General features: G+C 49.6%; 10 protein-coding genes and 2 pseudogenes across 26 annotated transcripts; 8 read left to right on the forward strand and 4 right to left on the reverse strand.

Moving 5' to 3' along the window:
- Positions 1–5,791: 5,791 nt before the first annotated feature.
- LOC146345326 (transcription factor E2F5 pseudogene) lies at positions 5,792–15,627 on the reverse strand (annotated as a pseudogene). The gene is made up of 2 exons (XR_014792495.1): positions 15,622–15,627; positions 5,792–13,841 (listed from the first exon to the last, which is right to left on the reverse strand). The product of XR_014792495.1 is annotated as a transcription factor E2F5 pseudogene (transcript).
- LOC146345327 (uncharacterized) lies at positions 14,821–30,785 on the reverse strand. 2 transcript variants are annotated; one of them, XM_084860036.1, is made up of 3 exons: positions 30,640–30,785; positions 26,533–26,663; positions 14,821–19,889 (listed from the first exon to the last, which is right to left on the reverse strand). In XM_084860036.1, exons 2-3 carry the CDS (start codon positions 26,627–26,629, stop codon positions 16,234–16,236), a joined length of 3,753 nt encoding a protein of 1,250 aa, XP_084716162.1. In that variant the 5' UTR covers positions 26,630–26,663; positions 30,640–30,785; the 3' UTR covers positions 14,821–16,233. The 2 variants fall into 2 exon arrangements, with proteins under 2 accessions (XP_084716162.1, XP_084716163.1); XM_084860037.1 differs by lacking the exon at positions 30,640–30,785 and adding an exon at positions 26,783–27,165.
- On the forward strand, positions 29,317–51,828 carry LOC146345328 (uncharacterized). Of its 2 annotated transcripts, none has more exons than XM_084860027.1 (4): positions 29,317–30,975; positions 43,634–43,771; positions 45,746–50,583; positions 50,686–51,828. In XM_084860027.1, exons 1-3 carry the CDS (start codon positions 30,492–30,494, stop codon positions 49,363–49,365), a joined length of 4,242 nt encoding a protein of 1,413 aa, XP_084716153.1. In that variant the 5' UTR covers positions 29,317–30,491; the 3' UTR covers positions 49,366–50,583; positions 50,686–51,828. The 2 variants fall into 2 exon arrangements, with proteins under 2 accessions (XP_084716153.1, XP_084716154.1); XM_084860028.1 differs by having other exon boundaries at positions 29,582–30,199.
- Positions 51,829–102,583: 50,755 nt separating this feature from the next.
- LOC146345329 (uncharacterized) lies at positions 102,584–125,087 on the reverse strand. 6 transcript variants are annotated; one of them, XM_084860035.1, is made up of 4 exons: positions 123,429–123,615; positions 122,684–122,930; positions 110,641–110,778; positions 102,584–108,666 (listed from the first exon to the last, which is right to left on the reverse strand). In XM_084860035.1, exons 3-4 carry the CDS (start codon positions 110,735–110,737, stop codon positions 105,047–105,049), a joined length of 3,717 nt encoding a protein of 1,238 aa, XP_084716161.1. In that variant the 5' UTR covers positions 110,738–110,778; positions 122,684–122,930; positions 123,429–123,615; the 3' UTR covers positions 102,584–105,046. The 6 variants fall into 6 exon arrangements, with proteins under 6 accessions (XP_084716161.1, XP_084716160.1, XP_084716158.1 ...); XM_084860034.1 differs by lacking the exon at positions 122,684–122,930 and adding an exon at positions 111,079–111,228 and having other exon boundaries at positions 123,429–123,578; XM_084860032.1 differs by lacking the exon at positions 122,684–122,930 and adding an exon at positions 111,113–111,228 and having other exon boundaries at positions 123,429–123,558.
- On the forward strand, positions 123,622–139,586 carry LOC146345330 (uncharacterized). 2 transcript variants are annotated; one of them, XM_084860038.1, is made up of 3 exons: positions 123,622–123,764; positions 127,738–127,868; positions 134,510–139,586. In XM_084860038.1, the coding sequence occupies exons 2-3, from the start codon at positions 127,772–127,774 to the stop codon at positions 138,163–138,165; spliced, it is 3,753 nt and encodes a 1,250-aa protein (XP_084716164.1). In that variant the 5' UTR covers positions 123,622–123,764; positions 127,738–127,771; the 3' UTR covers positions 138,166–139,586. The 2 variants fall into 2 exon arrangements, with proteins under 2 accessions (XP_084716164.1, XP_084716165.1); XM_084860039.1 differs by lacking the exon at positions 123,622–123,764 and adding an exon at positions 126,102–127,618.
- On the reverse strand, positions 130,285–163,399 carry LOC146345331 (uncharacterized). Of its 2 annotated transcripts, none has more exons than XR_014792542.1 (3): positions 160,560–160,806; positions 149,206–149,388; positions 130,285–130,808 (listed from the first exon to the last, which is right to left on the reverse strand). XR_014792542.1 is itself a non-coding variant. In XM_084860158.1 (3 exons), exons 1-3 carry the CDS (start codon positions 163,390–163,392, stop codon positions 130,633–130,635), a joined length of 432 nt encoding a protein of 143 aa, XP_084716284.1. In that variant the 5' UTR covers positions 163,393–163,399; the 3' UTR covers positions 130,285–130,632. The 2 variants fall into 2 exon arrangements, 1 of the variants encoding a protein (XP_084716284.1); XM_084860158.1 differs by lacking the exon at positions 160,560–160,806 and adding an exon at positions 163,320–163,399.
- On the forward strand, positions 147,479–148,434 carry LOC146345332 (transcription factor E2F5-like; annotated as a pseudogene).
- Positions 160,529–174,234, forward strand: LOC146345333 (uncharacterized). Its single transcript, XM_084860156.1, has 5 exons — positions 160,529–160,629; positions 162,670–162,726; positions 166,973–167,044; positions 168,805–168,876; positions 170,527–174,234. Exons 1-5 carry the CDS (start codon positions 160,561–160,563, stop codon positions 170,749–170,751), a joined length of 495 nt encoding a protein of 164 aa, XP_084716282.1. The 5' UTR covers positions 160,529–160,560; the 3' UTR covers positions 170,752–174,234.
- A 4,966-nt stretch (positions 174,235–179,200) lies between these two features.
- LOC146345334 (uncharacterized) lies at positions 179,201–190,120 on the forward strand. Its single transcript, XM_084860159.1, has 4 exons — positions 179,201–179,294; positions 182,878–183,000; positions 184,961–185,029; positions 188,582–190,120. Exons 1-4 carry the CDS (start codon positions 179,226–179,228, stop codon positions 188,639–188,641), a joined length of 321 nt encoding a protein of 106 aa, XP_084716285.1. The 5' UTR covers positions 179,201–179,225; the 3' UTR covers positions 188,642–190,120.
- Positions 190,121–193,321: 3,201 nt separating this feature from the next.
- On the forward strand, positions 193,322–202,633 carry LOC146345335 (uncharacterized). Of its 2 annotated transcripts, none has more exons than XM_084860108.1 (6): positions 193,322–193,974; positions 194,693–194,821; positions 198,229–198,351; positions 198,926–199,072; positions 200,730–200,879; positions 201,410–202,633. In XM_084860108.1, exons 1-6 carry the CDS (start codon positions 193,699–193,701, stop codon positions 201,548–201,550), a joined length of 966 nt encoding a protein of 321 aa, XP_084716234.1. In that variant the 5' UTR covers positions 193,322–193,698; the 3' UTR covers positions 201,551–202,633. The 2 variants fall into 2 exon arrangements, with proteins under 2 accessions (XP_084716234.1, XP_084716233.1); XM_084860107.1 differs by having other exon boundaries at positions 193,831–193,974; positions 198,923–199,072.
- Positions 202,634–213,042: 10,409 nt separating this feature from the next.
- On the forward strand, positions 213,043–224,994 carry LOC146345336 (uncharacterized). 3 transcript variants are annotated; one of them, XM_084860098.1, is made up of 4 exons: positions 213,043–214,004; positions 214,711–214,851; positions 215,828–215,954; positions 222,235–224,994. In XM_084860098.1, exons 2-4 carry the CDS (start codon positions 214,825–214,827, stop codon positions 223,548–223,550), a joined length of 1,470 nt encoding a protein of 489 aa, XP_084716224.1. In that variant the 5' UTR covers positions 213,043–214,004; positions 214,711–214,824; the 3' UTR covers positions 223,551–224,994. The 3 variants fall into 3 exon arrangements, with proteins under 3 accessions (XP_084716224.1, XP_084716225.1, XP_084716223.1); XM_084860099.1 differs by having other exon boundaries at positions 213,043–213,481; XM_084860097.1 differs by having other exon boundaries at positions 213,043–213,157.
- A 652-nt stretch (positions 224,995–225,646) lies between these two features.
- On the forward strand, positions 225,647–231,703 carry LOC146345337 (uncharacterized). Of its 4 annotated transcripts, none has more exons than XM_084860074.1 (4): positions 225,647–225,793; positions 227,634–227,754; positions 228,448–228,561; positions 229,233–231,697. In XM_084860074.1, the coding sequence occupies exons 2-4, from the start codon at positions 227,721–227,723 to the stop codon at positions 230,693–230,695; spliced, it is 1,611 nt and encodes a 536-aa protein (XP_084716200.1). In that variant the 5' UTR covers positions 225,647–225,793; positions 227,634–227,720; the 3' UTR covers positions 230,696–231,697. The 4 variants fall into 4 exon arrangements, with proteins under 4 accessions (XP_084716200.1, XP_084716201.1, XP_084716199.1 ...); XM_084860075.1 differs by having other exon boundaries at positions 225,709–225,793; positions 229,236–231,697; XM_084860073.1 differs by lacking the exon at positions 225,647–225,793 and adding an exon at positions 225,893–226,475 and having other exon boundaries at positions 229,236–231,703.
- Positions 231,704–232,100: the final 397 nt, after the last annotated feature.

Consider the following 232,100-nt stretch of genomic DNA (forward strand, 5'->3'; position numbering starts at 1 on the left):
TGACAGTGAAATGGACGGTGTTGGTGAAACTGCAGACCTTTCATGAGAGGCGGACAAAAAGCCATCTCTGCAAACATTCCTCATTCCTTCATCATTGTCATGTTGTTTCATGTGTGTTCCTGGTTCAGATTGTTTTCCCTTCCTTTCATTATCTTTTGCAAGTTCATATTTCTGTCCACTGTGGTCAGATCCAGCCAGACCGGCTCCCTGGCAGGCGAGGGGGCTGACTTGGCACTCAGGCCTGACCTTCTCAGGTGCTCCAGGGGAACCAACAGGAAGCGACTTCACAATGTCAGTCATGTCACTGCTTTCACTGAGCCCTAGTCTGCCCACACTGGCATATCGGAACTGGTACTCAGTATTTGGGAGAAGCCCCGTTACCATGAATGTCTCCTGCTTATCTTTGGTATTCACAGCCAACCAACAGGAGGAAACCAGAGAATACCAGCCCGCCCCTCCTGCAGCCCTGCATGTTGCACTTGGCAAACATACAGGGATGCAGGTGATGAGGATAGCCTGTGTCAAGCCCCCAGCACCCCTTTTTCAGGGTGCCAGGTGTGCTGTTCCCCTTCCCCATAAAGACCCCTCAAGTTGCTTCGGTTTTCACAGCTGTCAAAACCAAAGTGGCAAGAGCGATCTACTTTTAAGGGAAGAAGACGGGAGGGCGGGGGAAGTGGGGTGCCAAATGGAGAACCCCCTTAAGGGGCTATTCCACCCATAAAAGAATGAAAATCCCTCAGGTATGGGGGTAATTTTAAACCTTTCCCCCCACACCTTTGGGATGGCTCTCCACTTGGCACCCCACTCCCCCCTGCCCTCCCTGCTCCTTCGCATGAAATTAGACACACACACCCACTTTGGGGGATAGATCACTGGAGCCTCTTGGATTTTGAAAGTTGTCAAACGAAAGCTGCTTATGGGGAATGGTTTCTGTGCCGAAAATCAGCTGCAGGGGGGCAAAATCTAACCCCCCACTATGGACCCTGTTACCCCAAGAGACCATGGCGGAAGTTGGATTTTCCTTGTGGCAACAGGGTCCATGGTGTGTGTGGGGGGTTGGATTCCCCCCACCCCTGATTTTCAGCAAGGGGCGCAGAATCCCCTGGCCTGACCACAGTCCCAGTTGTGGTCAGAGCGCTTTCTTTGTATTTTTTTTTACTCGGTTACTCGCAGCTGCACGATTGTGGCTGTCCAAGTGACTGAGGGTTGCCGCTTGCCCGGATCATCGCGTTCCTGCTCTTATGTGGTGTTTTTGCTACTTTTCTAGTTTGGTCGATGTCCTGGTCAGTGTGAATGGGAGACTGGCATTCGGCTCCCACCTCCCCCTTATTTATTTATTTATTTATTCATTCATTCATTCATTCATTTCATTTCTATACCACCCAATAGCTGAAGCTCTCTGGGCGGTTCACAAAAATTAAAACCAAACAACACACAATAAAACAATTTAAAATATATAGAACATTAAAACCACAATGTAACAATTTGTTGTTGTTGTTCAGTCATGTCCAACTCTTCGTGACCCCATGGACCATAGCACGCCAGGCCTTCTTGTCCTGCGCTCTCTCCCGGAGCATGCTCAAGTTCATATTCATTGCATCGGTGATGCTATCTAGCCATCTTATCCTCTGCCGTCCCCTTCTCCTTTTGCCTTCAGTCTTTCCCAGCATCAGGGTCTTTTCCAGGGAGTTTTCTCTTCGCATTAGGTGGCCAAAATATTTGAGCTTCAGCTTCAGTATCTGTCCTTCCAATTAGCACTCAGGGTTGATTTCCTTTAGGAAATATAACAATACAACCACAATAAAACCTAGCAGCAGTGCAGGAGTTTAAAATACAGATTTAAAACAGCAAAGCTAAAAATTTAGGAAGCTAAAATGCTAAAATGCCTGGGAAAATAAAAAGGTCTTCACCTTGCGCCGAAAGGAATACAATGTAGGTGCCAGGTGAACCTCACTAGGGAGCTCATTCCAGAGCCGGGGTGCCACAGCAGAAAAAGCCCTCCTCCTAGTAGCCACCCGCCTCACTTCCTTTGGCAGGGGCTCACGGAGAAGGGCCGCTGACGATGATCTTAAGGTCCGGGCAGGCACATATGGGAGGAGGCGATCCTTCAGGTAACCTGGCCCCAAGCCGTTAAGGGCTTTGAATGTTAACACCAGCACTTTGAATCGGGCCCGGAAATGGACTGGCAGCCAGTGCAGCTGGAAAAGTACTGGCGTAATATGAGCTCGCAGGCCAGTCCCTGTTAACAATCTTGCTGCCCTATTTTGGACCAGCTGAAGTTTCCGGACCGTTTTCAAAGGCAGCCCCACGTATAACGCATTGCAGTAATCCAGACGAGAAGTTATCAGAGCATGGACAACTGTAGCTAGGCTCTCTCCGTCCAGAGAAGGGCGCAGTTGGTATACCAGCCCAGGCTGATAAAAAGTGCTCCGTGCCACTGAGTTCACCTGTGCCTCAAGTGACAGTTCTGGATCCAAGAGCACCCCGAAACTACGAACCTGATCCTTTAGGGGGGTGCAACCCCCTCCAGAACAGGTTGAATATCACCTAGCCAGGCAGACGAACCACCCACTAACAGTACCTCCGTCTTGTCTGGATTGAGCTTCAGTTTATTGGCCCTCATCCAGTCCATTACTGTGCCCAGGCACTGATTCAGAACAGCCACTGCCTCAGCTGGTTTTGATGAGAAAGCGAGGTAGAGCTGGGGGTCATCCGCATATTGATGGCACCTCAGCCCCCACCTCCGGATAACCTCCCGCAGCGGTTTCATGTAGATGTTAAACAGCATAGGGGATAAAATAGAGCCCTGTGGAACCCCATGGCACAATTGCCATGGCACAGAGCAATAATCCCCCAGCACCACCTTCTGGAATCGGCCATCCAAGTAGGAGCGGAACCACTGTAGTGCAGCGCCTCCAACTCCCAACCCAGACAACCTATCCAGAAGGATACTATGGTCGATGGTATTGAAAGCCGCTGAGAGGTCCAGAAGAATCAACAGGGTCGCACTCCCCCTGTCCCTCTCCCGGCAGAGGTCATCCCACAGGGCGACCAAGGCACCTTCCGTTCCAAAACCAGGCCTGAAGCCCGATTGAAATGGATCTAGATAATCCGTTTCATTCAAGAGTGCCTGGAGCTGTCCTACAACAACCTGCTCAAGCACCTTGCCCAGGATGTTGGCCACTGGCCTATAATTGTTAACATCCTCTGGGTCCAGGTTAGGCTTTTTCAGGAGTGGTCTAATTACTGCCTCTTTTAAAGTGGCAGGCACCACTCCCTCTCTCAAGGAGGAATTTACAACCTCCTAGACCCAGCCGGACATCCCCTCCTTGTTTGATTTAATAAGCCATGAAGGGCAAGGGTCAAGCATACAAGTGGTCAATCGGACTTGGCCAAGCACCTTGTCTGCATCCTCAGGCCTCAGTAACTGAAACTCATCCAATAAAACTGGACCAGACGATGCTCTGAACGCCTCTACCAATGGAACTGCATTAATGGTGGTGTCCAATTCATGACGAATCTGGGTGACTTTATCCTCAAAGTGCCGTGCAAACTCGTCACAGCGTGCTACCGAGGGTTCCACCGTCTCTGGTCCAGAATGTAACAGGCCACGAACCACTCGGAAAATCTCCGCTGGACGACACTGAGAAGATGCAATGCTGGTGGAAAAGAACTGTCTCTTTTCCACCCTCACCGCCACAGAGTAGGCTTGATAGTGGTCTCTTACCTGTGTTCGGTCAGACTCGGCACGAGTTTTCCTCCACCTGCGTTCTAGCCGTCTCCCCTCTTGCTTCATTGCCCTCAGCTCAGGTGTATACCAAGGAGCTGGCTGGGCTCTGCTCAGAGGGAGAGGGCGCTTGGGCGTGATCGTGTCAACCGCCCGAGTCATCTCTGCATTCCACAGAGCGACCTGGGCTTCGACAGGAGCACCAGCCATACCAGCAGGAAAATCCCCCAGAGCCCTCTGGAATCCATCGGAATCCATTAATCTCCGGGGGCGGACCATTTTAATAGGTCCCCCACCCTTGCAGAGGGGGAAGGCCACCAGGAGTCTAAACCTCAGCAGGAAGTGATCTGACCATGACAAAGGGACAGATGTTAATTCCTCCACTTTCAGATCACCATCCTCCTGCCCAGTCGAGAACACCAGATCAAGCGTGTGTCCTTTTATATGCGTTGGGCCAATGACATGTTGGGACAGCCCCATGGTTGTCATGGCGGCCATGAAGTCCATACAGCGGCCTCAGCATGGAAGTTGAGATCCCCCAGGACCATCATCCTAGGGGTCCTCAGCACCAGGTCCGAGACCACCTCCGTCAGCTCAGGCAGGGGGTCTGATGGGCAGCGGGGTGGGCGGTACACCAACAGAATCCCTAATCTGTCCTGGGTACCCAACACAAGGTACAAACACTCAAGATCTGCACTCGAATGAGCAGGAAGCCTGGAGAGGGAGATTGAATTCCTATAGACCACAGCAACCCCCCCTCCCCGACCCTCAAGTTGGTGTTGGTGCTGCACTGAGTACCCAGGAGGGTACAGCTGGGAGAGAGTGACCCCTCCCAGTTCCCCCACCCAGGTCTCAGTAATGCATACCAAGTCCACCCCCTCATCCACAATCAAATCATGGATGAGGGAGGTCTTATTTTGGGCCGACCTGGCATTCAGCAGCAGCACCACCAGACCCTAGGGCAGACTGGTAAGGCTGCCAGGAACCGTCAGGTTGGGGGAAGAACCAGAAGAGGGGACAGCTGTAAGGTGTCTAGCCCCTCTTCTCCTCAGCTGGCCTGTTAATCCCCCAATGCCATACCTCCCCCTGCCCGTGACCACAGTTATGGTGGCACCTTCCCAACCCCCTGAGTTGCCCAATAGTCCTCCCAGGCACATATTAAAATGTTAGAGTATAAAATGTTCAACAGTATAAAAGAATATAAAAGATAAAAGAGATAAAAGAGAATAGCAGCTAAGAAGGAGCAGATAAAGTCCACCTTTGCCCCTTTCTCCCTGGTCTTTAAAGCTGCTGCCCTCTGCTGCTGCTATTTGCTGCTGGTATCTGTGGCTGCTGGTGTCTCTGGAGAGGCAGGTGGGTGGGTCTGCAGGTGCTGTTCCGTGCGACTCCAAGTGCGACGCTAAGTGCTCCTTCCGGAGCAGTCTCTGGCAGCCCCGCCTTAAGTACCTGTGGGCGGGGGCAGAAGCAGGCTCAGGATCCACCTGGTGCAGCTGCTGGCTGGCCCTCCTTCCCCCAGGCTCCTTCCCTTATGCTCGACGCCTCCTTTGTCTACTCCTTGAGTAGACTAATTATTCAGTCTGCTAACGTATTCTGCACTGTATTGGTGCTGTAAATACATCTGCATGTTAAATAGTGTGCGTGTGTATGTATTATTATGTGCATACATACATATATCAATAAATATATGGACATACAGACGCATTCAAATACACATGATCACACAATGGAAGTGCTGTGGCCTCCTCCTGGTTTCAACCTTTCTTTCCATTCCAACCTAGACAGCCAGATCACGGAGGACAGCAGCACTGGAGGAGGGCCCCCCCGCCCCCCGGAGGAACCAGCCAGACCCCAGGAGAAGGAAGAGGATCCCATCCCCGGCTTGAGCCACAGTAAGGATGGCGCAGTGTGCCTGGTCCATGGGCAGGAAAGGGGAATGTGCTTGCCTGCCAACTGATGCAGTGGAGGTCTGGGCCCTGCCGTTGATGTGACCGTCCCGGTGGAGGATGACCAGAGCCCAAGGAGCGGTACTGCCACTCCCTCAACAGGAACTGTAAGAGACTGGGGTGGGTTTGGGGGGAGGGCTGTGCTGTTCACATACATCACATACAGTCATGTAAGACTAACAGAAACCTTCTTTCCCCTCGTAATGATCACGCTCTACAAAGGAGGATCCTTGAGCTGGAGGAGTGGTGGGGGCAGCCTGATGCCACCATCTAAGCAAAGCATTGTCTTCGCTTTAAAAAAAACTCTCTGCAGGACTCAGGGAGGATGGAGCAGAGGACTGAAAAATCAAAGAGGTGGCAAGAGGCAGAGGGAATTTGCACTGACCCTTCTCATTCAACGAATGGGGAATTTCTGGGTTTACATTGGAAGCCTTTTCCATCCTTCCTGGGGGTGGAAGTGAGGGCAATTTAGCATAGCTGCAGTTTTGGGCACCAGCAGGGCCACTACCAAACAAAAGGCAACAGCAAACTGAGGAGTTCTTTCTAACTCAGTCAAAAATTTCCCCCTCCAAAAAAAAGAGCTCAGCTTCTGAAACAGCAGCACAGGAGCCTGACTTCTGTACAGCCCGAGCCGTGTTTTTGTGGGGGTTGGGAGGGGCTTGCCTGGAACTCCAAATCATTTCCAGACTCATCTCTGAGCTCTCTCTCGCTCTGTCATCCAGAGTGCCCCAAACCCTGCTACCCACTGGCAGTTGCATATCAGGAATATTAGTTAAAAGTCTAAAAACAAAAATTACCCAAGATAAGACCCTCCTTGGAAAGGGGCCGCGGTGGCTTAGTGGTTAAGACGCTGAACTGCAGACTGGAAGGTCGGCAGGTCAGCAGTTCGAGACCCGAGTGCTGCGTGACGGAGTGAGCTCCCGTCTTCAGTCCCAGCTCCTGCCAACCTAGCAGTGCGAAAGCAAGAAATTGCAAGTAGATAAATAGGTACCGCCTCGGCGGGAAAGGTAACAGCGTTCCGTGCACCTCGGTGTTCAGTCATGCCGGCCACATGGCCAAGAAAGTGTCTTCGGACAGCGCTGGCTCTTTGGCTTAGAAATGGAGATGAGCACCGCACCCTAGAGTCGGACATGACTGGTTGGGGACACCTTTACCTTTACCTTTTTGGAAAGAATGCCTCTGTTTGCTGCTGTCTTCTGTTTGAGAGCAGACTTGCTGGTGCCCCAAACTGTAGCTACGCCAAATCAGACAACCCACACCTCCACCCCCAGGGAGATTTTTATAGGCTTCTAATGTAAGTGGGGCGGGGGCACAAACAAACTGCTTTGCTTGTTTGATCGATCCAGTTCTCTCCTCCTTCCTCCCTGGCCCCTGCAGAGACTGCTTGGCTTAAAACAAAACAAAAAAAGCAAATTAAAACAAAGCAACTGAGTTTGATCAGCTCCAGACCTGAGCTTTGTTCAGACCCTTCTAAACAAGAGGTGGGCAACTTCTCGGGGCCCTGGGGCCAAATTCCCTTGCCCCAAACCCACTGCGGGATGCAGCCCCGCCACAGAAATTGCTGCTGAATTTGCTGTGGCAGCAGGAAAAAGCACCCCTGATTTTCCTTGAAAACAAGGCACGTCAGGATTGGTCAGGAAAAACCCCTCCCCCCCGCTGCCAGTGCAGCACATCTGGCGACGGCGGGGCAACAGGTGCGTGTGCAGAGCGAGGCAGAGAGGCCACATGCTTCCCACCCGTTCCAGACCTTGGATCGTGCCACTGCTCATTTCCACCTTGCCAGCAGTCCTCTTGAAGTGTAGCGCAAAATCCTGCCTCGGCGTAGAGCATTTGATGAGTTCACCCCCGGCGTTCCAGCCCTGCAAACCCTGGGCAGCGGATATGTGAGTTACATTACTTACCCACCAAAACTGGAGTTTTATTCTGGAGCAACCCCTCTTGTAATACAAAGAGACATGAACCGAAGCCACAGAATTGCTTCCTGGAGATTACCTGGGATGAGGGCCTCTTTGCAACAGTCGTACAGCATCCCTAGCTGCACCCGGCGGCCCAGAGCCAAGGTCTCGGTTGTCTGGCTGGCTCTGGCCATCGCTCTGCGTCCCGAGGTGTTCCGTTTCCTCCAGCTGAATGAAATAGTGAGAAAAATCCCTGAAGACACTGAACTCAGACTCACATCATTGGTGAAAAAGGAACCTTTTTAAGCTAGCATGTTGCACCCCACTGGAAAATCCAAATTACTTACTCGGGGTGCAAGTACACATTCCAGGGATCGACTCCCTGTCCCCATATCTAGCTGGCAACGTTTGGTGAGTGAGACATGCATTGGGATGTCGTGGCATTCAGTGTCATCGTCCCTCTGCTCCAGTTCAGTGGCAGCTGCTTGCAGGGGCAGGGAACGCTGCACACCACACCGTCACAGCTCCCTTGCCGCGCACTCAGCGCTGCCGCCAGCCACGGGGCCCCTGCAGTGCAGTCTGGCCCTCCTATTCTGCCATCTCTGTCCTGGTCTTACATCGTTGTTGTGCCAACTACTTTTCAAATGCTTACAAATGGTGAAGGGTGGGATAAAAGTGAATAATAAATCATGAGTCATTACTAAATCACGCTCACAAAGTTCCTGGGGCTAGCAGCATTGTTCAGTCGTTCAGTCGTGTCCGACTCGCCATGACCCCATGGACCATAGCACTCCAGGCCTTCCTGTCCTCCACTCTCTCCCAGAGTGTGCTCAAGTTCATATTCATTGCATCGGTGATGCTATCTAGCCATCTCATCCTCTGCCGTCCCCTTCTCCTTTTGCTTTCAATCTTTCCCAGCATCAGGGTCTTTTCCAGGGACTTTTCTCTTCGCATTAGGTGGCCAAAATATTTGAGCTTCAGCTTCAGTATCTGTCCTTCCAATGAGCACTCAGGCTTAATTTCCTTTAGGATTGACTGATTTGGCCTCGTTGCAGTCCAGGGGACTCATAAGAGTCTTCTCCAGCACCACAGTTCGAAGGCATCAATTCTTCGGCGCTCAGCCTTCCTTATAGTCCAGCTCTCACAGCCATACATTACTACTGGGAAAGCCATAGCTTTGATTAGACGGACCTTTGTCGGCAAGGTGATGTCTCTGCTTCTTACTATGCTGTCTAGGTTTGCCAGAGCTTTCCTCCCAAGGAGCAAGCGTCTTTTAATTTCATGGCCACAGTCACCGTCTGCGGTGATCTTGGAGCCCAAGAAAATAAAATCTGTCACTGCTTCCATTTCTTCCCCTTCTATATGCCAGGAAGTGATGGGGCCAGATGCCATGATCTTTGTTTTTTTAATGTTGAGTTTCAAGCCAGCTTTTGCACTCTGCACTTTCACCCTCAACAAGAGGCTCTTCAGATCCTCTTCGCTTTCTGCCATTATGGTGGTATCGTCTGCGTATCTGAGTTGATAATTGATAATGTTGATAATTCTCCTGGCAATCTTAATTCCGACCTGTGATTCATCCAAACCGGCATTTCTCATGATGTACTCTGCATATAAGTTAAATAAGCAGGGCAAAAATATACAGCTTTGTCGTACTCCTTTCCCAATTTTGAACCAATCGGTTGTTCCATGTCTTGTTCTTACTGTTGCTTCTTGACCCTCATACAGGTTTCTCAGGAGACAAGTAAGGTGGTCTGGTACTCCCACCTTTTTAAGACTTTGCCACAGTTTGTTGTGATCCACACAATCAAAGGCTTTAGCGTAGTCAATGAAGCAGAAATAGACCTTTTTCTGGAATTCTCCTGCTTTCTCCATGATCCAGCGAATGTTGGTGATTTGATCTCTAGTTCCTCTGCCTCTTCGAAACCCAGCTTGTACTTCCAGTAGTACAGGTTTCTTCTCTGTAATGGGGTATACATAAAATATGCGGGGTTGCCCTTGGGGGGAACTGAACCTGGACGCGTCTTTGAACTAATAGACCCCATTTTCACTGGGAGGGATTCCAGAGAGACCAGAAGGAGAAAAACAAAGACTTACAGGGGAGTTCTGCTATACTGCAAGCCCTCTTCCCAGCAGATAGAATTTCCATTCATACTCACCTCCTTTTATTTCTCCAGCCTCACGGACAATGGGAAAACGGCAGGCAAGCATGCCTGGGAGGGACCTTTTTGGAACGCTTAACCAGACTCATTCCTACGACAGTGGATGAGGTTGGGAGAAACAAAAGAATCCCTCAGGACAAACAGAGTCCCCAGCTCTGGGCTCCGGCCTTTTCCAGACAACAGACCAGACAAAAGTGAATGTGAGCAAAGCTCAATAGTCCCTATAGCAAGCGGCTTACCCAGCGATTGATCAACCCACCCCAGGGAAACAGAAGAAGGAACAAAGGTCCTCTGATGCCAGCTAACGGTTTTCCATAGTGAGGTTCCCAAAAGCTGGACCGCAGCTATTTTGGACCTTTCGGTAGGACCTCCAAATTGTCGAAGAAAAACTTTTCTTCTGTTTATTTCCAAGTCTTCACTTTTATTCTTCAGCTGAACAAAAGGCAGACAGACACGTATGGAAGAGAATCCATGGATTCACTTGAAAAATAAATAATTCTCAGGGTATTTAAACCTCGATACAGACAAAGGCACATTTGGCAACAGTAGGTTGGATACAAAATCCAACATAAAGACAGAGAAAATAATTAATTGGCTACATAATCATGCTTACTTGTCCAGAACATTTGGCTATGTGCAGTTTCACTTTTAGCAATGAAGTTTCTTTTGCAATCGTAATGACTGCAGAATAAACAAACTCTCACTTCTTACTGCAGGGAAACAAACACACTTCTTTACTGCGGGCTGGGTGGAAAGGGGACTTGGCACGATCCCCTTGCCATGCCATACGGTAGGGGTGGGCAGCTTGTGGGCCTCCAGATGTCTTGGCCTACAACTCCCATCATCCCTCGCCATTGGCTATGCTGTCTAGGGCTGATGGGAGTTGTGGGCCAAAACCACTCCTGCTGTGCTGTAACTCAGGCTGTCACGAAGCCGTATCCTGCCCCTTGCTGGCTATGTTGTTTTTGCTGTCATTTTCTATTCAGCGCATGTAACAGGATAACACTTCTTCCCTGGTCCAGCCCTGCTTGACTGCCTCCCGTTTCTGCTCTTTCGCCTGTGGCATCTGGGGGCAAGGGCCTGCCCTGTCCTCTCGAACTCTGTACAGGGCTGTGCACACTGATGGCACTGAATGCATCCATCATCCATGGTTAGATTCCATCCATTTTGGTTTGAAGTAGATCCATTAATTTATTCATCTCTGCTACATTTGATACCTCATACTGCAATTCTGTTTCAGCTGAGGTGTTCTTTGTCTTCCATTTTCCTGCTGTTCCTAAGTACTTCTGCTTCTAATCTTTTGTCCAGCATTTAGTGTTTGAAATATCCCTTGAACGTGAACTCCCCTGGTAGCATAGCCTTCCTGTTTGCTGTCTTGCCATTTCCCTGGTGCCTCCTTCCTCTCCTCATTTGGCAAACTCAGACTTCCCCACTTTCCATCTTTCTCTATCTTAGGCTTGGTATACTTGTCCAAGTGGTTTACTAACCAAGCGGTTTTTCTCTTTGTAATGTGCGTGCATGTTAAGAACAAAGTCTGTACAAATAAAGCTTCTCAGACTTTATACTTCTTGAACTTTAATGGTTGAGCTATTTTCCCCATTTTAGAAGTATCTGTTCCCCAGTTTGGGGAAATACTGTGCATAAATCTGCTATGTGAGCACACGCCCTCTGGAAGAGGTCCCCTTAATCCCCCATTTGTCGTTACACGTGTACACAACCACGTATCCATGAACATGTTAACAAGTACTCACGGGAACAATCTTCTTGTCAGTAAGGATAGGTTGACAATGGGACCAATTACCTAGACGGGTGGTGGGCTCTACCTCACTGGAGGCTGTCAAGTAGACAGTGGGCAGCTGTCAATTGGTGATACTCTAGCCTTCAATTTCCCGCCTCAAGGAGGGTGTTGGATTCATAAGAACATAAGAAGAGCTGTGCTGGATCTGACCAAGGGTCCATCTAGTCAAGCATTCTGTTCACACAGTGGCCAAACAGCTGCCCATGAAAAAACCACAAGCAGGACATGAGTGCAAAAGCACCCTCCTACCCATGTTCCCAAGCAACTGGTGCATGTAGGCACACTGCCTCTGATACTGGTGGTAGCATATAGACATCAAGACTAGTAGCTGTGGATAGCCTTCTCCTCCAGGAATTTGTCTAATTCCCTTTAAAGCCATCCAAATCGATGGGCATTACTTCATCCTTTGGTTTTAATTTTTGTGAACCGCCCAGAGAGCTTTGGCTATTGGGCAGTATAGAAATGAAACAAACAAACAAACAAACAAATCCTGTGGAAGCGAATCCCATAGTTTAACTCTGCGCTGTGTGAAGAAGGCCTTCCTTTCATCTGTCCTGAATCTCCCACAATCAGCTTCATGGGATGACCCCAAGTTCTAGTATCATGAGAGGGAGAAAAATGTCTCCCTCTCCACTTTCTCCACACCATGCATAATTTTATAGACCTCTATCATGTCTCCCCTTACTCACCTTGTTTTCTAAGCTAAACAGTCCCAGACATTGTAACCTGTCCTCACAGGGGATTTGCTCCAGCCCCTTGATCATTTTGGTCCTCATAATGGATTGTGCTCCATAATAGTCAGTGGAAGGGAGGCTGTTGTCATGGAATGTATGGAGGGGGTTGAGTCATTTTAAGACACATAGCCCTTTCCATTTTCAGTCTTGTATTTGTCCACAACGATTTCCACACATACCTATACAAAGAGCCTGTTGTGTACTCTGGGCCCCTTCAGAGAATTTATCCCTTTTGGTAGTTAAGTGGGGGAGGTTGCCCCAGGGGGGCAGATTTGAATAAAATGAGCAGACTGTTTGAAATGGGAAGTCTAGATAGTTTTGCTGGAAGCAAAGGTGGGATAATTTTGAAATTTTGCTTCCCAAAGAACAAATAAAGGGAACTGGGGCCTTGGAGTAACTGTATTAAGCTACTGGAACATTTCTTTTGAATACACACCCCTGCATTATATTAAAAGGCCACTTCTGCTTAACTGAGTTTAGTTGTTCACAATAAGAAACTAAGAAAAAAATGTACACCCAGTGTTGGTGAATTACAGAAGTTTTACATTCATTATTTTAAATACTTACATTATGAAAATTAAGTCTACAATATTATATAGTTAGAGGTAGATGAGGCAATCCGGCTGCATCAAATCTAGTAGTTCAGTATGTGCACATGGAAAAGATCACAGACTCCTTCATTATCATCCAAGTTGAAGCTGTAGTCATCTCCAGGAGTAGGAGACAGCCATAAGAGAGGAAAAATATCAGAGGACATCGATTCATCGATGTGATCGCTGTTAATTATGCCCCCAGGCTCATCCATCTTTGCTGTGTCAGATGTGTTTGGCTTGAGAATACTATTGACTTCCAGTGGAAGGAAGGGCTGGCTGGCAGGTATTTGAGCCAGGTGTGGTTTCTGCTACAAGGCTATCACATAGCTCAGAATCTGGAATGCTGGCATAAAGACTTTCTGGAGTGGAGCTCTCTTGTAAACTCATAGAATCATAGAATCGCAGGGTTAGAAGGGGCCTACAAGGCCGTCGAGTCCAAACCCCTGCTCAAATGCCTGTTGACATGGCTGCGACTGGTGTCTGTGAAAGGGACTGGTCCTTATTTGGGTCTCTAGACTCTTGTAACTTCTGAGGACCTGCATTTAGTGTAGGGGAAGGCAATGGCGCTGCAGATGGAGTTGGAGGTTGCAGGAGGTAATCTGGAGGTGGCACTGGAAAGACCACTGGCTTGGCGCTCCTGGACTCTTTATTAATGAGCTGCACGTGGATAGGCCTGAATTACTCTTCAGACTGATCTGGTCTTTCTTTTGTCCCACATGAGGTAGCGGGACTTCTGTGCCAGACGGTGCCTGAATTGCTAGCAGTGTATCCCCATCGAAGCCATCACAAAGGCCTTCGTGAGTGATGTATGGAAAAGTGGCTTCCACTGGATGCAGTTTTTTGACGTTTTCTCAGTGAGATCTATCCCTTCCAAAACACTGGTGATGTCACAGACCCGCCTTTGTCTCACAGCTAGTGCAGCAGCAGCAGCCTTCAGGTCAAGCACCCCGCCCTGGACCTCCTGCGGTGCTGAGCAGCCCCAGGCTCTTCTCCTGCCAGAAGAAGAATCCATACCCCCCCCCCCATGCTGGCGCCGCTACTGGAAACTGACTCAGCCAGCGCTGCCCCGGCCATGCTGCATCTCCAGCCCCTCAACCCTCCGGCCAGTGGGGTTTCCCGGCAGTGGTGGCAGCGGCCCCACGTGGTCCTCCCAGCTTGGCTTCCTTCCCCCGGGCGCAAGGAAGCACAGCTGGGCCCATTCTTCCGTGTCCTGCACTCTGGGATGATGGAGAAGAGATCCTGGCCTTCCTCTCTGTGACCACCCTTCAAGGACTTGAAGAGCGCTATCCTATCTCCCCTCAGTCTTCTCTTCTCAAGGCTAGACATGCCCAGTTCTATCAGTCTCTCTTCATAGCGCTTTGGTTCCAGTCCCTGGATCATCCTCGTTGCCCTCCTCTGAACCCTCTCCAGCCTGTCTGCATCCTTCTTAAAGTGTGGTGCCCAAAACTGGACACAGTACTCCAGATGAGGCCTAGCCAGTGCTGAGAAGAGGGGAACTAGTACTTCCTGGGATTTGGAAGCTATGCTTCTATTAAGGCAGCCCAAAATAGCATTTGCCTTTTTTGCAGCCACATCACATTGTTGGCTCATATTCAGCTTGTGATCTACAACAATTCCAAGATCCTTGCTGCATTCCAATCATGGGGGTCATCCCACCTGGTTTCAGTTACACCTATCAAGTCATAATTTCCCTCCCGTATTAAAAGTTCAAGTTGGTTCTGTTGGTTTCCCATACTCTGGGCATTAGTATTTAGACACTGAAGACCATGTGCTTTATAGTCTGGCTTTCTTGCTACATGTTTTTGAAGACTATTATTGGGTGCTATTAGAGCTGTTCTCTCCTATATACCTATACAAAGAGCCTGTTGCATGCTCTGGGCCTCTTCAGAGAATCCTTATCCCCGTCAGGAGTGCCCTAGCTGCCTCTTACAGTCCACTCCAATAGCCAACTCAAGACACAGACGAAAAGGAATCTTTTCAAGCCTTTATTTCTTTTACAACTTAATGACTCTTTCAGATGCTAATCACCAGCGACTAAGCAAGGAACAGCACTGGGGAAAGATAGCAGAGTAGCCTATGCTCCAGGTTAGGCAGTTGGTCCCTGTTTGAAGGAGAATCATGGGAAGACCCTGAACTCACGGGCTAGGGAGAGATCCTCCCTCTTTCCCTTGGGTCCTCGGGACGAGACCGTTGCTTGCGCGCCAAACGAGCGCTATGCCTCCTTTCCGCGCCCTCCATCTGTCGTCGCTCCCTGTGTCTGTGCCGAGCGTCCAGCAAGCCCCCCTCCAGGACTTTCTCGCTGCCAGGGTCACTATCTATCTCAGGAATGCTGGCAGGAGGAATCTCTGCCAGCTGCTGTGCCTGTGAGAGATGAGCGAGCTCCTCTCCCACGGATTGCTGTTCCTCCTCAGAATCAGAACTGCTCTGGGGTTCTATCAGCTCAGTTTCCACCCTGACAATCCCTTTTTGTAGTTAAGTGGGGGAGGTTGCATTTTGAAGACCCCTCATTTGAACCCTCACCCCATCCCCATGGTCTCTAGTGTGGTACCACCGTTTTGATTCTGTTTCCAACTCCCTGCCACAAAGCAGTGCCTCTGTGGGTTTAAAGGGCCCTGGTGTGGAAGCAGCCCTTGCCAATGTCAGGAAGCTGGCTTTTAGATAGATAGATAGATAGATAGATAGATAGATAGATAGATAGATAGATAGATAGATAGATAGGCAGGCAGGCAGGCAGGCAGGCAGGCAGGCAGGCAGGCAGGCAGGCATTCTAACGGGCATTTTGCTATGAGTCCTCAGGGGTCACTGCAGATGAGGATTCCTAATTCTCTACAGAAATTCAAATGTCTCCAGGGGGATCAGTAATTTACATGTTCAAAATTCAAAATATAAATCATCAACAAGAGTTTGCATCCCCGTGGAGAGAGCCCTACGCGTTCACATCTGTATGTGCCTCAGTCCCCTTCGGACTGCTGCTGCTGCTGGGTGTGTGTGGGTGGAAGGGGGAGGAGCCATTCAGTGCATTCTTGAGAGCCCCGTGGGAACTGAACGCACAGGGCTAGAGCAGGGGTGCACAGGCTGCGGGCCACATGCGGCCCGCAGCCGCTCTTTTCCCCGCTGCTGTTAGCAGCCCCAGGACACGGATCTCAGTCAAGGTCTCTGGGAGGTGAGAAAGGTGAAAGCCCCTCCCAGCCCCCCACCATCCTGCTGCCCATATCACTGTTTCCCCACGGCTAGTAGTTGCGGGCGGTCGAGCTGCGTGCCCCCACCTATGTTCAGCCTGCATACATATTATGAAACGTCTCACTGCTTGGAGACGTGGGATATGCATAATAATGGTAATAAAAAAAGACACACACCCGCACCAGAAAACAAGCCTAATTAGAATCAGTCTGACTCACTTTTCATTGAGGAAAGCCAATTTGTCAAAAACTTGTACATTCTTTGGCATTTAGATTGTTTAGCTTTATAGCTTTTGGCTGCTTTCTCCTCAGGGGGAAGCAGCGGTTCACCCCTGGCAATCTTGTTCACAAGCACAGCCATTTCTCTCACCCCCTCGAGTGACTTGATGCGATCCTGGAATCCAGGCTTAGCTTCCAGTTTTTCAGATTCAATCAGTAAATCAATGTGTTCTGGAGTTGCCATCGGGTTGGGCTTTAAGGCAATTTCCTGCAAGCGCTCAATGCTGCGAGAGGATTCTTCAATCAGTTCGAACACTACATTTTCCATGCACTCATATTCCTCGGAAAGCTGCTCAAGGATTTTCTCTGTTGTCATAATTTCCCCACAGGCTTTTTCATATTTCTCCTTGATCTGGGCATATGTTTGCCTCTTCTTTTCAGTTTTGTACTCCCACCTGTACTTTTGGTTGTAATGGACGTTCCACGCACATTTCCCGTGGCAAACTGTGCATTTTCCGGTCTTATCCATTGAAGAACATTTGTGCTTGTCTTGATCATTGCCATAGATGCAGGGATAGTGACACGTGAAGTGGCATTTGTGGCAATTAGTTAAGAACCCATCAGTGACCTCGACTTTCACTGTCACTGGTTCCTCAACCTCAACTTCAAAATCTTTGTTAGCATTCATCTCATCTTTGTGCTGATCCAAAGCTCGCTGTGTCTTTCTTAGTGACTCCAGCGTCACCAGACCAGCTTTGATTTGCGGCTGCAGCCCCTGCACTGCCGTTTCCAGCCTCTTTCGTTCTTGGAGCACTTCTTTGGTCAGTCGTAAGCTTCTAGGTTCTAAACTCTGTAAAGATGCAAAAAAATTCTTCATACTCGCAGCTCCCATTTTCCAGAACATTGCGTCAAAGTCAAGATTTGTCTCGGTAGCTGTAGAATTGCTGGCGAACAACGCAGAATTGTTGAATTTAAAGTGAACAGGGTTGCCATCACTATCTTTAGCACAGGGCACCTCAGACTCTAAAACGGCTTCAAGAACAGGGGGAAGCTGTCCATCTGCAAAAGTGACTAGGATTTGTATGTTAGCTTTTATGTCCTTCCCAAAAATGGAAAGCACCGAGTCAAAGACATATTTCTGAGCTTGCGTCAAGCGCGGTAAAGAGGCCTGAACCACAAAGCAGACACCATCAATATGGCCAACACCCCCTGGAGAGGAAAAAAACGCCCGGATCTTCTCTGTTATCAATTTGTCATTCCCTATTCCTCTGGTGTCACCAAATCCTGGGGTATCAATTATAGTTAAGTGATGGGGAATCTGAAAGCCGTTTTCGTAATTGACCTCGTAGGCGGTTACCTCAGAAGTCTGGCTCTGAGCTTGGCTTCGGCTGGTCTCTTCATGGATAAGCTTGAATCTGAAACTATCCTTCCACTCCACTCCCAGGATGTAATTGATCATCCCATTGATCAGGGTTGTTTTCCCTGATCCTGTTGCTCCCATCACCATGATCACTTTCTGAGGGAATCGAGGGTCTTCATGCCCCAGCCTGTATTTTATAAAATTGGAAGAAGAAGAGGCAGACTTTATTAATGGAAGGCGATAAATGGACAGTGGCTCATGTTCTTCTAAGACTGTGCTTTGGTTGATCATTTTGTCTACTACTCTTTCATTTCGTGACAGTGAAATGGACGGTGTTGGTGAAACTGCAGACCTTTCATGAGAGGCGGACAAAAAGCCATCTCTGCAAACATTCCTCATTCCTTCATCATTGTCATGTTGTTTCATGTGTGTTCCTGGTTCAGATTGTTTTCCCTTCCTTTCATTATCTTTTGCAAGTTCATATTTCTGTCCACTGTGGTCAGATCCAGCCAGACCGGCTCCCTGGCAGGCGAGGGGGCTGACTTGGCACTCAGGCCTGACCTTCTCAGGTGCTCCAGGGGAACCAACAGGAAGCGACTTCACAATGTCAGTCATGTCACTGCTTTCACTGAGCCCTAGTCTGCCCACACTGGCATATCGGAACTGGTACTCAGTATTTGGGAGAAGCCCCGTTACCATGAATGTCTCCTGCTTATCTTTGGTATTCACAGCCACCCAGTTCTCCTGCCCTACAATCCTAGACTCCACCCGATAGCCAGAAATTTCAGTCTTGCCATAGGTTGCAGGTTTAAAGGTAAGCTGGATGGTGTCATGGCTAATTTCACCAACCACAGGAGGGGAAGGCTTGGAGGGTGGTTCAAGACTGGGGCTGACCAGCTCTCCTTCCTCATACAGATATAGGGAAACTCCTGGATGGTCCTGGTCTGGAAGAGCACTAACCATCAGTTTAGTGTCATCTGAACACAAGCTGGCAAGTCTTAAGAAGGCCCTGGCAGATTCCCGTGCTCTTTTGATTATCTCTCTGTTCTCAAACCACAATTTAGAATCAGATTTCTCAGAAGCTGTTGATACGCAATGTGGACTTTTTTTAATTGCTAGTGAGTTTTCCAGGTCTACCATATATGGTTCCTCGTCTTGTAAGGAGGTGAACACAAATGCAATGATGCGCTTCAGCACGGGATTGGCTAGGACTCGGCCTATTTCTTTCTTGGTGGGCACGACTTCCACACCCTTCAGGACATCAAGATAGCTGTTCACAAACATCATCTCCTTCTCTTTTCTATCTAGGAATGCACTGAGTTGCTCAAAGCTGAACAGGGACTGCTGTCTGTTGGTAAGAATGTCCATGAGGGCATCTTGAACTTCCTCTCCTCGGCGGATTAGCGGTACAGTTCTTGACAGTCGATTCTGGAAATTCCCTTTGTACTGCTGGCACAGACCTTGGAATCTCTGGAGTTTCCTCTTCATTTCAGGAAAAGTTTTAGCAGCAGGGTTTTTTGCCAGGTCGTTGCCTTGTATGTCTATTTCTGCCAGTTGCTGCAGGATAGTCTGGATTTCACAAACGAGTTCTGAACTGATTTCATGGAAATGGGAAACTATTTTGGAGTCCAGCAGATTCAGAGGATGTAGCCAGAGCCTCACAGGCACAGCCTTCTCAGCCAGCACCTTGGGGAGGGTGGAATAAACGTTCACAGCTTCTTGGAAAGTCATGGGATGATCTTCTCGAAAAATGTCACCGTAAATCCTGCAGACCGTTTTCTCAGCTCTTGCCTTTTCCTCCTCAGCCAGCTTGGCAATCCCTCCACCTTCACCCGAACGAAATCTTGGCATCCTTTTAATCATAGCTCGGAGGTTCTGCTGTATTTCTTGTATATCCTCAGAGGGAGAAACGTCTTGCTCAAACACAAAGAAGACCTGAGCCCCATACTGCACACCAGTAACCATGTGGGTAGCTGTCTGTGGATTGCGTCCACTGGGGCAAGAGAGATTTGTCACGTTGAGCTCCTTGACCTTGGTGGTAGCCGAATACTGGAGAGTAACGCGAGCCTGGTGGCCGGAGCTCTTGCTATCATGTAGGAATTCTGCGGATCCATGGGCTTCCACCAGGCCACACAGCAGACTGGCCTTCAGGGATTCTGGAACCTTCAGAGCAGTCAGTTTATCTGCAATGGTGTCCGATTCGATGATCTGACTTTCAGTCCCAGGGCTTGGCTTAATTAGGATATTCTCTCCCAATGTCTTGTCGTCCCACAACATAGCATCTAAAACGTTACAAACAGAGATTGGTTTAGTCACAAGCATTTTGGATTAAAGCAGAGACAGGAACAGAAGAAATTGCTCTGCATATGCACTGATTGTTCTACCCTTCTTGGAAAAACTAAAGACGCAATCCTATGCGTGTTTTGGCAGAAAACGTCCTACAATTCCCAGTGTGCCCCAGCCAGCCATGCCCCATGCTGGGATTTGTAAGACTTTTTCTGTCTTTTTTCTGCGGCCTAAGAGAATCAGAAGTGAGCTGTCATGCTGGAACAGACCAAAGGTCCACGGTGCAGTGTTCTGCTTCCAGCACTGGCTAACCAGATGCCTCCAAGACGTTTACAGAAAGGGCGTGAAAGTTATGGCCATCGTCTATTATTTGTCCCCGGTATCTGTTACTCAGAGGAATACTGCCTTTGAACTTGGATGTTCCGTTAATGTCATGTCCCAGAGCGCAGATGTCTTGCACAATGCCTGTGAGGCAGGGCCAGTGTCCAGGGTTGGCATGGCCAGGCACCTCCCAAGGGCCCACACCCCAGCAGGGGCCTGCTGACAAGAGCCCCCTGGGCCGGCTCATCTTCACCACTGCAATCTGCTTGTCCACTTGCCTGCCACTGGGGGCCAGACAACGCTGGCGGTGGTGCGGAGGAGGAGCAGGAGATGCCGCGGCCTACTGGCTCCCCGGCTCCCTGCCTGCCAAGCGAGCAAGCGGGAGCCGCGATGCGAGCGAGGAGGAGCAGGAGCGTTCGCTGACGATGGTTCGTGAGAAGGCAGACTCACTGCAGGAGGGGCGCCACTGGGGCATCTTGTCCAAGGGCCCTCAGAAACATGTAGCCATCGCTGCTGCGAGGCAAAGGGAGGCGCTACAGATGTGGTGCAAGAAACTGCTTCAGGGGTCCCACAGGTGCAAAGTCAGCCCAACATGCAGTCCAAGGCAGAGCGCGCTGTGGCATGCCACCGAGGATGCTTGCAGACAGTGCTTTTATTGTGCAATAACTGTGCCTCAGTCACAGGATTTAAGCAGGGGGAGGGGGGCTGGCATTGTCATTTTCCACTAGTATCGCCCTGTCTTAAACTGGGGCCTGGCCAGGGCCCACCCACTAAACAGATTAGAGGATACCAATATGAGTCGAGTCCACTTGCGTGAAAGAAGAATTTATTGATGGCAAATGGATGCAGAGGAAGCAAAAGAAAGATTTCTCGCCCCTTAACTCTTGGTTCAGCCACTCTGGTTCCCAGGGGAGCGACGGGCACCATTCCTCGGGGCTGGTAATCTGAGCAGGTGGCGCACCTTCCCCCTCTCAGATGAGAACAGCTAGCAGGCCAATTTGCTCAGGATTTTACGGAGCAAGCCGCGCTAGGTTAGAAAACTGCACAGATTGCTCACCCACCCACCCTTCACCAAGGCCTTTCTCTCTTGGCGGCAAAATAAGTTTCTCACAGCACAGAAAGAAGCATCCCTTATCATTTAGAAGGTGCACAGTGCGAAGAGTGACTACTGCATTGGTTTAGCTTCTGTTAGTGGCAAAAAGCATGGCCTTCACTGCATGTGAATGCAGCTATGAGAACCAACTCTAAAAATGGGCAACTCTAGCGGAGTATAGTTATGCTGTTAATTACTGCATTACATACTGCATATCTCTGGGTACATTCACACCTGACCGCTTGCCATTCTTCTGAAACCAAATCCAATACCCCCACCCCCAAACACACACAATGTCTTCCCATGGCTTCTCCCATCTTTTTTCTTAACACAGATGGTCCTTGACAGAGGAAAGGACGGGCTAACCATTGCCACGTGTCTTCCTTCACACCCTCGTGTGCACTCGTGTAACGAAGGACACAGGACTTAAGGGGGGACCTTTGCCCAAAGCACCGTTTTGTGGAGAAACGGGGAACAGCCACTATTAGCGTGCGGAAATTGGTTCAAACACTCATTAAAGGCCAAAAGCATAGACTTTGTTTTTACGGATTTTGTTCTTGGCACACATATATGCACACACATTACAAAAGGGAGCTCGGTTCTAATAGGCCAAAGACAGAGAAGACAGAACCTGGGGAAGTCAGCATTTGCTAAATAAGCAGAGAAAGGAGGTGATGGCAACGCCAGGGACTGGAAGGCTAGGCCACCGGGGAAGTTTGGGTGCTGGTGACAAGAAGGGGCAGAAATGGGTAGATTTAAGAGGAAAGGAGAAGAAAGACAGTGGGTACACTCACACGACATGCTCGCCCATGATGCGTGAGCAGCCACACACTGATGATCAGGCAAAGGATGCACAGTGCATGGCTTGTTTACCCCCTCGTCCCCCCTCCCTCCCCCATAGTCCGCCACCTAGCATCCCAGGGGACCTTGCTGCAGACCCACCTTGTCTGCCACCAAGTCCCCTTCCTGGCTACAATCGCAATTTTGATTGCAATTGGAGCCCTTAAAAAAAAAATTCCCATCCCCATTTGTGCGCAAAAACAAAACCAGGAAATTTCTTTCGCATTTTCCCATGCCTGGAGAATGCGTGCAAATGTTCCCCCCCCCCCGTTGGTTTTCCGCTATTGTGCATGTGCGCAACAGCAGGAAACCAGAGGATACCAGCCCGCCCCTCCTGCAGCCCTGTTGCACTTGGCAAACGTACAGGGATGCAGGTGATGAGGATAGCCTGTGTCAAGCCCCCAGCACCCCTTTTTCAGGGTGCCGGGCGTGCTGTTCCCCTTCCCCATAAAGACCCCTCAAGTTGCTTCGGTTTTCACAGCTGTCAAAACCAAAGTGGCAAGAGCGATCTACTTTTAAGGGAAGGAGAGGGGAGGGCAGGGGGGAGTGGGGTGCCAAATGGAGAACCCCCTTAAGGGGCTATTCCACCCATAAAAGCATGAAAATCCCTCAGGTATGTGGGTCATTTTAAACCTTTTTCCCCACACCTTTGGGATGGCTCTCCACTTGGCACCCCACTCCTCCCTGCTCCTTCGCATGAAATTAGACATGCACACCCACTTTGGGGGAAAGATCGCTGGAGCCTCTTGGATTTTGAAAGCTGTCAAACAAAAGCTGCTTATGGGGAATGGTTTCTGTGCCGAAAATCAGCTGGAGGGGGGCAAAATGTAATCCCCACTATGGACCCTGTTACCCCAAGAGACCATGGCGGAAGTTGGATTTTCCTTGGGGCAACAGGGTCCATGGTGTGTGTGGGGGGTTGGATTCCCCCCACCCCTGATTTTCAGCAAGGGGCGCAGAATCCCCTGGCCTGACCACAGTCCCAGTTGTGGTTAGAGCGCTTTCTTTGTATTTTTTCTTTTACTCGGTTACTTGCAGCTGCGCGATTGTGGCTGTCCAAGTGACTGAGGGTTGCCGCTTGCCCGGATCATCGCGTTCCTGCTCTTATGTGGTGTTTTTGGTACTTTTCTAGTTTGGTCGATGTCCTGGTCAGTGTGAATGGGAGACTGGCATTCGGCTCCCACCTCCCCCTTATGCTCGAAGCCTCCTTTGTCTACTCCTTGAGTAGACTAATTATTCAGTCTGCTAACGTATTCTGCACTGTATTGGTGCTGTAAATACATCTGCATGTTAAATAGTGTGCGTGTGTATGTATTATTATGTGCATACATCCATATATCAATAAATATATGGACATACAGACGCATTCAAATACACATGACCACACAATGGAAGTGCTGTGGCCTCCTCCTGGTTTCAACCGTTCTTTCCATTCCAGCCTAGACAGCCAGATCACAGAGGACAGCGGCACTGGAGGAGGGCCCCCCCGCCCCCCGGAGGAACCAGCCAGACCCCAGGAGAAGGAAGAGGATCCCATCCCTGGCTTGAGCCACAGTAAGGATGGCGCAGTGTGCCTGGTCCATGGGCAGGAAAGGGGAATGTGCTTGCCTGCCAACTGATGCAGTGGAGGTCTGGGCCCTGCCGTTGATGTGACCATCCTGGTGGAGGATGACCAGAGCCCAAGGAGCGGTACTGCCACTCCCTCAACAGGAACTGTAAGAGACTGGGGTGGGTTTGGGGGGAGGGCTGTGCTGTTCACATACATCACATACAGTCATGTAAGACTAACAGAAACCTTCTTTCCCCTCGTAATGATCACGCTCTACAAAGGAGGATCCTTGAGCTGGAGGAGTGGTGGGGGCAGCCCCAGCAGTAGAGCAGCTACAACCTTTGGGGGAGTGGGGGTCTGGGGTGGGCGTGTCTTTGTAAAGAGTTCTCTTATGATTGTTTATTAAATCTCTTTTCCTAAACGCATGTCCTCATTCTTTCTTGTTCATGTCACTTCACATCAACCATGCAGGGTAGGACTGGAAGTATAGTAGCAGGCCAGCAGATCTGGGGAGGGGTGGGATTTTTGTATGCATTTTGATCAGATAACTGCATCACAACATTTACAGTACAATCATACGCATGTCGACTGGGAAGTAAGTCCGATGCAGTTCAATGGGACTTAGTTCCAGGTAAGTGTGTCTAGGGGCCAGTCTACACGGCTGATTTAATGCGGTGGTAGCGTGCATTGGAGTCGTTTGCAGGAGTTGACGCTGTTGCCAATCTGCTGCCATCCCACAGCATCTGTCCCCAAAGTGAGCATTTTTGGAAAGTCCTTTCACTCACTTGTTTTTCTGAAACGCGGCTCCGGAGTGGTTCCGCGGCAGTGTGCTCCGTTCCCACATCAACTCCTGGGTGTGCCTCTGTGACCTGGCTGTGGCCTGCCAGTGACATGGTCAAGGGGTGGAGCTGCCCCTCGCCACCCCCCCACATTCCCTCTTTTCCCCCATTTGCAGTAGGGCTGCTTTGCTGGGCGGCGGCTGGCAGCCCATGTCCCGGGAGGGCTCAGTGCCAACCCTGCCCTTCCCCTCCCCAGGCAGGATCTCCCTCTCCATCACCAGGAACACTAGCCTGGGTGTGTCTGTGCATGCATGACATGGCAAACATGGCAGCCAGACACTGCTCTCCGGAGGGCTCACTGCCCGCCCGCCCGCCCTGCCCTGTCCCAGCTGAGGGCGTGCGCTCCGTGCACCGCATTCTGTGTTGTTTGCAGTTAGGTGCGGCAACAGGCAGACGGTGACAGCAGCAGCAGGGTGCCTATGCACACACAAGCTCCCTGCTGCATTTCCCTGGGCTGGCTGTGGCAGAGCAGAGCAGAGCGGCCTCCGCTGACGGCATGGCTCCTTGGCCCCCGGAGGGCCCCCGCTTCCCGCACTGCTCTCGGCATCCTGCTGGTCTTGCTTAGATGTGTTGGGGGAGGGAGAGCGAGGGGTGCTTCCAGAGGGATGGCGCCTGATGCCACCATCTAAGCAAAGCATTGTCTTCGCTTTAAAAAAAACTCTCTGCAGGACTCAGGGAGGATGGAGCAGGGGACTGAAAAATCAAAGAGGTGGCAAGAGGCAGAGGGAATTTGCACTGACCCTTCTCATTCAACGAATGGGGAATTTCTGGGTTTACATTGGAAGCCTTTTCCATCCTTCCTGGGGTGAAGTGAGGGCAATTTAGCATAGCTGCAGTTTTGGGCACCAGCAGGGCCACTACCAAACAAAAGGCAACAGCAAACTGAGGAGTTCTTTCTAACTCAGTCAAAAATTTCCCCCTCCAAAAAAAAGAGCTCAGCTTCTGAAACAGCAGCACAGGAGCCTGACTTCTGTACAGCCCGAGCCGTGTTTTTGTGGGGGTTGGGAGGGGCTTGCCTGGAACTCCAAACCATTTCCAGACTCATCTCTGAGCTCTCTCTCGCTCTGTCATCCAGAGTGCCCCAAACCCTGCTACCCACTGGCAGTTGCATATCAGGAATATTAGTTAAAAGTCTAAAAACAAAAATTACCCAAGATAAGACCCTCCTTGGAAAGAACGCCTCTGTTTGCTGCTGTCTTCTGTTTGAGAGCAGACCTGCTGGTGCCCCAAACCGTAGCTACGCCAAATCAGACAACCCACACCTCCACCCCCAGGGAGATTTTTATAGGCTTCTAATGTAAGTGGGGCGGGGGCACAAACAAACTGCTTTGCTTGTTTGATCGATCCAGTTCTCTCCTCCTTCCTCCCTGGCCCCTGCAGAGACTGCTTGGCTTAAAACAAAACAAAAAAAGCAAATTAAAACAAAGCAACTGAGTTTGATCAGCTCCAGACCTGAGCTTTGTTCAGACCCTTCTAAACAAGAGGTGGGCAACTTCTCGGGGCCCTGGGGCCAAATTCCCTTGCCCCAAACCCACTGCGGGATGCAGCCCCGCCACAGAAATTGCTGCTGAATTTGCTGTGGCAGCAGGAAAAAGCACCCCTGATTTTCCTTGAAAACAAGGCACGTCAGGATTGGTCAGGAAAAACCCCTCCCCCCCCCGCTGCCAGTGCAGCACATCTGGCGACGGCGGGGCAACAGGTGCGTGTGCAGAGCGAGGCAGAGAGGCCACATGCTTCCCACCCGTTCCAGACCTTGGATCGTGCCACTGCTCATTTCCACCTTGCCAGCAGTCCTCTTGAAGTGTAGCGCAAAATCCTGCCTCGGCGTAGAGCATTTGATGAGTTCACCCCCGGCGTTCCAGCCCTGCAAACCCTGGGCAGCGGATATGTGAGTTACATTACTTACCCACCAAAACTGGAGTTTTATTCTGGAGCAACCCCTCTTGTAATACAAAGAGACATGAACCGAAGCCACAGAATTGCTTCCTGGAGATTACCTGGGATGAGGGCCTCTTTGCAACAGTCGTACAGCATCCCTAGCTGCACCCGGCGGCCCAGAGCCAAGGTCTCGGTTGTCTGGCTGGCTCTGGCCATCGCTCTGCGTCCCGAGGTGTTCCGTTTCCTCCAGCTGAATGAAATAGTGAGAAAAATCCCTGAAGACACTGAACTCAGACTCACATCATTGGTGAAAAAGGAACCTTTTTAAGCTAGCATGTTGCACCCCACTGGAAAATCCAAATTACTTACTCGGGGTGCAAGTACACATTCCAGGGATCGACTCCCTGTCCCCATATCTAGCTGGCAACGTTTGGTGAGTGAGACATGCATTGGGATGTCGTGGCATTCAGTGTCATCGTCCCTCTGCTCCAGTTCAGTGGCAGCTGCTTGCAGGGGCAGGGAACGCTGCACACCACACCGTCACAGCTCCCTTGCCGCGCACTCAGCGCTGCCGCCAGCCACGGGGCCCCTGCAGTGCTGTTTGGCCCTCCTATTCTGCCATCTCTGTCCTGGTCTTACATCGTTGTTGTGCCAACTACTTTTCAAATGCTTACAAATGGTGAAGGGTGGGATAGAAGTGAATAATAAATCATGAGTCATTACTAAATCACGCTCACAAAGTTCCAGGGGAATTCCCTGCGGCTAGCAGCGTGCCGAGTGCCGGACTGGAGTCTGTTCCATTGCCTGCATGGGCAAACCGTTGAGTTTGTCCAATCCTTTAAAAAACTGCATGCGCTTGGGGTTGTCATCGCCATGCTCTGTGGCACTGGCAGCGAAGCCAGCTGTGCAGTGCTTTGACAGTGAAGTACTTCCTTTGCCAGCCCCAGATCTACAGGAATGGCCTGTGAGGAAGGAACACTTACTCATGAGTAGTAGTCGGAGAATCCTTTCTTTCCAGTCACTGATCAGAGATAGGGCTACAGGGAGGCTGCAGACTGGATGGGGACCTCCCGTGGGCGGTATCCCTCCAGTGGGTGGGAGGTCCCCATTCCTTGTTGCATCCAAACCAGGACCCCTGGCTGCTGCTGCCCTAACAAGCCAGAATCATACGCCAAGAACAACCCGAGCTTGTGACTCTGGCCTTGTGGGATGGGTTGAGCCCTACATACAAAGCTCAGAATACAAAGCATCTTGTAGAGTCGCTTTCTGAATAGCCGCTGGGATGCATTAGGACGGGTCAAAGCCTGCACCCCGACCTGTAAATCTCCCGTTAGAAAGCATGTTCCTGAGCTACTTTGGAAGGGCCAGTAGGATGGGTTGGATCCTGCACCCTGAATAAAGCTCTGAATAGCTAGCATTATGCCGTCCCTTCTGGAATGGCCATTGGAGGGCCTTGAGGTGGGCTGTGACTCTGCCCCCCGCCCCGCAAAACTCAGAATAAAACGGGCCTCTTGACAAGTGTCTCTTGGGATGGCCACAGGAATGCACCGAGACAGGCTGGTATCCTGCTAAACAGCCATGAATGAGCAAATTCAAAGGCCGGCCATCCTGACCGACCACCGGAAAGCAGCGGGAGTGCTCAAGCGGACCCCTCTGACCCTTTCCCGGTTCTTGTGCCTTGATCCTCATAGTGATACATTTCTGGGTGTGTCAGGGGTGTTGTGCAGGCCGAGGGATGACCGTCAGACTCGGCAGGCCTCAGACACAACTGTCCTTTATTCACCACACACACAACTGCAGAACGCAGCAGATGCTCCCCCCGCTGCGGCTACGCCCACCTCTACAGGAGCTGCCAAGGCTCAAAACAATAACTAACCCCCCGCCCCCCAGGATACGTAACAGGGGTGTTGAACCTCTTTCAGCCAGAGGGCCGAATCCCATTTTGGAGAAGCTGCCGGGGGCCACGTCCCAGTGATGGGTGGAGGCAAAAGGGGCTGGGCCACACCAGAACACCCCCCCGCCCCGCCCCGCCCCGCCCCGCCCCAGCACATTTGAGCTTAAAGCTCTTCCTGCCAGCAACGAAGCCTTAGGAGAGGCATGTCAGTGTTTTAGAACGGGGAAAGAAAACTGCACGAAAGCTGGGAAACCACACGGGCGGGAGGGTGCTGTTGCACTCGTGTCCTGCTTGTGGGTTCCTGGTCAACAGCTGGTTGGCCACTGTGTGAACAGAGTGCTGGACTAGATGCATGCTTGTTCTGATCCAGGTGGGGGCTTCTTATGAATAAGAATCTTCATAGAATCTTCCTGTGATTCTAGTAATTTCACTGATTATTTAATAATACTGGAATTGTTTCTGCCAATAATTAAGTAAGACATCTAATCTAATAATTAAGTAAGATATCTAATCTTAACTGTATCCATCTTTATATTAATATCATATTAATGTCCCATCCATATGTTTGTAATGATACTAATATGTATCTTTAATTATTTTTACTGCTATGTGTTTGGTTTCCCTGATATATCCCCATGTCTTCAAAAACAAAGTAAAAAAAAATCAGTTGAGAGAGGTTGGTTTCACCTAAACTGCCTGACAGGTTTGCTGTATTAGTCAGCCGATTTTCAGAACGGCCATAGGAATGCATGGAGATGGGTCGGATCCTGCTGAATTGCCTGCAGGCTTAGCGCTTGCTCTGTCAATGAACTGCACTAGTGGACAGCCATAGGGACGCACTGAGATGGCTACCTCAGTGGCTATGGAAAGGCGAGCTCTGCGAAAGACTGAGCCCCCCTCCTCCAGACCCCAGCAAGCTTGAAATACTGCCCTGCCTCCCTGCCCCCTCCCCATTTTAGTGCCACTTCCTATACACTGTATCAAGAGAACTGACAAGCCTCCAAGGTAGCCGCCACTATGGCTTTAAAATAAATCCAGAGTTGAACAAATATCACTAGCAGATGCACACACGCTCCCACAAACACTCTGCAACGGTAACACACACACACACACACACACTACATGGGGCCCATATAGCGTCCACACCGCGCTCCTCCTGGGTGTGGTGTTTATGTCCACGGTCCTTCTAGCAAACGAGATCGTGTTTTTAGTGTCTAGACGGGCAGTCACCCAAGGGCTGCTGAAATGTACCAGGCTACGATTCCACGCCCAGCCCCTCAGCCTGAAGGCGGATCGTCGCGCATCGACAGACCCACATTTCAGTGCCCTGCAGAACGTGAATGCTGGCTCGCTCTTCCGTGGCAGTCCGGCTGGTCCTGAGGAGGGTGTTGCCCTACCGGGATTGAGGCCAACGCCGGAGCGTGCGAGCTGCTGCTCGCGAGCGCCTCTCTCGCTTCCCTGGCTCACGGCTCCGCACCTTGGCCAGCTCGCGTCGGGTTTCGACCTGACTCGGAGGAGGCCGGCTCTTGGGCTCCTCCCGCCTTTCAGCCTGGCCATCTGCTGAAGTCTTTAATCCGGAGCTCCAGGCGGGTGGGGACAGGCAGCGATGGCCGAGCAGGCGGGGCCCTGCTCCGGCCGGAGCTGGGAGCGAGAGCAGGGGAGTTTTGAGAGCGGGATCGCAAGCACGCCCCTCGCGCGGCCAGTCGCTTCAGCAGAGAGGCAGCTGCGCGGGGCCGGGGCCGGGGCCGGGGCCGTCCCCGTGCGGCGCCGCGGAACAGGCGAGGACAGGAGCGGGCGCCTGGATGGTGCCGCAGCGCTCAGGGCTCCATTTCAGCAGCGTATCTTCCGGGATGCTCCGGGAACTGGCTCCAGCGCCAGGGCTCAGCCCGCAGGTAGCTGCATAAAGCACCCCGAGCGTGTGCAGAGCCCCTTTCCGCCGGCATGAGCGGCGGCGATGGCCACTAGCTTAGGCGTCGCCGAAGGGGGTAGACAGCCCCCCCCCGAGAAATCTGACCCGCCGGTCTGGGAGCGGGACCAGATGGGCCTTCGCCCGCCCCCGCGACGCTCCCCTTATCGCCGCCCCGTAACCCCGCTCCGTCCCTGCGCGCCCAGGACGGGAGAGAGACTTCTCGCCCAGAGGCCGCGGCCGGCGCGCTAGCCTGGCGCCCGGCACCCCCCGCCGCGATGAAGCGGGGAGCACAGCGCCGCTCCGCTCGCGCGCTCCCGCGGGGGCCAGCGCGCAGCAAGCCCGGCTCCGCGCCTGTTCCGCAGCCCCTTTCTCCAGAGCCAACCCGGCAGCCGGGGCGATGCGCGCGCGCGCCCGCACACTCACGCGGCGTCCCCGGGAGGCCTTCGCGCGCCGGCTCCTCTCCGGAGGGTCCGCGCGCCGCCCGCCCGCTCGCCGCTGGCCCGCTCCGGGCGCCGCCGAGCCGCGGCGGGGCTGTCCGCGGCGCTGCTTTCGCTTTCGGCGCCGCCTTTCCCAGAAGCGGGCGAGGCGCTGCCCTCGCGCGCGTCTTTCGGGGCGCCGGCGCGGCTTTCGGTTCCGCGCGTGCGCTGGCGACAGGGGCTCGCCTCGCGGGCGCGGAGGCTCCGCCGAGAGGCAGCTCCGCGGACCGGCGGCGCCGCGACACTCCCCGGGAGCAGCGGCGGGCCCGGCGGGCCGCCTCAGGTGAAGTAGCGCTTCGCTCTCGTGCCTGGCCCCAGACGGGCCGCGTCGCCCGAGGCAAGGAGACCCGCAGCGGGCCGGGGCCGGGAGGCTGCCTCGCGCGGAGCCAGGCCCCGGCCCAGCCGGCCCGGCACCGTCGGCCCGGCCCGGCCTGGCGCTCCGTCTCCGGAGCGTCAGGCGGGGTCCCCCAGCACGCGCTTTCCCGACGCCGCCCGGAGATGCCGGGGACCGAACCCGGGGCCCCCTGCTCGCAAGGCGCGCGCTCTGCTCTCCCGCGGAGCCGCCGCCCGCCCGCGGCTCGTGGCTCCGTTTTCTGGGCCCCCGCTGTGGCAGAGAGCGAGCGCGAGAGGGGCCGCCAGGTTCGGGGGGCGCAGAACTGCTCTTCCTCCTCGGTTCTCCCTCGCCCGTGCTCAGCCGGCCCCGGTCCGGCTTCCTCCCCCGCCGCGTGCTTCCCCTGCCGCGTTCCCGTGCTAGTTCCCCAGCCCCTCTTCCTGTGGACAGAGCTGAGAGCCCTCCAGCCCCAGCGAAGCCCCAGGGCAGCGAGCAGACGCGGTAGTCTGTCGAGGCAGAACCGGGCGAGGGGCACCTTCGCGGAGGACCCGCTGCTTGCGGCAGAAGCTTTTGCGGACTGACTGGATGCCGCCTCGTCAGGTGCATGAATGCTTTTCCTCAGCTGGCAGGCACGCAGAGGCACTTGGCTGTGCAGGAGAAAAGCCTGAACTGTAAACAAAGGGTTTCCCCCTTAAAGGTGGGCTAAAATAATTGTGAATAAATACATTTGCTGTTGTTGTTCAGTCGTTCAGTCGTGTCCGACTCTTCGTGACCCCATGGACCATCGCACACCAGGCCTTCCTGTCCTGCGCTCTCTCCCGGAGCGTGCTCAGGTTCATATTCATTGCATCGGTGATGCTATCTAGCCATCTCATCCTCTGCCGTCCCCTTCTCCTTTTGCCCTCAGTCTTTCCCAGCATCAGGGTCTTTTCCAGGGAGTTTTCTCTTCGCATCAGGTGGGCAAAATATTGGAGCTTCAGCTTCAGTATCTGTCCTTCCGTGAGCACTCAGGGTTGATTTCCTTTAGGATGGACTGATTTGAGCTCCTTGCAGTCCAGGGGACTCGTAAGAGTCTTCTCCAGCACCACAGTTCGAAAGCATCCATTCTTCGGCGCTCAGCCTTCCTGATAGTCCAGCTCTCACAGCCGTACGTTGCTACTGGGAAAACCATAGCTTTGATTAGACGGACCTTTGTCGGCAAGGTGATGTCTCTGCTTCTTACTATGCTGTCTAGGTTTGCCATAGCTTTCCTCCCAAGGAGCAAGCGTCTTTTAATTTCATGGCTGCAGTCACCATCTGCGGTGATCTTGGAGCCCAAGAAAATAAAATCTGCCACTGCTTCCATTTCTTCCCCTTCCATATGCCAAGAAGTGATGGGGCCAGATGCCATGATCTTCATTTTTTTAATGTTGAGTTTCAAACCAGCTTTTGCACTCTCCTCTTTCACCCTCAACAAGAGGCTCTTTAGATCCTCTTCACTTTCTGCCATTAGGGTGGTATCGTCTGCATATCGGAGGTTGTTGATCATTCTCCCAGCAACCTTAATTCCGACCTCTGATTCATCCAACCCGGCATTTCTCATGATGTACTCTGCATATAAGTTAAATAAGCAGGGTGACAATATGCAGCCTTGTCGTACTCCTTTCCCAATTTTGAACCACTCGGTTGTTCCATGTCCGGTTCTTACTGTTGCTTCTTGACCCTCATACAGGTTTCTCAGGAGACAGGTAAGGTGGTCTGGTACTCCCATCACTTTAAGAATTTGCCACAGTTTGTTGTGATCCACACCATCAAAGGCTTTAGCGTAGTCAATGAAGCAGAAAGAGACGTTTTTCTGGAATTCTCTTGCTTTCTCCATGATGCAGCGAATGTTGGCGATTTGATCTCTAGTTCCTCTGCCTCTTCGAAACCCAGCTTGTACTTCCGGTAGTTCTCAGTTCGCATACTGCTGAAGCCTAGCTTGTAGGATTTTGAGCATCACCTTGCTGGCATGTGAAATGAGCGCAATTGTGCGGTAGTTTGAACACTCTTTGGCGTTGCCCTTCTTTGGAATTGGAATGTAAACTGACCTTTTCCAGGCTTGCGGCCATTGCTGAGTGTTCCAAATTTGTTGGCATATTGAATGCAGCACTTTAACAGCATCATCTTTTAGGATTTTAAATAGCTCAGCTGGAATACTGTCATCTCCGCTAGCTTTGTTGTTACTAATGCTTCCTAAGGCCCACTTGACTTCACTCTCGAGGATGTCCGGCTCAAGTTCAGTGACCGCACTATCATGGCTATCAAGGACATTACTATCATGGCTATCAAGGACATTAAGATCTTTCCTGTATAGGTCTTCTGTGTATTCTTTCCACCTCTTCTTAATCTCATCTGCTTCTGTGAGGTCCCTGCCTTCTTTGTCCTTTATCATGCCCGTCTTTGCACAAAACGTTCCCTTGAGATCTCCGATTTTCTTGAAGAGATCTCTAGTCTTTCCCATTCTTTTGTTTTCCTCGATTTCCTTGCATTGTTCATTTAAGAAGGCCTTCTTGTCTCTCCTTGCTATTCTCTGGAACTCTGCATTCAGTTGGATATATCTTCCCCTTTCTCCCTTGCTTTTCGCTTCCAAGTCAGCTACTTGTAAAGCCTCATCAGACAGCCACTTGGCTTTCTTGCATTTCTTTTTCTTTGGGATGGATTTCGTTGCTGCCTCCTGAACAATGTTACGGACCTCCGTCCATAGTTCCTCAGGCACTCTGTCTATCAGGTCTAATCCCTGAAATCTATTCCTCACCTCCACTGTATATTCATAAGGGATACGATTGAGGTCATACCTGAATGGTTTAGTGGCTTTCCCTACGTTCTTCAATTTAAGCCGAAATTTTGCAACAAGAAGCTCATGATCTGAGCCACAGTCAGCTCCAGGTCTTGTTTTGACTGAGTGTATGGAGCTTCTCCATCTTTGGTTGCAAAGGACATAATCAATCTGATTTCGATATTGACCATCTGGTGATGTCCATGTGTAGAGTCGTCTCTTGTGCTGTTGGAAAAGAGTGTTTGCTACGATCAGCGTGTTCTCTTGGCAAAACTCTATTAGCTTTTGTCCTGCTTCATTTTGTACACCAAGGCCATGCCTGCCTGTTATCCCGGTGATTTCTTGACTTCCTACTTTAGCATTCCAATCCCCTATGATGAAGAGGACATCTTTTTTTGGTGTTAGTTCTAGAAGGTGTTGGAGGTCTTCATAGAACCGATCAACCTCAGCTTCTTCGGCATCAGTGGTTGGGGCATAGACTTGAATTACTGTGATGTGGAATGGTTTGCCTTGGATTCGTACTGAGATCATTCTATCATTTTTAAGATTGTGCCCCAGTACTGCTTTTCCCACCCTTTTGTTGACTAGGAGTGCTACTCCATTTCTTCTAAGGGATTCTTGGCCACAATAGTAGATATGATGGTCACCTGAATTAAATTCGCCCATGCCTGTCCATTTTAGTTCGCTGATTCCCAAGATGTCGATCATAGAATCATAGAATAGTAGGGTTGGAAGGGGCCTACAAGGCCATCGAGTCCAACCCCCTGCTCAATGCAGGAATCCAAGTCAGAGCATCCCTGACAAATGGCTGTCCAGCCTCATCTTGAAGGCCACCAGTGTGGGAGAGCCCACCACCTCCCCAGGTAATCGGTTCCATTGTCGTATTGCTCTTACAGTCAGGACGTTTTTCCTGATGTTCAGCCGGAATCTGGCTTCCTGTAACTTGAGCCCATTATTCCGTGTCCTGCACTCTGGGATGATCAAGAAGAGATCCTGGCCTTCTTCTCTGTGACAACCTTTCAAATACTTGAAGAGTGCTATCATATCTCCCCTCAGTCTTCTCTTCTCAAGGCTAAACATGCCCAGTTCTTTGAGTCTCTCTTCATAGGGCTTTGTTTCCAGTCCCCTGATCATCTTTGTTGCCCTCCTCTGAACCCTCTCCAGTTTGTCTGCATCCTTCTTAAAGTGTGGTGCCCAGAACTGGACACAGTACTTACTCCAGATGAGGCCTAACCAGTGCTGAGTAGAGGGGAACTAGTACTTCCCGGGATTTGGAAGCGATGCTTCTATTAATGCAGCACAAATGAGCATTTGCCTTTTTTGCAGCCACATCACATGGTTGGCTCATATTCAGCTTGTGATCGACAACAATTCCAAGAACCTTCTCGCTTGTAGTGTGGTTGAGCCACGTATCCCCCATCTTGTAACTGTGCATTTGGTTTCTTTTTCCTAGGTGCAGAACTTGGCATTTGTCCCTATTAAATGTCATTCTGTTGTTTTCTGCCCAGCGCTCCAGTCTATCCAGATCACTTTGAATTTTATTTCTGTCTTCCAAAGTATTAGCTATCCCTCCCAATTTTGTGTCATCTGCAAATTTGATCAGCATTCCCTGCACTTCCTCCTCCAAGTCATTCATAAAAATGTTGAAGAGCACTGGGCCCAGGACTGAGCCCTGCGGTACCCCACTCGTTACCTCTCCCCAGTTTGAGAAGGTCCCATTGATAAGCACTCTTTATGAGTCCGATTCTGTAGCCAACTGTGGATCCACCGGATCGTTGTTTCATCTAGCCCACTTTGAGCTAGTTTGCTCATCAGGATATCATGGGGCACTTTGTCAAAAGCTTTGCTGAAGTCAAGGTATATGATGTCTACAGCATTCCTACGGTCTACAAGGGAGGTTACTTGATCAAAAAATGAGATCAGATTTGTCTGGCAGGACTTGTTTTTGACAAATCCATGTTGGCTTCGAGTAATCACGGCATTGTTGTCAAGGTGCTTCCAGATGGATTGCTTTATGATCTGCTCCAGAATTTTCCCAGGGATTGATGTCGGACTGACTGGTCTGTAGTTCCCAGGTTCCTCCTTTTTACCCTTTTTGAAGATAGGGACAACGTTAGCCCTCCTCCAGTCATCTGGCACTTCCCCTGTCCTCCATGATTTCTCAAAGAGAATAGACAGCGGTTCTCAATCTTGCCATCTCATGTTGACCACCTCCAGCTTACCTTGATTCATTGATCTGACATTCTAGGTTCCGAAACAATATTGTTCTTTACAGCATCGGATTTTCTTTTCACCACCAGACACATCCACAGCTGAGTGTCCTTTCGGCTTTGGCCCAGCCGCTTCACTCTTTCTGGCGCTACTTGGAAATACCCTCTGCTCTTCCCCAGTAGCATATTGGACACCTTCCGACCTGAGGGGCTCATCTTGCGGCGTCATCTCTTTTAGCCTTGTGATACGTTCCATGGGGTTTTCTTGGCAAGAATACTGGAGTGGGTTGGCATTTCCTTCTCCAGTGGACCACATTTTGTCAGAACTCTCTGCCATGACCTGTCCGTCTTGGGTGGCCCTGCACGGCATAGCTTATGGCTTCACTGAGTTACGCAAGCCCCTTCGCCACAACAAGGCAGTGATCCATGATGGGGGAATAAATACATAGCTAAGTATAAACACAGAGCCTCGTGTGGCGCAGAGTGGTAGGCAGCAGTATTGCAACCGAAACTCCCCATGACCTGAGTTCGATCGCAGCAGAAACCGCGTCTCGGGTAGCCGGCTCAGGTCGACTCAGCCCTCCATCAGGTCGGTAAAATGAGCACCCAGCTTGCTGGGGGAAAGGCAGTCATGACTGGGGAAGGCAATGGCAAACCACCCCGCTGTGGTCTGCCATGAAAACGCCAGCGCAAGCAGCGTCCCTCTAGGGGTCAGCAATGACCCGGTGCTTGCACAGGAGGAACCTCTCCTTTCCTAAGTATATTAGCTACACAAGAGTAGTAATCAATGAATAGTTTTAAAAGGATGCATTTATGTATTTATTAGAAGTATTTTAATATCACTCTTCAATCATATTCTCAGGGTGCATTACATCAGGAATAAAACCATTCAAATGAAATAAAATAATAATAATACATCTAAATAAACGTATGCAATAGAATCCCAAACCAGTCATCAACATTCAAAAAGCAAATATAAGAACAGCTGTTGGGCATTCTATTACAGTTCTGCCAGCTGCTTTATTCTCTCTCTGATTCAGTATCCACAAACTGATCTTGCTGATTTATTATGACCGGATTAATTCCAGTTCATATTGTTGTTGTTCTTGGCAACACAGAAACACTCCCTTTTACCTCTTCTGCAACCTTCTTTTTCTTTTTCCGTTCTTCTACCTGGGTCTCCAGTTTTCAATGTAACAAGCAGCAGCAAGCAGAGATTGAACTGGAACCCAATAAATGCACCTCCCTTCTTAGAAAACAGAACCTTTTCTTTCCTCTAGGGGGGAAGCAGTTGTGAGCTGCTCCCAGATCTGAAAAAGAAATTCACCAAAACAATACTTATGCCTTGGTAGAATCATAATAAAAATGCCCTCTTCCATAATTTGAAAAAAATGTATTTAGTTAGGTGATAGCATATTGCTCTGTTTGCACTAGTATAGGATGCAGAGTTTGGCCCCTGAGATGCAAGCAAATTGCAAGGGGCATGTTTCCCCAGAGAACAGCTTGTCAGGATCACAGCGGCTATATTCTTCATTGCTCAGTTTGTGTGTATTCAACCTATTTGTCTTTGCGGAAAAAGATGACAGCAGGCAGCCTTCAGAATTCCGTACTGTCAAGAGCACAGATTGTCAATCAGTTTGTCGGTCAAGAGTTTACACAGTGGTCTTCAGGGGGCCATATTCAAACGGACTAACAGAAATCAATGGGCAGTAGAAATGCATTGTCACAGGATGGGATTCTGCACAACTGCCTTCAAGGAAAATCAGGAGCATTCCTCTTCATCTTGAGGGGATGCCAACAAACCTAGTGGTGGTCCCCAAACTGCTTAGAACTCATTTAACCTTCTGAATGGTGTTAGTAACAAGTTAGGCATAGGTGTTAGTAGCAAATCAGGCATAGATATCAGTACACACTTGCCAGATGTCTTGATACAGGTTGGATCCAGACCTAGTTATGCTTAGAATAGACCCACTGAAATCAATGGACCTTAAGTTAATCATGACTTACTTGCCCCATTGATTTCCATGGGTCTACTCTAAACTGAGTTGGGATCCAACCCTACGTCTCCGTCTTTTGAAGTCGCTTGTAGGATACCATCTTGTGGATTGCCAGTGAAGAGAGAACTTTGGTCCATTGATGAATAAATGGGCCACATTTATATTTCCAGACGTGCAAAATAAGTTGCTGAGCCACTAACAGGGCAGAGCTCGTGCATCTTCATTGATCAGGCTTAAAGTCCATACGGTAGGTAAATATCTGAAAGTTGTAATTCAGTTGCCAGGGTTAGGTTGGTTCTAGTAGAAATATCTAGCCAAAATGAGTGAATGAACAGGCAACAGTGCCATGCCATATGAACAATTACAGGAACTTGCCGGCAATTAGGGGAAGGGCAGAGAGTTTTGTTTCTTAAATAAGCACAGTGGTGGCCAATAAGAGCAAACCAATAATTTTTGCTGTATGAACCATAACTTTGTATCTCAGATTGAATGTCATACACAGGACAGTGCTGTTTTCCACTGGAATGGGGTACTGGGTTTTTGAATTCCCTGTTCCATTCCTTGCAAAATAGGGAGGGGTCTGGTCCAAATGCATCCATTAACCATTGATAAAAAGTTAGATTTAGTTGGTGTGGAAAGGTGGGTGCCTGCACTGTTTTAGGCCCTGCTTATCATCTGCAAGGTGCTGGGTGGGGAACATTCCCCCCCCCCATTTGAGTATTGAGTGGCTGCCTTTTGCCTGTGGAGAAGCAAGAGAGGCATGGGGGGAGTGATGGATAGATAGCAGTTCCAAGAGGGAATATTTCCGACAAGGTGCTCAACAGGGGTCAATGAGTGAGTGATTGACAAATGGTGCCACCCTTGATGGAGAGGTTCCCCATCCCTAATTGAGGGGCTTTCCATTCCACACACCCCACCTCCCACTCTTCCAATGGGTTTGCACTCAACTGGTAACCCCTTGACATCTGTGACTGGCAATTCATTCACCTGCTGGAGGAGATAATATTGCAATTAAGTCAATGTTCATTCATCCTATGTAGGAACTTGCATTGGAACTCTGGGCGGTTCCAGACAAGACTCTTACTGTGCAATCACCTTGCTTCAAACACAGACTTTTATGAGGGCTCCAGATGGCGTCTTCTTCTGTTTCCCACCGCATGTTCCGCCTTTTTTCTTACCACAAACTTCTGTTGAGGGAAAGACAGAATAGCGCACAATGTCTTTTGACTGGTCGTGCCGGGAGCCCTCTGTCTAGAAGCTCCCTGTCTGAGGTGGCTGCCTCTTCTGCTCCATGTGCCCTGGCTCTGATCCACAAGGAGGCTGAGCCACGGGTGTTCGGTCGGCAGTCCCTCTGGGTGGAGAGACGTCTGTGGTACACACCATGCACAAGCTAGCTCTGTTCCCCGTTGCCTTTAGTGGTGCATGATGGGATATTACCTGCGGCTGGTGGTCTGTGATCAACAGGGGGATCCTTTGTGCAATCTCCAGGCCATGCTACCCAGCGCCCTCTGTGTGGGGAATACTTCTCCTACCTTTAGAGTGGGGGGGGGGGTTGTTTAGCCAGCATACAATTTCCATGTATTCCCAGGGGGAAGGAGAAACATTCCGTGGTTTTGCATCTTTGCGTGCTCTGCACAGCTTGGGGGTGCTAAGGAAGAGGACAGGGAATGGCTGGGGATTGTTCTTTGGGGCTTTTGGGGTTCTCAGTTGCCCGTCTTTTGCGAGCGCAATGACAGGAGCTCCTTCCGAATGAACTTCCCTGCCATCACCCCTGCCTGCTTTTGCCTGTGGCACTAGTAGCACCCTGCCGGCAGCAGCATGTCCCACCAGCAGGAGCATCATTCCAGCAGCACAAGGGAAAGGTTCATGTGTAGCCTTGGGTGCCGCTGATGGTACAAGGGAGGTTAGGAATGATCCTATCCTTGCCCAGTGTCAGGGTTGGATCGGAGCCCAGAGAGCCCCAAAGCAGTTCTGATTCTGAGGAAGAGACAGAAACCGCGGGAGAGGAACCCGTGCACCGTTCAGAGGAGCAGCCAGGGGGAGAGCCCCTCCCGGTACACATTCCTGAGAGTGATAGTGACCTTGGCAGGGAGAGGGAGGCGCAACAGCAGTTTCTGGATGCTAGGCGCCGGCACAGTGTCAAGCGGGAGATGGCGAGTGCTGAGAGGAGGCGCTCAGCCCGCTTGGCGCGACGCCATGGGAAAAGGGTGGACTCTCTCCTCCTAGCCCATAAGTACAGAGGTTTCCCGCCTTCCCCTCCAAATGGAGATCAACTGATTCCGAAGGTTAGAACCCCCGAGTAGGCAGCTCTCTTACGTCTCACTCATAGGATTAAGCAATTAGCATCTGTAAACGTCATTAGGTTGAAGGGAATAAAGCCTTGGAAAAGAGCCCTATTGTCTGCGTGCTGATTCTGGCTACCTGAGGATTTCAGAAGGTGGCAGGGGTGACCTCCTGACACCCAGCAGGTATAGGTTTTGTGGAGGATAAAGCTGCCAATGGCTGCTAGTCATGATGGCTACATATTACCTCCAGTACCAGAGGCCTCTGAAGACCAGCTGCTGGCAAACACGAGCAGGAGGGTGCTGTTGCGCTCATGTCCTGCTTGGAGGCTTCCCAGGGGCATCTGGGCATTTATTTAGTCCCATGCTGGATGACATAAATCTTTGGTCTGATCTGGCAGGTCTCGTCTTGTGTTCTTCCAGAATTGCTTCCCCCCAACCCCATTCCCCCAGCCCGTTCTGACGCCTCGGATCGCCGTCTTGCAGTAGAGTGGGGCCTTCTGAGGGAAGAATGTCAGACAGAGCTTAACTCCTCCTATGCTAACCCCAACTCCTCCTGAATTTGGATTATATTCTGAGAGGTGTCAGAAAGTGGTGCTGGGGGATGTCTGTTCCACCCCATGGCCATAAGCCTGTGGGGTGCTGCAAAGTTCTATCTTGTCCCCCATGCTTCTCAACATTTACATGAATCCGCTGGGGGAAGTCATCAGGAGGTTTGGGCTGAAACGTCAGCAGTGTGCAGAGGATACTCAGCTCTACCTCTCGTTTCCATCTGCACATCCCAGGGAGGCTGTGGAACTCTTGGACCGGTGTCTGGAGGCTGTTTTGGGGTGGATGAGGGTGAACAGGCTGAAACCTAATCGAGACAAGACAGGGGTACCGTTGTTTGGGAAACCAACTACTTCAGATGGAGGTTTACAACTGGTCTTAGACGCGGTTTCACTCTCCCAAAAGACCAAGTTTGCAGCCTGGACTCTGAGCTAACTGGGGAAGCCCAGGTGGCTGCAGTGACCAGGAGTGCTTTTTACCAGCTTCGGCTGGTATGCCAACTGCAGCCCTATCTGGAGAGGACGGAGCTTGCCTCAGTTATCCACACACTAGTGATGTCCAGGCTGGACTACTGTAATGTGCTATATGTGGGGCTGCCTTTGAAGACGGTTCAGAAACTCCAGCTCGTGCAGAATGTGGCCACCCGAGTATTGGTGGGGACAAGGCAATTTGAACAATGCCTATACTGCGCCAGCTGCACTGGTTACCAGTGTGTTTCTGAGCCCAATTCAAAGTGCTGGTTTTGACCTTTAAAGCCTTAAATGGTTTGGGACCAAGTTACTTGAAGGACCACCTACACCCTTATCAGCCTGCCCACACTTTAAGATCAGAAAGAGAGTTCCTTCTCATTTACTCATTTACTCTTCCCCCTTATTCTGGATTCCCAACGACCCTGCAAGGTGGGCTAGGAGAAGAGATAGTGGCTGGCTACGTGGGAGGGAGTACTATAGAAAACCAGCTCAGCATTCCTGCCTTATTTAAAACAACTCCACACCCCAAAAGGAAACTATTAAAAATGACCATTCCAAGTTCTGCATGATGAATTTATTCAAGGGAGGAGAAGAGGCACTTTTAATTAGGGATGTCAGAGAATTCCACCATGGATCTCGGTGAGGCCGAATGCCAGTGCAATCGGCCCCCCAAAATCCATGGCGGAACGAAGCTCCCCCGCCCCCCCACCCCGCGAAATGGGCCCAGCACCTACCTGCTGCCGTCCGCGCTGACTTGCGAATGGCATCTGCATCTGCGGCCGCCATTCGCTTCTTCCATATAGAAGCCGTGATAGATACATATCCATATAGAAGCCGTGATAAATACTTACGTAGCCTATCACGGTTCAACTAAGTGAACGCAAATGGCGGCGGCTGCGGCGGCCGCCATTTGCGTTCCCTTTTTTTTGCCATTTTAGCCTATGTAAATATTTACGTAAGCTAGTACGGCAAAAAAAAAGGGAACGCAAATGGCGGCTGCCGTGGCCGCCGCCATTTGCATTCACTGTTTTTGTTTTTGTTTTTGCCGTGATAGGTTACGTAAATATTTACGTAGCCTATCACGGCAAAATACAGGGACGCAAATGGCGGCGGCTACGGCAGCCACCATTTGCGTCCCTGCAGGCTGCCCAGCGCCCAGATGTCCGGCTGCGGGCGGCCTCGGCTGGCGGCTCCGCGGAATGTCCGCGGAGCGGAGCCAGCCAGAGAGAATTTCGGGGGAAGGGACAGAGCACCTCCCCCCCCCACAAATGTCACCCTTCAGAAAGGTAAGTGACTTTCGTACATCCCTACTTTTAATATCCATTGAAATCCTAACTGTCAAGCCTTTCTCCTGTGTGGCTGAGAAGGGAGACTCCCCCATCCACCCTGGGAGGAAAAAAGCCCATCAAACTGGTGAGCAAAAGGGAGAAGAAGCAGTCAGTGAAGTCAGTGGGAGGGGGAAGTTTCAAGTAAATGCCCTGAAGGGGATGCACTCCTATGCATGCCTACCCAGAAGCAAGCCACACAGAATTCAATGGCACTTACTCCCAGGAAAGGAAAGCCTTACAACCAATGAGTTTACTCAGAAGTAAGCATTGCTGTGTTCAAGGGGATCTCGGAGCCCGTAGGGGAATGGGAGAGAGGCAGAAACGGTCACTGGATGCCCGGTCAGTGACCTGCCCCCCCTTCCCACCAATTTGTTGTCATGACAATGTTATTCAGCACTGCCCAGCAACACCCCCTAGCACACGCCCACACAAAGCAGGACAAAGCGCTAAAGGGGAAATACACAACAAGGCGGATATGGCGATTTCAGTCATAAGCACAGAAAATGCTGGGTTTTCTCCGTTCTCAGATAACACGGGAAGAAGGAGGGGAAGTGGTGAGATAGCAGCAGGAGAGCAGCAGCAGCATCTAAAGCTCCTGTGAAAACCAGTGATTAAAGGAAAATGATCCTGCTGAAAAACTCAGGTGTGAAGATGTGAAGAGAGCCTTGGTGTTAACTGTAGGTCTTCTCTTTCCTCTTTCAAATACCCTAATGGATTTAATAACCTGTAATCAATTTGTCACTTCTAATATTAACTGACTTGCAGAGAAACCTTAAAAAGTGAGATTACCTTAACATTAACACCAGTGATAAATTGGTTTATCATGGACAAGAGGAAATTGTTCACATTTCTGAATCTTTGTGCATACTGAATAAGAGAACACTCTCTTAAGGGAATGCATGTTAGGTCAATATAGTTCAAAGGATTTAGGCTTCATTATGGTTGACAACACTTTAAAATCTAACACTGCCTTTCAGACAAGCACTGGAAGAGAGATACACGTGGCTGCATTAGAAAAATGTCTGGGCCAGATGACGTGATTGAGATACCTGCCCTGGGCCGCCCATTCCAGCTGGGGATGCTGTACAACTGCCACAAGGATGCTCTTCTCTCAGGTAGGTATCCTGTTCCATTAAGTATCCTGTTCCATTGGGGCTTGAAGTTGCAGGGGAAGTGGGCACGGTCAGCTGGAGTTTCCTGGGGAGGCCATGTCAGGTCAAGACAGTCAAAAGTAGGCAAAGTCAGGTTTCATCTCTTAAAGGAGAGGTCAGGACCATGGACAGCTCCCAGTGCCCATGCCAGCTGGAGCTCTTCCTTCTACTGCAACTATCGAGAAATGTTGTCTAAGCAGAGAGCTGAAGCCACCTGAAACCTTTGTAGACTGACAATCCTTGTACTGTTGTTGGGCCTGCCTTCCTGGAGGAGCTGGTGGTTGTTTATAAAGGGCCCTTGGCTGTTTCTGTATCCTTTGGCTTCTGCTGGAGATAGGGGTGCTGCTAGAGCTTCACCCTCTCAGGACAATGGTAGGGCCCTGTCCTCTGGCTGGGAGCACATAGGAAAAGAGCTTCTTTCCCAGGCTCTACTTCATCCTCCTCTTAGTCTGTGGTACTTGTTAAGACATTTGGAGGCCCTGCTCTATTCCTCTGCTGTGAGCAGTGTGCCAGACGTGTACAAGGAACAAGGCCGTCACTGCTCTGGTTCTGAGAATATGGAATGGCCTTCAGCAAGCAAAGTATGGGCTCTGCCACTGAGCTATGAACCCTAGCAACAATGATGCGCCCCTGCAATCATACTGTTGCATCCCAGCAACACCCCACTGTTTGTGGCCTTGAATCAGCCACTCTGGGAGCCTTTTCCGCTAGAGAGCTGGGTAAAAAGGATTCAAATACATAAAAAATAGTGCAACCCAAGACTCTTTTCTCGCAGCCATGCAATCCACATCACAGATCAATATGCTGCCTGTACCCAGCTGAGCTCAACAGCGACATCCAGTGGATGTGCACAGGACTGCAGCCTTGCTGTGTGCTATAGCTACAGAATGGATTGAATGAATGAATGGTTCATTACAGTCACAGACCAATACAATTCTTTTTGCAAAAGAAAGATACAGCTAATCAAGTGCAATTAAATAAAACCAATTAATCTTAAAATTGGGCCAACGTAACTTTCCCTTTGTCTGCATCGAAATAAGAAAGAACGTAGCAACCTTCCCAGTGACATAGGATGAATTGTCGTTCCGCAGAACATCGCCAGCTCTTCAGAGGGTCGTGCCAGGAGAGTTCTTAATACAAGGAAAACATAATGGATTGGTGTATGGGAGGGTTTGCCTGTGTGTGTGTGTGTGTGTGTGTGTGTGTGCACAGTCTACTGTCTTTCAAGAGACAGTAGAGAGAGACAAAGGGTGCGTTCACACGACACGCTAACCCATGATGGGTGACTAGCGTTCGCACGACACGCTAACCCATGATGGATGACTAGCCACGCACTGGGGGTTGTTCTGTGAATTCGCCCACCCCGCAGAAAGCTGTCCAGGGTCTCATGACATGATAGCCCATCATGGGTAGTCACCCACAATGACATCATTGGTAGTCACCCACAGTCACAGAGACCCAACGACCTCAGTTAAAGTCTTCACTCGTGGGGGTAGCGGTACATTTGCTGGGGAAGCAGCACGGAGGCCAGCTGCCTCCTGGAGGGTTCAGTGGCGACGGTCTTCTTCATCTGTAGGAGCATTAGGGAAATTTGGCCCCCTGTTGTACGTGACACACACTGAGCACAGATCTTCTTTCAGCAAGTTTGGATTAGTACCTTCTGACTGCAGAAGCTCTGTTAGCACCCCGCCCCCCATTTGGGAGCTGCTCCTGTGCTTCCCTGTGTGGGGCACTCCATGCTTATGTCCTAGTTCGGATTGTGGGGTTTTGATTCCCAATTAGTATATCCAGTATTTTATATCCAAAGTCCTGAGGACTATCTCTTAGGAACAAAGGAACATAGCAAGCTGCCTTTACAGTGCGTCAGACAATTAGTCAATTATTGGAAGGATGTGTCTCTTCTCTCCATTAACCACATGTTTCTTTTCGATGCTACAGAACATTCATTATTTGACCCAGAGATACATCAGAAGAAAGCTCAAAAAACAATACAACTCAGCAATATAATGGAGAAAGTTTCATCTAACACAATTGGAGCGAAGGCAGCTGCTCTGAGTATCAAACCATCCCTGCTGACCAGTCTCCTCTGCGGCTTGTTTGAAGTGAACGGGTCTGCAAAATACCTGCTCAGCACCAAGAAATCCAGACACCAGGACAGCACCACCTACAAGTACTTGGCTACAGAAAGTGTGGAGCGTGAACGGCTGTCTCTAAACTCCTTTGGACCTGAGCATTTCTCTTACCCAGCTGTAAGCGAGTGTGAGGCTTCTCATGTGGTTAGTGCTGTTCGGTACGGGGCCCAGGCCTTCATGGAATATGAGAAGGAGGTTTCTTCTTCTGAAAATAGCAAAGAGAAAGTGAGAAGGCCTGGAGATAACATGTCACTGCTTCCACCACAAGGCAAATCAGCTCTCCAAATGGATGATGAAGAAAAATCACAAAACCAAATGTTTAAGTGTGGGTTTTATGGAGATTTCTCTCTGGAGAACAATCCAGTTGCTTTTCAAGATCCCACGAAAATTCATACTAGCCTCCCCAAACTTCTGGGTGCGCATGGAGAGAAGGCTGTTCCCATCAATGTCCGTCTGTACCCACTAAAGAAATTAGGCCTCAAACCCCCTCTGATACCACATGCGAGCTCTTTCCATGAGATACGCGATGTCCTGCATTACGACATTCGGGACGAGATGGAGGGCCTCATAGAAATAGATGCACAATGCAAGGACCTCTTGAACAGTCCTGCAGCCCAAACCTTCCCTGAAATCAGGAAGAAAATCCAGCAATTCAGCGATCTCTGTGACCAACACAAGCAGGCTTTCCAGAAACAGCTAGCAGAAATTGTACCCTCCATCCGTGAAGGAAAGAAAGAGGAAACGGAGCTGGAGGAGGTCTTAAAATGGAAAAAACGGTCCCCCTTCAACACTCAAAGACTCTGTGGATTTTTGGATAAAAAGGAGCAAGAGATTAGTTTTGTGAATTCTCTCCTTTCAGCCCTAGAAGAGACAGAAGCCATTTGTCTTAAGCAGGAACTGTCCGAAAAGATCTTTGATCCGAGGACTGACTATGTTGTTGCATTCATGTTCACATCATTACATGAAGAGGAGCCATATTTCTCCAAGCTGAAAGCCTCTCTCTCTTCCTTGAAGCAGCAGGATGACTCAAATGGGTGTAGTCAAAGCTCCACAGAGTGGTATGAAGAGGCAGCTGTCATCAAAAGAGCAAGGGAAATGGCCATGTCCTTCTCAGCTTTTGCCAATGCCAACCTGTCCAGGAAGAAGACCCAATTCGTGGTGGCCTCCATTCAAGATAAAAGCAATCCTGGTGCTTCCATTTACCTGTATGGAAGTGGAGACCTCAAAGGAACCAGATTTGAGCCTCCATCCAAACCCCTTCCCATAGAGGTTGAAGAAATCTCACATGACAGGGTGCAGCTGAGACTCACTCCAGCACAGTGTGGGAAAGAAGCAATCTCCTGCTACCAGCTTGAATACAGGATCATGGAGAAAGAGAACTGGATGTCTCAGGTTACCCATGGGAGAGAAGAAACCATCACAGTAAAAGGCTTATGGCCAGACACTGATTATCAGTTCCGCTATGCTGCCATGAGCAAACCAGGGCTCAGCAAGAACAGTGATATCAGCCATGCTGTGAGGACCCTTCCTGCTAGCCCCCCCAGGGCCCCCAAAGAAAGTAATGCGGAGGCAGCTGTGGGTTTGTCAGGGTATCAAGACACCAGCACAGAGGAAAGAACCACAGACTATACAAAGAAATCAACGCCTAAGGGGGATAAAGGCGAAAAAAATGCGTGCCAAGAAAGCCCAAGGGGGGGAATGGAGAATGTTGGGGGCTCTCAGATCTTAACACCTAACCCCTTCCTGGATAATATCGCTACATGTGTCCCAAACCCCAGAGGAGAGTCAAAAACTATTGCCAAGTCCCTCTGCCAAACAAGCCGTATAGTGAGAAAAGGGCAGCCTTCAGTATATGCCCTCACATGGGAGAAGTCAGTTTGTAATCCAAAGTCAACTTGTACAAGGTACAGGTTTGGAAAAGAAGAGGAGCCTCTACTCAATCACAAACTCATTATGTTGCTGGGAGAAACAGGAGCAGGAAAAAGCACGCTTCTCAATGGGATGGTCAACCACATCCTAGGTGTGCAATGGGAAGACGACTTCCGATTCAGTGTAATCCAAGAAGGCCCCAAGAGAAGCCGAGCTCAGAGCCGGACGGACAAACTGACTGCCTATGAAATCCCTCTGAACCAGGGCTTGCAAGTCCCCTATTCCCTAACCATAATAGACACTCCAGGGTTTGGAGACACAAGGGGCGTGAGCCATGACAGAATGCTACTGGAGGAGATCAGGGAGTTCTTCTTGACCCAGGATGGCACTGATCACATTGATGCGGTTTGCCTTGTGGTCCAGGCCTCGCAAGCTCGTTTGTCACAAGCCCAGGAATATATGTTTAATTCAGTGCTCTCCATTTTTGGAAGGGACATCAGAGACAACATTCAGATCCTGATCACCTTTGCAGATGGGAGGACACCTCCTGTACTGGAGACCATTAAGGCGGGCAATGTGCCTTGTGCTAAAGATGCTAAGGGAGTCCCTGTCCACTTTCTGTTCAACAACTCGGCTCTCTTTGCCAGTAATGTTCAAGCTGATGAGGACAGTTATCGTTTCAATCAAATGTTTTGGAAGATGGGGGGGAGGAGCATGGAAATGTTTTTCCAGTCCTTAAATGATTTAGAACCTCAAAGTCTAACATTATCCGCAGATGTTCTTAGTGTACGGAAGGAGCTTGAGGCAGCTGTGCAAGGCATAAAACCCCAAATCAAAATGGCGCTCGTGAAAATGGATGAGCTAAGGAAGACACAGAGAGCCCTTGAAAAGCACCAGAGTGACATGGAGGCCAACAGGAATTTTGAGTACGAGGTGAAAAAATTTATCCCAGTGAAGAAAGACATCTGTGATACAAGATATGGTGCAACCAACTGCCAGAATTGTCAGTTCACCTGTCATTATCCTTGTCAGGTTCAAGATAACAGTGAGAAATGGAAATGTGCCGCTATGGACAAGTATTCCCAACACTGCAATGTTTGCCCTGGCAAATGTAAGTGGATGGCCCACCGCAGTCAACGCTTCCAGTGGGGTCACTATATAAGACAAGAAAAACACAGCTATACAGATCTGAGGGAGAGGTACAAGGCAGCTTGTGGAAAACGAATGACAGAAGAGAAGGCATTTGAGTGGCTTCACCAAGAATTTGAAAAAGCAGAAAAGGACTTGGCAGAGCTTCTTGAGAAGTCATCTCTTTATCTCCAGAAGCTGCAAGAAATTGCCTTAAAGCCCAACCCAATGACCACTTCAGAATACATTGACCTGCTGATCAGTTCAGAAGAAGAAGAACTACTGCCTGGGTTTGAGGAACGAATAGAGATGCTGAAGTCCGTAAAAGGAAGAGTTCCATCTAATGCCTCAACAAGGGGGCAGTGCCGGAATTATGGAGAGAAAGGAGGGGACCCCCGACCTGTGGCCAAATCACAGCACCTCTTTTAGCCGGTTAATGGGGCCATCACAGAAGGTTGGGGTGGGGCTGGGGCTGTAATCTGCTAGAGAAGGAGTGTAGAACCTCAAGCCTTGTCCCCTTATCCCTTACCACTGATCATTTGGTGGTTTCCCGGCTTTCATGCAGTTTTTCCCCCATTCTAAGAAGTTGAAAGGTCTCCCCTAATGCTCAGTGCCTGGCAGCAAGAGCTTTCAGCTAAGCCCTTGCACCTGGTATTTTTTGTACTCTTGGGTTTTGGCCCTGGCACCTTTGCCTTCAGAACGTCACACAGGCGGAGAAACAGGGCAACTCCAACTGCCTTCTAAAGACCCTAACTATGTTGTACCCCACTTCCGGTTCCAGAGAGCGCGAATTTTTCCTCAGTGATATCGCTGGGTCTCAGACTTTCTAAAGAATCCTTGCCCACAATGGCCCATCATTTTGTTATTCACTTTGACACACACCCAGTCACCCTACTGATCAAATTGATGTGTCATTGTGGGACCCTTTCATTGCTCTTTTCCCTTCCTCTCTAGCCCTTTGCAGGCATTAAAAAAGGAGTTAAAATCAATGAGCAAGGGAGAAGGAGCGTTCCAAGCCCACCCCTCTCCCTTGTTGTGTTTGTCACCCTCAGTTTCTGGAGGGCGACAGTCTGAAGAGGAGAGCCTCCTGAATCCATGGAGGCTCAACATGTGGGCCAGAATGCTGGAGAGTCCCCATGGATACAAGTCATAATTAAATGCCCGTAACGACGGGCCATCAGCCATAGAGACTCTGTGCCCATGACTTCCATAAAGAAACCGGTGTGGCAACACCAGCACCTGAATTCGGTAGAGGGTAGGGATGTACGAAAATCACTTACCTTTCGGGGATTATGCTGATGGTGCGGGGGGAGGTGTTCCGTCCCTCCCCCCGGAATCCTCGCCGGGGGGGGAGGCGCTCCGTTCCTCCCCCCCCCCGGAATCCTGGCCGGCCGGCTGTGCTCCGCAGCAGGTCTGCGGAGCCGCTGGCCGGCTCCGCCAGCAGCCGGACATCTGGCCGCTGGCTAGCAGGGACGCAAATGGCGGCGGCCATAGCCGCCGCCGTTTGTGTCCCTGCAGTCAGCCGTGATAGGCTACATAAATGTTTACGTAGCCTATCACGGCTGATTAAAAAACAAACAAACACGCGCGTATACAAATGGCGCCCATGGGCGCCGCCATTTGCGTTCCTTATTTTGGCACGTCTTAGTCTACGTAAACATTTACGTAGACTAAGACGGCGAAAATAAGGGGAACGCAAATAGCGTAGCGTCTACGCTATTTGCGTTCCCCTTATTTTCGCCGTCTTAGTCTACGTAAATGTTTACGTAGATGAAGACGTGCCAAAATAAGGAATGCAAATGGCGGTGCCCATGAGCGCCGCCATTTGCATACGCACATTTTGTTTTTGTTTTTTATTAGCCGTAATAGGCTGCGTAAACATTTACGTAGCCTATCACGGTGTTTTTTAAAAATTTAGCTGTGATAGGCTACGTAAATCTTTATGTAGCCTATCATGTTTTGTTTTGTTTTTTTTAAACTTGGAAATGGCGGCGGCAGCCAGTCGGAAGACCGGCTGCCGCAGCCGCCGCTGCCGAACCACCGCCGGAGCCGCCGCCGCCAGGAAGATCCGCCCCAGGTAAGTCCCGTCCCGGGGGGGTGGCGGGGGGGTGGGCCGTTCCGCCACCGATTTCAGGGGGCCGAATGCGCTGGCATTCGGCCTCCCCGAGATCCGTGGCGGAACTTTCGTACATCCCTAGTAGAGGGCTGGATGAGGAACAATCAACTGAATCACACGGGACAGAAGCACTGTGTGTAGGTGGTTCTCACGTCCATGAAATGGGGAAAGCAGCAAGTGCAGGAAAGATGCAGCGTCCCCCGGCCACCATTTCTCCACTTGAAATCACCTCAGCCTGCTGCCTTCAGTTGTCCAGCGCAACCCACGCTCCGTTACACAGGGCTGCTGCTGTAACGTAAAGAGAAGCTGTGGGACGATTGGCAATGCTGAGCTAAGAGCAAGGTTTGGGCGAACTGCAGAATGAATTACTTTAGATTTTTATACCATTGGCTCAGAAATGCTGGATTTTTCACGAGATTTGTGGATATCTCTTCATCTCTGTAAGGCTTCCCTTATATCTCATTTTTTGGGGGGGAAATCTAACTGTAAGTTCAGTTTCCCAGACTTGCCCAGCCACTGGCATGGAATTACATCTGTCATTTCTTTTCCTACTGTAGTAAGCACATTTCCCTACTGTAAACCCATATAGTCATACTCAGCCTTTATATAACCATTTCCAAGCATTCGCTACGTATCTCAAGTGGAATGGTGCCAACAATTTTTCAGTCAGCTGCTTTAACTGATCTCCTTTATGACATCTATTCCTCATTCAATATATTTTCAAATGTATCTTGTACTTTTATTTTAACTTCTTGGTAAAAAATATTTTCAGCTTTGCCAGTTTTGTGCCAGATTTCCTGGGTAGACCAATGAGGACCTAGGCTGGGAATCAGAGTTCACCATTTCCTTTTCTCCAGAAGTCCCATTCACACACTTGCAACTGTGGCTTCAAGCCACCATAGCCACTTATCTGGGAGTAAGCCCCATTTCACTCAGTGGGACTTACAGTAGACAATGGCGGCTCGTCCCTGTTGGGACAGGCGAATGGATGGCAAGGTGGGTAACAGTAGCTGGGGCCAAGTGGTCACAGCAGGCAGTGCCAAAGGTCACAGGTGGGGCCAACTAGAGCATGAGTTCAAACCAGACGGTGGGGTGGGGTCTTGCCTCTGACCCATACAACAACACCAAACCACTCCTTTGAGCCCTGTTGCAGCAGCAACCCACTGCACAAAAACGGGAAAGTGAGGCACGTGTTAACTTTAACATGACGAGACGAGGCATAGGGTGAGGGGGGTGTTTCTGACCTACTGAACAGCACCCAAAGCACTCCTTCGATTATGATGATTTATTAAATTATGTCGCTTCCCACTGCAAAAAGCCGTCTTGAAGCAACTTACACACACAAACACAGAAATCCATAATTAATACAACAGGAAAAAACTAAAAATCAATATAAGTATATTTAGCATGAAAATGAACAACATAAACAATACAATACGAAAAATGTTCATCCACAGCACACAAATCTCACACACACACGTGGGTGCGCACACCCCTCCCCAGCCTAGAATGAACACTACAGGTGCCAAAATATGACAATGTTGAGTCATATCTTCATATCACCTACTCCCAGTCAGCAAAACTGACCTTGAGGACTGGGTAGGTCCTCATGGGGAGAGGCGGTCCTTGAGGTATTGGGGTCCTGAGTCATGTAGGACTTTATAGATTAAATCCAGGACATTGAATTTGTTTCTGGGCCAGGCTGCACACCTGCTCCTTCAGGGGAGTGTGACCCCATCCAGAGCTGGTTGCACTTCCCCCATCCAGACAGAGGAACTACCCATCAGCAGAGCCTCCATCTTCTGTGGACTGAGGGTCACTTTACTAGCTTTCATCTAGTCCATTACTGAGGCCAGACACCAGTTCAGTGCATCCACCGCCATACCTGTCCCGCTCTGGAATGCCACTCGGTCTTTGGCAGAGCAGTGCTAGGCTCACAGCCAGCTGAAGGTCAGATGAGAATGAGAGAATGGTCGAGGAATGCAAAGTCGAGACGTCTGGAATGCCAAGCCAGGAGTGTGTCAATAGCATGCTGCTGAAGCATGGCAAGGTCAGAAGCCAGGAGGACTCAGCATCTCAAGTTCAAAAGGGAACAGGCGATAAACAGTCATAAGCAGTCTGGGTCATAAATCAGGAATTCAGGCAGAAGCCAGAAGTCAGGGAATCAGGCACACGAAGCCCAGAGCTAGAGATGGATTGTTTCTAGCAAAGGTACAGGGTTACTGGGAGTCTTTGAAGCCAAAGGCTTCTCTCTCCACAACCAGCATGGACAGAGAGGGAAAATAAGCCACTGTGCAGACATGTTGTCTGAACCCAGCACGGTGGCTTAAGGGTTTTTTGTGTTAACCACGCACAAGCCACCCTAAGAACCCATGACTTGTTCTTGGGTCATTCAGGGTGGCTTGTTTTCAGAGTGTTTTGTTGTGACATGCGAACCCAGCATGATGGCTTGTGCCTGGATTGCTTGAAAGAGCTACAGAGATGCCTGGCAAGAGCGGCGAAAAACGTGACTGCTCCTTGCAATGCCTTCCATCCCTCCTCCTCCCACTCAGTGCTTCATTTTACAGCGACTGGCTTTTTCCTGCTCCTGTGTTCATGCAGGAATCTACCGCCCGCCCCCCATTACGGGGGTATTCAGACAAGAAAAAAGTTTCAATTTCTTAGCATGAAAACATGAAGGGGAAAGTTTAAATCCCCCCTTCCTGAATTGCCATGTTCCAGAATATTTTCCCTCTGTGATCATGCAAACCTGCTCATTATATGCTTTCATGGATGAATCCTGCCTTGGGACCCAGGAAATAAAGTTGACACTCTATGCTGCTGACACTTAGGGATGGACGAAAGGGACTTACCTGGTCCCGCAGCTTGCTTCGTGGTGGGGGGGAGGCGCTTCGGTTCTCCCCCCGAAGTTCAGGCGAGGGAGGGGAGGCGCCCCGCCCGGCCGAAATTCAGGCCGGGGGTGAGGCGCCCCATCCCTCGCCGCCGAAATTCAGGCCGGGGAGGAGCGCCCCGTCTCCCCGGCCGCGAAAAAAAAAGTAAAGTAAAAAAAAATAAACACCCGTGATAGGCTACGTAACAATTTACGTAGCCTATCACAGCTAGATTTCCAAAGTCAGCCATGATAGGCTACGTAAATCGTCACGTAGCCCATCACGGGTGACTTTGAAAAAAAAAGCGTACGCAAATGGCGGCGCCCATGGGGCGCCATTTGCGTTCCTTAGTTCCTTAGTTTGGCACGTCTAATCTACGTAAAGATTTATGTAGACTATGGCGAAAATAAGGGAACACTTTTTTTTTTTCAAAGTCACCCGTGATAGGCTACGTGACGATTTATGTAGCCTATCACGGCTGACTTTGGAAATCTAGCCGTGATAGGCTACGTAAATTGTTACGTAGCCTATCACGGGTGTGTTTTTTTTTTTTTTACTTTTTTTTTTTGCAATGGCGGCAGCAGCCGGTCGGGAGACCGGCCGCCGCCCCCTCTCCCGCCGAAACGCTGCCGAAACGCCGCCGGGACCCGCCGCCGAGAGGGACATTCGGCCACGGTAAGTCCCATCCCGGGGGGGGGCGGGGGGCCGGTGGAGAATTTCCCCACCAATTTCGGGGGGCCGAATGCGTTGGCATTCGGCCTCCCGGAGATTCGTGGAGAAATTCTCCGCCATCCCTACTGACACTATATTATTTTTTGCTAATCCTGAAATATCGGTCCTAAGTCTGATGGCCTTCATTGAACAATTTGGCTGTACTTCTGGATATAAGATCAATCCAGAAAAAAGCAGTAACAAGGTGAAAAAGCTCTCCACCAGCAAGGCATTGCATAGAAAGGGCAAACTGAAAAAAGTGAAGTTTAACATCATGAGCACAAAGCAGAAGGTTGGGGTGTATCTGACTCATAAAACAACATCAAATCACGCACTTGAGCCTACATTTCTTTGCTCCCAGGAAGCCGTTGCACAAAAAGGGAAAACACAGGCAAGCATGCTAAGCAAGCATCAGGTGTGCAAAGCAGAGGGTTGGGGGTGTCTCTGATGTATGGAATAACACCAGAGCACATCTTTGAGCCCTCATCTCGCTGCTCTACCAGCAAAGCATTGCACAGAAAGGGCAAACTGAGGTAACACAGAAATGTTTAACACCATGAGTTCAAAGCAGAGGGTTGGGGGCAGTGTCTGACCCACACACCGCTTGGAACACACATGGCTCTGCCATAGCAGCCACCCCCATTGCACAGAAAGGGTGAGATATTCATGCTAACTTTAAGATCATCATGAACATGAGTGAAAAGCAAAATTTGGGCTGGGACTCCTTTGCACCCTAAAACAACACAAAAGTACTCCTTTGAGCCCACATTTCCCTGCTCCGTCATCAAATCAGTGCAGAACTGTGATCGTTCTGAGCATGCACACCTGCTGTGCATGTTCAGTAGCACAAGTAGGAGAACAGAGGACTTGTGAAGACAGAAGCAAGCATGGCGGAGCACTTACCACACTATAGATGGTCAGGGACTTGACAGGACACAGGAGAGCTTGCTGGTGAGGCCTGGGGATTATCACATCAACCAAGGCAGGGATATCTGGCTGGTTCCAGGAGGTTGTAAATTCCTCCTTGAGAGAGGGAGTGGTGCCGGCTTCTTTAAAAGAGACGATAATTAAGCCACTCCTGGAAAAGCCTAACCTGGACCCAGAAAACATTAACAACTATAGGCCGGTAGCTAACATCCCCTTCCTGGGCAGGGTACTTGAATGGGTGGTTACAGGAGAACTCCAGGCACTCTTGAAGGAAATGGATTATCTAGATCCATTTCGGTCAGGCTTCCAGCCCGGTTTTGGAATGGAAAACTGCCTTGGTCGCCCTGTGGGATGACCTTTGCTGGGAAAGGGACAGGGGGAGTATGACCCTGTTGATTCTTTTGGACCTCTCAGTGGCTTTCAGTACCATCGACCATGGTATCCCTCTGGATAGGTTGTCTCGGCTGGGAGTTGGAGGCACTGCGCTGCAGTGGTTCCGCTCCTACTTGGATGGCCGATTCCAGAAGGTGGTGCCGGGGGATTATTGCTCTGTGCCTTGGCAACTATGCCATGGAGTTCCACAGAGCTCTATTTTATCCCCCATGCTGTTTAACTTTGCATGAAACCACTGGGGGAGATCATTCGGAGGTGAGGGCTGAGGTGTCATCAAATGCAGATGACACCCAGCTCTAGCTCTCTTTTTCATCAAATTCAGGTGAGGCAGTGGCTGTTCTGAATCAGTGCCTGGGCACGGTAATGGACTGGATGAGGGCCAATAAACTGAGACTCAATCCAGACAAGATGGAGGTACTGTTAGTGGGTGGTTCGTCATAGAATTATAGAATAGTAGGGTTGGAAGGGGCCTATAAGACCATCGGGTCCAACCCCCTGCTCAGTGCAGGAATCCAGGTCAGAGCATCCCTGACAAGTGGCTGTCCAGCTTCATCATGATTGCCTCCAGTGTGGGAGAGCCCACCACCTCCCTAGGTCATTGGTTCCATTCTCAGGACGTTTTTCCTGATGTTCAGCCAGAATCAGGCTTCCTGTATCCTAAGCCCATTATTCCGTGTCCTGCACTCTGGGATGATCGAGAAGAGATCCTGGCCTTCCTCTCTGTGACAACCTTTCAAGTCCTTGAAGAACGCTATCCTATCTCCCCTCAGTATTCTCTTCTCAAGGCTAAACATGCCCAGTTCTTTACGTCTCTCCTCGTAGGGCTTTGTTTCCAGTCCCCTGATCATCTTTGTTGCCCTCCTCTGAACCCTCTCCAGCTTGTCTGCATCCTTCTTAAAGTGTGGTGCCCAGAACTGGACACAGTACTCCAGATGAGGCCTAACCGGTGCTGAGTAGAGGGGGACTAGTACTTCCCGGGATTTGGAAGCTATGCTTGATATAGTTAAGCTATATTAACGCAGCCCAAAATAGCATTTGCCTATTGTCTGCCTGGCTAGGTGATGTTCAACCCATTCTGGAGGGGGCTACACTCCCCCTAAAGGATCAGGTTTGTAGGATCAGGTGAACTGTCACTTGAGGCACAGGTGAACTCAGTGGCATGGAGCACTTTTTTATCAGCCCTGAGGCGGGCTGCTTTTCTTTAAGAAAAGAGAGAGGAAAGTGGCCCACTGAAGCGAGCCCCCGCCCCGTCCCGAGTCCCTGACTGGCTGGGCAAAGCTGGGCAAAGGCCGCCCCCCTCTGCCGAGACCAGCTGCCAGTCACGCAGAGCTGCCCGAGGCACCCCCCCAAGCCCCCTCCAGCTCGCAGGCTGGCCGGGGGCGCGCGGAGGGGCCGTGCAGCAGTTTGGGGGCGCTCTGGGACCCAGAGCCGTCACCTGAGGCACGGGTGAACTCAGTGGCACGGAGCACCTTTTATCAGCTCAGGCTGGTGTACCAACTGCGCCCTTCTCTGGACGGAGAGAGCCTAGCTACAGCTGTCCATGCTCTGATAACCTCTCGTCTGGATTACTGCAATGCGTTATACGTGGGGCTGCTTTGAAAACGGTCCGGAAACTTCAGCTGGTCCAAAATAGGGCAGCAAGATTGGTAACAGGGACTGGCCTGCGAGCTCATATTACGGCAGTACTTTTCCAGCTGCACCGGCTGCCAGTCCACTCCTGGGCCTGATTCAAAGTGCTGGTGTTAACATTCAGAGCCCTTAACGGCTTGGGGCCAGGTTACCTGAAGGATCGCCTCCTCCCATATATACCTGCCCAGGCCCTAAGATCATCCTCAGCAATCCTTCTCCGTGAGCCTCCGCCAAGGGAAGTGAGGTGTGTGGCTACCAGGAAGAGGGCCTTTTCTGCTATGGCACCCTGGCTGTGGAACAAACTCCCTAGAGAGGTCCGCCTGGCGCCTGCGTTGTACTCTTTCCAGTGCCAGGTGAAGACCTTTTTATTTTCCCAGGCATTTTTAGCATTCCAGGTTTTTTTAGCTCTGCTGTCTTAAAACTGCTATTGCATTTTAAATATCTGCTCTGCTACTAGGTTTCACTCTGGTTTATTTTTATTATGTAGTTTTAATCTATTATATTTTATATTGTACTTTCTGTTGTATTTTTATGGTTTTAATTTTGTGGAGCTCTCCCAGAGAGCTTCGGCTATTGGGCAGTATAAAAATGAAATAAATAAAAACAATAATAATAGGGATGGGAGAGCTCTGGAAGGCTGCTGCGCCCCCGCGTTGAATAAGGAATCGCCCACCAGCCAGCATGTGCCAGATTGCACTGCCTGTTTCCTGCCTGTTTTAATATTGTGACTGAAAGGCTTTCCGGGCGGAATGGCCCATGCTCAAAGGATCCTTGAGCACCACACCTTGCCCCAAGAGTTCCTTGTGGTCGCATTCAGGGGAGATCGCTGGCCCTCCACAATCCGCGCCCACCAGGCCCAGCGTCAGCAGACGGCAGCCTCCGGCAAGTGCTGGGCAAGGGCAAGGGCAAGCGCTGCTGGCTTAGTTAGCCCTGCCCTGCCCTGGACGTGCACAGGTGGGCAGTAGGGCCAGCAGAATTCAGACAGCAGCACCGGTGAGTCCAGGTGGACGTCCCAGAGCTCCACTCAGTGCTTCTGCTGACCCCCTGCTGCCGTTAACGGGCAGACATTCCTGCCCGCCTGCCTGCCTTCCTGCCCGCCCGCCCGCCCGCCTGTGGCGGGAAATGGCGGGAGGCTCAGCGGCAGTGGTGAGCAGAGACCAAGGCCATGAGCCTGAACTTCACTGTGCCAGCTCTACCCCCACTTATTTTTATTAAAAGCCCTGAAAGACATTAGGGCGCCAGGTGCTCCTTCCTGTTCCCATGCCGGCCTCAGATGAGCTGTTGTTGGGCAGGCAGAGAAACGGCCGCCCACACAGCCCTTTGCCTTGTGCTCGCTGTCTCCCCGCACTCCCAGCCTCTGACCTTGCTATTCCTCTCTCCACAACCCCTTTCCTTGCTGTTTCTCTCCCTTCCCCATCCCTGGCTTCTAGCCCTGCGCCTTGCCATTTCCCCCTCCCTCCCACCATCTAACTCGATCTCTGTCCCCTCCACCTGAGTAGCCAGCCCCACCCCCCAAGACAGCCATTATGTGACCAGCCACATCCCCCATGGGGGCCATTTTCTGGTGGTGCCCACAGCACTTTCTTCCCAAGTGTGCCCACAGGTCCAGAGAGTTGGGGACCCCTGCCCTGGCTGGATTCCTGCTTCTGATATATTTAAAGAATTCTTTGTTGTTGGCCTTTATGTTGTTAGCAAAGTGCTCCCGAAAATACTTTATGTACAACCTGTGCTCTGTTGTCACTCCCACCCATGGGAGGGTGGCAAGTTAAGTCTGCTTTTGGAAGCAGCTGTGCAAATTTAATAATTAGGCTTCTAATTATCTACCGAGAGTCCTTGGTCTTCACCAGACCCCCTCTCCGGGAGACCAAGGTTGCTGAGTGCATGTACTGGAGGTTGGGCCCGAAGGGCAGTCTGGGGATTCTGCTCGTGTACCGTCCACCCCGCTGCACGACTGACTCCCTGGCCGAGGTGCTTGAGGTGGTCTCTGATGTGCGTGTACAGTCCCCTAACTTACTGGTGTTGGGGGAATTCAACGTACATTCGGAGGCCATCCTCACAGGAGCACCTCGGGACTTCATGGAGACCATGGCCTCCTGGGAGCTGCACCATATTCTAACTGGGCCCACCCATGTAGCCGGTCATGCACTAGACCTTGTGTTTGTTTCTGGAGAAGCGGGGAGTGATCTGGAAGTCGGGGGTATATCCACCACCCCCTTGTCATGGTCAGATCACTATCCGGTGATGTTGGACTTCTCGGTTCCACAACCCCTCCGCAGGGGTGGAGGACCCATTAAAATGGTCCGCCCCAGGTGTCTTATGGATCCAAATGGATTCCTGAACGTGCTTGGGGATTCTCTGGGGCATGCCAACGACCACTCGGTCGAGACCCTGGTGGGTGGCTGGAATGCCGCAATCACCGGGGCATTAGATCGGGTGGCTCCGAAACGCCCTCTCCCCCTGAACAGGGCTCGGACTGCACCATGGTTCAATCCGCAGTTACGAGCTCTGAAACAGGAGGTGAGACGGCTAGAGCGCCGGTGGCGGAAGTCTCGCTCCAAAGACGATCAGACACGGGCTAGAGCTATATCTTCAGCCTATCACGTGGCGGTGAAGGCAGCAAAAAAGGAATATTATGCTGCCTCCATCGCGTCTGCAGAGTGCTGCCCCAGGGGGCTGTTCCAAGTGGTCTGGAGCCTGGTTGGTCCTGTGGCTCCGGAACCACTGGAGCATTCTAAGGCCTCCTGTGAGGCTTTGGCAAGGCACTTTGCAGATAAAATTGATCAGATTAGGTGTGTTACTCTGCACACTGTGGATACAGTTAGTGAGCAAGAGGCGGCCTGTGGCAAACCGGTTTTGTGGGATCGGTTCCAGCTTCTTCCTCCTGATGAAGTGGACAAGGTGCTTTCATCTGTAAGGCCGACCACCTGCTTACTTGATCCTTGCCCATCTTGGCTCATTATGAGCTGCAGAGAGAGACTGGGTGAAGGGATCAGGGCGGTGGTGAGCGCCTCCCTTGAGGAGGGAGTGATGCCATCAGCCCTCAAGGAGGCAGTGATAAGACCGCTCTTAAAGAAGCCCTCCTTGGATCCTCAAGTTCTGAACAACTTTTGCCCAGTCTCAAATCTGCCATTTTTGGGCAAGGTGATTGAGCGGGTGGTGGCGGTGCAGTTGAAGGCAACTTGGAAGAAACTGATTATCTAGACCCATTTCAGTCGGGCTTCAGGCCTGGGCATGGGACAGAAACGGCCTTGGTCGCCTTGGTGGATGATATGAGGAGGGCTCTGGATAGGGGTGAATGCTCCTTCCTTGTTCTCCTCGACCTCTCAGCGGCTTTTGATACCGTTGACCACGGTATCCTCCTGGACCGCCTGGAGTGGTTGGGCATTGGAGACACCGTATTGCGGTGGTTCCAGTCCTTCCTCTCCAGCAGGTACCAGAGGGTAGCACTGGGAGAGGAGGTTTCGGACCCGTGGCCACTTACTTGTGGGGTGCCACAGGGTTCCATCCCCTCCCCGATGCTATTTAACATCTATGTGAAGCCACTGGGGGCTATCATCAGGAGGTTTGGGGTGCAGTGTCATCAATATGCGGATGACACGCAGCTCTACCTCTCATTCAAATCTTCACCAAGGTTGGCCGTAGAATCCCTGTCCAAATGTCTGGAAACGGTGAGTGGCTGGATGGGGAGGAATAAGCTGAAGCTCAACCCTGACAAGACCGAGGTACTTTTGGTGGGAGACAAGAGGAGGCTGGGGGATGTTGACCTGGTGTTGAATGGGGTACGGCTACCCTTGAAAGACCAGGTCCGCAGCCTGGGGTTCATTTTGGACTCCCAGCTGTCCATGGAGGCTCAGGTGTCAGCTGTGAGCCGGACAGCGCTGTATCAACTCCATCTGATACGGCGGCTGCGCCCCTTCCTTCCCGACCATCTGCTCCCATCGGTAGTACATGCCCTGGTCTCCTCTCGTTTAGACTACTGTAATGCGCTCTACGTGGGGTTACCCTTGAAGACGGTTCGGAAGCTGCAGCTGGTACAGAACGCGGCGGCTCGCCTGATTAAAGGTAGCCGCCGGCGAGATCACATCACTCCAGTGCTGAAGGAGTTGCACTGGTTACCAGTTGTTTTCCGGGCCAAATTCAAGGTGTTGGTTTTGACCTTTAAAACCCTATATGGTTCCGGCCCAGCCTATCTCAAGGAGCGCCTCCAGCAACACCAGACAGGCCGCTTAACGAGATCAGCCTCAGATGGCCTTCTCTCTGTCCCATCAGCCAGGACAGCTAGACTGGTGGGGACGAGGGAGAGGGCCTTCTCTGTGGTGGCCCCCACTCTGTGGAACTCCCTCCCTAGGGAACTCCGTCATGCCCCCTCTTTAATGAACTTCCGTCGTGCATTAAAAACGTGGTTGTTCAGGCAGGCAATTGGGGTGGGTTAGGGTATTTAAAAAAAAAAAATTATGGTAAAATTTTATTGTTTTAAATTGTTTTATGGGGGTTGTACATCGCCCAGAGTGGCTGGGTGACCAGTCAGATGGGCGATTAATAAATTTAATACATAAATAAATAAATAAAAATTCTTGTGTCTCTCTTCCCTCCAGGCCCCTTTCCAGGAAGCACACTTTGACTTGGACAGCAAAAATGCACCGTAACCAAAAACAGTATTTTATGCGCACAAGCATTTGAAAATGACGGTGTCTATGAGTTAAGTCTTTCAGGTCAGCAAGCGAATGCGGCCCAAGTACATGGAGATGAGATCAGCCTGCACCTCTGGCACAGAAGACTTGGATACCGTGATACAAAGGTGATCTTGGAACTACAGCACAGAAACCATGCAGCAGGTATCAAGGTAAAACAAAGTGATGGTGATAATACATCTAGGTGCAAAGGCAAAGGGGATCAGGCCCTCCTTTCCAACTCAAATTGAAGGGGAAAAGCACCAAAGTACTAGAGCTCCTACACAATGATCTCTGTGGTCTAATCAATGTGCCTTTGTTAAGGAAGAATAGATGTTTCAATATTTGTGGATGATTTTTCAAGACACCTTATAACATATCTAATGAAAGAAAAGAGTGAGGCACATGACTAGGGATGGCGGAGAATTTCTCCCCGAATCTTCGGGGGGCCGAGCGCCAACGCATTCGGCTCCCCGAAATCGGCGGTGAAATTCTCCGCCCCCCCTGCCCTCCCCCCGGGATGGGACTTACCTTTGGCGAATGTCCCTCCCGGCGGCGGGTCCCGGCGGCGGTTCATCGGCCTTTCATCGGGGGCGGGGGCGGCAGCCAGTCTTCCGACCGGCTGCCACCGCCACCATTACAAAGTGAAAAAAAAACCCAAACCCTGTGATAGGCTACGTAACGATTAACGTAGCCTATCACGGCTAGATTTCCAAAGTCAGCCATGATAGGCTACGAAAATCGTTACGTAGCCTATCACCGGTGACTTTGGGAAAAGAAACAAAAAAGCACGTACACAAATGGCGGCGCTCTATGTAAGTGACTTTCGTACATCCCTACACATGACACGCTGAAGCAATACGTCGCCATAGTCAGCAATCAGTTTGGCAAAAGACTTCAGGAGCTGCAATCAGAGAACGGCAGTGAATACATTTCGCGCCACACCCAAGCATTGCTAGATAAACAGGGCACACTTCACAGGAGGAGTGTGGCTTACACTCCTGAGAAGAATGGCACTGCCGAAAGGAAGCTGAGATCCCTCCTGGAGATGACAAGGTGTGTGCTGACAGATGCAGACCTACGTGTTCGATTATGGGGCGATGCCATCTGGATAGCAACCTATCTCCAGAATAGATTGCCAACCAAGGGCACCACACACACACAGACACCATTTCAGCTATGGCACAATAGAGCCCCAAACATGGAACACATAGATAAGATAGGTAAGGTAAGGTAAGATAATTAATTGCTTGAGTCCAAAGTAAAAACTGTCCCATGTTCCATTTTCATGGGAAATGCCAGATATTTTTCAGGTTAGTGCTGTCGTTTTGCCCTGGCTAGCCATTTTGTGGCAGCTGAGGCTGTGAGGGCTGTCCAGCCTCGTCGTGAAGGCCTCCAGTGTGGGAGAGCCCACCGCCTCCCCAGGTAATTGGTTCCATTGTCGTATTACTGTTACAGTCAGGAAGTTTTTCCTGATGTTCAGCCGGAATCTGGCTTCCTGTCACTTGAGCCCATTATTCCGTGTCCTGCACTCTGGGATGATCGAGAAGAGATCCTGGCCTTCTCATGTTTTACAACATGAGCGCAAACTGGCAGTTAAGCCAGTTTGCGCTCCTCCATCAAAAACTTTTTGTTTGAATATAATTCTGCTGGCAATTTCTCTCAGATTTAGTACTTGGACAGGGAAGCCAAAATTTAGGAGGAATTTTGATAGTTTTAGCCACCAGACATCTCCCAAATTGGACCTCCTATGTTCCTCCATGCACATTTTAGGCAACCTGTCTTCTGATTGGTTATTTATTCTGCACCAGAAGTTAACTATCCTAGCATAGATTAATCCAGATATCTTTTGCATACCTAATTCAGCTCTAACTGCACAGGCTGGTGGGGATTTTGGAACCCCTAAAATCATACGCAAGAAGCGACTTTGACTGTTTTTAATTTTTGAAAGATCTGTAAAACCCCACATTTCTGCACCATAAATTAACATCGGTATCACCTTTGCCTTAAAGATATTTATAGAATCATAGAATAGTAGGGTTGGAAGGGGCCTATCAGACTGTTGAGTCCACCCCCCTGTTCAGTGCAGGAATCTAAGTGAAAGCATCCCTGAGAGATGGCTGTCCAGCCTCATCTTGAATGCCTCCAGTGTGGGAGAGCCTACCACCTCCCTAGGGAATTGGTTCCATTGCCGTATTGCTCTAACAGTCAGAACGTTTTTCCTATTGTTCGGCCGGAATCTGGCTTCCTGTCACTTGAGCCCATGATTCCGTGTCCTGCACTCTGGGATGATCAAGAAGAGATCCTGGCCTTCCTCTCTGTGACAACCTTTCAAGTCCTTGAAGAGCACTATCATATCTCCCCTCGTCTTCTCTTCTCAAGGCTAAACATGCCCAGTTCTTTCAGTCTCTTTTCATAGGGCTTTGCTTCCAGTCCCCTGATCATCTTTGCTGCCCTCCTCTGAACCCTCTCCAGTTTGTCTGCATCCTTCTTAAAGTGTGGTGCCCAGAACTGGACACAGTACTCCAGATGAGGCCTACCCAGTGTTGAGTAGAGGGGGACTAGTACTTCCTGGGTTTTGGAAGCTATGCTTCTATTAATGCAGCCCCAAATAGCATTTGCCTTTTTTGCAGCCACATCACATTGTTGGCTCATATTTAGTTTGTGATTGACAGCAATTCCAAGATCCTTCTTGCTTGTAGTATTTTTGAGCCAAGTATTCCCCATCTTGTAACTGTGCCTTTGGTTTCTTTTTCCTAGGTGCAGAACTTGGCATTTATCCCTATTAATTTGAATTAACGTAGCCTATCACGGCTAGATTTCCAAAGTCAGCCATGATAGGCTACGAAAATCGTTACGTAGCCTATCACCGGTGACTTTGGGAAAAGAAACAAACACGTACGCAAATGGCGGTGCTCTATGTAAGTGACTTTCGTACATCCCTACACATGACACGCTGAAGCAATACGTCGCCATAGTCAGCAATCAGTTTGGCAAAAGACTTCAGGAGCTGCAATCAGAGAACGGCAGTGAATACATTTCGCACCACACCCAAGCATTGCTGGATAAACAGGGCACACTTCACAGGAGGAGTGTGGCTTACACTCCTGAGAAGAATGGCACTGCCGAAAGGAAGCTGAGATCTCTCCTGGAGATGACAAGGTGTGTGCTGACAGATGCAGACCTACGTGTTCGATTATGGGGAGATGCCATCTGGATAGCAACCTATCTCCAGAATAGATTGCCAACCAAGGGCACCACACACACACAGACACCATTTCAGCTATGGCACAATAGAGCCCCAAACATGGAACACATATAAGATAAGATAAGATAAGATAAGATTGTTGTTGTTCAGTCGTTCAGTCGTGTCCGACACTTCATGACCCCATGAACCATAGCATGCCAGGCCTTCCTGTCCTGCGCTCGCTCCCGGAGCGTGCTCAACTCCATATTCATTGCATCGGTGATGCTATCTAGCCATCTCATCCTCTGCCATCCCCTTCTCCTTTTGCCTTCAGTGTTTCCCAGCATCAGGGTCTTTTCCAGGGAGTTTTCTCTTCGCATTAGGTGGCCAAAATATTTGAGCTTCAGCTTCAGTATCTGTCGTTCCAATGAGCACTCAGGGTTGATTTCCTTTAGGATTGACTGATTTGACCTCCTTGCAGTCCAGGGGAATCGTAAGAGTCTTCTCCAGCACCACAGTTCGAAAGCATCCATTCTTCGGCGCTCAGCCTTCCTTATAGTCCAGCTCTCACAGCCATACGTTACTACTGGGAAAACCATAGCTTTGATTAGACGGACCTTTGTCAGCAAGGTGATGCCTCTGCTTCTTACTATGCTGTCTAGGTTTGCCAGAGCTTTCCTCTCAAGGAGCAAGCGTCTTTTAATTTCATGGCTACAGTCACCATCTGCAGTGATCTTGGAGCCCAAGAAAATAAAATCTGCCACTGCTTCCATTTCTTCCCCTTCCATATGCCAGGAAGTGATGGGGCCAGATGCCATGATCTTCGTTTTTTTAATGTTGAGTTTCAAACCAGCTTTTGCACTCTCCTCTTTCACCCTCAACAGGAAGCTCTTTAGATCCTCTTCGCTTTCTGCCATTAGGGTGGTATCATCTGCGTATCTGAGGTTGTTGATAATTCTCCCGGCAATCTTAATTCCAACCTGTGATTCATCCAACCCGGCGTTTCTCATGATGTACTCTGCATATAAGTTAAATAAGCAGGGTGACAATATGCAGCCTTGTCATACTCCTTTCCCAATTTTGAACCAATCGTTTGTTCCATGTCTGGTTCTTACTGTTGCTTCTTGACCCTCGTACAAGTTTCTCAGGAGACAGGTAAGGTGGTCTGGTACTCCCATCTCTTTCAGAATTTGCCAGAGTTTGTTGTGATCCACACAATCAAAGGCTTTAGCATAGTCAATGAAGCAGAAATAGACGTTTTTCTGGAATTCTCTTGCTTTCTCCATGATGCAGCAAAAGTTGGCGATTTGATCTCTAGTTCCTCTGCCTCTTCTAAACCCAGCTTGTACTTCCGGTAGTTCTCGGTTCACATACTGCTGAAGCCTAGCTTGTAGGATTTTGAGCATCACCTTGCTGGCATGTGAAATGAGCGCAATTGTGCGGTAGTTTGAACACTCTTTGGCGTTGCCCTTCTTTGGAATTGGAATGTAAACTGACCTTTTCCAGTCTTGCGGCCATTGTTGAGTGTTCCAAATTTGTTGGCATATTGAATGCAGCACTTTAACAGCATTATCTTTTAGGATTTTAAATAGCTCAGCTGGAAGACTGTCATCTCCGCTAGCTTTGTTCTTAGTAATGCTTCCTAAGGCCCACTTGACTTCACTCTCGAGGATGTCCGGCTCAAGTTCAGTGACCGCTCTATCATGGCTATCAGGGACATTCAGATCTTTCCTGTATAGGTCTTCTGTGTATTCTTTCCACCTCTTCTTAATCTCATCTGCATGTATTAGGTCCCTGCCTTCTTTGTCCTTGATCATGCCCATCTTTGCACAAAACGTTCCCTTGAGATCTCCGATTTTCTTGAAGAGATCTCTAGTCTTTCCCATTCTGTTCTTTTCCTCGATTTCTTTGCAATGTTCATTTAAGAAGGCCTTCTTGTCTCTCCTTGCTATTCTCTGGAACTCTGCATTCAGTTGGATATATCTTCCCCTTTCTCCCTTGCTTTTCGCTTCCCTTCTTTCGTCAGCTACTTGTAAAGCCTCATCAGACAGCCACTTGGCTTTCTTGCATTTCTTTTTCTTTGGGATGGATTTCGTTGCTGCCTCCTGAACAATGTTACGGACCTCCGTCCATAGTTCCTCAGGCACTCTGTCTATCAGGTCTAATCCCTGAAATCTATTCCTCACCTCCACTGTATATTCATAAGGGATATGATTGAGGTCATACCTGAATGGTTTAGTGGCTTTCCCTACGTTCTTCAATTTAAGCCGAAATTTTGCAACAAGAAGCTCATGATCTGATCCACAGTCAGCTCCAGGTCTTGTTTTGACTGAGTGTATGGAGCTTCTCCATCTTTGGTTGCAAAGGACATAATCAATCTGATTTCGATATTGACCATCTGGTGATGTCCATGTGTAGAGTCGTCTCTTGTGCTGTTGGAAAAGAGTGTTTGCTACGATCAGCGTGTTCTCTTGGCAAAACTCTATTAGCTTTTGTCCTGCTTCATTTTGTACACCAAGGCCATGCCTGCCTGTTATCCCGGTGATTTATTGACTTCCTACTTTAGCATTCCAATCCCCTGTGATGAAGAGGACATCTTTTTTTGGTGTTAGTTCTAGAAGGTGTTGTAGGTCTTCATAGAACCGATCAACCTCCGCTTCTTCGGCCTCAGTGGTTGGGGCATAGACTTGAATTACTGTGATGTGGAATGGTTTGCCTTGGATTCATACTGAGATCATTCTATCGTTTTTGAGATTGTACCCCAGTACTGCTTTTCCCACCCTTTTGTTGACTAGGAGTGCTATTCCATTTCTTCTAAGGGATTCTTGCCCACAGTAGTTGATATGATGGTCGCCTGAATTAAATTCGCCCATGCCTGTCCATTTTAGTTCTCTGATTCCCAAGATGTCGATGTTCAGTCTTGCCATCTCATGTTTGACCACCTCCAGCTTACCTTGATTCATTGATCTGACATTCCAGGTTCCTAAACAATATTGTTCTTTACAGCATCGGATTTTCTTTTCACCACCAGACACATCCACAGCTGAGTGTCCTTTCGGCTTTGGCCCAGCCGCTTCACTCTTTCTGGCGCTACTTGGAAATACCCTCTGCTCTTCCCCAGTAATATATTGGACACCTTCCGACCTGAGGGGCTCATCTTCCGGCGTCATCTCTTTTAGCCTTGGGATACGATCCATGGGGTTTTCTTGGCAAGAATACTGGAGTGGGTTGCCATTTCCTTCTCCAGTGGACCACATTTTGTCAGAACTCTCTGCCATGACCTGTCTGTCTTGGGTGGCCCTGCATGGCATAGCTTATGGCTTCACTGAGTTACGCAAGCCCCTTCGCCACAACAAGGCAGTGATCCATGAAGGGGAAGATAGATAAGATAAGATAAGATAAGATAAGATAATTAATTGCTTGAGTCCAAAGACGATTGCAAAACAAAAACAGAGTAAAAATAATTTAAACAATAGAAGAACAATATGAACAAAAATTACAAGTTTAAAAACAACAGCTACAGCATGGGGAAAGAATGTTATAAAAACTAGGGTAGAAATCAAACCTTGCCAGAATACAATTTTATACATTCAAATCTTGCGCTTACTATGGCACTTTTCCATAGTAAGCGCAACAGAGAATAACTTTTCCCTGCACCTTGCAGCCTTGATTGCAAATGTTACTACCCTTTGAACAACAAACTGATTTTCAGATTGTAAAAGAAAATCGAATTTCTGATATGCTCCAATATTTCATTTTCTTTACGGAAGAATCCAGTTAGTTATCTCTGCTTTCAGACTATAGCCTACACTCAAGCATGTAGTGGGCTAAATCCTCCAATGCTAGATCTCCAGAAACACACAATCTCTTCTGAGCTGGAATATAATGTCTTCGCCATTTCATCACTGTGTCTGTTTGTTCAAAACATTGTCTAGTAAAAGCTGTCCGATGTTCCATTTTCATGGGAAATGCCAGATATTTTTCAGGTTAGTGCTGTCGTTTTGCCCTGGCTAGCCATTTTGTGGCAGCTGAGGCTGTGAGGGCAGTTAAGCCAGTTTGCGCTCCTACATCAAAAACTCTTTGTTTGAATATATTTCTGCTGGCAATTTCTCTCAGATTTAGTACTTGGACAGGGAAGCCAAAATTTAGGAGGAATTTTGATAGTTTTAGCCACCAGACATCTCCCAAATTGGATCTCCTATGTTCCTCCATGCACATTTTAGGCAACCTGTCTTCTGATTGGTTATTTATTCTACACCAGAAGTTAACTATCCTAGCATAGATTAATCCGGATATCTTTTGCATACCTAATTCAGCTCTAACTGCACAGGCTGGTGGGGATTTTGGAACCCCTAAAATCATACGCAAGAAGCGACTTTGACTGTTTTCAATTTTTGAAAGATCTGTAAAACCCCACATTTCTGCACCATAAATTAACATCAGTATCACCTTTGCCTTAAAGATATTTATAGAATCATAGAATAGTAGGGTTGGAAGGGGCCTATAAGACTGTTGAGTCCACCCCGCTGTTCAATGCAGGAATCTAAGTCAAAGCATCCCTGACTTACATAATATGAACAAAAATTACAAGTTTAAAAACAACAGCTACAGCATGGGGAAAGAATGTTATAAAAACTAGGGTAGAAATCAAACCTTGCCAGAATACAATTTTATACAATCAAATCTTGCGCTTACTATGGCACTTACTGTGGCACTATGGTGCTGGAGAAGACTCTTACGAGTCCCCTGGACTGCAAGGAGGTCAAATCAGTCCATCCTAAAGGAAATCAACCCTGACTGCTCATTGGAAGGACAGATACTGAAGCTGAAGCTCAAATATTTTGGCCACCTAATGCGAAGAGAAAGTCTCTGGAAAAGACCCTGATGCTGGGAAAGACTGAAGGCAAAAGGAGAAGGGGACGGCAGAGGATGAGATGGCTAGATAGCATCACTGATGCAATGAATATGGACTTGAGCACGCTCCGGGAGAGAGCGCAGGACAGGAAGGCCTGGCGTGCTATGGTCCGTGGGGTCACGAAGAGTCGGACACGACTGAACGACTGAACAACAACAACAACAATCCCTGACAGATGGCTGTCCAGCCTCATCTTGAATGCCTCCAGTGTGGGAGAGCCCACCACCTCCCTAGGGAATTGATTCCATTGCCATATTGCTCTAACAGGATGTTTTTCCTGATGTTCAGCCGGAATCTGGCTTCCTGTAACTTGAGCCCATTCTTCCGTGTCCTGCATTCTGGGATGATCGAGAAGAGATCCTGGCCTTCCTCTCTGTGACAGCATTTCATGGACTTGAAGAGCACTATCCTATCTCCCCTCAGTCTTCTCAAGGCTAAACATGGCCAGTTCTTTCAGTCTCTCTTCATAGGGCTTTGTTTCCAGTCCCCTGATCATCTTTGTTGCCCTCCTGTGAACCCTCTCCAGTTTGTCTGCATCCTTCTTAAAGTGTGGTGCCCAGAACTGTACACAGTACTCCAGATGAGGCCTACCCAGTGCTGAGTAGAGGGGACTAGTACTTCCTGGGTTTTGGAAGCTATGCTTCTATTAATGCAGCCCAAAATAGCGTTTGCCTTTTTTGCAGCCACATCACATTGTTGGCTCATATTCAGCTTGTGATTGACAGCAATTCCAAGATCTTTCTTGCTTGTAGTATTTTTGAGCTAAGAGTTCCCCATCTTGTAACTGTGCATTTGGTTTCTATTTCCTATTCTATTTCCCTATTAAATGTCATTCTCTTGTTTTCCGCTCAGCACTCCAGCCTATCAAGATATCTTTGAATTTTGTTTCTGTCTTCCAAGGTATTAGCTATCCCAATTTTGTGTCATCTGCAAATTTGATCAGCATTCCCTGCACCTCCTCCTCCAAATCATTCTAAAAATGTTGAAGAGCACTGGGCCCAGGACTGAGCCCTGTGGTATCCCACTTGTTACCTCTCCCCAGTTTGAGAAGGTCCCATTGATAAGCACTCTTTCAGTCCGATCCTGTAGCCAATTGTGGATCCACCTGATAGTTGTTTCATCCAGCCCACTTTGAGCTCATTTGCTCATCAGGATATCATGGGGCACTTTATCCAAAGCTTTGCTGAAGTCAAGGTATGTTATGTCTACAGCAGGGGTCCCCAACCTCCGGGCCGTGGTCCGGTACCGGTCCATGGCCTTTTAGGGACCAGGCCACAGTAGGGGTGTGGGAACCCCCCTTACCTTGGGTCCGCGGAGCGCAGGGAGGTGATCCGTCCCTCCCCCCGCCACAGAATCCTTGCCGACCCTGGCCGGCTGCGCTCCGCAGCAAGTCCACGGAGCTGCTGGCCGGCTCCAGCCCTGTTCTTTGCAGTAATAGCCCATTACTGCAAAGAGCAGGGACATAAATGGTGTCCGCTACACGGACGCCATTAGCATCCCAGCGGCCAGAAGTCCGCCACTGGCCTGAGCCTGTTCTTTGCAGTAATAGCTTATTACTGCAAAGAGCAGGGGTGCAAATGGCATCCGCTATGTGGACACCATTTACATCCCAGCAGCCGGAAGTCCTCCCCTGGCCAGAGCTGGCCGGCAGCTCCGCGGCAAGTCCAGGGCTGGCGAGGATTCTGGGGAGGGGAGGGGAGGGACAGGTCGCCCCCCCCACAGACCCAAGGTAAGGGGGGTTCCCACACCCCTACTGCAGCCCGGTCCCATTCCCCCCCTCCCGGTCCGTGGAAAAATGGTCTTCCACGGACCGGTCCCTGGTCCCAAAAAGGTTGGGGACTGCTGGTCTACAGCATTCCACAGTCCACAAGGAAGGTTACCTGATCAAAAAATGAGATCAGATTTGTCTGGCAGGATTTGTTCTTGGCAAATCCATGTTGGCTTCGAGTAATCACTGCATTGTTTTCAAGGTGCTTCCAGATGGATTGCTTTATCATCTGCTCCAGAATTTCCCCAGGGATTGATGTCAGACTGACTAGTCTGTAGTTTCCAGGTTCCTCCTTTTTGCCCTTTTTAAAGATAGGGACAACATTAGCCCTCCTCCAGTCATCTGGCACTTCCCCCGTCCTCCATGATTGCTCAAAGAGAATAGACAGCGGTTCTGAGAGCTCTTTTGCCAGTTCCTTTATGACTCTAGGATGCAGTTCATCTGGCCCTGGAGATGTGAACTCATTCCAAGTAATTAGGTGTTCCTTGACCATATGCCTATCGATCTCAAGCTGCAATCCTGCCCCTTCAGCCTTTACTTTGCTTTGCCAGGGGGCTCATAGACCCTCTTTTGGGAGAAGACTGAGCCAAAGTAGGAATTTTATCTATAATTATATAATCTATTTAATGATTGTATGCAGGCAATTGATTTCACTTTGCTTTTCTTTATTTGTAAGGCCCAAGATCCTGAGGCCGAAAAAACTAAACCAAGATAGCAGTAAGATTTAACATGTTCTATCTCTTTAGAGTTCATGCTCCATTTATATAATTTTTTCTTTTTACCAAAAACTAGAACTTTTGATTTGTCACTATTAATGACTAAGCCATTTTCTACACAATATGAGCTGAACTGTTGTAAAAGTCCTCTTAGGCCTACTTGAGATGTTGAGAGTAATAATCATGTTGTCTGCATACAAAAGAATATTCAGCTCTATTTAAGGTTTTGGGCATATGATACTCCTGTTTATGAAGATATGCTACAATATCATTAATAGAAACATTAAAAAGAAAAGGTGCTAAAATACAGCCTTGGCATATGCCTTTTGGGGGACACATTAGAGTATTTGGGAGCAAAGCCTATGCTTATGTACCAGAGCAAATGAGGCAGAACTTAGGGCTGTTGCACAAAATGCTAGTGTCGCCCCCTGGAGGCTAGTCCAATTTGCCCCAAAGAGGAGAGTCAACTTCAGGCTGGGTCCAACTCGATTTTATTGTTTGCAAACAGTTCGACAGAGGAGCTCACGCTCAAAGCAGAGTCGACCCTGGGCAACCTCCGCGCTACAGTTTTATCACTTAGCTTGCATTCCTCAGCCAGCGTGTTACTTTTGATTGGTTGCCAGCGGTTTGCTTAGCAACCTTATCTTAGGGTTACTGTCTGCTCATTCCAGGCATGCGCAGCTCTTACAGTACTACGTGCTGCTTAAGACACATACAATGGCTTTTAGGTTACATTTTTACTACAATTCCCCCCTCAAAAGGCTTTTCTCAAATTTATACTCTCTTTGGTCCAGCGGTGGACTACGCACTTAAAGGCGCAAACTATTATCGCTGTGGCATTGACGGTTTTCTCTAAACAGCAAGTGAGGCCTGGGACGCCCTTGTTCTAGCTACTAGAATGTTGACAACAAAAACACTTTTTTTTTTGAACTTTTGGAACTCAGTTTTGTTCCGTTCATCAGGAACCCTTGAAACGAGAGCGCCCTCTTTCTGCAGAGCTACTTGAGTCCTTTCAGGGGTTCATTATTCCAACGGTGACCTTCAGGTGGGTCAGCTTCCGGTGTGACCCTCTCTGGTGCAGGTGATGCCTTTATTCAGTGTGATGAATCCACTTCTTTTCTTTGGCGACTTTCATAGCAATGGGAGAGGTAAGTAGGATCTGAAACAGACCCTTCTGCTTTTTGGTAGGTGGTTCATCTTTCTAGGACTGGATTAGCACCCAATCGCTGGGATTGAGATTATGCACTGGAGCATCTAAAGGCCAGGATTGGTGCGGTGTTGCAAACCTGTGAAAACAAAACAGACTGCAAAGCAGTAACATAACCTTGAATCTTAAAACTTTTACTTTTAAATTCACATTTAAGCTATCAGCCATAGGTAATATCCGAGGTGGGCACTTGTGGAACGTTTAAAAGGTGTCAATTTAATACTTCCCTTGGGGGTGCACCGTACTCGAGTCAAGGTGATTGGCAAGGCCTGTGGCCTTTCAACTTAATCTTTAAACAAATTTTAATGAGCATTGTCTTTAAGGTGCGGTTCATCTTCTCAACTTGACTTGTAGATTGAGGTTTCCAAGGGGGGTGTAGCTTCTAGTTAGTTTGTTATGCCTGGGCCACTACTTGCGTCACTTGTCCAACAAAATGGGGCCCCTGATTTGATTCACTCTCTTTAGGTAACAAGAGCTTAGGGATTACTTTTTAACAGGATCTTGGCTACTGTCTGAGCGGTGCAGTCAATTGCTTTTATCATTACTAGCAGGTACCGATAGCCATGAGTCTGGGGCAACTCTGAAAAGTCAATTTGAAATCTCTGAAAAGGATAGTAAGCGCATGGGCGACTTCTCATTTGAGCTGGGGGCTCAAGCATTTTTGAATCATTTTTGAGGCACAAAGGGCAGTCAGCCACTGTTCTCAGGTCTTGGTCCAACCTGAAGGAGGTGCTATCTGCCTCGGGCGCGCTCAAAATCGGGGTGCTAAAGGGGGATGATCCCTTTATTAGCTAACCATAATTTTTGAACTTTTCAATGAGCGGCTTCAAGCCTGCACAGGTGGCTTTTTTTCAGAGGATACTGCCTCACGCACACAGGGCTCTCCCTTTTTAAAGAAGATTTTAATTTGTGTTATGCATTTGGTTGGGCAGGGGTTCTGTCTGTCCATACACATGGATCAACATTCTCTAAAATCTCAGTCTCTTTGGCCTCTGACACAATCTTGATTGCTTGAAAGGCCATTTGATAATTTGAGCCCTGCATTGCTGGCAGCTGTACTACAATCTGATTATCACGGAAGAAGATTTTAGCTTGCAGTTTTATTAACAAGTCCCGCTCCATGAGGGCAACCAGGTATGCAGATGAAACTACAAAGGCATGTTCCAGTATGTTATTTCCAGTCTTCGTGAGGAGGGGCTTACACACGGGCAATTTAGTTTGTTTTTTTTCCCTTTAATTTCTTTTATAGTTACATGCTTTCCACTTTTTCTTGCTGGGGGGCTTCACAGGGATCATAGAAAATGTGGCTCCAGTATCTACTAGGGCTTTACAGTCCTCGCCAACAACCCTTACTTTTACCTTGGGATTCTCCCGAGCGTTTGTTCGTAGGGCGGTGGCCCTTCAGCTAGACTCCCCCCCACTGGAGGACCCTGCCAGCATTTGGCAGCCTTCAGGGTGAGTCTCTTTTCTCTTTTCTTTCAGCTCTGGACAATCTTTCTTCCAATGTCTCTTCTCTCGGCAATACGCACATTTATTGAGCCCCGGTTGGCCCTTTCCTTTTCTGCCCCCCCCCCCCCTCTGGTCACTTCTGTGCTCTCAAGCTGCTGTTTATATCTCCGCCCATGGTGGCTGCCAGCATTGCCTTTTCCTTTTTCCAGGAATGGCACTTTTTTATGTGCTCTCATGTGCACCATACCTCTAAAAACTTCATGATCTGGGGTCTGATAAGGCTAAAGCAGGCGGTGATATTAAGGCTTGCTTCAATTTAAGAAAAGCCTTTTTTATTTTAATTGTCCACTTCTAGTGGGTAATATTTTTGTTAAAGCTTCATACGGGGGCTTCACCCCTTTTTATGGCTACTATAGCCTCCCTCTTGTAACAGGCACACTTATCTTTTGGCTTGCCTGTTCTGCAAATCATGTTTCAAATTCTCTGTGCCATGCACCAGTTTTAACTCTTTGTTTTCTCTGCAAGTTAGGCTGTTTGCCATTGCTTCGACAGAGACTCGCTTGCTTAGATCTTCAACGACACACATTTGGGATAAGCTTTCTTTTTTTAAGCCTTTTTGTCTGCTACTTTCTTCTGCCTTCTTTTATACCTTTTTCATATCATTAAAATCTAACACCATGACTGGAAAACATTTGTTTTGTATAGTAGGGCATGGTGGAGCAGATCTAACCATTATACTGCTCCTCTGACTGCATGGTCAGGGCCCATCAAAATCAAGGGAAGGGCGTTCTCATATGTGGAAAGAATTCCAAGCCACTATTTTTGCATCGGCAACTTCACACTGCATGAGTTTTGGCAGAGTGTCAGGTTTGCCTCTGAGCAAATGGAACGTCAGAACAGTTCAGATTTTGAGAAAGAGCTGGAACACATGGGGCAGGAACTTTCTTAGGCTTCAGAAACACAGCTGGGCTTAGAAGTATCACGGGAGAGTGGGGGACTCTCTCTCTCTCACCTCTTAAGTTAAGAGAATTTGCTGCCCCCTTTTTAAAGGGAAACTAACTTTCGTAGTTTCTCTTTGAACTTTTTGAAGGCTGTTTCCTTTGTAGTCTATGAATCTCTAGAAATTTGTATCTGTATGCTTCATTAGGGTAAATGAAATCAAAGCCTTGGAAATCATAGAATCATAGAATAGTAGGGTTGGAAGGGGCTTACAAGGCCATCGAGTCCAACCCCTTGCCCAGTGCAGGAATCTAAATCAGAGCATCCCTGACAGATGGCTGTCCAGCCTCGCCTTGAACGCCTCCAGTGTGGGAGAGCCCACCACCTCCCCAGGTAATTGGTTCCATTGTCGTATTGCTCTAACAGTTAGGACGTTTCTCCTGATGTTCAGCTGGAATCTGGCTTGCTGTCACTTGAGCCCATGATTCCGTGTCCTGCACTCTGGGATTATTGAGAAGAGATCTTGGCCTTCCTCTCTGGGACAACCTTTTAAGTACTTGAAGAGTGCTATCAGATCTCCTCTCAGTCTTCTCTTCTCAAGGCTAAATATACCCAGTTCTTTCAGTCAAATGCAGCTTTTTATCTGAGTGTTGAAATCACAAATCAAACTGTACACTGAGCTGATCACAAACAAACACACAATCTACAACAACGGGAGTTTAAGGCTATGACAAGCCTCACAGTACTTTTTACGGCAAGTCTTTAACTGGCCAAAGTTCCAGTCCATGTGCAGAGTGCCTCTAACAAAGAAGGCTTTGGGCCATAAAGAAGGGATGCGTTTTAACAAAAGCTCTGTGTCTCTTCATCAGTTCGAATGGGGAAGGTGTAACCTTACACCTCTTCTAGATTCCTCCACAGATAAGAACAGAGCAGTGCTGCTCAGCTTTCCAGCTGTGATGCTTTTCTTGTTTTTTTTTGCAAATCTCACTCTTTTGTCAGGTCCTCACAGACACCTTCCAGCCTCTCTGCTTGCTAAGGCTAAACCAGCCAGGGCGAAGGGGGGTTAGGCAAGTCCCCCTTGGCTCTGCTCTGAGTAGGCTGACAGAGATAAGCTCACACAGACCCTGATATTTTAAGAACTTGCTCTGTCTTTGTTTCTTGATTTTGCCACAGTCTTTAAGTCATCAAACAAATCTCTTTCTTCAGAAGTTGCAACTTTTTCAACTGCTTTTGCTTCTTCTAACAAACTTGGATACGGTGGCAGACAAACTGTCTCTGGCGGGCCCCCTCCCTCCCCCAACAACCTCTCCTCCCAACCTAACAGGCCGAATCAGACCGGGGGGGGGGAGCTCAGGGCACCTTGGGCAGGGTCTCCCAGTCTTCAAGCTCCTTCCGTGGGGCTTGAATCGGGGGGAACAGGGGCCTTGGGCTTCACCTCGGAGCATACCATCATGACTTTACAATATTGAACTTTATATTCAACCTTTTCTCACCTTCAGTGGATTTTGGTTGGCACTCATCCAAATGCTGATAACCTCACCTTCCCTGAGGCAAATTTATCTCTTACTGCTTGATTCAGACACCACCCGGGGTCTCTTGCCCCTGTGGTCCTTTGCCAGTAACACATTTACACATTTACACTTCTGTAACTAAGGGGGATTCTTTCCGCACCAATTCAACCACCCATCAATATAGGCGAATTGATCCCATTGCCCATTATTCACCACATTTTTATATACAGCATTTACAAGATTTACACCAAAGGATCCTATGTCTGGCCAACTAATTCCAAATGCTGGCCATTCCAATTGACAGAGTGTAACCAGCTTGCCTTTCGACATCTTAGTACACGGAGTCTGACAAACCTCAGACGCTTGACTTTGCTAAAGTTCTTTAGCATGCATCCCAAGGGAGTGGCAGAGCTTTCTAAACGGGAGCTACCCGCCCCCGTTGTGCCTACCTCTGTTTGAAACCACACACGGAGCCTGACAAACCTCCAACACTGACACGGAGCCTGACAAACCTCAGACGTTTACACAGAGTCTGACAAACCTCAGACGCTCCGAAGGCAACTCAAACAGAAAGACAGAAGGGAAATCAAGTACTTACTCTGCCCAACACCCTAGTGCCGTCTCTTCAGACCCATTCAGCCTGGTTGACTCAATCAATGGAGTCCACGCCTTTAACCTCCTGGGTGTCCCGACCCCCGTTCTCTGGTGCCGTGGCAGACCTCAAAGGCAGTCCGGCGCGCCCCACAGGCACCTTCGCCGGTTCTGTCGTTTGACCCCAGGGTGGTCCAAGGGACTCCTGGCTAGCTCGCCAGTTTGTTGCACAAAATGCTAGTTTCGCCCCCTGGAGGCTAGTCCAATTTGCCCCAAAGAGGAGAGTCAACTTCAGGCTGGGTCCAACTCGATTTTATTGTTTGCAAACAGTTCGACAAAGGAGCTCACGCTCAAAGCAGAGTCAACCCTGGGCAACCTCCGCGCTACAGTTTTATCACTTAGCTTGCATTCCTCAGCCAGCGTGTTACTTTTGATTGGTTGCCAGCGGTTTGCTTAGCAACCTTATCTTAGGGTTACTGTCTGCTCATTCCAGGCATGCGCAGCTCTTACAGTACTACGTGCTGCTTAAGACACATACAATGGCTTTTAGGATACATTTTTACTACAGGGCTCCTTCACATCGGGCTTTTATCCTGCGATTGCTCCTTCATGGAAGTTTGCAGGCTCTTTACTTGACGCAGTGATCATCCCAGGCATCTTCTGCACTAAATGCCCTTCATTCAGTTTCTAAATAGATCACAGATAATGGCTATCAAATTACCCCATTGCATTCCGCTTCAGTTCCCTCCATCAAAAGAGTTAAAGCGGGAAGAAGAGGAGCAAGATCAATGAAAGATAATGGGAGACTCGGCTACCAGGAGAAGGAGGGGGGAAGGGGTGGGGGGAAAAGAAGCAAGTGAAAAAGGGAGTCATTGTGATCCTGCATTTAAAACGGAAGCAGAAAGCCCCGCTTTAAATGCAGAAGACAGGATACCCTGGAGAAGATGCTGATGCTAGGGAAAGTGGAAGGCAAAAGGAAGAGGGGCCGACCAAGGGCGAGGTGGATGGATGATATTCTGGAGGTGACGGGCTCGACCTTGGGGGAGCTGGGGGTGGCGACGGCCGACAGGAAGCTCTGGCATGGGCTGGTCCATGAAGTCACCAAGAGTCGGAAGCGACTGGCCGAGTAAACAACAAAAGAGATGCCCTTAGATGCCAAATCAGAAGAGAATGTGTTAATTGGCTATGCTCCAGGAACCAAAGGGTACAGAGTGATGAATTTAGTCAGCACAAGACATGTGGTCTGTTTTGATGAACAAAAAAGAGCTCACAAGAGAGCAACTGTATGAGACAGCTCAGAAAAGCCGGATGACGGATACAAGTCCCGTGCTAGCGTACTGTACTGAAATGAGACAACAGAACCCTCACCATCAGAAACACATCCTGAACCAGATATGGAGCAGAAAGACGAGGTAGATGATGTAAGAGGTGAACCAGAAGCCGAGGGCAGCGCAGCTGAAGAAGGGGGTGTAGATGGAGATATCGAGACAGATGGGCTGGAAGATACTGCAACAGCAGATCAGATTCCAGAGCCAGAGTCCAGATTCAGGCACTCTTCACGGTCCAACAGAGGCATACCAGCTCGAGGCCTGTCCTGACTCGCAAGGTTGATACCACCCAACGCACCGTCCACTTGGCAGGAAACTGAACAAATGCTGAAGGCAGAGGCCAGCCAACGGGGGGAAGCAGCCCAAGAGGAAATAGAAGCCCTGCACAAGAACAAGACATGGATCCTAACCAACTATGGCAAGAAAGCCATGGGATGCAAATACGTCTTCAGGATAAAGCAAGGTGCAGAAGGCGAAATGGAACGCTACAAGGCAAGACTAATGGCCAACGGTTTTCTACAGAAGTATGGCGAAGACTTCGATGAAACCTTCACCCCTGCCATGAAGTACAGCACCATCACAATACTCCTGAGTTTATTGGCCTCCAAAAAGATGGAAGTAAGGCACCTAGACATAAAGACTGCTTTTCTACATGGAGAGATAACAGAGAAGCTGTGTATGGATCAACCTCCAGGTTTCACAAGCCCCAAGCAAGCAAATCATGTGTGCAAACTCAAGAAAGGACTTCATGGACTTCAACAAGAATGAGAAATTAAATAAAAAGCAAGAGCCTGGGATGAGAAATTAAATAAAATGCTCACAGAGCAAGGCTTCAAACAAGGTGAGGCAGATCCATGTCTGTATACCAGAAACAGATATGGACATTGAACTTTGATTCTCTCATATGTGGATGATCTCATCGTGATAACACAAAGGGGTGAGGACTATGCAGGAATTGTGCATCACCTAAACAAGGAAGTGGAAATAAAAGAATTAGGGAATGCAACTTACTATTTAGGCATTCAGACTGAAGGAGAAAAGGACGGTTCCTATCTTCCAAGTCAATGGCAAAAAATATTGAACTTTTGGAGACATTAGGGCTTGAGGACGCCAACATCGTGGCTGCACCTATGGAAACAGACTTCCCCAAGAAGGAAGATGAAAGTGAACTTTTGCCAAACAACAGCAAGTGCAGAACAGCAATAGGTAAACGCCTGTACTTGACCACTAATAATAGACCAGACATAGCAACTGCTGAAGGATGCTAAGCAGAAAAATCAGCTCACCCACTGAAAGAGACCGGGTCACTGTTAAAAGATTGGCTAGATACTTGAGAGGGACGATGAACTTCAAACTAAAGGTGCTAGCTAGTAGCAATCCAGAACTGGTAGGCTATACTGATGCAGACTGGGCTGGGAACAGCTCCAACCATGAATCCACCTGTGTATACTTGTTCATGTATGGGAAGGGGCCGGTCTCCTGGGCCAGCTGAAAACAGACAGCAGTAGCTTTGTCATCCACAGAATCTGAGTACATAGCAGCAGCAGCAGCAGCATGCAGAGAATGAAGGTGGCTGAAACAGCTGCTGATGAGCCTGGGAATAGATGAACAGAAACTGATTCAGCTTACATAAGACAACCAGAGTTGTATCAAACTTTCTCAAACTGAGAAAATTCAAGCACGCCCCAAGCATATTGGAGTAAAGTACCACTTAGTGCACGACTTAGCGCAACAAGGGATTATTGAGATGAACTACTGTCCAACTGCAGAGCAGTCGTCTTAACCAAGCCACTCTACCAAGAGAACATTGAGAGTTTGTGGTTTAAGATGAAGCTGCAGGACTGTTGCAGTTGATGTAGAGGACAGGTGTTGGGAATATTGCAACCTTGTCTGCAAATTACAGGAAGGGGGCGGTTTGGCAGTTAGCTAGTTAATGCATGGGAAATTTGGCATAGCCTTAGGATCTCTAGCTCCCACTATGTGGCTTCCTGCTCCTCCCCCCCCCCCCCGCCTTCCCCCCTTGCTGGGAGCGCACATGGCTTGCTCTCTCACTCCTGCCTGTGTAATGGAACCCAAAAGAGGCTCAACAAAATCTTTTGAAATCCTACACCGTGCCTGCATCGTATGTGCAAGAATACTCAAGAGTGAAGCTGTTTTCTATCTTCACTAAAAGAAAGGCGTGGACTTTACTGTGTGCACAAGTAGGGCTCGTAAACGCTCATTCTGCTTTGCTTCTTTGTTTTTACCCTGCTAACTACCTTTCTAACAAGAAGCCGCAGTGCCACATAAACCCACCAAAAGGAACCTCCATGTTCATGGGCCGTAATGCATACTGTTCTCTCGCCCACCAGTGACATCGAACAGTGGGACTGAGCAGCTGAAAGTCACTCAGCCTGTGATAGAGGCAAATCTTTCCTCCAAAATCTAAAGAGTTCATATTTATTGTGTGTGTTTGCGTGTGACACACATGCATGTTTTAAAGTGCTTTACAAACCTTGGTATCGGAGGGATGAGTTTTTCACCTTTGGAACAGCTCACTTGCTATAAATGTCTTGGGGCCTGTCTACATGGGAGGTTTTCCCTGATGCTGCGGGTGGCTTAAAGTCATTAGGGACACATGATGTCATGGCCAATCCACAGCCAACCAGCTGCATCCCTCCTGAAAAGCCGCATTTTCTGAAAGTCCTTTTATTCCATATTTTTTTTACTTCAAGTGGCTCCCAGGCGGTTCCCCTGCACTATGTCCCATCCCCCTGCATTAAATCCTGGGTGATGTGATGTGGCTGTGACCTGGCAGTGAGGTGGTCAAAGGGTGGAGCCACCCTCCCCCCCTTCCCCCTTTCCCCCCATTTGCTGTAGGGCTGCTTTCACAATCAGTAGCCTCCTTTTCCCATTCATAATATCAGTAGCCCTGTTTTATTCACAATAGTGGAGTAGCCGGGTTATATGGAGTGCACAATGAAGAATGCACAGAGCAGAAAGAGAAAGGGCAGCCAGCCACTATTTCACAGTCACGTGATACACCTGCAACTTCGCAGTCACACAATACACCTACAACTGAGGAATACGCAGAGGGGGGAGGAGAAAGGGGGGCCAGCTGCTGTTTCACAGCGGTGACACGCCTGCAACTTCACAGTCGCACGATACACCTAGAACTAAGGAATACACAGTACTTCCCCAGTAAGAAGTAAATCTCGCTCCCCTGCAGTCTCAAGTAGGGGAGTAAACCCCACTGAGTTCAATGGGACTTACTTTCAAGCAAGCCTTCATGGGGATGATATTGCAAGGTTTGCTTTTTCTCCAGATACAGGACGGGGATTCACCCCAATGCTGGATGAGAGGGGAGAGGTGTGGGGCAAACTACCTGGGCTTACTTCAGGGCTTCCAGCAAACTTCCTTGAGCAGGGGAGCGTAGATAGGGGTGGGGAACAACTCTCTCATTGGCTGAGCAGCACCTACGGGGTTGGCAACATTTTTCAGGAAATCGGCTTTGGCCTGAAGCAAGAAAAGCAGGGTTTTAGGTAGTGCATGCTCAGCTTTTCTTGCTTCACATGATGCTGGTGCACCAAAGCTGATTTCATGAAAACCCAGAAAATACTCTGACGTGCTTCTCCTTCCATTGCCATGAAGATCCCCCTGCCCCTTGGATTGCAATTAATATTTTGCAGCAGCAAGGGGGGATGGGTGAGGGAAACCAAAAAGAATGCAGAAAAGCCACCTCCCAAGTTAGGCTGGCAGTTTTGGAAGTCCTGAGCCCATTTCCTCCCTCGGCAGAAAAGCAGCAGGGTGCCGGGAAGAAGAGGGTTCAGGAGGCACCTCCATCCGCTTTGGTGTGCTTTGCTGCATTTAAAAGAGAACACTAAGGGACAAGCAGGCATCATTTAACTGTTTTTACATCGTATTATGGAAGATGGGTTGCTGTTGCCATGAGAAACTGTGGGAAATACTTTTTAAATAAAACAAGAAAGAAAAAAAAGGTGGAAAGAAAAAAAAGGTGAAAAGAAAGATAAGCAGCTCAGCTGAAAGAGAATTGCAGTGTAATGTATGGAATGTAGCAGTGATGGATAATTTAATGGATCTACTTAAGATCAAAATGGACAAAATCTAGCCATGTAAGCATGCACGCGTGCATTCAGTACCATCAGTGTGCGGGCACTTTGGGGGACAGGGCAGGCCCTTGCCCCATGGTGCTTACAATCTAACATCCATCTCAGGGGACAGAGCAGAAGGAGGCAGGCAGGGAGCAGGGGTAAACAGGGAAAGAATAAGTGTTCATCTGTTTCACATGCTTAATAGAAAATGACAATAAAAACAACATAGCCAGCAAGGGGCAGGATAAGGCTTTGTTACAGGCTTCACTACAGCACAGCAGGGGTGGTTTTGGCCTGCAGCTCCCAGCAGCCCTAGACAGCATAGCCAATGGTGAGGGATGATGGGAGTTGTAGGCCAAGACATCTGGAGGTCCACAAGCTGCCCACCCCTACAGTATGGCACGGAAAGGGGATTATGCCCAAACCTCCATGAGGCAGGTCCTGGCAGTCTGTTGTAATACTCTTGCCATGATTATTGCAAGGAGTGTTTCTCAGATGGAAGGCCAGGCTATTTTGCTGGGCGCATGTGGCAGGCACTGTGCTTACTGAACGTATGCCTGATCTGCGTGTCCAGCTTCAAGAGGGAGCCAGGAGGTACAGCCACTAAAGACTGGTATCTCCCCAGATGCTGTGGGTGTCTTTTCTTGTGTGTGTTTGAACTTATTAGTACCGATAGCTGCTGCTTACAACATATCCCCTCGAGTGACTGCATGAATTTGCCCTGAATCACAGCTTGATTCCAGCCCGCAACTCACCCCCACTTAATTTATTATTTATCCAAGTGGGGACGGGGCTCTGTGTTGCTTCACCAGCCTTCAAAATCATGCTAAGTGGGCTTTTGTGGTCAGGATTGGACCAGATGACATTTTGGTCCCCTCTTGGTCCCGTTTCCAAGATGTCATGATAATACGAGGTGCCGGGGTTGCCATTAAAAGCAGATGCTTGCTCCCCCCCTACCAGCAGCAGCAGCTCCAAAGCAGAACAATGGACACGGAAGAGGAAGCAATTCTTGCATTTCTCCGAAACCGGCCTGACTGGGTGGCAATGTTTTGAAAGAAGGTGGGATTCATTTGCCCAGGAAGCCAAGAAAACAAATTCTTGACAGAGGGCCAAATGTTCATCACTTCGCCACAATCCTGCTTTCATCTTCCTCAAACTTAACCTATTTTACTTACAATCATTAAAAATATCTGTTCAGTTATACAAAATGCTACCCCACAAGAGGTAAGAGGTTACCCAGATACTCCACAGAGTCATCCGCTAAGGCACTGCAAACAAATCTGTGGGGGCTCTGCTGTAACCCCATTAAATCACCGATAGTTTTATTTCACAATTCTTTCATAATCTGTCGTCAAAACCCACCTGCCTCATGGAGGTTTGGGCACAATCCCCTTTCCGTGCCATACTGAGGAGGGAGGGGCAACTTGTGGGCCACCAGATGTCTCGGCCTACAACTCCCATCATCCCTCACCATTGGCTATGCTGTCTAGGGCTGCTGGGAGCTGCAGGCCAAAACCACCCCTGCTGTGCTGTAGCAAAGCCTGTCACGAAGCTGTATCCCACCCCTTGCTGCCTATGTTGTTTTTGCTGCCATTTTCTACTAAGCATGTGAAACAGATGGATGCTTATTCTTCCCCTGCTCCCTACCCCTGCTCCCTGCCTGCCTCCTGTTCTTCTGCTCTGTCCCCTGAGATGGATGTTAGATTGTAAGCACCCTGGGGCAAGGGCCTGTCCTGTCCCCCCAAAGTGCCCTGTACACTGACGGTACTGAATGCACGCACTGCCTATGAAATCCCTCTGAATCAGGGCTTGCAAGTCCCCTATTCCCTGACCATAATAGACACTCCAGGGTTTGGAGACACAAGGGGCGTGAGCCATGACAGAATGCTACTGGAGGAGATCAGGGAGTTCTTCTTGACCCAGGATGGCACTGATCACATTGATGCGGTTTGCCTTGTGGTCCAGGCCTCGCAAGCTCGTTTGTCACAAGCCCAGGAATATATGTTTAATTCAGTGCTCTCCATTTTTGGAAGGGACATCAGAGACAACATTCAGATCCTGATCACCTTTGCAGATGGGAGGACACCTCCTGTACTGGAGACCATTAAGGCGGGCAATGTGCCTTGTGCTAAAGATGCTAAGGGAGTCCCTGTCCACTTTCTGTTCAACAACTCGGCTCTCTTTGCCAGTAACGTTCAAGCTGATGAGGACAGTTATCGTTTCAATCAAATGTTTTGTGAGATGGGGGGGAGGGGCATGGAAATGTTTTTCCGGTCCTTAAATGATTTAGAACTTGCTGGAAGAAAAAGTAAGTGGACTGGAGAGGCGAATGCCGACCTTCCAGGGAATAAGAGAACACGAAGAGTTCTTGGACAGAATGGGGGAACTACAGCAGCAAAGGGAAGACCAGAAGCTTGAAGAGCAACAGCAAGATGAGGCAGTGGGAAATGCTGAGGTGAAGAAAAATGGAATAGAGGATACTCCTTGGAAAACGGTGACAGTTAGGAGAAGAAGAACTAGACGCCACTCTGCATCAGTGGAAGCAGTGGAGCTGTGGAACCGATTCCAGGTACTTGCGGATGAGACCGGAGGACAGCCTGCAGAGGAAGAATCACAGGGGAACCTGCATGAGAGTGAGCAAGAGGCTGAAGGTCAGTCAAACAGAGGCGATGAAACCCAGGCCTACAACAAGAAGAAGGGAAGAGTGGTAGTAGTGGGAGACTCCTTGCTGCGTGGGATCGAGACCCAAGTATGTCGCAAAGACCCGTGGACTCGCCAGGTATGTTGTCTCCCGGGAGGATGGATTAGAGACGTGACTGAAAGGTTACCTGCATTCATAAAGCCCACTGACAGGTATCCCTTTCTTCTCATCCATGTGGGAACAAATGATACCACCAAGCGGAGCTATGAAGAAATCATGTCAGACTTTGAAGCTTTGGGAAGGAAACTCAAGAACTTTGGGGCCCAGATAGTTTTCTCATCCATCCTTCCAGTAGTTATAAGAGGGATAGAAAGGGAATGAAAAATACCCCGGGTGAATGACTGGCTATGAAGGTGGTGCCGATGAGAGAGATTTGGATTCTGGGACCACGGGCTATACTTCCTGGAAGATGGGCTGTTGGCAAGGGACGGGTTGCACCTCATAAAGGCTGGGAAGAATGTGTTTGGCAACAGCATGAAGAACTTCATCAGGAGGGCTTTAAACTGAATCCTACGGGGAAGGGAGATGTAATGTTGGGGGTAACAATGGACGTAGGCGCATGCACTGCAACGGAGAGAACAGCTCTGATAGCACCCAATAATAGCCTTCCGACACATGTAGGAAGAAAGCCAGACTATGAAGCATGTGGTCTTCGATGTCTATATATTAATGCCCAGAGTATGGGAAACAAACAGAACGAACTTGAACTCTTAATACAAGAGGGAAATTATGACTTGATAGGTATAACTGAGACTTGGTGCAATGACTCTCATGACTGGAATACAGCAATTGAAGGATATAACTTGTTCACAAAGAACAGGAGGAACAGAAAGGAAGGTGGGGTTGCACTATGTTAAAAATACATCTCTCTGCACAGAAATACAGGAGGGTGAACTTGGTAGCCCTATCAAGAGCATCTGGATCAAAATAAATGGAGCAAAGAATAAAAGGAACCTGATGGTCGGAGTCTACTACCGGCCACCCAATCAAGGAGAAGAGGATGAAACTTTTGAAAAGCAAATAGCCAATGTTTCAAGGAAGTATGACGTAGTAGTAATGGGGGACTTCAATTTCCCCGAAATTTGTTGGGAGACAAATTCTGCAAAACATGGCCCCTCCAGGAAATTCCTGACTTGTGTGGCAGATAACTTCCTCCTACAGAAAGTAGAGGAAGGAACTAGAGGATCGGCTATCCTTGACTTGATCCTAACCAACAGAGATGACTTAGTGGATAAAGTAGCAGTTACAGGAACTCTGGGGGAAAGCAACCATGTTGTACTTGAGTTCTTGGTTCTAAGGGAAGCAAAAGCCGAGTGTAGTCAAACGTGTACCCTGGATTTTAGGAAAACTGATTTTAATAAACTCAGAACAATGATCAGGAAGGTCCCATGGCAAGCGACGCTAATGAGAAAAGGAGTCCAAGATGGATGGGAGCTTTTAAAAAAGGAAATTGTCAAGGCACAATTACAAACAATTCCAACAAGAAGAAAAGGTGGAAGACAACAGAAGAAGCCAATGTGGCTTCACAAAAAGCTTAGGGATGACCTGAAAACAAAAAAGGATGCATATAGGAAGTGGAAAGAAGGCCAAGCAACAAAGGAAGAGTACAGGCAGGTAGCACAGAATTGCAGGGATGGTGTCAGGAAGGCTAAAGCTGAAAATGAGCTGAGGTTAGCGAGGGATGCTAAAAGCAACAAAAAGGCTTTCTTCAGCTACGTGCATAGTAAAAGGCAGAGGAAAGAAATGGTTGTTCTGCTATTAAAGAAGGATGGCAAAACGATAACAGATGACAAAGAAAAGGCAGAGGTGCTCAATTCCTACTTTGGCTCAGTCTTCTCCCAAAAGTGGGTCTATGACCCCCCTGGCAAAGGCAAAGTACAGGCTGAAAGGCAGGATTGCAGCTTGAGATCAATAGGCATATGGTCAAGGAACACCTAATTCCTTTGAATGAGTTCAAATCTCCAGGGCCAGATGAACTGCATCCTAGAGCAATAAAGGAACTGGCAGAAGAACTCTCAGAACCGCTGTCTATTCTCTTTGAGAAATCATGGAGGACGGGTGAAGTGTCAGATGACTGGAGGAAGGCTAATGGTGTCCCTATCTTCAAAAAGGGTAAAAAGGAGGAACCTGGGAACTACAGACCAGTCAGTCTGACATCAATCCCTGGGGAAATTCTGGAGCAGATGATAAAGCAATCCATCTGGAAGCACCTTGAAAACAATGCAGTGATTACTCAAAGCCAACATGGATTTGTCAAGAACAACTCCTGCCAAACGAATCTGATCTCATTTTTTGATCAGGTCACCTCCTTTTGGACTGTGGGAATGCTGTGGACATCATATACCTGGACTTCAGCAAAGCTTTCGACAAAGTGCCCCATGATATCCTGATGAGCAAACTAGCTCAAAAGTGGGCTAGATGAAACAACGATCCGGTGGATCCACAGTTGGCTACAGAATCGGACTCAAAGAGTGCTTATCAATGGGACCTTCTCACACTGGGGAGAGGTAACAAGTGGGGTACCGCAGGGCTCATTCCTGGGCCCAGTGCTCATCAACATTTTTATGAATGACTTGGAGGAGGAGGTGCAGGCAATGCTGATCAAATTTGCAGATGACACAAAATTGGGATACCTAATACCTTGGAAGACAGAAACAAAATTCAAAGTGATCTTGATAGGCTGGAGTGCTGAGCGGAAAACAACAGAATGACATTTAATAGGGATAAATGCCAAGTTCTGCACCTAGGAAAAAGAAACCAAAGGCACAGTTACAAGATGGGGAATACTTGGCTCAAAAATACTACAAGCAAGAAGGATCTTGGAATTGCTGTCAATCACAAACTAAATATGAGCCAACAATGTGATGTGGCTGCAAAAAAGGCAAATGCTATTTGGGGCTGCATTAATAGAAGCATAGCTTCCAAAACCCAGGAAGTACTAGTCCCCCTCTACTCAACACTGGGTAGGCCTCATCTGGAGTACTGTGTCCAGTTCTGGGCACCACACTTTAAGAAGGATGCAGACAAACTGGAGAGGGTTCAGAGGAGGGCAGCAAAGATGATCAGGGGACTGGAAGCAAAGCCCTATGAAAAGAGACTGAAAGAACTGGGCATGTTTAGCCTTGAGAAGAGAAGACGAGGGGAGATATGATAGTGCTCTTCAAGGACTTGAAAGGTTGTCACAGAGAGGAAGGCCAGGATCTCTTCTTGATCATCCCAGAGTGCAGGACACGGAATCATGGGCTCAAGTGACAGGAAGCCAGATTCCGGCCGAACAATAGGAAAAACGTTCTGACTGTTAGAGCAATACGGCAATGGAACCAATTCCCTAGGGAGGTGGTAGGCTCTCCCACACTGGAGGCATTCAAGATGAGGCTGGACAGCCATCTCTCAGGGATGCTTTCACTTAGATTCCTGCACTGAACAGGGGGGTGGACTCAACAGTCTGATAGGCCCCTTCCAACCCTACTATTCTATGATTCTATAAATATCTTTAAGGCAAAGGTGATACCGATGTTAATTTATGGTGCAGAAATGTGGGGTTTTACAGATCTTTCAAAAATTAAAAACAGTCAAAGTCGCTTCTTGCGTATGATTTTAGGGGTTCCAAAATCCCCACCAGCCTGTGCAGTTAGAGCTGAATTAGGTATGCAAAAGATATCTGGATTAATCTATGCTAGGATAGTTAACTTCTGGTGCAGAATAAATAACCAATCAGAAGACAGGTTGCCTAAAATGTGCATGGAGGAACATAGGAGGTCCAATTTGGGAGATGTCTGGTGGCTAAAACTATCAAAATTCCTCCTAAATTTTGGCTTCCCTGTCCAAGTACTAAATCTGAGAGAAATTGCCAGCAGAATTATATTCAAACAAAAAGTTTTTGATGGAGGAGCGCAAACTGGCTTAACTGCCAGTTTGCGCTCATGTTGTAAAACATGAGAAGGCCAGGATCTCTTCTCGATCATCCCAGAGTGCAGGACACGGAATAATGGGCTCAAGTGACAGGAAGCCAGATTCCGGCTGAACATCAGGAAAAACTTCCTGACTGTAACAGTAATACGACAATGGAACCAATTACCTGGGGAGGCGGTGGGCTCTCCCACACTGGAGGCCTTCACGACGAGGCTGGACAGCCCTCACAGCCTCAGCTGCCACAAAATGGCTAGCCAGGGCAAAACGACAGCACTAACCTGAAAAATATCTGGCATTTCCCATGAAAATGGAACATGGGACAGTTTTTACTTTGGACTCAAGCAATTAATTATCTTACCTTACCTTACCTATCTTATCTATGTGTTCCATGTTTGGGGCTCTATTGTGCCATAGCTGAAATGGTGTCTGTGTGTGTGTGGTGCCCTTGGTTGGCAATCTATTCTGGAGATAGGTTGCTATCCAGATGGCATCGCCCCATAATCGAACACGTAGGTCTGCATCTGTCAGCACACACCTTGTCATCTCCAGGAGGGATCTCAGCTTCCTTTCGGCAGTGCCATTCTTCTCAGGAGTGTAAGCCACACTCCTCCTGTGAAGTGTGCCCTGTTTATCTAGCAATGCTTGGGTGTGGCGCGAAATGTATTCACTGCCGTTCTCTGATTGCAGCTCCTGAAGTCTTTTGCCAAACTGATTGCTGACTATGGCGACGTATTGCTTCAGCGTGTCATGTGTAGGGATGTACGAAAGTCACTTACATAGAGCGCCGCCATTTGTGTACGTGCTTTTTTGTTTCTTTTCCCAAAGTCACCGGTGATAGGCTACGTAACGATTTTCGTAGCCTATCATGGCTGACTTTGGAAATCTAGCCGTGATAGGCTACGTTAATCGTTACGTAGCCTATCACAGGGTTTGGGTTTTTTTTTCACTTTGTAATGGTGGCGGTGGCAGCCGGTCGGAAGACTGGCTGCCGCCCCCGCCCCCGATGAAAGGCCGATGAACCGCCGCCGGGACCCGCCGCCGGGAGGGACATTCGCCAAAGGTAAGTCCCATCCCGGGGGGAGGGCAGGGGGGGCGGAGAATTTCACCGCCGATTTCGGGGAGCCGAATGCGTTGGCGCTCGGCCCCCCGAAGATTCGGGGAGAAATTCTCCGCCATCCCTAGTCATGTGCCTCACTCTTTTCTTTCATTAGATATGTTATAAGGTGTCTTGAAAAATCATCCACAAATATTGAAACATCTATTCTTCCTTAACAAAGGCACATTGATTAGACCACAGAGATCATTGTGTAGGAGCTCTAGTACTTTGGTGCTTTTCCCCTTCAATTTGAGTTGGAAAGGAGGGCCTGATCCCCTTTGCCTTTGCACCTAGATGTATTATCACCATCACTTTGTTTTACCTTGATACCTGCTGCATGGTTTCTGTGCTGTAGTTCCAAGATCACCTTTGTATCACGGTATCCAAGTCTTCTGTGCCAGAGGTGCAGGCTGATCTCATCTCCATGTACTTGGGCCGCATTCGCTTGCTGACCTGAAAGACTTAACTCATAGACACCGTCATTTTCAAATGCTTGTGCGCATAAAATACTGTTTTTGGTTACGGTGCATTTTTGCTGTCCAAGTCAAAGTGTGCTTCCTGGAAAGGGGCCTGGAGGGAAGAGAGACACAAGAATTTTTATTTATTTATTTATGTATTAAATTTATTAATCGCCCATCTGACTGGTCACCCAGCCACTCTGGGCGATGTACAACCCCCATAAAACAATTTAAAACAATAAAATTTTACCATAATTTTTTTTTTTTAAATACCCTAACCCACCCCAATTGCCTGCCTGAACAACCACGTTTTTAATGCACGACGGAAGTTCATTAAAGAGGGGGCATGACGGAGTTCCCTAGGGAGGGAGTTCCACAGAGTGGGGGCCACCACAGAGAAGGCCCTCTCCCTCGTCCCCACCAGTCTAGCTGTCCTGGCTGATGGGACAGAGAGAAGGCCATCTGAGGCTGATCTCGTTAAGCGGCCTGTCTGGTGTTGCTGGAGGCGCTCCTTGAGATAGGCTGGGCCGGAACCATATAGGGTTTTAAAGGTCAAAACCAACACCTTGAATTTGGCCCGGAAAACAACTGGTAACCAGTGCAACTCCTTCAGCACTGGAGTGATGTGATCTCGCCGGCGGCTACCTTTAATCAGGCGAGCCGCCGCGTTCTGTACCAGCTGCAGCTTCCGAACCGTCTTCAAGGGTAACCCCACGTAGAGCGCATTACAGTAGTCTAAACGAGAGGAGACCAGGGCATGTACTACCGATGGGAGCAGATGGTCGGGAAGGAAGGGGCGCAGCCGCCGTATCAGATGGAGTTGATACAGCGCTGTCCGGCTCACAGCTGACACCTGAGCCTCCATGGACAGCTGGGAGTCCAAAATGAACCCCAGGCTGCGGACCTGGTCTTTCAAGGGTAGCCGTACCCCATTCAACACCAGGTCAACATCCCCCAGCCTCCTCTTGTCTCCCACCAAAAGTACCTCGGTCTTGTCAGGGTTGAGCTTCAGCTTATTCCTCCCCATCCAGCCACTCACCGTTTCCAGACATTTGGACAGGGATTCTACGGCCAACCTTGGTGAAGATTTGAATGAGAGGTAGAGCTGCGTGTCATCCGCATATTGATGACACTGCACCCCAAACCTCCTGATGATAGCCCCCAGTGGCTTCACATAGATGTTAAATAGCATCGGGGAGGGGATGGAACCCTGTGGCACCCCACAAGTAAGTGGCCACGGGTCCGAAACCTCCTCTCCCAGTGCTACCCTCTGGTACCTGCTGGAGAGGAAGGACTGGAACCACCGCAATACGGTGTCTCCAATGCCCAACCACTCCAGGCGGTCCAGGAGGATACCGTGGTCAACGGTATCAAAAGCCGCTGAGAGGTCGAGGAGAACAAGGAAGGAGCATTCACCCCTATCCAGAGCCCTCCTCATATCATCCACCAAGGCGACCAAGGCCGTTTCTGTCCCATGCCCAGGCCTGAAGCCCGACTGAAATGGGTCTAGATAATCAGTTTCTTCCAAGTTGCCTTCAACTGCACCGCCACCACCCGCTCAATCACCTTGCCCAAAAATGGCAGATTTGAGACTGGGCAAAAGTTGTTCAGAACTTGAGGATCCAAGGAGGGCTTCTTTAAGAGCGGTCTTATCACTGCCTCCTTGAGGGCTGATGGCATCACTCCCTCCTCAAGGGAGGCGCTCACCACCGCCCTGATCCCTTCACCCAGTCTCTCTCTGCAGCTCATAATGAGCCAAGATGGGCAAGGATCAAGTAAGCAGGTGGTCGGCCTTACAGATGAAAGCACCTTGTCCACTTCATCAGGAGGAAGAAGCTGGAACCGATCCCACAAAACCGGTTTGCCACAGGCCGCCTCTTGCTCACTAACTGTATCCACAGTGTGCAGAGTAACACACCTAATCTGATCAATTTTATCTGCAAAGTGCCTTGCCAAAGCCTCACAGGAGGCCTTAGAATGCTCCAGTGGTTCCGGAGCCACAGGACCAACCAGGCTCCAGACCACTTGGAACAGCCCCCTGGGGCAGCACTCTGCAGACGCGATGGAGGCAGCATAATATTCCTTTTTTGCTGCCTTCACCGCCACGTGATAGGCTGAAGATATAGCTCTAGCCCGTGTCTGATCGTCTTTGGAGCGAGACTTCCGCCACCGGCGCTCTAGCCGTCTCACCTCCTGTTTCAGAGCTCGTAACTGCGGATTGAACCATGGTGCAGTCCGAGCCCTGTTCAGGGGGAGAGGGCGTTTCGGAGCCACCCGATCTAATGCCCCGGTGATTGCGGCATTCCAGCCACCCACCAGGGTCTCGACCGAGTGGTCGTTGGCATGCCCCAGAGAATCCCCAAGCACGTTCAGGAATCCATTTGGATCCATAAGACACCTGGGGCGGACCATTTTAATGGGTCCTCCACCCCTGCGGAGGGGTTGTGGAACCGAGAAGTCCAACATCACCGGATAGTGATCTGACCATGACAAGGGGGTGGTGGATATACCCCCGACTTCCAGATCACTCCCCGCTTCTCCAGAAACAAACACAAGGTCTAGTGCATGACCGGCTACATGGGTGGGCCCAGTTAGAATATGGTGCAGCTCCCAGGAGGCCATGGTCTCCATGAAGTCCCGAGGTGCTCCTGTGAGGATGGCCTCCGAATGTACGTTGAATTCCCCCAACACCAGTAAGTTAGGGGACTGTACACGCACATCAGAGACCACCTCAAGCACCTCGGCCAGGGAGTCAGTCGTGCAGCGGGGTGGACGGTACACGAGCAGAATCCCCAGACTGCCCTTCGGGCCCAACCTCCAGTACATGCACTCAGCAACCTTGGTCTCCCGGAGAGGGGGTCTGGTGAAGACCAAGGACTCTCGGTAGATAATTAGAAGCCTAATTATTAAATTTGCACAGCTGCTTCCAAAAGCAGACTTAACTTGCCACCCTCCCATGGGTGGGAGTGACAACAGAGCACAGGTTGTACATAAAGTATTTTCGGGAGCACTTTGCTAACAACATAAAGGCCAACAACAAAGAATTCTTTAAATATATCAGAAGCAGGAATCCAGCCAGGGCAGGGGTCCCCAACTCTCTGGACCTGTGGGCACACTTGGGAAGAAAGTGCTGTGGGCACCACCAGAAAATGGCCCCCATGGGGGATGTGGCTGGTCACATAATGGCTGTCTTGGGGGGTGGGGCTGGCTACTCAGGTGGAGGGGACAGAGATCGAGTTAGATGGTGGGAGGGAGGGGGAAATGGCAAGGCGCAGGGCTAGAAGCCAGGGATGGGGAAGGGAGAGAAACAGCAAGGAAAGGGGTTGTGGAGAGAGGAATAGCAAGGTCAGAGGCTGGGAGTGCGGGGAGACAGCGAGCACAAGGCAAAGGGCTGTGTGGGCGGCCGTTTCTCTGCCTGCCCAACAACAGCTCATCTGAGGCCGGCATGGGAACAGGAAGGAGCACCTGGCGCCCTAATGTCTTTCAGGGCTTTTAATAAAAATAAGTGGGGGTAGAGCTGGCACAGTGAAGTTCAGGCTCATGGCCTTGGTCTCTGCTCACCACTGCCGCTGAGCCTCCCGCCATTTCCCGCCACAGGCGGGCGGGCGGGCGGGCAGGAAGGCAGGCAGGCGGGCAGGAATGTCTGCCCGTTAACGGCAGCAGGGGGTCAGCAGAAGCACTGAGTGGAGCTCTGGGACGTCCACCTGGACTCACCGGTGCTGCTGTCTGAATTCTGCTGGCCCTACTGCCCACCTGTGCACGTCCAGGGCAGGGCAGGGCTAACTAAGCCAGCAGCGCTTGCCCTTGCCCTTGCCCAGCACTTGCCGGAGGCTGCCGTCTGCTGACGCTGGGCCTGGTGGGCGCGGATTGTGGAGGGCCAGCGATCTCCCCTGAATGCGACCACAAGGAACACTTGGGGCAAGGTGTGGTGCTCAAGGATCCTTTGAGCATGGGCCATTCCGCCCGGAAAGCCTTTCAGTCACAATATTAAAACAGGCAGGAAACAGGCAGTGCAATCTGGCACATGCTGGCTGGTGGGCGATTCCTTATTCAACGCGGGGGCGCAGCAGCCTTCCAGAGCTCTCCCATCCCTATTATTATTGTTTTTATTTATTTCATTTTTATACTGCCCAATAGCCGAAGCTCTCTGGGAGAGCTCCACAAAATTAAAACCATAAAAATACAACAGAAAGTACAATATAAAATATAATAGATTAAAACTACATAATAAAAATAAACCAGAGTGAAACCTAGTAGCAGAGCAGATATTTAAAATGCAATAGCAGTTTTAAGACAGCAGAGCTAAAAAAACCTGGAATGCTAAAAATGCCTGGGAAAATAAAAAGGTCTTCACCTGGCACTGGAAAGAGTACAACGCAGGCGCCAGGCGGACCTCTCTAGGGAGTTTGTTCCACAGCCAGGGTGCCATAGCAGAAAAGGCCCTCTTCCTGGTAGCCACACACCTCACTTCCCTTGGCGGAGGCTCACGGAGAAGGATTGCTGAGGATGATCTTAGGGCCTGGGCAGGTATATATGGGAGGAGGCGATCCTTCAGGTAACCTGGCCCCAAGCCGTTAAGGGCTCTGAATGTTAACACCAGCACTTTGAATCAGGCCCAGGAGTGGACTGGCAGCCGGTGCAGCTGGAAAAGTACTGCCGTAATATGAGCTCGCAGGCCAGTCCCTGTTACCAATCTTGCTGCCCTATTTTGGACCAGCTGAAGTTTCCGGACCGTTTTCAAAGCAGCCCCACGTATAACGCATTGCAGTAATCCAGACGAGAGGTTATCAGAGCATGGACAGCTGTAGCTAGGCTCTCTCCGTCCAGAGAAGGGCGCAGTTGGTACACCAGCCTGAGCTGATAAAAGGTGCTCCGTGCCACTGAGTTCACCCGTGCCTCAGGTGACGGCTCTGGGTCCCAGAGCGCCCCCAAACTGCTGCACGGCCCCTCCGCGCGCCCCCGGCCAGCCTGCGAGCTGGAGGGGGCTTGGGGGGGTGCCTCGGGCAGCTCTGCGTGACTGGCAGCTGGTCTCGGCAGAGGGGGGCGGCCTTTGCCCAGCTTTGCCCAGCCAGTCAGGGACTCGGGACGGGGCGGGGGCTCGCTTCAGTGGGCCACTTTCCTCTCTCTTTTCTTAAAGAAAAGCAGCCCGCCTCAGGGCTGATAAAAAAGTGCTCCATGCCACTGAGTTCACCTGTGCCTCAAGTGACAGTTCACCTGATCCTACAAACCTGATCCTTTAGGGGGAGTGTAGCCCCCTCCAGAATGGGTTGAACATCACCTAGCCAGGCAGACAATAGGCAAATGCTATTTTGGGCTGCGTTAATATAGCTTAACTATATCAAGCATAGCTTCCAAATCCCGGGAAGTACTAGTCCCCCTCTACTCAGCACCGGTTAGGCCTCATCTGGAGTACTGTGTCCAGTTCTGGGCACCACACTTTAAGAAGGATGCAGACAAGCTGGAGAGGGTTCAGAGGAGGGCAACAAAGATGATCAGGGGACTGGAAACAAAGCCCTACGAGGAGAGACGTAAAGAACTGGGCATGTTTAGCCTTGAGAAGAGAATACTGAGGGGAGATAGGATAGCGTTCTTCAAGGACTTGAAAGGTTGTCACAGAGAGGAAGGCCAGGATCTCTTCTCGATCATCCCAGAGTGCAGGACACGGAATAATGGGCTTAGGATACAGGAAGCCTGATTCTGGCTGAACATCAGGAAAAACGTCCTGAGAATGGAACCAATGACCTAGGGAGGTGGTGGGCTCTCCCACACTGGAGGCAATCATGATGAAGCTGGACAGCCACTTGTCAGGGATGCTCTGACCTGGATTCCTGCACTGAGCAGGGGGTTGGACCCGATGGTCTTATAGGCCCCTTCCAACCCTACTATTCTATAATTCTATGACGAACCACCCACTAACAGTACCTCCATCTTGTCTGGATTGAGTCTCAGTTTATTGGCCCTCATCCAGTCCATTACCGTGCCCAGGCACTGATTCAGAACAGCCACTGCCTCACCTGAATTTGATGAAAAAGAGAGCTAGAGCTGGGTGTCATCTGCATTTGATGACACCTCAGCCCTCACCTCCGAATGATCTCCCCCAGTGGTTTCATGCAAAGTTAAACAGCATGGGGGATAAAATAGAGCTCTGTGGAACTCCATGGCATAGTTGCCAAGGCACAGAGCAATAATCCCCCGGCACCACCTTCTGGAATCGGCCATCCAAGTAGGAGCGGAACCACTGCAGCGCAGTGCCTCCAACTCCCAGCCGAGACAACCTATCCAGAGGGATACCATGGTCGATGGTACTGAAAGCCACTGAGAGGTCCAAAAGAATCAACAGGGTCATACTCCCCCTGTCCCTTTCCCAGCAAAGGTCATCCCACAGGGCGACCAAGGCAGTTTTCCATTCCAAAACCGGGCTGGAAGCCTGACCGAAATGGATCTAGATAATCCATTTCCTTCAAGAGTGCCTGGAGTTCTCCTGTAACCACCCATTCAAGTACCCTGCCCAGGAAGGGGATGTTAGCTACCGGCCTATAGTTGTTAATGTTTTCTGGGTCCAGGTTAGGCTTTTCCAGGAGTGGCTTAATTATCGTCTCTTTTAAAGAAGCCGGCACCACTCCCTCTCTCAAGGAGGAATTTACAACCTCCTGGAACCAGCCAGATATCCCTGCCTTGGTTGATGTGATAATCCCCAGGCCTCACCAGCAAGCTCTCCTGTGTCCTGTCAAGTCCCTGACCATCTATAGTGTGGTAAGTGCTCCGCCATGCTTGCTTCTGTCTTCACAAGTCCTCTGTTCTCCTACTTGTGCTACTGAACATGCACAGCAGGTGTGCATGCTCAGAACGATCACAGTTCTGCACTGATTTGATGACGGAGCAGGGAAATGTGGGCTCAAAGGAGTACTTTTGTGTTGTTTTAGGGTGCAAAGGAGTCCCAGCCCAAATTTTGCTTTTCACTCATGTTCATGATGATCTTAAAGTTAGCATGAATATCTCACCCTTTCTGTGCAATGGGGGTGGCTGCTATGGCAGAGCCATGTGTGTTCCAAGCAGTGTGTGGGTCAGACACTGCCCCCAACCCTCTGCTTTGAACTCATGGTGTTAAACATTTCTGTGTTACCTCAGTTTGCCCTTTCTGTGCAATGCTTTGCTGGTAGAGCAGCGAGATGAGGGCTCAAAGATGTGCTCTGGTGTTATTCCATACATCAGAGACACCCCCAACCCTCTGCTTTGCACACCTGATGCTTGCTTAGCATGCTTGCCTGTGTTTTCCCTTTTTGTGCAACGGCTTCCTGGGAGCAAAGAAATGTAGGCTCAAGTGCGTGATTTGATGTTGTTTTATGAGTCAGATACACCCCAACCTTCTGCTTTGTGCTCATGATGTTAAACTTCACTTTTTTCAGTTTGCCCTTTCTATGCAATGCCTTGCTGGTGGAGAGCTTTTTCACCTTGTTACTGCTTTTTTCTGGATTGATCTTATATCCAGAAGTACAGCCAAATTGTTCAATGAAGGCCATCAGACTTAGGACCGATATTTCAGGATTAGCAAAAAATAATATAGTGTCAGTAGGGATGGCGGAGAATTTCTCCACGAATCTCCGGGAGGCCGAATGCCAACGCATTCGGCCCCCCGAAATTGGTGGGGAAATTCTCCACCGGCCCCCCGCCCCCCCCCCGGGATGGGACTTACCGTGGCCGAATGTCCCTCTCGGCGGCGGGTCCCGGCGGCGTTTCGGCAGCGTTTCGGCGGGAGAGGGGGCGGCGGCCGGTCTCCCGACCGGCTGCTGCCGCCATTGCAAAAAAAAAAAGTAAAAAAAAAAAAAACACACCCGTGATAGGCTACGTAACAATTTACGTAGCCTATCACGGCTAGATTTCCAAAGTCAGCCGTGATAGGCTACATAAATCGTCACGTAGCCTATCACGGGTGACTTTGAAAAAAAAAAAGTGTTCCCTTATTTTCGCCATAGTCTACATAAATCTTTACGTAGATTAGACGTGCCAAACTAAGGAACTAAGGAACGCAAATGGCGCCCCATGGGCGCCGCCATTTGCGTACGCTTTTTTTTTCAAAGTCACCCGTGATGGGCTACGTGACGATTTACGTAGCCTATCATGGCTGACTTTGGAAATCTAGCTGTGATAGGCTACGTAAATTGTTACGTAGCCTATCACGGGTGTTTATTTTTTTTTACTTTACTTTTTTTTTCGCGGCCGGGGAGACGGGGCGCTCCTCCCCGGCCTGAATTTCGGCGGCGAGGGATGGGGCGCCTCACCCCCGGCCTGAATTTCGGCCGGGCGGGGCGCCTCCCCTCCCTCGCCTGAACTTCGGGGGGAGAACCGAAGCGCCTCCCCCCCACCACGAAGCAAGCTGCGGGACCAGGTAAGTCCCTTTCGTCCATCCCTAAGTGTCAGCAGCATAGAGTGTCAACTTTATTTCCTGGGTCCCAAGGCAGGATTCATCCATGAAAGCATATAATGAGCAGGTTTGCATGATCACAGAGGGAAAATATTCTGGAACATGGCAATTCAGGAAGGGGGGATTTAAACTTTCCCCTTCATGTTTTCATGCTAAGAAATTGAAACTTTTTTCTTGTCTGAATACCCCCGTAATGGGGGGCGGGCGGTAGATTCCTGCATGAACACAGGAGCAGGAAAAAGCCAGTCGCTGTAAAATGAAGCACTGAGTGGGAGGAGGAGGGATGGAAGGCATTGCAAGGAGCAGTCACGTTTTTCGCCGCTCTTGCCAGGCATCTCTGTAGCTCTTTCAAGCAATCCAGGCACAAGCCATCATGCTGGGTTCGCATGTCACAACAAAACACTCTGAAAACAAGCCACCCTGAATGACCCAAGAACAAGTCATGGGTTCTTAGGGTGGCTTGTGCGTGGTTAACACAAAAAACCCTTAAGCCACCGTGCTGGGTTCAGACAACATGTCTGCACAGTGGCTTATTTTCCCTCTCTGTCCATGCTGGTTGTGGAGAGAGAAGCCTTTGGCTTCAAAGACTCCCAGTAACCCTGTACCTTTGCTAGAAACAATCCATCTCTAGCTCTGGGCTTCGTGTGCCTGATTCCCTGACTTCTGGCTTCTGCCTGAATTCCTGATTTATGACCCAGACTGCTTATGACTGTTTATCGCCTGTTCCCTTTTGAACTTGAGATGCTGAGTCCTCCTGGCTTCTGACCTTGCCATGCTTCAGCAGCATGCTATTGACACACTCCTGGCTTGGCATTCCAGACGTCTCGACTTTGCATTCCTCGACCATTCTCTCATTCTCATCTGACCTTCAGCTGGCTGTGAGCCTAGCACTGCTCTGCCAAAGACCGAGTGGCATTCCAGAGCGGGACAGGTATGGCGGTGGATGCACTGAACTGGTGTCTGGCCTCAGTAATGGACTAGATGAAAGCTAGTAAAGTGACCCTCAGTCCACAGAAGATGGAGGCTCTGCTGATGGGTAGTTCCTCTGTCTGGATGGGGGAAGTGCAACCAGCTCTGGATGGGGTCACACTCCCCTGAAGGAGCAGGTGTGCAGCCTGGCCCAGAAACAAATTCAATGTCCTGGATTTAATCTATAAAGTCCTACATGACTCAGGACCCCAATACCTCAAGGACCGCCTCTCCCCATGAGGACCTACCCAGTCCTCAAGGTCAGTTTTGCTGACTGGGAGTAGGTGATATGAAGATATGACTCAACATTGTCATATTTTGGCACCTGTAGTGTTCATTCTAGGCTGGGGAGGGGTGTGCGCACCCACGTGTGTGTGTGAGATTTGTGTGCTGTGGATGAACATTTTTCGTATTGTATTGTTTATGTTGTTCATTTTCATGCTAAATATACTTATATTGATTTTTAGTTTTTTCCTGTTGTATTAATTATGGATTTCTGTGTTTGTGTGTGTAAGTTGCTTCAAGACGGCTTTTTGCAGTGGGAAGCGACATAATTTAATAAATCATCATAATCGAAGGAGTGCTTTGGGTGCTGTTCAGTAGGTCAGAAACACCCCCCTCACCCTATGCCTCGTCTCGTCATGTTAAAGTTAACACGTGCCTCACTTTCCCGTTTTTGTGCAGTGGGTTGCTGCTGCAACAGGGCTCAAAGGAGTGGTTTGGTGTTGTTGTATGGGTCAGAGGCAAGACCCCACCCCACCGTCTGGTTTGAACTCATGCTCTAGTTGGCCCCACCTGTGACCTTTGGCACTGCCTGCTGTGACCACTTGGCCCCAGCTACTGTTACCCACCTTGCCATCCATTCGCCTGTCCCAACAGGGACGAGCCGCCATTGTCTACTGTAAGTCCCACTGAGTGAAATGGGGCTTACTCCCAGATAAGTGGCTATGGTGGCTTGAAGCCACAGTTGCAAGTGTGTGAATGGGACTTCTGGAGAAAAGGAAATGGTGAACTCTGATTCCCAGCCTAGGTCCTCATTGGTCTACCCAGGAAATCTGGCACAAAACTGGCAAAGCTGAAAATATTTTTTACCAAGAAGTTAAAATAAAAGTACAAGATACATTTGAAAATATATTGAATGAGGAATAGATGTCATAAAGGAGATCAGTTAAAGCAGCTGACTGAAAAATTGTTGGCACCATTCCACTTGAGATACGTAGCGAATGCTTGGAAATGGTTATATAAAGGCTGAGTATGACTATATGGGTTTACAGTAGGGAAATGTGCTTACTACAGTAGGAAAAGAAATGACAGATGTAATTCCATGCCAGTGGCTGGGCAAGTCTGGGAAACTGAACTTACAGTTAGATTTCCCCCCCAAAAAATGAGATATAAGGGAAGCCTTACAGAGATGAAGAGATATCCACAAATCTCGTGAAAAATCCAGCATTTCTGAGCCAATGGTATAAAAATCTAAAGTAATTCATTCTGCAGTTCGCCCAAACCTTGCTCTTAGCTCAGCATTGCCAATCGTCCCACAGCTTCTCTTTACGTTACAGCAGCAGCCCTGTGTAACGGAGCGTGGGTTGCGCTGGACAACTGAAGGCAGCAGGCTGAGGTGATTTCAAGTGGAGAAATGGTGGCCGGGGGACGCTGCATCTTTCCTGCACTTGCTGCTTTCCCCATTTCATGGACGTGAGAACCACCTACACACAGTGCTTCTGTCCCGTGTGATTCAGTTGATTGTTCCTCATCCAGCCCTCTACTAGGGATGTACGAAAGTTCCGCCACGGATCTCGGGGAGGCCGAATGCCAGCGCATTCGGCCCCCTGAAATCGGTGGCGGAACGGCCCACCCCCCCGCCACCCCCCCGGGACGGGACTTACCTGGGGCGGATCTTCCTGGCGGCGGCGGCTCCGGCGGTGGTTCGGCAGCGGCGGCTGCGGCAGCCGGTCTTCCGACTGGCTGCCGCCGCCATTTCCAAGTTTAAAAAAAACAAAACAAAACATGATAGGCTACATAAAGATTTACGTAGCCTATCACAGCTAAATTTTTAAAAAACACCGTGATAGGCTACGTAAATGTTTACGCAGCCTATTACGGCTAATAAAAAACAAAAACAAAATGTGCGTATGCAAATGGCGGCGCTCATGGGCACCGCCATTTGCATTCCTTATTTTGGCACGTCTTCATCTACGTAAACATTTACGTAGACTAAGACGGCGAAAATAAGGGGAACGCAAATAGCGTAGACGCTACGCTATTTGCGTTCCCCTTATTTTCGCCGTCTTAGTCTACGTAAATGTTTACGTAGACTAAGACGTGCCAAAATAAGGAACGCAAATGGCGGCGCCCGTGGGCGCCATTTGTATACGCGCGTGTTTGTTTGTTTTTTAATCAGCCGTGATAGGCTACGTAAACATTTATGTAGCCTATCACGGCTGACTGCAGGGACACAAACGGCGGCGGCTATGGCCGCCGCCATTTGCGTCCCTGCTAGCCAGCGGCCAGATGTCCGGCTGCTGGCGGAGCCGGCCAGCGGCTCCGCAGACCTGCTGCGGAGCACAGCCGGCCGGCCAGGATTCCGGGGGGGGGGAGGAACGGAGCGCCTCCCCCCCCGGCGAGGATTCCGGGGGGAGGGACGGAACACCTCCCCCCGCACCATCAGCATAATCCCCGAAAGGTAAGTGATTTTCGTACATCCCTACCCTCTACCGAATTCAGGTGCTGGTGTTGCCACACCGGTTTCTTTATGGAAGTCATGGGCACAGAGTCTCTATGGCTGATGGCCCGTCGTTACGGGCATTTAATTATGACTTGTATCCATGGGGACTCTCCAGCATTCTGGCCCACATGTTGAGCCTCCATGGATTCAGGAGGCTCTCCTCTTCAGACTGTCGCCCTCCAGAAACTGAGGGTGACAAACACAACAAGGGAGAGGGGTGGGCTTGGAACGCTCCTTCTCCCTTGCTCATTGATTTTAACTCCTTTTTTAATGCCTGCAAAGGGCTAGAGAGGAAGGGAAAAGAGCAATGAAAGGGTCCCACAATGACACATCAATTTGATCAGTAGGGTGACTGGGTGTGTGTCAAAGTGAATAACAAAATGATGGGCCATTGTGGGCAAGGATTCTTTAGAAAGTCTGAGACCCAGCGATATCACTGAGGAAAAATTCGCGCTCTCTGGAACCGGAAGTGGGGTACAACATAGTTAGGGTCTTTAGAAGGCAGTTGGAGTTGCCCTGTTTCTCCGCCTGTGTGACGTTCTGAAGGCAAAGGTGCCAGGGCCAAAACCCAAGAGTACAAAAAATACCAGGTGCAAGGGCTTAGCTGAAAGCTCTTGCTGCCAGGCACTGAGCATTAGGGGAGACCTTTCAACTTCTTAGAATGGGGGAAAAACTGCATGAAAGCCGGGAAACCACCAAATGATCAGTGGTAAGGGATAAGGGGACAAGGCTTGAGGTTCTACACTCCTTCTCTAGCAGATTACAGCCCCAGCCCCACCCCAACCTTCTGTGATGGCCCCATTAACCGGCTAAAAGAGGTGCTGTGATTTGGCCACAGGTCGGGGGTCCCCTCCTTTCTCTCCATAATTCCGGCACTGCCCCCTTGTTGAGGCATTAGATGGAACTCTTCCTTTTACGGACTTCAGCATCTCTATTCGTTCCTCAAACCCAGGCAGTAGTTCTTCTTCTTCTGAACTGATCAGCAGGTCAATGTATTCTGAAGTGGTCATTGGGTTGGGCTTTAAGGCAATTTCTTGCAGCTTCTGGAGATAAAGAGATGACTTCTCAAGAAGCTCTGCCAAGTCCTTTTCTGCTTTTTCAAATTCTTGGTGAAGCCACTCAAATGCCTTCTCTTCTGTCATTCGTTTTCCACAAGCTGCCTTGTACCTCTCCCTCAGATCTGTATAGCTGTGTTTTTCTTGTCTTATATAGTGACCCCACTGGAAGCGTTGACTGCGGTGGGCCATCCACTTACATTTGCCAGGGCAAACATTGCAGTGTTGGGAATACTTGTCCATAGCGGCACATTTCCATTTCTCACTGTTATCTTGAACCTGACAAGGATAATGACAGGTGAACTGACAATTCTGGCAGTTGGTTGCACCATATCTTGTATCACAGATGTCTTTCTTCACTGGGATAAATTTTTTCACCTCGTACTCAAAATTCCTGTTGGCCTCCATGTCACTCTGGTGCTTTTCAAGGGCTCTCTGTGTCTTCCTTAGCTCATCCATTTTCACGAGCGCCATTTTGATTTGGGGTTTTATGCCTTGCACAGCTGCCTCAAGCTCCTTCCGTACACTAAGAACATCTGCGGATAATGTTAGACTTTGAGGTTCTAAATCATTTAAGGACTGGAAAAACATTTCCATGCTCCTCCCCCCCATCTTCCAAAACATTTGATTGAAACGATAACTGTCCTCATCAGCTTGAACATTACTGGCAAAGAGAGCCGAGTTGTTGAACAGAAAGTGGACAGGGACTCCCTTAGCATCTTTAGCACAAGGCACATTGCCCGCCTTAATGGTCTCCAGTACAGGAGGTGTCCTCCCATCTGCAAAGGTGATCAGGATCTGAATGTTGTCTCTGATGTCCCTTCCAAAAATGGAGAGCACTGAATTAAACATATATTCCTGGGCTTGTGACAAACGAGCTTGCGAGGCCTGGACCACAAGGCAAACCGCATCAATGTGATCAGTGCCATCCTGGGTCAAGAAGAACTCCCTGATCTCCTCCAGTAGCATTCTGTCATGGCTCACGCCCCTTGTGTCTCCAAACCCTGGAGTGTCTATTATGGTTAGGGAATAGGGGACTTGCAAGCCCTGGTTCAGAGGGATTTCATAGGCAGTCAGTTTGTCCGTCCGGCTCTGAGCTCGGCTTCTCTTGGGGCCTTCTTGGATTACACTGAATCGGAAGTCGTCTTCCCATTGCACACCTAGGATGTGGTTGACCATCCCATTGAGAAGCGTGCTTTTTCCTGCTCCTGTTTCTCCCAGCAACATAATGAGTTTGTGATTGAGTAGAGGCTCCTCTTCTTTTCCAAACCTGTACCTTGTACAAGTTGACTTTGGATTACAAACTGACTTCTCCCATGTGAGGGCATATACTGAAGGCTGCCCTTTTCTCACTATACGGCTTGTTTGGCAGAGGGACTTGGCAATAGTTTTTGACTCTCCTCTGGGGTTTGGGACACATGTAGCGATATTATCCAGGAAGGGGTTAGGTGTTAAGATCTGAGAGCCCCCAACATTCTCCATTCCCCCCCTTGGGCTTTCTTGGCACGCATTTTTTTCGCCTTTATCCCCCTTAGGCGTTGATTTCTTTGTATAGTCTGTGGTTCTTTCCTCTGTGCTGGTGTCTTGATACCCTGACAAACCCACAGCTGCCTCCGCATTACTTTCTTTGGGGGCCCTGGGGGGGCTAGCAGGAAGGGTCCTCACAGCATGGCTGATATCACTGTTCTTGCTGAGCCCTGGTTTGCTCATGGCAGCATAGCGGAACTGATAATCAGTGTCTGGCCATAAGCCTTTTACTGTGATGGTTTCTTCTCTCCCATGGGTAACCTGAGACATCCAGTTCTCTTTCTCCATGATCCTGTATTCAAGCTGGTAGCAGGAGATTGCTTCTTTCCCACACTGTGCTGGAGTGAGTCTCAGCTGCACCCTGTCATGTGAGATTTCTTCAACCTCTATGGGAAGGGGTTTGGATGGAGGCTCAAATCTGGTTCCTTTGAGGTCTCCACTTCCATACAGGTAAATGGAAGCACCAGGATTGCTTTTATCTTGAATGGAGGCCACCACGAATTGGGTCTTCTTCCTGGACAGGTTGGCATTGGCAAAAGCTGAGAAGGACATGGCCATTTCCCTTGCTCTTTTGATGACAGCTGCCTCTTCATACCACTCTGTGGAGCTTTGACTACACCCATTTGAGTCATCCTGCTGCTTCAAGGAAGAGAGAGAGGCTTTCAGCTTGGAGAAATATGGCTCCTCTTCATGTAATGATGTGAACATGAATGCAACAACATAGTCAGTCCTCGGATCAAAGATCTTTTCGGACAGTTCCTGCTTAAGACAAATGGCTTCTGTCTCTTCTAGGGCTGAAAGGAGAGAATTCACAAAACTAATCTCTTGCTCCTTTTTATCCAAAAATCCACAGAGTCTTTGAGTGTTGAAGGGGGACCGTTTTTTCCATTTTAAGACCTCCTCCAGCTCCGTTTCCTCTTTCTTTCCTTCACGGATGGAGGGTACAATTTCTGCTAGCTGTTTCTGGAAAGCCTGCTTGTGTTGGTCACAGAGATCGCTGAATTGCTGGATTTTCTTCCTGATTTCAGGGAAGGTTTGGGCTGCAGGACTGTTCAAGAGGTCCTTGCATTGTGCATCTATTTCTATGAGGCCCTCCATCTCGTCCCGAATGTCGTAATGCAGGACATCGCGTATCTCATGGAAAGAGCTCGCATGTGGTATCAGAGGGGGTTTGAGGCCTAATTTCTTTAGTGGGTACAGACGGACATTGATGGGAACAGCCTTCTCTCCATGCGCACCCAGAAGTTTGGGGAGGCTAGTATGAATTTTCGTGGGATCTTGAAAAGCAACTGGATTGTTCTCCAGAGAGAAATCTCCATAAAACCCACACTTAAACATTTGGTTTTGTGATTTTTCTTCATCATCCATTTGGAGAGCTGATTTGCCTTGTGGTGGAAGCAGTGACATGTTATCTCCAGGCCTTCTCACTTTCTCTTTGCTATTTTCAGAAGAAGAAACCTCCTTCTCATATTCCATGAAGGCCTGGGCCCCGTACCGAACAGCACTAACCACATGAGAAGCCTCACACTCGCTTACAGCTGGGTAAGAGAAATGCTCAGGTCCAAAGGAGTTTAGAGACAGCCGTTCACGCTCCACACTTTCTGTAGCCAAGTACTTGTAGGTGGTGCTGTCCTGGTGTCTGGATTTCTTGGTGCTGAGCAGGTATTTTGCAGACCCGTTCACTTCAAACAAGCCGCAGAGGAGACTGGTCAGCAGGGATGGTTTGATACTCAGAGCAGCTGCCTTCGCTCCAATTGTGTTAGATGAAACTTTCTCCATTATATTGCTGAGTTGTATTGTTTTTTGAGCTTTCTTCTGATGTATCTCTGGGTCAAATAATGAATGTTCTGTAGCATCGAAAAGAAACATGTGGTTAATGGAGAGAAGAGACACATCCTTCCAATAATTGACTAATTGTCTGACGCACTGTAAAGGCAGCTTGCTATGTTCCTTTGTTCCTAAGAGATAGTCCTCAGGACTTTGGATATAAAATACTGGATATACTAATTGGGAATCAAAACCCCACAATCCGAACTAGGACATAAGCATGGAGTGCCCCACACAGGGAAGCACAGGAGCAGCTCCCAAATGGGGGGCGGGGTGCTAACAGAGCTTCTGCAGTCAGAAGGTACTAATCCAAACTTGCTGAAAGAAGATCTGTGCTCAGTGTGTGTCACGTACAACAGGGGGCCAAATTTCCCTAATGCTCCTACAGATGAAGAAGACCGTCGCCACTGAACCCTCCAGGAGGCAGCTGGCCTCCGTGCTGCTTCCCCAGCAAATGTACCGCTACCCCCACGAGTGAAGACTTTAACTGAGGTCGTTGGGTCTCTGTGACTGTGGGTGACTACCAATGATGTCATTGTGGGTGACTACCCATGATGGGCTATCATGTCATGAGACCCTGGACAGCTTTCTGCGGGGTGGGCGAATTCACAGAACAACCCCCAGTGCGTGGCTAGTCATCCATCATGGGTTAGCGTGTCGTGCGAACGCTAGTCACCCATCATGGGTTAGCGTGTCGTGTGAACGCACCCTTTGTCTCTCTCTACTGTCTCTTGAAAGACAGTAGACTGTGCACACACACACACACACACACACACACACAGGCAAACCCTCCCATACACCAATCCATTATGTTTTCCTTGTATTAAGAACTCTCCTGGCACGACCCTCTGAAGAGCTGGCGATGTTCTGCGGAACGACAATTCATCCTATGTCACTGGGAAGGTTGCTACGTTCTTTCTTATTTCGATGCAGACAAAGGGAAAGTTACGTTGGCCCAATTTTAAGATTAATTGGTTTTATTTAATTGCACTTGATTAGCTGTATCTTTCTTTTGCAAAAAGAATTGTATTGGTCTGTGACTGTAATGAACCATTCATTCATTCAATCCATTCTGTAGCTATAGCACACAGCAAGGCTGCAGTCCTGTGCACATCCACTGGATGTCGCTGTTGAGCTCAGCTGGGTACAGGCAGCATATTGATCTGTGATGTGGATTGCATGGCTGCGAGAAAAGAGTCTTGGGTTGCACTATTTTTTATGTATTTGAATCCTTTTTACCCAGCTCTCTAGCGGAAAAGGCTCCCAGAGTGGCTGATTCAAGGCCACAAACAGTGGGGTGTTGCTGGGATGCAACAGTATGATTGCAGGGGCGCATCATTGTTGCTAGGGTTCATAGCTCAGTGGCAGAGCCCATACTTTGCTTGCTGAAGGCCATTCCATATTCTCAGAACCAGAGCAGTGACGGCCTTGTTCCTTGTACACGTCTGGCACACTGCTCACAGCAGAGGAATAGAGCAGGGCCTCCAAATGTCTTAACAAGTACCACAGACTAAGAGGAGGATGAAGTAGAGCCTGGGAAAGAAGCTCTTTTCCTATGTGCTCCCAGCCAGAGGACAGGGCCCTACCATTGTCCTGAGAGGGTGAAGCTCTAGCAGCACCCCTATCTCCAGCAGAAGCCAAAGGATACAGAAACAGCCAAGGGCCCTTTATAAACAACCACCAGCTCCTCCAGGAAGGCAGGCCCAACAACAGTACAAGGATTGTCAGTCTACAAAGGTTTCAGGTGGCTTCAGCTCTCTGCTTAGACAACATTTCTCGATAGTTGCAGTAGAAGGAAGAGCTCCAGCTGGCATGGGCACTGGGAGCTGTCCATGGTCCTGACCTCTCCTTTAAGAGATGAAACCTGACTTTGCCTACTTTTGACTGTCTTGACCTGACATGGCCTCCCCAGGAAACTCCAGCTGACCGTGCCCACTTCCCCTGCAACTTCAAGCCCCAATGGAACAGGATACTTAATGGAACAGGATACCTACCTGAGAGAAGAGCATCCTTGTGGCAGTTGTACAGCATCCCCAGCTGGAATGGGCGGCCCAGGGCAGGTATCTCAATCACGTCATCTGGCCCAGACATTTTTCTAATGCAGCCACGTGTATCTCTCTTCCAGTGCTTGTCTGAAAGGCAGTGTTAGATTTTAAAGTGTTGTCAACCATAATGAAGCCTAAATCCTTTGAACTATATTGACCTAACATGCATTCCCTTAAGAGAGTGTTCTCTTATTCAGTATGCACAAAGATTCAGAAATGTGAACAATTTCCTCTTGTCCATGATAAACCAATTTATCACTGGTGTTAATGTTAAGGTAATCTCACTTTTTAAGGTTTCTCTGCAAGTCAGTTAATATTAGAAGTGACAAATTGATTACAGGTTATTAAATCCATTAGGGTATTTGAAAGAGGAAAGAGAAGACCTACAGTTAACACCAAGGCTCTCTTCACATCTTCACACCTGAGTTTTTCAGCAGGATCATTTTCCTTTAATCACTGGTTTTCACAGGAGCTTTAGATGCTGCTGCTGCTCTCCTGCTGCTATCTCACCACTTCCCCTCCTTCTTCCCGTGTTATCTGAGAACGGAGAAAACCCAGCATTTTCTGTGCTTATGACTGAAATCGCCATATCCGCCTTGTTGTGTATTTCCCCTTTAGCGCTTTGTCCTGCTTTGTGTGGGCGTGTGCTAGGGGGTGTTGCTGGGCAGTGCTGAATAACATTGTCATGACAACAAATTGGTGGGAAGGGGGGGCAGGTCACTGACCGGGCATCCAGTGACCGTTTCTGCCTCTCTCCCATTCCCCTACGGGCTCCGAGATCCCCTTGAACACAGCAATGCTTACTTCTGAGTAAACTCATTGGTTGTAAGGCTTTCCTTTCCTGGGAGTAAGTGCCATTGAATTCTGTGTGGCTTGCTTCTGGGTAGGCATGCATAGGAGTGCATCCCCTTCAGGGCATTTACTTGAAACTTCCCCCTCCCACTGACTTCACTGACTGCTTCTTCTCCCTTTTGCTCACCAGTTTGATGGGCTTTTTTCCTCCCAGGGTGGATGGGGGAGTCTCCCTTCTCAGCCACACAGGAGAAAGGCTTGACAGTTAGGATTTCAATGGATATTAAAAGTAGGGATGTACGAAAGTCACTTACCTTTCTGAAGGGTGACATTTGTGGGGGGGGGAGGTGCTCTGTCCCTTCCCCCGAAATTCTCTCTGGCTGGCTCCGCTCCGCGGACATTCCGCGGAGCCGCCAGCCGAGGCCGCCCGCAGCCGGACATCTGGGCGCTGGGCAGCCTGCAGGGACGCAAATGGTGGCTGCCGTAGCCGCCGCCATTTGCGTCCCTGTATTTTGCCGTGATAGGCTACGTAAATATTTACGTAACCTATCACGGCAAAAACAAAAACAAAAACAGTGAATGCAAATGGCGGCGGCCACGGCAGCCGCCATTTGCGTTCCCTTTTTTTTTGCCGTACTAGCTTACGTAAATATTTACATAGGCTAAAATGGCAAAAAAAAGGGAACGCAAATGGCGGCCGCCGCAGCCGCCGCCATTTGCGTTCACTTAGTTGAACCGTGATAGGCTACGTAAGTATTTATCACGGCTTCTATATGGATATGTATCTATCACGGCTTCTATATGGAAGAAGCGAATGGCGGCCGCAGATGCAGATGCCATTCGCAAGTCAGCGCGGACGGCAGCAGGTAGGTGCTGGGCCCATTTCGCGGGGTGGGGGGGCGGGGGAGCTTCGTTCCGCCATGGATTTTGGGGGGCCGATTGCACTGGCATTCGGCCTCACCGAGATCCATGGTGGAATTCTCTGACATCCCTAATTAAAAGTGCCTCTTCTCCTCCCTTGAATAAATTCATCATGCAGAACTTGGAATGGTCATTTTTAATAGTTTCCTTTTGGGGTGTGGAGTTGTTTTAAATAAGGCAGGAATGCTGAGCTGGTTTTCTATAGTACTCCCTCCCACGTAGCCAGCCACTATCTCTTCTCCTAGCCCACCTTGCAGGGTCGTTGGGAATCCAGAATAAGGGGGAAGAGTAAATGAGAAGGAACTCTCTTTCTGATCTTAAAGTGTGGGCAGGCTGATAAGGGTGTAGGTGGTCCTTCAAGTAACTTGGTCCCAAACCATTTAAGGCTTTAAAGGTCAAAACCAGCACTTTGAATTGGGCTCAGAAACACACTGGTAACCAGTGCAGCTGGCGCAGTATAGGCATTGTTCAAATTGCCTTGTCCCCACCAATACTCGGGTGGCCACATTCTGCACGAGCTGGAGTTTCTGAACCGTCTTCAAAGGCAGCCCCACATATAGCACATTACAGTAGTCCAGCCTGGACATCACTAGTGTGTGGATAACTGAGGCAAGCTCCGTCCTCTCCAGATAGGGCTGCAGTTGGCATACCAGCCGAAGCTGGTAAAAAGCACTCCTGGTCACTGCAGCCACCTGGGCTTCCCCAGTTAGCTCAGAGTCCAGGCTGCAAACTTGGTCTTTTGGGAGAGTGAAACCGCGTCTAAGACCAGTTGTAAACCTCCATCTGAAGTAGTTGGTTTCCCAAACAACGGTACCCCTGTCTTGTCTCGATTAGGTTTCAGCCTGTTCACCCTCATCCACCCCAAAACAGCCTCCAGACACCGGTCCAAGAGTTCCACAGCCTCCCTGGGATGTGCAGATGGAAACGAGAGGTAGAGCTGAGTATCCTCTGCACACTGCTGACGTTTCAGCCCAAACCTCCTGATGACTTCCCCCAGCGGATTCATGTAAATGTTGAGAAGCATGGGGGACAAGATAGAACTTTGCAGCACCCCACAGGCTTATGGCCATGGGGTGGAACAGACATCCCCCAGCACCACTTTCTGACACCTCTCAGAATATAATCCAAATTCAGGAGGAGTTGGGGTTAGCATAGGAGGAGTTAAGCTCTGTCTGACATTCTTCCCTCAGAAGGCCCCACTCTACTGCAAGACGGCGATCCGAGGCGTCAGAACGGGCTGGGGGAATGGGGTTGGGGGGAAGCAATTCTGGAAGAACACAAGACGAGACCTGCCAGATCAGACCAAAGATTTATGTCATCCAGCATGGGACTAAATAAATGCCCAGATGCCCCTGGGAAGCCTCCAAGCAGGACATGAGCGCAACAGCACCCTCCTGCTCGTGTTTGCCAGCAGCTGGTCTTCAGAGGCCTCTGGTACTGGAGGTAATATGTAGCCATCATGACTAGCAGCCATTGGCAGCTTTATCCTCCACAAAACCTATACCTGCTGGGTGTCAGGAGGTCACCCCTGCCACCTTCTGAAATCCTCAGGTAGCCAGAATCAGCACGCAGACAATAGGGCTCTTTTCCAAGGCTTTATTCCCTTCAACCTAATGACGTTTACAGATGCTAATTGCTTAATCCTATGAGTGAGACGTAAGAGAGCTGCCTACTCGGGGGTTCTAACCTTCGGAATCAGTTGATCTCCATTTGGAGGGGAAGGCGGGAAACGTCTGTACTTATGGGCTAGGAGGAGAGAGTCCACCCTTTTCCCATGGCGTCGCGCCAAGCGGGCTGAGCGCCTCCTCTCAGCACTCGCCATCTCCCGCTTGACACTGTGCCGGCGCCTAGCATCCAGAAACTGCTGTTGCGCCTCCCTCTCCCTGCCAAGGTCACTATCACTCTCAGGAATGTGTACCGGGAGGGGCTCTCCCCCTGGCTGCTCCTCTGAACGGTGCACGGGTTCCTCTCCCGCGGTTTCTGTCTCTTCCTCAGAATCAGAACTGCTTTGGGGCTCTCTGGGCTCCGATCCAACCCTGACACTGGGCAAGGATAGGATCATTCCTAACCTCCCTTGTACCATCAGCGGCACCCAAGGCTACACATGAACCTTTCCCTTGTGCTGCTGGAATGATGCTCCTGCTGGTGGGACATGCTGCTGCCGGCAGGGTGCTACTAGTGCCACAGGCTAAAGCAGGCAGGGGTGATGGCAGGGAAGTTCATTCGGAAGGAGCTCCTGTCATTGCGCTCGCAAAAGACGGGCAACTGAGAACCCCAAAAGCCCCAAAGAACAATCCCCAGCCATTCCCTGTCCTCTTCCTTAGCACCCCCAAGCTGTGCAGAGCACGCAAAGATGCAAAACCACGGAATGTTTCTCCTTCCCCCTGGGAATACATGGAAATTGTATGCTGGCTAAACAACCCCCCCCCCACTCTAAAGGTAGGAGAAGTATTCCCCACACAGAGGGCGCTGGGTAGCATGGCCTGGAGATTGCACAAAGGATCCCCCTGTTGATCACAGACCACCAGCCGCAGGTAATATCCCATCATGCACCACTAAAGGCAACGGGGAACAGAGCTAGCTTGTGCATGGTGTGTACCACAGACGTCTCTCCACCCAGAGGGACTGCCGACCGAACACCCGTGGCTCAGCCTCCTTGTGGATCAGAGCCAGGGCACATGGAGCAGAAGAGGCAGCCACCTCAGACAGGGAGCTTCTAGACAGAGGGCTCCCGGCACGACCAGTCAAAAGACATTGTGCGCTATTCTGTCTTTCCCTCAACAGAAGTTTGTGGTAAGAAAAAAGGCGGAACATGCGGTGGGAAACAGAAGAAGACGCCATCTGGAGCCCTCATAAAAGTCTGTGTTTGAAGCAAGGTGATTGCACAGTAAGAGTCTTGTCTGGAACCGCCCAGAGTTCCAATGCAAGTTCCTACATAGGATGAATGAACATTGACTTAATTGCAATATTATCTCCTCCAGCAGGTGAATGAATTGCCAGTCACAGATGTCAAGGGGTTACCAGTTGAGTGCAAACCCATTGGAAGAGTGGGAGGTGGGGTGTGTGGAATGGAAAGCCCCTCAATTAGGGATGGGGAACCTCTCCATCAAGGGTGGCACCATTTGTCAATCACTCACTCATTGACCCCTGTTGAGCACCTTGTCGGAAATATTCCCTCTTGGAACTGCTATCTATCCATCACTCCCCCCATGCCTCTCTTGCTTCTCCACAGGCAAAAGGCAGCCACTCAATACTCAAATGGGGGGGGGGGAATGTTCCCCACCCAGCACCTTGCAGATGATAAGCAGGGCCTAAAACAGTGCAGGCACCCACCTTTCCACACCAACTAAATCTAACTTTTTATCAATGGTTAATGGATGCATTTGGACCAGACCCCTCCCTATTTTGCAAGGAATGGAACAGGGAATTCAAAAACCCAGTACCCCATTCCAGTGGAAAACAGCACTGTCCTGTGTATGACATTCAATCTGAGATACAAAGTTATGGTTCATACAGCAAAAATTATTGGTTTGCTCTTATTGGCCACCACTGTGCTTATTTAAGAAACAAAACTCTCTGCCCTTCCCCTAATTGCCGGCAAGTTCCTGTAATTGTTCATATGGCATGGCACTGTTGCCTGTTCATTCACTCATTTTGGCTAGATATTTCTACTAGAACCAACCTAACCCTGGCAACTGAATTACAACTTTCAGATATTTACCTACCGTATGGACTTTAAGCCTGATCAATGAAGATGCACGAGCTCTGCCCTGTTAGTGGCTCAGCAACTTATTTTGCACGTCTGGAAATATAAATGTGGCCCATTTATTCATCAATGGACCAAAGTTCTCTCTTCACTGGCAATCCACAAGATGGTATCCTACAAGCGACTTCAAAAGACGGAGACGTAGGGTTGGATCCCAACTCAGTTTAGAGTAGACCCATGGAAATCAATGGGGCAAGTAAGTCATGATTAACTTAAGGTCCATTGATTTCAGTGGGTCTATTCTAAGCATAACTAGGTCTGGATCCAACCTGTATCAAGACATCTGGCAAGTGTGTACTGATATCTATGCCTGATTTGCTACTAACACCTATGCCTAACTTGTTACTAACACCATTCAGAAGGTTAAATGAGTTCTAAGCAGTTTGGGGACCACCACTAGGTTTGTTGGCATCCCCTCAAGATGAAGAGGAATGCTCCTGATTTTCCTTGAAGGCAGTTGTGCAGAATCCCATCCTGTGACAATGCATTTCTACTGCCCATTGATTTCTGTTAGTCCGTTTGAATATGGCCCCCTGAAGACCACTGTGTAAACTCTTGACCGACAAACTGATTGACAATCTGTGCTCTTGACAGTACGGAATTCTGAAGGCTGCCTGCTGTCATCTTTTTCCGCAAAGACAAATAGGTTGAATACACACAAACTGAGCAATGAAGAATATAGCCGCTGTGATCCTGACAAGCTGTTCTCTGGGGAAACATGCCCCTTGCAATTTGCTTGCATCTCAGGGGCCAAACTCTGCATCCTATACTAGTGCAAACAGAGCAATATGCTATCACCTAACTAAATACATTTTTTTCAAATTATGGAAGAGGGCATTTTTATTATGATTCTACCAAGGCATAAGTATTGTTTTGGTGAATTTCTTTTTCAGATCTGGGAGCAGCTCACAACTGCTTCCCCCCTAGAGGAAAGAAAAGGTTCTGTTTTCTAAGAAGGGAGGTGCATTTATTGGGTTCCAGTTCAATCTCTGCTTGCTGCTGCTTGTTACATTGAAAACTGGAGACCCAGGTAGAAGAACGGAAAAAGAAAAAGAAGGTTGCAGAAGAGGTAAAAGGGAGTGTTTCTGTGTTGCCAAGAACAACAACAATATGAACTGGAATTAATCCGGTCATAATAAATCAGCAAGATCAGTTTGTGGATACTGAATCAGAGAGAGATTAAAGCAGCTGGCAGAACTGTAATAGAATGCCCAACAGCTGTTCTTATATTTGCTTTTTGAATGTTGATGACTGGTTTGGGATTCTATTGCATACGTTTATTTAGATGTATTATTATTATTTTATTTCATTTGAATGGTTTTATTCCTGATGTAATGCACCCTGAGAATATGATTGAAGAGTGATATTAAAATACTTCTAATAAATACATAAATGCATCCTTTTAAAACTATTCATTGATTACTACTCTTGTGTAGCTAATATACTTAGGAAAGGAGAGGTTCCTCCTGTGCAAGCACCGGGTCATTGCTGACCCCTAGAGGGACGCTGCTTGCGCTGGCGTTTTCATGGCAGACCACAGCGGGGTGGTTTGCCATTGCCTTCCCCAGTCATGACTGCCTTTCCCCCAGCAAGCTGGGTGCTCATTTTACCGACCTGATGGAGGGCTGAGTCGACCTGAGCCGGCTACCCGAGACGCGGTTTCTGCTGCGATCGAACTCAGGTCATGGGGAGTTTCGGTTGCAATACTGCTGCCTACCACTCTGCGCCACACGAGGCTCTGTGTTTATACTTAGCTATGTATTTATTCCCCCATCATGGATCACTGCCTTGTTGTGGCGAAGGGGCTTGCGTAACTCAGTGAAGCCATAAGCTATGCCGTGCAGGGCCACCCAAGACGGACAGGTCATGGCAGAGAGTTCTGACAAAATGTGGTCCACTGGAGAAGGAAATGCCAACCCACTCCAGTATTCTTGCCAAGAAAACCCCATGGAACGTATCACAAGGCTAAAAGAGATGACGCCGCAAGATGAGCCCCTCAGGTCGGAAGGTGTCCAATATGCTACTGGGGAAGAGCAGAGGGTATTTCCAAGTAGCGCCAGAAAGAGTGAAGCGGCTGGGCCAAAGCCGAAAGGACACTCAGCTGTGGATGTGTCTGGTGGTGAAAAGAAAATCCGATGCTGTAAAGAACAATATTGTTTCGGAACCTAGAATGTCAGATCAATGAATCAAGGTAAGCTGGAGGTGGTCAACATGAGATGGCAAGATTGAGAACCGCTGTCTATTCTCTTTGAGAAATCATGGAGGACAGGGGAAGTGCCAGATGACTGGAGGAGGGCTAACGTTGTCCCTATCTTCAAAAAGGGTAAAAAGGAGGAACCTGGGAACTACAGACCAGTCAGTCCGACATCAATCCCTGGGAAAATTCTGGAGCAGATCATAAAGCAATCCATCTGGAAGCACCTTGACAACAATGCCGTGATTACTCGAAGCCAACATGGATTTGTCAAAAACAAGTCCTGCCAGACAAATCTGATCTCATTTTTTGATCAAGTAACCTCCCTTGTAGACCGTAGGAATGCTGTAGACATCATATACCTTGACTTCAGCAAAGCTTTTGACAAAGTGCCCCATGATATCCTGATGAGCAAACTAGCTCAAAGTGGGCTAGATGAAACAACGATCCGGTGGATCCACAGTTGGCTACAGAATCGGACTCATAAAGAGTGCTTATCAATGGGACCTTCTCAAACTGGGGAGAGGTAACGAGTGGGGTACCGCAGGGCTCAGTCCTGGGCCCAGTGCTCTTCAACATTTTTATGAATGACTTGGAGGAGGAAGTGCAGGGAATGCTGATCAAATTTGCAGATGACACAAAATTGGGAGGGATAGCTAATACTTTGGAAGACAGAAATAAAATTCAAAGTGATCTGGATAGACTGGAGCGCTGGGCAGAAAACAACAGAATGACATTTAATAGGGACAAATGCCAAGTTCTGCACCTAGGAAAAAGAAACCAAATGCACAGTTACAAGATGGGGGATACGTGGCTCAACCACACTACAAGCGAGAAGGTTCTTGGAATTGTTGTCGATCACAAGCTGAATATGAGCCAACCATGTGATGTGGCTGCAAAAAAGGCAAATGCTCATTTGTGCTGCATTAATAGAAGCATCGCTTCCAAATCCCGGGAAGTACTAGTTCCCCTCTACTCAGCACTGGTTAGGCCTCATCTGGAGTAAGTACTGTGTCCAGTTCTGGGCACCACACTTTAAGAAGGATGCAGACAAACTGGAGAGGGTTCAGAGGAGGGCAACAAAGATGATCAGGGGACTGGAAACAAAGCCCTATGAAGAGAGACTCAAAGAACTGGGCATGTTTAGCCTTGAGAAGAGAAGACTGAGGGGAGATATGATAGCACTCTTCAAGTATTTGAAAGGTTGTCACAGAGAAGAAGGCCAGGATCTCTTCTTGATCATCCCAGAGTGCAGGACACGGAATAATGGGCTCAAGTTACAGGAAGCCAGATTCCGGCTGAACATCAGGAAAAACGTCCTGACTGTAAGAGCAATACGACAATGGAACCGATTACCTGGGGAGGTGGTGGGCTCTCCCACACTGGTGGCCTTCAAGATGAGGCTGGACAGCCATTTGTCAGGGATGCTCTGACTTGGATTCCTGCATTGAGCAGGGGGTTGGACTCGATGGCCTTGTAGGCCCCTTCCAACCCTACTATTCTATGATTCTATGATCGACATCTTGGGAATCAGCGAACTAAAATGGACAGGCATGGGCGAATTTAATTCAGGTGACCATCATATCTACTATTGTGGCCAAGAATCCCTTAGAAGAAATGGAGTAGCACTCCTAGTCAACAAAAGGGTGGGAAAAGCAGTACTGGGGCACAATCTTAAAAATGATAGAATGATCTCAGTACGAATCCAAGGCAAACCATTCCACATCACAGTAATTCAAGTCTATGCCCCAACCACTGATGCCGAAGAAGCTGAGGTTGATCGGTTCTATGAAGACCTCCAACACCTTCTAGAACTAACACCAAAAAAAGATGTCCTCTTCATCATAGGGGATTGGAATGCTAAAGTAGGAAGTCAAGAAATCACCGGGATAACAGGCAGGCATGGCCTTGGTGTACAAAATGAAGCAGGACAAAAGCTAATAGAGTTTTGCCAAGAGAACACGCTGATCGTAGCAAACACTCTTTTCCAACAGCACAAGAGACGACTCTACACATGGACATCACCAGATGGTCAATATCGAAATCAGATTGATTATGTCCTTTGCAACCAAAGATGGAGAAGCTCCATACACTCAGTCAAAACAAGACCTGGAGCTGACTGTGGCTCAGATCATGAGCTTCTTGTTGCAAAATTTCGGCTTAAATTGAAGAACGTAGGGAAAGCCACTAAACCATTCAGGTATGACCTCAATCGTATCCCTTATGAATATACAGTGGAGGTGAGGAATAGATTTCAGGGATTAGACCTGATAGACAGAGTGCCTGAGGAACTATGGACGGAGGTCCGTAACATTGTTCAGGAGGCAGCAACGAAATCCATCCCAAAGAAAAAGAAATGCAAGAAAGCCAAGTGGCTGTCTGATGAGGCTTTACAAGTAGCTGACTTGGAAGCGAAAAGCAAGGGAGAAAGGGGAAGATATATCCAACTGAATGCAGAGTTCCAGAGAATAGCAAGGAGAGACAAGAAGGCCTTCTTAAATGAACAATGCAAGGAAATCGAGGAAAACAAAAGAATGGGAAAGACTAGAGATCTCTTCAAGAAAATCGGAGATCTCAAGGGAACGTTTTGTGCAAAGACGGGCATGATAAAGGACAAAGAAGGCAGGGACCTCACAGAAGCAGATGAGATTAAGAAGAGGTGGAAAGAATACACAGAAGACCTATACAGGAAAGATCTTAATGTCCTTGATAGCCATGATAGTAATGTCCTTGATAGCCATGATAGTGCGGTCACTGAACTTGAGCCGGACATCCTCGAGAGTGAAGTCAAGTGGGCCTTAGGAAGCATTAGTAACAACAAAGCTAGCGGAGATGACAGTATTCCAGCTGAGCTATTTAAAATCCTAAAAGATGATGCTGTTAAAGTGCTGCATTCAATATGCCAACAAATTTGGAACACTCAGCAATGGCCGCAAGCCTGGAAAAGGTCAGTTTACATTCCAATTCCAAAGAAGGGCAACGCCAAAGAGTGTTCAAACTACCGCACAATTGCGCTCATTTCACATGCCAGCAAGGTGATGCTCAAAATCCTACAAGCTAGGCTTCAGCAGTATGCGAACTGAGAACTACCGGAAGTACAAGCTGGGTTTCGAAGAGGCAGAGGAACTAGAGATCAAATCGCCAACATTCGCTGCATCATGGAGAAAGCAAGAGAATTCCAGAAAAACGTCTCTTTCTGCTTCATTGACTACGCTAAAGCCTTTGATGGTGTGGATCACAACAAACTGTGGCAAATTCTTAAAGTGATGGGAGTACCAGACCACCTTACCTGTCTCCTGAGAAACCTGTATGAGGGTCAAGAAGCAACAGTAAGAACCGGACATGGAACAACCGAGTGGTTCAAAATTGGGAAAGGAGTACGACAAGGCTGCATATTGTCACCCTGCTTATTTAACTTATATGCAGAGTACATCATGAGAAATGCCGGGTTGGATGAATCAGAGGTCGGAATTAAGGTTGCTGGGAGAATGATCAACAACCTCCGATATGCAGACGATACCACCCTAATGGCAGAAAGTGAAGAGGATCTAAAGAGCCTCTTGTTGAGGGTGAAAGAGGAGAGTGCAAAAGCTGGTTTGAAACTCAACATTAAAAAAATGAAGATCATGGCATCTGGCCCCATCACTTCTTGGCATATGGAAGGGGAAGAAATGGAAGCAGTGGCAGATTTTATTTTCTTGGGCTCCAAGATCACCGCAGATGGTGACTGCAGCCATGAAATTAAAAGACGCTTGCTCCTTGGGAGGAAAGCTATGGCAAACCTAGACAGCATAGTAAGAAGCAGAGACATCACCTTGCCGACAAAGGTCCGTCTAATCAAAGCTATGGTTTTCCCAGTAGCAACGTACGGCTGTGAGAGCTGGACTATCAGGAAGGCTGAGCGCCGAAGAATGGATGCTTTCGAACTGTGGTGCTGGAGAAGACTCTTACGAGTCCCCTGGACTGCAAGGAGCTCAAATCAGTCCATCCTAAAGGAAATCAACCCTGAGTGCTCACGGAAGGACAGATACTGAAGCTGAAGCTCCAATATTTTGCCCACCTGATGCGAAGAGAAAACTCCCTGGAAAAGACCCTGATGCTGGGAAAGACTGAGGGCAAAAGGAGAAGGGGACGGCAGAGGATGAGATGGCTAGATAGCATCACCGATGCAATGAATATGAACCTGAGCACGCTCCGGGAGAGAGCGCAGGACAGGAAGGCCTGGTGTGCGATGGTCCATGGGGTCACGAAGAGTCGGACACGACTGAACGACTGAACAACAACAGCAAATGTATTTATTCACAATTATTTTAGCCCACCTTTAAGGGGGAAACCCTTTGTTTACAGTTCAGGCTTTTCTCCTGCACAGCCAAGTGCCTCTGCGTGCCTGCCAGCTGAGGAAAAGCATTCATGCACCTGACGAGGCGGCATCCAGTCAGTCCGCAAAAGCTTCTGCCGCAAGCAGCGGGTCCTCCGCGAAGGTGCCCCTCGCCCGGTTCTGCCTCGACAGACTACCGCGTCTGCTCGCTGCCCTGGGGCTTCGCTGGGGCTGGAGGGCTCTCAGCTCTGTCCACAGGAAGAGGGGCTGGGGAACTAGCACGGGAACGCGGCAGGGGAAGCACGCGGCGGGGGAGGAAGCCGGACCGGGGCCGGCTGAGCACGGGCGAGGGAGAACCGAGGAGGAAGAGCAGTTCTGCGCCCCCCGAACCTGGCGGCCCCTCTCGCGCTCGCTCTCTGCCACAGCGGGGGCCCAGAAAACGGAGCCACGAGCCGCGGGCGGGCGGCGGCTCCGCGGGAGAGCAGAGCGCGCGCCTTGCGAGCAGGGGGCCCCGGGTTCGGTCCCCGGCATCTCCGGGCGGCGTCGGGAAAGCGCGTGCTGGGGGACCCCGCCTGACGCTCCGGAGACGGAGCGCCAGGCCGGGCCGGGCCGACGGTGCCGGGCCGGCTGGGCCGGGGCCTGGCTCCGCGCGAGGCAGCCTCCCGGCCCCGGCCCGCTGCGGGTCTCCTTGCCTCGGGCGACGCGGCCCGTCTGGGGCCAGGCACGAGAGCGAAGCGCTACTTCACCTGAGGCGGCCCGCCGGGCCCGCCGCTGCTCCCGGGGAGTGTCGCGGCGCCGCCGGTCCGCGGAGCTGCCTCTCGGCGGAGCCTCCGCGCCCGCGAGGCGAGCCCCTGTCGCCAGCGCACGCGCGGAACCGAAAGCCGCGCCGGCGCCCCGAAAGACGCGCGCGAGGGCAGCGCCTCGCCCGCTTCTGGGAAAGGCGGCGCCGAAAGCGAAAGCAGCGCCGCGGACAGCCCCGCCGCGGCTCGGCGGCGCCCGGAGCGGGCCAGCGGCGAGCGGGCGGGCGGCGCGCGGACCCTCCGGAGAGGAGCCGGCGCGCGAAGGCCTCCCGGGGACGCCGCGTGAGTGTGCGGGCGCGCGCGCGCATCGCCCCGGCTGCCGGGTTGGCTCTGGAGAAAGGGGCTGCGGAACAGGCGCGGAGCCGGGCTTGCTGCGCGCTGGCCCCCGCGGGAGCGCGCGAGCGGAGCGGCGCTGTGCTCCCCGCTTCATCGCGGCGGGGGGTGCCGGGCGCCAGGCTAGCGCGCCGGCCGCGGCCTCTGGGCGAGAAGTCTCTCTCCCGTCCTGGGCGCGCAGGGACGGAGCGGGGTTACGGGGCGGCGATAAGGGGAGCGTCGCGGGGGCGGGCGAAGGCCCATCTGGTCCCGCTCCCAGACCGGCGGGTCAGATTTCTCGGGGGGGGGCTGTCTACCCCCTTCGGCGACGCCTAAGCTAGTGGCCATCGCCGCCGCTCATGCCGGCGGAAAGGGGCTCTGCACACGCTCGGGGTGCTTTATGCAGCTACCTGCGGGCTGAGCCCTGGCGCTGGAGCCAGTTCCCGGAGCATCCCGGAAGATACGCTGCTGAAATGGAGCCCTGAGCGCTGCGGCACCATCCAGGCGCCCGCTCCTGTCCTCGCCTGTTCCGCGGCGCCGCACGGGGACGGCCCCGGCCCCGGCCCCGGCCCCGCGCAGCTGCCTCTCTGCTGAAGCGACTGGCCGCGCGAGGGGCGTGCTTGCGATCCCGCTCTCAAAACTCCCCTGCTCTCGCTCCCAGCTCCGGCCGGAGCAGGGCCCCGCCTGCTCGGCCATCGCTGCCTGTCCCCACCCGCCTGGAGCTCCGGATTAAAGACTTCAGCAGATGGCCAGGCTGAAAGGCGGGAGGAGCCCAAGAGCCGGCCTCCTCCGAGTCAGGTCGAAACCCGACGCGAGCTGGCCAAGGTGCGGAGCCGTGAGCCAGGGAAGCGAGAGAGGCGCTCGCGAGCAGCAGCTCGCACGCTCCGGCGTTGGCCTCAATCCCGGTAGGGCAACACCCTCCTCAGGACCAGCCGGACTGCCACGGAAGAGCGAGCCAGCATTCACGTTCTGCAGGGCACTGAAATGTGGGTCTGTCGATGCGCGACGATCCGCCTTCAGGCTGAGGGGCTGGGCGTGGAATCGTAGCCTGGTACATTTCAGCAGCCCTTGGGTGACTGCCCGTCTAGACACTAAAAACACGATCTCGTTTGCTAGAAGGACCGTGGACATAAACACCACACCCAGGAGGAGCGCGGTGTGGACGCTATATGGGCCCCATGTAGTGTGTGTGTGTGTGTGTGTGTTACCGTTGCAGAGTGTTTGTGGGAGCGTGTGTGCATCTGCTAGTGATATTTGTTCAACTCTGGATTTATTTTAAAGCCATAGTGGCGGCTACCTTGGAGGCTTGTCAGTTCTCTTGATACAGTGTATAGGAAGTGGCACTAAAATGGGGAGGGGGCAGGGAGGCAGGGCAGTATTTCAAGCTTGCTGGGGTCTGGAGGAGGGGGGCTCAGTCTTTCGCAGAGCTCGCCTTTCCATAGCCACTGAGGTAGCCATCTCAGTGCGTCCCTATGGCTGTCCACTAGTGCAGTTCATTGACAGAGCAAGCGCTAAGCCTGCAGGCAATTCAGCAGGATCCGACCCATCTCCATGCATTCCTATGGCCGTTCTGAAAATCGGCTGACTAATACAGCAAACCTGTCAGGCAGTTTAGGTGAAACCAACCTCTCTCAACTGATTTTTTTTTACTTTGTTTTTGAAGACATGGGGATATATCAGGGAAACCAAACACATAGCAGTAAAAATAATTAAAGATACATATTAGTATCATTACAAACATATGGATGGGACATTAATATGATATTAATATAAAGATGGATACAGTTAAGATTAGATATCTTACTTAATTATTAGATTAGATGTCTTACTTAATTATTGGCAGAAACAATTCCAGTATTATTAAATAATCAGTGAAATTACTAGAATCACAGGAAGATTCTATGAAGATTCTTATTCATAAGAAGCCCCCACCTGGATCAGAACAAGCATGCATCTAGTCCAGCACTCTGTTCACACAGTGGCCAACCAGCTGTTGACCAGGAACCCACAAGCAGGACACGAGTGCAACAGCACCCTCCCGCCCGTGTGGTTTCCCAGCTTTCGTGCAGTTTTCTTTCCCCGTTCTAAAACACTGACATGCCTCTCCTAAGGCTTCGTTGCTGGCAGGAAGAGCTTTAAGCTCAAATGTGCTGGGGCGGGGCGGGGCGGGGCGGGGGGGTGTTCTGGTGTGGCCCAGCCCCTTTTGCCTCCACCCATCACTGGGACGTGGCCCCCGGCAGCTTCTCCAAAATGGGATTCGGCCCTCTGGCTGAAAGAGGTTCAACACCCCTGTAACGTATCCTGGGGGGCGGGGGGTTAGTTATTGTTTTGAGCCTTGGCAGCTCCTGTAGAGGTGGGCGTAGCCGCAGCGGGGGGAGCATCTGCTGCGTTCTGCAGTTGTGTGTGTGGTGAATAAAGGACAGTTGTGTCTGAGGCCTGCCGAGTCTGACGGTCATCCCTCGGCCTGCACAACACCCCTGACACACCCAGAAATGTATCACTATGAGGATCAAGGCACAAGAACCGGGAAAGGGTCAGAGGGGTCCGCTTGAGCACTCCCGCTGCTTTCCGGTGGTCGGTCAGGATGGCCGGCCTTTGAATTTGCTCATTCATGGCTGTTTAGCAGGATACCAGCCTGTCTCGGTGCATTCCTGTGGCCATCCCAAGAGACACTTGTCAAGAGGCCCGTTTTATTCTGAGTTTTGCGGGGCGGGGGGCAGAGTCACAGCCCACCTCAAGGCCCTCCAATGGCCATTCCAGAAGGGACGGCATAATGCTTGCTATTCAGAGCTTTATTCAGGGTGCAGGATCCAACCCATCCTACTGGCCCTTCCAAAGTAGCTCAGGAACATGCTTTCTAACGGGAGATTTACAGGTCGGGGTGCAGGCTTTGACCCGTCCTAATGCATCCCAGCGGCTATTCAGAAAGCGACTCTACAAGATGCTTTGTATTCTGAGCTTCCAGTATGTAGGGCTCAACCCATCCCACAAGGCCAGAGTCACAAGCTCGGGTTGTTCTTGGCGTATGATTCTGGCTTGTTAGGGCAGCAGCAGCCAGGGGTCCTGGTTTGGATGCAACAAGGAATGGGGACCTCCCACCCACTGGAGGGATACCGCCCACGGGAGGTCCCCATCCAGTCTGCAGCCTCCCTGTAGCCCTATCTCTGATCAGTGACTGGAAAGAAAGGATTCTCCGACTACTACTCATGAGTAAGTGTTCCTTCCTCACAGGCCATTCCTGTAGACCTGGGGCTGGCAAAGGAAGTACTTCACTGTCAAAGCACTGCACAGCTGGCTTCGCTGCCAGTGCCACAGAGCATGGCGATGACAACCCCAAGCGCATGCAGTTTTTTAAAGGATTGGACAAACTCAACGGTTTGCCCATCCAGGCAATGGAACAGACTCCAGTCCGGCACTCGGCACGCTGCTAGCCGCAGGGAATTCCCCTGGAACTTTGTGAGCGTGATTTAGTAATGACTCATGATTTATTATTCACTTCTATCCCACCCTTCACCATTTGTAAGCATTTGAAAAGTAGTTGGCACAACAACGATGTAAGACCAGGACAGAGATGGCAGAATAGGAGGGCCAAACAGCACTGCAGGGGCCCCGTGGCTGGCGGCAGTGCTGAGTGCGCGGCAAGGGAGCTGTGACGGTGTGGTGTGCAGCGTTCCCTGCCCCTGCAAGCAGCTGCCACTGAACTGGAGCAGAGGGACGATGACACTGAATGCCACGACATCCCAATGCATGTCTCACTCACCAAACGTTGCCAGCTAGATATGGGGACAGGGAGTCGATCCCTGGAATGTGTACTTGCACCCCGAGTAAGTAATTTGGATTTTCCAGTGGGGTGCAACATGCTAGCTTAAAAAGGTTCCTTTTTCACCAATGATGTGAGTCTGAGTTCAGTGTCTTCAGGGATTTTTCTCACTATTTCATTCAGCTGGAGGAAACGGAACACCTCGGGACGCAGAGCGATGGCCAGAGCCAGCCAGACAACCGAGACCTTGGCTCTGGGCCGCCGGGTGCAGCTAGGGATGCTGTACGACTGTTGCAAAGAGGCCCTCATCCCAGGTAATCTCCAGGAAGCAATTCTGTGGCTTCGGTTCATGTCTCTTTGTATTACAAGAGGGGTTGCTCCAGAATAAAACTCCAGTTTTGGTGGGTAAGTAATGTAACTCACATATCCGCTGCCCAGGGTTTGCAGGGCTGGAACGCCGGGGGTGAACTCATCAAATGCTCTACGCCGAGGCAGGATTTTGCGCTACACTTCAAGAGGACTGCTGGCAAGGTGGAAATGAGCAGTGGCACGATCCAAGGTCTGGAACGGGTGGGAAGCATGTGGCCTCTCTGCCTCGCTCTGCACACGCACCTGTTGCCCCGCCGTCGCCAGATGTGCTGCACTGGCAGCGGGGGGGAGGGGTTTTTCCTGACCAATCCTGACGTGCCTTGTTTTCAAGGAAAATCAGGGGTGCTTTTTCCTGCTGCCACAGCAAATTCAGCAGCAATTTCTGTGGCGGGGCTGCATCCCGCAGTGGGTTTGGGGCAAGGGAATTTGGCCCCAGGGCCCCGAGAAGTTGCCCACCTCTTGTTTAGAAGGGTCTGAACAAAGCTCAGGTCTGGAGCTGATCAAACTCAGTTGCTTTGTTTTAATTTGCTTTTTTTGTTTTGTTTTAAGCCAAGCAGTCTCTGCAGGGGCCAGGGAGGAAGGAGGAGAGAACTGGATCGATCAAACAAGCAAAGCAGTTTGTTTGTGCCCCCGCCCCACTTACATTAGAAGCCTATAAAAATCTCCCTGGGGGTGGAGGTGTGGGTTGTCTGATTTGGCGTAGCTACGGTTTGGGGCACCAGCAGGTCTGCTCTCAAACAGAAGACAGCAGCAAACAGAGGCGTTCTTTCCAAGGAGGGTCTTATCTTGGGTAATTTTTGTTTTTAGACTTTTAACTAATATTCCTGATATGCAACTGCCAGTGGGTAGCAGGGTTTGGGGCACTCTGGATGACAGAGCGAGAGAGAGCTCAGAGATGAGTCTGGAAATGGTTTGGAGTTCCAGGCAAGCCCCTCCCAACCCCCACAAAAACACGGCTCGGGCTGTACAGAAGTCAGGCTCCTGTGCTGCTGTTTCAGAAGCTGAGCTCTTTTTTTTGGAGGGGGAAATTTTTGACTGAGTTAGAAAGAACTCCTCAGTTTGCTGTTGCCTTTTGTTTGGTAGTGGCCCTGCTGGTGCCCAAAACTGCAGCTATGCTAAATTGCCCTCACTTCACCCCAGGAAGGATGGAAAAGGCTTCCAATGTAAACCCAGAAATTCCCCATTCGTTGAATGAGAAGGGTCAGTGCAAATTCCCTCTGCCTCTTGCCACCTCTTTGATTTTTCAGTCCCCTGCTCCATCCTCCCTGAGTCCTGCAGAGAGTTTTTTTTAAAGCGAAGACAATGCTTTGCTTAGATGGTGGCATCAGGCGCCATCCCTCTGGAAGCACCCCTCGCTCTCCCTCCCCCAACACATCTAAGCAAGACCAGCAGGATGCCGAGAGCAGTGCGGGAAGCGGGGGCCCTCCGGGGGCCAAGGAGCCATGCCGTCAGCGGAGGCCGCTCTGCTCTGCTCTGCCACAGCCAGCCCAGGGAAATGCAGCAGGGAGCTTGTGTGTGCATAGGCACCCTGCTGCTGCTGTCACCGTCTGCCTGTTGCCGCACCTAACTGCAAACAACACAGAATGCGGTGCACGGAGCGCACGCCCTCAGCTGAGACAGGGCAGGGCGGGCGGGTGGGCAGTGAGCCCTCCGGAGAGCAGTGTCTGGCTGCCATGTTTGCCATGTCATGCATGCACAGACACACCCAGGCTAGTTTTCCTGGTGATGGGGAGGGAGATCCTGCCTGGGGAGGGGAAGGGCAGGGTTGGCACTGAGCCCTCCCGGGACATGGGCTGCCAGCCGCTGCCCAGCAAAGCAGCCCTACTGCAAATGGGGGAAAAGAGGGAATGTGGGGGGGTGGCGAGGGGCAGCTCCACCCCTTGACCATGTCACTGGCAGGCCACAGCCAGGTCACAGAGGCACACCCAGGAGTTGATGTGGGAACGGAGCACACTGCCGCGGAACCACTCCGGAGCCGCGTTTCAGAAAAACAAGTGAGTGAAAGGACTTTCCAAAAATGCTCACTTTGGGGACAGATGCTGTGGGATGGCAGCAGATTGGCAACAGCGTCAACTCCTGCAAACGACTCCAATGCACGCTACCACCGCATTAAATCAGCCGTGTAGACTGGCCCCTAGACACACTTACCTGGAACTAAGTCCCATTGAACTGCATTGGACTTACTTCCCAGTCGACATGCATATGATTGTACTGTAAATGTTGTGATGCAGTTATCTGATCAAAATGCATACAAAAATCCCACCCCTCCCCAGATCTGCTGGCCTGCTACTATACTCCCAGTCCTACCCTGCAGGGTTGATGTGAAGTGACATGAACAAGAAAGAATGAGGACATGCGTTTAGGAAAAAAGATTTAATAAACAATCATAAGAGAACTCTTTACAAAGACACGCCCACCCCAGACCCCCACTCCCCCAAAGGTTGTAGCTGCTCTACTGCTGGGGCTGCCCCCACCACTCCTCCAGCTCAAGGATCCTCCTTTGTAGAGCGTGATCATTACGAGGGGAAAGAAGGTTTCTGTTAGTCTTACATGACTGTATGTGATGTATGTGAACAGCACAGCCCTCCCCCCAAACCCACCCCAGTCTCTTACAGTTCCTGTTGAGGGAGTGGCAGTACCGCTCCTTGGGCTCTGGTCATCGTCCACCAGGATGGTCACATCAACGGCAGGGCCCAGACCTCCACTGCATCAGTTGGCAGGCAAGCACATTCCCCTTTCCTGCCCATGGACCAGGCACACTGCGCCATCCTTACTGTGGCTCAAGCCAGGGATGGGATCCTCTTCCTTCTCCTGGGGTCTGGCTGGTTCCTCCGGGGGGCGCGGGGGCCCTCCTCCAGTGCCGCTGTCCTCCGTGATCTGGCTGTCTAGGTTGGAATGGAAAGAACGGTTGAAACCAGGAGGAGGCCACAGCACTTCCATTGTGTGGTCATGTGTATTTGAATGCGTCTGTATGTCCATATATTTATTGATATATGTATGTATGCACATAATAATACATACACACGCACACTATTTAACATGCAGATGTATTTACAGCACCAATACAGTGCAGAATACGTTAGCAGACTGAATAATTAGTCTACTCAAGGAGTAGACAAAGGAGGCTTCGAGCATAAGGGGGAGGTGGGAGCCGAATGCCAGTCTCCCATTCACACTGACCAGGACATCGACCAAACTAGAAAAGTACCAAAAACACCACATAAGAGCAGGAACGCGATGATCCGGGCAAGCGGCAACCCTCAGTCACTTGGACAGCCACAATCGCGCAGCTGCAAGTAACCGAGTAAAAGAAAAAATACAAAGAAAGCGCTCTAACCACAACTGGGACTGTGGTCAGGCCAGGGGATTCTGCGCCCCTTGCTGAACATCAGGGGTGGGGGGAATCCAACCCCCCACACACACCATGGACCCTGTTGCCCCAAGGAAAATCCAACTTCCGCCATGGTCTCTTGGGGTAACAGGGTCCATAGTGGGGATTACATTTTGCCCCCCTCCAGCTGATTTTCGGCACAGAAACCATTCCCCATAAGCAGCTTTCGTTTGACAGCTTTCAAAATCCAAGAGGCTCCAGCGATCTTTCCCCCAAAGTGGGTGTGCGTGTCTAATTTCATGCGAAGGAGCAGGGAGGAGTGGGGTGCCAAGTGGAGAGCCATCCCAAAGGTGTGGGGAAAAAGGTTTAAAATGACCCACATACCTGAGGGATTTTCATGCTTTTATGGGTGGAATAGCCCCTTAAGGGGGTTCTCCATTTGGCACCCCACTCCCCCCTGCCCTCCCCTCTCCTTCCCTTAAAAGTAGATCGCTCTTGCCACTTTGGTTTTGACAGCTGTGAAAACCGAAGCAACTTGAGAGGTCTTTATGGGGAAGGGGAACAGCACGCCTGGCACCCTGAAAAAGGGGTGCTGGGGGCTTGACACAGGCTATCCTCATCACCTGCATCCCTGTACGTTTGCCAAGTGCAACAGGGCTGCAGGAGGGGCGGGCTGGTATCCTCTGGTTTCCTGCTGTTGCGCACATGCACAATAGCGGAAAACCAACGGGGGGGGGGGAACATTTGCGCGCATTCTCCAGGCATGGGAAAATGCGAAAGAAATTTCCTGGTTTTGTTTTTGCGCACAAATGGGGATGGGAATTTTTTTTTTAAGGGCTCCAATTGCAATCAAAATTGCGATTGTAGCCAGGAAGGGGACTTGGTGGCAGACAAGGTGGGTCTGCAGCAAGGTCCCCTGGGATGCTAGGTGGGGGACTATGGGGGAGGGAGGGGGGACGAGGGGGTAAACAAGCCATGCACTGTGCATCCTTTGCCTGATCATCAGTGTGTGGCTGCTCACGCATCATGGGCGAGCATGTCGTGTGAGTGTACCCACTGTCTTTCTTCTCCTTTCCTCTTAAATCTACCCATTTCTGCCCCTTCTTGTCACCAGCACCCAAACTTCCCCGGTGGCCTAGCCTTCCAGTCCCTGGCGTTGCCATCACCTCCTTTCTCTGCTTATTTAGCAAATGCTGACTTCCCCAGGTTCTGTCTTCTCTGTCTTTGGCCTATTAGAACCGAGCTCCCTTTTGTAATGTGTGTGCATATATGTGTGCCAAGAACAAAATCCGTAAAAACAAAGTCTATGCTTTTGGCCTTTAATGAGTGTTTGAACCAATTTCCGCACGCTAATAGTGGCTGTTCCCCGTTTCTCCACAAAACGGTGCTTTGGGCAAAGGTCCCCCCTTAAGTCCTGTGTCCTTCGTTACACGAGTGCACACGAGGGTGTGAAGGAAGACACGTGGCAATGGTTAGCCCATCCTTTCCTCTGTCAAGGACCATCTGTGTTAAGAAAAAAGATGGGAGAAGCCATGGGAAGACATTGTGTGTGTTTGGGGGTGGGGGTATTGGATTTGGTTTCAGAAGAATGGCAAGCGGTCAGGTGTGAATGTACCCAGAGATATGCAGTATGTAATGCAGTAATTAACAGCATAACTATACTCTGCTAGAGTTGCCCATTTTTAGAGTTGGTTCTCATAGCTGCATTCACATGCAGTGAAGGCCATGCTTTTTGCCACTAACAGAAGCTAAACCAATGCAGTAGTCACTCTTCGCACTGTGCACCTTCTAAATGATAAGGGATGCTTCTTTCTGTGCTGTGAGAAACTTATTTTGCCGCCAAGAGAGAAAGGCCTTGGTGAAGGGTGGGTGGGTGAGCAATCTGTGCAGTTTTCTAACCTAGCACGGCTTGCTCTGTAAAATCCTGAGCAAATTGGCCTGCTAGCTGTTCTCATCTGAGAGGGGGAAGGTGCGCCACCTGCTCAGATTACCAGCCCCGAGGAATGGTGCCCGTCGCTCCCCTGGGAACCAGAGTGGCTGAACCAAGAGTTAAGGGGCGAGAAATCTTTCTTTTGCTTCCTCTGCATCCATTTGCCATCAATAAATTCTTCTTTCACACAAGTGGACTCGACTCATATTGGTATCCTCTAATCTGTTTAGTGGGTGGGCCCTGGCCAGGCCCCAGTTTAAGACAGGGCGATACTAGTGGAAAATGACAATGCCAGCCCCCCTCCCCCTGCTTAAATCCTGTGACTGAGGCACAGTTATTGCACAATAAAAGCACTGTCTGCAAGCATCCTCGGTGGCATGCCACAGCGCGCTCTGCCTTGGACTGCATGTTGGGCTGACTTTGCACCTGTGGGACCCCTGAAGCAGTTTCTTGCACCACATCTGTAGCGCCTCCCTTTGCCTCGCAGCAGCGATGGCTACATGTTTCTGAGGGCCCTTGGACAAGATGCCCCAGTGGCGCCCCTCCTGCAGTGAGTCTGCCTTCTCACGAACCATCGTCAGCGAACGCTCCTGCTCCTCCTCGCTCGCATCGCGGCTCCCGCTTGCTCGCTTGGCAGGCAGGGAGCCGGGGAGCCAGTAGGCCGCGGCATCTCCTGCTCCTCCTCCGCACCACCGCCAGCGTTGTCTGGCCCCCAGTGGCAGGCAAGTGGACAAGCAGATTGCAGTGGTGAAGATGAGCCGGCCCAGGGGGCTCTTGTCAGCAGGCCCCTGCTGGGGTGTGGGCCCTTGGGAGGTGCCTGGCCATGCCAACCCTGGACACTGGCCCTGCCTCACAGGCATTGTGCAAGACATCTGCGCTCTGGGACATGACATTAACGGAACATCCAAGTTCAAAGGCAGTATTCCTCTGAGTAACAGATACCGGGGACAAATAATAGACGATGGCCATAACTTTCACGCCCTTTCTGTAAACGTCTTGGAGGCATCTGGTTAGCCAGTGCTGGAAGCAGAACACTGCACCGTGGACCTTTGGTCTGTTCCAGCATGACAGCTCACTTCTGATTCTCTTAGGCCGCAGAAAAAAGACAGAAAAAGTCTTACAAATCCCAGCATGGGGCATGGCTGGCTGGGGCACACTGGGAATTGTAGGACGTTTTCTGCCAAAACATGCATAGGATTGCGTCTTTAGTTTTTCCAAGAAGGGTAGAACAATCAGTGCATATGCAGAGCAATTTCTTCTGTTCCTGTCTCTGCTTTAATCCAAAATGCTTGTGACTAAACCAATCTCTGTTTGTAACGTTTTAGATGCTATGTTGTGGGACGACAAGACATTGGGAGAGAATATCCTAATTAAGCCAAGCCCTGGGACTGAAAGTCAGATCATCGAATCGGACACCATTGCAGATAAACTGACTGCTCTGAAGGTTCCAGAATCCCTGAAGGCCAGTCTGCTGTGTGGCCTGGTGGAAGCCCATGGATCCGCAGAATTCCTACATGATAGCAAGAGCTCCGGCCACCAGGCTCGCGTTACTCTCCAGTATTCGGCTACCACCAAGGTCAAGGAGCTCAACGTGACAAATCTCTCTTGCCCCAGTGGACGCAATCCACAGACAGCTACCCACATGGTTACTGGTGTGCAGTATGGGGCTCAGGTCTTCTTTGTGTTTGAGCAAGACGTTTCTCCCTCTGAGGATATACAAGAAATACAGCAGAACCTCCGAGCTATGATTAAAAGGATGCCAAGATTTCGTTCGGGTGAAGGTGGAGGGATTGCCAAGCTGGCTGAGGAGGAAAAGGCAAGAGCTGAGAAAACGGTCTGCAGGATTTACGGTGACATTTTTCGAGAAGATCATCCCATGACTTTCCAAGAAGCTGTGAACGTTTATTCCACCCTCCCCAAGGTGCTGGCTGAGAAGGCTGTGCCTGTGAGGCTCTGGCTACATCCTCTGAATCTGCTGGACTCCAAAATAGTTTCCCATTTCCATGAAATCAGTTCAGAACTCGTTTGTGAAATCCAGACTATCCTGCAGCAACTGGCAGAAATAGACATACAAGGCAACGACCTGGCAAAAAACCCTGCTGCTAAAACTTTTCCTGAAATGAAGAGGAAACTCCAGAGATTCCAAGGTCTGTGCCAGCAGTACAAAGGGAATTTCCAGAATCGACTGTCAAGAACTGTACCGCTAATCCGCCGAGGAGAGGAAGTTCAAGATGCCCTCATGGACATTCTTACCAACAGACAGCAGTCCCTGTTCAGCTTTGAGCAACTCAGTGCATTCCTAGATAGAAAAGAGAAGGAGATGATGTTTGTGAACAGCTATCTTGATGTCCTGAAGGGTGTGGAAGTCGTGCCCACCAAGAAAGAAATAGGCCGAGTCCTAGCCAATCCCGTGCTGAAGCGCATCATTGCATTTGTGTTCACCTCCTTACAAGACGAGGAACCATATATGGTAGACCTGGAAAACTCACTAGCAATTAAAAAAAGTCCACATTGCGTATCAACAGCTTCTGAGAAATCTGATTCTAAATTGTGGTTTGAGAACAGAGAGATAATCAAAAGAGCACGGGAATCTGCCAGGGCCTTCTTAAGACTTGCCAGCTTGTGTTCAGATGACACTAAACTGATGGTTAGTGCTCTTCCAGACCAGGACCATCCAGGAGTTTCCCTATATCTGTATGAGGAAGGAGAGCTGGTCAGCCCCAGTCTTGAACCACCCTCCAAGCCTTCCCCTCCTGTGGTTGGTGAAACCAGCCATGACACCATCCAGCTTACCTTTAAACCTGCAACCTATGGCAAGACTGAAATTTCTGGCTATCGGGTGGAGTCTAGGATTGTAGGGCAGGAGAACTGGGTGGCTGTGAATACCAAAGATAAGCAGGAGACATTCATGGTAACGGGGCTTCTCCCAAATACTGAGTACCAGTTCCGATATGCCAGTGTGGGCAGACTAGGGCTCAGTGAAAGCAGTGACATGACTGACATTGTGAAGACGCTTCCTGTTGGTTCCCCTGGAGCACCTGAGAAGGTCAGGCCTGAGTGCCAAGTCAGCCCCCTCGCCTGCCAGGGAGCCGGTCTGGCTGGATCTGACCACAGTGGACAGAAATATGAACTTGCAAAAGATAATGAAAGGAAGGGAAAACAATCTGAACCAGGAACACACATGAAACAACATGACAATGATGAAGGAATGAGGAATGTTTGCAGAGATGGCTTTTTGTCCGCCTCTCATGAAAGGTCTGCAGTTTCACCAACACCGTCCATTTCACTGTCACGAAATGAAAGAGTAGTAGACAAAATGATCAACCAAAGCACAGTCTTAGAAGAACATGAGCCACTGTCCATTTATCGCCTTCCATTAATAAAGTCTGCCTCTTCTTCTTCCAATTTTATAAAATACAGGCTGGGGCATGAAGACCCTCGATTCCCTCAGAAAGTGATCATGGTGATGGGAGCAACAGGATCAGGGAAAACAACCCTGATCAATGGGATGATCAATTACATCCTGGGAGTGGAGTGGAAGGATAGTTTCAGATTCAAGCTTATCCATGAAGAGACCAGCCGAAGCCAAGCTCAGAGCCAGACTTCTGAGGTAACCGCCTACGAGGTCAATTACGAAAACGGCTTTCAGATTCCCCATCACTTAACTATAATTGATACCCCAGGATTTGGTGACACCAGAGGAATAGGGAATGACAAATTGATAACAGAGAAGATCCGGGCGTTTTTTTCCTCTCCAGGGGGCGTTGGCCATATTGATGGTGTCTGCTTTGTGGTTCAGGCCTCTTTACCGCGCTTGACGCAAGCTCAGAAATATGTCTTTGACTCGGTGCTTTCCATTTTTGGGAAGGACATAAAAGCTAACATACAAATCCTAGTCACTTTTGCAGATGGACAGCTTCCCCCTGTTCTTGAAGCCGTTTTAGAGTCTGAGGTGCCCTGTGCTAAAGATAGTGATGGCAACCCTGTTCACTTTAAATTCAACAATTCTGCGTTGTTCGCCAGCAATTCTACAGCTACCGAGACAAATCTTGACTTTGACGCAATGTTCTGGAAAATGGGAGCTGCGAGTATGAAGAATTTTTTTGCATCTTTACAGAGTTTAGAACCTAGAAGCTTACGACTGACCAAAGAAGTGCTCCAAGAACGAAAGAGGCTGGAAACGGCAGTGCAGGGGCTGCAGCCGCAAATCAAAGCTGGTCTGGTGACGCTGGAGTCACTAAGAAAGACACAGCGAGCTTTGGATCAGCACAAAGATGAGATGAATGCTAACAAAGATTTTGAAGTTGAGGTTGAGGAACCAGTGACAGTGAAAGTCGAGGTCACTGATGGGTTCTTAACTAATTGCCACAAATGCCACTTCACGTGTCACTATCCCTGCATCTATGGCAATGATCAAGACAAGCACAAATGTTCTTCAATGGATAAGACCGGAAAATGCACAGTTTGCCACGGGAAATGTGCGTGGAACGTCCATTACAACCAAAAGTACAGGTGGGAGTACAAAACTGAAAAGAAGAGGCAAACATATGCCCAGATCAAGGAGAAATATGAAAAAGCCTGTGGGGAAATTATGACAACAGAGAAAATCCTTGAGCAGCTTTCCGAGGAATATGAGTGCATGGAAAATGTAGTGTTCGAACTGATTGAAGAATCCTCTCGCAGCATTGAGCGCTTGCAGGAAATTGCCTTAAAGCCCAACCCGATGGCAACTCCAGAACACATTGATTTACTGATTGAATCTGAAAAACTGGAAGCTAAGCCTGGATTCCAGGATCGCATCAAGTCACTCGAGGGGGTGAGAGAAATGGCTGTGCTTGTGAACAAGATTGCCAGGGGTGAACCGCTGCTTCCCCCTGAGGAGAAAGCAGCCAAAAGCTATAAAGCTAAACAATCTAAATGCCAAAGAATGTACAAGTTTTTGACAAATTGGCTTTCCTCAATGAAAAGTGAGTCAGACTGATTCTAATTAGGCTTGTTTTCTGGTGCGGGTGTGTGTCTTTTTTTATTACCATTATTATGCATATCCCACGTCTCCAAGCAGTGAGACGTTTCATAATATGTATGCAGGCTGAACATAGGTGGGGGCACGCAGCTCGACCGCCCGCAACTACTAGCCGTGGGGAAACAGTGATATGGGCAGCAGGATGGTGGGGGGCTGGGAGGGGCTTTCACCTTTCTCACCTCCCAGAGACCTTGACTGAGATCCGTGTCCTGGGGCTGCTAACAGCAGCGGGGAAAAGAGCGGCTGCGGGCCGCATGTGGCCCGCAGCCTGTGCACCCCTGCTCTAGCCCTGTGCGTTCAGTTCCCACGGGGCTCTCAAGAATGCACTGAATGGCTCCTCCCCCTTCCACCCACACACACCCAGCAGCAGCAGCAGTCCGAAGGGGACTGAGGCACATACAGATGTGAACGCGTAGGGCTCTCTCCACGGGGATGCAAACTCTTGTTGATGATTTATATTTTGAATTTTGAACATGTAAATTACTGATCCCCCTGGAGACATTTGAATTTCTGTAGAGAATTAGGAATCCTCATCTGCAGTGACCCCTGAGGACTCATAGCAAAATGCCCGTTAGAATGCCTGCCTGCCTGCCTGCCTGCCTGCCTGCCTGCCTGCCTGCCTGCCTGCCTGCCTATCTATCTATCTATCTATCTATCTATCTATCTATCTATCTATCTATCTATCTATCTATCTAAAAGCCAGCTTCCTGACATTGGCAAGGGCTGCTTCCACACCAGGGCCCTTTAAACCCACAGAGGCACTGCTTTGTGGCAGGGAGTTGGAAACAGAATCAAAACGGTGGTACCACACTAGAGACCATGGGGATGGGGTGAGGGTTCAAATGAGGGGTCTTCAAAATGCAACCTCCCCCACTTAACTACAAAAAGGGATTGTCAGGGTGGAAACTGAGCTGATAGAACCCCAGAGCAGTTCTGATTCTGAGGAGGAACAGCAATCCGTGGGAGAGGAGCTCGCTCATCTCTCACAGGCACAGCAGCTGGCAGAGATTCCTCCTGCCAGCATTCCTGAGATAGATAGTGACCCTGGCAGCGAGAAAGTCCTGGAGGGGGGCTTGCTGGACGCTCGGCACAGACACAGGGAGCGACGACAGATGGAGGGCGCGGAAAGGAGGCATAGCGCTCGTTTGGCGCGCAAGCAACGGTCTCGTCCCGAGGACCCAAGGGAAAGAGGGAGGATCTCTCCCTAGCCCGTGAGTTCAGGGTCTTCCCATGATTCTCCTTCAAACAGGGACCAACTGCCTAACCTGGAGCATAGGCTACTCTGCTATCTTTCCCCAGTGCTGTTCCTTGCTTAGTCGCTGGTGATTAGCATCTGAAAGAGTCATTAAGTTGTAAAAGAAATAAAGGCTTGAAAAGATTCCTTTTCGTCTGTGTCTTGAGTTGGCTATTGGAGTGGACTGTAAGAGGCAGCTAGGGCACTCCTGACAGGGATAAGGATTTGTTGCAGAACTCAGAGTCAGAGAGACCACGGAGTGAAGGAAAAAGAGTTTTACTTTATTTAACGCGCGGGCTTAAGGCTGGAATCATTTCCAAAGAGCCAGAAGCCCCGAAATACATCAGCACATTGTTTTTATAGACATTGTGACACATATGAAATGGCTCCTCCTCCCCCTCCCGCGTGGGGTTGCAGTCCTCAACATTTCTTCTCCTAGCACCATTGTGTATAATACAAGAACTGGGTTATAGGGTAGCCATGATAAGGAGAGAACAGAAGAGAACAGCAGAGAACAAGATATACAGCTGTATGACCTTTGACAAGATAAGGAATTCCTGTGTCTCATCAGCTTACAACAATATATTCAAGGGAGAAAGAGTTCAGCAAGAACATGAAGCATGAGACTGCATGAGGCTACTTAGTCTGACCCCCGATATGGCTGCTACATTCCCCCCTTAAATGCATAATTTCATTACAATTATAGCATTTCATTAGGCAAATAGACATTTTGGTTTGCAAAGCATAACACAGGACTCTTATAGCAACCCTCTTACTTAATATCTTGTTGAGCTATTAAAGTGTAGCGGGCAGCAGTTTTACTAGCTGAGACAAAACAGATTGGTTAAACAGTGCATAAAACAAGGAATGCAGAGACATAACGGAACTCTAATGAACAACACTGGTAGAATTAGGATGAACAATGCTTTAAACCAGCTAACATCTGGAAGCCAAGGGGCTAACCAATTGAGCTAATTATGTTGTCCTATTTTGATGTCAGCTACTATATTGTGCAGCTTGTTGATCTGTTCATCTACAGCATTGCCATTATCAGTTAAGTTAAAACAACAGAGCTTTTGGTGTGTCTCACAACTTAAATGATGAAGAAGGAAGAGGTAATCTATACTAGCTCTATTTTCTAGAACCGCACCTCTTAGATCACGCAACTCTTTATTTAACAATGACAATGCTCGTGAGGTGGCATTTATACTTTTGGCTAAGCTGCAAGCTAACCGGTTGATCTCCAGACCATCAGCCAAGGCTAAACCTGGAACCCCAACCAGTGACATTGCTAAGGCCAATTTTTCTGAGTTAGAATATAACTGCACATGACTATTACAATTTTTAGTTAGTTGGAGTTCTTGAGGCTGCCATTGACGGATTTTCTCGGGCCACGGGGGAAGAATTGGTACCAGGCGGCTGAGGCAACATGGGTGGTTATCAGACAAGTTGGCAGGAATGAATGACAAAGTGCGGGAACCACATGTCTAAAACCATCCATGAGGCAAAAGTATGTGGGCATCATTAAAAGATACGTTTTGAATTTTATTACAGTGGAAGGGGGCCAGGGATAGCTTTATATTTTCTGGAAATTTTTTGACAATTAAGCATTCGTGCACACGTAGTATTTGTTTCAGCAACGATGGGGGTACGTAGAGTGAACTCTGTAGGGGGTAGGATCTTTGCAACCACGCCCCAATTAGCATTTTGGGAATAAGTTAAACTTACACCATAAACTCTTAACATGGTATCTTTTTGAATTTTCCCAGGATGTCTACAGACAGGAATTAGGCAAGAGCTAATAAGCCTGTTTGCAGGTATATCTTTTGGTAAACTCCAGTGTTTTGGTAAACTCTAATGTTTTACTCTAGTGATGTTAGCCAAGTGAAGCCAGTAATTATCAGCAAATCGCTCTTAATATGGTATCTTTTTGAATTTTCCCAGGATGTCTACAGACAGGTATTAGGCAAGAGCTAATAAGCCTGTTTGCAGGTATACCTCTTGGCAAACAAAAATGTTTTACTCTCATGATGTTAGCCAGGTGAAGCCAGTAATTATCAGCCAATTGCTGGGACAAACTTTCCCTTTCAGGGGCTGGCCCCCCTTTTTGCACCTTATTAAGGAGACACAATGCAACACTACTAACACTACAACACGCATGTTTGATCTTCTTTGGGATCTGACCGTACGCTGGGCAGCTATTCACCTGGCAAGCTGCAGTAGGGTCTAGTCCCCTTCTTTAATTCTCCAGTTGCAGGTCTGACTGTATGCAGGGGGACAGTCTCCCGGTGTGTCCACAGTAAGGTCTAGCCTGAGTCTTCTTACTGCTTTTTCAGAATGATTTTTAAAGGATTTTCAGGATTTCTGTTAACAGTCTACTCTCCCCCTCTCACTCTCTTGACTCATGTCCAATGTATCCAGGGTTTAACTCCAGCTGTTTTCATAGCTGCGGGGGTGGAAAGTATGACAGTTCTCAGTCCTCTCCATCTGGGAGTCAAAGGGTTATTTTTCCCTCTTTAACTCATACTTTAACTCTTGGTTGGAAAGGATGAACTTCTGTGATGGGAATGGCTTATTTTCTAAGACAAAGCGACGCTGGGCTTGAAGAACTTCGCTCAGTGTTTGGACTTCTTGTTTAAGGCTAACGTTTGCTTGCTCTTGATGCCGCTCCAGTGTCAATTATGAAGTCAATGTCACGGCCCCTCTCAAGCTGTTTTCTCTCTCGCCCATTCTGGCTCCTTTGGTTTTCTCCTTTGTGTATTTGATTTATTTTATTTGGGCATTCATGCCACTAATGTCCATCTTGTCCACACTGGGCACACTGGTTCTTTTTTAAGAATCTTCTGCCTCTGCCTGGTCTTCTTTTTCTCCTCGCCCACGTCTTCTTGGGCCTCTGGGTTGAGGGGGGTATACTGGCGATAGGCATTTAAAAGACGCTCCTAGTACGCTCTCGGGCCTCGGTGGCACCTTGCAGCACTTTAGACACTTTGGTTATATTAACTGACTTCTTTATACCTGCCTTCATGGCTTCTAATAGCAGGGTTTGATACTGGGTAAGGCGCTCTAGCCCCGCTTGTGTGTTGGGATTCCAGCAGGGGGGGGTTACTTACAAGGAGACTTTATTGGGTAACTTACAGCACACAGGCGTACCTAATGGTTGGATCAGACAGCTTCTCTGAACCATGAGCTATTGGGCTAAATGGGTTTTATACCATACATGTTACTCATGAGGCAGCACAACACCAGCAAGCATTTTCAGCATAGGCTAGAAGTGTTTGGTTCTCAGGCACAGCTTCCTGTAAACAACTTCGCTTCCCAAAGTGCTTGATAACACTTTTATTCATTAATATGGGAAGACAAATTTTTTCTCTTTCTTTTGCTTTCTTTTTCTTTGCTGATCTGCCTGTATTGCAGATCATGTTTCAAACTTTTTACATAAAACTTTCTGCTCAATGCACCAGCCTTGTCTCTTTATTTGTCTTTTTCAAGTTAAACTCACTTACTTAAACCTTTCTGCCTTACACTAGTCCCAGTGACACACATTTGGGATAGGCTCTTCTTCTCCTTCTAGTTACATTTTCTCATCTTAAAGAACTATTACATTATTGTGGCTACTTTACCCCAGGTAATAAGCTCCAGGCACAATCAGCTGCTTTTAATTTACCCTGGGGGCAACTATGGCCACGCTTCTTCTCTTTGCTTCTTGCCTCTTCTTCCTTCTTTTTTTTCCCTTCTCTATCTGTCTGCTACTTTCTCTATTCCCTCTTTTCTACTTGCCTCTGTCTTTCTCAACTTGCCTTTTGTCTTTTCTTCTTGTCATCCATTGGGAACCACACTCAGTATAATTTGGAGTTGCAACTAACACTAAACTGCAAATATCACATATATTTCATGATATCTAAGAAATCATAAAATATACACAACAAACTTTTTTGCAATTTAACACAATGAATGGAAAGCACTTCTAGCACGGTAAGGCATGATGGAGCAGATCCAGCAATTAGGGGGAAAGCTCTCAGGGCTATCTATCACTAGGCAAGCTAGCCAGGGATTTACAATATCACACACACACACACTAACACACACACACACTTCTCTTCCCCTTCAACTTGGTACACGAACGCAAAGTGCCGAAACTCAGGACGCTGGGGGGTGATGGGCATCGCCTTATACTTGCATTTTTCAGGCAGCCATTAATCTTCTTCGGGGAGGCGGTGGGGTGATTTGCAGAATTTCAAAGGCAAGCTTCACAGTTTGTTTGTAAATCCCAAGCTTAAAACAGGACACGATAAGGTACAGGGCAGCCAAATTCTTGCTTTGGCACGGGCAACAAATAACTCAGGTTAGCTTTTTTCGCTGGGGTCTCAAACAGGAAAACAGTCTTAATTTAAAGTTGTAACATTACTGACAGCGTCAGCCAGCCAGCTACACAGATTTCACTGTTTTTTTTAAGACAGTTGCTCCAATATCTTCTTCTCAATCAGGTTGGGTCTTCCAGCTTACACAGTTTATTGCAGCTTCCAGGAGCATGGTAGTAGCGTGATTTTGGCTTGGCCAGGAACATGCTGTCTGGTTTCTCGGTCTCTTCAGCACACACACTTAGGCAGTCCAACACTGGACACTTGAATCAGTGAGATTTCTTCATTGCAGGGAATCCCACGGCAAAAGCTTAATGGTTACGCTCTTTAGAAATCATATAGCTGATGGTCAGTAGGTACAGACTCTATGCAATTCTAACACAGTTCAAAGCTAAACACGGTTACCTTGACAGAGATCTTCAACATGTTCTCTCCGCTTCATTCTGCCTTGGGACCGTCTTATGGCACACTCTCCACTCGAAGAGGGGTCCAGCCTGTGCCCTGGGGGCTGATTTTTCACCTTTATTCCATTTTGCGCCTTTATCTTCTGGGTCTTCATTTTCAGTTTCCATTTCTTAGGGATTTCATCTCAATTAGGCGAGGTGATGATGTTGCACAACTCAGAACGTTGTGGGCAATTTTCCTGCCCCCCCCCCTCTCGGCGCACGAGGCTACTTCTTCGGCCTTACACTCTCATGCTCCCACGCTCTGTTAAAAGCCAGGCTGTCCTGCAACATTTCTCTAATTAACAGCCTCAGATCTTGTTCTTTTTTTCTCTCAGCTCGACCTTGAGCTTTTTGCTGTTTTCTCTCTCTATTCTGAATCTTTTTTTTAAAAAAAAAACCCTTTTCCTTCTTTGTTTGACATACATCTCAAGGGGGTGCAAGTCTTGAGCAGTAGACGAGCTCGCCTCCTCTTTTTTGTGAGAACACATCTTTTTAAGGGTCACCGCCGATTTTATTAAATCTTCTGCCCCACACTTCAATTCTTCAGTTTCTTTTATTAATGCTGATTGAGGTGTAAGAGGGGAACCTCCCGATCCCGTAGAGACGGAAGTCTCGGCAGACAATATCTGGGAGTTGAGGACCGTAGCTGAAATCGGCGAATTACTGCCGGTGGGGCTTGAAACTGATGGCGACAGTTCTAAGTCAAAGCGAGGGGCAATGCCTCTGTGGGGGGGATGGCAGGGGCTCAGGAGCCACCGGATCTGGATCTCGACGGGGCGGTCTCACAGTAACATGGGCCCGTGGTGGAAGCGGGGCATAAGCAGGTGGAAACGCCGTTAGCTCTGCCAGATCTTTACACGGGGCTTCTAACACTGGTTGTAATTTCTTGGCCAATTTTTCTTTTCTGAGCACCAAAACTTTTGCCTGGGATTCTAGGCATTTCTTTAGCCATGGAGGAGAAGCGCGGACTATGGAATCCCACGAGTTTATGTAGGGAAATTGGTCGGGGTGCCCAGGTCTCCCAACCACAATGGCATATACACGGCTGATTTTGCTGGGCTCCAAAGAGCCTTTAGTAGGCCATCCTACACCAAAAGACGGCCACTCTATTTCACACAAAGTCCGCAACCATTGAGGATTCATGGGGGGATCCCCATAATCTCTATTAAAACCTTTCTTAAAATTTGCTAGCATACATCCCAAGGGGGTGCAAGGTTTGCTTCCCCCACCACCCATAGCCTCCCTCCTAAATTGAGGACAGACACAATTAGGGAATGGGAATTGGTCAGTGAGTAAGGGGTCTCACTGGCCGACACAAGAGGATTTTACACACCACGCACTTTGCTACTGGCCTGGGCACCCGGATGGTCAACGGTATGCGTCAGAAACCGCAGTAGCCACTCACACAATCATCAATCTCTCCACTACATCCATATGTCCCTGCCACCCACTTTTCCCACTTTTTACCAGAACGGAAAGCGGCTTCCCCAGCTTCCTCAGCTTCCTACTGAGTACTGGCCGGCTGAGTACTGGCGCCTGCTCGGGGGTGTGATCAGGCCCCCGTTCTACCCGCAAGGAGTAGGTTCTTTTCGTATACGTATACTAACACTGACCTTCTTCATAAGGCGGGGCCCTCTTTTTTTCTGTCCAGTGGCCTTTCTCCCTAAAGGCGGAGCCCTCTTTTACTCCATACTTGCCTTTCTCCTAAAGGCTTCCAATGTGGGTTTCAACTCAGTTGCAGCTGTGATACAGGCAGGGCTCAAGTTCCTTCCTCCGCTTCCCAAGGTTCTCTTGCCACTCGCTGCCGTTCAGGCGGTCCCAGCGCAGGCTTTCTCCCGTTCACCCGACAAAAAGGTCGGTGGCGCCAAGAAAGGGAGGCGTGCACTGAGCTCGTCTTCCCGGTGCGATCAAGAGCAGGCAACTGCCACCTGTCTGGCTCAGAGCCTGCCAGATCTGAGTCACGGCACCATTTATGTTGCAGAACTCAGAGTCAGAGAGACCACGGAGTGAAGGAAAAAGAGTTTTACTTTATTTAACGCGCGGGCTTAATGCTGGAATCATTTCCAAAGAGCCAGAAGCCCCAAAATACATCAGCACATTGTTTTTATAGACATTGTGACACATATGAAATGGCTCCTCCTCCCCCTCCCGCGTGGGGTTGCGTCCTCAACATTTCTTCTCCTAGCACCATTGTGTATAATACAAGAACTGGGTTATAGGGTAGCCATGATAAGGAGAGAACAGAAGAGAACAGCAGAGAACAAGATATACAATTGTATGACCTTTGACAAGATAAGGAATTCCTGTGTCGTCAGCTTACAACAATATATTCAAGAGAGAAAGAGCTCAGCAAGAACATGAAGCATGAGACTGCATGAGGCTACTTAGTCTGACCCCCGATATGGCTGCTACAGATTCTCTGAAGAGGCCCAGAGCACACAACAGGCTCTTTGTATAGGTATATAGGAGAGAACAGCTCCAATAGCACCCAGTAATAGTCTTCAAAAACATGTAGCAAGAAAGCCAGACTATAAAGCACATGGTCTTCAATGTCTATATACTAATACCCAGAGTATGGGAAACCAACAGAACCAACTTGAACTTTTAATACGGGAGGGAAATTATGACTTGATAGGTGTAACTGAAACCAGGTGGGATGTCCCCCATGACTGGAATGCAGCAAGGATCTTGGAATTGTTGTAGATCATAAGCTGAATATGAGCCAACAATGTGATGTGGCTGCAAAAAAGGTAAATGCTATTTTGGGCTGCCTTAATAGAAGCATAGCTTCCAAATCCCAGGAAGTACTAGTTCCCCCCTACTCAGCACTGGCTAGGCCTCATCTGGAGTACTGTGTCCAGTTTTGGGCACCACACTTTAAGAAGGATGCAGACAGGCTGGAGAGGGTTCAAAGGAGGGCAACGAGGATGATCCAGGGACTGGAACCAAAGCGCTATGAGGAGAGACTGAAAGAACTGGGCATGTCTAGCCTTGAGAAGAGAAGACTGAGGGGAGATAGGATAGCGCTCTTCAAGTCCTTGAAGGGTGGTCACAGAGAGGAAGGCCAGGATCTCTTCTCCATCATCCCAGAGTGCAGGACACGGAAGAATGGGCCCAGCTGTGCTTCCTTGCGCCCGGGGGAAGGAAGCCAAGCTGGGAGGACCACGTGGGGCCGCTGCTGCCACTGCCAGGAAACCCCACTGGCCGGGGGGTTGAGGGGCTGGAGATGCAGCATGGCCGGGGCAGCGCTGGCTGAGTCAGTTTCCAGTAGCGGCGCCAGCATGGGGGGGGGGGTGCCAGCAGCAGCAGCCGGCAGGAGAAGAGCCTGGGGCTGCTCAGCACCACAGGAGGCCCAGGGCGGGGCACTTGACCTGAAGGCTGCTGCTGCTGCACTAGCTGTGAGACAAAGGCGGGTCTGTGACATCACCAGTGTTTTGGAAGGGATAGATCTCACTGAGAAAACGTCAAAAAACTGCATCCAGTGGAAGCCACTTTTCCATACATCACTCACGAAGGCCTTTGTGATGGCTTTGACGGGGATACACAGGCACAGAAGTCCCGCTACCTCATGTGGGACAAAAGAAAGACCAGATCAGTCTGAAGAGTAATTCAGGCCCATCCGCGTGAGGCTCATTAATAAAGAGTCCAGGAGCGCCAAGCCAGTGGTCTTTCCAGTGCCACCTCCAGATTACCTCCTGCAACCTCCAACTCCATCTGCAGCGCCATTGCCTTCCCCTACACTAAGGTCCTCAGAAGTTACAAGAGTCTAGAGACCCAAATAAGGACCAGTCCCTTTCACAGACACCAGTCGCAGCCATGTCAACAGGCATTTGAGCAGGGGTTTGGACTCGATGGCCTTGTAGGCCCCTTCTAACCCTGCGATTCTATGATTCTATGAGTTTACAAGAGAGCTCCACTCCAGAAAGTCTTTATGCCAGCATTCCAGATTCTGAGCTATGTGATAGCCTTGTAGCAGAAACCACACCTGGCTCAAATACCTGCCCCCCAGCCCTTCCTTCCACTGGAAGTCAATAGTATTCTCAAGCCAAACACATCTGACACAGCAAAGATGGATGAGCCTGGGGGCATAATTAACAGCGATCGCATCGATGAATCAATGTCCTCTGATATTTTTCCTCTCTTACGGTTGTCTCCTGTTATCCTGTTACATGCGCTGAATAGAAAATGACAGCGAAAACAACATAGCCAGCAAGGGGCAGGATACGGCTTCGTGACAGCCTGAGTTACAGCACAGCAGGGGTGGTTTTGGCCCACAACTCCCATCAGCCCTAGACAGCATAGCCAATGGCAAGGGATGATGGGAGTTGTAGGCCAAGACATCTGGAGGCCCACAAGCTGCCCACCCCTACCGTATGGCATGGCAAGGGGATCGTGCCAAGTCCCCTTTCCACCCAGCCCGCAGTAAAGAAGTGTGTTTGTTTCCCTGCAGTAAGAAGTGAGAGTTTGTTTATTCTGCAGTCATTATGATTGCAAAAGAAACTTCATTACTAAAAGTGAAACTGCACATAGCCAAGAGTTCTGGACAAGTAAGCATGATTATGTAGCCAATTAATTATTTTCTCTGTTTTTACGTTGGATTTTGTATCCAATCTACTGTTGCCAAATGTGCCTTTGTCTGTATCCAGGTTTAAATACCCTGAGAATTATTTATTTATTAAGTGAATCCATAGATTCTCTTCCATACGTGTCTGTCTGTCTTTTGTTCAGCTGAAGAATAGAAGTGAACACTTGGAAATAAACAGGAGAAAAGTTTTTATTCGACAATTTGGAGGTCCTACCGAGAGGTCCAAAATAGCTGCAGTCCAGCTTTTGGGAACCTCACTATGGAAAACCGTTAGCTGGCATCAGAGGACCTTTGTTCCTTCTTCTGTCTCCCTGGGGTGGGTTGATCAATCGCTGGGTAAGCCGCTTGCTATAGGGACTATTGAGCTTTACTCACATTCACTTTTGTCTGGTCTGTTGTCTGGAAAAGGCCGGAGCCGGAGCTGGGGACTCTGTTTGTCCTGAGGGATTCTTTTGTTTCTCCCAACCTCATCCACTGTCATATGATGAGTCTGGTTAAGCGTTCCAAAAAGGTCCCTCCCAGGCACGCTTGCCTGCCGTTTTCCCATTGTCCGTGAGGCTGGAGAAATAAAAGGAGGTGAGTGTGAATGGAAATTCGATCTGCTGGCAAGAGGGCTTGCAGTACAGTAGAACTCCCCTGTAAGTCTTTGTTTTTCTCCTTCTGGTCTCTCTGGAATCCCTCCCAGTGAAAATGGGGTCTATTAGTTCAAAGACGCGTCCAGTTTCAGTTCCCCTCAAGGGCAACCCCGCATATTTTATGTATACCCCATTACAGAGAAGAAACCTGTAGTTTTTTGACAAATAGAATTTTTATACCTGGGATAATCCTGTTAAGCAATGCCCACTTACTGGTTCTTTTGATACGGACAAAATTGTCCATCTCAGAGGCTTCTTAGAAAATAGAGGTGGTAAAACCCCAGACACCCAGTGGGCATTTTAAAAAAAGTATTATGAAGAAGCTTCAAAGCAAAAAAAAAAAAAATCCCAAGTAGCCTCTTTAAGAGACTCTAACAAAAACCAAAAAGTTTTTTAAAAAATCTAAATTAAAATAACACCAAGCGCGCCTTTAACAACGTCTATGTATCCCTGTTTGACTGATCTTTCAGTCCAGGAACCACCTCCTAACCCAATACAAGGGACAGGAAAGATGAATGAAGAGGATAGTGCAGAGGACGAAGAAGAGGCGAAATTGCTTATAATGGGAGGTAAAAAAGAAGTCAGAAGAGTCTGCTCAAGAGCCAGAAGAGGGCAGCAAAGACAGAAAGATTGCTTTCTCAGCCAGACGCGCGCGCGCGCACACGCACGAGAAAAAGCTGCCGCTTTAGGACAAGAAAGACATGCTCAAAAGCAATTAATGGATCCTTTGAGAATTTTCCCTAATCGGGATGGTGGGTCCCAGGTCATATATAAACCATGGTCCAGGAAAGAAGTGCGAGCCATTGTTAAGGACTTTCCAAAACCCTCTATAGTCCCTGTCAAGAATGGGTTAATAGGGTAGGAGCCATGAGGGCTGCTGGGGCAGTCAGGTATGCAGCATCCACCGGGAAGTTGATTGTTTGCTCTGGCTAATTGGGAAAATGCTGACAGCCTGCCTGGTGGGAAGATGCAACCTCTTTGGAGGGTGGAGTGGGGTGTCCTGGGACTGGGCTTGGGTATTTCAAATCTGCCTGGAGTTGCTAGGGCTGGGAGATAAAAAGAGGGCTAAAGAAGGGGCTGCTGTCTCTTCTTGGCCCTGACTGTACTGGGTGTGCTGCTGGCCGATGGCTATCCTGGGAGGCTCATACTTTGGTATGTATAGGATAGACTAGCTAGCTTTATTGTTTTGCTCTTAGGAGTGTGTGCCTTGGTGTTTGGCATTTCTGGTTTTGTTTAGTTTTGAATCTTGCTTGTAATTTCCTGTACAACCTACCACCTCACCCCTGTTCCTTCCTCTTTGCCCCCTTTCCCCTCAATAAACTTTTATCCAACCTTCAGTTTGTGTGATCTTCCTGGATAACTTCAGTGCTAAATGCAGTGCCTATTGGCCTGGAAGGGAGATACTGGGTGAATTCTGGGGAAATTTGTGGCCAAGTTAGGCCTGGCCTACCTTGCAGGGTTGTTGGGGTGAAACCAGCAATCCTTCACAGACCCTTTTAGATTTGAGAAGGAATTTAGACTTGTTTGTGAAACATAGAACGCCAGTGAAACTGATCTTTATCAGCTGTGCTGATTTCTCACAAATTTTTCCCAGTTAAAAAGGTGGCTGGAGAAAGCAAAGTGGGATCCCAAGGAAAGAAGAATTGATTCCCCTGATATGAAGTATGTAGAGAAATGTCCGTGAAGATGTCTTGAAATGAAGCCAGCTATTAAAAAAGCTTTCCCTCCCAAGGTAGATTGGGTGGCAATACAGACTTGTAAACAAAACCCAGGTGAAAATGTAAGAGATTACAGAGCACTGATTAACCCAAGTGTTTAAACAACACTCAGGTATGGAAGACCCAGACAATAATAGCCAAGGAATGCTAGCAGCTACTTTTGTCAATGGTCTCCTTCCACCCATTTCTAATTGGCTAAAAAAGGACTGAAGTGGGATGGGAAACTGAAACTTTAACCACGCTGCAGTCAATTGCTGAACACTGTCAAAGAGCTCTTAAATCCAGTACTGAAAAGCAACAGACTAAGCTTTTAGCCCTGCAAATCCAACATTATGAAAATCCTCAGCCCCACAGAGGCCAAAGGAGAGAGAGGCAAGAGAAAAGGCCGTGGCGCATTTGCCCCTCCTCGTGGAGCCCAACACCCTGGTTTGTGTAATTACCGTAGACAGCCTGGACACTGGAAGAATGAATGCCCCAACAGGCCTCAAAATACTGAAACCCAGCCAGGCCCACAAAAAGTGCAAAATTTGCCACAAGGAGTGCAACATTTACCCCAATCTCCACTTACACAATAATAGGATGAAGGAGAACTTGTGGTTCAAGCTCCACTTTTGATTCCACCGAATAAATCAAGAAAATTGACTTTATCAGTTATAAACCAAGGCAAGAAGTCCTTTTTGGCTGACACCAGTGCTTCAATGTCTGTCCTACAGCCTTTTCTTTTTAACAGCCTGATTTTAATAACAAATACAATGGTTCAAGCTGTAGGCTTTTCTAATCAGCCTATTCCTCTCCCTGTTATACAGCCCCTCTCTATATTATTTGAGCCGTTATCTGTAATGCTGAAAATGTTTGTTTCAACTCTTCAGCAAGCTCTAGCAGCCGCCCCTGCTCTCAGGCTGCCTGTTATCCAAAACCTTTCATTTTGTTTTGCCATGAACCAGACAGACGTGCCCTTGGTGTTTTCACCCAAGAGCATGAATCTAAACAACATTCTATTGTTTATTTCAGTGTCTCTTTTGATCCAGTTGTTCAAGATTTTTCTCTCTCCCTGTTTTTGCATAATTAAAACTGCAGCTCGATTGGTTTGAGCAGTTTAAAAATGTTGTTCTTTATTCACCCTTAAAGTTCATGATCTTTCATACTGTAGAATCTCTCCTTTACACTCTAAAACTCAGTATCTTTCTAGTACCAAGTTGATGTGTTATGAAATCATACTGCTTTTGTGCCTCATCTTTCTGTTTATCATTGTAGCTTTCTAAACCCCATTACTCTTCCCCCTCTTCAAGATGAAAGTGAACCTCATGATTGTGGTGCCTTCATGTTTCTGTTCACATAATCTACACTTGATTTTTTGACACTCCAATTTTGAATCCTAATCGGATTCTCTTTGTAGATGGCTCATGTCACTGAGCCACTGACATGACTTTGGTTTCTGACCATCCTGCTGCAACTCCCTGTGAGTGCCTTGAATCAGCTTCTCTCCCTCCTGTTTGCTCTGCTCAAGTAGCTGAGCTCATTGCTCTTGCTCATGTCTGCTCCATAATTGAAGTCAAAACTGTCGATATCTATACTGACTCCCATTATGATTTTGGAGTTGTTCATAATTTTGTTTAACTGTGAGAACAATGTAAGTTTTTGACTTTTTCTAGTTCAGTTATAGAACAAAAACGAGTACTTAACTATTTTGTATGCTTTTTGTTGCCTGCTTGTCTTACGATAAAAAAGTGAAAGTCATTCCAAGGCCTCCCCCTTTAATGCTAAAAGTAACTTGCTTGCTGACTGCCAGGCTCCATGCTAAACTTGTTGCCCTATCCATTCCACAGCCCAAAGTGTTTTTACATGCTTTAATTGTTGACCTGTCTTTTGATTTTTTCTCAGTTAGCTGTCCTTCAAGATTTGGCTCCAAAACATGAAAAGAAGCAACAGATCTCTAGAGGTTGTATTTTGCACTTTGATTTACCTTGGCACTCCCAAGACGGCCACTTGGTTGCTCCCAAAGCACTCGATCACTCACTTGCCACCGTGCCCCATCAGGTGGCACATGTTGGCAAAGAGGGGATGGATATGGCAATTCAGAAACATTGGTATGCTCCAAAAAAATATTATTTTTTGGCCGCAGAAGCCCACGTCTGTACATGTTGCTCAGCCTGTCAAACCTACAACATAGGGAAAGTCGTTAAGGTTGAAGAAGGTTACAGAAGCCTCTCAGAAGGACCCTTCCTGTTTTTGTAAATAGACTTTGTTCAAGTCTAAAGCAGGCTGGCTATAAATACATCTTAGTAATTGTTTTGTGGTTAAAGTTTAAGAAAAGTTAAGAGTAAAAAATAGAGCATTGAAAAACAAAAATTACAAGACTTAAGTTCAGATACAAGAGTAGGATGGATCAAGATTCTTCTAGTAGCTTTGGTGGCCATGAGAGCCACCCGAAGCAGAGTACATGGACTACGTCCTTATGAAATCATTACAAGAAACCTAATAAGAACACTCACTGCACTGCCCACTGTACCTGGTTTAAAATTAGCCCAAAGTGAAATAGTCAAATATCGTCAGGTATTAATGTATGCTGACAGTAATTTTCATTCACAGGTTAAGAACACCCCCCATCTGAACCAGGGAGCAAACAGCGTGACCCTTTTCATGTCAGAGACTGAGTCTAAATAAAGAAGCACCAAAGAAAATCCGCTTTAGAACCATGGTGAGAAAGACCATCCCAGATGCTGCTGGTCTGCCACACTGCAGTCAAGCTAGCAAGAATTAACTCCTAGATACACGCTTCCCAGTATAGATGTGCGCCCGCACCAAGGCTGGCGCCAGCTGATCAGCCCCTGAAGAGATGACTGCAAGGGACAGAGACAGTGCTCTCAAATGGAGCAATGCAAGGCTGTCCAGCCCAGAAGCAGACGAAATTGCTGACCCAACTAGAGATTTCGAGATAGAGATCCACAGGGCACGTACCGGCAATCCTATCCCTGAAGCAGACGAAAGCAAGATGCAGACAGCTAATCCCAAGACCATCAGATCTAGTAGAGACGCAAAAGACTTAGAAGATTTTATGCTTTTATGTGAACTGATGACTGAAGGTTACACAACTGAAGAAATTTTGCAATAACATACTAACTGAACAAGCCAAAATTGGTCCAAGCAACATGTTCCCTCATCCCGCAGTACCGCAAGACTTTTTATGATATATTCCCAAAGGAGAGAGACAGTTTTGGTTGTTTTTTGTTTTGTCATCATGTTCCAATATATGCTAGAAGAAGTTTGGACTTCACCTGTTTAGACTTCTCCTTGTTTGCACCCTAGCAGCTACTTTGTAGTTCACTAATGCCATCAAAGGGCCATAATAATGCCCCGCCACGCCAAAGAGACCAGTAAGGCTCCACCCTGCTGGCGGAGTTAGCAAAGTCCAGCAGCAAGCCTAGCACCAGCTAGCAGAAGACAAAGAAAAGTCAAAGATGTGGACCAAGTGGACATAGTTGATTGCTATAGGATGCATAACAACCAGCCTAGTAGCGTAAAAAATCAAATACCTGTCTATAAAAAACTCAAGCTATGGCAAATGCTTTGAAAATTCCTCATTTTTTAAAGAAAAGATTAAGTAGTGTAAAATGATTTGAAGCCTTTTGTGACCACCGAGAGAGAGACTCAGAGAGTATGTGATCATTGTCTGGCCAGTTTTGCACCTTGCCTCTTTAATAACGCTGGAAGACAAGACATGTGTACCTAAAAAAAGCTTTGAAAAACTGAACTCCAAAGGAAATTAAAAATAGAAGTCATTGCCTGTATGTAACCATTACACAGAAGGTCAGCTGGCAAGTTTTGATTAACTTAAGCAATACACTAGGCCGTCTAAAGCCCCACTCCCCCCGAGACCCTTAAGTGCGGGGTCTAAAATTACCGAGATGCACCAGTGCCCCTGGCATGACGTGACGCCTCCTCCCTCAGAGTCCCCCTCCTCCTCCTCCTCCTCAGGCAGGAGCTGAGGCCCGCGTCTCCCTCAGCGTCTCCCTCAGGCTCCCTCTTCCCCCCTCATTGCCCTCAGAGCCACAGTTTCTGGCTCTGCTTGGCAGCTTGTGTGTGTGTGTGGAGTCTTCAGAAGGGAGTGAGAGGCAGGCTGGCTCCAAGGTCCCTGAGCCCTTCTGCCCCCCCCCCCTTTCATCAGAGGTTTCTAATAAAAATCTGAGGTGAACTATAGCATTGTAGCCCACTAGTTAGTCCTCCACACTGTTTCAACAGCAGGATTATCAGCTTCCCTCACCAGCCAGCCTCCCCTCAGCTTCTTTTGAAGCGTCAGCTTCTCCTTCAGCTCCAGCCCCAAACACCGCAGGAGCCTCATCTTCACACAGAAGAATGGCTCCCTTCAGCTCCCATCCTGCCCCACAACTGCCCGAGGGCTGGGCTGCCAGCCTAGAATATTCTCAGGAACCCTCAGGTGGCTTTACTCATACCGAGGCACAGCTAAATAGCCTCCTCGGTTATGACCAAGTCTGTCTTATGCGCTCCCTGCAACACTGCCCGGCGCTCTCTTGTGGCCCCGGAGAAAATGGTTATCTATCCCTTGAACCAGTCTCTTGGTTTGTAATAGATAATATGGCCTCAGTCCAGAGCAAGTTAGCCCCACTGAAATGAATGAGACTTCAGTTAGTAATGACTAGCATTGCCACGTTCACCGATAGAATGATTGACCAAGATCCTAGCTCAGTTTGGGAACTTTATTATACATGGTACCAACATTTTCTTGGTTGTGCTCCCACTAATATGTTCTCATTTTGATATATGATAAAATAACTTCCCATCTTCTCAGTTCACACATTACATAAAGATTCAGTTTAGAATGGTCAAATATTACCAGAAGCTGGAGAAGTATGAATCGTTATTCTACCATATTATACTTATCACTATGCTGGGTTTTCACTCTTTCACATAATGGTCTGTGTATACGATGGACAACCTTATACAATTTGGGGCTTGACACACGAGGTTGCAACGAGACCAAGAATAACAAGACAAGACGTGTGTCATGGGCTTAAGTAAGGCCACACGTTTATTTGCAGGAGTCGCCTAGCAGCTATCCCTGCCTTGAATTAGGGTGGGCCAGCCCCAGCCATGAAATGGAGGCAGCGTAATAACTGCCCCCTCCCCACTAGCCATACCTCTTCAGGGGTTGAAGGAGTCCTTCCTGAGTCACTCCACCCCCCGAGCCCCACAACTCTAGGAGGGTGAAACAGGTTGTCCCTAGAGGGGATCCGTACTCTGCCCCCAGGGTGCCACAGCCCTGAGCGGCAAGCCTGGGGAACGCCCCGTCACCTTAAAGATGCCTCAGAGTGCTCAATGATGTTCTTGCCTGTCTGTGTTACTTTTCCTACACAGCCCTGCTTTTGTGACTGAGTAACGTGCAGGGAGGGGAGAATACCACCCTCCCATCACTAATTGTCACTCCCCACCAGGTGAACAGTATAGAGCTGGCGAAAACACCTGTCTCATGATGCCAATCTGGAAACAAGCAAAAAAAACTACTTCACCCCTAAGCAATCAGCTAATCCTAGGGTAGGTGAGCAAGATGCTGAGACAGCTGAGACAGCAGCAAACAGAGAGAGGGCTGGCCAGGGGCAAAGTGGACTTAAATAGCTTACCCAGCCTCCGCGCCCAGCCAGCATTGGGACAGAATGTGCATCTGCTCCAGAAATGTTACTTCCCCATGTGGCTCACCACCCCTATCCCAGCTGGCCAGGAAACTGATTTGCCCCTAGGCTCTGCTCTCCAGGCAACACATGAGAGACTCTGGTATTTTGCAGCAGGGCTCTTTATTACAGCAGTCCTCGAGAAATCACTAATTTCTGAGGAGCTGCCTGGCAGACTGCCTCAGCCCCAAGTCCTGCCCTAGGGATTTATGAGTTTTGTTAAATCCATTCCATCTGTGTTTCGCAGATTGTCAGGCGACTTTCATTCCATCATTCCCTCATTGATGGAAACAGATTTTTTGTATGAGAATTTCGTTCGTTTGCTAGTGCGCACTTGCACTAATGCACACTTCGGGAACTCCCCCCCCCCCCGGTTTAAAAAAACAGTCCAGAAGTCCACCCACTCGGAAAAAGCCAGTCCGCGGGTCAGATTCCCTGAAATCCCATCTCATTTGACTCCATTGCAGATTTTCCAACATCCCTAGCCTGCACTGACAAAGGCGGGGAACTTGCAGCCTCTCTTAAAGCTATATGTACACAAATATACATATATCACAACCCCCTCTGTTCCTTAATAAATTGCACTCAGCTTCACAGCCCCCGAAACTGGGTTTCACTAAACACACATACACCAGAAGAGTGGATAACAACACTGGATTACACTGCAGGGTTAACATACACTACTCTAACTCTTCCCTCCACCCAGCAAAATGGGCTTAACAACACTGGGCTACTTTGCAGGGCTGGCATAACCCACAGCCCTGCCTCCTACACTATTGGCATCTCTACATGAGCAGTGTATTGTATGCTCGTGATTAGCCACTCACGGAAGTTTGTGGGGGTCCTTTACATGATGTTGTCAACCTCCAGGATGTCTCCTGCATTTTTCCCCATTTAGCCTGCTTTCAAAAAGATCGGAGATAAGCTGGAATAAAAAAAAACCTGGATATAATTTGGCCACTAAATGGCGCTGTTTCATTGAAAATATAGAAAGCCCTGGTAAGGCTCCTGAGAAAGGGCTTTTTCAGTTCCACATCACATCTTCGTCGTCTAAAGGCACCCATCTTAGTCACGCCATAGAAACAGAAGCAGAAAGCCATGATAAGGGTGCAGGATTTTTCCATAATGTAGAGAAGAATCTATTTCTGTTTTATTGACTATTCTAAAGTCTTTGACTGTGCGGATCATAACAAATTGTGGCAAGTTCTTGGTGGGATGGGGATACCAAGTCATCTTGTCTGCCTCCTGTATAACGACCAAGTAGCAACGGTAAGAACAGACCACGGAACAACGGACTGGTTTAAGATTGGGAAAGGAGTACGGCAGGGTTGTATACTCTCACCCTACCTATTCAACCTGTACGCAGAACACATCATACGACGTGCTGGGCTTGATGAAGCCAAAGCTGGAGTTAAAATCGCTGGAAGAAACATTAACAATCTCCGATATGCAGATGATACCACTTTGATGGCTGAAAGCGAGGAGGAGCTGAGGAACCTCATGACGAAGGTGAAAGAAGAAAGTGCAAAAGCTGGGTTGCAGTTAAACCTAAAAAAAAACAAGATTATGGCAACCAGCTTGATTGATAACTGGCAAATACAGGGAGAAAAAGTGGAGGCAGTGACAGACTTTGTCTTTCTAGGCGCAAAGATTACTGCAGACGCTGACTGCAGCCAGGAAATCAGAAGACGTTTACTTCTTGGGAGGACAGCAATGACAAATCTTGATAAAATAGTGAAGAGCAGACACATCACACTGACAACAAAGATCCGCATAGTTCAAGCAATGGTATTCCCCGTAGTAACGTATGGCTGCGAGAGCTGGACCATAAGGAAGGCTGAGCGAAGGAAGATAGATGCTTTTGAACTGTGGTGCTGGAGGAAAATTCTGAGAGTGCCTTGGACTGCAAGAAGATCCAGCCAGTCCATCCTCCAGGAAATAAAGCCAGACTGCTGACTTGAGGGGATGATATTAAAGGCAAAATTGAAGTACTTTGGCCACATAATGAGAAGACAGGACACCCTGGAGAAGATGCTGATGCTAGGGAAAGAGGAAGGCAAAAGGAAGAGGGGCCGACCAAGGGCAAGGTGGATGGATGATATTCTGGAGGTGACGGGCTCGACCTTGGGGGAGCTGGGGGTGGCGACGGCCGACAGGAAGCTCTGGCGTGGGCTGGTCCATGAAGTCACGAAGAGTCGGAAGCGACTGACAGAATAAACAACAAAAGAGAAGCCCCTTGGGTATAATAAGGATGGACTTTATCTGCATGCATTGGCAGGGTATTTTTCTTAATGTTTACATTACAACAACAGTTTTTAAAATAAGACATGAGTTAGAAAGACAATCAAGTCCTGACTTCACGGGCCTACCTTGAGGGGCGGGGGGGGGGGACGTACCCTACTGACCAATCACAGCAATACTAAACTCCTAGATTTCTTATTTTTTTAATGGGGCAGCAACCACTTCTCCACCAAGGAAGACCGGAAATATGAGCCAGGAACTTCTTTCTCCAGAAAGTGTCAGTCATTGCTATGACTTCCTTCATTGGCTAAAAACAGTGAAAGGCAGGAGCAGACTAGTTTATTATGAAATGAATGAGCGGAATAGTGACGGCGCATTTTGCTCCCTATCCGGGCTTCTGCAAGGGCTAACTCGCTTTTTTGCTTGTTTAAAGACATCTGAGGATTATGGCTCACCCTCTGGGGACACCCATGGATGGGAGTCTGAAGAACTGAAACAAATAGTGGTGACCAGAGAAGAAGTTCTAGGGCAGAGGTAGGAATGTGCAGCCCCCCAGATGTTATTGGGCTGCAACTCCCATAATCCCTCACCATTGGCTATGTGGCTGGGGCTGATGGGAGCTGCAGTCCAACAATTTCTGGAGGGCCACACTTTCCCCACCCCTGTCCTAGGGCTTACATACACGTTAAGAATTAACAAGTCACCAGGTCTGGATGGCATCCACCCATGAGTTCTTAAAAGAATTCAGATTCAAATAAATAAATGCAGCAGCAGAAAAGATGCACAGACCAGTATCTTTTCCCCTGTGGGATGGGGAAGACAGCTGGCAGGGGTGTCTTTCAGCAGGAAAACATACTCAGGGGAAAGAGGTAAAAAACATTCAATGCGTTTTGAAAATGGCTGCATGAAAAACAAGAACCCTTTAATGGACAGGGCTAAAGCGCTTCAAATTAACCACTGCAGAAACAACCTTGATTGCATAATCAAAAGGGCTGCAATCCAACTAAACCCTTTAAAATGTATCAATCCTTTCAATTTGTCAATTAATCAGTTAAAACTGTATATGGGCAAAAAGTATTTCTGAACCAAGAGGTATATTTTCTTTTTCTTTAGATGATGGCCACGTTTTAGATGATGTGCCCCCACCCCTAAGATCTTCTGGGCAAGGGATATGGCCCTCCAACCCATTTGATTCTGAGTTAGAGCCTTCTACATATTGCCAATTAAATGGAGCGGCCCATTGGTTCCCCATTTGTTAGCATTTGTCTTATGCTAACAGGACTGATGGCAGATAGTTACCCTGTCCAACCCCCCACAAATGACTGGAAAGAAAGAGTCAAGGTCCAGGGACAAAGGGAGGGAGGGAGGAACATACATACGTCACCGGTGTTTTCCCTTCCACTGCCCTCCTGCTTTTGATACAGAGGTCAGAGGACAGTCAACCCACTCACCATGAAGAAGCCTTGGCTGATATTGGCTGCCGTCTTGGCTTTTGTTGCCGTTGCCACTTCCACAAGACAGGTGAGCTTTGCAGTGTTGAAAGTGGTGACAAAGAGAAAAAGGGGGGGGGGATGGTGCAGCAAGAGCAGTGCAGGCAAGAGAGGTGAGACTACCAAATCAGAAGGTCTGCCTTCAGCTGAGAGTGCAGAGGGGACACAGGCCGTCCATCTCAGCTCAAGGTTCCAAATTCAAAAGCTCAAGGCTTTCTCGACCAAACACTACCAGATATCCTATTTCAGAAAATTGTCACATCAGCTCTGGAGGAGGGACCAGCAGGTTCTGTGCCTACCAAAGTAGACTCCTGCTCCTCCCGTCGCCCACTGGTTAGTCTTTGAGGAGTTCCAGAGCTTTTGATCTTTCCACTGCTCTGCAGCCCCCTTGAGGCTGAGAATTTTGATCTGGCCACTGCTGAGAAAACCCAAAACATTTTCTATGAGGAACCTGCAGTGCCCCTTTCTTCTTGGGAAGAGGCTTGAAGATGCATCCCAAGAGAGAGAAATATCTGTACCTGCTGGCAGGTCTTTCTGTGCTGTGGCCTGGTGTCAGGCTAAAACAGCTCCAGCTGCCAGCCCCTTGCAGAGGGGTGGGCTGGAAGTCACAGGAGAATGATTCTGTCTTCCTCAAGCTGGTAATCCAGCAAGATGGAGATGGAACAACAGTTCTGAAGAGGGCTGGGCAGTGGAGGGGAGCACAGGCAGTATGTCATGGGACAGAGGGACTTCCTCATGGCGCTAAGCACCTGAGAAACGGAGCTGGTCTCATCTGAAGTAGGAGGAGGGTGGGTAGTGCTTAATTCTAACAAGAGAGGCACTGGGGCTCAAACCAGCCTGGAAGTCTTGGTTGTGGCTTCCCAGTGATGGTAAGAAAACACTCTGCACATGCTCTGACATACTTTATTGTTATTTACGTCTTCAACTGTTTCATGGCTGAGCTCCAGCAGACCTGTGAGGCTAAGACCCGTGAGTTTCAGATTAACTTAAACCCCATTGAGGAATCCACCAGTTGCCTAAACATTGTGCTCAGCTGTCAGTCTGGCTAGCTGCCCCCCGTCCCCACCTCCCATCATGCAGGCTAAGAGGTGGGGGGGGAGGACAGGTTGTCCAGCACACGTTATGTTTACCTGACTCTCTCACTGATGTTGGCTGGCATGTTGCAAATCAAAGAGCTGTTCTCCGTCACCATTTTTATTTGGATTCAAAAGAGTGGCGTTCTGTTTTGGAGTTCAGACCCCACCTTTGTCTTGCTCTTGGCCAGGTTAATTTTCTCTGGGAATGTTTTGAGACTGGCCATGCTTCCAAGTGTGGCCAGATGACTCTAAAGATCTCACAAGCTGGCCATAAAAGTGAGGGCCCTCCCGTGACTTGGAAACCAATTTCTGGAGCTGAGCTATTGTGCACCTTCCTTTGCCCTCATTCAGCCCTGCCCATAGTCCAGTCTGTGCTCCTGACAGCACATCCCAACACAACTAGACCTAAAGCTGCAGTGTTCAGATAGCACATAGAGCATCAATATGGAGCTGAGTTGCTTGGTATAAGGTGTCAAATGTCTTCTTTAGGGGAGGCACATTATGTATCTACAAAGGGTAGTGATTTTTTTTTTTTATCATGGTGCCTCAACTTTGGAACACCCTCTCCAAAGAAGTACATCTGGTGCTGACATAATAATGTTTTCAACACCAGGTTAAGATCATTTTTGTAAAACCCTGCCCATTTTAAAATGGCAATGTTGCCTCTGCCTTCTGTGTAGTTTTTATAGTTTTATCTGCCTCTTGTTTTGCTAATTGTTATTTAGTGCCTTTATTGTACTTACATTGGTGTGATTAATTTTAGTCATGCCTTGGAATCCATTTAAATAAAGGCAGTTTAGAAATATTTAAAATATAAATAAATGGCAACCCCTGGCCCTGAAACCCTCTCGTGCACCTCAGAGTTATACTCTCTCCACGAACTCGTATCAGTACTAGTTCAGGTATGGTGTGTGTATATGCATGCATGAAAGAGAGTGCTGGAACCTTTTGCTAGGGAGATGCCACCCTGATTCTCCTGATCTCTCTATGTACAGAACCCACCACCAAGATGGAATAAACCCTGCTTTGGATGTTACACAGTTCTGTCATTGGTAAGTGCTGGGTGACCAAATGGAACGGACCAAATGGAATAATGTAGGCTTTGTTTTCCACCTCAACAGCAGATGAGGTCATATGACTGAATGCTCCTCTATCTACCAACTGTCTTTCGGTGTCTGTCTATTTAAAATATTTCTAGGACACCTTGCAAGGCAAGAGTCCCCACAAGATGGTTTACACAATAAGTTCCATACAGTCAAAACTGCAAAAATTAGTAAACATCAGCAATAAAACATAGCCTAGATAGTAATACAAATCTTAGAACAAACTTAGAACAGTCCAATAAAACATAAACATAAAAGACGAGAGAAAACAAGTGAATCTTCAGTCCTTCCTAAAAGCCTGTAATAAAGGGGCCTCATGGACCCTCAATGGAAATCATTCCAGAGGTGGGTTCTGTCTATCAATCGAAACCAACACCAAGGAAACTATTTTGTCTGTCAAAAGGCTAGACTAGAACCATCCCATGTACAGGGAGGAACATTCAGTAATGGAAGTACCGCCCCCCCCCAGCATGCCCACTCTTAAAATCATCTTCAATGACCTTCTGCTTATATATCCCAACAACCCCTGAGATAATGCCTACCTGGGCGGAGGGAGAGGGCCTTTTCAGGGGCAGCACCTTGGCTCCAGAACTCCCTTCCAAAGAAAGCCCTCATCTCCTCATTAATGACCTTCTGGAAGCTGGTAGCATCCTTCCTTTTTAGCAAGGCATTCAGTATGTCATTTTAACTGGTTGTTTTTAATCTGTTTTTGAATATTTTGAATATTTTGATTGTTGTTGCAGTTCCACCACCTGCTGCTGTTTTCCATTTTAATGTCTATTGAGTTTTGATTTAGGGCATCTCTACACCAGCCTAAAATCCTGCATTTAAAATAGGGCTTTCTGCTTCCGTTTTAAATGTTGAATCACAACTCCCTTTTTCATGCCCTTCCTTTCTCTGCTCCCTGTATCTGAGTCTTCCATATCTTTCATTGATCTTGCTCCTCTTCTTACTGCTTTTCCTTGTTTCAGGGAGGGAACTGAAGCGGAACACAATGGGGTAATTTGATAGCACATTATCTGCAATCTATTTAAAAATGGAACAAAGGGCATTTAGTGCAAGAGATGCCCTGGAGGGTCATGGCGTCATGTAAAGAGCCCACAAACTTCTGTGAGAGAGCCATCTCAATAGCAGGATAAGAGCTCCATGTAAGAAGCCCTTAAATTGTCAGGATGTTACAGACTTCTGCATTGATTCTGCCCCTGCCCTATGCATTAGCTCCCCTAACCATAAATTTCTGGCTGTAAGCCTTAACCAACATAGCTTTGCCACCTCACCTGCTCCTTGTATGCTTGTATGAACAAGGTCCTGGGGTGCACAGCCCTAGGATCCCCTTAGTATGCATGCCAAGTTTCAGGTATCTAGGGCCGATCTACATTGCGCCTGCCAATCGCAATGAATTCGGTGTCCTGTTGGGTTAAAAGCTCTCGCATTAAAATGTTATTATTCACACGTTTTTCAAAGATGTGAAGCTTCGAATCTTCAAAGATCATGCCTGAATTAGAAAAAAAAATTGCGGAGAAGCCACGATTCTTCGAAGATAACACCTTAATTTAAAGAAAAAAAAGCCGAAGTGGGGGATAGGAGGGGGTAAAACTTAGTCTCATTTGAAGGGATAGAACAACCCCCTGCTCAATGCAGGAAGCCTGATTCCCAGGCGGTCGCCCATCCAACTACTGATTGGGGCCAACCCTGCTTAGCTTCCGAGATCAGACAAGCACACGCACATCCAGCCCTTTGCTTGTTGCTGAGGGAACATTGAGTGCTGAGGAAGCTATGTGATCAGTAGCTGGAAGATGACATGGGGCCGTCGAGAGCCATGATTGGACAGGAGGGAAATACAAACACCGCCATATATGGACAGGCAGGGGAGGGGGCTACAACCAGATACAGTAGCGAAGGCAGAAAATCACAGCACATTAAGGGGAAATACCGGGATATGAGGGTATTGAAAGCGGGAGTACGGAAGTGGGAAATGCCGGTTCCAATTCGAGGCAGGTACTGCATAGTGTGAAAGACGGGCGGTGAAACCTCATTGGAAGCAAAAAAACCTGTTAAGTGTAGATCGGCCCTAGGTTTCACAGTCTTGGTGCTATGGCGCTGACAGACAGACACATGTCCTCTTTTATTTTCATAGATAATTCAGTAACTATCAGGCTACCTGTACTTAGGTTCCAGCTCTTCTGCACTGATTCTGTGTCCCTCCATCTCTGGTTAAGCCTCCGAACCACAGATTTCTGCTTATGGGCCTGGTCCACACACAGGTTTACCACTTCACCTGCTGCTTGTGTGAACAAGGTCATACGCAAATTCCAAAAACATATTGGGTGTTGTTGTTCTGACTTTTTTATATGAAATGGCTTCCCACAAACAATCCTGAAAATTGTAGTTTGGTGCGAGTGCTGAGAATTCCCTGTTCAAGATCATATCAGAGATGGGTGAGCAGAATTGTTCTGAAAATGAATCAGGCCATTTTTTAGCAAAACACTCAAATACTGAAACCCCTCGAGGAGACCCTATTTTCCTATCCCTGCCCCCCCCCCATCCAGAGGACAGCTTGCTTGGCGGGCAGGATGGGGAACAGGCTCTGGTGGGAGGGCCAGCTGCAGCACTGTCTTGGAGGGGAGAGGCCTGAGCCATTAGCTTTTTCCACCAGGGATAGTGGGAGGTATAGTTCATCTCCTACGGTCCCAGGTAGAAGATGCTGTAGTGTCAATACAGGAGGAGCCGCCGGCCCTCCCCCATCCAAGAAGGGGCTATAATATTTTATTTATTTATTTATTTATTTATTTATTTATTTATTTCTATGCCGCCCAACAGCCAAAGCTGTCTGGGCGGTTCACAAAAATTAAAACCACAAAGTGCAGCATACAACAATATAAAACATGAAAGCTTAAAAGCACAAAATAACAGTACAACCAGAATAAAACCTAGCAGCAATGCAGAGATTTAAAATACAGATTTTAAACCTCAGAACAAAAGTATTTCCCCTTTGCCTGTGGGCTCCAGGGGTGGAGTCCTCACTCAGGCTCTAACAGATTTGGCTCTCAGGTCAGCAGTCAGGTAGGTCCATAAACAGCTCCCTTTATATTAGGGACACTTGTCTTGCAGCGAGGGAGGGCAGCTCATACAGACTTCCACTAAATCCAATCTACTCACAAAGATAGAAGAATTTAGAGCCACACCAAGTGGGTCTAAACCACATCAGGCAAACATCAGGGAGAAACCGGACTGTTCCATTACAGACTCCCTAAAGAGATGCTCAGTGTATCTTATTGGGTCATCGCTTAAGTTATGTACATCTGTCTCAGGCCTAAACCTTTCATATAGACATGCCCAGAGACACAGAGGAGAGGAGACAGACTCAACCCATGCTCTGGATAGTCATTATATGTAACCAAATCAGACAATTAGAGGAGCCTCTTGTTAAAGGTTTCTTTCCCAACCCTGCACTTTGCATCAGCATTATACAATACATAGGGCTTTTCTACATGAGGCTTTTAGCCCACCACTTTATGAAGGCTTCTGTTTCTGGATTTTTTGTGGGATTAAGATTGGCTCTTTTATACATCCCCCTCGCCAAGGTTTTTCTTTCTCTGCCTTTCTATATGTTCCACTACACAACCACTTGGTGACACAGTGGTATAGCAGAATTGCACAAATACACTAGGGTTTCATTCAGGATATACCAGACTTTCCTCATTAGGAAAAACAAAACAAAAAAACACACCTTAAGATGGTTGCAAAGAACTGGAGAGGCCCTGGAGAATGGTGGGGTCATGTAAAGGGCCTGCAAACTACCATGAGCAAGGAATCACAAGCTCACAATAAATGCCTTGTGTCGATAGGCTCGTAATGTGCATTAATTTAAAATTTTGTTTTGCAGGCTAAGACCTTTTTATTAAGCAGGCCTTTGACATATAAGTGGGTCTGTTGGGTTGGATGCTGTTTTTATTCTGCTATTGTGTTTTTAATTATGTTTGAATGCATTTGTTTTATTATTTTAATCATGTTTTATTTATGATTGCAAGCCACCTTGAGTGCCACTTTTCTTGGTAGAGATGGGGTACAAATCAAATCAAATCAAAAATTAATATTCAGAGTTAGTCCTTGTCTTAACCAAGCTCGTTTGGCCCTTTGGGGCCCATGCCACAGAAGTGCATGGCACTGCTCTCTAATGTCCATTCCTTTGCAGCCTAGCCGTCCAGAAATAAAGATCGTTCAGGTTGAGAATTCTACCCTGCCAGTTGTGGACCCCAGCAAGCTGGTACGTCTGGGGATAGGGAGAGCATTGGTGGTGGGACTAGGAGGGGCAGCAGTAGTAACTCAGCGGGGGGAGGGTGTCAGGGAAGCCAGCTGAAAGTGGGTGGGGAGAGAAACACTAGGAAGCCAGCAGGACCCAGGGAAACCAGCTGGAGCAACCTGGGGGTTTGGGGACAGTTGTATGCTTGTATATCTGAATGGATTGGGAGTGACTGTGTATGAGAAACAGAGAGAAAGCATTTAGGGGGATCTTTGGGGGATCCTGAAAAAGAGTGAGTGTGTTTTTTTATGTTCTTGCAGTGGGGAGAAAGAGAAGGGAGGGATGTGTGTGTGTGTGTATGCATGCATTCATGTCTGTATGTAAGAACATAAGAGCCATGCTGAATCAAACCAAGGTGAGGATGGACAGCCATCTGTCGAGGTTGCTCTGACTTGGATTCCTGCATTGAGTAGGGGGTTGGACTCGATGGTCTTGTAGGCCCCTTCCAACCCTACTATTCTGTGATTCTATGATTCTAAGGGTCCATCTAGTTCAGCATTCTGTTCCCATAGTAGCCAACCAGCTGCCTGTGGGAAGCCCACAAGTAGGATATAAGGATGTATACTTGCATGCGTGTGTGATGAATAGATGCTCTGTGTGTGTGTGTGTGTGTGTGTGGAGAGAGTGAGAGAGAGAGAATGAATGAATGAATGAATGAGAATCTATGGCTGGGAGTGTGTGGTGATCCAAGGTGAGTGGGTGACAGAGTGAGTGAGAGAGAAAGCGATAGGGGGAAATGAGTTCTGCTGGCATGAGGTGGGGAGGGGAAGAAAAAAATAGTTTATCCCCTGTGAAATAGGTTTCTGTTGCCAGCGAAAACTATGCGTTCAAAGGAGTTGTTTTCTGTGTTGGGGATCAGACCCCACCTCTGCCTTGTATTCTGTCTTTTGGGAAGGTTACTTGCCCTTTGTGACTAGCCACACCTCCCATGGCAGCCATTTTGTGGTGGTGCCCAGGACAGTTTCCCAAATTGCCAAATGTGCCCACGACCCAAAAGGATTGCCCACCCCTGCAGTAGACATTACTGTAATGCTTTCCCCAATTCCACAGGTGCTGAGGTTTCAGGGGTGCAGCGTTTACCAAGGTCTGGTTTCCTTTAGAATGTGATCACTGGAGACCCACTGGTATTTTGTAATATTGTATTTATTGACAAATATACAGCTTGAGCATAGGTGGAGATTCACAGCTTAAAGTACTCCAACAGATACCCCCAAATCCTCCAGAGTTCTCTGACACTGTTCTCCACTGCATCCATCTGCCTTTCTCTAAACTTGCAGCTTCTTTAGAAACAGCTGATGACATCATCCCCAGAGAAGGGAGGGAGAGGAAGACGGACATGTCCCTTTCCAGAAGGAGCCACCTTCGCTTACTTAACAATAGAATCTGCCTGGCAGGTGATGTGTAGGTTTCTGGTCCACCTTCGTATGCAGACTCAAAACCCACCAAGTTGGATGGGACTTGGAAAGATCATTTAGCCTAGGGATAGGAAACCTGTGGCCCTCCAGATGTTGTTGGACCCAACTCCCATCAGCCCCAGGCAGCACGGCCAGTGTCAGGGTTGATGGGGGTTGGACTCCAACACTTCTGGAGGGCAACAGGTTTCCCACCCCTGATGTTGCCAAAGCCCTAGTCCCATAACAATACTACGTTAGATGGACCAGTGGCCTGAGTCAGGATAAGGCAGCGCTGTACGTTCTGCCTGACGTCCGTCTCTCCTTCTGCAGCCTCCACCTCCGGAAATAAGGCTCAGCAGAGGTGTGGATTCCATCTCGTCGATTCTGGAGCCCAGCAATCTGGTATGTCTGGGGATGGGGAGGGTGGAAGCGAGTAGAAGGCCTGAAGAGAACATCTGTCTCTGGAGGCCCAAAGACAGATTAGCCCTCTTTCTCCAGTGAGTTATACTCACAACCAAGACTGCAGCCAAAGAGGCTTTTGCCCAGCTTACCAATACACATGTTTATGGGTGTGGTGGATGTTCCAGTCCACATTAGTGGCTGTGAGAGTGGAACCAAGAGCTGAAATCATTCCAGACTGATGTGATGGCAGATCTGAGCATGTCCAGTGCAGCCTCCCCCAACCTGTTGTCCTCCAGATGTTTTGGACTACAAGTCCAAGAACTCTCCAGCCATGCTATGCTGGCTGTGGGATTCTAGGAGCTGTGGTCCAACATATCTGGAGGGCGACAGGTTGGGGGAGGCTGGTCCAGAGGAGGCAGGAGAGAGTTGCTGGAGGGCAGCCTTAAAACCACTGATCGCAGCTTGCTCCTCTCCTTCCTTGGGGATGCGTTCACACAAACCAAGCTAAAAGGTATGGGGTGGTCCTGTTTGGGATCACCAGGAATAACCCAATGTGATGAGATAAAAACCATGAGCTGAGAGCCAGACAGGGTAGAAATTAGTGCATGAAGGGGCCCTGGAATGGGGCTGCACCTTCATTGCGTGTAGACACACACACACACACTCTCCCATTTTGTACAGCAGGGGTGGGCAGACTTCAAGCTTGCTAGAGCAACTCTTGTTTTCTTTTTACTGGACCGGTTGCAAAACTAGTGCCTTGGGGAGGAGGCAGAGAACATACATCTGGAATGAAGTCACAGGGTGCCTTTGAGCACGTGCTTTAGCGTCTGAGCTCGTAGTCCTTTCACACACACATCCACTCCTGGGGTTCCCCTAAATATTTTCCATTGCAGCCTAATTTAGGAGGAAACCGCCAGCTTTTGTTGTTGTTGTTTAAAAAAAGAAGCTGCTGCTGATCCACTGCGACTCACCCAGAGATCTACCAGTAGGTCCTGATCGGACTTCTGCCCACCACCTAGCACACAACTCGCTGCTGGCACTGAATAAATGGTAAATACTGGTGCTGGTAGTGGTGATATTGACAAGAGCCTGACCCAGGCTTTGTCCTGCAAGGGACAGGGAGGTCTGTGTGCTGTCCTACAGTGTAAATATTGTTGGAAGTGGTGGGTAATCATTACCTCCCCTCCTACCAGGCCTCGAACATTCCCTAAACCCCAGAGTCTGGATTTTTGGCAAAAGCAGTTGGCCATATTTCTGAGTCTCTTGCATCTGAAAGGAGCCAGCATGTTGGGAAGGAAATGGTGGGGAAACAGTTCCCCACCGGAGCCCTCTTGTCAGACCACAACTCTTGCCTTGAAGGATTAGGCAAGGAAGGCCATGTAGTCTGATGGTTGTTCTCCTGAGCTAGGGATGGATGAGAAATGCGTTCAGTTTAATTTTTTATGAGCTTACCCAATTTGCATCTCCTGAACCTACATGCCAATTGGAACACACTTGCACACCTAAATCTGCACTTTGCGATCTGCAACTTTAAAAATGTGCATAAAAATGTATATATCAAGGAAAAGTGCATGCAGCGATGCATATACTTGACAGATTCACACATCCCTATCCTGAGTCACCTCCCAATTTCCCCCTCTTCTCCCCTAGGCTCCGAGACCTTACATCAGAACTAAGAGGGACAGGAAGAACGCAGCCCTGGCACAGCGCAGAGGGAAGCAGCGGGCAAGCACCAGGCGTGTGTGCAGGGGCTGCTACTCTGGGCTGATGATCGTCGGGCCCCCTGTCCAAGAAAGCAAAAACGGGAGCTCAAAGGAGAGTCGCTCAAAGGAGAGTCGCTCAGAGTCAGGCGGGGATTCCAGTGCAGAAAATTAGTCCCCTCCTGTTGCACAACCTGACGGACAACTTTGTTCCAGGGCTTGGAGGCCAAATCCCAGATTGACACTGGGGGCTCCGACTAGACATGGCATTATTCATGCAATTCATGCAAAAGACTCTGTTCTTCAAAAAAAAGTTGTGATTGTTTTAATTATGGGGTTTTATTCTTTTATCTTGCTGTTCACTGCTCTGAAATCTTTGATGTGGTTGTTCAGTCGTTCAGTCGTGTCCGACTCTTCGTGACCCCATGGACCATAGCACGCCAGGCCTTCCTGTCCTGCGCTCTCTCCCGCAGCGTGCTCAAGTTCATATTCATTGCATTGGTGATGCTATTTAGCCATCTCATCCTCTGCCGTCCCCTTCTCCTTTTGCCTTCAGTCTTTCCCAGCATCAGGGTCTTTTCCAGGGAGTTTTCTCTTCGCATTAGGTGGCCAAAATATTGGAGCTTCAGCTTCAGTATCTGTCCTTCCAGTGAGCACTCAGGGTTGATTTCCTTTAGGATTGACTGATTTGACCTCCTTGCTGTCCAGGGGAATTCGTAAGAGTCTTCTCCAGCACCACAGTTCGAAAGCATCAATTCTTCAGCGCTCAGCCTTCCTTATAGTCCAGCTCTCACAGCCATACATTACTACTGGGAAAACCATAGCTTTGATTAGACGGACCTTTGTCGGCAAGGTGATGTCTCTGCTTCTTACTATGCTGTCTAGGTTTGCCATAGCTTTCCTCCCAAGGAGCAAGCGTCTTTGAATTTCATGGCTACAGTCACCGTCTGCGGTGATCTTGGAGCCCAAGAAAGTAAAATCTGTCACTGCTTCCATTTCCTCCCCTTCTATATGCCAGAAAGTGATAGGGCCAGATGCCATGATCTTCGTTTTTGTAATGTTGAGTTTCAAACCAGCTTTTGCACTCTCCTCTTTCACCCTCAACAAGAGGCTCTTTAGATCCTCTTCGCTTTCTGCCATTAGGGTGGTATCGTCTGCATATCGGAGGTTGTTGAGAATTCTCCCGGCAATCTTAATTCCGACCTCTGATTCATCCAACCCGGCATTTCTCATGATGTACTCTGCATATAAATTAAATAAGCAGGGTGACAATATGCAGCCTTGTCGTACTCCTTTCCCAATTTTGAACCACTCGGTTGTTCCATGTCTGGTTCTTACTGTTGCTTCTTGACCCTCGTACAGGTTTCTCAGGAGACAGGTAAGGTGGTCTGGTACTCCCATCACTTTAAGAATTTGCCACAGTTTGTTGTGATCCACACAATCAAAGGCTTTAGCGTAGTCAATGAAGCAGAAAGAGACGTTTTTCTGGAATTCTCTTGCTTTCTCCATGATGCAGCGAATGTTGGCGATTTGATCTCTAGTTCCCCTGCCTCTTCGAAACCCAGCTTGTACTTCCGGTAGTTCTCGGTTCGCATACTGCTGAAGCCTAGCTTGTAGGATTTTGAGCATCACCTTGCTGGCACGTGAAATGAGCGCAATTGTGCGGTAGTTTGAGCACTCTTTGACGTTGCCCTTCTTTGGAATTGGAATGTAAACTGACCTTTTCCAGTCTTGCGGCCATTGTTGAGTGTTCCAAATTTGTTGGCATATTGAATGCAGCACTTTAACAGCATCATCTTTTAGGATTTTAAATAGCTCAGCCGGAAGACTGTCATCTCCGCTAGCTTTGTTGTTAGCAATGCTTCCTAAGGCCCACTTGACTTCACTCTCAAGGATGTCCGGCTCAAGTTCAGTGAGTGCACTATCATGGCTATCAGGGACATTCAGATCTTTCCTGTATAGTGCTTCTGTGTATTCTTGCCACCTCTTCTTAATCTCATCTGCTTCTGTTAGGTCCCTGCCTTCTTTGTCCTTTATCATGCCCGTCTTTGCACAAAACGTTCCCTTGAGATCTCCGATTTTCTTGAAGAGATCTCTAGTCTTTCCCTTTCTATTGTTTTCCTCGATTTCTTTGCATTGTTCATTTAAGAAGGCCTTCTTGTCTCTCCTTGCTATTCTCTGGAACTCTGCATTCAGTTGGATATATCTTCCCCTTTCTCCCTTGCTTTTTGCTTCCCTTCTTTCTTCAGCTACTTGTAAAGCCTCATCAGACAGCCACTTGGCTTTCTTGCATTTCTTTTTCTTTGGGATGGATTGAGTTGCTGCCTCCTGAACAATGTTACAGACCTCCGTCCATAGTTCCTCAGGCACTCTGTCTATTAGGTCTAATCCCTGAAATCTATTCCTCACCTCCACTGTATATTCATGAGGGATATGATTTAGGTCATACCTGAATGGTTTAGTGGTTTTCCCTACGTTCTTCAATTTAGGCTGAAATTTTGCAACAAGAAGCTCATGATCTGATCCACAGTCAGCTCCAGGTCTTGTTTTGACTGACTGTATAGAGCTTCTCCATCTTTGGCTGCAAAGTACATAATCAATCTGATTTCGATATTGACCATCTGGTGATGTCCATGTGTAGAGTCGTCTCTTGTGCTGTTGGAAAAGAGTGTTTGCTATGATCAGCGTGTTCTCTTGGCAAAACTCTATTAGCTTTTGTCCTGCTTCATTTTGTACACCAAGGCCATGCCTGCCTGTTATCCCAGTGATTTCTTGACTTCCTACTTTAGCATTCCAATCCCCTATGATGAAGAGGACATCTTTTTTTGGTGTTACTTCTAGAAGGTGTTGTAGGTCTTCATAGAACTGATCAACCTCAGCTTCTTCAGCATCAGTGGTTGGGGCATAGACTTGAATTACTGTGATGTGGAATGGTTTGCCTTGGATTCGTACTGAGATCATTCTGTCGTTTTTAAGATTGTACCCCAGTACTGCTTTTCCCACCCTTTTGTTGACTATGACTGCTACTCCATTTCTTCTAAGGGATTCTTGCCCACAGTAGTAGATATGATGGTCACCTGAATTAAATTCGCCCATGCCTGTCCATTTGAGTTCGCTGATTCCCAAGATGTCGATGTTCAATCTTGCCATCTCATGTTTGACCACCTCCAGCTTACCTTGATTCATTGATCTGACATTCCAGGTTCCGAAACAATATTGTTCTTGACAGCATCGGATTTTCTTTTCACCACCAGACACATCCACAGCTGAGTGTCCTTTCGGCTTTGGCCCAGCCGCTTCACTCTTTCTGGCGCTACTTGGAAATACCCTCTGCTCTTCCCCAGTAGTATATTGGACACCTTCCGACCTGAGGGGCTCATCTTCCGGCATCCTATCTTTTAGCCTTGTGATACGTTCCATGGAGTTTTCTTGGCAAGAATACTGGAGTGGGTTGCCATTTCCTTCTCCAGTGGACCACATTTTGTCAGAGCTCTCTGCCATGACCTGTCCGTCTTGGGTGGCCCTGCATGGCATAGCTTATGGCTTCACTGAGTTATGCAAGCCCCTTTGCCACAACAAGACAGTGATCCATGAAGGGGAGTGGTATATAAATATTGTAAATGAATAAATAAATAAATTCTAATTGTGTGAATGTTTTAAAAAAATAAATAGCTGTGTGCGCGCGCTGGGAATCTAGCTCAGGAGCACAGTTTGGGGCAAAGGGCCATAGCCCTTTATCCTGCCCCCAAAACCCCATCCATACAATGACTAATTGCATGTATCACACCATGGCTAGTTTAATCCACAAAGGAAACTAGACGTTTAAACACAGATCTGCCACAGCCACATGGAAAGTGGTGGTGGTGGATGAAGGAGCAAAAAGGGGTGTGAGGGAGAGGACTGTGGCCCTGTTCCCCCTTTCTGCAGCCCTTCTCCCAAAGCACTTTCATCCTGGCCAGGGTCACTTCCACTACTGCACCCAGCTGAAGGCAGCGTGATGTTGTCCGGGAACAGGCTGCAGGGGGAGAGGGCTGCTATGCATCCCTCACTTGTGCGTCCCTTTTGTTCTTGCTCAACATAAGTTGCCCCTCCTGCTTCCTATCTGGCTGTGGCAGATGTGGATTTAGAGGTGCCAGGTTTGGCCCTCACATTGTTCCCTCCCTCCCTCCCTCCCACGTTTGCACAGGGTGCTCCTTAGTGTAAAATGAGTGCACACAGGCGGGAGCAGCCTCAGGGCAGCAGGCTCCACAGTCAACCACAAGTTAGTCCGAATGCCAGAAGAAGGGCCCTCTGGACACACTGCTTCTGGTGCTCAAAGGAAGGTGCACAGGCCAGAGGCGGAGCCAGCAACCGTGATGTTCCCCCCGTCGGACGGACTGCGCACGGCAACAAGCAGCAGGCAGGGGCTGGAGGCGAGGGCGAAGGAAGGCACAGCAGTTGTTGGCACCCTAGAAGAGCAGGGCTGGAAGGGACCTGCAAGGCCATCGAGTCCAGCCCCCTGCTCAATGCAGGGGTCCAAGTCAGAGCATCCCTGACAGGTGGCTGTCCAGCCCCTTCTTGAATGCCTCCCGGGTGGTGGAGTCCACCACCTCCCTAGGGAGTTGCTGAATGTATCACTGCTGAATGTGTCAGCAGTGCGCAATCTGAGACTTGTTTTCCTCCATTGGCAAGGCTTCCTGGGGGGCCTTTCTTGGACTGTGCCATGCACCTCTTTGGGGTGACAAAATGTTGCCTGTTACATCTTGGCCCGGTTGGGAACAGAGGAAGCTGCCCTGTACTGAGTCAGACCCTTGGTCCATCTAGCCCAGTATTGTTGACACTGACTGGCAGCAGCAGCTGTCCAGGGTTGCAAGCAGTTTTTCCAGCCCTGCCTGGAGTTGTTGGGGATTGAACCTGGGACCTTCTGCATGTGAAGCCAGGGCTTTACCACTGAGCCACAGCCCCTCCCTGGGCCCGGTTCTGTCCTCAGCTCTGATTTAAAAGGCAAGGCTTTGCTCGCATTGGGAGTAGTATTCCAGAAATGTACTCTGAATTTATTCAGGGAGCTGTATGGAAAGAGCAAAAGCATGCCTTTATAATACTGAGGACTCTTTAGTTGCACAGCTGAGGAATTTGTGTAATAGTCCCATAGGCTTAGGACTACAATCTAGAAAAATGTAAGTGTTCAGCAGAAGAGTTGTCCCCATAAACATTATACGCTGCCAGTAATGACCCAATATCAGCTACACCGATTCTTCAAATAAAGATTTAAAAAACTGAAATGTTATCTTTTTCCCAGACATCAAAGATTGTAATGAATAACAAACATTTTTTAAAAAATCACTGGATTTGCGTGACGGAGTGAGCTCCCGTCTTCAGTCCCAGCTTCTGCCATCCTAGCAGTTCGAAAGCAAGAAATTGCAAGTAGATAAATAGGTACCGCCTCGGCGGGAAAGGTAACAGCGTTCCGTGCACATCGGTGTTCAGTCATGCCGGCCACATGACCACGGAAGCGTCTTCGGACAGCGCTGGCTCTTTGGCTTAGAAACGGGGATGAGCACCGCACCCTAGAGTCGGACACGTCTGGTTGGGGACACCTTTACCTTTTTTTTTTTTTAGTGACTTGAACAATAAAACTATTTTGGTCAAAATATCTGGAGACCATTTATTAATTATTGGAACAGGTGGAGGCCAGGAGATCTGGCAGTTTTAGACCCACTACATGTGTGTTAAAGCTGAAGCATTGTAATATATCTGGGAAGAAAACAAATTAAAATTATATATGGGAAACATTTTTGGTCAATTAAATCTTTTCACATTCCCTCGGTGAACCCTGACCTTTACATTTTCTCCCTCCAAACCATTTTAGCGCTGCTTTATTTTTTTTTAATTGGCAGTCATGCACTTAAAAAAAAAAAAATTGCTATCGTAGTATTTCACTACAGCAAAATTGCAAAAATAAATTAATTTTAATTTTTTTTTAATCTGATGCTGGTTTTTACATGGTATTTATTCTACTGCTGTATTACTTTTAACATTTTTATTTTAAGCTGGATTGTAAGGGGTTGCCCTAAAATGCGGGATGGAAAGAAATACGCATATAGGGTTCGCAACAAATTACTGCAGTGTATCCTTGTACACCAGGTGCTGTGGAACATGGGCAGGAGGGTACTGTTGCACCCATATCCTGCTTGTGGGTTTCCCATGGCAGCTGGTTGGCCACTGAGTGAACAGAATGCTGCACTAGATGTACCCTTAGTTTGATCCAGCATGGCTGCCCTTATGTTCTTATTCTCACCACCGCCCTCTCCCTCCCTCCCTTCTGTTTTCCATTTTTCTTTTCAAGCTAACTGGTTCACTGAGTCCCCCACTGCCATCAATTCTCTCTTACCTAGATAATTTTTTCTCCCTTATTAGTGTTCAGAATGGTCACTGCTTCACTTGAATCTAATGAAAAGCAGAAATGGAGCTGGGTGTCAACTCAGCAGACCAATGACACCTCACCCCAAGTCCTGGGATGTCCTCTCCCAGTGATTCATGCAGATATTAAAAACTATGGTGGTCAGAATTGAACCTTGAGGAACCTCATAGCATAACTCCCAAAGATGTGCTTGTCCCCAGTGGTTCAAAGGAGTGGCACGGAGTAGACTCTCAAATGAGTTCTAAGCCATGGTCAACTGGCTTAATCCAGACTCTTCCATGATCTGGGCTTCCACTGTAATCCCACCCACTTCAGATCCAGCAGCAACTCTGCAAACCCGTCGCCCATTTTAGGGCAATACACCGGAAGAAGCTACAATATTTTGAAGGGGGAACAAGTAACACTGGACAAGACTGGAGTAGGGTGGATGGTGGGAATGAGGTTAAGGGCAAGCCTAGAAGGGGGGATATCTTCTGGCTGCTGCAATACATAGTTGGAGAGAGGTGTGCCAGGATCCCTTCCAATGCTAGAGAGGATGCTGGGATGAACCTTTTGACTGTGTAGTGCTCAAAAGTATCACAGCTGCTGGAATTGCCTGTGAAGTTGGGTGGATCCCAGGTGAGATGAGCTCTGGGCTGAAAAGGGTGGAGGCAAGGGAGGGGGATCTCCTTGAAGTTGCAAGACCCTCAGACCTGCAGGTTAAGACATTAACTGAGGAAATCAGAGGTTAAATTGGGAGATGATCAGAAGGCTTCTGTTGTCTGTATTTTGGCAATGGCAATGTAAATACTCCCATGTCCCATCTGGACAGGGAAACTGGAGCGGTATGAAGTCCACAGTTGTCGAAGAGTGAGCCAAAGAAAGGGTGAAACTCCACATGATGCTCTTATATGTTTTTCCTTGAGGGTTTAAAAAGACCACCAACATACAGCCATCAGTTGATTAAAATGGCATCCATTTGCTACGGATGAAAACAATATTTCTGAAACAGCTTTCTTTGCTGCACACGTCTGTCATGGCAGGCACTGTCTTACAGGAGCCCCTTTTAAGATGGCACAGTTGCCACCTGGAGTTTTTATAAACACCTGTAATACAAATTCTAATGAGGGGTGCCTATTTAGTAGATTTAGATGTTTAAAATTAATTAATCTAACATACTTATATACAGAATGTTGCAGCCTTAGGAATCAAGAGATCTCTTCCGATTTCTGGTGAGCCCAAAGCATATTACAGCACAATCCTGTACGTGTCTTCTCAGAAGTACTCCCCATTTGCTTCAGTGGGACTTACACTCAGGGAATTGAGTATAGGATTGCAGATTTATTTGCCTATCCTGGCAAATCTCTTAGGAATGGCTGTCAGCAGGCTGTGAAAGATTCCACTTTGGTGTCTAAGCAGCCACCAGGCCTTAAGTGGCCTACAGTCCTGCGATTCTGTCCAGTGGTGGCTGGTGGCCATGGTGGCTGGTGGGGTGGAGGGTGGGCCACCAGGGGGCGGAGCTATCCCGCAAGGGAAAGGCTTTGCACACCTGCCATTTGGCAAAGGGCGCTCAGGCGCTGGGAGCTCCTCCCTGGTCTGCTGCAGCTGTACAGCAGCAGTCGCCCGATGGAAGATGCTGGTGTGCGGAAGAAAGATTTGTTTCTTTAAAGTCCTGGCAGGGGGGTGGGGGTTGGCCAGGGGGCGGGGGGCAGTGCTGAGCCCAGCCCTCTGACTGGCACCACACCTGATTCTCTAATTTGCAACAGCTTGGGTTGTTTTACAGATAACAGTTTAATTTCACATTTCCCAGTTGCTCAGACGTACGTCCGCCTTCCGCTGGCAGGATGATGTAGGAGTGGCACAGATGTGCGAAGCTACACGAGGCGTGACACGGTCCAGCAGGACGTCTGACTTGTCAAGATGACTGAAGGTGGATCGGTGGTTGTTGGGGAACTGAGACAGAATTGATGCAGATGTGATGGTCTCAGGAACAAAAGATCTGTGAGCCTCCCAGATATTTTCTAGGCAAGCAGCGTGGGGCTCCAGCCAACGTAGGCAGACGTGAATCAGAGCCAGCTGGCATGGTTAACTGTTTATCAAATGGTGCAGCCCGTTGGCTTGCCTTTTGCTAACCCAGCTCCATGCTGTCACACTCCAGCAAATCACTGGAAAGGAAGAGGCAAGGTCCAGGAAGAAGGGGGACGGACATCCCTGGTGTCCTGCCTTGCTCTCCTGCTTCTGATTCAGAGGACAGAGTCAAGCAGTGAAGTATGAAGAAGCTTTGGCTGATCCTGGCTGCCATCTTTGTTTCTGTGGCCGTTTCGATGGTCATAGGAAAGGTGAGTTTTGCAATGTTGAAAGTAGGAATGGCAGAGAAGTTAATTTAGTTTGCATTTTAATGCAAACTTACCTAATTTCACATATTCGAACCAAAATTTGTCCTTAAGCAAAATTGCATCTCAAAATGCATGTATTAGGAGAAATGTGCACAAAGGGGCATATGAATTTTCATGGAAACATTAAAAAAAGGACTTCTCAAAGTTCAGGACAAATGCAAATTTAAGACTGGAAAATTCTCAAAGCTTGGGATGAACTGAATTTAAGACTGAAAAAATTAGAAACGGAGAGAAACCAATTTTGACAGAGGCATCCATCCCTAGTTGAAAGCGGTATTCAGTGAAGAGAGAAGGATGGACCATCACAGATGCTGGAGGTGGGGGTCGTAGGACAAATGTCGGACAATCCTCTCAGAAAAGCCCAGTCTAGAGTGCAGAGAGGAAAGGAGATCCACCTTGGCCGAGGTCCCGAACTCTGTGAGTGTGCCTCACCACTCTGTCTCAGCCAAGTGAAATCAACTACGCCAGATCTCCCTATCAACAGGACCCCGGGCATTTGCGACTAACGTAGCAGGCTGTTGCTCTTGAGCTTGCCACAGCTCTGCAGCCTCCTTGTGCTTGGGATTTTTTTTGGCGGGGGGGGGGAGGCCCTGTTCTATGTCCCACCAGCAGCAGAAGTCTTTTTTCTGGCAGCAACTCAGCTATGGAATTCCGTCCCAAAGGAGGTGAGACTAAAATATCTGTGTTCCACATGGCTGGAGACCCTGGACGGGATGTGTGTAGGCGTCTTCTTGACCTCCTCAAGCCCCTGGGAAACTGAGCTGGTCTTGTTCCCAGATCCTGAATGTCAGGTGGTCTTGGTTGTGGTTCCCTCATGATGATAGGAAAGCACTCTACACATGCTCTGTGGTACTTCACTGTTATTGATTTCATCATATATTCCAAGGCTAACTCCAGCAGAGCAAATATGCTGTGTGGCCAAGATCTGAGAGTTTCAGATCACCTCAATGAGGAATTCATCAGATAAATATTTACCTGACCCTCTCTCTGCTGACTGTGGGGGAATTATGCAATGAGGCCATATTTTGTCAAGGGCTCTGGACAAATTTGGGGAGGGATGGCCTTACCAAATACCTTTTCTCCACACAAGAAAAAGGCCCATCATCATCAATAATAATAATAATAAAAACAATTGCCACTACAGCAAGGGTGAGCAACCGTGGGAAGTCGGGGGGGGGGGCATTTTCACCCATGAACTACCAACCCCCAGGCCGTGAAGAAACGCATCTCTCTGCCACTCCTGAATCCTCTATATGCCAGCCAGTGGAGCCTTTAGGGTTGTTGGGGGCCTGTTACATGCTCGCCCTAAGGAAGATGTGGTTCCATCAGAGGCCTGCTGTGATATGCTTGCAGGGCACTTCCATGATGAAATATTTTGCGCCCACCAGGACGTAGGGCGCTTTCTTCAAGTACTTGGAAGGCTGTCCGAGAGAGGAAGGCCAGGATCTCTTCTCAATCATCCCAGAGTGCAGGACACGGAATGATGGGCTCAAGTGGCAGGAAGACAGATTCCGGCTGAACCTCAGGAAAAATGTCCTGAGTGTTAGAGCAATACAACAATGGAACCAATTCCCTAGGGAGGCAGTGGGCTCTCCCACACTGGAGGCATTGAAGATGATGCTGGACAGCCATCTGTCAGGGATGCTCTGACTTGGATTCCTGTGCTGAGCAGGGGGTTGGACTCAACAGTCTTATAGGCCCCTTCCAACCCTACTATTCTATGATTCTGCATGAGGCATTTATCATGCACTCATGATTGTTCACTCATGGAAGTTCACGGGTCCTTTTCATGATGTTGGCAACCCCCAGTGCATCGCTTGTTTTTTTCTAGGTTTATTCTACCATTTTTAAAATCGGCAAAAATGCAGTAACACACCCCCCCCCGGCACTCCACCAAAAGCTGCATTAAAGAGGTGGTGTAACTCAAGATTTGTTAGGGATGTCAGAGAATTTCGCCTTCGCTTGTGCGAATGTCCCTGGCGGCGGTGGCTCCAGCGGTGGTGTGGCGGCAGCGGCTGCGGCGGCCGGTCTTCCGACTGGCTGCCGCCGCCTCCATTTCCAAGTTAAAAAAAACAACAACGTGATAGGCTACGTAAACATTTACATAGCCTATCACGGCTAGATTTAAAAAAAACCAAACAAACCCACGCGTACGGAAATGGCGGCGCCTTTGCGTTCCTTATTTTGGCACGTGTAGTCTACGTAAACATTTACGTAGACTACGGCGAAAATAAGGGGAACACAAATAGCGTAGCGTCTACGCTATTTGCGTTCCCCTTATTTTCACCGTAGTCTACGTAAATGTTTATGTAGACTACACGTGCCAAAATAAGGAATGCAAATGGCGGCGCCCATGGGTGCCGCCATTTGCATATGCACGGTTTGTTGTTGTTTTTTTAACTCAGCCATGATAGGTTATGTAAACATTTACGTAGCCTATCACGGCTGACTGCAGGGGCACAAACGGCAGCGGCTACGGCCGCCGCCATTTGCAGTCCCGGCAGGACACGATTCGCGGCGGGAGGGACGGTGCGCCTCCCCCCTGGCCAGAATTTCGGGGGGAGGGACAGAGCGCCTCCCCCCCACCGTGAATCAACTTTCGTAAAAGGTAAGGGACTTTCATACATCCCTAAGATTCGTGCGATATTTTAGAAATCTTGCAGCGCCATCTACTGGCTATATAAATGAAACATATAGAGCATGCCCCACAAAGGGACTGAGATAAACAAAGGGCAGGGAGGAGGCGTGTGTACTGTGCCCATTACAAACCCAAGAGAACTCCGGAAGATGAAGCCCCAGAAAGATTGTGGGTTTTTCCCTTAATACAGGGAAGTTCTTAGACTCCAGTGTTGCAGCTGGTGAATCAGGTGAGGTATCCAAAACACAGTCTTGTCCAGTTTTCTTGGATGAGTTTCAGTTGGTACAAGCTGCTTAGACAGGTTCGAGAAACCACTTCAAGCAACCTTGCCCCTCTTGGCTTGGAAAACCGACAGGCTTGGGCCAGGGAGGTGAATAATGCCTCCTTGCGAGAGGGAGTGGTCTTGGGCCACCTGAAAGAGGCAGTGGTGAGACCACTCCTGAAGAAATCCCCCCTGAGCTGGAAAATCTTAACAACTTTAGGCCAGTGGCCAATGTTCCCTTCTTGGGCAAGGTCCTTGAGCAGGTGGTTGCCAACCAGCTCATTGAGATACAAATACAACGTGTCTCATCATAGTGGGGAAGACTGTGCCCAGGTGACCTGTGTGCTGGCCCACTGCTGGCCAGGTGCTCAGTGTTGATGGTCTCCCTTCTTCTGGTTCTTCAACTTTAAACTGGACTTGGACTGGACAGCTCTTCAAACAGAGGACACCTTCAAAATAGCAGACAGTCCTCTGGCAGCCCTTCAAACAGAGGACCGTCCCTCGTAAAAGGAGGACACATGTCTGCTCTGACTCAGACATATGAGCTGTGGGGCCTGTTGTTAGAGAGATTTCCCCAGCCTGACTATTCATTTCATTTATTAATTATTTATTCGTTGTACTTATAGCCGGCCTCTCCATCCCGAAGTGGCGCTGAAATGCCAGTTGTCATCGCTCCATGCCTCATTCAGAGACCAAGAAGGAGGCATCTGTGCCCTCATTTTCCTGGCTCGGGGACCGTATTTGCATTGGTAAGCACTGGGCGACCAAAGGGAACTTTGTTGGCCTATTCTTCCACAAACAGCTTGCTTACTGACTGTACCACATCAGATGTGTGTGTGTGGGGGAGATTCTACACAATGAAAACAATCGCCTCAGGGAGCGGTCCAGCCTAAAACCATGACAGGACAACTTCCCCAATGGGGAGAGAATTCAGTTGTGGAAGTCCACACCTGCGTCCTGAAGTGGTACAGCCCAGACCAGGTCTGTAGCCACAGGGGGCCAGAGGGGACCTGGTACTCTCCAGGATATTCCAAGCCCCTGCTCTGAATGTCCATCTCTTGTTACCCAACGACACCATCAGATGCAAACCTGCTCCCAGTGAGAACTGCCGCCAAGTGCTTAGCACAACCCGCCCCCCACCTGGTGCTCTCCAGATGTGTTGTTCTGCAACTCCCATCATTCCCAGGTCAGCTTGCTGGGAATTGCACTCCAAAGCACCTGAAGGGCAGCACCATGTTGGGAAAAGCTGCACTAGGCTCATGCGCTCAAACTTTGATCAGACTAAATTGTGTTAAAATGTAATACTGGCCAGTGGACCCAGCGTCACGTGGGTTGGAATAGCCATGAGCTGGATACAGTGAAGGCTTCAAGCAAACTTACACGGCTGCCAGAGAGGGTCACAATTGTGCCTGCCCTGTCTGAGTGAAAGCACATCCCACTCACTCCCCTAGGCACTGCCCCTGTCATGGTGCACCCTTATAGCCCCCGGAGGGAGCACACCGCTCACTCCCTGAGGGGGGCTGTCCTACAACAGGAGAGGCAAGCATCTAGCTCTGCCTCTTGCCCTACTAATCTCCCCTGGGTTCACACTGCATCGACTGCAAAGCTATGTGCTAGTTCAGGAAGTGTGTCACCTAGTGACTGAAGATGTTACTGCAGAACACATTTAAATTAATTAAATTAATTAATATTTTTTTTAAAAAAGTGGGGTGAGCACCCCTAATGATAGTTGTACATATGCCAAGTTTCAGGTGTCTAGGTTTCACAGTCTCGGTACTATGGCACTGATAGACAGACATACATTCGACTGTCCTCCCCCCTAGCCCAGCCTGGCCCCAAGGCGGGAAAGCTTGGCTTGGGAGGCCAGGATGGGGTAACAGGCTCCAGCTGCAGCACCTTCCTGGGTGGAGAAGTAATGGGAGTTGTAGTTCTTCTCCTGCGATCCCAGGTGGAGGAAGATGCTGCAGGTTCAAAGTGCCACAAACATCTTCTGCTGCTTTCAGTGCAATGTGGGGGAAGGAGTAGAGACTTGTCCCATGCAAGGAGGTCTGGCATCTGCAGCAGCCCTTTGGGAGCGCACCCCCCCCCATCTTCTGGTGGCTGCCCTAAACCTGACTCCCCTACCACAAGCTACAATTCCCAGGGTTCACTGGGGAGAAGGGAGGGAGGAATATTAAACCAGTGTAAGGGTCAAAACAGACGTACCTTGCCGCCCCAAGCAGCTCTGACCTCAGTGTGGTCTTTGTCTCTCTCCTCTGTTCCCCCAGCAGTGCTTTTAAAAACCATTTTCCAGGCATATGGACACTTAATCACTCCCCTTTTTAAATGCCAAGCTGGATTTTTTTTAAGAAAATGCTTTCAAATACTCTGGGCAGTGGCACTGGGGAGCGGCTTTCTGACTGCCCCAAAGGCCAGCCAGCCAGCCCTCTGCACAGCCCGCTTCCTCGGGCTCAAATCCTGGCTGTGGTTCCGTGGGGGGTTCTCCACTCAAGCTATCGATGCCTCTCTTAGGCCTAAGCCGTCCTTGTAGACATGTCCAGAGACACACAGGAAAGGAGGCCGGTGACTGGGGAGCCTGTTGGGAAACGTGTTTTTAATTGCATTTATTTAAATGTTTGCTTATTCAAAGTTAGTCCTTCTGGCTGTTTTGGGACCAGCTCACGCAACTGCACGATACTGAATGCCCTTGAATGTTCATTCCTTCGGCAGGCTCCAGATCAAGACACTGAGATCATTTGGGAGAAACTCTTCTTGCCAACTCAGGAGCCCAGCGACCAGGTACGTCTGGGACTGGGAAGCTGGGATGTTTGAGGGCCTAAAGAGAGAAAGCCCTTCTCTGGAGCCCCCACTCCCTTAACATGGATTAAGAACAAAAGCGGAGCGGTGCTGGATCAGAGCAAAGGCCCATGTCTGTTCACACAGTGGCCAAGCCGCTGCCTGTGGGAAACCCACAGGCAGGACTTGAGTGCAATAGTCCCGTCCTGCTCCAGTGCTGGAGGTGGCATATCACCATCATGACTAGCACCCACTGAGAGCCGTCTCCACCATGAATTTGTGAAACCCCCTTCAAAGCCATCCACGTTTCTGGCCATCTTGTGGTAGCAAATTCCACAGTGCAACATCGGAGAAGTTGTCCTCTCTCTCCACCGAGTCACGCTTGCAATCCGCCAGCGGGCCGAGAGGTCTTTGCCCCGCTCACTATGGGGGAAGTGGATTTTCCGATCTGCGCTGGCAATTGTGAGTGCAGAACCAGGGCTGGGAATTACTCCAGACTGATGTGATGGCAGATCTGAGCCTGTCCAGAGGGGGCAGGAGAGAGCGACTGGGGGCAGCAGTCCCCAGTCATGGTTCTGACCCTCCCGGCACGGTTGCTTTAAAGCAGATTTTCCAGCTGCACAAACACCCCATCAGACATCCCACACTAAAAGAAGAAATTCCGAATGGACACAGAATATGCTCTGCGCTTTGCTTACACCCTGTATCAGTGGTGGTGTCTCTGCAGGAATGACCCATGAGTCCTATTTGCACAAACTTCATGATACGCGCGTGTGTGGTTTTTGTTTGTTTTGCTTTTTGTTTTTATTCTTCTGTAAACCGCTTCAGGTCTTGTTTCAAAGGAGAATGGTATATAAATATTGCTAACAAACTCAATCAATTCACGGGAGTCCTTCCCCACTGCACAGTGACAATGCATGTATGAACCTGCCTTAGTTCAGTAAGGAGGTCTATCTACTCCTGCTGCCTCATCAGACGTGTGCTGCCAGAACTGGTACCTCTTAACACCAATGGGGTCTTTTTCCTAGGTGGTAGTTGTTGTTGTTGTTACTACCACTATTATGATGATTATTATATTTATTATATTTCTATTCCGCCTTTTCCCCAATACTGGGACTCAAGGCAGCTTCACAGTAATCCTTGAATACTTTTACAGCTTCTGCAGGGGTTTCTGCACGCTCATGCTACTATAAATGTCCCGTCCAGTGCCCTATCTCCAGCGAATAAGGGCTGAGTGGTTGGTTTAGCAATTGTTAGGCACAGCTGAAGTTTCTGCTCCCGCTTTCTCCAGTTTTCGCCAAGGCTGCCTGTTAAGCACAACTCAGCTGCTGGCTTAAACTGGTCCGTTCTGCACTACACTCAATAGGGCCTGCAGACTTTCAGGAGTGCAGCCATGTCCAGAGGGAGACACAACAGCAAGGATCATCTCACTGCATTATTTGTTTGCCTCCATACTTAATTTTTATTTAAGGAGGAGAATCTGCATATGCAAATTCAACCCTTGTCCTAGCCAGTCTCCTTGGCCCCTTTTGGGCAGTGTTGGATAACTACGTGGAACTGGTCTCTAATGTTCACTCCTCCTGCAGGGTAAGAAATAACACCTGGGGAGGCTGAGAGTCGGGATGGCAACCAATTTGGCATCCCTAAACCCCACGTGCAGGTACATCTGGAAGCGAGGAGGTTGGAAGCTGGAGGGCACACAGGAAGAAACCTTGTACCTGGACGTGCTTACTCATTTATGATAAATCCATTGAAAGAGATCACTTAGTACGGATACTCCTTGGGAAGGGAGGAAGGGGTTGCCCTGGGTCCCAGCAATGTAGGCAGAGATGAGAGGTTGCTCGGTCTGAACACCAACCCAGCAAGGTAGGCTGCCACCACCCGTTATGTCCCCCCAGCCTGAGCCAGGGGATTCTCAGCCCTTACCGGACACTCCTAGGGCTGGTGAAATAACAGCCCAAGCTGGCACTCTCTCCTCCCAAAGCCCTGGGCCAGGAACTCCAAACAATGGCGATAACCACATGGAACAGGCTCCGGACGTAGTACCACAGCTTACTTGGAGGGAAACACACACAACCCTTGAGGCAGGTGAGAAGTTTATTTGCAAAGGGAAAGGGGGAAAGGGATGATATACAACGAAACAGAGCCAACTTTGGAAACCATGCTGAAAGGTAAGAACAACAAAGCTTACCTAAACCTGCCTAGACGCACCTAAGCTCAGTCTTCAAATAGGGCCCAAACTATTACCCTGAGAGTCACAAGTCAAAAGCAAAAACAAATGAAACCAGGTAAAGACGAAGGGCAGTTGTAATCCCCTGCCCCGCATTTTATATTCAAAAGCCTTTGGCAAAGGTGAAGTGAGCCTCCTTAGCCAAGCACTAGATGGCTGAGTAGTTTCCCCAGGCCTTCAGGGGTGGGGGTGAGGAGTTGTCACAGAAGCACAGATGAAATAATGCAGTCTAATTGGCAAGAGTTCTGCTCCGGCCTTGGGACCAGAACAGCATGAGGTAACGCCTGCAAATGGATTAATAAGGGTACTCAGGCCCATCTTCACGAAATGGAGTTCTGACAGGCCCTTGACACTCCGTAACGTACTTTATGCACTTTGTCGCAGAATCAGGTCAGATTTCCCCCCAGTAATCATCCTGCGCAGTGGTTGTGCGGAACTAGGCCTGTGGGTTATTCTGGATTAATGTGATGGCAGAAGCCAGGCCTGTCCAGAGGAAGCAGGAAGAGAGTCACCTAGGAGTGGGCTCAAAACCATTGATCTCTATTAGCCACTCCTCCCAACACCCCCGGCGGTGATGCATTCACACAAACGGGTCAAAAGTAGGTGGGTTGGTCAGGAGTGACCAACCGCATGTGATTTGCCCAAAGCTCTTTGCAGTTAGCCAGAGAGGGTTGAAACAGATGTGTGGAAGGTGGGGGAATGGGAGTGTGCCCCCCCATTTCATGTAGACTGCATAAGATCCGCACCACCACCACTGCCCCACTCCCATATTTGTGTAGCACTTTGCTCACAGCACCCTGCTGGCACTGAATAAATGGTACAATGTGTTGGTGTGATGACAAATCTCAGTCCCAGGGCTTTGCCATGCAGGGAACACGGGGGTCTGTTGTCTTTCAACACCACCATGTAAATATTGACAGAAGTGAAGTGGAGAGTAAACCATTACCTCTGTTCCTATTGACATGCCCCAAATCCCAGGGTCTGGATCAGGCTGGGCTTGACACAGCTCACAATGATTTTGTCAAGTTTTTGCGTCTCTGCACTTGAAAGGAGCTGGCATGCTTGGAAGGGAAAGGCTGCAAAATGGCTCCCCAGGAAAACCACGTTGCCTGACCATAAGAGTTGCCTTGGTGGATTGGACCCTCTGTCCCCAACCTGGCATCCTCCAGAGGTGCTGGCCTACAACTCTAGCATCCCTCAAATGTTGTAGGCCAACACCTCTGGAGGGCACCAGGTTGGGGAAGGCTGGATCAGACCCAGGCGGTCCATCAGGTCTGTCTGTGGGACTGCTGATTCTCCCTCCACCTTCTCCCTCTTTCCTGCAGGTTCAGGGGTTGGACATCAGGACCAAAGAGGGAGCAGCAGAGGACCATCTCCGCCCGTAAACTTGTTTAATTGCACACCTGAGGGATTTCTTCCATTCTGCAACTCTAGTCTCAGTCGTCCGAACAGAAGGTTCATAAATGTAACTTGACAGCAGAGGAACTGTCCGCATAACCTTTACATGCTGCCAACCGTCACACGCTGTCAGCTTTATTGTACCATTAAAGACTTCAAGCCTTGAAATGTGGTTTCTTTTTCCAAGCATGAAGGAACGTTAGGAACATTTTTTTTTTTTCTTACATTGATATCCCTCCTTTCTTCCATCATGGAACTCAAGGCAGCACGTCCTCTAGCAACACAGCAAGGCTCAGACACTTCACAAGGCCATTCAGGACCAGGGCAACACGGGGCATATTTGCTGGTCCCAGACACTCCATTTGCATCTGGACGTGCGTGCATTTAACACAGAGAACTTGAAATAAGTCACTTAACATGGATATTCCTTAACAAGAGATTATTCTGGATTCACGTGACTGCCAAGATCAGAAACCAGGCCTGTCCAGAGGAACTTAGGAGTGGGCTCAAAACCACTGAGCGCTTCTAGCCACTCTCTCTAACACTCCCTGGGGAGACGCCTTCACACAAACAAGGGTTACAAGTATGTAGGCTAATCAGGAGTGACGAAGTGTGATTTGCCAAAATCTCTTTGCAGATAGCCGGACAGGGCAGGAACAAAGACTGCGTGCGATCCACACCACCAACCTTGTACCACTCCCATATTTTGTGCAGCACTTAGATCACAGCCTGCTCTTGGGGTTGAATAAATGTACAAAGTGTTGACGATGTTGACAAATACCAGACCCAGGGCTTTCCATGCAGGGAACACGGAGTTCTGTTGTCTTACTGCCACACAGTGTAAATATTGGTGGAAGTGAGCTGGAGGGTAAATCATTACCTCTGTTCCTACCAATGGCCCCCAAATCCCAGAGTCTGGATGGGGCTGTGTACGAAACATAAAGGCATTGTGACCAAGCTTATTTAAGGCAGAAGGCTCTATGAACCTGCCCTACCGTTTTTGCTTACAAATATGATCAGCACAGATGGTAGATGAGATCGACGGGCCTAGCTTTGGCTTTGCTAGAGGGAGACGCCTGGGGGGGAGCTTGTTAAGAGTAAACAAAAGCTTCGGCAGTGACATTCATAGATGGGAGGCACTTAGATGTAGAGGAAGGGGCTTAGAAGGAGTTATCCTCTTATGATAACTAATCTGCGAGTTTAAAACTTAACAGTTACCAGGTATGGAAATAGGCATGGAAACTGGCATCATACAAAGGTATAAAACAATGCCTTGGCCCAGATGCCAGGGTCTGCTGCCTTCATTCAAGATTCCTGGGGTCTTTTCCAGCCCCATACAAAGGGTCTTTGAAGCAAGACAGAGCCTTCGCGGGTGAATATAGTAAGCTAATTCTTTTCCTGTTTCTGTATTAAGTATGAAAGGTGTGTATGCAAGCCATTTTTTTCTAATGAAAACATTCTATTCTATTATAAACCTTTGTCTGCGTGTGTAGAAGTCAAAGCATCAAGGCAGCCATTTCTCCTGGCCTGTACCAAATTTTAATAGACAGTAGATGGGAAGCTGCCATTATTTTAAGCAGGTGGTTTGAGGAAAACTCACCAGTAAATTCTGTTTCCCAACAGCTGAGCTTGCCGAGGCTCACAATATTTTCTGTCAAGATCACCTGGTCAGGTTTTTGTGTCTCTTGCACCTGAAAGGAGCTGGGCATGTTGAGTTGAAAATGGTTGCAAAATGACTCTCCATGAGAACCCCGCTGCCTGACTGGAAGAGCTGTTTTGATGGATTAACCCCAACCTGGTATCCTCAAGATGTGTTGGCCTACAACTCCTAGCATCCCCCATATGTTGTAGGCAACACATCTGGAAGGCACCAGGTTGGGGAAGGCTGGATCAGACCCAGGTGATCCATCAAGTCTGTCTGTGGGACTGCTGCATCACCTTCCAGCTTCCCCTCTTTTCTGCAGGTTCCAAAACTGAATGTCATGACTAATTGGGAGCACGAGATACATCCCACAGCACCCTTCATCCATAAACCCATTTAGCTGCACACGTGAGGGATTTCTTCCTTTCTGTAACTCTAGTCTCAGCCTTCAGAACAGAAGCTTGAAAAATGTAACTTGACAGCCGAAGAACCCTCCCCATAATAACCTTTACATGCTGCCAAACATCACACACTATCAGCTACACCAATTGTACCAGTGAAGATTTTACAACTTGAAATATGGTTTCTTTTTCCAGACACGAAAGAATATTATGAACATTTATTTTCATTTACCTACACTGATATCCCTCATTTCTTCCATCAGGGAACTCAAGGCGGCATGTGTGGGCTCTCAGGCCGGTCTCCTACTGAGGTGCTGAGCAGACCCAGAGGGGCTTAGCTTCCACGAGGTGGCTGCATTGGGTGCTTTGTTCAGACCACTGCAGAACATTTGTTGAGTTAGAAGAAACACTTCAAGTTTAAACTAAGCAAACAGCAACAACTATTCCCTGGATTTTAAAATTTCATTGCATGGACTCGGCTTTGCACAGGTTGGTGTAGCTGTGTGTTTGATCCAACAAAGTCTTCAAGCAAACCTACACAGCTGTCAGAGAGCTGGGCACATCGTGCCCACCCTGATTGAGTGAAGCTATGCCTGCTGGCACGCCTAGGCATGGCCCCTGCCATGGTGCACCGCTGTAGCCCCTTGAGGAAGGGGGTCTCTCCACTCCTCTCCTTTTAGAGGGGGCTGCCCCATGCAGCGGGAAAGAAGCAGGAGTATAACTGTCCCTTGGCCTACCTATCTCTCCTGGCTTCACACTTTATCAACAGCAAGGTGATGCCCCGGCTAGGGAAGCCTGCCACCTAGTGACCAAAGATGGCACCGCTGGCTTCAAATATATGGACACATTAAATTAATTAATGCAATAAACCTGAGGTACAGACCTTTAGGCCATCCTTAGTATGCATACCAAGTTTCAGGTGTCTAGGTTTCACAGTCTTGGAGCTATGGTGCAGACAGACTTCTTCTTCTTCTTCTTCTTCTTCCTGTACACTAATTTTGCTGGGGGCAGAGATATGTCACTGCTACGCTGGTGCAATGATTGCCATAGCCTATACTTGCTCAGCCCATGAGGGGGACAAAAAACACACAACCCCAAAAATGCAAAAGTGGCCGGAAAATGGAAGGCCCCGGTGTCCATGGAAATAGTGACAAAGCCCGCACCTTTCCCCTTCTGTCCAATCAATGGGAGGGAAATTATTTGCACACGGGCCCAGGGCTGTTTTAAAGTTGCCCTGTCAACAGGGGTGGGACTGTATATTGGAGAGGCTTCTGATAGGCCATGCGTGCTGCCCCCCATCTGCCCACAACTTCACCCTGTTCCAGCCATTCTGCCAGCACCTCCTTGCCAGAACAGCTCCGCTGGCAGGGCGCTCTGTCGGTGTATCTGTCACAGTGGTGCCCTGTCTCACATTCTGGCGGTGCCATGGAATAGGAGCAGGAATAGGATTGTGACCTTGAACAATAAAAAACTGAGTCAATGAAACATAAAACATTCAGTTAAAGAAGCACTTGAGTACAGAAATCTCTAATACTGTTAAACCTGAATGCAAATGTGTGTTTTTAATAAGAGGAAGAATTTAGGAAAATTCATTCTGGTTCAAAAATGGAAAAATGGGTATATTGAAGTTGAGCCTTCAGCAGGGGCCTGACCATGCCAGCCTTAATGCCAGCCCAGGGCTCCCCTGAATGACAATCCAGGAAGCGGCGAGTGTGGAGGGCAGCGGGGCAGCAGAAGCAAACTCCATTTTGTTCCTGTAATCATGATGGTTTAAGTGAGTCTAAAATGCAAAAGTGCACTTGCTCAGAGTTTTGTTTTTTTCATCAGTGTTGGCAACATGCTTTGTTGTTGTTCTAACATATCAGGCATGTAGAAGCAGTTGTAAAGCATGGAATGGCGGTTGGGGCAAAAGAAATGTTACCTAGGTGCTTGGCAACTGAAGTAACACACGTGGCCGTCTAAACCAGGGTGTGCGTGTGTCACAAGCCCATTAAGTCCAGAGCCTAAAATTAGCCGGCTGCACCACTGCCTGTATACTCGGAAGGAGAAAAATGGGGAAGCAAAAAACAGGGAAGCCCTCAGACTTTGGGGTGATTAATGAATGTGTGAATCCTCACGTCATCTCCACGAAGAATGCCACCTTGGAAGAGGGGTAGTGGCTCCTAGAGGCCACTTCGGGGCTAGAGGTGGCAGCACATTTAAAATCCTTGGTGTGCAATGCACATGTTCCTGTCCACACGCATCATGCTGGCTGGGAATGATGGGACTTGCAGTCCAACACACCTGGAGAGCACCGGGTTGGGAAAGGCTGCTCTTATGTAAAGAGTATATCTCTTCTGTAATCCCTTATTTACCACTCAGTGCAGGGAGCTCCCTTTCAAGGCCGGGGACGGGCGACGTATTGCTCTTTCCCACATCCCATCCTTACCAGCTCCCCCACCCCGTCATCTCTTGTGCCCATCTGGGCATCCAATTTCGAGAGGGGAAAATACAAAGACATGCATGGGTGTACAGAGAAAATAGGACCGAGACTGTGGAGGCGATGCCGGAGATCCTTCTGCTCCGCTGCTGCTCCCAGTTGGGGGCAGGGAGTGAGACACGTGCGCGCGCCAGGGACCGCCCTTGGGCGTTATGGGTGGGCGGACGGCGGGGCTTGTCTCCTGTGTTGTTTGTACCAGACCCTCTGTGCTGACACGGTGCTTAGTTTCAAAAAGCCCATGTGGGGCGCATTTTATTGTAAATGATAATATTCCTGCTTCTGAAGGTGAGGCGCGCGGGGGCGGGGGTGCCTCTTCATTGAACAGAAAATAGGGGCAAAATGTTTCCCAGCTTACCAAAAACCTCCGCCTAGATCCGGCCCTGGGGCGGGGGGGGGGGGCGACTGCATGGTTCGCCTCGGGCGCCAGTTGCCGGCAGCTGGTACAGGCCCACCCCTGGCTCCCACGGCCAGGTTCCCTCCCGCTTCGCCTCGCCCCAGAGGGGGGACCTTTATTTGTGTCAAATGGAAAAATCCCATCTCCCCTGTTCTCCCGGCGCGGGTGTGGAGCACGCGCTAATGTTTAACGAGCAGCGTCGACGCCTCCCTTTCTGGGCATCCCGGCGGGGGCATGACGCAGCGAGAGGAAACCGGAGCAGAGAGCGTAGAGATTGCCTCCCTGTGGGACCCTCGGAGATGGGGCCCTGGGCGCTGTGGGGCTTGGCTGCCTCCTTCGCCGCTGTGGCTTTCCCTGATTTCGGACAAGCGGCAGAATCCGGAGATGCTGCTTGGGAAGCAGAGGTTGGTACCACGTAAGGGGAAGGGTTGTTGCCTGCTGCCCCCTCCTCTTCCCACCGCCCGTGAACAGACCTGATTTCAGTTCTGGGTGAGAAAACGTGCTTTGATCTTGTGGCGTTTCTGCTTTAACGTGGGGCCCGTTTGGGACTGAGTTTCTGCCATGTGAGAGGTGAGGACATGTAACCCAAAGAAGTATCATCAAGTTTAAAACATAGATATTATTATTACGTTTATTAGAGGCTATATTTTGAAATCAGAATTTCATAATCGGAGGGGTTGCGTGAGCTCCGCAGGAGCCCAGGGAGCCGCCTTCTTCCGAGTCAGACTCTGGGTCCACCCAGCCCAGTATTGTCCACACTGACCACAGCAAATCTCCAAGGTTCCAGGCAGTTTCCCCAGCCCTACCTGGGGGTACCTGGGATTGAACCCGGGACCTTCTGCATGCAAAGCAGGGGCTCTGCCACTGAGCCACGGCCCCTCCCTATCTTGTCCTCAGGTCCCAGATCTTGTCAGGTATTTGCTTATACCAAAATGTGCCCGTTCGTTAGCTGTTGGTCCATGCTGGAGGGTATGTTCGCGGGGACTGGGTGTGGTGAATTGAAAAGACATCCCTCACAGTCAACTGGCCAGGCCTTTACCCCATGGAAATGATGATATGAATGTGATTGAAGGCATGGTCAGGGACCTCTAACTGCCTGGCCAATACCTGTTGACCTTACAGGGTGAGCCCAGCAAGGGGGACTTGGGGACTCTCCGGCTTTCCAGGACGACCCAGCGCCAGAGAAACAAACCAACGATTTACTTCACCGGCAGTCTTTCTGTCCTGAGCAGAGGCCTGATGGGGAACCTGGTGAGCATCTGGGCAGCTGTGTGAGATAAGAACTTGCACAAGGCACAAATGTGTTTATTCCTGAGCTCTTAGCACCTGCCCTGGGGTGGGGCCACCACTGTTGATGCTCTGAGGAGTGGGGGTTCCCCCTGGTCATTGCATTTTGGAATCCCAAGGGCTTATCTACCTCTCAGGGTATCTCAGTGTGCCTGGGTAATCACCTTTGTGTTTTTGAAGGCCCCTCTGATCCGTTGTGCAGAGCAAAGGGTGGACAGACAGCCCAAAGAATTGACAGCCGTCAGCTGATGCTGGAGGAGCCCAGTAACAATCTTTTACATTGCACACAGATTGCAGTGCAAAAATGTTTGTCTAAATCCAGTCTGAGTCGTTCAAAGGTACATGCAAGGAGGGAGCCTGACTGGCTGATACCTCCCAGATTTGGGCTTCCTTTGATTGCATCATTCCTCAGCTGACCCACCCAACCCCCTCTGTACACAAACAGCTCCCTGGCCTGACCATCTCCCAGGGCCCAGTCATGATGTGGACAGGTACTCTCATAGGGCGTGGCAGCCCATTACCATGAAGAACAGTATGGGGCTTCAGGCACAACCCTATACATGTTCAGAGAGAAAAGGGCCTGCAACTCCCAGCGTGGCTGGCTGGGGAATGCTGGGAGTTGTGGGACATTTTTTTTCTGTCTAGACATGCATAGTGTTGTGCCCTAAGTGATAGATCAGCCCGTCCCAACCTGGTCCCCTCCAGATGTGTTGAGCTGCAACCCCATCACCCCCAGCCAGCATGGCCAATGGGAGATGTAGTCTAGCACATCTGGAGGGCACCAGGTTGGGGGAGGCTGTTGTAGCTCACACTTGAAGATATTTATCCAAACGTATTCTCTATCTCTGTGGGTCATCCAGATCTTACAAAATGTGCTGGAGCCGGTCAGAAGCGGGGTTAGAACAAGCAATGTGCTGAGCAGTGAACTGCCTGCCCTGCAGAGGTTAGAAAATCAGAAAAACTGAGCCATTTTGTTGTCCAGATATGCCATTTCCTGGCTTCCTGGCCTTGCAAAAATTGCAAAGCCATTTTTAAAGATCCCCCAGGACAGAAGAGAGAGCTGCCCATCGAAATGAATGGAGAAATCCAGGATTTTAATGTAGCGGTGATTTGGTGTCCACTTCTAAACAAAAGGTAGCTGGAAAGAGAGGAGTTTATGGTCTTTATAAGTCATGTCTTATTTCATGTGAATTTTTTTTAAAGTTTTCATCGTTTAAAAAATAGCCCAGCCAATGCCAGTTCCGATGCAATTGAAATCCGTTGTCCTGTTACCGAGGTTGGAGGGGTATGTGGCTAAAGCAGAGCGGCTTACACCAGCCCTGCAGTGTAGTTAATTCTGAATGTTGCAGGTTAGGAGTCAGGATGAGGTGGAGAGAGCAGTTCGGAACAGCCCTCCAATGTGGTCCCTGGATAGTATATCTATATCTACCCCATTGCAGCAGGTGGTGGGGTGTCAGGTGGTCATCATAACCAGCCTGTATTGTGATCTCCACATTAGGAAAGGGTGTGTGAGAGATTGATGGATAATTGCTTAGAATTCTCTAAGGAAGGCTTTAAGATTGCCAACTTGTTGCTCTTTTATCGATAAAATACAACATCATAGAACACTGTAGATAATTCAAATATCCTTGGTTTATTAAGATGTTTCATTGCAGAAGCCTCGTGCATTGACTTGCGTGCAGATGGGGTTTGCCTTTACCTGCACAAACACTGGGGCGGAGTGTGTGTGTTAAATCTTTCCTGTGAAATAAGGCCTGAGAGTGAGAAAGTAGGATCTCTTTTCTTATGTTTTCTGTGGGGAACCTGCTGCCCAGAATCTTGGGTTTCTGCACTGATTTATATCATCAGCTCTTCTGCTCTGGGAGAGAGAAAAGCAAAAGCGTCTATTGAAAGCAGAAATTCAAGTAATGTGTGTCTCTGTTGTTTTTATATATCTGTGGCTGGACCAGGTTCTCCTAGAGAAGGGGTGGGGGATCAAAAATCCACAGTTAGGCAATACCTTCATTAGGACTAACCAAAATTGCACAGAATTGTGTGAGCTTTTGAGTTCCCCAGAACTCTTCACCAGGCAAAAAAGCAGGGAATAGGAGAAGAAACAAACTGGCCCCCAAACGGCCAGATGTTATGGTCACAAAGTCTGCAGTTTAGCTAGACCACCCAGTCTCAAAATGGAAATTTGAATGAATTAGCCATCGTAGGGTTGCTAGAGTACACCTGGCAATGCATTTTGGGAAGCAGAAGCAAGCAATGGCTGATCTCCATTTCTGAAAACACAAAGGCCGGGTGTAAAGAGAGCGAGCAAGAGAGAGAGAGTGGGAGAGAGCTTGTACAGGCAAGTCTAGGGCTTGTCATTTGAGCAGCAGAGTTACCTGCCTCCCTAGGAGATGTGCCCTCTCAGGAACTACAATTCCCAGAGTTCCTTAGTGCCTGCCGGCATTTCCAGGGCACAGGCAGGAGGCGCAATAGGGCGTGGTATCAGACCTGCAGCGGGAGGGCGGAACAAGCACCATAATAAACAAGGCTATCGAGACCAGTGCCGCTCACAGGATTTGCAGGCCTCAGACAAGGCCGGCCCTACCGTTAGGCAGGGTAAGGTGGCTGTCTCAGGCGGCAGCTGGTGAGGAGTGGGGCAAATTATGGGGGGACGGAGCTGCATGCGCACTGCACAGCCTGCCCTGCACCCACTAAGCTAGCCTGCTGCCAGTCTGGTCGGCTTCTGCCCGTGGAAAGGGGTGTGTGTGTATGCTCCATTTTGTCCTTTGCGTCAGGCAGCAAAATGCCTTAGGGGGCTCTGGGAGTCGGTGCGTTATGCATGCAGCATGAAAGGGCTGATACTGGATTGCAGGGACAGAGGAGAGTGCCTCTTTCAGAAATGCCCTCGACACATTCGAAGAAGGCGTGGCGGGTGGCAGTGGGGCCACATGTGGCGGTCCAGGCCCCAAGGTCGTCATCCCACCAGCTCCACCCCACAGACCTTGGTGTGTTCAGCAGACATCTGGAGGGGAGCCTATGCGCGTTTAGCTAAAGGTGTGCAAGCTCCCCCTGCAGATCTTCTGCCCAATGCACAGAGGTTGGGGAATGCACCCCCCGCCCCGCTTCTCTGAAATTGGATTCCCCCCTCAAGCTGAAAAAAGCTTCCCATGTCTGCCCTGCTGCCATGCTTGGCTGAAAGTGCAAATCAGGCATCCAGACACAGAAGGGGTTTTCAAACAGGGAATTCAAAGACCTGAAAGGACACCAGCCGGTCCTCCAGGTTTTCAAAAGAGACAAGGGACGGGGAGAGAGGGGGGATGTTACAAGTGTGTATTGGGCCCAGAGGAATACTGGCTGTGCAGTGACTGGCCAAATCATGCTGCTTTTGTTTGGTATAGAGCGCAGGGCAAGATGAAAGCCAAGAAAACATCCTGCATCCTGTGAGAGAAGACAGAGCCATCAGAGATCCTTGTCAGGGATGCTGTGGGACTCAGTTTCCCAACCGCACAGGAAGCAGGGAGGTAAGAGGTGGAGCCTGCCAAATTATCTGGTGCATTGCCCTTTCTGGACTCTGAGCGCCATTTCAGAGATGGAAAAAGGATCTTATCCTAGGGTTACCATTTATGTTCAGGATCAGCCCACTACAGGTGACTCCCCCCTCCCCACATGACTGCACCTCCTTAATTTTTATGTTTTGTACTGTCTGGCTGACTTTTTAATTTAAATTCCATCCTGTCCTTTCATGTGGGCTTGAGGCAGCTAACAACAGTTTAATTAAAAAAAAAACTTCAGTAAAACCAGGAGACCCAGGTTTTAAAAACTATATTGTATCGTATCGTATTGAATTGAACTGTATTGTATATAAGCTATGTCAGCTTTCCTCACCCTCTACAGATGTGTTGGACTGCAACTCCCAGCATGCTCAGCCACCATGACACATCTGGAGAGCACCAGGGTGAGGAAGGCTGATTCACACACCTACTTAGCTCTGCCTATTAACAGTCACGCCAATCAGGAAAGTCTTAGAGCGTTTCTGGAAGGCAATGGCGGCCACGGGTTCTAATCTCTCTTTATTCTTCTTTCTGACAAAAGCAGCCCTCGAAAGGGGACTCGGGGCACCTGGGCAGCAGCCCCGCACCAGAGCTGCCACGGAGAAATGCATCAAAGGGATATCACTACCCTGGCATTTACACACCCATGAGACTGAGGGAGCCATTGTACAGACCAGCTGAAGAAGGGCAGGTGGGAACTGTTCGTGGTATATCAGGGGAGCTGAGGAAGGGGCTGTGTGGCTGTGGGATCTCCTTACCAGGGAAATTGGAAGAAATACTTTGAGGTGTGGGATGTCCATGCAAAGGTGCGGACTGGGTGACCTGATGGACCTTTCCCAATCCTGTGATCTGGTACTCCCTCCTCTCATATAGCTGCCCACATATAGAATCATAGAACAGCAGAGTTGGAAGGGGCCTATAAGACCATCGAGTCCAACCCCCTGCTCAATGAGCATCCCTGACAGATGGCTGTCCAGCCTCATCTTGAATGCCTCCAGTGTGGGAGAGCCCATCGCCTCCCTAGGGAATTGGTTCCATTGTCGTGTTGCTCTAACAGTCAGGAAGTTTTTCCTGATGTTCAGCCGGAATCTGGCTGCCTGTAACTTGAGCCCATTATTCCGTGTCCTGCACTCTGGGATGATCGAGAAGAGATCCTGGCCTTCTTCTCTGTGACAACCTTTCAAGGACTTGAAGAGTGCTATCATATCTCCCCTCAGTCTTCTCTTCTCAAGGCTAAACATGCCCAGTTCTTTCAGTCTCTTTCCATAGGGCTTTGTTTCCAGTCCCCTGATCATCTTTGTTTTATTATTATTATTATTATTATTATTATTATTATTATTATTATTATTATTATTATTTGTATCCTGCCTTTTCCCCAATACTGGGACTCATTGTTGCCCTCCTCTGAACCCTCTCCAGCTTGTCTGCATTCTTCTTAAAGTGTGGTGCCCAGAACTGGACACAGTACTCCAGATGAGGTCTAACCAGTGCTGAGTAGAGGGGAACTAGTACTTCCCGGGATTTGGAAGCTATGCTTCTATTAATGCAGCCCCAAAGAGCATTTGCCTTTTTTGCAGCAACATCCCATTGTTGGCTCATATTCAGCTTGTGATCGACAACAATTCCAAGATCCTTCTCACTTGTAGTGTGGTTGAGCCACGTATCCCCCATCTTGTAAGTGTGCATTTGGTTTCTTTTTCCTAGGTGCAGAACTTGGCATTTATCCCTATTAAACGTCATTCTGTTGTTTTCTGCTCAGCGCTGTCATTACAGCCAGTGCCGGTACCAGGTTTCTGAAGGCGCTCGGGCAAGACACCCTCAGTGGCCCCCCTCAGTAGACCTTCCTTCTCACCGCCATTGTCTCCAGCTGCTATGGCTACTTGTTGCCTTTCCCGGATTGCTTCCACTTGCTTTCTTGGCAGATGGGGAGCCAGTGAGCAAGTCGGCAGTGGCATCTGTAGCTCCTTTTTCTCACCCCCCGCCCCGTTGTCTGGGCCAGAGCAGAGGCAGGTGAACAAGCAGGTTGCAGTGGGGAAGAGGAGGAGGAGCAAGTCCAGGGTCAGTGGGGCCCTGCTGGGGTGCGGGCTGTCGGCAGGTGCCCAACCATGCCTCCCCTTGACGCCGGCCCTGATTGGGAACTATTCTGTGCTGTGCAGATTCCAACACACAACTAGGCAAGATGCAGTAAGGCTAATCTAAGAAAGCCTGTGGTTGAGTTGCTGCACGTCGCTCCAACACCTTACTAAAAGAGGATTAGTTAAAAAATGGCTGATAGTTATCAAGGATGGTGGAGTCCAAAAAGGGCTCTTTAAACAGGGGTCTTACGACTGATTCCTGCTCTCTTTCAGGCTGGATCTATTTCTGGAACAAAGGGGAACAGCTACCAGGAAGCCAGCGCCACCCACAACCGCTGCCAAGGCTGCTGTGGGACGAGTAGTGGAGTTGGTGCCAACCCACCAGGAAGATGGGAGGAGGGAAATGGGTCCCAAACCATTGGGGTGAGGAAGTGCAGGCCTCAGGGGACATGATCAATAGGGCATATGGGCTGCTTCTTCACATAGTTTAACCACCTTCTTACAGACTGCGTGATTGAAATGTGGTAAAAGAGCCGATCTCTTCCCCTTTAAGTTTGAGCTTATGGGTGTGAATTTCCCATTCATTTCATGGGAGAATTTTATAGCGCATTGTTCCCAGGGGTTATATCCGCCCACCTCCCTCTCTGCCACCTTATTGGTGGCCAAAGTCTTCCATTTCACCTTCAACCTGTCTCCCTGGTCTCCTCTGTCCTCAGTATCCAACAGATGTAGCCACACACCCGTGTGTATACTCATTAAATGCTAAACAGGAGAGGGTGTCCTTCTAAGTAGAGACTGTGGTTGGGTGCCCTTTATGTGTGGAAGAAGCTAGTTGGAGTGGGAACGTAACTTTTAGCAGATGAGAGACTGTGCAGGATGGAAGGCCAGCAAGGAGGCGAAGGCTCTTTGGGAGGTGACCAGATCTCCTAACTCACTCCTGTCTTCTGGTACAGGGCAGTTCGAGCAAGGGGGCCTGGAAGCCCATCTTGGACAGCAAGGTCCCCAACAAACAACCTTCCCAGAGTGGAGGAAATGGGAGGTTCCCTTCCTCTGGAGGGGCCACTGAGCCATCGCAACATCACAGAGGCCAATGAGCAGCAGGAGGCCAAACGAATGGCTGCCACCGAGGGAAAGAAAATATAGATAATGACATTGCTGAGCAACCTGAAGGAGATCCCTGTCTGGAAGCATAGAGGAAGACCCTGGGGGTGTGACCTGAGCAATATTTTATTCGTGGTAAATTTAGTCACATCATCTCTGGATTCGTTTCGGCAGAGTAAGAAAGGAAGGGGTTGAGACAGCAGCGGAGACCTGAACAGGGCGTAAGCAAGTGGTGCTGTGTGTTGGCGGGGAGCTGCCGCCACCTCCTCTTGACCAGCTCCCATTCACTGGAGTGACGTTTGCAGAGGAGCAGATGACACAAGGGAGCTTGCACAGGCCAACATAAAATGCCTGCTTCGGGGAGTCGGTTTCAGGGAGTTTTACATCGACAGCACCATGCCAGTCTCCGCATTGGCAGTGGCGTCGTGTACATTTCAAGGTGCAGGTGCTCGTCATGACGTCCCCATAGCCATGCACCCAAGGACAGTCCAAACCTTCAGGCAGCTGCAGCGATCGACATATAAAACACAAAGCACAGCTCCAGCAGTTGTCATCTCCACCAGCAGCACGTCTTCTGTAAAGCGACTAGGTCTTACCTGCCCATTCAAGACCAAACAACCCCCAAATACTTTGCGTCACAAGAGGGGTAGCTCACAACAATATGCTGTTCCCAGGAGGATTCATTTTGTCACAGCTACCATGAGGACTGCAGCTAAGCCCAGAGCGAACAGGGAAGTCTGGAGAGGGTGGCAGGTGACCTCGTCCCTGCTGTCACAACGTTGCAGTGCTTCCTCCCTGCGAGCGCTGCCTCCACCACACCACTGCCCATCACGCAAGAACACCAGAGATACCCAATCCAATGTTTCATCATCAGAAGCACCTGTTGCATCCTAGGTGCTTTATAAATAAAAGACAGTTCAAAAATAAAGATCAGAACAACAAGCAGCTTTTTCTTTCGAATCTTTGTTAGCCTTTGCAAATTGCTGTCTGGGAGCCTCCTAGGATGTTGATCAATTTGGAAAAATAACACTGTTGCTGTAAAATAAAAAACTGCACTATTTACACATCTGTAACGCATCTGAGTTTGAACTGGTGAAGGTATTACACGGAGGGGGCAGGGGGCCTGGATTTGGGGAAGTGTTGAAAAAACTGAAAGATGCCATTGGGGAAATCTGGTGGAGCCCCAGCCGAATCCCTCACCAGGAAGGCAGCAAAGTCATTGGGTAGAGGAGGGTGTCAAAGTAAAGTCCCATCTCTGGTACCAAACCAGAGGGATTATGTGGACATCCTAGGAAGGGTGGAGAAGCGGCCAAGAGCAGATGAAAGCAGTAGCAGGGTTTGGGATTCATACAACCTAAAGTCTGTACTGTACATGGCAGGCACATCTGCCAAATTCACACTAGGAAATTTCACTTCAACCATTAATGCTGGAGGGGGGGCAGTTCTATGGCCCCTAGACAGCATCTGAGGGGCCATAGGATAGTTTGGATTTCGCAACGCTGGGGGAGGATTCCAGAATGTTTCTTGTGCCATGTATCAGATGTACGAAACCAAGTCAGACCGTTACTGCCATCAGGATCATCTCCTCTAACGGGGGTGGCTTCCCAAGCTCTGTTGGAGGTCCTTTCCCAACCTTGCTGCCTGATCTCCTTCCCTCTTCAGTTTCAGCTTGCCTCTCACTTCTATAGCTGCCTTTCTGGGCAATATACCACCAGTCCAAGAAGAGCTGCCCAGGTGGTCTGAGCCATCCCCTTGAACCTAGAGGTAGCGCACAGCCATCAGGACTAGTAGCCATCAATAACCTTTTAAAAAGTTTGACTATGCATTGTGTGAAGAAGTCCTTTTTATCCGTCCTGAATCTCCCACCAACCAGCTTTATGGGAGGACCCTATTGGGTTCTAGTATTTTGAGAATGGGAGAAAAATGTCCCCCGACCCACATTCTCCACACCATGCATAATCTTGTAGACCTCTATCATGTCTCCCCTTACCCTCCTTTTTTCCCAAGTGAAACAATCCCGGCTGTTGGAACCTTCTCTCATACGGTAGATGTTCCAGCCCCTTGATCATCTTAGTTGCCCTTTTCTGCAATTTTTCCAGCTCTACTATGTCTTTTTACTTGTGGTGACCAGAACCATACACAGTATTCTAAGTGTGGTCACACCATGGACTTGTGTAAGGGCGGTATGATACTGGCAGTTTTATTCTCAATTCCTTCTCTATGCCTAACGTGGAGTTTGCCTTTTTACAGCGGCCACACACCGGGTTGACATTTTCCTCAAGCTGTCCACCACAACCCCCAGGTCTCTTTCTTGGTTGATCACTGCAAGCTCAGATCCCATCAGGTTATATTTGAAGTTGGGATTTTTTGCCCCAACGTGCATCACTTCACCCTTGCTTACACTGAACTGCATTTGCCATTTGGACGTCCACTCTCCCAGTTTGGAGAGATCCTTTTGGAGCTCTTCACAATCCCTTTTTGTTTTAACCACCCTAAATAATTTGGTGTCATCAGCAAACTTGGCCACTTCACTGCTCACTTCTAATTCCAGATCATTTATGAATAAACAGGTTGAAAAGCATTGGTCCTAATACAGATCCCTGTGGGTCCCACTACTTACTTCCCTCCATTTGGAGAATTTACCATTTATTCATACTCTCTGCTTTCTGTTCTTTAACCAGCTACTGATCCGCAGGAGGGCCTCTCCTCTTATTCCATGACTGCTAAGTTTGCTCAGGAGTCTTTGGTGAGGGACTTTTCTCAAAAGCCTTTTGGAAGTCCAAGTAAACAACGTCTACCGGATTACTCCTGTCTACATGTTTATTGACACTCTCAAAGAACTCCGTTAGTGAGGCACGACTTAGCTTTATAGAAGCCACAATGATTCTTTTTCAGCAGGGCTTGCCCTTCTGCATGCTTACTCATTTTATCTTTAATAATGCTTTCAACCAATTTATGTTAAGACGTTAAGCTAACCAGCCTGTAATTTCCCGGATCCCCTCTGGATCCCTTTTTAAAAGTTGGTGTAACATCGGCCATCTTCCAGTCCTCTGGCACAGAGGCTGATTTTAGGGACATGTTGCATATTTGGTTCGAAGACTGGCAATTTCACATTTGAGTTCTTTGAGATCACTAGGATGGATGCACTCCCCACAGCCCTGCCGGCTGGGGATGATGGGAGTTATAAACCAACACATCTGGAAGGCGCCAGGTTGGGGAATGCAAGAAGCAGAGACATCACCTTGCCGACAAAGGTCCGTCTAATAAAAGCTATGGTTTTCCCAGTAGTAATGTATGGCTGTGAGAGGTGGCCCCCACTCTGTGGAACTCCCTCCCTAGGGAACTCCGTCATGCCCCCTCTTTAATGAGCTTCCGTCGTGCATTAAAAACGTTGTTGTTCAGGCAGGCATTTGGGGTGGGTTAGGGTATTTTAGAAAATGTTTTTATTGTAGAATTTTATTGTTTTAAACTGTTTTTGTTGTATGTTGTACATCGCCCAGAGTGGCTGGGTGACCAGCCAGATGGGCGATTAATAAATTTAATAATAAATAAATAAATAAAAATTGATGCTTTCGAACTGTGGTGCTGGAGAAGACTCTTACGAGTCCCCTGGACTGCAAGGAGGTCCAATCAGTCCATCCTAAAGGAAATCAACCCTGAGTGCTCATTGGAAGGACAGATACTGAAGCTGAAATATTTTGGCCACCTAATGCGAAGAGAAAACTCCCTGGAAAAGACCCCCATGCTGGGAAAGACTGAAGGCAAAAGGAGAAGGGGACGGCAGAGGATGAGATGGCTGGATAGCATCACCGATGCAATGAATATGGACTTGAGCACGCTCCGGCAGAGAGCGCAGGACAGGAAGGCCTGGCGTGCTGTGGTCCATGGGGTCACGAAGAGTCGGACACGACTGGACGACAACAAATACAAATGCAACACAGACCACATGTCACACTGTGAATGTAAAGGGTTTTTAAAAACGCACTCTCAGAACGGTGACCTTCAGCCTGGCTCCAGTTCCCCAGCGATCTCTGCTGGGCCTTCCATGAGACCCAGCCCGCTGCTGCCTCTTTTTCTCCCAGGGCCCGCCAGCTCCGAGATTCCACCCCAGTGTTCCCTCAGTCACAGTAACGGGGGCGGGGGGTCCCCGCCTGCTGCTCGAGGCCAGCGGGGCTGCCGCAGCCCGCTCGCTCTGCGTGCGGCTGGGAGCCCGATCGGCCCTGCCTGCAGCCGGCCGCGGGGAGCGGCAGGGAAGCCCCTTAAGAAGGCCAGGCGGGCAGCGCAGCGCGCAGGCGGGGCGCAGCCCAGCCCAGCCCCAGAGGAACGCGGGCGGCGCTCGCGTCCCGCCCAGCTGCGCGAGAGCCCAGCAGGCGCCCCGGCAGTAGGTCCTGCTGGCGGAGCGCCCCTCGGACCGCCGCCCGCCCGCCCCCGCAGCAGCACCCCGGGAAGCCTGCAGCTCTTGAGCGGCGCCTGCCGCGGCTCCGGACCAGGAGAGGCCGGGGCGCCCTTGGCAGAGTTCTTGAGGGCGCAGCGGGGCTGGGGGAGGATGGCGCCGGGGTCGCGGGGCGCAGCGCGGCCGCAGCCCGGCGAGATGAGCGCGAGGTCGGCGTGCGCGGTCCTGAGCCGCAGGGGCCGCTCGCCTCGGGACGGGCGTTCGGGTCGCGCCGGTGACGAAGCCGGCTGGGAAATGCCTGGAGCCTTCGCGCAACCGGGGCCTCTGGACTTCAGCTCCCATCATTCCCAGCAGCCCAACACATCCGGAGGGCGCCAGGCCAGGGGCGGCCGTTCCAACTCAGTTTCCCCCAACCCGGTGCCCTCCGGATGGGTTGGACCAGGGGCGTTGCTAGGTTCTGAAAAGATCCGGGGCACATTTGCGCGCGCGCGCGTGTATGTATAATAGCCGAGTCTAACCACACCTCGTGTGTGTGTGTGTGTGATGCACATGTGGTGTGCTTGCGTGTGTGTATGTGTGAGAATAGATTACATACATGCATACATACATAAGTGTGCACTGACCCCCCACCCCACTTCAACTCAGACCCCGATTCACCGTTTTGGAAAACATCCCACTTCTGCTTGGGCCAATTTGTAGTCTGTCAACTTCAGCTCAGCACCAAACCCGAGTCAAGGGTTGGAAAAATGAGTATGCTTCCTGTTGTCTACCATGGGAAATTAGAAAAAAACTGTAACTTTTTTCTCTGGGTCAGAACTGGATGATAATTTCAGGCATAATACCCCCTAGAAGATTACACCTGCCCAATGACAGAAAAATAAGTGCAGGGCTTATATTTTGATTTTCTTTTAAAGGGGACTGCCAATAACATTTTTATTCCTTGGAAGAATTGGAGAAACATTTCAGGATTCATTGCCCCATCAGAGGAGATCATGTCTGCCAAATTTCAGAATGCTAGCTAGCCACAAGGATTTTTGTGCAGGGTGGCCTTGACATTTTGAGGTCTCCAAAAGAGGTCATACTTATCTATTTTCCTTGTGGACGATTGTTCGGAAAATTACAGACAGCCTACAGTTGTCCCTAATTAAGAAACCAGCAAAGCTTCAGAAAGATAGGTGCAGCAGTTCATGTGGAAGGGGGGTTCTCCAATTAGGGTGAGAGTGTGATTTGCTTTCCCTTCACCCCTTCCCCAATAGTTTTTGGATAAGTTTGTATGAAAATGCACAGGTCATTAGAGGTGTCTCCCAGGCAAGAAATCTGCAAAATTCCTGAAGGATATACATGCATGCAAATTTAGAATTATTAGAATTTATTTACATTTCACCAATATTAGCAGTGGGGGAACATGGGTGGGAAGGTGCTATTGCACTCATGTCCTGCTTGTGGGTTTTCCCGTGGGCATCTGGTTGGCCACTGTGTGAACAGAATGCTGGACTAGATGAACCTTGGTCTGATGCAGCACGACTCTTCTTATGTTCTTAAATAGAGAGTGCCTCTGAGCATATGCAGAATGCTTTTCTTTCACCACTGAGCACTTACATTCTCGCCCTACCAATTCTATTCCCCTCCATGCAACCATCCCTCCTCATCTTACCATCCTCCAGCAACTCTTCATAAAAAGAAATGTCTTGTTTCTTCTTGCAACTCTCCTCTACCTCCTCCTTGTTATGCACAAGCTCTCATTGTATCTTCCTCCCCATAACTTCATTTGTGCCAAGACTTCACCAGGATCCAGCCAATGAATATGTTTTCAAACCTAGGGCTAAGTTATGGAGAAACTCTGAGCATGTACTAAGTGCCTTTCCCTCACCACTGAAGCTAGAGTTCATGCAAAACGAAAAAAACACACAAATGACAAAACATGCATAGGACTGAGCTGAAAGGGAAGTCAATTAATTAGATGGGAGTGGGTAGGCCCTGTATTAAGTTTGCAGTACCATGCTCACAATGCAGGAGTAAACATGCAGAACATCAGGGTGCAAACCTCCCTGCAAAAGTAACTTGTGCTGGAATCCTATGCACACTTTCCTGAGGGTAAGCCTCATTAAACATGATGGGGCTTCTGAGTAGGCATGCATAGGGTTGTATAAATGAGCAGTATCTGCACTTAAAAAACAAACTCCAAACTCCTATTTGTATTAAAGCTTTCTGTTCAGAGGAACATAGGAAGCTGCCTTATACTTAGTCAGACCCTGGGTCTATCTGGCCCAGTATTGTTGACACTGACTGACAGCAGCAGCTTTCCAGGGTTTCAGGCCAGATGCGTTCCTAGCCCTATCTGGAGATGCTGGGGATTGAACCTGGGACCTTCTGCATGCCAAGCATGTGCTCTGCCACTGAGCTACAGCTCTTCTTATTGCTGGATAATGGCAGGTGACAAACAAAACGGCCCCAGATTTGTTTCTCTGCAACCATGTGAACTCACTCTTCTCAAAGACTGGAGTGAGGAGAAGGAGAAAAAACAACCTTCTTGTCTGTTTGTATAAAGTCAAATACAGTTCAGAACTTCTGTTGCCACCAAAGAGAATTCTCTTTAAGAATTCCCCAAAATAGGCTCTGGGTGGAATAAAGAAGAGAAAGAAAGAGCAGCATAGGGGAGGGAAGAAGAAAAGCAATTAGGACAGCTCAAAAGATCCAGGGCCCACGCCCAGGTGGGCCTTGCTTACCACGCCCCTGGGTTGGACTACAATGGCCATAAGCCCCAGCCAGCATGGCCAATGGGAGTTGTTGCAGAAGGCTGTTCTAGTGGGAATGGGAGCAGGACGGGGGTGGAGGGGTCAAAGAGAGCACAATTCTGTTGCAACTGAATGACAGTGGAAAGGCTACCCTGCTTCTGGGCTTCTGCTTGTTGGGAACTGGGTTCTGCCCTTGATAGGTCATCCATCTCTCTCTCTTTCCACCGCCTCCCCGAGTTTATTTTCTCTAGCCGTACTGACAGTAGCAATTGACTCCCAACTTTGGTGGAGTTTGTGGGTATCGGACATGCTGAACTCCCCAACTGCCCCCCTCTGGAAGCATTCTATGGTTAGAAGCAGGTGACAGTGTTTGAGAGAGAGGCAAGAGACTGGGAAATACAACGTCTCTCAAAAACTTTCTTCTAAATACTGTTGCTTGCCTCCAGCCAAGTAGGTTTTGCAGGTTTTTGAATGAATGCAAACGCCTGTCAAACCTGTTTACCAGAGGTGAAAGTGAAGGTGCAATCTGCCTTGCCTCTTTCAAAGTGTCTTCCAGCCCCTGAAAGATCAATCATCTGTCTCCAGCCTGAAAGACTGCTGGATAGAACGCCCATGCTTCCTTGAGAGTAAGTCCCCTTGAACTTAAGAGGGACTGAGGGTTTCTTTCTTTCTTTAGAAAACATTTCTATCTGCATTTTGGCTCTAAAAAGAGTTCTGAGTAAACATCCATCAGACTGGGTTGCGCGACTGCAGTCCTGCTTACTAGGCAGTAAAGTCCCATTGGACAAAGTGGGCCTTACTTCTGAACAGCCATGGACAGATTGGGCTTCGTATTAATTTGTGCTGCCCCGGCACGTCATTGTTGCTTAATGAGTGTCAGGTAGGAACAGAAGCAGAAGAAGCTGGCCATGCGCTTTGTCTCTTGCAGGGGTGTGGTGGAGTTTGATGGCCTGGCTGGCCAGTTCTCCTGGGAAGCACGAGAGCATCTCACTTAGGGATGTACGAAAGTTCTGCCACGGATCTCGGGGAGGCTGAATGCCAGCGCATTTGGCCCCCCAAATCGGTGGCGGAACGGCCCCACCCACCCACCCCCTGGGACGGGACTTACCTTGGGCAGATCTTCCTGGTGGCGGCGGCGGCGGCTGCAGTGGCAGCTGTGGTGTGGCGGCGGCGGCTGCAGCGGCCAGTCTTCCGACCGGCTGCAGCGGCCAGTCTTCCGACCGGCTGCCGCCACCGCCATTTCCAGGTTAAAAAACAAAAAAAAACGTGATCGGCTACGTAAAGATTTACGAAGCCTATCACGGCTACATTTTAAAAAAACACCGTGATAGGCTACGTAAATGTTTATGTAGCCTATCACAGCTGACATAAAAAAAACCCCAAAACACGCGCGTACGCAAACGGTGGTGGCCATGGCCGCCGCCATTTGCGTTCCTTCTTTTGGCACGTCTTAGTCTACGTAAACATTTACGTAGACTAAGACGGCAAAAATAAGGGGAACGCAAATAGCATAGACACTACACTATTTGTGTTCCCCTTATTTTCGCCGTCTTAGTCTACGTAAATGTTTACATAGGCTAAGACGTGCCAAAAGAAGGAACGCATTTGCGTACACGCGTTTTTTGTTTAAATCAGCCGTGATAGGCTACGTAAACATTTACGTAGCCTATCACGGCTGACTGCAGGGACGCAAACGGTGGCGACTACGGCCGCTGCCATTTGGGTCCCTGCTAGCCAGCGGCCAGATGTCTGGCTGCTGGCGGAGCCGGCCGGTGGCTCTGCAGAATCACTGCGGAGCACAGCCGGCCGGCCAGGATTCCAGGGGGGGAGGAACGGAGCGCCTCCCCCCCCGGCGAGGATTCCAGGGGGAGGGATGGAATGCCTCCCCCCCCCCACCATCAGCATAATCCCCGAAAGCTAAGTGATTTTTGTACATCCCTAGTCTCACTGGACTGGCTGAGGGAACCGTCCTGGGATGCAGCGATGGAGAATTGCAGGGCCCTCTTTTCTCTGGATGAATAAACAAATGCCCCCTTTTCATCTTTCACACACGAGATGTGTACAGTCTAAAATGGGCAGTGAGGTATTACAGGTGTTATAGTCCCACACATTTGGAGGGACCACGTTGGGGACGAAAGCATTCAGTTTTCACAGCTCAGTTCCTCCTTCTTTGACATCTTTGCAGAAGAGTTCTTCAAAAAAGGGGGGTGGGCCTTGTGGGTCCCATCGCCCCCACCACTACCCTCTTGATGAAACTGGCCTACTGGTGCATGGGGTAGGAGTAGGACCTCCCAAAAGTGTAAGAGAGGGGGCTTTTCTGGTGGTGGCCCTGTCTCTGGAAAGCTCTCCCCAGGGAACCTTGCCTGGCATGTTCAGTGTTGTCTTCTTGGTGCCAGACTAAAACTTCCATGTTCTCCCAGGCTTTTTAGGCTTTTAAGGTGCAATCCTATGCATGTTTAGGCAGAAAAAAAGTCCTACAACTCCCAGAATCCTCTAGGCAGTATTGCTGGCTGGGGAATGCTGGGAGTTGTAGGATGTTTTTTCTGTCTAAACATACATGGGATTGTGCCCTTAAAGTCTTTTTAAATATGTGTTTAGTATTTCTGTGTTTTATTGATTTAGTGCCTGCAATGTGGTTTTACCTCTTACACCTGATACTGTATTTTATGCAGCATTGGACATTTAATATTTATATACTTATAATTTTATTGTTATTTTCCATTTTAGGATGATGGTGATGTTTTAAATTTTAAAACACCTAGAGAAAATGTTATTTTATGCGGCATTCAATACGATGAAACAATTAAACTACCCTGTAAATTAAAATTAAACTCTGTATGCCTGTGGTGGTGAAAAGGGTGACAGGTTAGGGTCTCTGTGTAGGATGGAGGGATCCCAGCAGATCTAGAGCGTCATCTGTTTCTGCTGCCACTTCTCCATACAGGCTATGGAGGACCCAAACTAGACATCATTGTCAAGGTGGAAGGTTCCTGCACCGAGCAGGGGGCTGGACTCGATGGTCTTACAGGCCCCTTCTAACCCTACTGTTCTATGATTCTATGAGGACAGGCTCTGGGTCCCTGCCCTGCCACACGCTCTGGGGCAAGAGGACTGGGACAACCCCTTTCCAGGTGAGTGACAGCAACCCTGGTTCTGCTTGCATCTTGGAGAAGGCTTCTTGGTCCATCTTTATATTTTCCAGGAGAAATATAAAGTCCTGGTTCTTACTTTAAACTTTACATGGTCCAAGGTACCTCCGGGAGCGCCTTCTCCCCTACGCCCCAGTCCGCCCCCTGAGGTCCCCCGAGGGCTCCCTGCTGCCGCTGCCGAATGCGAGACTGGCTGCCACACGCAAGGGGACCTTTTCCCTCGCTGCCCCTCAGTTGTGGAACGAGCTGCCGGTTGAAATGCGCCCGCCGACCTCCCTGGAGGTTTTTAAGCCTCTCTCACTCCGGCAGCCTTCCCTGTTTAGAGCCCTCGCTCCTCTCCGCGGGTGGTTATATACTGTTTCTATGATACATAGTTTTTTATTGTTGGGCTTCTCGTTAAATAGTTTTTAGCCTTGCATGCCCCCTGGAATGTTTTGCATATACATGGAATAAATATTAATAACCCCGCTCTCTACCCTCCCGGTGTGATGCGAGCCCAGCTGCTCCGGGCCAAGGCTGAAGGCAGCCACGATGCGTAGACCAGCCCCGGGGCCAGTCCTCACCCGCGGCTGGCCTCGCCGTCTCCCGAGGTCCGCGCGACAGACGGACGACGCGCCACCCCCGCGAGCGCCGAGGCCGGGCCGCCCGTCCTCGGCTCCAGCGGGGAAGCGGAGCAGCCGCGAGGGAGCAGAGGCGCGCCGGGGAGCGCTGAAGCAGCTCGCGGGCCAGGCGCGGAGCCGACCCCGGCCTGAGGCCCCCCGGCGTCGCGGGCAGTGCGACCGCGGCGCCGCCTTTCTCCTACGTTGGTTCCTCGACAACGGAACCCGCTCCCCGCGGAGGCGGCGGCTCGCCCGCACCGGAGGCGCTCGGGCGAGGCTGGGCTGCCGTCCGCCAGGGACGCTCCGGCCTGCGCTCCTGCGCGGAGCAGGGGGCCGGCGCGGCGGCCGGGTGGGCCCTTCCGCCCTGCTGCCCCGGGGCGCGGGCGAGCCAGCGGCAGCCGACGGGCGGCCGTCCACGAGGGAGGGCGGCCGCGCTCAGCCGGCCCAGCCGCGCGGGAGGGCGGCGGGGGAGGGCGGGAAGCGCCGCCGCGGCGCGCCCGAGGCGCCAGGCCGGGGAGGCCGCGCGCGCCCCGGCCCGGGCGGCCGGCAGGGGGCCCCGGCGGGCCAGCGGCGCGGGGGCGCTCGCAGGGTTAAAACGAGGGACGCGCCGCCCAGAGAGGCCCGAGGAAGCGACGCGGCGCGGCCGTCGAGCGCGGCGCCGGACGAAGGAGCCCGCGGCGGGGAGCGGCGCCCGCGCCCCTCCGGTCCGGCGGGAGGCGCCCGGGTGAGCGGCGCGGGCGCCAGGCGGCGCGGGGCGCCGGCCCTCCCGCGCCCGCCCCGGCTCCGGGTGAGCCGGCGCGGGCGCCGCCTCTCCGGGCCCCGGCCAGGGCCGCGCTGGCTCCCCCCGTGAGGCCGGGCGGTGGTGCGCCCGCAGCCCGCCCGCCCCGCCCCGCCCCGCGGCCGCCTGGCTGGCGGCTCTGGGCCCGGGGCCTCGCGCGCCTCCGCCGCTCCGACGGCGGCGTGCCTGGCCCCGGCCCCGGCAGAATCCGGCGAGCCAGCCCGAACGCCCGCCCCGACGGCCCGCAGCGTGGGACTCCGCTGCCCGGCGGTGAGAGGAATGCTGCGGTGGCCGGCGAGCCTGAGGCTCCGGGGCTCGGCCCGGCCCGGCCCGGCCCGGCCGCGCCCTGCGAGGGGCAGGCAGACCCTCCGGGGCGCGGGGGAAGCCGCCCTTGGGGCGCCCAGGCGAAGCGCAGCGCCGAGAAGGTGCCCCTCGGGGCCGGGCGGCGCCCCACGCGAGGAGCAGAGGCTGGAGCCCCGCGGCGGAGCCCTTGCGCTGCATGCAGAAGCCCCAGGTTCAGTCGCTCCAGCGGCCAGGAAGAGCAGCTCTCCCCCCCCGATGCCCCCCAGATGTGTCGGGCCACACCCCAGCTCTGCTGGCTGGGGATACTGGGAGTTGTAGCCCGACACATCCGGGGGGCATCCGGCCGGGGACAGCTGAGCCGGGAGGTGATGAGATCGCCGAGATAGGACCTCCCCCCGCCCAAGAGGTGCGGCCTTTCAGCCGAAACCATTCTGGCCTCGATGGACAAAGATGCTCATCCGATATAAGCCTGCGTCTTCTGCTCCTAAAGGTGCACCGTGGGGGAAGGGAAACCAGCCAGTTTAGCAGGACGGTTTGGTCCCGGCAGTTACGGTTTCCTGCAGAGCGTGCGGTTTCATTCATGCCCTTGCCGTAACTCTGTGTGCATCTAATCAGCACTTTTAGTGTTGTGTCCAGAGCTGCAAGCTCTGACAATTATATGCAGTTAGATTAATTTCTTTAAAACTGTTTAATTGATTTAAAAGTGGCACATACACCCATTAATTGGACAGGATCTTTTTTTAAAAAATGTCTTACATTGGTTTTTTATCTTACAATATATGATATAAATTGTTTTATATATCTTACATTTTTTATATACTAGTATTATTGGCAGTCGCCTTTGGGGTGGAAAGGTGGGATATAAATCAAACCAGATCAGGGTGGCTCCCCTCGTGTGCTCCAGCTCTCTGTAGAATGGGGCTCCCAACAGCCAGCCAAACAGCTGTTTGGTGGGGCTGCTGGCACCCCGATTCTGCTGGGAAACAAGGCGGATGTGCCTTGTGTGCCTCCTTTCCCAACAGAATTACTGGGATTTCAGGGCTGGCGACTGGGGGGGGAGAGGAAATTGGCCATGCCTGCATTACTTGCCTGACTACCCTCTGGCAAGCACAGTATTAGTATATAGATATCGGTCAGCCCCACTGCATTTATTATTGTTATTATTAAATGGTTTTCTCTCTTGACCTCCCCCCTAGATATATTGACATCCACGAGGGTTGAGTCCCTTGAGCTTCACTTGCTGAGTGCCCTTTGCCAACGGGAGCTGGGTTCAAACATCTGTCCAGATCCACCTCTCAGACAGACCAAGCATGGCGGCAGAAGGAGTTCTGACTCAGGTGGGCCATTGAAAGCAGGTTTATCATCTGGGTGAGTGTGGGAGACAGTATCTGCCTGTTGAGACTGAATGGACACCGGCTACTGTCTGTGAAGGTAGAGAACTGAGGTTCTTGGCTCCGGTGGGAGATTCTGCCAGCCCGGGAGAAGGGAGTGCAGGATGAATGCTCTGTGTCTGAGGCTGCAGGAACCAGCTCCCCCTGTGAGGGCGTGGGTGCCTTTGACTCACCTGAATAATCTGGGGCTACCTGTTCTGCAGGTAACTTGGTGCAATGTAACCTCGATTGCTCTTTTCCTGTGGAACTCTCCCATGACTTCATCCACTCTGCGGAGTTTCTGCTTCATGGTGTGGGATTGGGGTCCAACGAGCCTAGCTCAGCCTTCCCCAACCTGATGCCATTTGGACATGTTGGATTGCAGCTTCCATCAAGGCTGGGAATGATGGGAGTTGCAGTCCAACAATTTGGAGGACATCAGGTTGGAGAAAGCTGGCGTAGCTTCCGAGGTTCTTTCCTGCTGTGCAGACCTCTGCTTGCTCTTCATCCTCGTAAGAGTCTCAGTTTCTTAATCTTGGCTGCACGCTGCATTCCAAAGGCGTAGTGTCATGAAACTGAGCAAATCATCCAAGGTGCTTTGTCAGAGTCTTCATGTGGCCGTCGCCAGGTCTGGGGCTCAGAGAAAAGGAGCTGACCGCCAACCAGGTTGGAGGGAACTGAGGCCAGAGGTGAGTTTGGGGGAGCAGCTGGCTCAGACTGGGCTCGGGGACAGGCTGAAACTGTCCTGCTTTCTAAGGTCATGGCGAGGATGCCCAAACTCCGAAAGGAAGCCCTGCCAGCAGAGCTGGAATTGTGCCGGCCAAGACCCAGAACCTGCCTGTGTTCGGGGGAATTGCCTGGCGAGGGGTGGGGGGCTGTGATGTTGCCTTGACGTGGCTGCAGCGGATGGCCCTGAGGGCACACGTCGTCTGTGTCATTGCAGGAGATGGTGACCTTTGAGGACGTGGCCGTGTCGTTCTCCCCAGAGGAGTGGGAGATGCTGCAGGAGTGGCAGCGGGAGCTGCACTGGGAGGTGATGATGGAGAATTACAGGATGCTGATCTCTCTGGGTAAATCACCCATTTGCTTTTCACCGCTGAAGCTTCTGGGTGTTCTCATCCGTGGGGTAGAACTGGTCCTGCTAGTTCTGATGGCTGCTAGTCCTGATGGCTCTGTGCTGCCTCCAGTGTCAGGGACAGCAAGCTGCCCAGAGAGCTTCGGCTATGAGGCAGCATACAAATGTAAATAATAATAACAATATGTGTACCAGTTGCTGGGGAACGTGGGCGGGAGGGTGCTGTTGCGCTCGTGCCCTGCTTGTGGGTTCCTGATGGACAGCTGGTTGGCCCCTGTTGAATGCTGGGACAGATGGATCCTGGGTCTGATCCAGCCTCAGGGCTCTTCTTATGTTCTTGCAGCACAGAATGTGCATAGATTCCAGATGGGGTGCCAGGTTGGCAAAAGCTGAGACAGGAGGTCTGTCAGGACAGATCATAGATAGAATCCTAAGAATTGGAGGGGGCAACGCCCTGTGTGATGCTGAAACCCCAGAGCACCTCAGCAGCCTCTGCTTTGAGACCCCCATTTAGGGAGAGTCCAGGTATTCGTTTCCATTGTTGAACAGCTTTTAGCCTCAAGAGATCTTTCCTAACGTTCATCCAAACTTAAGCCCATTAGATGTAGTCCTGCCTCTGGGACAGCAGAGGACAAGCCTTTGCTTTTTTCTGTGCGACTCTTCTGAAAATCGAAGAGTGCTCTCATGTTCCCCCTCAGTCTTCTCTGTGCTAAATGTACCCATTTCCCTCAACCTTTCATCATAGGACTTGCTTTATTTGTCCCTGACCATGTCCATTGCCTTCCTCTGAGCCCATTCCGATTGGTTTAAATCCTTCTTAAAGTGCGGTGCCCAGAACTGGACATAGCACTCCAGATGAAGTCTGACTAGTGCAAAATAAGGCAAAACTTTTATTATTATGCAGCCTAAAATTGCATTAGCTTTTTTGCTGATGCAAAACACTACTAACTCACATTCAGCTTGTGATCAACAGCAATCCCAAGATCCTTTGCCCACGTACTACTGCCAAGCCAAGTCTCTCCCATCCTAGTGCTGTGCATTGAATACTTTTTCCTCCTTAAATGCAGAACTTGGCATTTTCCTCTGTTGATTTTCTTTTTGTGAGAGCCAATCGGACAGATCCTGTCTTCATGGTGCTGGGTAACGAGGCACTCCCTTTGCACACTGCGAGACAAGCGCTGTGCTTGTGCCCCTGTGGGGACAAACCCCTCTTTGTCTGATTTTGCTCTCCTTGGGCCTAATTCACATTTTTGTAGGTTGCCAGCATGAGACAGAAGTTATTTTCTTCTTCCCATCCTTGGCGAATTTAGCCTGTTTCTTGCAGTGTGTTAGAGGTGGGGCATTGACCTAGAACACCAAGTAGGAAGACAGAGGGGTCAAAGCTCAGGACTGCGGGCCAAATTCAGCCCACCTGGGCTCCCAGTCTGTCCCTCTGGGGTTTCCCAGGTGACGGACGCCCCTTTCCTCCAACTGCCATTCCTTTGGCGATTTTCTGGCTTTTGTGGGGTTTTGTTCCCCCATTGTAAAAGGATGAAATGTCTCTCCTAAGGCTTAGGAAATGCCAGCAAGAGCTTCAAGCTAAAATGTGCTGTATTTTTGCCCCCGCCCCTTTTGTCTTCAGTCCCGCCCACCACTGGAATGAAGCCCCCGAGAGCTTCTGCAAAATGGAATTTAGCCCTCCAGTTGAAAGAGCTTACGCACCCCTGTAATAAGGAATGGGAGGCACCCCCTGGCCTGAGATGAGAATCTTCAGGGCTGCTTGTTAAACGCTGCTGGAGTCGGCAGGGCCGCAACATCCATGTTGTCCTTGTCTTTGAGCTGGAGTCAGTGGAGGCTGGTGGCTCCGATGTCCGTGGGGTGGTGAATCCGCTTCAGGTTTCGGTCAGAACCAGTCAGAGCTCTAAAGGAACTATCCAAGGTGCACCTTGGATAGCTCCTTTAGAGCTCTGACTGGTTTTGACCGAAACCCGGAGCAGAGTCACCGCCCCACGGACATCGGAGCCACAGGCCTCCGCTGTCTGGGGTTGGGCCCTTGCCTTAGCCGTCCTCACTGAAAGCCTCACCTGCTGGGAGAAGAGACCCCTTCTCGGTTGTGGGGGCAGCTGCCCTCCGCTTCACATCTTTCATCCCAGCCTTGGGCTCAGTGGGGTCACTCCGAAGGGTGCCGTCTTCCTTTTCTCACTTTTGCTGCCAATCTCCCAATTTGCAGCCATGGCAGAAATAAGAGACGTGGAGCAGGGTTGCATTGCACCAAAGATCCAGTTGCTTTATTTGTTTATAATAAGGAGGCGAGATGTACACTCAACAGCAAGCGTTGGTTACCAAGAAAAGCAATTTAATACATGCTTCACCAGCCCCTTGGTGCAAGACATCGAGACAGGAGACTCTCGAGTCGCCATACTTTTATTCCAGAGGGGACGAGTGGCAAATGGCACTTGGGAGTTAATGCACAGTGCCGTGGTCTTCCTAGCCGTGAGATTCCTTCCTAGATTTGTTGCTGGCAGTGAGGTTCCTTTCCTGTCATGTGCCTGCCTCTTTGTCCTGAGCTAAATACCGTTCAAGACTTGCGCTGTCTTTCCCCAAGGCTAGACCTGGATGGAATGTTCTGTTCCCTAGGTGTGGCATCCAGTCGGCATGCTGTGTGCCAGAGTGCTCTTTCGGCACGGACTGATATCCGCCTTCCCCTCGGGGCATTCCTCGTGGTGATGTATCTGATGGGTGCCCATCTGCTGGGAGAAAGTCGTCGCTTGTTTCTTCCTAGCTAGGTGTACATCCTCTCCTTGCATTCAACTGAGATAGAAGTCACATGTTGTTTTCTGGCTTCTTGCACGTGGAGGCCTGGCCGTTGAGTTTGCCAGACCAAAACTATGGATTTTTAGGCCTGAGATGGACCCTTACAATAGGTTTTGCTTTAAAATATTTGACAATCCCTGACAGTTGTTGTTCAGTCGTTAAGTCGTGTCCGACTCTTTGTGACCCTATGGACCATAGCACGCCAGGCCTTCCTGTCCTGCACTCTCTCCTGGAGCGTGCTCAAGTTCATATTCATTGCATCGGTGATGCTATCTAGCCATCTCATCCTCTGCCGTCCCCTTCTCCTTTTGCCTTCAGTCTTTCCCAGCATCAGGGTCTTTTCCAGGGAGTTTTCTCTTCGCATTAGGTGGCCAAAATATTTCAGCTTCAGTATCTGTCCTTCCAATGAGCACTCAGGGTTGATTTCCTGTAGTATTGACTGATTTGACCTCCTTGCAGTCCAGGGGACTCATAAGAGTCTTCTCCAGCACCACAGTTCGAAAGCATCAATTCTTCGGCGCTCAGCCTTCCTTAAAGTCCAGCTCTCACAGCCATACGTTACTACTGGGAAAACCATAGCTTTGATTAGACGGACCTTTGTCGGCAAGGTGATGTCTCTGCTTCTTACTATGCTGTCTAGGTTTGCCATAGCTTTCCTCCCAAGGAGCAAGCGTTTTTTAATTTCGTGGCTACAGTCACCGTCTGCGGTGATCTTGGAGCCCAAGAAAATAAAATCTGTCACTGCTTCCATTTCTTACCCTTTTATATGCCAGGAAGTGATGGGGCCAGATGCCATGATCTTAGTTTTTTTAATGTTGAGTTTCAAGCCAGCTTTTGCACTCTCCACTTTCACCCTCAACAAGAGGCTCTTTAGATCCTCTTCGCTTTGTGCCATTAGGGTGGTATTGTCACAATCAAAGGCTTTAGCATAGTCAATAAAGCAGAAATAGATATTTTCCTGGAATTCTCTTGCTTTCTCCATGATCCAGCAAATGTTGGCGATTTGATCTCTAGTTCCTCTGCCTCTTCGAAACCCAGCTTGTACTTCCGGTAGTTCTCGGTTCGCATACTGCTGAAGCCTAGCTTGTAGGATTTTGAGCATCACCTTGCTGGCATGTGAAATGAGTGCAATTGTGTGGTAGTTTGGCATTGCCCTTCTTTGGAATTGGAATGTAAACTGACCTTTTCCAGTCTTGTGGCTACTGTTGAGTTTTCCAAATTTGGTGGCATATTGCATGCAGCACTTTTAACAGCATCATCTTTTAGGATTTTAAATAGCTCAGCTGGAATACTGTCTCTAGGATGTCCAGCTCAAGTTCAGTGATAGCACTATCATGACTATCAGGGGCATTCAGATCTGTCCTGTATAGTGCTTCTGTGTATTCTTTCCACCTCTTCTTAATCTCATCTGCTTCTGTTAGGTCCCTGCCTTCTTTGCCTGTTATCATGCCCGTCTTTGCACAAAACGTTCCCTTGAGATCTCCGATTTTCTTGCAAAGATCTCTAGTCTTTCCCACTCTATTGTTTTCCTCGATTTCTTTGCAGTGTTCATTTAAGAAGGCCTTCTTGTCTCTCCTTGCTATTCTCTGGAACTCTGCATTCAGTTGGATATATCTTCCCCTTTCTCCCTTGCTTTTCGCTTCCCTTCTTTTCTTGTAAAGCCTCATCAGACAGCCACTTGGCTTTCTTGCATTTCTTTTTCTTTGGGATGGATTGAGTTGCTGCCTCCTGAACAATGTTATGGACCTCCGCCCATAGTTCCTCAGGCATTCTGTCTATCAGGTCTAATCCCTTAAATCTATTCCTCACCTCCACTGTATATTCATAAGGGATATGATTTAGGTCATACCTGAATGGTGTAGTGGTTTCCCTAGGTTCTTCAATTTGAGTTGAAATTTTGCAATAAGAAGCTCATGATCTGAGCCACAGTCAGCTCCAGGTCTTGTTTTGAGTGACTGTATAGAGCTTCTCCATCTTTGGCTGCAAAGTACATAATCAATCTGATTTCGATATTGACCATCTGGTGATGTCCATGTGTAGAGTCGCCTCTTGTGCTGTTGGAAAAGAGTGTTTGCTATGATCAGCGTGTTCTCTTGGCAAAACTCTATTAGCCTTTGTCCTGCTTCGTCTTGTACACGAAGGCCATGCTTGCCTGTTATCCTGGTGATTTCGACTTCCTACTTTAGCATTCCAATCCCCTATGATGAAGAGGACATCTTTTTTTGGTGTTAGTTCTAGAAGGTGTTGTAGGTCTTCACAGAACCGATCAACCTCAGCTTCTTCAGCCTCAGTGGTTGGGGCATAGACTTGAATTACTGTGATGTTGAATGGTTTGCCTTGGATTCATACTGAGATCATTCTATCGTTTTTGAGATTGTACCCCAGTACTGCTTTTCCCACCCTTTTATTGACTATGAGTGCTACTCCATTTCTTCTAAGGGATTCTTGCCCACAGTAGTAGATATGATGGTCACCTGAATTAAATTCGCCCATGCCTGTCCATTTGAGTTCGCTGATTCCCAAGATGTCGATGTTCAATCTTGCCATCTCATGTTTGACCACCTCCAGCTTACCTTGATTCATTGATCTGACATTCCAGGTTCCTAAACAATATTGTTCTTGACAGCATCGGATTTTCTTTTCACCACCAGACACATCCACAGCTGAGTGTCCTTTCGGCTTTGGCCCAGCTACTTCACTCTTTCTGGCGCTACTTGGAAATTCCCTCTGCTCTTCCCCAGACATATTGGACACCTTCCTACCTGAGGGGCTCATCTTCCGGCGTCATATCTTTTAGCCAGTGGGGTCCCGGATATTCTGTATCAGTAGGGTCCCTGATATTCTGGCTTGTAAGGAGCCAGGCCGTTCATCCATCCAGTCCAGTACTATTTACTCTGACTGGCAGGAACTCTCCAGAGACACAGGCAGAGTGAGTGAGTGAGAGAGAGAGAGATTGAGAGAGAGATATAGAAAGAGATCTTTTTCCCATCAACTGCTACCTGAGACCTTATAGTTAGGTTAGTACCTGGGACTATATGCCAAACACGAGATCTTCCACAGAGCTATGATTCTTCTTACTTTTAAAAAACCTAAGCTGTTATTTTTCATTTGACCTCATGACAACTTCATGAGGTCGGCCACTGTTTCCATTTCACAGAAGTCTGGGCGAGTTCTTCTGTGGCCTGGTCCCTCCAAGTGCCACTCCTGGCCTTACGTAATACTTGGGAGGCTTGGCTTTGCCTCGGCTCTCCGTCCGTCCTGGAGAGAGTGCGCCCCATTGTGCCCCCTTCTTTCCATCCCGCTTCCTCCCTGGCGGGCTGGCTCCTTTCTAGAGTGGAGGTGTGTGGGGTGCTGCCATGGGAGGCTGCTTCAGGGACAGAGTGCCAGGGGCCGAGGGGAGGGGAGGGAGAGAGGTGGGGGGCTCATGATAAGAGACGGACTCATCCTCACTCTCTCACTGTGTGAATCTCCTTCTGTCACAGGAAATGACCTCTACCTTCTTTCCTCAAACGGAATGTTCTGGAACACGTCGGAAGAAGACACTGCCCCTGTGGAGCCCCTGAGCGGCCTGGCCAATGGATCGCCTGAGGCATCGTCCCCTCAGAGCCTTGAGCAGCCGACGGACCTTGAGGAAGAGTTCATGCCAGAAGAACAGCTCCAACCTGTGCCAGAGGTTGCTGTTCCGGTGGGAAGCCCGTTCCCATGTCCTCTCTGTGAGCAGTGCTTCCGGGGCAAGAAGGAACTCGATCGACACCAGCGGAGCATCCATATGGGGGATAAACCCCACGCGTGTGGTGAGTGCGGGAAAGCCTTCCGAGACAAGAGCGATCTCCGAGTCCATGAGAGAATCCATACGGGAGAGAAACCCTTTCCGTGCGAGGTCTGTGGGAAGTCATTCCGGGAAAAGAGCAAGCTCATCGTCCATCAGAGAATCCACACTGGGGAGAAGCGCTGTGTGTGCCAGGAATGTGGGAAAAGCTTCAGGGACAAGCATTATCTCCGGGACCATCAGAGAATCCATGCAGGAGAGAGGCCCTATCACTGCCAGGATTGTGGGAGAAGCTTCCGGACAAGGAGTCACTTTACTCTTCATCAGAGAATCCACACGGGGGTGAAACCCTACCTTTGCAACGAGTGCGGGAAAACCTTTGTGCAAAAAAGCAACCTTATAAGTCACCAGAGAATCCACACGGGAGAGAAGCCCTTCCCATGTGAAGAATGCGGGAAAACGTTTAGGGACAGGAAAACACTCCGGTACCACCGGAGAATCCATATGGGTGAGAAGCCCTACCCGTGCCAAGACTGCGGGAAAACCTTTAGGGACAAGAGTAGCCTGACAGTACATCAGAACATTCACAGTGGAGAGAAGCCCTTTATATGCTGGGAGTGTGGGAGGAGTTTTAGGGAGAAGATGTATCTGAAAGACCATCAAAGAATCCACACAGGGGAGAAGCCCTTCTCTTGCCAGGAGTGTGGGAAGACGTTTAGGGCCAAGAGGACTCTTTCGTACCATGAGAGAATCCACACAGGAGAGAAACCCTTTGCCTGCCTGGAGTGTGGGAAAACATTCCGAGGGAAGAGCAGCCTCACAGTGCATCAGAGAATCCACACGGGAGAAAAGCCCTTTATGTGCTGGGTCTGTGGGAGGAGCTTCAGGGAGAAGGTGTATCTCCGAGAACATCAGAAAACGCACTTGGAAGAGAAGCCCTATCCTTGCGGCGACTGCGAGAAAAGCTTTGTTCACAAGAACCATCTCACTAGGCATCAGAAATTCCATGTGGCTCTTTCCCTGCAGTGACAGCGGGTGGAGTGTTAAGAACAGCCCCAGAGAATCCACGTGCAAGGATGCTATGGGGTGGATTCTCTGGTGTTCTCTCAATTACCCCGACAGCCCAGAGGTTACTTAAACACTTCTGGTGTTTCTGGACTACATGTTGAAATGAACAGATTTTGTACATGGGGTGGGAGGTGGTGGGGAGTGGGGGAGAGGAATTAACACTTAGGAGGCTCCCAGAGCTCTGGGGTGGGGGTACATTTTAGTCTTTAAATATTGGTGCTCCATAAGCTAAAGCTATGGCATTTTCTCTGTTTCTGCAACAACAATGCTGTCTTTTTTAAAAGTTATATTTATAGTTTATTGGGAGGTTTTGTGGGTGGGGAAGTTAGTGGGATTCAGCAGCTAAATGGCTTACTGTCGTTTGTCTTTTCATTGTAAATTGGTTAGTGAGTTTTTATTGACTGAATGCTGGCATAGAGATTTGAAAAGTAAAGTTGTGTCCAGAAGTATCAATAAAATCTATACACTGCTATATGGGTGCCTGTCTAATTAGCTTTTAAAGCAGCCTTCCCCACCACCTCCAGCCCTCTCCAGATGTGTTGGACTACAACTCCCATGATCATCAGCCAGTACAGCTATGGGGCATGATAGCTGGGCATTCTGGGAGTTGTAGTCTAACACTTCTGGAATGGGCCTGGTGGGGGAAGGCTTTTAAAGGCATCTCAAACCAGTGTCCATTGGCACACCAGGCGGCAGCAATTTCCATAGACTTGCTATGGGCTGCGTGAAGAAGGACTTTCTCTTGGCTGTCCCGAATCAGTCGCCAATCAGTTTTTTACTTGATGACTCCCAAGTTCTAATATCACAAGAGAGGGAGAAAAATGCTCCAACCATTGTCTCCACAGCATTTTCTCCACAAATCTCTAGGGTTTCCCCCTTTAGTTGTTTTTTCTGAAATAAAGAGCCCCAGACACTTGGCTTGTCTCTGTACAGAAGTTTCTTCAGCCCCTGATCATCTTGGTTGCCCTTTTCTGCATCTTGTCCAGCTGTACAATAACCCTTTTGAGACGCGGTGGCCAGAATTGTACACAGTATTCCAGGTGTGGTCACACCTTTGGTTTGCATAAAGACCTCATGATACTGGCAGTTTTCAGTTGCTTTCTTAATAGCCCCTACAACAGAACTTGCCTTTCTAACAAACATACATTGGATCAGTATTTTAACTGAGCTCTCCACCAGGACCACCAAGATTTCTTTCCTGGTTTATCTCAGTCACTTCAGACCTCATCAGTGTATACGTGAACGTTTTTTGTTTTGTTTTTTTCTGCCCCAGAGTTCATCAGTTTAACTTGCACTGAAACTCATTTGCCATTTTATTGCCCATTTGCCCAGTTTGGAGAGAAGACGGTACGCTGCTAGATGGACCAGTGGCTGGACCTGGTGTAAGGTGGGTTCCTAGGATGTTTTTCACAGGGTGGATATTGGCATGACTAGCTGCTTGCATCTGCAGATCGAGGGGCTGTGAAAGGCTCCAGGGCTGCTTCAAAAGGTGGCAGCTGTGGGTGCGCTGCACAAAAGAAAAGAGGGGGCTGATCCTCGGGGAAATGGTGACAGTTGAACTCGGCAAACCAAAAAGTCCCCCAAGTATGCTGCATAGCGCTGTGCCGAAAATTTCCCCCACAGTTTTTTCGACCATCCCATTTCATGGAAGAGAAATTGCTTCCGAAAAGAAATTCAATGGTGAGGAAATTTCAGAGAAATTCTCATGGGCTGGGTTTGAGTTTCTTGGGCTTGCCTTACTTAGGGGGTGGCCGATGAGTGAGCACAAGTGTCCTGTTTTTCATTGTACAATCCTCTCTGGTGTCCTGTAGCCACGACAAAACACAGTTCAAGGCACCAGGTGGAAATTCCTCCCATTGGGTTTTTTCAGAGCAGGATGTGCAGGCAGCCTGGGAGGCTAGTTGTGCTCAGGGTCAGCTCAAAAACACCACAAAAGTAAACGATAAAACATCCTGAATCAGGCAGAACAACGGTCGCCTCTTTCATGGGGGGAGGAAACTCAAGAAATTGGAGGGCAGATTTTGGCCGAGCACTAGCTCCACCTCATCCCCGGAGGTGGGCCAACACTGCCCTCACCTGCGCCGTGATGGACGCGAGCTGGGGGCTGGCCTGCCGAGGCAGGAGACGCTGTTGCAGCATGAAGAGCCCGAAACCCCGAGGAAAAGCGAAGCTGCGCGGCAGGCCTGGCCGGGGGGGCCGTGCCTGTGAGGAGCTGCGGAGAAGTCCTCCTCCCCCGTCTCCCAAGTTTCTCTGCCCGCAAGGACGGCGGGGACGACCAGAGGCCCTTCGCGCGCAGCCGCGCTGCAGTCGCCCACGGCGGCCGCGCGCCCGTGAGGCCGCCGCGGAGGAACCGGGCGGGTTCCCCCTTCGAACTTCGCGAGGGTTTCGGTTAGCGGGCTCCGCTCCAAAAGCCGCAGCAGGGCGGCTCCGCAGGAGCCACCCATACGCCCCCCGCTCCGTGGCTCCGGCCGAGGCCGGGCGTGCAGCGCGCGCCCCCCGGAACGCGGGAGCGGACAGGCGGGACCGGCGGCGGCGCGCGGGGCAGCTGCTCGTGGCCTGCGCCGGCCTCCCCGCGGCCCTCCGGCTCGGCTGGACTAGAGCTCCCATCGGCCCCAGCCAGCGGCTGCGCCGGCCGGGAATGCTGGGAGCTGCAGTCCACCCGCCCGGGGCGCGCCCGCTCGGGCGGGCTGGCCCTGCCGGGTCGCCAGGCGCCGCCTCGCCTCGCCTCGCCTGGAAGTCCGCGCGCCGCCGCGGGCGCCGGACTGCATTTCCCCGGCCTCCGTTCCGCGGGGGCCAGCCCGCCCCGCGCCGCCCCGGGCCCGCCGGCCTCCCCTTCCTCGCAGGCAGCGGAGGGGAGGCGCGATGGAGGCAGCCGCCCCCGCGCAGGTGAGCCCCGCCGGCCCTCGCGGAGCAGCGGCCAGCCGGCCGGGCAGGCGGAGGCAGCCGCGGCCCCAGCCGGGCCACGGCCGGCCTCCGTGCAAGGGCGCGGCGCGGCAGGGGCGCCTCTGAGCGCGCGCGGAGCGCCCCTGCACGCGCCCACCTGTCCCGCCTCAGCCCCGGCGCCGCTCGTGGGGAGATGCCGCAGCCAGAGGGGCCCGGGACCTACCGGGGGAGGCGTCGGAATTGGGGATGATGGGTGGGGTGGTGGTGGGTCGGTAGGGACTGGCTGGTTCCCAAGTTGCAAGGGCAGGATGCTGAAATAGCCCGTGGAAAACCCAAGAGGAGCATTTGCCCTCCACGCCTTGCATGATGCTTTTTCGGGGTCCTGGACTGGGGAAAGAGATCCCCACGGGCGTCCCAATTGGCTTGAAAGGCCCCCTGTCGCTTTCCTAAAGCTGCAACCCAGCACGCACACTGACACAGGAGTAAATCCCGCCGAACACGGCGGAGCTGGCTCCTGAGTAAATGTGTCGGAGAATTGTGCTATAAATTTTACATTATTTAACTTGGGGTGGGGGGCAGAACGAAACAAAAATCCCACAATGGCAGCAGATCCAGTGCTGTGCCGCCGGCCCGTGCTCAGAGGCTGCGTACTCAGTTGGGTGACCTGGAGGACCAAAAGATGCTGAAAAAGGGAGAGCGCCCGTGCTTGGTAGCTCTTGTGTTTTGCTTGTGAAAGGTGGCTAGGAGATGCCCAGCACAAATGACTCTCGGCTGCAGGCACATGGTTGGGGCCTGCAACGGGCCTTCAAGTGGATCGATGAAGGGGGTGGGGAGAGGCAGTTCCAGGCCTGGGACAGGTGCAGAGAGTCTGAGCAGGAGACAAAAGAGGGCTGAGAGCAGAGACACTGGAGGCAGCCAGGATGGGAGATGCTCGGGTGATGTGTTGGTGTGAGTTTGGCCTGGAGAGGTTGGCTGGGGGGACGATGGAAGTTGTAATCCAGGGTGGGACTGCACCAAAGCGTGACTCAGTTGCTTAACAGTACAGGGATGACTGCTTGTGTGGGACATGGGTGGTGGGGTCTGAACTGGTTATCTGGAACCCTTTGGGGTCACTTGGAGCCTCTTGAAATAAAACCGGGGATCGCTTCCTTGTTGCTGCAGGTGACGTTCGAGGACGTGGCCGTCTATTTCTCTCGGGAGGAATGGGCAGAGCTTACAGAATGGCAGAGGGAGCTTTATCGGGCCGTGATGATGGAGAACTATGGGGCGATTCTTTCCTTGGGTAAGGGCAACAGTTATCTATCCCGTGGGATTTTGCTCCCTTCCTGGGTGTGGGTGTGTGGAAACTGGGCAACTGCTCATGGTGGAGGTTGGTCAGAATTATCATTCGTGCATCAGGCCAAAAGTCCGTCTAGGCTCTGATGACAGCCAGCCAGATAGCTCTGAAAGCGCAGGAACAGGGCAGGAGGTCCACTCCTCTGCTGGCAGCATTGGTTCACCAGGTTACCCGCCTCTGCTCGCTCAGGGCCTGTCAGCAGCCGTCAAAGCGAATAAGCCCGTGACGGAGCCGTCCTCCAAAGTTTGTGGAATGTTGCAGTCCAGAAAATACTTGTTCTTCGGTTGACCTTACTGGGTGGCCCCAAATTCTTCTGTCAGGAGAGAGGGAGAATTTCTCTCTGCCTAGCTTATCCACTGCATGGGTCAGTCTCTACTGGTGTCTCCCCCGCCCCAGCATTCATCTCCTTCCACCACCCAAACTAACAGGAGAGAAGAGGGAGTCTGGTTAAAGCAGCCTTCCCCAACCTGGTGCCCACCAGCTGGGCTGGACCACAACTCCCAGCATCCCCCAGCCAGCATGCACCTTCCAGGATACCAGGGAAGCTCTTTCTCTCTCTCTCTTCTCCTTGGGAGTTGAAGCACAAACGGAAATGGAAAGACATAAAATGGACTCTGCTGCTGTCTGTCATCACAACAGGTCACTTGTCCACCAAACCAGAGGTCATCAGCAAAATCGAGCGGGAGGAGGAGGTGTGCGTGGACGAGTTTCGGAGGCCTCGCAAGTGGAGGGAACCTCGTAGCCAGTGGCTGGGTCAGTTGTTGCTGCATTATCTTCCCCTTCCTTCAAGGAGCTCAGGGTGGTGTGGGCAGCATTCTCTCTCTCTGATTTTAAGTCTTCACGACAGCCCTTTGAGGTAGGCTAGGCCCAAGTTCGCCCAGTGAACTACCTGGCTGAATGGTTTCAAGGACCCCGTCTGCCCAGTCTATCTGCTGTGGCACAGTTGGTGGCTAGGATGAGGTTGGGAGCAATGTGGAAGGTGGAAGGAAGAGGGCTCCGTTGGGATCCTGCCCTTCAGTCGCTCACTGCAGTGAAATCCTGCAGTGCAGCGGAAGCTGTAACGTGAGGCAGCTGATGCCCACTGGCGTGTCATTTCCACCACATTTGATTGCAGCGCCCAGGTCTTCTGCAGACTTACAACAGGCTCCACCAACCTGGTGCCCTCTGGGTATTTTGTACTGCAGCTCCCAACATCCCAGCCAGCAGGGAAGGGAAGCTCCCGTGTGTGTGGGGAAACTTTCTGTGCAGTGGCATGCAGGGCAGCAGAATCTCAGCAGACGGAGAGGGAGAGGCAAGTGGGAGGTAGGCTGCATAGCTGCTGAGCTCACACGCTGCCACCCATGCCCGAGAGCGTTCCATGTGCTCCTCCACCTCCCCAGTTCAGGCTGTGATGGTGGGACTCTCTCATTTTCCTTCCTTCGCAGCAGGAGATGGAATTAGGATGGCAGACGAGGAAGAGGGCGAAGGGGCAGGCCCAGCCCAGCGCAAGAGGAAGAAGAAGGCCTCCTCTCCGGGAACGGGTCGGCCGGTGACCCGGGCGGCAAACAGGCCCCCCACGAAGCAGCAGAATGCCGGCCTCCCGCGAGCGACGCTGAAGATGAACCCGCCCAAGTGCCCGGAGTGTGGCAAGAGCTTCCTGAGCAACGTGGCCATGACCATCCACATCCGGACCCACACTGGGGAGCGGCCCTTCAGGTGCCACCTGTGCCCCAAGGGCTTCCCCTCCATGGGGGACCTCAAGCGGCACGCCAAGACGCACCTGCGCAGGAGGGAGGCTCCGGCTCCGGCCGCTTCCAAGGACGCTGCGTCCAAGGGGAAGAAAAGCCTCGCCGCCAAGCTGCAGCTCCTGAACCAGCTGCAGCGCCCCCCGGGCCCCCGGAAGCCCCACAGCTGCGCCCGGTGCGGCAAGAGCTTCGGCAAGAGGCAGAGCCTGCGCAAGCACGAGGGGACCCACTCAGCCGAGCGGCCCTTCCCCTGCCTGCAGTGCGGGCGCCGCTTCCGGCTCAAGCAGATCCTGGCGGCCCACATGAACTCCCACCTGACGGAGCGGCCCTTCGCCTGCGATCAATGTGGGAAGTGCTTCACCCAGGAGCGCAACGTGCGCAGCCACCAGCGGGTGCACACGGGCGAGCGGCCCTTCGCCTGCCTGGCCTGCGGGAAGCGCTTCGCCTACAAGCAGCACCTGCTCAAGCACCTGCGCCTGCACACAGGCGAGCGGCCCTTCGGCTGCGCCGAGTGCGGGAAGGCCTTCCGCGACAAGATGACGCTGACCGTCCACACCCGCCTGCACGCCGGCGAGCGCCCCTACCGCTGCCCCTTCTGCGGCAAGGCCTGCCGGCAGAAGCAGCACCTGAACAGCCACCTGAAAGTCCACCGCGGGGAGGAGCTGCCCCCGCAGGACGGCCCAGGCCTGGCCCTCCAGACGGCCTGGGCCAAGGAGAAGCCCTACGCCTGCGCCCGGTGCGAGAAGCGGTTCCGGAGCAAGGAGATCATGCTTGCCCACCGGAAGACCCACGCGGAAGGGCAGCTGTCCAAAGGTAGCCCCCCACAAGGGAGGGCGAGCCCAGCCCAGGCACAAGCCGGACCCCCCGGCAGGGGAGGTGGAAGCGGCGCGAGTCGGAAGCCAAATCCCGTGTGTCGCCGGACAGCCGCCCCGCCTGAGAAGGGCTCCTTTGCGTGCGCCGTCTGTGGGAGGAGGTTCACGCAAGGGAATTATCTCACCTTGCATCAGAGGAGCCGTAGACGAGGAGGAGAGTTGTTGTTTCCCCTGGGAACCAGCAGCAGGACACCTCGGCTGGAAGCACAGGCTGCTGAGCCACACGGGGGCAGCTCGAAACATCCTGCGCGGCAGCTCCAGCCCAGCCGGGACACAGTTGTCTGTACGTGAGCCAGGGGTTGCCCCACACAGATGTACCCACAGTGGCTTGGGGTCGCAGAAGCGGGCTGAAGCTCATCTCAGTTCCCCCACATGATTAGGGCATCCGTGTGGAGACCGGCGCAGTGGTACATCTGACCTGCAGGCATGCATCGTGGCAGCCCCCACAGCCGCATCTCCCAAGGGGAGGCCGAAAGGCAGGCAGGCAGCCCTGTTGATCCACATCAAGAAATCACTTCTAGCGGTTGTCATCACTAGGAGCAGGTCTTTTGTAAAGCGACTGGGTCAATTGCCCGTTCAGGACTGAGCCCCCGCCCCATACTTTGCATTGCATGAGGAAACAATATATTGTTGGTGGGGAAATGCATCCCCCCCCCCCCCCCGCTACTGTGAGGATTGCAGCTAAGCTCAGAGGAACAGGACATTCTGAGGTGGGGTGGGTGGGGGCGGCAGAGGATGTTAGCATCCCGGCTAACAGAAAAGCGCTGGTGCGGCATCCCTGTGAACCCTGCTCTGCTACGCTGTGTATGGGACATATTAAGCCAGTTGCCACCTCCTGTTTCATCCATTTTCACCCTCTTGTGAACTCTGGGGCTGTGAGAAGCCAGTTGTTGCTCACTGAGCACAGAAGGTTGGCAGGAAACACCTGCCATCGATCCTTTTGCTGCTGCACATCCTGGTTAGGACCGAAGAAGAGCTGTGCTGGAGCAGCGCAAGCAAAGCCCATCTGGTCCAGCATCCTGCTTCCTACACTAGCCAAGTAGAGGCCTCTTGGGAAGCCCACAAGCCGGCTGTGAAATTGACAGGCCTCTCCGGCTATTGCTCCTGGCAACTCGTAGTCTGAGCCATATTGCCTCTGAAAATTCTTCTATTTAGATGTACCTAGTAGCCATTGGTAAGACTGATCTTCCATGAAGTGTTCAACCCTGCACCCCCTTAAAGCCATCTGGACTGGTGGCCATCCTGTCTAGTGAGCTCCATATATGAACTACACTCTCATTAAAAATGAAAAAGGCCTTCCGTTTGCCTGTCCTGACTCTCCTGTCCATCCAGTTCACTTGACCCTGAGTTGGCTTTGCTGCCCCCACATACTCTTACCAAGACTCTGGTCTCTTGCATTCCAAGCTGCAAGTGAGTTTCTCTTGGGGTTTTATCCTTGCCTTGCTTCTCTTTCCCAAGACAGCCTTCCCCAACCTGGTGCCTTCCAGATGTGTGGGACTACCCTCCCAGCTGGGTACCAGGTTGGGGAAGGCTGCCCCAGGAGATCACAGAAATGGCTGCTTGACTGCAGGCGCCATTTGACTGGAGAGAGAGCCAGCCCTTTTCTAATTCTTCTCCTTTACCCCAAAGCTGGCTGGTTATTCTGCACAGTGCCCTCCCCTGCCCCCCAAGAACCACACAACACCTCGAGGCCAGT

The sequence above is a fragment of the Heloderma suspectum genome, chromosome 5, assembly GCF_057233095.1.
Source record: "Heloderma suspectum isolate Gila_16-S chromosome 5, 16-S_ref, whole genome shotgun sequence".
Classification (NCBI taxonomy): domain Eukaryota; kingdom Metazoa; phylum Chordata; class Lepidosauria; order Squamata; family Helodermatidae; genus Heloderma; species Heloderma suspectum.

Coding starts and splice junctions, on each gene's coding strand:
- LOC146345333 (XM_084860156.1), top strand. CDS start 160,561: ATGAAGAAGCCTTGGCTGATATTGGCTGCCGTCTTGGCTTTTGTTGCC. Junction 167,045..168,804: donor TTGTGGACCCCAGCAAGCTG/GTACGTCTGGGG, acceptor CTCCTTCTGCAG/CCTCCACCTCCGGAAATAAG. Junction 168,877..170,526: donor TTCTGGAGCCCAGCAATCTG/GTATGTCTGGGG, acceptor CTTCTCCCCTAG/GCTCCGAGACCTTACATCAG.
- LOC146345335 (XM_084860108.1), top strand. CDS start 193,699: ATGGAAAAATCCCATCTCCCCTGTTCTCCCGGCGCGGGTGTGGAGCAC. Junction 198,352..198,925: donor ACCGCACAGGAAGCAGGGAG/GTAAGAGGTGGA, acceptor TGACAAAAGCAG/CCCTCGAAAGGGGACTCGGG. Junction 200,880..201,409: donor ATGGGTCCCAAACCATTGGG/GTGAGGAAGTGC, acceptor CTTCTGGTACAG/GGCAGTTCGAGCAAGGGGGC.
- LOC146345329 (XM_084860029.1), bottom strand. CDS start 123,912: ATGAAGCGGGGAGCACAGCGCCGCTCCGCTCGCGCGCTCCCGCGGGGG. Junction 110,779..123,428: donor GGCCCGGCGGGCCGCCTCAG/GTGAAGTAGCGC, acceptor ACTGCCTTTCAG/ACAAGCACTGGAAGAGAGAT. Junction 108,667..110,640: donor CAAGGATGCTCTTCTCTCAG/GTAGGTATCCTG, acceptor TCGATGCTACAG/AACATTCATTATTTGACCCA.
- LOC146345330 (XM_084860038.1), top strand. CDS start 127,772: ATGGCCAGAGCCAGCCAGACAACCGAGACCTTGGCTCTGGGCCGCCGG. Junction 127,869..134,509: donor CAAAGAGGCCCTCATCCCAG/GTAATCTCCAGG, acceptor GTAACGTTTTAG/ATGCTATGTTGTGGGACGAC.
- LOC146345336 (XM_084860098.1), top strand. CDS start 214,825: ATGGCGGCAGAAGGAGTTCTGACTCAG. Junction 214,852..215,827: donor CAGAAGGAGTTCTGACTCAG/GTGGGCCATTGA, acceptor GTGTCATTGCAG/GAGATGGTGACCTTTGAGGA. Junction 215,955..222,234: donor CAGGATGCTGATCTCTCTGG/GTAAATCACCCA, acceptor CTTCTGTCACAG/GAAATGACCTCTACCTTCTT.
- LOC146345334 (XM_084860159.1), top strand. CDS start 179,226: ATGAAGAAGCTTTGGCTGATCCTGGCTGCCATCTTTGTTTCTGTGGCC. Junction 183,001..184,960: donor CGGGGACCGTATTTGCATTG/GTAAGCACTGGG, acceptor TTCCTTCGGCAG/GCTCCAGATCAAGACACTGA. Junction 185,030..188,581: donor CTCAGGAGCCCAGCGACCAG/GTACGTCTGGGA, acceptor TCTTTCCTGCAG/GTTCAGGGGTTGGACATCAG.
- LOC146345331 (XM_084860158.1), bottom strand. CDS start 163,392: ATGAGGGCTTTCTTTGGAAGGGAGTTCTGGAGCCAAGGTGCTGCCCCT. Junction 149,389..163,319: donor GGCCCTCTCCCTCCGCCCAG/GTAGGCATTATC, acceptor TTATTTCTCCAG/CCTCACGGACAATGGGAAAA. Junction 130,809..149,205: donor CAGACCAGACAAAAGTGAAT/GTGAGTAAAGCT, acceptor ATTCCAACCTAG/ACAGCCAGATCACGGAGGAC.
- LOC146345328 (XM_084860027.1), top strand. CDS start 30,492: ATGAAGCGGGGAGCACAGCGCCGCTCCGCTCGCGCGCTCCCGCGGGGG. Junction 30,976..43,633: donor GGCCCGGCGGGCCGCCTCAG/GTGAAGTAGCGC, acceptor ACTGCCTTTCAG/ACAAGCACTGGAAGAGAGAT. Junction 43,772..45,745: donor CAAGGATGCTCTTCTCTCAG/GTAGGTATCCTG, acceptor TCGATGCTACAG/AACATTCATTATTTGACCCA.
- LOC146345337 (XM_084860071.1), top strand. CDS start 226,452: ATGGAGGCAGCCGCCCCCGCGCAG. Junction 227,755..228,447: donor TGGGGCGATTCTTTCCTTGG/GTAAGGGCAACA, acceptor TCATCACAACAG/GTCACTTGTCCACCAAACCA. Junction 228,562..229,232: donor ACCTCGTAGCCAGTGGCTGG/GTCAGTTGTTGC, acceptor CTTCCTTCGCAG/CAGGAGATGGAATTAGGATG.
- LOC146345327 (XM_084860036.1), bottom strand. CDS start 26,629: ATGGCCAGAGCCAGCCAGACAACCGAGACCTTGGCTCTGGGCCGCCGG. Junction 19,890..26,532: donor CAAAGAGGCCCTCATCCCAG/GTAATCTCCAGG, acceptor GTAACGTTTTAG/ATGCTATGTTGTGGGACGAC.